This window comes from Hemicordylus capensis, chromosome 1 (genome assembly GCF_027244095.1).
Source record: "Hemicordylus capensis ecotype Gifberg chromosome 1, rHemCap1.1.pri, whole genome shotgun sequence".
NCBI classification, from domain to species: domain Eukaryota; kingdom Metazoa; phylum Chordata; class Lepidosauria; order Squamata; family Cordylidae; genus Hemicordylus; species Hemicordylus capensis.
The window spans coordinates 340,517,574-340,788,846 of NC_069657.1; the positions used below are offsets into that span (position 1 = coordinate 340,517,574).

The 271,273-nt window shown below is 43.0% G+C and overlaps 1 protein-coding gene and 1 long non-coding RNA gene across 7 annotated transcripts; one reads left to right on the top strand and one right to left on the bottom strand.

Moving 5' to 3' along the window:
* Positions 1–17,518: 17,518 nt before the first annotated feature.
* TBC1D32 (TBC1 domain family member 32) lies at positions 17,519–214,151 on the bottom strand. 6 transcript variants are annotated; one of them, XM_053283696.1, is made up of 34 exons: positions 213,764–214,140; positions 213,142–213,296; positions 211,417–211,578; positions 194,172–194,349; positions 178,554–178,625; positions 160,253–160,378; positions 156,422–156,500; positions 156,223–156,326; positions 156,059–156,120; positions 154,467–154,611; positions 152,737–152,796; positions 151,745–151,844; positions 148,497–148,634; positions 141,128–141,217; positions 140,740–140,882; positions 138,349–138,479; positions 135,054–135,255; positions 134,325–134,407; positions 128,410–128,548; positions 126,175–126,262; positions 120,055–120,173; positions 117,898–118,014; positions 115,437–115,525; positions 91,208–91,330; positions 90,398–90,506; positions 89,974–90,067; positions 80,951–81,076; positions 68,522–68,605; positions 52,497–52,563; positions 46,890–47,005; positions 46,229–46,383; positions 38,260–38,400; positions 29,330–29,518; positions 17,519–18,648 (listed from the first exon to the last, which is right to left on the bottom strand). In XM_053283696.1, exons 2-34 carry the CDS (start codon positions 213,294–213,296, stop codon positions 18,529–18,531), a joined length of 3,906 nt encoding a protein of 1,301 aa, XP_053139671.1. In that variant the 5' UTR covers positions 213,764–214,140; the 3' UTR covers positions 17,519–18,528. The 6 variants fall into 6 exon arrangements, 5 of the variants coding, with proteins under 5 accessions (XP_053139671.1, XP_053139687.1, XP_053139677.1 ...); XM_053283712.1 differs by lacking the exon at positions 148,497–148,634 and having other exon boundaries at positions 213,764–214,143; XM_053283702.1 differs by lacking the exon at positions 213,142–213,296 and having other exon boundaries at positions 213,764–214,141.
* On the top strand, positions 214,095–227,890 carry LOC128339601 (uncharacterized). Its single transcript, XR_008313114.1, has 2 exons — positions 214,095–214,197; positions 227,676–227,890. It is a non-coding gene; the product is annotated as an uncharacterized LOC128339601 (long non-coding RNA).
* The last annotated feature ends 43,383 nt before the right edge of the window (positions 227,891–271,273 follow it).

Here is a 271,273-nt window from a genome sequence, read left to right on the forward strand (position 1 = left end):
TTCTGCCCCACACACTTGCCTCTCTTCCCCTCCCTCCCACCCCACTCTCTCTTGTCCCCCCTCCCTCCCCCTCCCACCCCTCTCTCTTACCTTCCCCTCCCTCTCCTGCCCCAGTCTCTCCTGCCCTCCTACCCCTCACCTTGCTCCTCTTTCCTGCCCCCTTTCCCCCATGCTCTCTTGCTCTCATCCCTCCCCTAGTCCTCCCCCTCCCCCCTCACCCACTCCCTCTTGCCCTCCCCCCACTCCCTCTTGCCCTCCCCCGCTCTCTCCTCCCCCTGAATTTTTAAAAGCTCTACTTACCAGGCCACCGCCACCTCTCCTCCTCCCGGGCAGCAAACAGGAAAGTCCCACCGCCCGTTTCCCTCCCACCCTAGCCTCCCACGGGCTCTTGGCCTTGGCGGCCAGTCCCGGTGCCACCTGGCCGAGAGCTGCCTCTGCGGCTGGGCCCAGTGCCACTGTGTCCTGGCCTGTCACCAGGCCAAGTGCCACCTTTGCGGCCAGGCCCACCATGCCAAGTGCCGCCACCGAGGCCTGCCAGACATGCTACCGCCACTTGCCAGTCTTTGCAGCCACCCATGGAGGCCGGCCACCTCTCCCCCCCCACCCCAACCTTCTGCCCCAGTATCAGGGCCCGCCGCTGCCTCCTCACCACCTCGGCCATGGCCTGGCTGGGCCACCAGCTACCCTGGCCCAATTCTCCTCTCTCCTCCTGGGTGCGACAGCCAATCAAGTGCCTCCACAGCCCAACCAATCAGCTGGGCTGCCAGGACACATTCCGATGGCACATCCAGGAGAAATAAATATATAGATTGGTAAAAGTAGTGCTTTCTGATGGCTGTGATATAACAGACAATGGCCTAGTTAGAAATGTGTGATTACACACACACACACACACACACACACACACACACACACACTCCTGCTGGATCAGGTCCAAGCTCATCTAGTCCAGCAACTTGTTTCCCACAGTGCCCACTAGATGCCTTTGGGAAGCCCACAGGCAAGAGATGAAGGTATGGCCTCTCTCCTGCTGTTGACACACACACACTTATTTTAGTGTACTTACTGGTTACATTTGTTAAGATGGTTTTGGAATAAAACATCATCATACAGTGGCCCAATCTGGCAACGGTTGTACTAAGGAAGTAAGAAGGGAACTATAGGGAAGAGAGTTTATTAATTAAATAAAAGATTCAATATACCGCTGAGCCCACAGACTCAGGGCAGTGTACAAGGAAAGAAAAACATCTGAGATTCAAATAAAAAGAAGAAGGAGAGAGAGAGAGAGAGAGAGAGAGAGAGAGAGAGAGAGAGAGAGAGAGATGCCTGGTGGAAAAGGAACATCTTCAATAAGATCTTAAAGGCTTAAAGGGAGGAGGCAGACCAAATCTGGGGTGGGGGGTGGGAGAGAGAATTCCAAAGTGAAGGGGCAGCAACAGAACGAGCCCTTCCATGGGCACTAGTACTACAGATCTCTCTGAGACCAGGGACTGAAAGAAGGGCAACCTGAGAAGATCTCACAGGATGGGACAGAACTGGCCGGGAAAGGCTGTCCTGAAGACAAGCAGGTGCTAAGCCCTGAAGGGTTTTAAAGATGAGAACCAGCACTTTGAATTGGACCCGGAAGCAAATAGGCAACCAATGCAGCGAACACAAGAGAGGTGTCACACTATCATATCTCCTAGCACCCATAAGCAGGTGGGAGATGTCAGAGAACACCTAGCTATTAAATGACTAAATATCTAGGGTCAGATTAATTACATCCCAGAGTACTGAAGGAACTTGCAGATGTGATCACCAAGTCAATGGCTGACATCCAGAGCAGCCTAATATGGACAGTGCTAACCCGCTCTGTGCTGCTGTAGGCTTGCACCATCAACCTTGCAGTTTTACCCAAGAATGCAAATACTCTGAGTTTGCCCACGGTTGAAAACGCATCACAAATGGGCCAGGAATTAGGAAGAATTTCCTTACCACGAGATCTGTTTGACAGTGGAAGAATCTGTCTCATGTTGTGGTGGGCTCTCTTTCCCTGAAGGTTTTCAGATGGCCATCTTCCAGGGATGTTGTAGCAGATGCAAGCACAGAACAGGGGACTAGACTAGAAGACTTCCAAGGTCCCTTCCAATTCTATGATTTGCATAAGAACTGAATTCCAGTGCTAATCTCTCATCTCAATAAACAGCATTTCTTTTATTCTGATCCAACCTTCTTCCAGAATGATTTTGGCCAAGTTCTTATATGGCCTTCAGATCTTCCTTTCCTTCCACATCTTAGCTAGGAATAATAAGTGGATGGTGGTCTTGCAAATATAAACTATCCTAGCATCACCACACTCTTTTTCTATTTCCAAGCATCATTGGAATGATGGCATCAGGACAACTAACCCTCTGAATGGGTTTTGATAGGGGTCTGATATTGAGGAAGAACCACAGCCATTCCAAGGCAATGTGATTTATTGCAACTGGCCCAGGTCACCCTGTTAGTTTCATGGCTAAGTAGGATTTGAGCCTGAGTCTCCCTCCTCCTAGTCTGACACACTAACCAATATACTGCTGGCTTGAGACATGAATATCACTTCTCATGGACATTAAAACAAACGACTTTCAAAGTTAAACTAAATGCAAACACGTCACCTCAAATATTATACACACTTTTAAAGGATAGCTTGAAGCCCAACCTCCATGCCAAGAGAGCTGAGAGGAGTTCCTAAATATGTAAGTGGAAGGCACTGATGCAGCCGGCTACTCTGGTCCTTTATACAGTCTTATACACTTGTACATAGTGCTTGATCGTATAAAAAGGGATTCCATGGAAATTAAAACAAGCCTACAATTGCGAAGAGAAAAAATCCACAGTGCAGCCCAAACTCTGAAAAGAGTCAAAACAATATAGTCAGAGCTTAGGAGAGGTACAGTGTTGGCACTCTGAAACCCAAAGGGGCTGGTCACACCTACCAGTACTGCCTGTGGCCGGAAGCATCCAGTCATTAACGACACTGTCTGCTTGAAAAACTGATTCTTTAGCTCAAGCTTTTGCTGCAGCATGAAGTTTAGATAGTGTAGTCATTATTCCTAGTGGAATTGCTGCTAAGGAACTACAGAAGCACGCAACTGAAATATACAGAACACTGAAGGCAGATGCTTGATGTTATCTGGCTGCTCAGACCTTCCATCTCAGTAGTAATGGCTGCTGAAATGAGAAATGATGTCAAAGATTTTCTATTTGTGTGCATATATATAAATTATTGCTGCAATGATATAACACTCTTTGTTGAGAATATCTCTTTGGCATCATCTCAGCAATCATATATACGGACATAGATACTCTTCTTATGTTCTTCCACAGCAATTTATGATTTATCTCATCAAAGAAAAGAAAGGGTGCTTGCTTTAAAGAAAATTATGGTAGCTGCAATGTGTGCTCTCTAGCTTTCTTCAAGTTATTTTACTAACACTGCACTTGGAATGGCTATTCATATCAGCACAGAAGCTGTCAACATGAATATTTATACATTAGAAACATAGGCTAGAAAAAACCCTTTTTTCAAATACATAGCCAGATGGACTCCGAGCGGGCACAGCATCTTCTTCTACTTTCAGACACCACTATTATAAATTATGCCTTTAAAAAGAGAGAGGCTTTATGTTCTCCCCACCCCCCCTTTTGCAACATATTGCATTCCCCCCCACTTATTTTGGATTCTGACATCTGGCATATAGTAAACAATCAGCTTGAAGTATCTACCTAGTTTTAAGGTTCACAGACAACATTGCACAGGCACACACATTGCACAGCCACAAGGGTAAGTTTCCATTTCCTATTTTGTTCTTGAAACTTTTGAAGTGCATAATGAGCAACATGGTCTAATTTCAGCCCAGAACTATACAGGTTCAGCTGTGTGTACTAAATACATCTAAATTCTGTTCCCAGCTCATTTCCCAAGAACAGCTGGATTATGGGGCCTGCATAACTTACACAAATTAACACACATATGCATATATTTATTTACTTATTTTGCACAGTTCATTTTGTGCCTGTTAGTTATGGGAAAGGGAAGTGACTATACCAGGCACTAAGGTCTCATTTCCTGAACCCCTGGAAGTCCTACTCAGCTATACTCTGGCTTCTTGGATTTCTGATATTGGGTTGATTCAGATGACCAGGTTTTGAATGTGAGTGACCCCTTTCCCTTACATGCACACCTGGAGAATCCTGGCTTGTTATCTCACAGCTTTGTGATTAGTCTGAACCTGGACTGAGATTAAACTCTGCTTTCAAATGCTGATTTAATTATGGTTTTTAAACCAGTCAGAGCTCAGCTTCATGTTCAGATGTCCTGTGCTTTAACTAAGTTACAATACCAATATCATGCCTCAACAGTGAAGCTGAGGAGGTAAGGAGACAGGAAAGAGGGAGTGTGCGTTAGGGATGTGTGAAATGTTTTGGGTACAAAACGATTTGTACCTGAAACAGGCCGTTTCAGGCAATTTGTAGCCAAAACAAATCGCCTGCTTGCCAACTCGAAATGTTTTGGAGCCAAAACGAATTGCCCGTTTCGGCTCTGAAAGATTTGTAGTTTTGGCCCTCCATTTTGCGATTGCTGAAAGTGCTGCTTCTTCCTCCTCCATTTTGAGTTCTGACGTCTGTTTGAATTTCCTGCCCTTCAGCCTTCTATTGCCTTCAATTGCAAAGGTCCAAGCTGCAGAGGAATGCCCATATTTGGCTCTGCATATTTGGCTCTGCAAGAGCCAAATTAACCCCCCATTGGCCAGGGGGAGGTGGAGGAAGGGGCAAGGGTGGGGGAGAATTTTCAGAGGGGGTTGCAGGAGAATATTTAAGGGCCAGCAGTAGCCATTTTCTTCCTTTCTGCTGCCTCGTGTAGGAGAAGAGAGAGCTCTGTATTGCCTTCCTGCCTGCTTAGCCTTGCTGCCCTCAACCTCATCCACCATTGCCTCCATTTTGCTCAGCAAACATTGCCGGCCATTATTGTTCAGCATTTACACCATTGTTTAGCCTTGCCAGTTGCCTGCCTTTTCTCTTGCATTTTCAGCCTTTTTTTTTTTTTTTGAGAAAAAGAGAAGAGATTTTTTTAAAAAATGTTCTGCCTTGCTGCCTGCCTGCTGCCTGTGCCATTTTCTCCTGCAATTTTTTTTTTGGTGAAAGAAAATTGGTAGAAACAATTTATTTTACTTTTATCTTTTAGTTTAGTTTAAAAACAAACAAACAAACTTCTTCCTGCTGCTGAATCACCACTGCTGCCTGCCTGTGCAAGCAGCCAGCCAGCCACACCAGCCCCAGCGCAGTGGCCACCTGTGGCCAACCAGCAGCCACTACCCCCCCCCACCAGATTTTTCAGAGAGGCTTGCCTTTTGCCCCATCTGAAGAAGAGGAAGACTGAAGAAAGACTGACCAGACTCTCAGAATAGCAATAGCACTTAGCAATAGCACTTACATTTATATACCGCTCTATAGCCGGAGCTCTCTAAGCAGTTTACAATGATTGAGCATATTGCCCCCAACATTCTGGGTACTCATTTTACCGACCTCGGAAGGATGGAAGGCTGAGTCAACCTTGAGCCCCTGGTCAGGATCGAACTTGTAACCTTCTGGTTACAGGGCGGCAGTTTTACCACTGCGCCACCAGGGGCTCATTAGCTAGCATACAAAATTAGGCCTGTTTCATCAGTGTCACCAAGTGACCTCACTGTACTGCACATGCAGGGAGGCTGTGCTGGCCAGGTTGTGTGCATCCTGGCCAGCACCAGTGTGCATTTCACTGAGGATCTCTGGGCGAGCCGCAGAGGGCTGCACACTTTCTCCATGTCCCTGACATCCCATTGGTGGGGGCATGGGGGTGAGGGGACATCCAGCTCTGCTGGTGCTGTATCCAGCTCCTCCCATGCATGCATGCCCTCTTGGGCAGTGTTGCATGTGGAGGCGATGGACACAGACCACAGGTCAGATGATGGACTGGCAGGTGGGGAGTTGGCTGGCTGGGAAGCCAACCCTCTGCCGAGGCTTCATGGTCACCGACAATGCAGCCAGCGTCAGTCAGGCAGCTAGGCAGGTTTACTGTGTGCACATAGCTTGCATTGCACACACCTTGAACCTGGTGGTACAGGATGCACTTGGGCTCAAGGAGGTGTTGAAGTCCAAGCGCCAGCAGAATAGGACAGGTTTTTCGGCTCAGGCCCCAGATCCTGCTGCTTCTGTGGCCGCTCTTGTGGAGCCATGCCTCAAGATTGCTGACCACTTCCACCAAAGCAAAAGGGCAAGGCACCTGCTCAAGGCCAGGCAGATTGAGCAGGGCCTGCCTGAACACCTGATACCCCAGGTTGTTCCTACCCAGTGGAACTCCACCTTTCTCTTGCTCCAGCACATGCATGTGCAAGAGGGAGCTCTCCACAGCCCGGCAAGTCATGGTAGCTTGGATGTGTGCACATTGGTCCATGTGGACTGGCTGTTCATTTCCAAGCTGGTCTCAGTACTCCAGCTGTTCTGTTCTGCCATGAACAACTTGTGTACTGAGGCAGCCATGCTGAGCCAGGCTTTGCCCGTTGCTCTTCTCCTCAAGAAGGCGATGGGTGATCTCCAGTCCACTCTGCCCACTGGGGACGCAATTGCCCTGGCAGGTAGGTTGAGGACTGGGGTAGTGGAGTGGCTCAAGACACCCTTGGGTGCATTGCATGGCATGTCCTGGCATGCATCTGTGACCCAAGGATGAAGGGCAGCGCTGTGCCCTCTGGCCAGCTGCCCAGGAGGAGGGACCTCCTGGACAAACACATCAGGCGTAAAGAGAATAGGAGACTAGGTGTAGGTGATGATGACAATGACCAGGAAGAGGGGGCTGGGTTGCAGCCTGGCAGTACGCATTCCACCTCCAGCAGCACTGCCACCACCACTTCTTCCCAGTCCAGTAGCGCGGTTTCTCTGGCAGTGGTACCAGCAGAGTGGCCAGTGTGACCTCTGCATTCTGCCACCCTGTGGTTCACAAAGGGCTCTGCTGGTATCTTGCCAGGGAGATGGGAGGTGGCTGCCCCTCGCTGCAGCTGTGCTGAGCAGACTGTTCCGCAGTACCTGCAGAAGGCAGCAGTAGACAATGAGATGGAGCTGTTCCACTTTTGGACAACGCATCGCCAAGTCTGGTCGGACTTGGCAACCATTGCTGTCCAGTTCCTCTCATGCCCGCCAACCAGCGTCTCGAGCAAGAGTTTGTTCTCCATGGCCGGGGATGTGGTGACCCCTCTGCGCTCATGTCTGGATGCTGAGTTGGTCGAGCAGTTTGTCTTCTTGAAGGCCAACCTCCCCCTGCTGGGCTATCACGAGCTGGCCATGAAGTTTGAGTCACCCGTGTCACCCCCCCATACAGCACCTCCCACGCCATGGCAGCTCATTCCTTCCCAACGAAGATGCATTGCAGTCTCTGCCCCTTACCAGTGCTGACACATCCACACACAGACACAGACACAGACACACAGACACACAGACACAGACACAGACACACACACACACACACACACACACACAGAGGCACTGCTGTACTGTAGTGCCAGCCCAAGAATGGTGAGATGGTGGACTGCTGTTGTGCTGGCACTCAGGGCTAGGGCAAGTGAGTACTACCTGAATCAGGGAGGAGTTCTTCCAGATGTTGCTGAGAGAGACTACAACTCCCATTCCCCACTGTTGCAATGGCTGGTCACCATCGAGACTAGGCACAATGGGAGTTGTAGTCATTGTCTCAGCAGCACAAATCTGTGGTGATCCCTCCCTTTTGCAGGAGTACCCGCTTGTCCAGTCCTGAGGGCCAGAAGGCAGAATCGGCACACCATCCATCACAAAGGCAGGCTGCTGCTGCATGTGCAGGCACATTCAGGAACTTTTCTGGGGTGCTATGTCTCACATATGCCAAGTTACGTTGAATTATACACACACACACACACACACACACACACACACACACACACACACGGAGCACACTGTCACAGAGGGTTTGCTTGTTCCCTTCAGTGTTGAACACAGTGCTTATTTGATTTGTTTCAACCACCATGAGGCCCATGACAGTGGTGGGAGAGTGGTGCGTCCTGCCCTGGCTGGCACCACTATGGCCCAGCAGCAGCAGCACCCCCACACCCCAAACAGTCATCGCCAAGGATGAGCTTGCTGCTGGTGCTGCCCTCACAAATGTCTGTCTCACGTAGACTTATAGAGAGCACACAGCATTCTGAGGTGACGGCCAAAATCTTACCCTTAAACCCGCTCACCCTTTCACAGAGCACGCACACACACAGGTATAATATTGTTTGGGTTTCCCCACCTACATAATCTCAAGTAGTCTAGCATATCGCAATTCAGCCAGCATGGTGTAGTGGCTAGAGTGATGGACTAGGACTGGGGACACCTGAGGTCAAATCCCCATTCAGCCATTATACTTGCTGGGTGACTCCGGGCCAGTCACTTCTCTCTCAGCCTAACTCACTTCACAGGGTTGTTATGAGGAGAAACTCAAGTATGTAGTACACCGCTCTGGGCTCCTTGGAGGAAGAGTGGAATATTTTTTAAAATGTAAATTTTATTTATTTATTTATTTATTTATTTTTGCATTTTTATACCGCCTTTCGTTAAAATATAGCCCCAAGGCGGTTTACAAAAGTTAAAAACATACAATAAAAACACAATAAAAACAACATGCTAAGAGTATAAAAACATATAAAAACAGGCATAAAACAATACAAGAAATAAAAACACCCAGAAGCAGCAGTAAAAACGATTATGTAAAAGCCTGGGTAAAAAGCCAAGTCTTTACAAGCTTTCTAAAAGCCATGATGGAGTCCGAGGAGCGAATGACCACTGGGAGAGCATTCCAGAGTCTGGGGGCAGCAACAGAGAAGGCCCTGTCCCGAGTGCACGACAGCCGGGCCTCTCTCATTGTCGGCACCCGGAGCAGGGCCCCCTCAGATGTCCTCGTCAAGCGGGCAGCAACCCTTGGGAGCAGGCGGTCCCTCAAATACCCTGGGCCCAAACCGTTTAGGGCTTTAAAGGTCAAAACCAGCACCTTGAATTGGACCCGGAAACGAACCGGTAGCCAGTGCAGCTCTTTCAAAATGGGGGTGATATGTTCCCAACAGGCAGCTCTGGATAACACCCTCGCTGCCGCGTTTTGCACTAGCTGCAGTTTCCGGATATTCTTCAAGGGCAGCCCCACGTAGAGCGCGTTACAGTAATCCAGCCGCGACGTGACTAAGGCGTGGGTAACTGTGGCCAGATCTGCCTTCTTGAGAAAGGGACGCAGCTGGCGCACCAGCCGAAGCCGTGCAAAGGCACCCCTGGCCACCGCCTCCACCTGAGCTTCCAAGAGCAGAGCCGGGTCCAGTAGTACCCCCAAGCTGCGTACTTGTTCCTTCAAGGGGAGTGCAACCCCATCCAGAACTGGTAAAATCTCCACATCCCGATTGGCTCTCCTACTGACCAACAGCACCTCCGTCTTATCCGGATTCAATTTCAGTTTGTTAGCCCACATCCAACCCATCACGGCCTCCAGTCCCCGGTTCAGGACATCCACCGCCTCCCTAGGATCAGATGACAAGGAGAGATAGAGCTGAGTGTCATCCGCATATTGCTGACAACTCAGTCCAAATCCCCGGATGACCTCTCCCAGCGGCTTCATGTAGATGTTAAACAGCATGGGGGACAAGACCGAACCCTGCGGGACCCCACAGGCCAACGGCCACGGGGCCGAGCAGTAGTCCCCCAGCACCACCTTCTGGACCCTCCCCTCAAGAAAGGACCGGAACCACTGCAACGCAGCGCCTCCGATTCCCATACTCGAGAGGTGGCCCAGAAGGATACCATGGTCGATGGTATCGAACGCCGCCGAGAGGTCCAGCAGAACCAACAGGGACGCACTCCCCCTGTCTAGTTCCCGGCGTAGGTCATCCACTAGAGCGACCAAGGCAGTCTCAGTCCCATACCCGGGGCGGAAGCCAGATTGAAAAGGGTCCAGATAATCCGTATCATCCAAGACCCTCTGCAGCTGGGACGCCACCACATGCTCCATCACCTTGCCCAAAAAGGGCAGGTTAGACACAGGTCTATAGTTGTCCAGGCTGGAGGGATCAAGGGAGGGCTTTTTTAATAGAGGTCTTACCACCGCCTCCTTAAGGCACGATGGCATCCTGCCCTCCCTTAATGAAGCATTAACCATCACCTCCAGCCATCTGCCTGTCCCCTCCCTGGCAGCTTTTATTAGCCATGAAGGGCAAGGGTCAAGAGCGCACGAAGTCGCCCGCACACTGCCCAGGATCTTGTCCACATCCTCAGGCCGCACCAACCAAAAAGAATCCAACACAACGGGACCAGATGGTGCCAAATGTAATGTAAATGCCTTGGATGGTTTGTTTGTTGTGCCTATGTTTTGATGGACCTCAGGGGTGGGCAAAGGACACAGGTTGTGTGGGCTTGTTTGCAGTGAAGAATGAAGAATATTGTGAGTTTTAGCATCAGCAGTGTTTTTATTCAAAGATTTCTGCAACGGATCAGAGCCTGTGGCATGAGCAAAACCTATTGTAGATGCAAGCAATGTCAAAAAGATTTGCCAAAAAATGGTGTGCCATTGTCGTCGTCAATCATCACTCACTGCTGAATCTGTGTGAAACCTGGTGCTTTGCAAAGCTCTGCTGTTGTTGATGATGTGTGCAGTTGTATTCTTGGGGCAGATTTGAGGCAGAAATGGGGATCTGGGGGCAGAAAGGGGGGTTTGGGTGGTGGTGCCCCAGTGGGTGCCTGCCACCACCCAGATCACAAAGGAATTGGGCAAAGAGTTGATTTTTTAGGAATTGTTGAAGTTTGTGTGCCTTTGGGGCAGATTCAGGGCAGAAAGGGGGGTTTGGGGGCAGAAGAGTGGGTTGGGTGGTAGTGCCCCAGTGGGGTGCCTGCCACCACCCAGATTACAAAGGAACTGGGCAAAAGGCTGATTCTTAAATGGTTTTTGAACTCCCCCCCCCAATCTTTTCCCCATAATGGAGGTTTCAGCAGCCCCATAATTCCACTTGGGGGGTGCTGGGGTGGCCCAGAGCGAGTGGTGGTGGAGTGCACATAGGGTGCCAACCACCCCCATGCCCGCAATCCCATGGGGTGCTGGGTTTTGTTGTTTCTGAGGTGTTCTGAGTGTAGATTCTCTGGTAGCAGATGAGATTTTCAATGACAGACCATGAATCCACTCTGCCACTCAGCCTGGGGATCCAATGTTGAGAATCCCTGGTCTAAAGAAAGTCATTAACTTGCCCTTCACATAATTTTTATTTTTGTTTTTTGAAAGCTTGGAAAAGTCAAAATGCATAACGAGACAAGGGTGTCAGTGGTAGACACAAAAACATTAGCAGTGGCTATTAACTTTCTTTTAGCCCACAGAAGAGCACAAAGTCCTCACCAAGTCTCAGTGTAAGGTGGACAAACTCTCAGCTTAGATTCCCCCCCCCCCGATCAGTCATTTTATATTTCATTTATATATCCAAGTTATACATCTCATTTTTGTTAAAGAGAGTTGGTTCACAGATTAAATTGGTTTATAGATTAAACCAGAGTTATTCAACTGAGTTTGCAGTCAGTGGCTCTGATGCACATCTCCAGCTGAAGAGGACTCTCAACCAGTGTTCCCTCTGACAGGGATTCCCAGATGTTGTTGACTACAACTCCCAGAATCCCCAACTGCAATGGTTTTTGCTTGGGGATAATGGGAGCTGTAGTCTAGGAATCCCTGTTAGAGGGAACACTGGTTGAGAGTCCTCTTCAGCTGCTCTCAACATAGGGGAAAGGTAGGTGCATAAAGTCCTCCTAATATACATGCAAAGCATTGCTGACATCAGAGATGAATCAATTCTTAATTCCACAGTTTCATGTGCTCATTGGATCCCAGTGCAGTTCTTAACTTTAAAGTCAGTTTACACATTTACATTTTTATTTATGCAATATATCCCAACTAGCCCTAGAGAACATTAGTTACAGCTTCAGCTTCTAGGAGCAATTTTTCCAATTGTAGTGACTGGGGAAAAAAAAATTGTGCTGCTGCAGTCACAGAAATTGCTTCCAGAAGGCTGTGGTTGAATCTGCAGAGGATCTGAGTCACACAGACACTCAGTGTAAAAGCTCCTCCAAGGATACATTAGGGCTGTTCTCATGACCACAAAAGCTGGGTAGAACAAACCCAGCCTTTTCAGGTTAGCTGGGCCAGTGGGACTCCCACCTATACACCCCACTCAAACTGGTAACCCAGCTCTTGCAAAGACAGCTGCTGTCCTGTCTCCAGATTTAGTTGTCTGTATGCATGCACCCTTTTCACAGCACCTCCAGGAGTCAGGGGCCACCTTTATCAAGGAATTATGTGGCTAGAGGGGCCAGGCAGAGCAGAACTGCTGCAGTACTGAGGGGTGCCATTCTACTGCTTGTGTAGTACATTGTGGGATATCTGGAGGACCAAGTTTCAATTTTTTAATAATACCAGAGCATGCTGCAGCCTGATCAGCTGAGGGGTGGGTACGTAGACCCAAATGAGAGTTCTCATCTCAAGGCAAGGGGCATGACCGTGCCTTCCTTTCCTCCAGTCCTCCCCCATATGATTATGTGAGCCAGCCTATTGTATGAAACAAATTCTGAATGTCTGAACTGGCCCTAGGACTGAGTGTTCAGTTATTCCTCTTATAGAAGGTGGCTGACATCCTAATGAAGCACTTGCGCAATGGGATCCGCTTCTGAAAAGTTCAACTCAGTCAGCTCCACTGAGTGAGTTGAACAGTGGGGGCAAATTTTGATGACCTTCTCTTCCCCTGAAGTGCTTTGTGACACCCCAAAATATGTCTTTCAGGGTCATGCATGCCTTCCTCAGGGGATGTCTCCAAGTGACACAAAGGGCTTCTGGGGGAAAGGGAGGTAGCTGAAACCAACAAACCAACCAACCAACCAACCAAACTCTCTCTCTCGCATTTCCCCAACATTGCGACTGTCGAACTTGTACAATCTAAATTCCTGAGGGCAGCACTCCAAGTACCGAGAAGTGTCTCCAATGCCACTCTGTGCCTGGAGACAGGCTTGATCAAGTTGGAGGCTAGGGTGTGGGTGGCCATTCTCTGTTATTGGCTCAGACTATCCTATTGCCCAACTGGTCTTGCCCCCCTAACCTTACATGATGATTACCAATATAACTGGATCCAGACAATTGAGATCAAAATAGCTACTTTGGGCCTTTCCCGCTTGACCTTGCTTAACATGGGCCACAATCAGGCAAAAGCAACCACCAAGCAGTGCATTATAGATAGTGAATGCCAAACTGATCTCAGCAGTGTCCCAAAATTTCATATCGGTGACGGGCTTAGATATTCTGCCTCCCTAGCAGCATACCTCACGCAACTGGAGGTTTCAAACCACAGAAGGGCATTAACTTTGGCTTGCTGCCATGGCCTCCCCTCAGCTGTGCTAGAAGGCTGCTATAGAAGGACCCCACTTGCAGAGCGATTATGCCCCTGTGGCTTAGGGCAGATCAAAACTACTGAGCATGTTCTCCTATACTGCTGGTTCTAAAGAGACATACGTGCCTCTCTCACCCTTCCATTGCTAAGCAAGTATCCAGGTCATCCGAGCCATTTCTACAACTCCTTGCTACTCTCTGACTCTAAGCCTGCCATCACATATAGCGTAGCCAGGTACTGTGCGGCTGCAATCAGCATTTGTCGGCGGATGATGGGCAGTGTGTCCTATCAACCTTAATCTGACTCCCGGTGACTCTGGGCAGGCCTTGCAATTGTGACGCGCCTACCTTTTACTGCTCCTCATAACCCTCAGTCTGGCTGTTTTCTAGTTTTATTACTCAGGATTTTATATATTTTATATATTTCTGTTTTCTTATGCCTTTTAACCTTATTACAACTTTATGCCCCCCCTTTTTATGTCTTTTATGCATTTTTATGACTTTTACTATTTCTCAGGTGTGATTCTGTTTCTACTATTTTTAGTATTCTTAGTCCTTTTAGTATTATTATGTACCATTTTACATGTAATCACTTTTATCTGCTCTCACTTTTAACTTGTAATCACCCTTATACTTTATGCTGCTCTGTGACCGTAACAAAGATTGATTGATACTCTCTCTCACGCACACACACACACTGTAACTCTTCAGAAGCATGGGTGCCACAGCAGTGTTTCTTTCATTGCACTGGTGCTTCGTTATTCGAGATGTCAGCCAGTGTTTCCATTTCATCACTCTGTTTTCTAGATCAAGTTTCCCCAGCTTTTGTAGACCCTTTTGGTGACAGTTGCTCAAAATTGTATTTTTTACTTAAGCTGTGGAAATTTTGCTGATAACATTATATCTTTGAAATGGGTATCCCTTCTCAAGTAGTCCATAGTGTTATTACTGTTAAGGGGTGTTTTTAAAGAGTTTTATTTTTATCAACAGTTGTGATGGGTGGGTGAATGGGTAAGAACATCAACTGCAGGTAGTTTTTTCAGCATGCCTTTTTGATTATTTCAGTTGTTGCAGACATCTAATACCTATTTTCCGAAGAAAAATAGTTTCTTCAGGCCACAGATTGCAAAAGAAGAATGAATATATATCATTTTTATACATTACTAGTAAAATGGGCTTGCCGTTTGCAAGCATTCCTCCTGCACCAGAAAATGCCCATGCACTGTCTTTATTTGTTGGTAGCGGATGTGCAGAAGAGTTTGGCATGTTTGGAAAAATGTATTTATATCTCCAACACTTAAGCCTTTCTCTGTTTTTTCAATTTCTTAAGCAATTTTCACACAAATCTGACATGGATTTAAATGCAGGGGCCTGAGGGGGAAAAAGCTTGTTCATTGCTTCAAAATTCAGCGGAATTCTGGACTGTCTCAAAAAGTACCATAATTTTGGGCAGAAGCACCACATAGCTGTAAACGTCGCATTGAGGGGAAAATGCTGGATTTTTTCAAAAGCCCATCAGAAAAGTCACATCGCTATTAATGCCACAGCTAAACCAATTAAATATGGCCAAGAAAGGAGAGGGGAGAGGAACTCTGTTGCTTCAAGGCCTTCTATGCAACATGGAGTCCTCCACCACCTCCTCAGTGGGGAAGGCCAGCTCAGCTCATGGGCTGCTGCCACCACCCCTTCCTCTCCCCCCAGCTTGCTCCTCTTCCGCCCCATCTCCTCTATGGCCTGCATGCCACCTTAAAACGGACTGCTGAGTCCAGTCTGGCCAAAGCATCATCATTGCGCCTCATTGTCCGCCTCCACGGCCACCGCCTCCTCTTCCTCAGCAGCCTCTTTCACCTCCATTTGTGAGTAAATGCCACATCCGGCGTACACAACGCAGGTGCCTTTAAACAACTTTTAAAAATATATCCGCTGCAGCGTTTCTACCCAAAATTATGGTACCCAAGAAAACTGACAAGATTTGTTGGAAGATATCATTCCCCCGTGCCTTCCAAGTTGGAGAGTTTTTTCAAATTTTCAACCAAATCAATCAATTCCCCCAGAATTTTTTATTTTTTCACTAGTCTGGGCAAGATCTGGAACCTACCTGTAAAATGGCATGGTTCATGGCAGGGATGTGCATGGAACCGTGGAGCTGTTGTCTGGCACTGGGGTGGGGGTTCCTTTAAGGGTGGGGGGAGGGTGTATTTACCCCTCCTGCCGGCGCATGTATTTTAGTAAGCATTTGGGGCAGCAGGATACCTCCCTGCCACCCCTTCTCCCGGTCGCCAGCAAAAGGCTTCAGAAATCCTTTTGCGTGTGCACACATCACAGAAACGTGAGGCATGCGTGCGACATGTGCACGTGCAAAAGGCTTTCTGAAGCCTTTTGCTGACAGCCAGGGGAAAGGGCAGCAGGGAGGTACCCTGCCACCCTAAATGCTTACTAAAATACACACGCCGGCAGGGGAAAAGCGGCGGGGGAAATACATCCTCTCCCCGCCCGTAAAGGAACCCCTCCTGGCATTGAACTGCCCCATGTCCGGACCGGTCCAGAGGCCTTTTGAATGGCCTGTGGACTGGTCCGTGCACATCACTAGTTCATGGTTTGGTCTGGAAGTTTCATGTCAGTCAGTGAGTGAAACCCAAGCAAAACACACACACACACACACACACACACACACACACACACACACGGACTTTGTCACATGTGGTCCTGACAACTGCGGATTTTCATATCTATGGTTGGGCAATGGAGACCCAACCTCAGTATATGCAGGGTTTTTTTAAGGTTAAAAACTGCATATCTGCGATCCCCAAATGGCCGAAAGTGACCTCTAAGGTCATTTCTAGCCACCATTTTGCTGAACAGAGCCATTTTGTTGCTCTTCTTTGGATAAAAAATTCCCCATGATATTTTGATGGGAAATGGCAGAATTGGGCCTTTGCGGGGAGGGATTGCTGGACAGCTGGAGACTGGCACATCATGGCACAGCACATCATTCCAGCTTTTAAATTTTTTTAAAAGGCTTTTTTTCGCCTCCAGGAAACTAACCACCTGATTCCCAATGCGTCCATGTCTCATTCGCAGTTGTAGCAGAGAATAGAACCCCCACAGATAATGAGGTCCACCTGTATATCTATAGATAGATAATATATGAAGTTTTTTTTACATCCATTCAAACTTTTGATCTTAATGTTTAATAGTCGTTTCTACTGTTTCTCTAATTATGGTGCTATGTTTTTTTTGTTTGTTTTAAATACTAGGGGTGTGCAATTCAGATTTTTGGTGTTTCGATTCAGATCCGAACCGAATCACCCCTGTTCTGTTTTTAAGGTTTTCCCCCATTAGGTATAATGAAGGGTGTATCGCTTCACGTGGGGGGGAAAGGGGTGGCCTAGAGCGGTGTGGGGTTGGTGGTAGTGCTGGGTTGGGGCAAGGAAGCTACCTGAATTTTTTCAAAGGATTTGGGCAGAGGGCTGATTTTTGGTGAATTGTTGAAGTCTACGCGTCTTTAAAGTTTTTCCTCATAAGGTGGTACAATGGAGCTTTCAGCAGCCCCATAAGTACACTTGGGGGGTGCTGGGGTGGCCCAGAGTGAGTGGTGGTGTAGTGCACATAGGGTGCCAACCACCCCCATGGGTTTCTAATCCATGGGGTACAGGGTTCTGTTGTTTCTGAGGTATTCTGAGTGTGGATTCTATGATAGCAAATGAAAGTGGATTCATGGTGTCTCATTGAAAATCTCATTTGCTATCATAGAATCCACACTCAGAACACCTCAGAAACAACAGAACGTTGTACGCCATGGGTTAGCAACCCATGGGGGTGGTTGGCACCCTATGTGAACTGTCCTGCAACGTAACACTTGTAGTTCAGACTTGACCGCACCACTGCAGGGTTTTAAATCACCCAGGATGCTGCTGCACAAGAGGACAGTACCAGTGTGGCTGAATCTTGCACAATCACACATCATGTTGGTTGGTGGGAGTGCATTACTGTGTTGCACTGTGGAACATGTCAGCCAACGGGATTTAAAACATGATTAACTTTAGATAGATTATCTCCTTTAATTCCAAAATAGTTTTTATTCCCACATATGTTCAGTTAACAAAATATTAGTGTACTTTTATACAGCATCTAATTTGGTGCACATACAGAAACATATACAACATGTAATAAAGTCCAAACGTGTCACAATTAGGTTCACTATAAAAGTTACATACAGATCAGTAAGTTATAGCTGTATGGTTTTTCAGATTCTTTGACTTCACTTCAAAATGAGATGCCTAGATCAGGCGGTACAGAAATATGATAAATAAATAAAATCAAAATATTAGCACTAGCACAGTATATGTACCTCTAGATTCACCTTACTGCATTCAATTTTGGAATAACATGGTAATCTGGAGAAACCACAAACCCACAATGAAACCACATATTTAAATCTATTGCAGTTTTAATTTATTTCTTTAATATGCAGGATTTGAGGTAAAGGTTTTGATACAGAATTTTTTAAGATGACTATAACAGATACAATGAAAGATTTGGTACTGCTATTTCAAAACAGAAGAAGGAACTGATTATCTACAGCATTTCCCTGCCTAACCTCTCAAGGTCAGTCCTCTTGCATGCACGGAACTGGCTATGCCTTTACTCATTGCTATTAACAAAGGGTCTGTTTTCAAAGTGATTATTCAAATTACTGGGTTTTTTTAACTGCCAAACCTGTATGCAATTTAGAATTTTTAGGTAAGAGTTGAAGGTAAGCAAAGTTTAATAATATGGAAATAGCTCCTGGAAAATATAAGCAGGACCTTTAAGTAATTCAAGGGCAGGTTCTGAAGCCAAGTGTAAACAAGGCTATGGCGCATGGCTAGAAAAACACATTATTTTTCAGATGATCCAATTTAGAGGATGTCGTCTTGTGAAAGTTGTATGCTGAAAAGCTTTATTATTGATTTCGCAGTATGTACATTTAGAACAAATGCATTTTTATGAAGAAGGATATAAAGCAAACAATCAGTGCCCCTTAAGAATGTAACTAAAATTTGAAATGAGATGCTCATTTGCTTGATCTATGTGTTCTGCACTCTAATGTTCCTCATGTCTCTTAGCAGCACCGGTCTGTAGGTTAGAGCCAAGCTTTCCATGTATCTGAAATAATCACTCACTTGAAATCCATGAAGTGCTTCTTCCTGCACATTGCACAAAAGAAAATTATTATAAACTAGGGGGGGAAATCATGCATACCACCAAGATAATGCATTCCAACCTTTCCCAAAAGGTAGCTATTTTATTCCCCTCCCTGCCCAATAGTGACACATAATCTGCTGTGTTTCACAGGAAACAGACACTATACACTGTGACAAAAGTGAAAAATCTGCATGTCTGCTCCTAGACATCTCTAATTACATATTTGCTAATAGCATGACTCCAGAATGATACAGAATGACTCCAGAGTGAATACATAGTTGAGCTCCATCATACATCAGTGGAAAGCTTCAAAACAGTATAAAATGAGGCGCATTTTGTCAATGGAAGGTTGGAAATTGCTCTTTTTTATTGCAATGCTTCAAGTTGGGACTTGTACATTGTAATATATTATTTTTGACAAATTATCCCACCATCTTGCTAAAAGTGCTAGTTGTTGCAACGCCCAGAGACTTGCATTTTGGGGGGGGGGGTATACAAATGTGTTAAATAAATATATAAAATAAGATGCTCTTCTGCTTCTGCAAGAGCTTCTGCAACTTTTTCATGAACAGAATCATGAAAACTGCTACAGGACCTGGGAATTATAGTGTGGCATGAACTCTTGTGCAAACTCTTGCACAAGCAGCTATTTCCCTCCTGCTCACAGTTCTCTGGATTGGAAAAGTATGGCTGGATCTAGAGAACTATGCTGACAAAAACTGGAAGAATATGCTTGCAAGGTCTGCTCTCTTGTAAAGACGTATCAATACAATTGTAGTTCTAAGCAGAAATTGTTTGTATTAGAAAACAAAATCTTTATCTATGTTAATGCAAGTTTTATATTACTTCAGGCATTATACTAGATGCTAATGCAGTTATCTCCTAAGTTGCCTTGAGACCATCTTTTAACAAATGCAAATAATAGGATTTTATTTTTCCATTTTGCAGTGGGGCATTAATGGAGAAAACAGTGCTCTGCAATCCCAATCTTTCTGTATTAGGAATTTATTATATTCCAAGAACATGCTTGAATGCTTTGTACTATATAGCTATTATTAATTAATTAATTAATTAATTAATTAATTAATTATTAAAACTTTTATACCGCCCTTCCAAAAAGGCTCAGGGCGGTTAACTATTATGAAGAATAGTTGTACAGTATTACTCATGTCACTCTGCAAACAAAAAAGAGGTAGATTCTCAGGAGTACTATGAACCATCACATTGCAAAATATTTTACTTATAATCTAAGTATATATTATAGTCTAAATTTATATATAGTCCAATTTTACTTATAGTCTAAAATATCACACATATATAATTGGGAAGTCGTAACTAGGAGAAATACATTTTGTTCTTTTTGGAAAGAATATCTGAAATAGTTGAATGGACCTTTGAGATGTACATAACGGGAAGGCAACGGGGCTTGTCACAACCAACAGCTGGCTATTAGAGTCAATGGGTTATATCCAAAGTGTTCAGAATTGCACTGCACGGCCACAAGCTGTGTGTGTGTGTGTGTGTGTGTGTGTGTGTGTGTGTGTGTGTGTGTGTGTAAAAATGGAAGTAAATGGTGAGTGTGTAAATGCACTCACACACAAAGACCACTTCTGCTCATGGAAGGACCTCATGTATAAGTGCATTTCTCCATCTGTAGTGGCTTGTGACTAGAGACCATTTCCATGTGAACAATGATGAAACAACTCACTGACACGCAGGTAATCAGCAGTTATTCAAAATATTTCAGATTTGCTTTTAACAAACTGTTATTCCTTTTAATTCATATGCTCTACTTGGTCTTTTGCTCTGATCAGCAAAAGGTGGGTGAGGACTCCTGTCATCTCCCCATTGTCATGGACGAACCACCATTTTCAACCACAACCCACCTATGCAGGGGTGACCTTTTAGGTTGGTCCGCCTGAGAAGGTTATTGGCTCCAAAGGATTCTCAGAAGCCTAGGAAGGGTTTAGAGTTGGCTCTGCTAATGATTCTGTCAATGACAGAATTACTGTCATGTCTGACAACTTTTTAAAAACTAATCAAGACACATCTGTTCACCCAGGGTTTTAATTAGACTTATTGTTTTAAGATTTTTAACCTTGTTTTAAGTTTTAAATGGTTTTATATTAAAATTTTGTTTTAATTGTGTTTTAATTGTAAATCTGGTAAATAAGTAAGTAAATGCTCTGTTGCAAACATGGAATAATGAACTCAATAGGGCAGTAGACACAATTGCTCCTAAGTGTCCTCTCAGAACTGCTTCAAAATTAGCCCCGTGTTATTCAGAAAAACTACAGGAGCTGAAGTGGCAAGGTAGATGACTAGAGCGCAAGCGGGGGAAGACTTGGTGTGAATCCGACAGATCACAACACAGAGCACATTTGAAGACCTATGTTCTAGAAGTTGGATGGCAAAAAAGCGGGTTTTTTCTGCCTGCATTGCTTCCACAAATTCATGTCCAGCTGAGTTGTCTAGGGTTGTGAGGGGCTAGTATTTATTGACTTCAAAGGCTCTAGGCATTTAAAAAAAAGAAAAAGAAACAACAAATACAAAAGAAGCTGTTAAAATAATTTAAAACATTCAAAGTATGTGCCCCCTCCCCCTTGAATTTGAACTTGGAACCATCAGTCGTCAGTCACAGCCATCAGCTGTGACATCTTCAATGGCTCCTCCCCTCTGCCTGCCCCGGATAAAATATCTTGTATTTGGACCCAACTGGATTCCACAGTTACTGCAGAATCTCCTGTGGAGTTGTCCAGCAACTCCTCTTATAGGATAAGATTGGATCACTTTCAGTTTGTGATTCCTGAGGATGTGGACAAACTGCTTTAGACTATGCATCCTACAACCTATTCTCTTGACCCTTGTCCAACAGCTTATTTCCTCTGGTAATCGTATTATCAGAGAGGGTATGGTAAATATTATATCTGGTAAATATTATATTATACATGCTTCTCAGAGGGAGGGCAGGATGTTTTTTCTCTTAAGGAGGCTATTATTAGACCACTCAGCTTTCGAGTGGGCAATGGGGTTGAGACTGCCTTGGTCGGCCTAATGGATGATCTCCAACTATCAACAGAGGGAGTGTGACTGCTAATCTTTTTGAGATCTCTCGGCGGCTTTTGATACCATAGCCCATGGAATCCTTCTGGATCACCGGAGAGAGGTGAGATTGGGTGGCACTATTTCACAGTGGTTCCGTTCCTACCTGTCTGGTAGATTCAAAATGTGTCACTTCGAGATTGCTGCTCTGCAAAGCAATACAAACTCAACTATAGTATGGAGTTCTGCAAGGCTCCATACTGTCTCCAATGCTTTTTAACATCTACATGAAACCCCTTGGAGAGATCATCAGGAGGTGCAGGGTAGTATCATTATACTGATGACGCCCATATCTATTTCTCCATATCAACCTCATAAGGAAATAGCATAACTTCCCTAAATGCCTGCCTGGAGGCGGTAATGTGCTGTATGAAGGATAACAAACTGAAGTTGAATCCAAATAAGTCGGAGGTACTGTCGGGATCTGAGAGATAGTTTAGATCTGCCTATTCTGGATGGGGTTACACTTCCTCTAAAAGATCAGGTATGTAGCTTGGGAGTGCTCCAGGATTCAAAATTATCTCTGGTTTCTCAGGTTGGCACTGGCCAGGAACACTTTTTACCAGCTTTACCTGATACGTCAAGCTACACACATTTCTGGAGGTAAATGACCATAAAACAGCGGTACATATACTAGTAACCTCCAGGATTGACTACTGTAATGCACTCTATGTGGGGCTGCCTTTGTACATAGTCTGGAAACTACAATTGATACAAAATGTGGCAGCTGGACTGGTCTCCAGGATAACCCCAAGGGACCATATCACACCGATTTTGAAAGAAAAAATTGTATTGGCGGCCACTATGTTTCAGAGTGAAACACAAAGTGCTGGTTATTACCTATAAAGCCATCAATGGCTTCGGTCCAGGGTACTTAAATGAGCGCCTTCTCTATCATGAATATCAAGATCATCTGAAGAGGTCAAGTTATCGTTGCCACCGACTCATTTGGTGGCGACTCGGGACCGGGCCTTCTCTGTGGCTGCCCCGGGGCTTTGGAACATGCTTCCTGTCAACATAAGGGCATCTCCATCTTTTTTTGCTTTTAGGAAGACTCTCAAGACACACCTGTTCACTCAGGCTTTTAACTGAAATTAATTTTAAACTGTCTGTTTTCATTCCATGATATTGTTTTAACTTTTTTAGTCTGTGAAATTGCTTTGTTTTAATTTGCTTTAGATTTGTTGTTTTAAATTGTGTACACTGCCTAGAGATACACATATCAGGCGGTAAATAAATATGATAAATAATAAAATAAATATTTGAGGGATTTGCAGTCAATTGCCAAATCCAGCAAGAAAGACTGATGTGAAGAATCAGGTTTCCTTACAAGTCACCAAAATGGATGCAGATGTGCATTTGTATTACAATGCTCATCTGGGTTTCACTAAACCAGCTGCTGTGTTAAATACAAATGAGCATGTGCATTCCTTTCTAGAGCCTCTAATTGTTGTGCATGGCTAAACTTGGATTGGGACCACCATTTTTAAAAATGTCAGTTTTATTGATTTATTGCAGTGCTTCCATTTACCATTATGTTCCTTTCATACATCATTTTATATTCGTGGGGCACAACCCACAACCCATTAACTCCAAAAATAGTTTAGTTAAATTCAGTTGGAATTAGTGAGCTGCGGATTGCTTTCCTAGTCTCTGCTAACTCATGTCTGGTTATTCAGCTAGAGGATATTTTGACAGAGGATATATATTAAAACCTAGCCTCCCCCCACCATAAACGTTTATTTTCTCTCTTTTGTATAAGAGCATAAGCATAGGAAAACATACTATTCCTTTTAAGTCAGACATACTATTCTTTTTAAATGTGTCCAATGCAGTCTTAATGAGAAAGCTACCATTTTTGACCTATCATTTGGCCTGTGTGTCTTAAGAACTATTTTATCTTGATGGCCTGTCATCAGATATTCACACGAATTTTACTAGGAGGAAGCACAGCTCAGGTGTATTGTCATCTACTATATAATGAGCAAGGGTAGATGCCATGCTATTTTAAAATTAATGTCAAAATTTTAAAATTAATGGTATACTTCGGTACCCACATTATACAAAATGACTGTTATAGAAAGACAGCAGCTAATTGCATATTTAAACAATTAACTTGATATTTTATTTGAAAAGTATTATCCAGTCTAGAATTTTATATTAATAAAAATTCAGCTTTGATTTTGAAGTTATGGATGTCAAATAGGGCTCATCCAGTTTAATATTCAGAATGCCGGGAGCCATCTGTTTTTATATTCAGAAATCTAGTTTGGAGTTCTAGTTTGTACATTTCCCCAAAAGGTAAAGGAGAGATAAGAAAATTACAAAGAGCGGTTTTCAGAAAATAGGTGTAAAACACAAAAACATTCTAACCACCTAATGAATGACTAGAATATGCAAGCAACATATCTTACTTCCTACTTATCAAAATGTCAACTTTCAATTAAAAGTCTTCAAAAAGGCCCTGGCATCTCAATAGTCCTAGGCATGCAATTCTTCCTTTGGCTGTGTCTACCAACATACTTCTCTTGAATTGCTTCACAAGTGCAGACAGAAGAGTTAGTATTGGGAAACTGAGAGGGATGAGAAAGTAATAGGCTCTTTTGGAAACCTTGACCTTCAACATGGAACACAACCCCCAAAATGCAACATTCCCACAGGAACAGTTAGAAGAAAATAGCTCTCTAAATGCAGAGTGAAGGGCCACTGTGACATCAGCAGACAATCCTTGCATTCTGTTATCCCCCACATTTGCATGTTAAAATTCCAAACCCAGACTAAAAAACTGAGCTATGCTGAAGATCTAAAACATTCTCACTAAGTGGTGGTCATTTCACTAGTTGTTTTATAATCCTTATAGCTGGGTGGCTTTCTTACTCTGAAAGTATATGGCTGGAGGCTAGTTTTCACAGGAACAGGGAGAATTGGGCTTGCTTTATGTATTCTGAAATATACTATGGGGCTGCAGCCATGTGGAAGAAATAATGTAGGGGCCAGCGTGCCCGCATTGAAGAGGTTTTGCCTTCTGACATCTCAGCTATTTGCATGTGATTCGCTCAAATGATGTGGTTAAATACTGCGCTGTTCTGCTCATGCAAATCACTCCCACTAACCCATGCATGTCTGCATGGTTAAAAGGGGTCTCCTTGAAAAAGAGGATTTAAGAACGAAAAAGCTCATCATGCAAAATAACGTGGCATATAAGAATGGCCCTGCTGGATCAGACCAAAGGTCCAGCATCTTATTTCCCACAGTGGCCAGCTGGATGCCCACAGGAAACCTAGAAGTAGGGCATGCAGGCAAAGAGCCTTCTACTACCGCTGCTTCCCAGCAACTGGTCTCCAGAGGCATACTGCCTCTGCATAACTAGCAGCCACTGACAGACCTCCTTGCTAAAATATATAACTTATCCCTGCAATCAGGCTCTGTACTGGAGGACTGGAAAGTAGCAAATGTAACATCGATTTTCAAAAAGGGATCCGGGGCGATCCAGGAAATTACAAGCTGGTTAGCTTAACGACTGTTCCAGGCAAACTGATGGAAAGCATCCACAAGGATAAAATTGTAAAGTACATAGAAGAACAGGCCCTGCTGGGAAAGAACCAGCATGGTTTCTGCAAAGGTAAGTCTTGCCTCACAAACCTTTTGGAGTTCTTTGAGAGTGTCAACAAGTGTGTGGATAAAGGTGATCCAGTTGACAAAGTATACTTGGACTTCCAAAAGGTTTTCGACAAAGTTCCTCACCAAAGACTCCTGAGAAAACTTAACAGTCATGGAATAAGGGGACAAGTACATGTGTGGATTGCTAACTGGTTGAAGGACAGGAAACAGAGGGAAGGGATAAATGGAGAGTTTTCACGATGGAGGAAAGTAAGAAGGGTTCCCCAGGGATCTGTATTGGGACAGGTGCTTTTTAATTTATTCATAAATGATCTAGAAGTAGGAGTAAGCAGTGAAGTAGCCAAATTTGCAGAGGATACCAAACTCTTTTGGGTAGTGAAATCCAAAATGGACTGTGAGGCGCTCCAAAAGGATCTCTCCAGACTGGGTGAGTGGGTGACAAAATGGCAAATGCGGTTCAATATTGGTAAGTATAAAGTGATGCACATTGGGACGAATAACCCAAGTATAAGCTGATGGGATCTTAGCTGTTGGTGACTGACCAGGAGAGGGATCATGGGGTCATGGTGGACAGCTCATTGAAAGTGTTGACTCAATGTGTGGCAGCTGTGAAAAAGGCCAATTCCATGCTAGGGATCATTAGGAAGGGGACTGAAAATAAAACAGCTAATATTATAATGCCCTAACAAAAAACGATGGTGTGGTCACACCTGGAGTACTGCATACAATTCTGGTCACCACATCTAAAGGAGGACATTGAAGAACTGGGAAAGTTGCAGAAGAGGGCAACCAAGATGATCAGGGGTCTGGAGCACCTTTCTTACGAGGCAAGGCTACAACACCTGGGGCTTTTTAGTTTAGAAAAAAGATGACTGCGGAGAGACATGATAGAGGTCTATAAAATCATGCATGGTGTGGAGAAAGTGGATAGAGAGAAATTCTTCTCCCTCTCCCATAACACGAGAAGCAGGGGTCATCCCAAGAAATTGATTGCTAGGAAATTTAGGACCAGCAAACAGAAGTATTTTTTCACACAACACATAATCCACTTGTGGAATTCTCTGCCACAAGATGTGGTGACAGCCAACAACCTGGATGGCTTTAAGAAAGGTTTGGATAACTTCAGGAGGAGAGGTCTATCAATGGCTACTAGTCGGAGGGCTGTGGGCCACCTCCAGCCTCAAAGGCAGGATGCCTCTGAGTACCAGTTGCAGGGGAGTAACAGCAGGACAGAGGGAATGCCCTCAACTCCTGCCCGTGGCTTCTAGCGGCATCTGGTGGGCCACTGTGTGAAACAGAATGCTCGACTAGATGGGCCTTGGGCCTGATCCAGCAGGGCTGTTCTTATGTACCAGTATACGTACCACTGTTTTATGGTCATTTACCTCCAGCGGCATCTGTTGGGCCACTGTGCAAAACAGGATGCTGGACTAGATGGGCCTTGGTCCTGATCCAGCAGGTCGGTTCTTATGACCTGTTACGCTTGCTCACACATGTATAATACACGTGTGTAGTGGTGCCATTGGATCAACTTGGAAGAATTTTACTCAAAGTCAACTTACAAGGGTGGATGACAAATAGCTTGTAGTCTAGACAGAGGCAAGGCAACATTAAGGTAACTCAGAGGAGCAACAGACTCAGAAGCACAGCTTCTGAAAGCAAAGAGATAAAAAGTTTATTTTCTGAAATGCAGAGGCAAAATGTAAATGTGCTATTTCACAGCCTTGGTACAATCGTGGTTGAACAGGAGTGATTGCAAGTCCCAGGATGAGTTGGGGAAGAGAGCGATGGAGTGATGGCTCCAATAGCCTGGCAACTGGCAGAAGACAGAATTTGGGCAGAAAGAAGCGGGGGAGAGACAGGGGAGAAAAAGACAGAGAGAATAAAGAACAGCTTTAATACCTGACCTCAATCTGCTATTTTGTGGATGCCAAAAAGGGTGACTCCCACTAGTGAAGATTCTGGAGTCCTGCCGAAGTGGCAAGCAAGGAGACACAGCAAGGTGCCAGTTTGGCACCAAATTCCAACAGCAACTAACAAATAGCAAAGGCAACACTGGTCTTTCTGAGGCAGTCAAGCCACAGGGACTAGCCCCTGGCAACTCCACACAGTGTCCCATTGCAGAATTCTGCAAAGGGGGGCTCTCAAGCAGTCTGGTATGGACAGAAGGCCCATCAAGAGAGTGACTTGTAAGAATGTCCAAGGTGGTCTCCCCACAATAAGCCTGCACAAGGTTCACTCAAGGAAAGCAATTTCAGCTCAGCTCAACCGTTCTGGACCTCATGCTCTAGTGTTCCAAATTAGGGACTCAACAGTCTAGTGGTTCAGCTACTGGGCAAAGGGGTTAGGCGCACCATGGAAATTTAGATAGGCAGGCTTCTAGGCAGTAGAAGGGAGGTTATGCAACCAGACTCCCACAAAAGCCTTCACACTGGGGTTTGAGAACACAGGATTTTTAATAGAGTTTGCCCTCTCCAAGGTACCAAAGGCGGGAAAACAGGTATTCAAAGGAGACAAACAGGAGATGTGTGGATGAGTCATTATTCAGATGAATCCCAGAACCAAGGGACCCTTTTTGTGCTGAATCTAGTTAGCTGTCTGCACATTGGTCTTGACTGATGGTAGGATGGGGCTGTTCAAGTTATCAAGCAATATTTTTTTAAGATTCCTTATTAGCTTTTCTTGGGACTCTGGTCTCATCAAGTGTGCGGAAAATTTCAGCCGGGGTCTAAGAAAACTTTGCACCAGCTCACGTTTTGCATGACACAGTAATTTGACCAGTCCAAGCTCTTGATCCTCCCCTCCTGGTGTCAAGCACCTTTCTATGCACAGGATTCTGCTCAGTCTTGCTTGGCTCACAGGTCAAAGTTTCAAAGAGGGGAGGGAGGCCAACACTGTCCTTCCTGAATTTGTCCATTCCCCATTTAAAGCCATCTAGGATACTGGCATACAATTTTGTGACACACCTTCTGCTCTCTCTTGCACTTGCTTTGCTTATTGGCTCCATAGTGTACATCGGTGTGTGCGTGCATGCATGCTTATATGTACACCCAGTGAAATAAACAACCAAGATGCAATTTCATATGACATATACATCCACCCCACTAAAGAATTAAGATATATTCCTTTGCCATTAGGGAAATGTATAGCTATACACGCAGTTCAAATTAAAAAGCTAAAAATCAACTTGTTTGCTCTAAGTCTCACTCACTCCCATTCACTCACTCAGCCTCCCCCTTCCCCACTTGCTCACTCACTCAGCCTCCCTCTCCCCCACTCAGCCTCTCCCCTCCACCTGCTTGCTCTTAGCTCTCTCCTCCCCCACTTGCTTGCTCACTCAGCCTCCTCCCTCACTCATTCTCTCCTCCCTCCTGTACTCACTTGCTCATCCTCCCCTCACTCACTCCCCCTCCCTCTTCCTCCCCCTCGCTTGCTCACTCATCCTCCCCCTCCTTCCACTCATCCCCTCTTCTTGCTCATCCTCCCCCTCATTCATTCACTCTCACCTCACCCCCCCACTCAGTCTCCCCCTCCTCACTCACTCAGCGAGAGTCTCTTTGCGAAAACGACAACTGATCTGGGGTGGGAGAATGCCCTGAGGGCCTATCTCCATCGCCCTGCCAAGTCTCTTTGCGAGGAAGATGTCTGAGCCGGGGCTTGCCATACGGCCTGCATAGAGGGTCCTCAGTGTGCTCTTCTACCCCAGCCGTCCTCCTCACTAGGAGACTCAGCAGGGCGACGGAGGCCTTGCAACTAGCTGCTCAATGTCTTTTCTTCCTTTCTCCACCTTGGCCCTTCCAGCCTTCTCCTCATCAGCAGCAATTGCCCCTCTGACGACCATTTAGCCCTACTCTCTCTCTCTCATCTCACAAGATGTGCTACATACCATGGAATTTGCTACATACACCCTTAGCGTTTTATATAGAGAGATTATGAATTAAAAGTAAAGAATAACATTACTTTAAGAAAAACTTGGAGATCCTGGGTCTGTGTATGCTGAAGAATTTCTTGCTGTAGATGTTTGAACACAGATATACACAGATATATCTGATAATCTGGACCAAGGAAAATACAAATAGCAATGTAATGGCAGATCTCACTCCAGTCCATATAATTCCAGAAACACTGAGTTAGCCACTGTTGACAGATCTAGCAAAAAAGAGAGGGAAGGAAGGGAAATTAACAAATGAATTCAAAATTTAACTCAGTACTTTGAACATCAGTCTTCGACATAACACAACTGATCTTGCAAAACTCCATTCTGAGATGTCATGTGTATCTTAGTCATCATCCTTCTTTCTTACTTTGTCAAAAGGATAATAAAACAAATGCATCTGGTTTCTAGAAATATTTTTTTGTTGTTTTCCTACTGTATGGTATTTGCTGTCTACTGCAAAGGGTTAAATAATAGTACCCTGTGGTGACTGAAGGAAAGGGAACAGAAGGCACTTGACTAAGAAGCAGGAATCTGAAGAAGATGGGAGGCAGCAACCCAAATAACATACATTTTGCATGATCAGACAGTCAGAGTGACTGGAAATAGTGATGTACAGACATAATATTTCAAGAAAAACAGGTTCCTTAGCTGTAACTATTGATCTGGCAGAGATCCGTCGACATCCATAAGAATGGGTTCTGTACCTGTGCAGGACCCTCACGGTAGAATGCCGCAACTCATGGTGACTGAGCCCTACCTCCACGCCTACAGCATGCTATTTAAAGGTGGGACAGTGCCATGTTCCTCAGTTCTTGGATGACTGCTGTGGAGGATGATCATCCAGAGTTAGGTGAGTTCGTCATTGGAGAATAGCATTCACACTCTGAAAACGCACATAGCAGAACTACTACACACACTACTGCAGAGGGGTGGTTTGGGAGGGTCTTATAGATGTTGATGGATCTCTACCATATTAATAGTTACAGGTGAGCAACCTGTTTACCTGGATCGAGATCCATCGATATACATAAGAATGGGTGTTTAGCTAGCTCCCAATGGAGGATGCAGCAGTAGCTATTGTAACACTCGCTTTAAAACGCTTCTCCCAAAGCTCACCTCAGCAGCGGAGTACACATCTATGGTGCAATGCTTGATGACAGGTAACTCTGTGGACAAAGTTGCTGCTTTACAGATGTCCATAAAGGTTACCCCCTGACAAGTGTGCAGCCGATGAAGCATAGGCATAGGTAGAGTGGGACTTAACTTGCTTCAGGTGGTTTCATGTCCCGTGTCTTTTAGGACCTTTGAATGATACAAAAAGGTGCTTGGTGGACCTAAAGTCTTTAGTATGGTCCAGGTAATACAGAAGTGCCCAGTGAACTTCCAAAGAATGCATCACACGTTCCAAAGGTGTAGAAGGATCCCTGAAGAATGTGGGGAGAACAATATCTTGATTGAGGTGAAATTCAGATACCACCTTGGGTATAAAGTCAGGATCCAAATGCATGAGCAACTTTACAGGATAGATCCTGGTGTATGGGGAGTCAATCCTCAAAGTTGTCAGTTCACTAACATGCTTTGTCGTAGTTATGGGCAGTAGGAAGGCCATTCTTAAAGTTACCAGATTGATCGAAGTAATACCCATTGGTTCAACTGGGTTCTGGGTAAATGATGAGAGAACCAAGGATATGCTCCAAGGTTTCATGGCAGTATGAATAGGTGGGCATACATTCATTAGGCCTTTTAGGAAGGCTCTACTTTCTGGGTGAGAGAAAAGATTCTTACTGCCACAACCTGGATGTTTGGAAGGGAGTGCCGCTAAATGAACTTTAAGTGACACATTAGCCAAACTCTGTGATTTCAAAGTAGTCAGAGGAGTACATCCTTAATGGTAGCTTGCTTAGGGTGAAAACCATGCGCCCTGGCATAGGCCTTCAAATGCAACCATTTGCCAAAGTAACTACTTCTGGCGGAAGGTTTCCTACGGCTGAGTAGTATGTTACTCAGAAACCAATTCGCAATTCCATCAGACCGAGTGTGAGTACATCTGGGTGTAGGATATGACTGTTGTATTGTGTGAAAAGAGCTAGTTCTTGTGGCAATCTCTCATACTGGTTTCCCAATAGTTTGAGTACCTGTGGAAACCATGTTTTACTTGGCCACCATGGAGTCACTAGAATGCTGGATGCTGGAGTGGCCAGGAGACGTGCCACCATGCGGCTGATTAATGGGCATGGTGGGAACATGTATGACATCTCTTGAGACCATTCCATGAAGCAGTGTGAAACTGGGTTTTTTGCAGTGTCCACTTGCCTTGAATTTGATGGTTCTTGCAGTGGGCACCCCAACCCAGTAGAGACACGTTCGTCAACCCAAATTGAGGGAGTCAGAGACTGAAAAGGAAGACCCTCTAAGATGTTTGACCATCATGAAAGAGAGTGAACAGAACTGGAATTTCCAGACGCTTGTGCCGACTGTCTTAAGTTTGGATAGAAAACTGACAGAAACCAAAGTTGTAGCTTTCGCATCTTCAAACGTGATAATGTACTACTGTGTTGCAGGATGCCATGAGGCCCAAGAACCTCTGGATGAATTGAGCCAGCTGTGATGGACGTTGTCAGAATTCATGGATCATGTCCCTGATATACTTGTACCATTCTTTTGGTAAGTAAACCTTCTTGTCTCTGTGTTCAAGATTCCTCCAATGTAGTTGATGATACGTACCGGTTTTAGATGGGATTTTTTCCCAATTGACTTGGTTCCCCAAGTCTTGGAGGAGATTTAAAACACTGTGTCTGAGAAAGTAACTCTCCTTGATTTTTTGAGGTCAGGAGCCAATCATTCAAGTACAGGTAGATTGCTATACCCTGTGTCCTCAGATGGGCCACCACAACAGCCATACATTTGGTAAATACCCTTGGGGCAGTAGAAAGTCCAAAGGCTAAAACCTTGTATTGGTACACTTGTTTGCCAACGGTAAATCTTAAATACTTCCTGTGTTGTTCCCTTATTCCGATATGAAAATACACATCTTCCAGATCAAGCGTTGCAAGCCAATTCTTTTGATAGAGAAGAGGTAGAATCTCCTGCAATGCTATAATGCAAAATTTTCTTACATGGTCTTACACGTTCAGGTAGCGTAGATCCATGATGGGGCGGGTCCCACCATCCCTCTTTGGGATATGAAAATAACGAGAGTAAAAGCTTTCCCATCTGTGTGCCCAAAACACTGGGGTGATTGCACCCTTTCCCAACAACTCTTTCACTTCCTTCTATAGGGATGGTTGAGTGAACTTCATTCTTGAAAAATATGGGGTCATGAACTCTATGGCATACCCCAAGGATACGATCTTCAGGACCTAGTGGTCCAATGTTATGTGGTGCCATGCAAGGGCACAGTGTGCCAGTCTGATGGAATCGTGAACTGGCGGAATGGATGGGATTGTGAGCTGGTGTAGTTGCTCACATGCCTCTGGTGGCTGGAATAGGGAGGAGTGTAGAGGTGACAGTGGGCAGTCCTGTTCCTCAAAGATGTTGTAAGCGGTAAAGGGTAAGCCCTCAATTTCCTCTTTCATATTGCTCTGAAGAGAAGTGGAGCGAAACTTTGATTTGGCAAGATGTTTTCCTGTGCTCAGCTGTTGTCTAGTGAGCGCTGACAATTTATTTAAGGTTTGTTGGTATCTCTTTTTAAAAATTCTTCAGGTGACAGAGTGTCTAAGTAATTTTTGAAGGGCTTCCCATAGGCCATGATTATACTTGGCTGTGCAGGCTGAATAATTTGCTCCATTAATTGATAAACAAGATGTGGAGTAGATCTTCATCCCTAAGAGATCCAATTTTCTCCCTTCTTTATGTGCAGGAACCGTGTGGTGTGTCCCACCTTTTGCCGAGGTGGCGCAGTCGATGACCAGAGAGTTTGGAGCAGGATGCTTTAGTGGGTAGATATTGTCCTTTTCCTGGAGATGGATACATACTTTCCAAATATTTGGAGGTTGGGGTTGATGCATGAACAACCTCCCACGGACACTTTACCGCCCTGGAGATTACCGGGAGAACAGGGAAAGCCATAGGTTGGGTTGTTTGCCAGAGTCTCTGTCATTTCCCTAAAGTGTTTGTGGTAGGCTTTCATTTCTTCATTAGGGGAGACATAGGTAGAGGGTGGCACATTGGTCAATTGTCCAGATTGTCTGGATCTAACTCGAAGTCGGGGGAACCATGATGGTCTGAAGGTGATCTGGTTGGGCAAAGTGGAATGCATGTTTGATTCTCAGAAGTAGATTCCACAGGCGGTGGAGGCTGAGAACGTGTTTGAATCCCCACATCCAAGAATGAAGGTTTTGGAAGTAGTGGGGCTGTCTGCGTTGATGTAGGAACCAGGGTCGAGACAATGGTCTGCGTAGCCACAGAAGTTAGTATAACTGGTCTGCTCAGTAAAGCAGGTGCATCCTCACTTGCCAAGGTGTTTATCACCAAAGAAGAAGAGAGGAGATGGTAAGGTTTTGAAGGAGTCGACTTCCATGGTCTTCAATCTGATAGTCATAAGGAGTGTCAGGAGAAGAGGCTCCTAAAGCAGCCATAGCAAGAGCTGAACCTGCTGCCGAAGGGTGAGAAAAACTGCTGGAGTGCCAAACAGATGACCCCTTTAAGTGGACAGCTGACAGAGTACAAGAAGATGGCTAATCTACTAAGCGAACAGGAACAGATCCTGATGGTGTAAGTTGTTCCATTGGTGCTTGTCAGGAGAAAACCTTTGAATGTGGACATAGAAGGAGTGCTGGAGAATGAATCTAGGATTGACAGCAATGTGCATGCAGTGGAGGGATCCAATGCTGCACCTCTGTTTGAATCTTTTTCTTCATCAATATCAAATGTAGGCCTTGGCATCTGACATCAAGGCGAGACCTGTCTCAATGCTGACAGCACAAGTGTATGCAGAGGCGATATAAAAGCTGGAAACCAAGGAGCAGGAGTCACTGGTGTTGATGGTACATCTTGGCGTCAATCCGCAGGCGAAGGTGCTGAGGAATCAATCGGTGTTGGAGCTGGTGACAGAGATCGAGACCTCGACATTGATCGTGTCGGTGTCAAAGGGCAGTTGGCATTGAGAGGTTTTTTAAATCTTAGGTGGATCAGGAGACTTCGTTGATGCCAAAGGGTTGATATCGAGGATAACTTTCAATTTCGAGGGTCATACATCCGACGTAAACTGTAGTAGACACAATGGCGATGGTGTACGGTCTTTGGTTAGCCTATAATTTTAGATTTTTTCGGTCTTGGGGATGATGGGCTAGCCTCCAAGGCCAAAAGCTGTAGATGCCAGTGTTGATGGTTTCGAAGATTTCAGTGTTGAGATTGCCTTTGATGGCGATTTCGACAATGATGTTGATGGGTGGGACTCACCTGGAGTCGAGGGGCTTCACACCTCGTCATATATGGCGTTACAAAGCCTCAGAGTCCGATTCCTGCAAGACTGTTTTGAGAAAGTAGAAATGTTGTGTTCCTCTCCAAGGCAGATGAGACACAAATCATGGAGGTCTTTAGAGGGGAGTTTAGCTTTACATTCCTCGCACCTCTTAAAGCTCCATTTCTCCTCAGCCATAATGATAAACAGAAGCATAGTCGAAAGTCAAAAACACCAACATTGTCCAAAAGCCAATTAAACGTCGAATAACTGAAATAACTGTCAATTGCTTTTTTAAAATAGATGAACTCACAGAGCAAAAAGGCTTTCTGAAGAACTTTCTGATGAGGAGTGACAGACCAAGGTCCGAATGCAATGGCGGTTGAAAAAGTACGGAGGAACATAGCGCTGACCCGCTTTAAATAGCACTCTGTAAGGGTAGAGGTGGAACTGGGTCACAACGACGAGCTGCGGCATTCTACCACTAGGGTCCTACGCAGGCACAGAACCCATTCTTATGGAACTCAATGGATCTCAATCCAGTCTATCAAATTTGTAGACTCGCCCCAAACCGTGTCTGGGCAGTTTACAACATAAAACTAATAATAAAATGAAAAATGAAAAACCTTAAAACAATTTAAAACCACAGTTAAAAAAGCTTTTAAAAGCGTTTTCAAGTTAAAAAAAGGAGTCTTTAAGGACTTTTTAAAGAATTTTTAAAATGTTTTCTGAGATGGGGAGGCTTTTATTTCAGCAGGGAGCACATTCCAGAGTCTTGAGGCAGCAACAGAGAGGACCCATCCCTGTGTAGCCACCAGACGAGCTGGTGTTAACTGCAGATGAACCTCTCCAGATGATATCAATGGGTGATGGGGCTCATGGCGAAGGCTACGTTGTTTTAAATTTCTGGCCATTCCACAAATGTAATTAATATGGGAGCTACAGCTTCTATCATTTATGCCTACTCTGGCCTGGCCTGCTAAAAAAGCATGTTTTCACATCCCTGACTGGATGCAGGCCTACGTTTGAACTGGGAGCATTGGGGAATGTGTGTCACATCAGTGCTTTCCAATTCGTCTCTATAATGCATCCTCCCCTTCTGACCAGTGCGAACATGGTCCTGCCTGAGTACAGAACTCACCAAAGGGTAAAACTACCAAATTCAGTGTGGGAGAGCTTAGTACCTATACAGGTACAGAAGTTATTTATTAACAGTGTTTAAAATTAACATTTGTATGTGTTCAATTGGAAAATACAATTTTAATAACTCTACCTTTTGTTACTAAACCACAATCTGTTACTCAATCGCTAGCGCAACCACATTTCATTTAGCTGTGCTATGAATCCTATGTTAACCAGGTTATAAATATTAAAAAATCTGAACCAGCCAAAATTACTGTTCCTAATTTGATTGCAAGAGGTAAGCTTTACAACAGATTTGATCTAGCAGATTATTTTATTTGGGGGAAAGAGATAGATATAAAAAGAATACATGCCAACTAAAAATATGTTTGACTTAGTAACCTAAAAGTGATGCAGGTAGTTGTTTTGACAGAAGCAGTTTTTAGATTTTCACTTAAACTAGACAAATTATTTCAAAAGAGTATAATCTAATATGAAAATGATATGTCTTTTTACTTAGAACCAACTTCCACTGTGTTTCTAAGCATGCACACATTACTAAACTTACTGTAGTGTAATTAATGCATATGTGTTTATAAAAAAGTACATTCGCATCTTGAAAAGAACCCTTTGGAGAGAAACAAAAATCTCCAAGTGCATAAGTGCAGCAAAAATGCACGTTTCTTTGATATCTAATGTGACCATGAAGAACTACCAAGGCAAAACTCAGGCATCTATAAATCCACTTGCCAGCTCACCAATGGCAAGTGTCCCCAGCCCTCTGGTGAGCATGACACCCAGCACCACACAGATCTCCTTACCAGAGGTCTCATTTCAACTGCCATTTTTGAGAGAGTAAGAAAAAACAAGTTGCCTACTGATGATCTGGTAGAATTCTGCCTGAATGGTCCTGTGCACGTGCAGAACCCACTATTATGAATGCAATGGATCACGATACAGATCAGCAGGAAACTTTTCTGAGCAGTAGGAGAGGGATCCCATGGGTTCTTATCACCTCTATATCCTAGTGCAAATGACAGAAGACCCACTACTCTCCTAAGATAGGGAAGTGCACAAAACCAGATTTCCTGGTTGGGTTCGAGTACGAACTGGGCTCGAACCGAATCGGGAATGTTCAATTTTGGCACCCCGAATGAGGTGCCCAGCCCGGTTTGAATTCAAGCGGGTTCAGGCCAGGGACATTTTATTTTTGTTTAAAATGGTATACTACCTCTGAGGCCTCAGAGAGTGCTGCTGGTGGCAGCGGGGGAGGGGTGTCTCCAGTGGTTCCCCCTTCCCCTGCCACACCCAGTCTTCCCCAGGCTGTTTTGGCCCTTTTTTTTTTGTCATTTTGGCCCTTCCTGAGGTGGCGGTGGTCATTTTGAAGAATGCTGCACATGCACACGGGCCATTTGCATGACTGGGCAATGATCCAGTCACACAAATGGCCAGGGAACATGAGCAGCGACCTCCAAAATGACTGCTACCACCTCAGGAGGGACTGAAATGACCCCCAAACCACCCTTAGAATGGGAGAGGCTGGGGAACCACCGCAGACACTCCCCCTGAGGCTACTGAGCTAAGCAGTGAGTTCATTTAAAGAAAAAAAAAACCCTCTATAACCCCTGAACTAGCTCTGAGCCAGTCAGGGGGGCGGGGTCCCACTCGATCTTGAGCCAGACTGGGTCAGTATCGAACATCCCTATCCTAAGACCTTTGCCTGTGTGTCAGGAAATGATCTGAGGTGACTGGTTGCAACCACAAATTATGGCTGACTAGTAGTCTGTGGGAGGATAGCTGGTCTTGCTGTAGCAAGCATGAGTTGTACCCTTTGCTAAGCAGGGTCCACTCTGGTTTGCATCTGAACAGGAGGTGAGCACTTCCCCTTAGGGGATGGGGCCGCTCTGGGAAGAGCATCTGCATGTAGAATGGTTCCAAGTTCTCTCCCTAGCATCTGCAAGATACGGATGAGAGAGACTCCTGCCTGAAATCTTGGAGAGGCCATTGCTACTCGGTGTAGCTAGATGGACCAATAGTCTGACTTAATATAAGGCAGTTTCCTATGTTCCTATGTGACCTAAGCTTAAATTTGTGGGTCTGTGGCAAAAGCAATTCAGTTTTGAAAGGCTCACTCCTTTTCAGATTTATACCTTTAACTCTTTCAGGTTAATATAGTGTCTACATTTCCCATTGTTGTGTATTAAGCTCTGGTACAACTATTATTTTCTACATGAGACAGGTGGTGTTTTTGTTTGAGAACTGTGCCTTGATTTAAAGAGCTAGGTCCCCTACACGGCTGCAAGCTAAGGACATGAAGTCTCATATTTAAAGAGGAGGTTGCTTTAGCTAGTTATACAAAGCTCTTGTTTGCTGCTAGCCAGTAAAAGGCAGCCACTTCAAAAACCTCCTTGGAAAGATCTTTAATATTACCTGTGATGGAGTGAAACCAGACATATGGAAAGCAGAAGAGACAAGTGGCAACTCAGCCTTCAGCAACATCTCAACATAGTGCGCACTGCAAAAGTAGACTGGATGGATGCCAGACACCGCTGTGTCAACAGGAAGGTGGATCTAGCCAATGAGGCAAGAACACACAAAAAGAATCCTCATTACACAGCTTTTGAAAGAGTACATTACTTTCTTGCTGCCTGAACTCACATGCAGGAAGACAGTGATAAACGTTCTACAACCATTACAGGAACATTAGCGTATACTCTGGTGTGAACACAAAACTAGGAAAGCGTGGCAAAACACAGTGTAGAACAGCTATCTATCAAAAGCATTTACCAGCTTTTTATCTTTAGACAACATTAACTGGAACTTCCCTCCTTCACTAACAGAGGACAATTTGTTATGGGGCTGTAACAAATACAGTTTATTACTATTTATTATCTTAACAGAGTGAATATGCAAGCAGGGATTCTCCACCAGCTGGGTGGCATTTGGAGCAGAAAGGCTATGCGTTGGGAAAGCGGTTAACACCCCTGTGTTTCCACTTGTGCTACAAATTCCTCTCACTTGAAGCTGCCTTAAAAAGGGGGAGGGATTGGGGCTATCGTATATAGTTAGTTTTTGAAACTGTTTAAATTGTGTTGAAAAAAGGAACAGAAGCAAGAAATTCACAAAATTATTATTTATGTCTCAATGCAGCAGCTCCCCAAGCATGCAGAAATTCTGATGCACTCACAGAACTCCTGCTTACGCTAGGACTTAGACATTACCATCAATGAAGGGAACAGCCCTGTGCATTAGGAATGTGCACAAATTGATATTTCTGATTTGTTTTGTTTCTGAATCTATCCCTCCGAATCAGCCCAGATTCGCTATGGATTTGATCTGGATTGATTCAGACTACATATAAAGGTCCTAGAGGCACCAGATTTCAGTGGTGGGTAGGTCACCATGGGTGCCACCTATTACTCAAATTTCAAGGCAATTGGGCACTTGTTTTATTTTTAATGGGTTGGGGTTTTTTTTTAGTTTTTACTGATTTTGTATATTTCTGCCATATAAAATAATAGGTGTTTGAAGTTGCCCTGTCCTAACACTAACATGGATCCACAGCTTTCATTTTAAAAAGCTAAACTCTGGCCCTTGTAGAAGTGGAGTTATGGAGCAAAATGTGCATTCACTATTTTTTAAGTGTTTGAATTCTTTGGTGTATAATAACTTTTCCTCATAATGAATCCCGAGGAGGATTGATTGCACAGCTTTATTTCTTCTGTTCATTTCGATTGTCAATGCACATTGGACATGTGCAAACTACAGCCCCGCCCACACACTGGGGTACTCAGTTCATTTTTTAGGAATATTTGTGGTGTTTAGATTCTTTGGTGTCTTCATAACAAAACCTTCATTTCTTCTGCTCATTTTATTTATTTATTTATTTATAATATTTCTATACGGCCAAACACTTGCATCTCTGGCTGCTTTAGAATTAAAATCATTTAAAACATTAAATCAATTAACAATTAAAATCATTTAAAAGATTAAAAACATTTAAGACCCAGTATTAAAATTATTTAAAACTATAAATCTAATTAAAAGCCTGGGTGAATAAATGTCTCTTCAGGGCCTTTTAAAAAGTTGCCAGAGATGAGGAGACTCTTATTTCAACAGGGAGCACATTCCAAAGTCCAGGAGCTGCAATGGAGAAGGCCCGCTCCTGAGTAGTCACCAGATGAGTTGGCAGCAGCCACAGGCGAACCTCTCCATATGATCTTAGCAGGTGGTAGGGCTCATGGTGACGAAGACGTTCTCTTAAATACCCAGGGCCTATGCTGTTTAGGGCTTTATAGGTAATGATCAGCACCTTGTATTTTGCCTGGAAATATATTGATAGCCAGTGCAATTCCTTCAAGACAAAGAGAAATATGGACTCTCCTAGATGACCCAGAGACCAACCTGGCTGCCACATTCTGAACCAACTGAAGTTTCCAGACTACGTACAAAGGCAGTCCCACGTAGAGTGCATTGCAGTAATCCAGTCTAGAGGTTACCAGAAGATGTACCACTGCTTTGAGGTCATACATCTCAAGAAACAGATGTACCTGGCTTATCAGCTGAAGCTGATAAAAAGCACCTCTGGCCACTGTTTCAACCTGGGACACCAGGGAGAGGCTCGGATCCAGAAGCACCCCTAGACTGTGTACCTGTTCTTTCCGGGGGAGTTTGACCCCACATCTAGAACCGCCAGATCAAAATCATCTCCTGAGTTTCAGCCCTGCACAATAAGTACTTTAGTCTTAGATGGATTCAGCCTCAGTTTGTTATCCTTCATCCAGCCCATTACTGCCCCCAGGCAGGAGTTTAGAGAGGTTATGCCTTCTACTGATGATGTTGACATGGAGGAATAGATTTGGGTGTCATCAGCATATTGATAACACCCTGCACCATCCCCTGATAATCTCTCCCAGCAGTTTCATGTAGATGTTAAACAACATCGGAGACAATACAGAGCCCTGAGGGACACCATACAAAAGTTCAGATTTTGAAGAACAACAGTCTCCAAGAGACACCATCTGGAATCTTCCCCCTGAGGTAGGGAGCAGAACCATTGCAAAGCAGTGCCTCCCACCCCCAATCCGCTCAGACACTCCCGAAGGATACTACAGTCAATAGTATCGAAAGCCATTGAGAGATTCAGAAGGACCAACAGAGTCACGCTCCCTCTGTCAATTCCCAATTGGAGATCATCCATCAGGCCGACCAAGAAGGTCTCCATACCATAGCCCACCCAAAAGCCAGTCTGAAATGGGTCTAGATAATCAGTTTCCTCCGAGACTGCCTGGAGCTGGGAGGCCACCACCTTCTCCATCACTTTGCCCAACCATGGAAGGTTGGAGACAGGCCTGTAATTATTTAACTCTGAGGGATCCAAGGTAGGGTTCTTCAGAAGTGGTCTAATGATTGCCTCCTTAAGAGAAGGAAGCATCCTGCCCTCCCTCAGAGAAGCATTTATAATCTCTACCAGGCCCTCTATAATAGCCTCCCTGCCAGATAGCATAAGCCATGTCGGACAAGGATCAAGAGGGCAGGTGGTAGGCCGTACCATTCCAAGCAACTTGTCCATATCCTCAGGAGTCACAAACTGAAACTGATCCAGAGTCATCACATAAGAGGAGCTGCTGGACACCTCGGCATTAGACTCTGTAACAATTGTGGAATTTGAATCCAAGTTGGCTCAAATGAGAGATATTTTGTCCACAAAGAACTCATTAAAAATGTCACAGTGAGTAATTGTTAGTTCTGATCCAAGGGGGAAGGGGTGCATATTAGCCCCTTCACAATCCTGAACAACTCTGCCAGACGAGCTTGCAGAGGTGATAAGGGAAGAAAAGAATTGCTTCTTTGCCACACTTATCGCCTGAGCATAGATCTTCAAATGCTCTCTATGTAATAATGTCAGATTCGAGTCTAGTCTCCCTCCACTTGTGCTCTAGTCCTCTACCTCACCACTTCATCCCCCGTAGTTCCTCCATATACCAAGGGGCCAGTTTCGAAGTGGGTTGGAGAGGATGCTTAGGAGCAATCGTGTCCACTGCCCTGGTGAGTTGACTCTTCCAGTTCTCCACCAGAGTGTCAACAGGGTCACAAGCAGAGTCAACATTAAATCCCTCCAAGGCTTCTTGGAATCCTATTGGATCCAATAACCTTTTTGGGCAGACCATCCAAATGGGGCCCCCACCCCTGCGGAAGTGGGACATGGTCGTGAGTCCAACCTTAACCAGATGGTGGTCTGTTCATGACAAAGGGGAAATCACAGGAGTCCCCACCCATGGGGCACTACCCTGTTCAGAGTGAAATATCTGCATCAGTCCTGAGACCACCTGGGATAGATCCATAGTCATCATGGCTGCTGTGAGCTCCTGAGGCGCCCTGGACAAATTGGTCCCAAAGTGAACATTGAAGTCTCCCAGCACCACAAGCCTGGGGGACTCCAATGTGAACCCCGAGACCAAGTCCATCAGCTCAGTTAGGGACTCCATTGGGCAGCAGGGTGATTGGTACACCTATGGAAGTTCCAGTCTATCCCTGGTCTCCAAACTTAGGTACACACGTTCAATATGGTCAGACAGTTCGACAGGGATCCTGGCAAGGGTGATATTACTCTTGTAGACAACAGCCAGTTCACCTCCCCGCCCACTTCCCCTCACCATCAGAGTACTCCTCATCAGAGTACCTTGGAGGAAGAAGCCAGGACCAGACTAGGTCACCAGCCTCTCCCAGCCAAGTCTCCGTAATACATACCAGATTGGCCCCTTCATCCAGAATCAAATCATGGATGATTTCAGGTTTATTCTGGACCAACCTGGCATTACAACGGAGGAAGGTGAGGCTATGTGGGTGGTTAGCATCGCTTTCCAAGGTCAAAGAGCTGGCAAGGCAGCCAGAAGGGGAAACAGCAATTAAGTTTCTAATTTCCCTTCCCCTGCAACGGCCTGCTGACCAGTCAACATTACTTCTTCTATTCCCCACCACCACTGGAATAGCTGCCCCATAATCAGTGGATACACCCCATCTCCAGAGAGACACACTGAAACTCAACTCACCCAAGATTTCAAAGAGAAGCCCAATTATAATACCTGCCCTCCTTTACACACCCACAAGGGATCTTGAGCCAAACAGCTTGGCCCTCACTTTACTTATTCCCGAAGTGGTTCCCCCCAAAGGGGCGATAGGCAGTGTTCCTATAAAGCCCAAAGCTGAGCAGGTGACCCGAGGAACTGCTGAGTCACTCAGGAGCTGGTCTCAATCCTGCACACAATACCCACAGATGTTACACAGAGGCAGCAGCCCCACAGGGGAAGCAGGAGCAGGCAGTTAACAGTAGGAGCCCATAGTACCCACCTGTTCTCTCACCCCAGGCTGAGAGACTGGATGGGAAGTGGATGGACTCTCCCTCTCCTCTGCTGGGCTTCTAGCAACCTGACCCCACCAGTGGGAAATTAGTGGCATCCCATGTGCCAACTACCCCCCATCCTGCAAGCCATTGGGTACTCAGTTAAAATTTTAGGAATTTTTGAGGTGTCCAGAGTCCTTGGTGTGTAATGAATCCTCATTGGGCTTCTGCCTTCTTCAGCTGCTCTGATGTTACAGGCAAGGTAAAAGTTATAGAATGTCTATGATGAAGTGTGCAGAGTTTCTTAACCTTGGGCCCCCAGATGCTGTTGTACTACAACTCCCATCATCCTCAGCCACAAAGGCTGTTTCTGGGGTGATGGGAGTTGTAGTCCAACATCATCTGGGGGCCCAAAGTTAAGAAACCCCGTTGTAGTGTTCAGCTGCTGCTGAGATGTCAGGTAAAAATTAAAATGTGATATAAATTCAAAGACTGTAGCAGAAGGAATTCTCCATACTCAATGGAAGCAGCTGCCTGGCAACTGGCAACTGGCAGTAAGGGAAGGCCTACTTCCAATATGGGCAGAGTGGACTCTACCTGCTCAGCTCTGTTCCCTCACCTTGGAGGTCTTTAGTATTATTATTTATTATTATTTTATTATTTATTCGATTTATATACCGCCCCTCCAAAATGGCTTAGGGTGGTTTACAACTAAAACAAGCCACTAAAACAATAAAAAGCTAAAACAAATTAAAAACAATATAACAATTAACAATTTAAAAACATTTTAAAACAGCAATTAAACAGTTTATGGTAATTAAAAGCCCCCAAATCGGGTTAAAATTTTAGAACTCTGGAAAGCCAGGCCAAACAAACACGTTTTAAGGGCTCTCCTGAAGGCTAATAGAGAATTCAAATTACGGATTTCCACATGGAGCGCATTCCACAGCCCCGGAGCAGCCATAGAGAAGGCCCGCCTCCGAGTCGCCACCAGACGAGCTGGTGGTAACTGGAGATGGACCTCCTCAGATGACCTTAATGTGCGGTGGGGATCATGCAGAAGAAGGTGCTCTCTAAGGTAACTTGGGCCTAAGCCGTTCAGGGCTTTAAAAGGTAATTGCCAGCACTTTGTTTTTTGCCCGGAAACATATCGGCAGCCAGTGCAATTGTTTCAAAATAGGTGTACTGTAATATGGTCTCTCCGGGTTACCCCAGAGACCAATCTGGCTGCCGCATTCTGAACTAATTGAAGTTTCCAAACTACGTACAAAGGCAGCCCCACGTAGAGCGCATTGCAATAGTCAAGCCGGGAGGTTACCAGCTGGTGCACCACTGTTTTGAGGTCATCCTCCTCAAGGAATGGACGCAACTGTCGAATCAGCCGAAGCTGATAGACAGCACTCCTGGCCATGGCTTCCACCTGAGAAACCTGGGTGACCAGCTTGGGTCCAGGAGTACGCCCAAGCTGCGCACCTGCTCCTTCTGGGGGAGTGTGACCCCCTCCAGCACAGGGAGATCTAACTCACTCCTCAGATTCTGAGCCCCCACAATGAGCACCTCCGTCTTGCTTGGATTCAGCTTCAATTTGTTCTCCCTCATCCAGCCCATTACTGCCTGTAGGCAGGCATTTAAAGAGTGAGTGCCATTTCCTGAAGATGAAAAGGAGAAATAGATTTGGGTGTCATCAGCATACTGATAACACTCAGCACCAAATCAGGAAGTAGTAGGAACTACTGTCTAAAAGGTAGTACCAAAGAGAACACCAGTGGTGATCAAGGACAAGGCAGCATGAATATCAGGAGTGGATATTTAATATCTATTATCTATATAGATAGATACTTTATTTACAGCCAATGGCCAAAACATCTATTATCTATATATTTAATTCTCTTAGTTGGTATGCGTGCCCAGGATTTGGCGGCAGAACTCTCGCAACACACTGCGAAAGATCTGGCATTAATAATGGATGTGGCCTGGCCTGGCTGAGTGAGAAGGGAGGAGGAGAGGGGGAAGAAAGCGGTGGCAGGTGGATGGGGGGGAGAAAAGCGGCAGCAGCGGGCAGATGGGAGGGGAGAAAAAAACGGCAGCAGCAGGTGGGTGGATGGTAGGGAGAAAAAAGCCGCGGCAGGGGGTGGGTGGGAGAAAACGGCGGCCAGCGGGCGAAAGCAGCAACTGGCAGGTGGGCTTGCGGGGGAGAAAGCTGGGGGAGGGGGGGACTAGAGGCACAGATGGTCTGTGCCTGGTTCAGCTAGTTATTGTAAATTGCCTTGGTCTTTGGACAAAAGACAGCATATAAATATAAACACAAACAAGGACAAAGTGCAGCCACTACAGTACATGTTAGGGAACAAATTTTCTAAGTGCCAAAGAACTTTGATCAGGACCAAATTTCTAGACTGCTGAAATTTCACATATGGGGAACCATTATGGTCCTGTTATAATTTGCTCAACCATCTTCTTTTGAGCAATATTCTAAGATATGGCAAGTGTAGTTTGGACCAAGAAATATTATATTAAGGAGTTAAATATAAGAGAGATTTATTTAATTGTATGATAATGTATGTCAAAGGAATCTTGAATAACTAAGGTAACTATTTGAAATGGTAAAATATTCAGGTTTTGGCTAGCACTGACAATGCAAACGGACTTTAAATTGTTTTTTTCCTGTCCAACATTGCTATTTTGTGTCATTTAATGATTTTGTAATAAAAAACAAAGCTGATAATCTAAAAAACGAGCTTGCACAGAGCAATGATAATAAAAAGGCCATTCAATAGTTCTCTCTGCCTACACATAGAATTTAACACTACTAATAAAATGCATTTTACTGCTCACTTTAAAATTCAATAACACTACCATTGCTATAAGTCTACCTGTTTTTTCCCTTGCCACCAGATAACCATTTGAGCAGATGTCAAATCCATATTTTTCAGAGAGAAATTGTACAGGGCAAGCATTTAAGTGAGTGCATTTTTAAAGGAACTTCTGAATTAATAAACATTCATTTAAAATGTTCAAAGCAATCTTGTCAAGATGAAACATCTTTTGAAGCCTTACAGAACTATGCAGTCGTGGTATCCAAAGGAATGCTGAGACAAGAAGATGGGAGAACTGGTGAAGAAATGTTAACATTTTCTCCCTGTTTCCCATCATTATGAGAAATACTGAAGATGCAAACCAGTCATAGCTTGCATATCCTCCCTGCAGACCACCTGTAGAAACATGTTAAGGAAATCCAATTCTAGTACTTTATGGCTAAGTCCAGAAAACCTCGCCATCCAAAATGCTGAAACTTCTACAGCATTATCAAAAGAGCGAGCCCAGGTTTCTGCAGTAGAGATCAGTATTCCAATTCAGAGCTCCTCAAGTGGCCACATACGCCCCTGTTCATTCCAATGATGAAAGCAAATCTGTGTGTCTGCAATATGCACAAACATCCGCTTTTTACACTTAAATGAATGGAAAAGCCAGTGTATGTGTGAAAGCCCTGTGCAAGGAAAGAGGCTTCCTATCCATACTTGTTAACGACTTCATTGGATTGGGAAAAGCTTTGCCAATATGTCTTCACAGTAAGCAATGTTTTAAACAGTTCCTGCATGTATAACTTAAATATATCTCCATGTTTAATATGCTCAGGCATCTTAAATAATACAAGACAATTATTCTGACAGTTATACTGACAAGGGACATGATATGAAGTCTCAGGACAAAAGGATACGTAGGGATGTCTTTACAGATGCTTGCTGTGGTTTCAAAAGTTTCTCACAATACATTAATACTTGAAATAGATCATTTTCAGCATTCTCTTTCAGCAGGTTCAAATGTTTGCCATAGCTAAAAAAAAAAAATCAACTTATTCAACATAAAGCGACCATATCAGATATTTATATGAATCATTATTAAGCAATAGTCCACCTTATATTTATAGTCAATCCATATTTGGCAAGATATCTAAACCTATTTCCTTCTTTTGGATATTGTGAAAATTTTTGGACCAAAAAATACCACCACAGAGCCTTTTATACAAAACAACAGGCTAGATCCAACAAACTGCTTAGGCTCATAAATTGAGTTTGCTCTAGCCCAAAGGCTTTTTACTTTTAAAATAACCTTCTTTTGAAAAATATTAAAAATTGCTTGAAAAATTCCTCACAGATTCGACAGAAGCGTGACAAGGAGGGCAATCTCTCCATGTCTCTTTGAAAAACCTAAGTACGAAATCCTCTTACGATCATGGAACTATTTTCATGTTTCTTTGAATCCAGTCTGTACTTGTGATTTTCTCTCTCTCCAAAGAAAAGTACATTACACCTCTTAAAAGACCAACAGTGGTTGCCGACTAACTTCTGTGTGAAATGCAAGATTTAACGGATCAACGCACTGCTACCCTGACAAAATTATTCTCTGTCTGTTAGGAATGCTGTGGCAATCTGCCAAGTTTAATTACCAATTATATTGTTTTTCAGCTAGTGTGAACAATTATTCCCAAACTTCTTTATGTCAGGTTCCAGCCAATTTACTTGCTGCAGCAGAAAAAGGGAAAACAGCAGCTAGATGTGCTAACTATTGTGAGAACTAGATGAGAGTGTGGGGAGGCTATACAGTATATATACATCAGATTTTGCATTCCCACCCACAACTACGCTAAACAGGAACTAAAGTCCAACATAAAAGAGCAAAACAATGTTTTGAACCTGTGGGTGGCACTTTTCAGCTTTCAGATGCAACTTAGCTTTTTTGTGTGCTCAAACTGTGCATGCACTTTTGCACAATTAAGGCAGCAAAATGGAATACAAATTCTGGCACAACTAGCAATACTGTACATGCAATGCCACCACATATAAGATGTCACCAGGCAAGTTGCCCCACCACTGTAATGAAGGTAAGCTTGTACAGGTTTTTCTGCAGGAGAAAAAACCTGAATGTGCAGATGATGTTTGCGAAAGGAAGGCTATCAGAGACATTCCTTGGACTTTCAGGGTATAAATGTGGTGAATGTGATGGAGGCAAAATGGACAGAAATAAAAAGGGGCGGGCTTCACAAATCCCTATTCTCCAAGAGACACTGTTTATTTAATTTGTTTTATTTCCATTTTTTATATTTTGGGGTTGGGTTGCTTTTTGCCAAAACTCAAAGTGACATGAAAACACACACACACAGAGAGAGAGCAAAACAATAAGCACAGTAAAACCAGCCTTATAAAAAACTCTGGAGACCCAAACTCCCAGTGGAACAAATGTATTTTTATCAAACACCAGAAAGTTAGGAGGCATGAGACAGTCTGGGCTGTCACAACAGCTAAGCAGGGTCTGCCCTGGTTGCATATTAATGGGAGACTTGACGTGTGAGCACTGTAAGATATTCCCCTGAGGGGATGGAGCCGCTCTGGGAAGAGCAGAAGGTCCAAATTCCCTCCCTGGCATTTCCAAGATAGGGCTGAGAGAGATTCCTGCCTGCAACCTTGGAGAAGCCGCTGCTAATCTGTGTAGACAATACTGAGCTAGAGAGACCTATGGTCTGACTCAGTATATGGCAGCTTCCTATGTCCCTAAGAAGCTCAAGTTTGTACCAACACCCATTCAAAGCACAAGTACAAGCACAAGAGATATGACAGAATTCTCTACTGCCTCAGCCAAGTGGGAAGTGGGTTGTAAATAAGTCTGTATATAATGCTTATATAATATTTTTAATTAATGCTTATATGCTTCCCCTCTGCCCAACATAAATATCTATTTTAATTTTCATTTCTAAAGGCTCAGGACAATCAACCATGGCTTGGATCCAAAAGATGAATTTTTGCTAGCAGAAAAGTTCTTTTGCTCACGGAAGAGCTGTTTCCAAATAAGCACTCCCAAGACAAAAGTGACTTTAAATCCAAAGCAGTTCTTTTGTATATGGTCTTGCACAGGTCTATGTGAAGCTCTATTCAATACTTCTTTTAATGGCCCATTAGAATGTATGTGCCTATATTTTCCTTATTCTCCATGATTAGTCTACAACACAACTCCACTATACACTGCAGTCCTGACTTGTGGGAAGTCTTCCACTAGTGCTTGAGTGCAAGAGTTGACAAAACAGCAGTAATACATTTTCAGAATCCTTTGGTTCTTAGCCACTCTTTTTAGCAGCCTAAGTATAAAATTAAAATCTTGCTAATGTATTACTATACATACACACACACACACACACACACACACACACTTTACTATCACAACCATTTGAGGATAGAATCAACCATCCCTTCCCTTTACAAATCTACCCTTGTACATGCCCAGCTGTAAATGAACCACCACTCTTAATAAGACCTAAAAACCCTATTGTTTGCCAGAGTTTGTTGTCAGAACCTTTTAGTATAGAAATCTACATTTTTTTCTGTAAAGCACTTTATATGCTTTCAGTCTCTTTATGCCTAATTAAGATATTTCAAATGGCACATCGTCAATTGTTTGAAATAATGACTCTAAGGACTTCAAATACATTTTAGTCATATAAAAAGGATATCAGGTTTTTTTCTTTTTGGTATGGATATTTTCAATGAATGACACATTGGTGCTCAAGAATAAAGACGAAGATGACCATATCTCGACATAACCGTTGATTTGCACAGGTAACATGCTTTTTTTTAAAAAAGGGAGAGAAAACACAATTTCATTGGGTAGCATCCTCAGTGGCACTTGTGGAAAGGCTTTTTGTGGTTGTAGCAATCCATAAAGTTGCAGCACCACCACCAGACAAAGAACCACCCAAATGAGAATTCTCAATTGCACATATACAGGTTTCTGCCAGAGGATGTACAAAGAGTTCCCTACTTGCATATACCATATACAAGCTTGTGCAAGAGGTTATACAACAATTATTGCAACATCTCTCACTAGCATAACTACTACTCAGAGGTGAATTCTTTTATGCAATTGTGCACTTTGTTCTCATGCTAGGAAAACAACTTGTGTAAGACTAGTCTGGATGCTACCCACTGTTTTGTTACGCGCATTAGAGCAAAATATCACAAAGATAGCAGCAGAAATATGCTTTAAACACTGTTCAAAGGACCCAAGTACTTTGAAGAGAGTGGTGTAGGAATGACGTTCTTGAAGCAATAGCTCCCTGTTGCATTCCAAATTACTTCCGTGATGCTCATGAGTCAAAAAGGCCCTAAATACCTACACATTGACTACCTTCACATAAATCCAGTTACAATCTTGTAATGAAACCAAAAGCACCCTTTAAACTATTTGACTGATATGGCTAATATGAACCTGGAGGGCCTTAAGGGAGTCACTATGTGCTTGCCATGTATTTTATATCAATCCAAGTTTATTTGTCATGCAGAGTCACAGGCCTTTGCAACCAATATAAATAATAATACAATGCAATATGCCAAATCAAAGTAACACAAATCAATACAGATACACTTTAAGATCAGATACAATCAACTACTATAGACTGAGAACACTGGCCCATATCTCTAAGGCTGCCAAGGAAAATGATGTTACACACTAGTCCTATTCATGCATTATGTCCAATGTGCATACAAAGCACACGTCTAGTAGAACACTTCCTATCATTATTATAGGAACATTATGTGCAATGCATGTATACAGTAGCAGTACACTTCCTATCCACACCCTGCATTCAAGGGGATTTGTACATGGATTCACTTTTAAAATGAACACATGTACATGTTCACATAAACACATGCACAAAAACACATGCACTAGGGATGTGCATGATTTGTGCACAGGTTCAGCACTGTGGGGAGGGAGCAGTGAGCAGGATCTTAAAAAGAGAGAGAGAGAGCGAGAGCGAGAGAGAGAGAGAGAAAGCAGGTCCTTACCTGTTCTCTGCCGTCACACGCAGCTTCCTGCTGCACTGGCGCTTGTCCCAAGTACCTGTGCGCAGCATGAGCACGCGCATGGTGTCCACGCATGCGTGGGCATCATTTGCATGGTCAGCATGGTGTTATAACAAACCTTGGTTCACGCACATCCCTAATCGCCTGCTAACTTGGCAAAGAGGCACCTTTTAACGTGGTGATTCTCTTTATTTAGCAGGGGGAGAGTAACTGGCCCTATCCACCCCCAGCACAGTACCTCCAGTGACTGTTGCTAGTGTCTATCTTATGTTTCTTTTTAGATTGTGAGCCCTTTGGGGACAGGGATCCATCTTATTTATTTATTATTTTTCTGTGTAAACCGCCCTGAGCCATTTTTGGAAGGATGGTATAGAAATCGAATAAAGAAAGAAATAGAACAACAGACACTTGAACACACATACAAGAACATGTCTGAATAGGGCTATAAAGTAATAGAAAATCTCGTTATCTTCAGTTTTGTGTATCTGTGGGGTGTCTAATGGACACCCTTTCCCAGGATCCGTGAATACTAATGGGTTAAATCCCATGTATCTGCAGTCCCTAGAGGGCTGGAAGTGACTGCGGAGGTCACTTCTGGCTTCCATTTTGTCTGGTGGAGCCCAGGAGGAGCCATTTTGTGGCTCATTTCTTTAAAAAAAAAGGACTGTCCCCAAAAATATTTTGCAGTTGTGGGGGGCATTTTGTTCTTTGTGGGCACTCCTGGGCACATAGAGGACCTGCAGAGCACATCACAGTAAGTTCCAGGCCCTTTTGGGGCTTTTAAATCCCCCCCTCCAGCCTGGAACCTAACCCCCCTTCCCCCCACAGCCCTAATGCCTCATTACTTGCGGTTCCATTACTCATGGTAGTAGACAAGGAATGGAACCCACGCGAGTAACATGGTTCTCCTGTAATATGCATTGACAGAATTCTTTGTTTTGGGAGGTCTGAGAGTCAGAACCTTGTCTTATTCTGGAAGCAGTCTCTTAACTTGGGCTGGATGCTGGTGGTTCAATAATTTATTATTTTGTTCAGTTAGAGGACTAATTTTTGTTATGGTGGTTCTTCAAGTTTAGGACTCATTATTAAAAGTTTGGTATTTAAACTATCTTAATCTGCCCTAGGCCTTCAGGATGGAGCAAAGAATCAGCCTAAAACAAATCACATGCAGTATCTCTGAACAACACTATTAATCCCTTGTGTGTAGAAAAACAGAACAAAAGCAAATTAATAGTTTTGAAGAACATGACAAATAACCTTTACAAAATCCTTTTGCAAGTGAACAAAAAACCAAAAACCTATTGTAACTATATGGAAACAAACATTTAAACATACATATAGAGAGAGAATACTTCAAAACACACAGATTTAAATAGTATATCGTGTTCAGTTGATGAATTTGATATATAAATAATAAGGAAAATCAAACTAATTTTATAAATACCCATGTGAAATATTTTGAAGCAACTCACCCAATTGTCATTTTAATGCCAAGCTGCTGTACAGGTGAAAGATTTTTAATTGTTACGTTTGCATCCGCTAAGAACAACAGAAAAGGGGCACATTAAAACGTATAGAAATTTGGATTATAATAATAGTTTTAACTGAAAAGGCAAGTTGTACTTTTACACATCTTGAACTAAAGTTCTATGCATGGTTTTAAATTTGAATTATTATTCATCATCTCTGCAAGAGAAAAAAACTGAATACTGTGATATAGCAAAAGAAATAAATCTAGTTCTCATGATCACAACAAGCCTACTTTTATGTTCTGAATACTAAACTACCTGTTTAAAGTAGATTATACAGTGTTCCATTTTACAAGCTAGAAATAGAGCCATAACTTGTAGCGGAGGTATCCCTTTGTAATTTCATAAAACTGTTATGCAGCACTATTCTCGCATCCTTAAAAAACAAATACAGAGAAGCACACCAACACACTGACTGCAGAAATACATATTTTGGCATGACAGATGTCAATAAAATGTATTCCTCTTAAATTCTGCCCTTTTGTCCACTATGAGTGGTATATAATAGAAGCAGTGGCCTTAGTTATCAATCTACTAAAAATGTGTACCAAGATGGCTTTGAAACTGGCAAAATCAAAAGAACAATCTATTTCATTGTACTAAACTTTGATGAGTGTTTTGATTATTTTTCTTCTTTTCCTGTTTTATTTTGATTAATAGCTGTATGTAATTTTGTTATTTTTTTCTGCATTTATTCCAGTGTGTTACAATCTGAAGTGTATCATAATCTCTAATTAAAATCAGATTTTTAAAAGGTTTATAACAAGTATCCATTCATAACAGAAATTGTTATGCAAAGCAGTGTCTGGATTATCATTATAACCATGATGTACTATTGAGTAGATACTTGTATGAAACCTTCCCATATTATGATTTTAATCACCAGAGCGACTTGCAGGAGAACTCTCATAAGTTAAGAATTTCCAATATTAAACAATGAATAAATAATTGGTCTGGCACAGCTTGGCAGTTTTTAATAGGCTAACAAGTGCATCAAAAAGTAGACCGGCAAACTTTATTGTTTCTTTATGCTTTATTCAATATACTAAGAGGTAAACTATTTTATATGAGTGTAGCTATTGAGTGATTTAAACAGAAATTTCCCACAATTAATGCAGAGAATGCCCCTTGTTTGTTCAGGATGCATTACTTAATTTTCTACAAAACTGAGGTGAAAGAAGTTTTATTAAAATGTCTTCAAGTAAAGGGGCTTTCAGGACAAAAGCATCAAAGGATCAATTTTCTCAATAAGAAAACTCATTTTTCCCTAACAAAAGGCAGAACATCTCAAAACTGTCAATCAGACGAAGAGGTGAAACAGTAGTTAAACAGTATGATGAAAATATGCTATGACAGCAGCTCCCTTTCTCCCTTAATTTGAAGAAAAATTTAAGTACAGGTCAGAGAGTAACCTCATAGTTCAAAGAGAAATAAAAATTGCATATAACATGTGTAATTCGGTTTTTAAAGAAGAAACGGAACATTAGAATTGGATGTATACATTTCTATTTAATTTCTGATTTGAGAATTCAAAATTCCAAGTATATTCTTGTTAAGAACTTGTATTTAGAAGTATAACAATAATTAATCATTAAGGAATTCTCATCAATTCAGAATTAAGAAAGCAGCGACAATACACAATATCTGCTCTTTACATTGTTTGTCCACACCATGACTAGAGTAATTAATGCATACATCCAGTAACCGGTTTGGGGAGACTAGACAGCCACTACCAATCTGTTTAGGCACAATTGAGCTAGATGGATCAATGGTCATACTCAGGATAAGGCAGCTTCATATTTTCCATAACAGGAGGAATATGAGAAGATAGTGGAATATTAGGAGTATAATACTAACATCTAAGAAACAAACTGAGGCAACAGAAGATTCCTGTGAATCCTTGACTAAGACTAGCAGTAGACTAGACTTATGTCACCAAGAACAAGAATTTGTGATGAGAGAGAGAAAGTATAATCTTAGAACATTTTTATTTATTTATTTTAACATTTTGGGCTGCAGAAAGGCAGTGTGCTCCCTAGAGCAGGCTCCAAGAGGTGGATCAGGAATTCCTATGGAACTGACATCCTCTTCAACACCGTTTTACTAATGGCTGTTCACCCACCTAGCTGCCCTGTAAGGATCCTGCTGACCCTGCCGATCCAGACCAGGCTAAATGAAACCCCAAACCTAGGGACCTAGGGAATATTTGCCAGAAAAATTCATCAGAGAAGCAAATGCACAAAGGTGGACTCATCCCCACACAGTCCAAAGTAAAAGAAAGCACTCTTTCCATCTTTCAACATTTCCTATTCAGTGCATTAACAAAGTCTCAGATTCTGGTATCATGTGGTCCTCTCCCAAACTGGTGACCACAGCACCTGCGGCCCTGCCATCCATTGCTCCTGTCATATGGGGCTCACTGCTGGGAACAGTACATGTATGCGCTGCCCCCTCCCAACCCTGAGAGAAGGGAAGCAAGCAAGGAAAATAAGTACTGCAGCCTTAGTTTTGTACCCAGGTCTCATGTCAATGTATTATTTCATTTATTTATTTGATTTATATATCGCCCTTCCAAACATGGCTCAGGGCAGTTTACATCAAAATAAAAACAAAACAATTAAAATCAAAACTAAATCAATTAAACAAATAAATTAAAATCATTAACATTAAAATAATTTAAAACCAACATTAAAGTTTTAAAACCATAAATCTAATTAAAAGCCTGGGAGAATAAATGTGTCTTCAGGGCCTTTTTAAAAGTTGCCAGAGATAGGGAGGCTCTTATTTCAACAAGGAGTGCATTCCAAAGTCCAAGAGCAGCAATGGAGAAGGCCCGTTCCCAAGTAGCCACCAAACGAGTTGGCGGCAACCTCAGACAAACCACTCCAGTTAAGTAATACGTCTGAGCTCCTGCAATTCCCTCAACTCCACATGGGTGCTTACTGTAGCTGAAATAAGGCTGGCTTTTGACCCAAGAGAAGGCACTTCCCAGATGCCAAGAAAGCTTTCCAGTAGTATCAGGAAGGCAAAGTTAAATATAGTAATGATGGAGATTAACTGATTTGAGCAAGCATTTTATTTTAGCAGCCAAATATTCCCTCAATTGCAAGAATTTGTAGAAACTACAGAAACAAACTAATCTACTTAGATCCCATCCCCCACCCCCAATACTAATATGGTTATATAAAGATCTCATGATGGTTTGCGGAATAAGACAACAATAAACAGAAGCTAGGATTATAAAATTAAAATAAAAGATATACAATAGTAGGGTACAAAAACAACTGCTAGACCATGGCTCAGTTTATAAAATAAAAGCAATTTCTAAAAGTCATAAAATCTCAAAACAGGGGAAACTGAGTAAGTATTCAGTTTCCTATTACACAGAGTTCTAAACCATAACTAGTGTTTCTGTATGTACAGTGTTTGCATATTCAGATACCTTTTAGCAGACCAGCAAACCTGTTGCTATGCTGAGCTATCTATGAGCAAAGCTGAAGCAATTTCAAAACCTAAAAGGTCAAATTTAATTGCATACCATATTTCCCAATATTCAGTTTTACTGCTACCTCAAAAGGAAGTGCAAAATAATGTGCAGAATCTGTTCCACATCTAATTAGATGAGACATGTGCAAATGGAACACTGTTTAGCTCAACACATATACAACTATTTATATCTAACATGACATTAATTTTGCCAGGATTTTTAGTTAACTTCTTCAGCTTGAATTATTTATCTAACAACTCCTCAAATTTTAACCTGTTTTGAAGGGAGGAAAAACACCACAAATTAACACTAAAAAGTGAAAACCTTTAGTTTTATAGAGATTAGTTAATCCCATGAATGTAATCAAATGGCAAGCATGCAAATAAAACTCTGTGGAAGACTGAATAGCCAACTCCCAAATGAACATGTAATGCACTCTATAATGATATAATTACTGCTAGCTTTGTAATGAAATGGGGTCATAAACATGGGGTTTTGTTCATCCAGAGGCAATGGCAATTTCACTTTCACTTAGCAGCCATCTGACCCAAGTATGGCAACTTCCATATGCAAAATGTACCCACCCCAACACCAGAAGCAAGGCAAAGGCTGCCTTTTTTAAAAAAAGCATCCAGATGATAGTAAAGCTGTAAGAATCAGTATTCTCTAAAGATACTGGCCCATCTAGCCTAATGGAGTCAACAGTGACTGATGATAAGCTGAACATCTAGATTTCCAATGAATCAGACACAGATATTTCCAATCCTGTTATCGCAGATACCTTAACAACAGATGTTAGAGAGTACAGCCTAATCATAAAACAGCAGATAAAAGTGGCAAACCATGCTACTTTAGAATAACAGTGAGTGTTGACACAAAAACAGGTTGCTTACCTGTAACAGATGATCTGGAAGTGGTCCTGGACAGTCATAACATTGGGTTCTGCGCCTGCGCAGACGAGCTTCGGCAAGAATTCTATAGCTCCTCGAGATGCCAGCAACCACCTACTGCACGTGACCAGCACCATCTAGCGGCGGTTGGGCGTCCTCATATTCAGTTTCTTGATGGCCAACAGCTCAAAGTACCAATAAGCCTGACTTCAACTTATAGCTTGTGTTGCAGCGGGGATGGACGGGCGGGTCTTATGACTGTCCAGGGCCAGTTCCAGATCATCTGTTACAGGTAAAGCAACCTGTTTATCTGGATAGTGGTCCTGGACATTCATAACATTGGGTGAATCACAAGCTACCACGATGGAGGCGGGTGCCACAAGCTACTGCAGCACCCTTTTAAGGACTGCCCGTCCAAAGTCTGCCTGTGCTGCACTTTGAATGTCTACAGCATAGTGGCTCACAAAGGTCTGGTGAGATGACCAGGTAGCTGCCGTGCAAATATCCCGTAAACTTATGCCTGCCAGATGCGCAGCTGATGTAGCATAGGCCCTGGTCGAATGAGCATGAAGCATAGATGGCGGAGTCACCCCTTGTAGGTAGTACGCCAGTTTAATCATCTCCACTATCCAGAAAGAGAGTCTTTGTCTGCTTGGAGAGAAGCCCCTCTGTCTACCCGTCATGCAGACAAACAAACTGGTTGTTTTCCTTATCTGCCTTGTTGCCTGTAGGTAATATAGCAGGCTCCTGCGCACGTCTAGAGAATGCATGGATCGCTCCAGTGGTGTGGAAGGATCCCTGAAGAAGGTTGGGAGAACGATATTAGTATTTAGGTGGAAGCTGGAGACAACCTTCGTCCGGAACTCCAGATCTAAGTGCATCACGACCCGATCGGGGTAGAAAGCAGTGTAGGGCTCATCAATCCGAAGGGCCCTGAGTTCACTGACCCGCTTCGCAGTGGTGACAGCAATTAGAAAAAGCGTCTTCAACGTGGTCAGTTTCAAAGAGGCCGTTGCTAACGGTTCAAAAGGAGCCTCCGTCAGCGTAGCCAGTACTAGCGACAAGCTCCATTTCTCTGCTGGCGGCCGCACCGGAGGATAGAGATTGTTGATACCCTTCAGAAATGCCTTGCACTTTGGATGGGAAAACAATGTTGTTCCATCCCAACCCGCATGACGTGCTGACATATGCACCTTTATAGAGACGTTCGCAAGGCCCTCACTCTTTAACTTGGTAAGATAGAGAAGAACATCCTTGAGAGAAGCCTGCTTAGGTTTGAACCCCTTTAAGGCTGCATGGACACAGAACCTATGCCACTTAGCATTGTAACTACGCCGGGTAGATAGTTTCCTCGTATTAAGCTGAATCTTCTTCAGTAACCTACCCTCCACACAGTTAGATTCAGAATGGAAAGATCTGGGTGACAGACCTGCCTGTGGTCTTGTGTCATTAAATCTGGCCACTGTGGAAGCCTCCTGTAGGTTCCCCCGCACAGTCTGAGTAGACGTGTGTACCAAGGTTGCCTTGGCCACCATGGCGCAATCAGAATTGCTCGGGTGTTGTCTTGTAACATCTTGGTCACGACCTTGTTCAACAGGGGTATTGGCGGAAATGCGTAAATCTGCTCCCCCGTCCAACGGAACTGAAAAGTGTCACCTCGGAACAAGTGGCCGGCTCCCATGCGGGAACAATAACTCTCGCATTTCTTGTTCTCTTCCATTGCAAAGAGATTGACTTGGGCTGAACCCCAAGACTGGAAAAGTTGTTGCATGACCACTGCGTTTAATTCCCACTCGTGTTGAGGCAGGACGGTGGTCGTCCGCAGTTCCCTGCTGAGTGAGTCCGCCAGGCAATTGAGGGCCCCTTTGATGTGTATAGCAATGACATGGATCGACCGAGGAACACACCAGTTCCAGATCAGTAAGCTGAGGTTGCAGAGCGACCTCGACACCGTTCCGCCTTGCTTGTTTATGTAAGCAATGGCGGTCGTGTTGTCTATTTGTAGAAGGACCACTTGATCAGTCACGTGGGTCTGGAATGCCTGCAGTGCTTTGAAGGCCCCGAGAAGTTCCAGGTAACTGATGTGACTGAGGGCCTGTGGACGGGACCCTGGACAAGAGCAACACCAGCTTGCTTTGGGGCTCGGCCCGTGGGCGATAAACGCCCAAGAACCATTGCTGCAGGACCCTCATACGCAGGCGTGCATAGGGGACTGTTGTTGTGCAGGAAGCCATCAGTCCTAACAGCACTTGCACTTGATGTGCTCTTTGCAAGGGTGCTCTCTGAAAGGCGAGCAGCAGAGTCTGCAACCACTGAATACGGTCTTCCGGTAAAAAGGCCATTTGCGCCGACATATCCAACCGTGCCCCGATATATTGGAGACAGGTGGATGGGGTCAGGAAGGACTTCTTGTAGTTGACTTGGATGCCAAGGTCTTCCAGTAGGGACGTCACCAACGTCACATGAGTCTTGAGTTCCAAACTCGTCCTTGAAGTCAAGAGCCAATCGTCGAGGTAAGGATAAATCGACACGCCCAGAGTCCGCAGGTGGCTACTACCACGGCAACCACCTTCGTGAAGACCCTCGGGGCGGTCACCAATCCAAACAGCAGGACGTTGTATTGATACAGTTCCATTCCCAGCGTAAATCTTAGGTAATTGTGATGATGTTCCCTGATGCCCACATGAAAGTATGCCTCCTTTAGATCCAACGTTGCAATCCACTGCTCTTCGTGTAGAAGAGGGAGGATGGCCTGCAACGTCGTCATGCGGAATTTTCGAATTTCGACGTACAAATTCAGGTGTCTCAGGTCCATTATGGGACGAATGCCCCCATCCCTTTTCGGGATTTGGAAGTATCGAGAGTAAAACCCCGACTGTCCCTGTGCCCACTGCACTGGAGAGATTGCCTCCTTTTGTAGCAACTGCCACACTTCCTCCTGTAGCACCGGAGTTTTGGGGGTGAACTTTATACCCGAGAAGGGTGGGAGTTCCTTGAATTCGATCGCATACCCCTCGCTCACAATGCGGAGAACCCAGCGGTCTGATGTTATGTGGTGCCACGCTGGCGCGTAGCTGGCCAGTTTGATGGTAATTTGACGTGGCGTCAAGGAGAGGTTGGTCCTTGAGATCCTGTTGCTTGTTAAGTTGTTGAGTATTCTCTCCCTGGAGCAACTGTTGAATTTGTTGCTGCCAAGTGCTAGTGGGGTGGTGTTCCAATCAAAGTTGCTGTTTTGGCTGCTGTGCAGCCTTAGTGCGCCCTTGTTGGTTCGATTTGTTCCTATTATAGAACGGTCTTTTGTTGTATCTCTGATACTGGCGCTTGTAGTCCCTGCGGTCGGGTTGACGGTAGAACTGCTGTTTTCGCTGGTATTGATGGTACGGTTGATACCTTTGGGTTGTAGTCTTCTGGGACAAGAACGAACGAGCAGTCAACCTAGACTTCTTCCACTGCTCCGTGGTCTCATCAGTCTTGTCAGAAAATAGACCTTTCCCATCGAATGGGAGGGTTTCAATCCGGTCCTTCATGTCCTGTTGAAGACCTGTCGCTCTCAGCCAAGCATGTCTCCTTAAGACGATAGAAGGTGTTAAGGTGCGGGACTCTGACTCAGCGAGATGTTTCGTGTTTGCCAGTTGTTGTCCAGTGGTAGCCGTTGTCTTGGCAAAAGTAGATTCAAACAGCCTAATGAACTCTGCCGGAGGTAGCGTGTTGTGCTGTTCAAATAGGGCCTCACATAAGGAATGGGTATATTTGGCCTGACAGGCAATATAGTTCGCAATCTTAATGGAAAGACAGGCGGTGGAATAGGTACGGTGACCTAACCCATCAAGCTTCCTCCCTTCTTTGTCCACCGGGGTAGTGTGTCTCCTCCCACCTTTTGAAGTGGTTGCACAATCGACCACCAGCGGGTTCGGTGCCAGATGGCGAACAAGGTATTCGTTGCTCTCCTCTTGGACTCGATATAGAGCCTCCAGACGCTTCGAGGTCGGGGCAGATGTCTGCAGCACTTCCCACTCTGACTTTGCCGCCCGTGAGATGTGTGGCAGCATAGGAATGTAGACCGGTTGCAAACCTGATGCGGCTTTCATCATATTGTAGACGGGGTCGTCTAACTCTAGAGTACTCTGTTTCAAGTCAAGGCCCAGGACTCTTGCCATTTCAGCAACCTGCTGATGGTAGCCTTTCATCTCCTCATTGGGCGAGGCAGAGGGAACCACCGCCATATTCAGTCCTGGATCGGGCTGCTCCGGTTCCTCTGGACCTTCCGGGTCTGGATCCGTGTTGTCAGAACGATAAGAGTCCGTTCCATCATCATCGTCATCATCAGAGATGGGAATGGGAGAATGCTGCCTGGGCGAGTGTCGCGTAGGGGTAGGTGACTGACGCCTAGGCGACTGAAGTGCTGGTGAGTGGCGCGTGGGAGGGTCCCCTACTACCGCGGGCACCTGCAGTCTTGGCTGAGGCTGAGGCTGCCGCACAAGTGGCACCGTGAGAGTCGGAGTGGCCACCGGACGACTTGGTGGTGACCGATGTAATGGCGCCCTTGGGAGATCTGCTTGGAGCGACACCGTCCGTTGATCTAGGTTGTATAGAGAGGTTTGGATCGCAGAATCCGCATGTTGCACTTGACGTTCCCGACAAGGTGAAGTTTGCGCGGCTGAGTTAGAGCACACGAAACCCATTCCTCTCAGCTCACGTTCACTAAGCCACTGTGTGAACAAGGAATACTCTGCCCGAGTGATGGTGCAGACTTCACTCCAATCTGTACGAGCCATTATAGGCGTGGCGGTAGCAGAGATAAACGGAGTCTTGGGGACAGGGCCCTCAAAAACATTGAAGCCGGTAAATGTACCTGTCAAACGCGTACTCTCCTCAGACTCCAGTAAGCGGGTCAATCTGTGGGCCGAAGCACCACGTTGAAGAGGTGGTGTTTCCTGGTTCTGATACTCCACCACTGGCTCCTCTCCTACACAGTCCATAGGTTCTGGATTGACAGCCTCAGTGTCGAGCACGGTGTCCAAAATGACTGACACCACTGCCGGGCCCTCCACCAAGCCCGTCGATATCGACGTCGATGGTTTAGTCTGCGGAGGAGCTTGAGCAGAGTCACTAGGCAGTCTCGGTGTCGAATGGCTCTTCGTTGTCGAGGGGGCACTGATTCCTGACGTCGACCCGCCCTCTGTAGTTCCTTGAGGCGTAGCATGCCGTAAAGACAAAGGCGTCGAAGGCGACTGTCGAGGAGTCGATGCCAGAGACAAAGAGAGAGCTCGGTGTTGAGGTTCCAGAAGCGACTGCAACCCCGCAGGCGATGGGGTGCGTGTTGAACCCCATCCTCGTTCTTTGTGATGATCCTTGTGTTTCTTCTTCTTCGGGCTGCCCCCTGATGTCGAGGCAGCGGCGCTTTCAGAGGCACCGGATGGGTCTGTGGGTTTCTTAAAAGCGGCAGCCGACTTTGTAGCAACCGGCATCGAGGCCCTCGATGTCGAGGGACGTTTGGAGGCTGTGCTCGGTTTCGCTGGGATTTTCGAATGCGACTGAGCAGCAGATCCCGGCGTCGACGGTGAGTCCTTCCGGGCTATAAGAGCTTCCTCCATAAGGAACACTTTTAACCGTGCCTCACGATTTTTCAGCATTTGCTTATTGAATGTTAGGCAAACGGGGCACTTTGAGGTATCATGCACCTCGCCTAGACAGAAGAGGCAGAGGTCATGGCCGTCCGTCGACAGGAGTTTCCCCCGGCATTCTGAACAACGTTTAAAAGTCGTCTTCTCTTTACCCTGTTGGGCACTCATTAGAAAGGTGTCCTTGGGACTCCGCAAAGAATAGTCGGTCGTTCCGTGGTCAAAAAGGAGAGTTTGTCCGAGTACGCATTCAAGCCGTGAGGGAAAACGAAAGTAGAGTAGTCAAAACGGTCTGCGTCTTTCCGTGTTTCCTCAGGTTTTTGTTGTTGTTGTTGTTAAACAGAATCCAGTAAGAGTAGTCAGTCATTCCTAAGTCATGCCAAAAGAAGTTGGTTTGTTGAAAAGATAACTTTAAGCTGCTGAGGAGCAAACGTTTCTGAAGCCTGATCCCAACGGCGGTCAGATATGAGGACGCCCAACCGCTGCTAGATGGTGCTGGTCACGTGCAGTAGGCGGTTGTGGGCGTCTTGAGGAGCTATAGAATTCTTGCCAAAGCTGGTCTGCGCAGGCGCAGAACCCAATGCTATGAATGTCCAGGACCACTATCCAGATCTTTGCTCCTCCATACAAAACATTAAAGTAAATTTTCAACATAGAGAAAATTATAAAGTCAGAGAGGATGCAAACCTAGCTTTCTCTCTTACATACTACTGAAATTGTCATGTATGTGCCCACCTGCAGTTTGAACCAGTACAGTACACACATTTGCCATCTCATCTACTGCTTTGTGAGAACTAGGTCCAAGACTGGGGCGTCACATACATAACTGGAAAGTTATGGTGGATAACTGGAGTGCAAGTGGAGGAGAACTCAGCTCAAAATTGACAGGACACAGCATAGAACCCTTCTGAAGGTTTATGCGGAAGTGGTGTGCACGGCAAAAAGCCAAATCTCGTCTGCACGCATTACTTCTGCAGGTTTGTGTTCAGCAGAGCTGTCCCAGGTTGTGAGAAGTTTGATTCAGGCTCCTTCCATTTCAAACCAGTCCCCGGAGACCTTGTTTTGCTGCGATGCTTTTAATGGGTTCTTTGCAGACAAAATCGCTTGTATTTGGGCCGAGTTGGACTCAGTTGTTCTTGCAGAGCCTATTAAGGTGCTGTCCAGCAATCCCTCTTGCAATATTAGATTGAACTAGTTTCAATCTGTGATGCCTGAGGACGTGGACAAGCTGCTTGGTGTGGCCTACCACTTGTTCTCTGGATCCTAGCCCAACTTGACTGCTTCTATCTGGCAGGAAGATTGTTGGAGATGGCCTAGTTAATATCATTAACTCACTGTGGAGGGTAGGATGCTTCCTTGTTTGAAGGAGACAATGACTAGACCACTTCTTAAGAAGCCTTCCCTAGATCCTTGAAGGAATGGATAGTTATAGGCCAGACTCCAATCTCCCATGGTTGGGAAAGGTGATTGAGAAAGTGGTGGATAACCAGCTCCAGGCAGTTTTGGAGGAAACCGATTATTTAGACCTATTTCAAAGTGGCTTTAGAGCAGTCTATGGGGTCGAGTCTGCATTGGTTGGCCTGATGGATGACCTTTACCAAGGAATTGACAGAGGGAGTGTGACTCTGTTGGTTCTTTTTGGATCTCTCGGCAGCATTCAGTACCATCGACCATGGTATCCTTCTGGATCGTCTGGGGGAGTTGGAGATAGGAGGCACTACTTTGCAGTGGTTCTGCTCCTATCTCTCGGGCAGATTCCAGATGGTGGAGCTTGGTGGTGGTTGCTCTTCGCAACGGGAGCTATTACCTGGAGTCCCTCAGGGTTCTATTCTGTCACCAATGCTTTTCAATATCTACATGAAATTGCTGGGAGAGGTCATCAGGAGATTTTTTGCAGGGTGTTATCAATATGCTGATGACACCCAAATCTATTTCTCCTTAACATGATCATCATCAGGAAATGCCATTCACTTCATCATTAGAAAATGGCATTCACTCAGGCAGTAATGGGCTGGATTAGGGACAACAAACTGAAGCTGAATCCAAGCAAGATGGAGGTGCTGTTTGTGGGGATCAGAATTTGAGGGATGCGTTAGATCTTCCTGTGCTGGATGGGGTTACACTCCCCCAGTAGGAACAGGTACTCAGCTTGGAAGTGCTCCTGGATCCTGCTACCTCAGGTGGAGGCTATGGCCAGGAGTGCTTTCCATCAACTTTGGCTGATTTGACAGCTATGTGTCATGAGCTCACTCAAAGGAAGATGCTGGCCAGAAATATATGACACAACAGCCAGTAGCGCAAGTTTCAGTTTTACTGCTAAATAGTCAGGTTTAACAGTCTCACCAAGAATACAGAAGTGAAGAATGAGAAGCCCAAATTCCAACGTCACAATCTCTTCGACAAAAGCTCCAAGCGGATTTGATGTGTTGTTTCCATCAGTTTGTTCAAGGCACAGGCTGCCCGATTTATAGTCAGCAGTCACACGCACTTAATTAACACTCCACCCCCGCCAGCTGTTATAGATTCAATCCGGCTTCTGTCTTCTCGCCAACCGATTACTCCTTCATAATTTCCTCACCTGCTGCTGACATTTTTTCCATCTGCATTCTTGACGAGATAGTGGCCGTTCAAACTCCACCTCAGATCCTGAACCTTCTCTCCAAAGATCACCGGGCCCTGCTGGCCCCTCCTGTGCCAAACACTCACCCTGACCTGTCTCAATTACCTCCCCATTCACATTACTGGCCTGCTATTTCTCAGGAGCCTCCCCACTTTCTAGTAAGTCGCCTGCCTCCCACTACTCTCCAATGTCCTCGAGTGGGGGCACGACACTACATCCATTCCTTGAACAGAATAATCTCAAAATGGTGTATCAGCTGGTAACCTCCAGGCTTGACTGTTGCAATGCGCTCTATGTGGGGCTGCCTTTGTAAATAGTTCGGAAATTTCAGTTACTTCAAAATGTGGCAGCCAGACTGGTCTCTGGGGTAACCCGGAGGAACCATATTATGCCTGTTTTAAAACAGTTGCACTGGCTGCTGATATGTTTCTGGGCAAAATACAAAGTGCTGGTTATTACCTTTAAAGCCTTGAACGGCTTGGGTCCAGGCTACCTTTGAGAGCACCTTCTTCTGTATGATCCCCATCGCATGCTGAGGTCATCTGGAGAGATCCGTTTCCAAAAACGCCACCAGACGTTTCCCGGTACATCTGGTGGCGACTCGGAGCTGGGCCTTCTCTATAGCTGCTTCTGGCTTATGGAATACACTCCTGGCAGATATCCGCAGTTTTGTCTCACTGTTGATCTTTAAGAAAGCCCTAAAAACTTACTTGTTTGGCTTGGCCTTCCACGGTTTTTAAATTGTTTTTAAGTATTTTAATTGGCTTTAAATGGTTTTATAATAGTTTTTATATTGTTTAAGTAGTGTGTTTTAAATGGTGTTTTTTAATGTCTTTTAAAACTTGTTGTGTACCACCCAGAGCTTTTGAATGGGGCAGTCTATAAATGCAACAAACAAACAAACAGGCAGCTGTGATGGGAACATTGTTAGCAGCACTAATATATGCAATATTTCCAGGGGTGTAGATATAATTGGGCAATGAGTTCAAAGAGCTTAAGTGTCCTGGGGGCTGCCTGGCTCCCCCCTCAGCCCGAGCTCTGGTGGCCTCATTTCCCAGCTAGTTTCATTGTCACCTGGCTATTTTTTTAGTTCTCTCCCTTGCTCCAAGTGAAGGAGAGAACAAACAAAACACCCAGTCAGCAATGAAGTCAGCTGGGAAATGACTTCTAGAGGTCTGTGCCAGCCCCTCTGGGTGCTGTCCATGCCCCTGTGTGTCACATCACATGCAGGGCATTGCAAGCATGCAGGGGGTGTGGCCAGCATCTGGAAGGGCTGGCACAGCCCTCTGGAACTCATATCCCAGCTGGCCTTGAGGCTGGCTGGGTGTTTTCTTTGTCCTCTCCCTCGCTTGAAGTGATAGAGAGAGAACAAAAAAATACCCGGCTGACAATGAAGCCATCTGGGAAATGCACTCTGGAGGGCCAGCCCTTCATGCCCCCTGTGTCTCCTGTCATATGCTAGAGGCATAGCTGGTGCATGCGAGGGACGAACATGAGCTCACTCTCCTTTAGCTTTATGCCTGAATATATAGCTTTATGAAATGCTCTGAGCTATCCTGGGAGGACTCTCCAAGGATTCAGGCAGGAGTCTCTCCCAGCCCTACCTGGAGATACTAAAAAGTGCACCTGGGACCTTCTGTCTATAAATGCAACAAACAAACAAACAGGCAGCTGTGATGGGAACATTGTTAGCAGCACTAATATATGCAATATTTCCAGGGGTGTAGATATAATTGGGCAATGAGTTCAAAGAGCTTAAGTGTCCTGGGGGCTGCCTGGCTCCCCCCTCAGCCCGAGCTCTGGTGGCCATCTGTATGCAAGTGTGCAGACACTCTTCCTATGCAGATACTATTTGCAGCATCTATGCAGATGCCCTTCCACTGAGCTATGAGCCCATCCCGTACAGCACTCACATGTAGTCACCTATCGAAATGCAAACCAAGACAGACCCTGCTTATCAAAGGGGATACCCTTTGATTCATCCATGTTACCATAAGACCATCTTTCCTTCCTTATTGACAGCATGTCACTGTTTTAAACAAATGAACAAGACACATATACCAAGGCCACCTCTGGGTCTAGCTGGAGATTGGGGGAAAGGACAGATTTTCAATGCCTAGAATAACTGTCAATTCTGTCACCATAATTTAATGCAGGAGTGCCTCTCTAAATCATATATAGCTCACTATATTTTGTTGAATGGATTGTATTCACAATTTATCCATATATTTGCCATAAACAGAAACTGGATTTCCAGTAGTCTTCTCATAGATTTCTTAAGTGTATGCATCCAAGGCAACACGCAGACAGGCAGGCAACACAGTGTTAACTGTTGCTACTGTTTATTATAATTTTTAAAAGCTGCAACTGCACAAATGTTGATATATCAGCTTATTATTCTACCTCATCTTTAAAACGATAACTGAAACTAATTTGATTTTTCCAGATTTGCAAATTTTATAATGGATTGAAATCCTAAGGGATTTCACAACAGCTGGATGAATTGTGTTATTCTAATTTCAACTACCCAAGGGTTTACAAAGCTGCTGTAGTTTAAGATAATCAATTTCTCATTTCCAGAAACATGATAACACTGAATATCAATGCATTGTCCCAAAACTACTTTCATATAACACATTGATTCTATTCATTAAAAACCTAGACTAAACTATTGTTACATTCACTCCCTGATGATCAGAAAACTAGCCAAGGAGGTTGGGGGAGGAGGGCTGCACTGAATCTGCAAGCTTATTAAAAAAGAAACCCATCTGCTATCTTTACAAATAATTTGGGTAATGGGATATCCTAGTACCAGATTTCATGTTTCACAGTTCTGTGTGGGTTTACAGTACATGCTGTAATGGATCAATATTATTAAGGGTGAAGAACAGAGATGTTGGAAATACAAAACAGAAGTGCTAAATGAGTAATTCTTTGAAATTGTAAAGTTTTATTTTAACTTTTGCTTTTAATTTATTGTTCACACAGACTACACCACTGGGATGGAGAAAGTTATCTACAAAAACAAATCTAAACAAGTAATCTCCTTGAATAAATGTAAATAAATCAAATTATTATTATTATTATTATTATTATTATTATTATTATGTAACTTCATAAAGGAACTGCTTTCTTTTTTAAAACAAACAAAAGAACTGAAAGTGGTCAACGCAAAATACAAAAGGGTCAAAGGCGGCCAACAGAAGATGGCTTTGCTGTCTCTACCTCTCTTACCAAGTTGCAGACTGACTTGCCTCTGATGAGTTTGAGGGGCAAGAAAATGGGTGGCAGTTCTTTTTCTTTCAATTCAGTAATGTCAGAGAGAATAAAAATAGGAGGAAAAAAATTACCTTCATGTTCTCTGCCACTGAAGTAACATTCTGATGGTGTTTCAGAGAGATGCAATACAAACTTCTCAATTAATTCTGCCAAATCTGCAAAAATAAATAAATAAAAAATTTAAAATATCTATATCTATATCTATATCTATCTCTCCCCAAAATTAAAGCAGTGGCACCATAATTCAAAATGCAGAACCATAGTACCAAACAAAATTAATTCTAACAGGCAGCTAAAGCAATTTGAATTGCTACATATTTATTCAAACTTGCATAGAAAACAAGTTGTTCTGGGAAGATCTAATCTGCCTATTTTCCTTTTATTTTTATTTGATAATTACCATCCTCATGAGTTAGCCCACTTCAGCCTTAAATGTTTACATGCCCACCATTTTGAATTGGGGTAATTACCTCATAAACTACACCGCTGAGGTGTCCCTACATGTCACTCACGAAAATTGTACCAAATTTGGTTCAAATTGGTTAGGCAGTCCACAGGTTAGCCCACTTGTGCCTCAACCATTCACACATCTGCCATTTTGAATCAGGGTGGATGACATCACCACAAACTATGTCATTGAGGTATCCCTTTGTGTCCCTCCACCTGCAGCTAATTTGGTTCAAATCAGTTAGGCAGTTCACAAGTTAGCCTACTTGCACTTCAAACATTCATGCGTCCTCCATCTTGAACTGGGATGGATGCGATCATTACAAACTATGCCACTGAGGTATCCTGATGTGTCACTCACTACTACTGTAGCAAATTTGGTTCAAATCAGTTATGCAGTTCACAAGTTAGCCAACATGCTTCAAATGTTCACACGTCCACCATCTTGAATCAGGATATATGACATCATCACAAACTACACTGTTGATGAGTCCCTATGTATTCCTATAACTGTACCCAATTTGGTTCATACTGGTCCAGGCATTGCCAAGTTGATACACACACGCACACACACACGCACACAGCCAAGTGATCTCATAAGCTTAATTTACTTAAGCAAAGTAGGCTAAAAATTCTAAACATGCTTTCTGTTTTTGTATTCATAACAGCACTCTTGATTTAAATTAAAACTGTAATGGCTTCTCTGACAATCTATTCAGTGTGAACTGAAAACGGAATATTCTGTTATTCTAAGATCCTCCAAGGACAACTCCAGAATGTGCCAGACAGTTTCAACATAAAGACAAGTTGTTCTGGTAAGAACTAATCTGCCTACTTTCCTTTCACTATCCTTACAACTGGACTAAATTTGGTCCAAATCAGTTAGGCAGTTCACAAGTTAGCCTATTTGCACCTCAAACGTTTATGCATCCACTATCTTGAATTGGGGTGGATGACATCACCACAAACTATGCTGTTAAGGTGTCCCTATAGCTATAGCAAATTTGGTTCAAATTGGTTAGGTGGTTCACAAGTTAACCCTCTTGTGCCACAAACATTCAAGTGTTCACCATCTTGAATTGGGGTTAGTGACATCACCACAAACTAAGCCACTGAGGTGTCCCTTTGTGACATTAAGTACAACTGCATCAAATTTGGTCCAAATCTGTTAGATGATCCAAAATTAGCCCACTTGCACCTCAAATGATCATGTGCCCACCATCTTGAATTGGGGTGGATGATATCATACAAACTATGTCGTAGAGATGTCCCTAGATGTCCCTACAACTACACCCAAATTGGTTCATATTGGTCCAAGCATTGCAAAATTGATAGCGGGGGACACACAGATGGCCACACACACAATGTCGGGTGATCTCATAAGCTTACTTTCCTTGAGGAAAGTAGGCTAAAAATTAGCTGTAATTACACTGTGCAGTTTCCATTCGTCTATCCAGAAGAACTGAGGGGAAAGGTTTGGCCTTTGTCTTGAAGTAAAGGTCACTGCACGTTAGAATTGCTATCCTCCTTTTACAGTAGATAAAAGCGCCAGGACAGCTTTCTGCATCCTTTCACAGAAGCAGCAACAAAGCTTCTAAACCCTATAGAATAATCCTGATCCAGTTGTGTATGTTCTCCGTGATAGTCTTTCATGTGCAGGCAGGTTCATTTAAATCAACAGGTCACCCTAAATGGATGAGGAGTTCCATATGCACTCTGGAGATACAGTCTGAATCAGTGCATTGCAAGGCCAAAAGATGTTCAAAAGCATATTTAGGCAAGGTGGTGGTAGTATCCTCATAGTATTGCAGTCAGCAGTCTGCTTGGTGTGACAGAACACTTTTAATGTCAAAACGTATTGGACTACAGGAAAACATCAGCATTCACGGGTGTTCTCTTCCTGGTTCATGCTGCAGATACCGAAACTGTAAATACCAGGTCACTGGGACTATGGAACCACGGGGGTAGTTTCCTAATGGGGCGGGGGGATGAGGTATTTTTTAAAAAAGAAATTGGCCAAAAAAATGCCAAAAATCTAAAAATTGCTGCTGATAGCGGCGGAATTGTGGCGGAAGCAGCACATTTTACCTTTCAAAAATCTCAAAAGACACAGCGGCAACAGCAGGGACATCAGGCGCATTTTGGACATCAGGCGCATTTTGTCTTGTTACATCACCACGGAGGTGGCCAAGCAACAGGGATCCCGGCGGAGGCAGCAACAGGGACTACTTCTCTCTCCAAGCCACTCTTCAAACTGACTGTGGGTGCCAGTCTTGAGCCCATTTCAAGCCTCTGAGCACGCAGAAAAACATTCTCTGCTGTCGTGAACAAGTCCACTTGTGGAGGTCCCCACATGCAAAAAATGGGGTGTAGGTAGGACATGAGTATACTCCATTCATGAGCACTGAAGTGGTGAATCACGCAACTGAGGGAGTTGGCTTCCACATTGTCAACACCTTTGATGTGGATGGTGACTGGATGAATGCCATGCACTAGGCACCAAACCCAGAGTTGTAGCGATGTTGCGAGCAGGCTGCAATGCCCTCCCTGCAAGGGAGAGAGGGAGCACACAGCCCCTCTCAACTTAGCCAAAAGAGGCTACTCCTGGTTCAGCTCTGAGGTCATGGAGCAATCAGGAGTGAGGAGGGGAAGAGACGTCACACACAACTGCAGTTTCATAAATTTTACTAAGGCAAATGGTTACATCTAAGCAATTAAGCACAAAAGCAAAATCAATCAATTGGTTTTCTTGCCCAACGTAGTGTAGTGTTTTCAGTAGCAGTTAACATCATTTTCTCTCACTAGCAATGAACTCTGTGTGTGTGTTAACTCGCAGCTGTTCTTTTGTTAAGACATAACATTTACAGTTTCGGTTTTAAGCAGAGAGGAGGAGGAGGAAAAAAAGAGCAAAGATCCAGGCGTGAGAAAAAAGGAGGGGGGAAATGGGTGAAGAGGAAAGAGCAGAGAAGGGAGGAGGTGCCCATTCTGGCCTTGGGCCGACAGTCCAGAGTGAATGAGATGAGAACAGAGAAAGGGGAAGAGGGACGGGCGAGAGCAGGCTGAAGTGAGTAAGCTGATTCACCGAAAGCTGACAGGCACAGGCTAAGGAAGAGACAGAGAATTTTCTGGGAAGCAGGAGTGGGAGGACGGGGGCGGGGGAGTTGGGCAGAGATGTTAGTTTAGAAGATGCTGGGCTGGAGACAATGTCTGCAAATATATTTACTGGATCCTGCAGGACTCAGGAATGGAGATCTTGAGTGTGCAAAGAGACTTCCACCTGTCCAGGTGGCTTGGTAGAGTAATCGAATATGCAGAAATGGAAGTCTCGCTGATCTTAGAGACTGAAGCAACTTCAGCAATCTGTTAAGCATGAGTTGCCTTCACAGGATAGGGGCTACATGCTACTCCTCCCATGGCGTGAGAGCATGCCTTCCCCTGTTCTCCCTTACTGGATACTGGCAGGAGGATTGAGTGGAGAGAACCCCCCTACTTCATCTCTTCCTCCCTGTCTGACCAGTGTGTGTGTGTGTGTGGGGGGGGGGTATAAAATAAATGTTTTTTATACCTTTTCCCAGGCCTCTTATCGATATTTCATATCAAAACTACAGGTTGCTTACCTGTAACTTTAGTTCTTCTAGTGGTCATCTGTCCTTTTACACATATGGGCTATGCACCTGTGCAAAGACTTGAAACCTAACAAGCTCAATTCTCCTGATTTAGGTGGGGACCCCGTCCCCAGCTGCTATATGCGAATGCACCACTCCACATCCCGTCAGTCACAGAATCCACTTTCAATAGACCCTGTGGGGAGAATGGGAGGGCATTTAAAAGGAACAATAGAGGGCACACTGCTCATTGTCCCAAGATGCAAAGTCATCCAGATCCGGAGCACCCCACATTTCAAATAGGTCCCGGAGGACACCCTGGTCCAAGGTCCACTCATGAGAAACTGTCTTTAGTCTGTTCAGCGTCTAAAGGGGGTCACTGCATGCTCCACACACCAATGCCACAGGTTGACTTAAAGAAACAGGAGGCTCCTTGAGATCATGCCTCCCTGCCAATTGATGTAGGCTTTTGACATCGTATTGTCGGTTTGAATGGTCACTGAACAACCCACAGTTATGAGTAAGAAGCCCTTTAGGGCATAGAATATAGCCAACAGCTCCAAGTAGTTGATGTGTCGACCTCTTTCTGTCGACATCCAGTGGTCGCTCAGACAATAGTCACCCAAATGAGCACCCCAACCTAGCTCTGAAGCATTGGTTGTAATCACCCAGCATGGAGGAGAGACCTGGAAGGGAGAGCTGAGTTCCAAATGACAAGGTTCGACCCACCAAGCTGCGGCTTCGCGCACTGACCCGGGAGGCGTCTGCTCCAACTGAGTGGGGTCCCGAAGGGGGTTGAACACATCCATGAACCACCTCTGAATGATGTGCATCCAAAGGCGGCATGTGGTACCACGTAGGTGGTGGCAGCCATATGGCCCAACAGGCACTGCACCGAATGAATGGTCTGCAGCCCTCCGGCCAGGAAAGTGGAGGCCAGCCATACCAGTGTCTCTATGCGGGCCTCCTGGAGGAAGACTTTCTCCACACCAGTGTCGAAGATCAGCCCTATAAATTGTATCCTGCAGACAGGCTCCAGCTGGGACTTCTCGAAGTTGATCTGGAAGCCCAGGTTCTTCAGAGTATATCTATTACTGAGCCGAGAGAGCTCAAAGCAGCCTGCTTCAAACCCGCCAGGATGAGCCAATCATCCAGACATGGGAGAATTTGTATCCCACGCTCTTGTAGAAACGTCACCACAGGGGACAGACATTTTGTAAAGCCTCTCTAGGCCTCTGAGGTCCAATATAAGGTGTTAACCACTGTCTGGTTTTGGACAAACAAAATAATGGGAATAGAAACCAGGGCTCATCACAATGGCAACCCTCTCGATCGCATCTTTCAAGAGGAGAGCAGAGACCTCCTGATCCAAAGCTGGAGTCGATGGAGTGGTCACGACCCCGGACAACAATGGTATCTGGTGAAACTTAAGGGCATAACCCATGCGTATGACTGTGAGGACCCACTGATTCACAGTCACCTTGTCCCAATTCACCGCAAAGGGAGCCAGGTGGGACCGAAAGCCCCAATAGTCATTGTTTTTTTTGAAAGGCATTCGGATGCTGCTTCTGAAAGGCAGGCTTAGTAGGCTGGAACCTGGATTTGTACAGGGTTTGGAACTTGTTAATCCGAAAGGAATGCTCCAAAGAGGAGTGTTGCTGCGAAGGGGCTTTAAGCTGTTGATGGGAAGAGCACCTGGGTTGCCACTGTGGCTTAGGAGCAAAGAAAGCGTAGGACATTGATTTTGCCGTACTCCTCAGCTTCTGCACCTTCTGCAAGGTGTCATAGTCTGTTCAACCAAGAGGCTAGAGTCTTTGAAAGGGAGATCCTCAATCCTAGCACAGGCCTCGTAGGTCAACCCAGAGGAACACAGCCAGGCATGCATCTGAGAGCCATGAACCTGGCCATCACCTTCACTGTACACTTCACAGAGTGTCTGGCCAAGTAAAGCTCCTGCTTAGCCACCTGTACAGTTTCGCGCAGGAAGGCCTTTGCCGAATCACACTTACCCTGGGGAAAGAGGTTCAAAAAGGGGGCCACCTTTCCCCACAAAACATGGTTATACCTGGCGTTATATGCCTGGTAGTTGGCAACCCGCAAATGTAGAGCTGATGCCGAGTAAAGTCTCCTCCCAAAGGAGTCCAGTTTCCTGCCCTCCTTATCACCTGGCACAGAGTGACTGCGACCCTTAGACTTCTGCAGGGATGCCTCCACTACAATGGAATTAGAGGTAGGATGATTCTTCAAGAAGGTTGTATCCTCCTGCATCTGCATTCTATGGAAGTTTTCCAAACACCTGTTGGGTTGCAAAACAGTTGCTGGCTTTTCCCAGTGTCCACGCATGACTCCCAAAAGGGCAGTGTTAAGTTGCAGAGAGGCTGCTACCTTAGCCTCTGCGTCCATGAGACTGAAAAATGGGTCCAATTCCCCTTTCTGTTGCGTATCAAGGCTCACACAGAGGGTCGAGGCCATGCGGCCCACACAGGCCGAGTATTGCTTCAGATCCTCCGATGGAGTCTTAGAGCCCAACTGATTGTCCAAAGAGGACGACCCCAGGGAGACTCTGTCCAAGTACGGAGAGCCAGGTTCACTTTCACTTTCCATCTCAGGAGGCGCTCCTGAGTCCTGGGCCAAAGCCAGAGGGACAAGCTGGGGGCTCCGTCTGGCTTTTCAATGGTTCTGGTATCAACTCATCTGCCGCCGAAGATGGTACTGAGGCAGACTGCAGCACCGAAGATCGAACTGTAACTTCCGAAGATGATTCGTGTCCCTTAGCGTGGTCTCAAAGGTCTCTCCGAGGAGAGCGAAAGCGAGGCCTCCCTTCCAAATGTGAAGGGGCCCTATGCCAATCATGAATTCTCCATAAGCGGAGTCCTCTCAGTACCGAGATCTGTACCGGGGCTTCCTGTAGTCCAAACAGTCCGAACGGTAATCAGATGAATACTGTCTATAAATGACAGTGTCTCAGCACCAATCTCCATAAGAGGATTCATCCTCTACATACGCGGAACTTCGTGCAGAGACATGGTATAGATCCATGTATGAAGGCCCATGTAGATCCCAGTCTCTTCCGTATATGTATTCGGAAGAGCGCTCTTCCGAGTCGCAATGCGCTCTCTGATCCCCAAGGGGCGGGGTCTGCAGTACATGGGAGATGAATGGCATCGAGGCAGCCACAATGCATCCACAGCAGGCTTGTCCGGCGAATAGGGTTCGTAGTCTGACGTAGCATAGTCCCGTTTATCGGCCACTACTGATAGTTCCTGTCCAACGAAGATACAGTCAGGCATCTGACTGGGAGACATCGAGGCAACCGGAGAATTAGGAGGAAGGCGAGGGACAGTAGAGCTCGGAACTAGAGGAGCTGGTACCATGGCCAGGCGACCTTCTGATGCTTGGTCCATGATTGTCACGCCATGCCCCAAAGGTGCTGATTTCGGCTTCTTAACCAGCAGGGCCTCTGAAGAAGAGACTGGCAGGGGCTTCTTCTTCTTGGGGATAGGAGGAAGGTGTTGCCCCACTCGGAGATGAGGGACCAGCTTCAGATTCTTCTTTTTCTTCAGTAACAGTACCAAAGGGACGGAGGGGTGGGGGACGGTACTGTAGGCACAATTCGCTTAGGTGAGTCCTCCAGCAGCACAGAAGGGGCTGAAAACACCAATAAGTCTGAGACAGGCGTTGACCACACTGGTAACGAGGCTGGGAGTTCTGGCGCCAGAGGAGTGGAGTCCGGGCACTCTGATTGCATCGAAAAAGCCATTTTAAAGAATTGCTTCAACGACAAGGCCTCTGAAGAACGGAGGGCCAAGTCCCACACGGCGGCACGCAAACAAGAAGCCTTATTCTTTCAAGCCTGCTTCATAAATCTCTGTCAATGAATCAGGTCTTGACAATGTGGGATTCCCCCAGGCAGAGAAGACACTCAGTATGAGTATTGGGGGAAGGGATCTTAGATCCACAACAAACACATTTCTTGAAGTTCTTTGTCCCTGGCATAGAAAACTTTCAACCAGCTGGCCACAAAGCCCCGTCCCGGCAGGGATCAGAGCCACGGAGATGAGGGGTGGGGACCATAAAAACAAAAATGGCAAGAAAAAAATGCTACTGCGTGAAATAACGCAATAAATAGGCATGAAAACAGGGCAACAGGAGAAAAAACAAGATTCAAGAGTAGTCCTACTTGTTCCTGAGCTTAAGATTCCACAATGTCTACTGAAGTGCGGACAACGAAGACTGAGGGGATGTAGAGTGGCGCAGCTGCATATAGCGGCTGGGGGCAGGGTTCCCACCTAAATCAGGAGAATTGAGCTTGTTAGGTTCCGACAAGGTCTCTGCGCAGGCGCGTAGCCCATTGGTGTAAAAGACAGAGATCACGTCAAAGAACAGTCATATCATTTCTCTCTGTGTGTCCAGTCTGATATCAGCAACTCCAGTTTCCCCCCGGAATGCTCTTATCATATTGGTCAAGGAGTCTGGCTTACACCAGGTTTGTGGTCAGCCTGAAGCAGATGGCACCTTTTGGTCCCAAGAACAGTGTTAACAGATAACATGCAAAGAGTTTCAGCAATTAATTGTGTGTATACACAATGTACCCCCCAAATATGTAGGTACTGATATCTATGGGTTGCTTCCTAAGACATTCTAAATATGATTACTCTCAACATTTGCAAATTTCAAGCTGGGCCCCATGTTTACCCTTGGCATACCACAACGCATAAACAAGTTTCAGAGCAGGGAGGGGTGAGTCTTTCCCCCTCTTGTCAGGCCTTGAATATAGAACAAACAATCCCATTCAGTTACTTTTGCTCAGCAGAGCCAAAGTTTACACTCCAGTTTCTTGCAAAATGACAATCCCAGATACAGGCCTAAGCTTAGCCCTTTGGGCCCTCAGTGCTGGTCCCAATTCAACCAGGGTGTTCACCACAGCACAGGGGGTGGGAGACCATGCCCCCTTTATTGTTCACGTACACCAGTGTTTCTCAACCACCGCTCCGTGGACCAGTGCCGGTACGTGAAGTGTTGGGTACTGGTCCATGAGGCATCACTAATAAACATCACCCCCAAACCCCCCCCCCCAATTTTGGGCTGGCAGGGGCCACCAGGAGCTCATTTCCAGGCAACCCTCACTGCTTGATAATGTTCATTTCACTTCCTCAAAATGAACATTATCCAGCAGCGAGGGCTGCCTAGAAATGAGCTCCGGAGAGCTGCCCAAAATTGTTTTTTGGGGGGTGCCTGTGGGTGGGGTTGGTGGTGAGGGGGGCGATCCCTTACTAACTGCTGGTCCAGGAAACTGTGCATGAATAATGTACCGGTCCATGACTCCAAAAATGTTGAGAAGCACTGATGTACACGATGGCTGCCGTGTTGTCCATGACGAGTTGGACTATTTTGCCCTGCAGGAGCAGGTAAGCAACCTGTTTATCCTTGATGTGAACCTTCTGAGGCAGCCATACTGGTCGGCTGTCGGAAAAGAACTAAGGAGAGCTGCGCTCCAACTGCCTATGTGGACGGACACATGCACTGTGGGCAGAGTCGGGAGCACTATGAGAAGCTTGTAGAATCTTCCTGAATGGTCTCCTGCGCAGGCGTGTATCCCAGTTGTGTCAAGGATCAAGTAGAGATTGATCCAAACACAGCTGTCATCATCAACACAAACCTGATTTAAGGAGCTGTGTCCCCCACCCCCCAAAGTCACAATCCTTCAGGGAATAACAATGAAAACTACTAAAAGAATCTTGGACAGTTCCCCTAACCACTGTTTAATTTTATTTATGCTCAATGTATTACTCATAGTGTGTTCCCAAAAATTACAAACATTGTACTTGGACCTTTGGTCCATCTCAGAACAAGTCACTTTCATGTGTTCACTAGTAAATTGTAGAAACCAGAAAAGCACAGATCAAAGTGGAAAGATTCCTCTCCTCCAGTAAAAGACAAGGCCTAAATGTTTATTTTTTAAATATAATAGGCTGCTTTTAATTTTTTTAAAAAGCCACTGAAGTTGATAAGAGGTGCTCCTAGCCAATCCTGCTGCCACCGCTGCTGCCGCCGCCACCACCACCTATCTATCCAGGAATAAAGTGGGCCAGTAGGTGCCCAACCAGGACAAGGGAATTAGCATCCCATCTACCTCAGAATGGGCCACCCCTTCCAGAGCTTCTAGTCAAGAAGCTTGAACTAAGGGGACAAAGTGAATATGTTCCCGTTCCTTGAATAAGACGTTAGTAACTTCAGTGGTTGAACAGTCTACCTTGCAAATTTTAGAGCGAGCGTGTTACCCAGGACTGAGTGGTCTACCTTTACAAAAAAGGAGAACTGAAAATTTTATAATTTTCAATATTTATCAAGATCTGTGACACAGACAAAATTCATTAAAGTTGGTTACAAATGTAAGGCATGCAAATCTAGAATCCCAATGCTGTTCCCAAAATTGGGTGGTGGTTTACAGACATTTTACCTGCTGACTTGTGATACTTTCTAGTAAGAGCATTGGACCCCCTTCCCCCCTTGCAGAAGCACTCTAAGCTGGTAGTCAGTTGGAAAAAATTATGCACGGAGTAGAGAGAGTGGGCAGAGATGATTTCTTCTCCCTCTCTCACAGCACCAGAATCAGGGGTCATCCCATGAAAATGAAGGCAGGAGAATTTAGGACCAACAAAAGGAAGTACTTTTTCACACAGCACATAATTAACCTATGGAATTTCTGTCATGGGATGTGGTGATGGCCACTAGCTTGGATGGCTTTAAAAGGGGCTTAGACAAATTCATGGAGAACAGGTCTATGAATGGCTACTAGTCTGAGGCCACCTCCAGCCTCAGAGGCGCAATGCCTATCAATACCAGTTGCAGGGGAGCAAGAGGAAGAGAGAGGGCATGCCCTCACCTCTTGCCTGTAGGCTTTTCAGCAGCATCTGGTGGGCCACTGTGAGAAACAGGATACTGGACTAGTTGGCCTTGGGCCTGAACCAGCAGGGCTGTTCTTATGTTGTTAACTTTATTTCAGGATCACCTTTCTTACCAATTTAACAATCCCCAGACTCATAAGAACAAATGAACAGTCCTGCTGGATCAGAAAGTTGAATTTATCAACTTTCTGACTTCAGTGTTAACAAAATGTAGTATCACGTAATTGTTTTCATTTCTGTTTCAAATAATATGCACTTGCTTTTGGATAATTGCCTGGACCTATTTAATAGCACAGTACATTTAGTTTTTCCCTTTGCATGTTCATTGTTTTTGACATCCAGACTTGCAGCTTTAATATTTATATTTAAGCAAGTATTTTCTTTACAAGTGCTTGAGCACATGATTTACATTATCTATGCTGAAAAAGCAGTCTGGCAGCTATACTATACTCAAATAAATTGATGGTGTGAACACTAAGCTATAACATATTTTGAACACTATCCTAAATACACTGTGAAAATTGCAAGACATACAACAGGCATAAAAATACGATTGTACACAAAATGGAATAAAATCTAATTTAAAAGCAGAAGCAACATCTGAAGTCTGGGGGAAAAGCATTTTCCATCAATCCTCTCCAATCCCCAGCAGAACCTTCATATCCTAGCCCTGTCAACATTAAAATCCAGGAACTTCAAGGCTGTTCAGCTGCAGCCCAGGAGATGCCATATCCCCCAGGAACTAACTAGGGTGCTATTTGCTCCTCCAGGGGTAGGGGAGCTATTTTTTCTCCTATGGTCAACTCAGAACATCTGAAGAGAAGCACATGAACAGTAGCAACAGTAACAACATCTTGGGCCTGGGGAATGGATATGTTCCATCCATATCCCCCAGAGACCTTTATCAGTCACCAGTTCCTTTAAAAAACAAAACAAAAAACCCTTACAATTAGTATACTAGATCTATGGTCTTAGAATCTGTTGTCATGCAGAAAAGGAGGAAATAATACATTTCAAATTACTTTGATCCTTAGGCCATGAACAGTAAAGTGGGGTGAGAGGGGATTTGTAGGGGAGAATTGCATAACTTTTCCCCATCCATTAACTTCCTCTCATAAATGCCTTCCTAGTTTGTAAATAATCCCTCCTCTCCACACCAGACTCCAAAATGAAAGCAAGTCTGGCTGTAAGAGAAAGGTGATCTTGAAAGATGGGGCATTCAGAGGGAGGCGTATGTGTTAAACAACCCTCCCACTCACCTGTTCATCTCACATGTACCTCCCTGTCTTGATATTCATGCTAACTTGGCCAGCACAAATTTGGAAGCACACATCTGACAAGAAAATAGTATTGTTTCAGCTTAGACCTCCTCAAAATGAATTGTTTCAGGGAATTTTAGGACATATCAACATTGGTTTAGATGCAAAATGGCTTCCATACCAAAATCCTTCAGTCTTATATTTCCTGATGGCTACAGAGAATGATCACTATAATGTAATGGTAAAGCAAAATTTCCCTTGAAAAACAAATATATACTCACTTGTTCCACTCATAACATTAGGCTTGTTTTCCATGATTTCACAAAACTGTCTTTGAATATTTTCAATCCATCCCAATTGTTTATCTGGATTCTTTAAAGCAGATAAAAGCTTGCTAACATCACTATCTAAAAAGAAGATGAAAGATTATTGTGAAAGCCATAACTTTATTTTTTTCTTTTAAAAATGCTATTGGTAAAGTGCTTCCCACTATGTTTGTTGCAGTCTCATAATGCCCCGAGGAGTTTTGAACCAGTTAACTTTACATAGGAAGCTGCCTTATACAGAGTCAGACCATTGGTATTGGTATTGTCCACCCAGACTGGCAGCGGCTTCTCCAAGGTTGCAGGCAGGAGTCTCTCTCTGCCCTATCTTAGAGATGCCAGGCAGGGAACTTGGAACCTTCTGCATGCAAGCATGCAGGCACTCTCCCCAGAGGGGCTCTATCCCCCAAGGGAAATATCTTACAGTGTTCACACATGTAGTCTCCCATTCAAATGCAAACCAGGGTGGACCCTGCTTAGCAAAGGGGACAAGTCATGCTTGCTATCATAAGCCCAGCTCTTCTTCCTCTCTGCCATATAACCATCTCCAACTTGTGACTGGGAAATCACATGTACGAAGTGTGAACTACTGTAGGTGGTATTTACCCTACTTTGACGTTTGCATTCTTCCCTAAGTGATCAACACAACTACCTACAATTTTTGTGAGCTATAACCACAGTAATTCCTGGAACTACAGCAGCTAAAAAAAGGGCTGTCATAAATGCTCATTTCCAACTACATCTATGTACAGTCTTGTCCATTTTTCTCTTTCACCAATGTTATCCTGGCATTTGTGTTATCAAGGAGGACTCAGCACTTCTTGAGTGACAAGAAAAAGATAACAGGCTCTTAGAATAACTAATGTCCTACAAAAGGCAGCAAAGGCAATGTTCTCAACTGGGAAGAAAAAGAGCTCCAACCCACTATCCCCATCATGTCCATCAGGCAAGAACTAAATACAAAACTATCAGTGTGATTCAAGAGGGATGATTCTTCATAAATGGTTTCCTCCAAGTTTAATAGGGTTTAATAGTGTGTTTGCTTAGGATTTCAGTCTATGGATGCTATATCTGGGTTAGTGTCATTTCTGCACTAAACACAAAAGTGGCATTGGGTTTTTTTGTTTTGCTTTTAAATTTGTCTAGAAAGGCCTATAGATATTAGGCCTGTGCAAATTTGGATTCAGAAATTCGGATATAAAAATTCAATGCTTTTAGCTTGTGTTTCTTTAAATCTAAAGAGAGAGGTCTGATGTGAGTGGTTTTGGAGGTAGAGGACTCTTGAGTGACAAAGGGCAGTGGCTAACCAAGGAGCATTTCATCAAATGGCCTCCTGTTTCTCCTCCAATCATTGTGCTGTGGAGGAAGGACGCAGATCCCTTTGTTATCCTTGTGCAACAGATCTTTATGCCTTTTGATAGCTTCTGACTCCTTGTGAGCAGTTGTGTGTAAAGGATTGCAGTTGGTGGTAGTGCTAGTTTTTGGCTTATTGTCTTTTGCTTGTTTGTTGCTTGTTTGCTTTCCTTCTTGTCCTGTCTGGTTATTCTGTAGGGTCCTTGATTTCAGATTTTCTGTGCTGTGTGTGTCAGTGTGCTTTATTTTATTACTGTAGATTTACTGCAATTTTCCTTTCCCCTCTAGCTTGTTTGTTGCAGTCTCCTCTCAATCCCTCCCCACTTCTTATCCCCTCCAAATTCTTAAAGAAAAAAATATTTTTAAAAACCCTTCAGAACTTTTCCTTGTTTTGCTCGTGTCTGTGCTGAGTGTTCTGTGTTGTATGCTGCCACAATTTTTTATTTTTATTCTCCCTAATCACTGATGATGATGATGATGATGATGATGATGATGATGATAATGATGATTTTTACATTTCTTCCTCCAAGGAGCCCAGAGCAGTGTACATAGTTAAGTTTCTCCTCACAACAACCCAATGAAGTAGGTTAGTCTGAGAGAGAAGTGACTGGCCCAGAGTCACCCAGCTAGTATTATGGCTGAATGGGGATTTGAACTCGGGTCTCCCCGGTCCTAGTCCAGCACTCTAACCCTCTTCCCTTCACTTTTTTGTGAAGCAAAGCAGCACACACACCCTCCCTGATTATTATCCATATTTTTGCCTGTTCCTGCGTTACCATTGTTTCAATGCTACAATTTTATATTTGAGTTTTATATTTTATCATTTGAATGTTTATCAGTTACTTAGTGCAGTGCTCATTGTGCTTTGTGCAGCCCAGCCAGCAAAACAGTTTCTTGCTATCATGCGGAAGGCAGTGTCAGGCAGAGGCAGAGCTTGTGGCAGAGGATGGGGCAGCACTGCAGATGTGGCTTCTATGTCCCATCCCCCTCGCCGCACCTAAACTCAGGCGCACCCTGTTCCCTCCCTCTGGCAGGGGAGCAGAGGGATTGGGTGAAGTAGGAGATGTGGCAGGCCCCTCTGGATCTCAAGCCCAGGAAATGCTGCCACCAGTGCCAGTTGAAAAGGCATTTGTCAGCCTATCTCCCCCTAGCAGTTCTGCAGGGGCAGGTGTGGAAGTTGTTGGGGTGGAATTGGGTGACAATGCCTCTTCACCAGCCACCTTGAGTCAGAATAGCCCTTCTAGCCAGTACGGTGATTCTTTCTCCTCAGAGGTGGAGGAGGCACCACACCCGCTGCTCCTTCTGTCCCGCAGGAGTGGCAGGGTCTCCTTGTGGGCAGAAGAGAGACAGCATGGTGTGGGACACTTCTCAGTTATGCCTGAGAGCCCACATTTGCAGGCCAATGGTCAGTCGCAGCAGGCTGGTGGGTCACCTCAACACCATGTCGGGAGAGGGTTGAGTCAAGTCTGTGAGAGGCAGGCCTGCAGATTACAATGCACCTCACTTCCGAAATCTGGATGAGCCAAGGTGGAAAGCATGCGTACCTCTCCCTGATGGCCCACTGGTGGCAATGTGAGGGCACTGGTCCCCCTGCTGCTTCTGGTGCTGACACTGCTGCTGTTGACATATGTCAGGGGGATCGGTAAAGATGGGCCCTCCTTCATGCCAAGGTGTTTGACATCGTCCACACAGCAGCTCTGATTTAGGGAACTTTGAGCCACATGATTAGTAAGTGGTGAGCAGGGACACCATCTAGTCCACAGCTTCATTGTCACCAATCAAGGGGCCAACATGGTGAGGCCTGTGCATGACATCTGATGGTAATTCAGGCCACCGGGTTCAGATCCTCATCTGGCTATGTCATCACTACCCGCAATCTGATCTAGAGCTGCTGAAAGATCATGGGAAATTTCCTTCAGAGTATAAAAGAGGGCTGGCTTCTGTAAGAAAAGCAGCACGAGTTGGGGGTGGAGGAGTCCAATCTGGTCCAAGATGCTGGTACCAGGTAGAACTCCACCTACCTGATGCTCTTGCAGCTCTTTGAGAAGGAACAAGCTGTACATGGAGGCTAGGGTCTCAGAGATTGGGGTTGGCCGACCACTCAGCAGGTAGGAGTGGAATACCATCTTCCAGTTGATGGTGGTCCTCAAACCCTTCTATGAGGCCACCAAGATCCTTAGCCACCAAAAAGCCCTCCTCCGGTTGTTCCTCTCTTCTGTCGTGTCAGATGATAGTGTTTTTGGAAGAGGAAAGTTTTCTCTTAGAACATAAGAACAGCCCTGCTCACTCAGGCCCAAGGCCTATCTAGTCCAGCAACCTGTTTCACACAGTGGCCCACCAGATGCCTCTGAGAAACCCACAGGCAAGAGCATGTACTCTCTCTTGCTGTTGTTGCCCTGCAACTGGTATTTAGAGGCATCTTACCTCTGAGGCTGGAGGTGGCCAGTTAAAGTTTTCAAAGGGTCTTTAAGGGCAACCTCCGCTGCTGCCCCAAGGCTTTGGAATGCGCTCCTTTGTGAAATAAGAGCCCCCCCATCTCTGACAATTTTTTTTAAAAGTCTTTAAAGATGTGTCTGTTCACCCAGGATTTTAACTGATAGTGTTTTGATTGTTTTTAATGTTGTTTTAGAATACTGTTTTAAGAATTCGAAACTGTTGTGTTTTAAATTTCTTGTTTTTGTTTTTAACTAATGTTTTAATGTTGTTTTTATCTTGTTGTAAACCGCCCAGAGATGTATGTTTTGGGCGGTATAAAAATATGTTGAATAAATAAATAAATAAATAACCTCACAAAGCATGTTACAGTAATCCAGTTGATGTAACAACAAGTCATGGTCATATCTAACTGAGACAGAAATTGGTGTAACTGGTGCATCAGCTGAAAATGAGCAAAGGTTGCCCTTCACTGGGTCGTGACAAACTCCTGAGCATCCAGATGTACAGCCTGGTCCAGAAAAACTCCTAGGCTGTAAAGCTGCCCCTTCAAGGATGTGCAACCCTATTGAGAACTGGTTGACAGACCATCATCAAATCAGCACTGGTTCTGAGCAGGAGAGCCTTAATCTTGCCTGGATTTGATTTTAGTTTGACAACCAACACCACCGTTCACCCCCTCCAAACACCGCTTTAGAATGTCAGGCATTTAGACAATTGAGGAATTATACAATGTGAACCACTTCTCCAGTTGGGAATTGCACAGATATATAAAGCTGAGTGTATCTGCAGATTGGTGACACCCAACAAGATGCAAGCAGGTGACTAAATTGGGTAGGTTTGGGCTTAACTTGTAATCACAGTTAGTTTTATTGTCTGAACCTGTGTCACTTCACTAAACACAATTTATTTTCAGGCACTCTAATAAAGATCTATACCCAAGGTTTGTAGTTGGCTTGTCAACATACTTTAAGCATTACTTTATTTTAAGGATTTTTTGAAGTGTTTAGATTATTTGGTGACTTCATTACACACTTTCATTTCTTCTGTTCATTTGTCCCCAATTCTTTGCAGGTGGGGAATTAGTGGCACCCCATGTGCCAACTACCCCACAAGCCACTGGGTACTCAGTTTATATTTTAGGCATTTTTGAGGCGTTTAGACTCTTTGGTGTGTAATTAATCCTCATAGGGATTCATTATGAGGAAAGGTTATTAGACACCGAAAGTCTAAACACTTGAAAAAAGTCCTAGAACATAAAATGAGTAGTACCCCACTGCTTCGCGGGTGGGAGGGAGGTGTAGTTGGCACATGACAGTTGACACTGTCCAAAGACAGTCAAAATGAACAGAAGAAATTAAGGTGTATAATGAATCCTCATAGGGATTCATTGAAGGAAAGTTATTTTATATACCAAAGAATCCAAACATTTGAAAAATAGTGACCACACACTTTGCTCCATAACTCCACTTCTAGAAGGGCTAGAGCTTAGCCTCCCCACCACCACCGCTTTTAAATTGAAAGCTGGGAATTTGGGGAACTTAATAGGAGGAATCTGAATCTCAAATAAATTCAAATTGAATCTGGAATGATTCGATTTGGACCTGGATCTAACCAATGGACCACAGGGGAGATTTATTTTGTCTCCAAATCACCCGAATCGATTCACACATCCCTACTATAGACGGATGTGGTGATGGATAAAACACAAACTGCACCTTTTGCTTGTGAACTGTGCTGAGAGAACTACCATAGCAAGTAGAACTCGTGGTGAGCTTATGCACCCTTACAAAAGCAGGGCCAATAGTTAGGGAGTAGCTGTCTGATGAAGCCTTGCCAGCCATAGGGAAGAGCAAAGCAGCCTGGGACTGCATCCAGGGACTGGAGGCAAAGAAAAGGGGCAGGACACAAAGAACTATGATATAGTGAATCAAAATTAGATAAGGTGGTTGTCCCTGGCACCATTATAGATTTGTTTCATAAAACACAGTTACAATTATTTTTTGTTTTACAAAACGCCTTAATTGACCCTATATAAGCCTCCATGAGGCTTTCAACCAATTTTTTCCTTAATTATAAACACTGGAGTGATAAACTGATTCTTCTTCCCTCATATGGAATACTCTCTTCACTTTTTCTTGTTATACCTTATTAGTTTCCAGTTTTTCACCATATTTGATAAAAGTTGAAAAATTTAAAATGTTATTTAAAAGGTCTGTGTCTTTGCTTCTTAAATGTGGTCCCTTCAAGATACTTGTTATTCTTGTTTCATATCAGCATTTTAACACCCCATTTAATATTCAACTTTCTAAATGAAATCATCACTTGCAAATGCCGTAAGCCCTTTTTATTAAACAGAAAATATGTGGTTCTGTTTGTTTCAGTGCATAAAATGCATTTTAAAATAGTGTTAGGACCTTAATAATTTATACTTAAATTGTTTTCTTATCACTGGAATTCATTTGACCAATCCAGGGTATTTCAAAGCTATACTGCTAGTACAGTTCTTTTAATCTATTCAATACATAAATTCCAAAGCCAAGTAATTACACCAAAAGGCTTCATTCCCCAAAGGTCCTGCCGGCATAAACCCAATTCTGTTCTTTGTCTTATGTTTATTTCATCTATCCAAGCTCAGGGAAAAGCTTTTTATGCTAGTTAGATCATTTGTAGCGGCAGAGAGGATGCTCCAGCACTGGATTTCCTGCATCAAGCAAAGGACTGGACTATATGACCTACAAGCACCTTTCCAATTCTATCATTTTAATACTGATCCAGTCCCACAGTTGCTGTCCTCTCTGGGCACTTGCAGATTAAGTAATTATTCTGGGATGTAGGGAGGTTGGGCTGTTTGGTAAAAGTGGGTACCGTTTACCTCTGTGGCCCAAACTACCCCAAGTCTAGTGAAACAAATCTCACTATGAAGTAAAACAAGATAATTCCAGCCTCATATTCTATCCCATCAAGCTCTAGTAGAAGACCATGATCATTCCACCAATGACAGAGCTAGTCTAGGAGTAGAAGGAATTAACATTTATTAATTGATTACATTTTCACTTGCCATTTCTTCAAGGGGATCAGAGCAGCATCTCCTCTTCCCCCAATTTTATCCTTGCAATAACCATATGAAGTACAGGCCTGAAACAATGGCTGACTTAATGTCACTCAGAGAGTTTAGTGTGAGTGAGATTTGAATCCAGATCTCCCAGATATAAATTTAAATCACATCACCAGGCTGGTTATTAATGTATTCTATGAGGAAAAAATAACCTAGGCATTAAGACAAAGAATAACAATTGTTTCCTGCTATATCTCCTTTTAGCTTATAAATTAGCAGCTATAAGGTATTCTACACTCTGAGTATTCTACTTCCATTTTATGCCTCACTTTCTCAAAAATAAAAGGTGTTGCATTTTGGAAAAACAAAAATAGAAAAATAAATACTTGATTCTCAGAAATGGCAAAAAAGCAATATCAGTTTCACAGTGTACTCAAGAACTGATCAAACACACAGATTCAGCTACAAGCAGGAATTACATATGTGAGAAAGTTTTCTCTAAAATTAGTCTAAATTCAGTTTTATGTTTACCATTAAAAAAATTGTACAAGGCATACCTTGTTATTCACGAGGGTTCTGTTCCTCGCCTAAGACCACGAATAACGAAACCGTGAATAACGAGTAATTGCACCAATGGGAATTGGGGGGGTTAGGTTCAACAAATATATTTAAGCGTGGGGAAAATGGCCCAAAAATGTTTTAAAAGGGCAAAATAAATTATCCTACCGTGCTCTGTGGGCCTCCAGCTATCCAGCAATGCCCCCCAGAAGTTCAAATTCTTCCATTTTTCTGCGATTTTTGGCGGGGAAAAAAGTTTTTTTAAACTAAATGAGCCACGAAATGGCTCCCTTGTACAAAATGATGGTCAGAAATGACCTCCAAGGTAATTTCTGGCCGTCTCCAAACCGTGCATATGTGAAATTAATCCCTTTTTGTTGGGGTTTTTTTTCCACGTATGCCAAGGTCGGGTGTCAATTACCTGACCTCAGATATAGGAAACCATGGATAGCGAATCCACATATAGAGAGGTCTGCCTGTAATTTGCTTCCAGACTTTTCTGCAAGTTCATTTTTCATGTATAAGAGCATTTGGGAAATATTAGATTGCTCTTATTATAATTATTTTAAAATACCCTGGTATCTCTCTGTATATTTCTCTTCGGCATACCTGTCGCTAATCCCATGTGTGGCAGATTCCGTGAGAGTTCACGGGCAGCTGCCAGACAGCTACAGGGCGGGTGGGAGGGAAGAAAATGGCAGCAGCGAGATAGCTGGCTTGCCAGCCGGTGGGCAAAAAACCCGGCAGCTAACAGCGATGGCGGTGGCCAGCCGGCTGGTGAGCAGGGGAAGAAGGTGGGCAGGAAGCAAATGGTGGAGGCAGTGAGCGGGGGTGGTGGTGAACTGCGGTGGCAGGCTGGTGGGGAGGCAGTGGTGGAGAACTAGAGGTGCCGATGTTCTGCGCCTGGCCCAGCTAGTTGTATTAAATTCTTGGAATAATAGGAAGGTCATTCTATGATCAAATTAACTCTTGATAGTGTACATAGTTAGTAACCAAATATTAAGCCCAAATGAGTAATGTGTGCACCTTATACACAGAAAGAAAAACATAATAGGTGCCACTATTTATTGTCTGAAGTAGTAACTGAATCCCGATGAGTTTCAATCATATAAGACACTTCATTAGGGAATAAATATAACCTATGAAACTTAGGCTATATTCAGGAAACTTGATTTGTGCACTTAAGCTCCCCCTAAACGCTTGAAATTTGTGCAATGATTATATTGGTTATCTCAGCAATAAATATCTGCAACTGCTGTGCTCTCTTTAAACTTGGGAAACAAAAATTCAAGAGATGAAAAGAATAAAAGAAATCTTATAGTAAGCCAATACAGCCAACTGCAGCTACCAGAGAGATGATCTGTTTATCGCTCACATTTTCCATCACCAGAGTCTTTCAAAAACAATCTTCAGTATGCATGTATGCATGCATAAGAAACAGACTGTTATGCAGAGTCATAAGATCAAGAAAAACATAAAGCCATTCTATTAACAGACACATTAAATCTCAAATGACTGACAATTACCCATTTTGTATTTTTCTTCAATACATCCCCTCCAGTAAAATAATATTTTATACCTTGCCTTGCATCAGTTTTCCTAGGAAATTCAGCAAGGTAACATGTTGGTAAAGGGTGAGATGAAAACATAGGCCAAGGATATGGATCATCACCCTGGGTGAGGAGAAACACAGAGTGATACGTATAACCACTGATTAAAAAAAAGAGCACTAGAAAAAGAAAATGCTATGATATACAACACACATTTTAATGAAGCAATAACACAAATGTTAGATATAAACTAAGCTCAAGAGTAGCAGTATCACACTTTATAACACTAATGCAATTCAAAAAGGGAGAGATTGTAGCTATACAGGAAATGGCAGCTGATAAAGGATTGTGGACTCTAAATACATTCTAAAACATTTTGAATTACTTCTCAAATTGCAGCATCTATTCCCAGAGGCCAGACACAAAGAAAGAAGTCAAATGTATATTTACAACCTTATGAAGAATTCTTGGAGGCAAGATCCGTTCTGTTGGTCCTCCAACAAGATTTATCCTAACAAGAATATGGTTTCTCTCTACTGATAGGCCATCAATTATAAATTCTCTGCAAGAAAACAAAACTGAGTATTTCCTATGGGGTAGTTCAAAGCAACTGTTAGCATGCAACCTGAATTTCATTTTTGAGCAAGTTATCCAACTCCAGGAACTTCATTCATGGGGACAAGGAGTTGGGACAAGTAGCAGAATATACAATTCTTTGCTATACATAATCTGCCCATAATTTTGTTAAGAAGAAATCACATTAGTGAGCTTGCCAGTCATGTGGTTTCTGAGCTAGCAGAGAAACCTACAAAGTAGATATCAAAAGTGGGTACTAGTTGACTAACAACATCTCCAGAAATGTGCCAATGTTAAAAATGTGCTCCCATCACTTTGGACCCACAGGCTCTTTGTTGACCAGCATGGAAATGCAGCAGGGGTATCTCACTTTCCATCATATTATCAGTCCCTTCTTAAATGTTTAAAGTTGCGCATGGCAAAGAAATATAAAAAGGGGCTCTGTTGTTCATAAATGGCAACTGGGGTGTCTCCTCTTTTTTGTAATCTCAAGAAGAAGAAAGCTCTCATGTCAATTTACTTAATTCACTGACAATAATACATTGAACATTAAAGCTCCATGTGTGCAAAAGGGATGCATATGCAGAACGTTCCCTTCTACTGCACAGAATGGGACACATGCAAAAGCTTGGAGACACAGAAGTATAATTAGGGGTGATGGTAATTTTAAGAATCATCACTTCTTACCGAGAACTTCCAGAAGTATCAAGGGTATTCTCTTTTTGAGCATCCAAAAGTACTTTTGATATCTTGTACTGAGATTCTAAAAGTAGGAGTGTATCTAGATCACAGCACAGTACATTTAATAACCTGTAAGATATAGGAGATTGAAATAGCAGAGTATTAGTTCTTGGTGATGCAGAAACTGTTACACAGCAACGAATTTATTTTACAAATGCACTTTACAAAGAATGTGAGGGTAAGTCCCTATCTGAGAGGTTTACAATCAGAAACAGACACAGGGGATGGGGTTGCGGACGGAGGGGGGGGGGAGAAACAGAGGCAGGGATAAACTGAGAAAGAACATGTGATTATTTCAGGTACAATAGAGTATATGATTAGGTTATTGTCCCAACAGCTTCACAGAAAAGGCAGGCTTTGAGGAGATATTTAAGAAGGTGGCATCATAGAAACATTCTAGGAGGTAGTTACATGCACGAGGAGGAAAAAGGGCAGAGATATTTAAAAGGAACAGAAGACTTTCAGGTGGCTGGTGGTGATGGAGCTAGATAGAAAAGATTACAGGCAGGGATGTGTCCTGATATAAGAGTGGAGAGAAAAGCGGGGGCAAGATTATATAGGGTTTTGAAGATCAGGGTCTGAAGGATCTGAGAGTGGGAAATACATAGCTTAAATGTCTCCATGGTTTTTCCAAATATGGTGACAACCAGTCTATTTGCACAGAAAATAAATTAAATGATGATGATGGATGATAGGAATACATAACTGATACCAGGTTTTCCCTGGCAGTAGTTCCTCCCTCGTGCTGCACAAGGGATGTTATGAAGTCTCCCCAAGTTTTAGAGATGATGAGTGGCAGAAGGCAGCCGGCCATCCTGCAAGTATGGAGCTTACCATGCAGCCCAATTAGGTCAGGGTCTCTATCACAAACTAGCATCTTAAATTATTATTATTTTTACTTCATTATGATTTAATTAAAGGCACCTTTTTTGAGCGAACATCTCTAAAATGGCTGTTTTAAGTGATGTTTAACCAGAGGCAAAATATTAGTTACTCTAATTTGCTTTTGAATAAGTGTGTGAAAATCAATCAATAAATTTTTATTGGGACAGAAGCTGCATAAGCAATGCAGGGAAAAGAAAACCACAAAACATTCTCCTACTCCTTTACCTTGGCAGCTTAACTAACCCTACTTAATCCCCAGTTGGTAACTGTTGCAAAAGGGAGATCTATATTCAGAGGACACTACTAAATGGAGCCAATTTTTATTACCAAGTACATTTTGAAGGAAGTGGGTTAAAAAAGATCTGTTGCTAAAATTGTGTACTATAGCTACTAAATTACTGAGTCGTGGTTGTGTATCAGGTTGTATCCATTCTAATAGCCAAAATAACTTGGAAAGGTAAAAACAGATTGCTTACCTGTAACAGATGATATTTGTGGTGATCCATGTTCACTCACAAAATGGGTTCTGTACCGGCACAGTAATCCCTGCGGAAGAATTAGACACTCTTCAGTTCTGCTGAATTGTGTGCATGGCACAAGCGTTCTTTTAGGTGGAGAACACCTTTCTCCTCAGTTTCTGATCGGCTGCTGCAATGAGTGAAGACTGTGGATTGACAGAGTCAGGTAAGTCTCTATTGCTGTGGAAGTATCCTAGCAGCAGAGTAGGCTGAGGTGGGTATTTTGAATGAACATGGATCATCAGAAAGATCACCTGCTTTAGGTAAGCAGCCTGTTTCTCTTTGAGGTGATCCATATTCCCTCACAAAGGGAGCTTACCTGAATGATGGTCGGTGCCAAGATATAATTAGAGCACCTTTAAAGAACCACCCGACCAAAGTTGGCCTCCACTGCTGAGCAGATGTCTACAGCATAATGCTCGATGAAGGGCAGATCTGATGACCATGGAGCAGCTTTGCAGATGTAAAGCATCTGTATGCTGCCTGACATGTGGGCTGATGATATGGCCATAGCCCTAGTTGAGTGAGCTTTAACCTTTGAGGGGAGCTTAAGCCCTTGTTGGTTGTAGCACATGAAGATTAGCTCCACGAGCCAGTGTGACAGTCTTTTGGCTTGATACAAGGTTCTCCTTTTTTCTCTCATAGGAGTGAAAGAGTTTTTTTGGTCTTTCTGAATGGTTCCTCTAGTATAGGAGAGACTCCCGATGTCCAAGGAATGAATGGATTTCTCCAGAGGAGTTGAAGGGTTCAGGAAGAAAATTGGCAACACAATGTCTTGGTTCAGAAGGAAATCCAAGACTATTTTTGGTCAGAAGGATGGATCTGTCTTTAGAATGACTCTGTCTGGATGGAATTTGGTATACTGTAAGGGGAGTCAGCTCAAAGAGCTCTCAGTTCACTGACTCTCCTTGCCAATGTAATGGCAATCAAGATGGCAGTCTTTAGAGATAGAGATTACTTCTCATTCATTCATTCCCTATTCCTGCCCTGGAGAAATAAAGTTTGCACCTCCTGTTTTCCCAAGTTGCAAACAGATCCATTAGTGGGGTTCCCCAGTTCTGGAAAATGTTCCCAAGGACTTGTGGATTCACTTCCCAATCATGTTGCCAGGAAAATATTAAGTCCTGCTTCAAGGGCTATCCACAGCCTTGATGGGAAGGGCAACTGGGTGCATTTGATGGTTTATGCTCCACCTCCACAACTGTAGCGCCAGGTTGCAGAGAGACCAGGAGATTGTCTCCCCTTGGCGGTTGATGTATGCTATCGCAGTCATAGCCAAACCTGTTTGTCTAGCCAAACCTGTACTACTCAATCTTTTATTAGAGGCAGAAATGATTTTCAGGGCATGCAGTACCCGCTCTGAGCTCCTCGGAGGAACAGCGGGATATAAATGTAAGAAATAAATAAATAAACAAATACTGCCAAGAACTCCAGAAAGTTTATGTGGACTGTTTGTTGTGGTGGTGTCAATTTGCCTTGGGCATGAAAACCCATGCAAACCCGTGCCCCAGCCTTCCAGGGAGTCATCTGTTGTCACTGTCAATGATGGGGATGGCTCAAGAGAGGGATTCTATCCCGGTCCACCATTGTATAGCTCATAGCACAGGTTGTGGAAGAGTTAGCCACATGTACTGGCTGTCTAGATTCAGTCTGTAAGCCGACAGAAACCACTTTTGGAGCCGGCATCTTGAGGCTCGTGTGAGACACAGTGGATAAGCAACCAAGATGATCAGAGGCCTAGAGCACCTTTCTTAAGAGGCAAGACTACAACATCAAGGGCTTTTTAGCTTAGAAAAAAGACGACTGCGGGGAGACCTGATAGAGGTCTATAAAATTATGCATGGTTTGGAGAATTTGGAGAGAGAGAAATTCTTTTCCCTCTCACACAACACTTTCCCCCCTCACACAACAGGGGTCACTCCATGAAATTGATTGCCAGGAGGTCTAGGTCCAACAAACGGAAGTACTTTTTCACACAACGCATGATCCACTTGTGGAACTCTCTGCTACGGGATGTGGTGACAGCCAACAGCCTGGATGGCTTTAGGAGGGGTTTGGATAACTTCATGGAGGAGAGATCCATCAATGGCTACTAGTCGGAGGGCTGTGGGCCACCTCCAGTCTCAAAAGGCAGGATGGCTCTGAGAACCAGTTGCAGGGGAGTAATGGCAGGAGAGAGGGCACGCCCTCAACTCCTGCCTGTGGCTTCCAGCAGCATCTGGTGGGCCACTGTGAGAAACAGGATGCTGGACTAGATGGGCCTTGGGCCTGATCCAGCAGGGCTGTTCTTATATTCTATCAGACCTATCAGCCTTTGTTAACTGTTTTAGCCTTTGCACAGTATGAGCTGTTTGCTTTGTGTTTAGCGTAAGGGTGGAGATGAGTTGCACTACTGACACCCTCCTGTCCTCTGGGAAGTAAGTTATCTTCTTCTCTGAGTCCAACACTGCGCCTATGAATCTGATTCTGTGGTTCTAGGATAGGTTTCTTCTAGTTCACCCCAATTCCTAGTTGTGCTAGGAGGTCCAGAATGTATTGAACTGAGAGATTATCTCATATGTGTTCTATGATGTACTGTAACTAACCAGTCATCCAGGAAAGGAAAAATTGATATGCCCTGTGTTCTCAGATGTGCTATGATGGCACTTACAGACTTCCACAACATGGGGCGCTGTTGAGAGTCTGGATGGTACTGGAAGATTCTTAGACCCAGAGTGAATCTTAAATACTTTCTTTGTTCTGGCCATATTCCCATGTGGAAATAGACATCCTTCAAGTCTAAAGTCACATACCATTTTTACTTTTCCAGAAGGGGAAACATTTCTTGTAAGGAAGTCATTCTGAATTTTCTGACTTTTACATATTTGTTCAGGTTGCATAAGTCCATAATGGGACGGAGGCCTCCATCCTGTTTGGGTATCTTGAGTAAAAGCCATCTTTCCAGTTCTTTAAGGGAACAGGTTCTATTGCCCCGTCCTCTAGTAAATAATGCACTTCTTCCACTAAGGTAGGAGTTGAGTGGGTGTACAGAATCCCCGTGATTACAGGGAGGCTTGTAAACTTGATGGCATAGCCTGTCGTTATTATAGACAAACAGGCATCTGATATGATGAGATGCCAAGCGGTGGAAAAGGAGCGAGTTGGATGGGAGAAAGGAGTTGTGCTTGAGATATTTCCTGGCCCCAAGCCTCATTCTGCTTCAACTGGTCTTGGGACTTGGCCCTTTGTTATTGTCTTTGTCTTGGGATATACTGTATTTTGGGGTTATACCTGAAAGACCCTTTAGAGTCTTTCCTCTCTGACTACTTAAATTGGTACTTTTGCCTGCCATAGGACCTATACTTTTGTGAACAGGTTGGTTGCTGTGGGTTTGAAGTGAAAGTCCTCACTGTATAATGGGACTTCATCATCTTCTTCATTTTTTCATCCATTTGCATGCTGAACAGACCATCCCCTTAAAAAGGCATATTTTTGGTTTTATCTTTCATGTCATTTTGAAGGGACAGAGTGTGCAGCCAAGCATGTCTCCAGAGGGATACAGCATCTGAGATGGATCAAAACCAGTCTCTGCTAGGTGTTTCACCAATCTTAAACACTACCTGGTGATATTGGCAGATTTAGTCAGTGCAGTTTTGAACTTTTCATGGAACTCCTCTGGGCCATCTTTTAGGTCTTCTTTCAGATCATCCCATACGGAGTAATGATATTTTGCCATGCAGGCTATGTAGTTAGATATTTTAATGGCTAAGCATCCTGTTGAGTAGAATCTGCAACTAACTTCCCCCCTTCCTTATCCACTGGGGCTGAGTGTGTTTTGCCTGATTACTGCTAACAGCACAATACCACCAGCAAATTTGGTGGAGAGTGCTTCAAGAGGAAGCGGCAGGACTCCTCTTGTATTCTATACAAACTGTCCAGTCTTTTGTAGGTTGATGTAGAGACTCATGGTGGGTCCTAGCACACATCTGCAGAATTGGCAAGGACAGGTAGCATTGCCAGAGATACTTGTTGGGATGCTGAGGAACTGGCTATTTATTAAGTCATACATGGGGTCCTTGACTTCAGGCGTTGGTGCTTTTAATTCCAAGCCTAAAGTTTTTGCCATGTCTGCAATCTGAAGTCTGTACGACATAGTCTCTTTGGTATGCAAGTTAAATGGAGGATATGTTACAGTCTCATCGGGGAAAGGATCAGAAGGGTTCTTCATTTGAATGAAAGTCCCCATTGGAGGTGGAACTGGAGTCGCATTCCCCTTCAGAGTGCTCTTTCTCTCTTTCAGTGATTTTTCTGTGACTAGAGAATAGTGGATTACCTCCAGATCTGTTTAACTCCAGTGAGTGTGAGCTGGAAACATTACTTTCTCCTTTTCAGTGGCAGTGCTTGGAGCCCTTGGTCTCTTGAGAGGAGATTCAGCCAACTGAGTTTTTGGAACTAGTACAGATTCTGAATCCTTATCCCTAATCCAGTCTATGCAGGGAAAAACCTTTGAAGCCAGACGGGGCACTAGCAGTGGAGCTCATTAAAGACTCCAGGTTTCTTGAAAATGTCTTGTGGTATCAGTGAAGCCTCTCTCAATGAAAGGTACCCCTTTTTACTAGCCAGCGAAGAGTCCGGAGAAAAGTCGATTACAATAGGTGACATACCTTGCGGCACACTTGTAATAGAGGTGTCCAGCTTCCTTACCACCAGTGTTGTCAATAATGGTAGTGTAGTCACAATGAATCTTGGGCTGACAGCCATTGATGTCAGGCAGGCAGCTATCAACATAGATGTCAAAGTCAATCATTGTATCAGAAGATATGCAGACGTGATCAGTGTCAGCACTGGCGTAGAAACAATTATCGGTGTTGCCATCAGCGGCGCACCTGATGTTGAGGGTTTAGCACTTTGATGTTCCCCCTGTGCAATCGAAGGTGAGGGAGTATGTGAGGGAGCTTGGTTGTCAACATCGACATCTGTTTCAATGCAGTCAATGTCGATGTTAATGACACGGTTGATGGTTTAGATGTCAACATCGACAGGTAGTGATGTTTGGAATTTGATGAGCCTGGCTGCTTATGCTTGCAAATCTTTATGGTGTTGACATTGACCATCCTTATTCACTGTTTCCAGCTTTTAAAAAGTCAAGTCTCCTTGTTCTCTGTTAGAAAGAGCTCAAGATACCAGGGGCAATGGAATCTGCCAAAGTTGCCCTAGATCCCAATGGTTGTCAACATTGATGCCATCAACGTCGACAGGAGCAGCGATTTTGGCATTGGAATTGGAGAGCAGTTTTGTAGAATTCAAAGACTGCCCAGAGACTTAAGTTTTGGGCGGATAAAAATATGTAAATAAATAAATAAAATAAAAATAAAAGATGGATTTCCCTGCTTTGAGTTTGCTTTGAAAAAGCTAAACAAATCTTGCAGGACTTTATGTTGTGTTGCTCTCTGGGGCAGATCAAGCATACGTTGTGCCTGTCAGAGGAAGGTAAAGTACACCTACAAGAAGCACACTTTTAAAATATTTTCTTTAATGTCCATTAGAGCAACAGAAAGGGGCAAGATGAAGGAGCAACCAGAAAGCAGACCATTGTCGAAGCCAGGAAATCACAATAAGAACAAAGTGTAAACAAAATTCAGAAGATAAACCGTAAAACTGTCCTTAGCCAAAGCCAAAGCACCAAGAAAAATATTTTTCTATCACAGGAACTGGGATGAAACAGAACCAATCCTTCATGATGAAAGCAGCGTGGCATTCAAGAAGGAACTGAGGAGAAAGGTGCTCTCCCGCCAAAAATAATGGACACACCACGCGCGTGATTCAGCAGACCCAAAGAGCTCCTCATGGAACTTGGAATTCTTCCGCAGGGGTTACTGCACATACATGGAACACATTTTGTGAGGGAATGTGGATCACCTCAAAGATCAAATGATCACTAGTGTTCACAGCTGACATTGTGACCAATGGAGCACACATTTGCGGGACTGCAGGGACGTACCAAGAGCCCTCACACAACTCCCTCAGTCCCCCTGTGAACATTCTATTGCACCAGAGCCCTTAGGGTTGAACTCTAAGGGCTCTGGCACAACAATGCAAAAGCATCAGGGAGTTGCACAAGGGCTCCCAGCATGTCCCCACAGTCTCCAAATTTGCCTGCTTCATTAGTCAAGGATGTCAGTCAGTAACAGGAACATTAGTCAAAGATGTCAGTGAGGATGTCAGTCATGTCTCTCACACACACGTCAAAAGATGGTTGCTTACAAAAGATTCATAACATTTCTGTTGAATGCCAATATATATATGTTAGAGAGAGCACACACAAACACAAGGCTGATAACAAAATCTTTCTAGCTTTTGTATGCTAATTTAACACCTGGAATTGAAAACAAAACTTTGCTTTTCCCAACCACTGCCAACCTATTGTGGATTATCATGAATCTAATAAAGTGAGTGCTGGTCCACAAAAACCTTTATTCCAAAATAAATCTGTTAAGTTTTAGAAGTGCCAGAAGGTCCTATCACATAGTTAATAAATTCAACGTGATCTTATCCATACCATGTTTTAAGATTATTGTTTTTATCAGTAAGTGGAAGAAGAATTCAATATAATATGGAAACAGACCCTGCTTTTCTTCTCACCTAAAGTAAATAAGTGTGCCGTCGACTCCTGACGCCCACAGAGCCCTGTGGTTTTCTTTGGTAGAATACAGGATGGGTTTACCACTGCCTCCTCCCTCACAGTATGAGATGATGCCTTTCAGCATCTTCCTATATCGCTGCTACCCGATATAGGTTTTTCCCATAGTCTGGGAAACATACCAGCAGGGATTTGAATCGGCAATCTCTGGCTTGCTAGTCAAGTCATTTCCTGCAGCAACCCTGATAAATAAAACTAATACAGGAAATTCAGTAATCACTATTTTTTAGTCCCTACAGCCTATTCATGAGTATTAATGTTTTATTCAAAAAATAAAAGATTAAAACTCATGAATAGGCTGATCTCCATAATCTTCAGACAAGCTCTCATCTGTTAGTATATTTCAAGGAATGATAGATTAATAAAATCAACACAGACATTTAATGCTTTCATAACGATTTATGAAACAAAAAGTTCTATTTTTATTACTTATGACCATGCCATGCTAAAATATTTCTATCATGAAATGCTTACTATGAATTACTTATAAGTAATCAATCCGGTGGTGGTGGTGGTGGTGGAGATATCACTAAGATGCATTCAGAAATCAGTGGCCTATATCCAGACTTGTGCTGTGTCAAAGTAATGCTTTTGTGCCTGTGCAAGGACACAGTATGAGATTTGAATGAGATTGCACAAAGAATGCAATGTCCATTCTTAACTAGTTCTTCTAAGAGGCTGACATTACACAACATGTTGTGCAAGAGGTTTCACAACCTCATACGGGTCTCAGAGAAGGTCCTCCACCAGCGATTGTGTGACACGGAGGAACACCATGTTGGCAGGATTATTCCCAGCCAGAAAGTAAAAGGTTAATCTCCCCTCTAGAGGTGAGAGGATGGAAGCGGGGTGAGGGGTGGGGAATACGTAAATGGATTCTCTGCATACCTGCTTTTGTGCTAGCTAGGCACAGAGACACAGACTTCACTCTCAATCCAGACATGTAACTCAGCTAAGATTTTTCTTATTTGCAACAACAACAAATATTTATAAAGTTTCTTATAGTTATTAACTATGGTTCTGAGTAGTTTTTTCAGAACCCAACCCTGCAAATAGGTTATGGGCCCCGTCAGGTACTGCTATAATCTAATCCAGTGAATTCTGAAGAAACTGAAGAAAGTGGTTTGCCTGGAGACAGTTGGCAGCCAACATGGATTTTAAGGCAAGCATGGAATAACTGGAACTATCAGCTGTGCAAGTTCAAAATGGAAATTATATTTTCAAGTAACATTTCTTATAGTTATTAACTATGGTTCTGAGCAGTTTCTTCCAAACCCAACCCTGCTAACATACCACAACATGTGCAGCTCCGCAAAGTCTTAAAACGTCTTAAAAGTGTGCACTATTTCTCTAGGTGCATTAGTGCAACAATACTCCAAATGCCAACCAGTGTGATATCAAATTATTTTTCACAAATTTCCTTTTATGCATGGAAGCTGTCTTTGACAGAATATTTGCTGTCAAGGAAGCTGTCTGAAGAATATTTGCAGAAGGCAACCAATGGTACAAAATCTGAATATTTTTAACTCACATTCAATGACCAAATCTCTATCAGAATACTTTTTAAATAAATAAATAGATAAATATTTTGATGGTTATTTCTAACACCAGATCAATTTCCTGGTCTGATGTTAGAAATCCTAAATTTTCCTCACATACTTAGTTGCTAGGGCATTGTGCATTTGGTTAATTCACCAAGACTATTGAAAAAGACTGTTTGAAAACATAGTTATAATTTCATAAGGATGGAAAATATGTTCTACTTTGTTTTCTAAACAAAAATCAGACGTACTGCAACATTCAGCACAGATTGCAGTAAATATTCACAGAATTAAAGGTGATAGGCTGAATACATGTTAACTAACATTTGACTGTTAGAACAACCATGAGTAAGTCTCCCAGAAAAAGAATACTAGTGGTGAAGAGGACAAAGTACTTTAACATACCTATTTCTGGTGTTAATTAATATTATTCAGTACATAATTTATTTATTATTTTTATTATTATTATATTATACTATACCAGGCCTTCCCTAGTTTTCTGCAATTTTATGAAGCACCTCTTTTCTTCAACTGCTTTTGTTTACCTCCCCCATCCCGCAAAGCCGCTTCCTCCTTTTTCTTTATGTGCTTGCCTATTTAGATTGTAAGATTGTTCAGGGAGGAATCCTCTCATTGTTAATTTTTATGTATGTACAGTAACTTGCTTCTTAGCTGCTCATTGTCGGGCCATATTTATGAGGGAGTTGGGATTGGGCGGCACTGTTTTACAGTGGTTCTGTTCCTATCTCTCTGGAAGATTCCAGAAGGTGTCACTTGGAGACTGTTGCTCTGCAAAGCAGGAGTTAATGAATGGAGTTCCACTAGGCTACATACTGTGTCCAATGCTTTTCAACATCTACATGAAACTGCTTGGAGAGATCATCAGGAGATTTGGTGCAGGGTGTTAGCAATATGCTAATGACATCCAAATCTATTTCTCCAGATCATTATGCCATCAGGTAATGACATAACTTCCCTAAATGACTGCCTGAGGACAGTAATGGGCTGGATGAGGGATAATAAACTGAGATTGAATCCAAATAAGATGGAGGTACTGTGTGTGTGTGTGTGTGTGTGTGTGTGTGTGTGTGTGTGTGTGAGAGAGAGAGAGAGAGAGAGAGAGAGAGAGAGAGAGCGGGGGGTGGGTGGGTGGGTCAGAATTCGCGAGATGGTTTAGGTCTGCCTGTTCTGGATGGGTTACACTCCCCCTGAAAGAACAAGTACGTAGTTTTCCGGGATCTAAAACTCTCTCTGGTCTCTCAGGCTGAGGCAATGCCCAGGGACACTTTTTATCAGCTTCAGCTGATAAGTCAAATTTCTGGCAGAAAATGACCTTAAATACAGTGGTACATATTCTGGTACCCTCCAGGCTTGACTAGTGTAATGTTCTCTATGTGGAGCTGCCTTTGTATATAATCCAGAAACTACAGCTGGTGCAGAATGCAGCAGCCAAACTGGTGTCCGGGATAACCTGAAGAGACCGTATAACACCAATCTTAAAAGAACCGTACTGGCTGCCGATCTGTTTCCGAGTGAAATACAAAGTACTGGTTATTACCTATAAAGCCTTGAATGGCTTGGGTCCAGGGTATTTAAGAGAGAGCCTGCCCTGTCATGAACCCTCCCGTCTATTAAAAGTATCTGGGGAGATCCAGTTAGGGCTACCCATGGCTCATTTGGTGGCTACTCAGGACCAGGCCTTCTCTGGCTGTCCCGGAGCTCTCAAATGCACTCCCTGTTAATTAGAGTTTCTCCATCCTTAGCTGTTGTTGTTTTTTAAAGACCCTTAAGACACACCTTTCCCACCCGGGATTAATTAATTTTAAAGGGGTTTATATCATAATTGTTTTAATCACTTTCTCCTGTTTTTATATTATATTTTAACTTATGTACACTGCCTATGAATGCACATGTCAGGTGGTATAGAAATATGATAGACAGATATTTTTATCTCATGGGAGGAGGCAGCAAAGGAAAGTGCAGTATGTGTTCATATGTGTTCAGGCATTGTGGTGACCTTAGGTTGCTGTGCAGTGGAGCAAACTTGCCCCATCTCCCACTGGTCCAGGGCACATGGTTATTCAGAAGAAGCCAGTACCCCACTCACTAGAATGAAAATAGTCACAAACCTATCCTTGCCTTCTTGGACAACATGCTCAACTATGGCCAAGGGCGGGGTGGGGGGGGGGAGCAAGCAAGCAAAGAAAGCAAGGAGAGATGAACCAGGCTTGGTGCAAGCCTATTCTTGCTCAGATGCAGAACACGGGCTTTGCATGCATCAGACCCACATTTAAATCTCAGTTAAAAAGGGTTTCAGGCATAAGGGCTGGGAAAGGCATGTACCTGACAATGTGAAGAGGTGCTACCAATAACAGGCAGTACCGATATATCACCCAAATCAGCACAGAGGCAGCTTCATAGATTCAGTATTTATCAGAGATAATGCCAAACTTTAGGCACAGCTGAGAGGAAAAAGAGCAGGGCTAAGTAAGGTGACCCAGGCACAGAGTAAGATGTATGCTCATACTGCAAGCCTTGTGGTATGTTCTTCTGGGCTACATAGCTTAAACATATCCAGATGAGACCCTATGGTTCATAGAAACATATATGCAAGTGTTCAGAAAGTAGTTTGAGATACATTACCAACGATCTGGCTGTTGGTAACATATATCAAAAAGTGCCATTACTTTCCAAAATACTGCTGTAACTGAATATCAGATTGCAATTATGACTGGTGCAACATACAGTCAAACTCGAGTGTGCACAGAACACATGTGGTGGTTTGGCCAGAATTCAGACTGAACCGCTGCTCTGTGAACCGGTTCATCAGACCAACTGGCTGGGTGAACCGATGAACCAGCTCAAACCAGTTCATGATCAAACTGCTTGAACTGCCCAGTTTTCGGTGGACCGGTTCAACTGCGAACTGGTACATGCACGCCCCTTTGGGCTGCCACACAGTTCTCATCAGGGCTTAGCAAGCCTTCTATGCACAGTTAGATACTCTCCCAAGCAGCTGCAACTGTAATTTGTGTGTAGAAATTCCTTTCCTACCTCCACACAGACCAAACAAGAGTGGCCGTACTGGGAATATGACCTCTACCCATCTCTCTTTCTTGATCTGCAAAAGGAAGATGAGCCAGAGCTGCTCCCCAGAGCTTTCTCCCCAGTCAAAGACCATGAAGACCAACTACAAAATACCCAATAAAGCAAATGAACTAAACTAACTGAGGTTTTTTGTTTAAAAAGAGGAGTCTTGGCAGATGCCAAGATTACTGGAAGAGAATAACGGTTTTAATCCAGATAATGTATTTTCAAAGCAGATAATCTAATTTAAATCCCTTATGCACTAAAAGAAAGCCTTGTGGCACTCCAGGTACAAAACAAAAGCTAAAGTTAACTGGAGGCTTGTCATTATTGTTCAGGCAGAAGGACATGCACATAGTCTAATACAAATGACTTTAGCCTATTTTCTCAGGAACATGCTGGGTTGCTTTCTTGGAGGTGGGGAGCAGGGAAAAGCTACACACAATTCATTGTTGTCAGGGAGCTAGGAAGCAGAGTTCTCTAGTTCCTTATAGTTTGCAGCTCAGTTCCATGATCCAGGAGCCAAAGGGAACTCCAATGCTCAGGCTCTGCAGCATTCAGACTTTATAGATGAAACATCTGCCACTGCTGCAAACTCTTCCTACCAGTCCTTTCTACCATTGCAACCCTTGGGGAGAAAAATAGTTTGACAGCAGTTCAACCAGGTGTGATGATGTTATGGACTCTTGCAATAAAATTAATTTTACAAGAGCTGTTTTGATACTCTGGAAGGGAGCCTTCCCTTCACAAGAATCATGTATCAAGAGCCAGCGTGGTATAGTAGTTAGAGTGCTGGACTAGGACCGGGGAGACCTGAATTCGAATCCCCATTCAGCCATGAAACTAGCTGGGTGACTCTGGGCCAGTCACTTCTCTCTCAGCCTAACCTACATCACAGGGTTGTTGTGAAAGAGAAACTTAAGTATGTAGTACACAGCTCTGGGCTCCTTGGAGGAAGAGCAGGATATAAATGTAAAAATAAAATAACAACAACAAAAAAATGTGACAGATATTGGAATAACTTTGATATTCATTCTGATGTCTTAATTGTGGGCCACTGGGATCAAAACAGTAAAGAAACCATATGATATACAAATTCTTTAAATGGTATTGCCTAATACATAAAAAGAAGGCAATGGGAAATAATAGGTTGCTTATAGGAATGTGCAAACTGATTCGTATACAAATTGATTTGTATCTGAATCTAGCTGATTTGGGTGATTTGGAGACAAAAAAATCACACCTGTGGTTCATTGGCTAGATTCGGGTACAATTCGAATCACGCCTGATTTGATTCAAATCGATTCGAGATTCAGATTCCTCCTATTAATTTTTCCAGATTCCCAGCTTTCATTTTAAAAAGTAAGCTAAGCACTAGCCCTTGTAGAAGTGGAGTTATGGAGCAAAATGTGAGGTCACTATTTTTCAAGTGTTTGGGTTCTTTGGTGTATAATAACTTTCCCTCAGTGAATCCCTACGAAGATTAATTACACACCTTCATTTCTTCTATTCATTTTGACTGTCTTTTGGACAGTGGAACATATGAACATAGGAAGCTGCCATATACTGAGTCAGACCATTGGTCTATCTAGCTCAGTACTGTCTTCACAGACTGGCAGCAGCTTCTCCAAGGTTGCAGGCAGGAATCTCTATCTCCCCTATCTTGAAGATGTCAGGGAGGGAACTTGAAACCTACTGATGCTCTTCCCAGAGCGACTCCATCCCCTGAGGGGAATATCTTACAGTGCTCGCACTTCTACTCTCCCATTCATTTGTAACCAGGGTGGATCCTGCTTAGTTAAGGGGACAAGTTATGCTTGCTACCACAAGACCAGCTCTCCTCCCATGATAGTGCCAACTGTCAACTGCCATGTGCCAACTACACCCCTTCTCACCCGCAAGACAGTGGGGTAATACTACTCAGTTTATGTTCTAGGATCTTTTTCCAAGTGTTTCAGCTCTTTAGTGTCTAATAACCTTTCCTCATAATGAATCTCTATGAAGATTCATTACACACCAAAGAGTCTAAACACCTCAAAAATTCCTAAAATATAAACTGAGTACCCAGCAGCTTGTGATTTGGGGGTAGTTGGAACATGGGATGCCACTAATTCTCCATCCCCACCTGCAAAACAGTGGGGTCAAAATGAACAGAAGAAATGAAGGTGTGTAATGAAGACAGCAAAGAATCTAACACTTCAAAAATACCTGAAAAATAAATTGAGCACCCCAGTGTGTGCGTGTGGGGTGGTGGTGGCCGTGTAGTTGACACATGGCCGTTGACAGTTGGCACTGTCCAGTGACAGTCAAAATGAACCGAAGAAATGAAGATGTGCAATGAATCCTCATAGGGATTCATTATGAAGAAAAGTTATTATACACCAAAGAATCTGAACACTTGAAAAATAGTGATCACACTTTTTGCCCTATAACTCCATGACTACAAGGGCTAGAGCTTAGCTTTTTTTTTTTTTTTTGGCGCTTTTTTTAAAAAAGAAAGAAAGCTGGAGATCCATGTTAGGATTAGAATATGGCGACGTCGATACCCCATTATTTCCTATGGCGGAAATGTTCAAAATCAGTAGAAACTAAAATAATTCATTAAAATTCAACCAAGTGTCCCACTGCCTTGAAATCTAGGTGGTAGGTGGGAACCATGGGGACCTACATTACACCCAAATTTGGTGCCCCTAGAACCTTGTTAAGTGGTCCAAATGATCCAAATCCGAATTGAATTAAAGCAAATACAAATCGAATCTGGGATTATTTAGGGGGGTAGATTTGGACACAAAACAAATCAGGGGTGATTTGTTTTGGGCACAAATTGAATTAAAAAATCAATTTGTGCACATACCTAGTTGTTTACCTGTAATTATTGTTCTGTGAGTGATCTGCAGGTATTCATAATAATGGGTTCTGTACCTGTGCAAGACCTAGCAGAGTAGACTTCTTTAGCTCCTCGTGCACTCTAACCACATTGCATGGCAGTGTGACAGTGGAATAGGTGGTTAGAGCGCCTTTACTGTCAGTTCCTGGATGACTGCCGCATGAGACTATCATCCTACAACTTGACATTACAGTGTTTGAAATACAGGCAAGTACTACAGAATAATATATTGCAGTGGGGAGGATGGGAGGGTCGTAAGAATAACTGTGGATTACTCGCAGATCAATAGTTACAGGTAAGCAACCTATTTATCTGTGTAGTGATCTTCATGGTATTCATAATAATGGTGATTACTAAGCTTACCCTGGAAGGGGGGTGCAGTATGCTACTGCAAGATCCTTTTCAAGACATGTCTCCCAAACTGCTGCAGCAGCCATTCACACATCCAAGGCATAATGTTTTACAAATGGCAGATTAGACGGCCAGGTCGCAGCCTGACAAATGTTTTGCATCCTCATCCCTGACATATGCATAAGGATGCATATGCCCTCATTGAATGTGCCTCTACAGTATGTGGTGTTGTCATTCCTTGAACACTATAAGGATTTGCTCCATCAACCAATGCGACATATGTTGACGTAAAATAGCCTGTCCCATTCATTTTCCTTTATAGGCAATGAATAAAAGGTTTGTTTTACGTATCTTCCTTATATATATTTCTCCAAGGTGTACCCGTCGCTAATCCCATGTGTGGGAGCTCTCGCGAGAGTTCGCAAGCCTGGATAGCAATGGGGATGGGGGGGAAAATGGAAGCGGCGGCCAGCTGGCCAGCGGGTGGGAAAGTGCCTGCCAGCGAGTGAAAGCACCACCGTTAGGTGGGGAAGGAAAGCGCTGGCCAGGCTGGCAGGCAAGGGAAAGCAGACTGGGAGGGGGAGAACGGACTGGAACTAGAGTGGGGGGAGGAGAACGGACTCGGGCTGAAGGGAGGGGATGATGAAGATGGAGAGGAGAGATGGGGAGAACTAGGGATGCAAATGCTCTGCGCCGGGTCAGTTAGTATCTTTTATATTCTCTAGACAGTACAGTAATGTCCTGTGTACATCCAGAGAATGCAACACAGTGTCAAAAGCAGAAGTTGGCTTTTGAAAGAACACAGGTAAGACAATATCAGCATTAAAATGAAAATGTGAAACAATCTTTGGTTCAAAAAATTGTATGTCAGTTCTCAATACAAGTGTATTTGGGTAAAATTGTGTATAAGGTACAAAGCTGTCAGCTCATTCATTCTGCTTGCACTTGTTATTGTTATTAGAAAGGCAGTTTTCAGTGTCACTAGCTTCATGAATGCTGTTGCTATTGGCTCAAAGGGGCAGTATAAAAGGTAGACTCCAGTATTATCCAGTAAGGTTATTCAGGCCTACAATCTGGGTGAGAAAATGAGGTTTTACCATCCCAGCCTGGTAGCTTAGAGGACAAAGCAGCTAAATGTACCTTAACTGACACATTGGCCAAACGTGACTGTTTAAGTGTATCAGATATAGAAGTATATCTCTAATTGAAACTCTTTTAGTTGTAAAGTTCTTTGAAGCATAGATTGTGAAACACTTCCATTTGCTTTTATATAAGATTTATATGACAGCAGATCCGGATGTGGAGGTAGTTGCATAGTTTTGCAGGACAGGCAGAGTAAAGTTGTAAACCACTGCTGTTGAGGCCCCCATGGTCAAAGAATATGTACCATGTGCCTTCCTGCAGAACTTTCGCAAACACCATCCCCATCAATGGAAGTGGGGAATAAATGTAGAATAGGTGATTTGTTCAAGGTATTTAGAAAGTATCTCCCCGAGACTGAAGGCCAAGACCTGCCCTTGAGCAATACTCCTTTAATTTATTGTTCTCCCTTGTGGTGAACAGATCTCTCTCTGGATGTTTCTATTTAGGAAATATGCAGTCCACATAGTCCTGGCGTACTTTCCCATGGCGGCTGAGACTGTCCACCAACATATTTAATTCCCCCTTGATGTGTATTGTTATTAGTTGCTCATTGTTCTTTTTGTACCGATTTCATATTTGGATGTGCAGAGAATGAGAAAAAGTGCTTCCTTGCTTGTTCAAATAAGCAATGGCAGTCGTGTTGTCCAACACTATCTTCACCACTTTAAAGATTTTAAAGCTAAAAGCACTGGCGTGAGCTCTAAAATGTATATATGCAAGTACTTCTGATTGGAATTCCACAAACTCCGAGTCCTGTGGCCTGCACAATGTACACTCCATCCTATTAAGGATGCATTGGTTGACAAAGTGGTGGTGGGAAGCAGTTATTGACAGATTGTTCTGGGATGTCCACCATCTCAAAGAGTTTTGTATGTGCATTGGGATTGCTACAACCTTTTGCTGGCTGTCCACATTTGGACGGTATATATTGAGAAGCCACATTTAGAGCGTGGTGTAGTGGTTAGAGTACAGGACTAGGACTGGGGAGACCCGGGTTCAAATCCCCATTCAGCCATGATACTAGCTGGGTGACTCTGGGCCAGTCACTTCTTTCTCAGCCTAACCTACTTCAAAGGGTAGTTGTGAAAGAGAAACTTAAGTATGTAGTACACCGCTCTGGGCTCCTTGGAGGAAGAGCGGGATATAAATGTAATAATAATGATGATAATGATGATGATATTGTTATTATTTAATAATAATAATAATAATAATAATAATAATAATAATAATAAGGCTGATAACATTGCACACACTGAAGTTAAAAGAAAAATGGGAAGTGAATACATTAGGAGAGTTAGAAAAATCCTAAAGTCCAAACTCAATGGCGGGAACACCATACAAGCCATAAACACCTGGGCTATACCTGTTATCAGATACACTGCAGGAATAATAGACTGGACCCAGGCAGAGCTAGAGATGCTAGATCGTAAGACCAGGAAAATCATGACCATCAATCATGCTCTGCACCCCCACAGTGATGTTGATAGGCTATACCTCCCTCGCAGCTCAGGTGGAAGAGGAATGATGCAAGTCCATCAAACAGTAGAGGAGGAGAAAAGAGGCCTTGAAGAATATATCAAGGACAGTGAAGAAGATGCACTCAAAATGGTCAATAACTAGAAACTATTCAACACCAATGAAACAAAGCAGGCCTACAAGAAAGAACAAGTCAAGAACCGAGCAGAAAAATGGAGAAATAAGCCACTGCATGGTCAATATTTGCACAGTATAAGTGGAAAATCAGACATCACCAAGACCTGGCAATGGCTTAAGAATGGCAACTTGAAGAAAGAAACAGAGGGTTTAATACTGGCTGCACAAGAACAGGCACTAAGAACAAATGCAATAAGAGCAAAAATAGAAAAATCAACAACAAACAGCAAGTGCCGCCTTTGTAAAGAAGCAGATGAAACCGTGGACCACCTAATCAGCTGTTGTAAAAAGATTGCACAGACTGACTACAAACAAAGGCATGACAAGGTAGCAGGGATGATATACTGGAACATCTGCAAAAAATACAAGCTACCTGTAGCCAAAAATTGGTGGGACCATAAAATTGAAGAAGTTGAAGAAAAGGAAGATGTAAAAATATTATGGGACTTCCGACTACAAACAGACAAACATCTGCCACACAATGCACCAGATATAACTGTAGTCGAGAAGAAAGAAAAACAAGTCAAAATCATCGACATAGCAATACCAGGCGATAGCAGAATAGAAGAAGAAGAAATAGAAAAAAATCACCAAATACAAAGATCTACAAATTGAAATTGAAAGCCTGTGGCAGAAAAAGACCAAAATAATCCCAGTGGTAACTGGCGCCCTGGGTGCAGTTCCAAAAGACCTTGAAAAGCACCTCAACACCATAGGGGCCACAGAAATCACCATCAGCCAATTACAAAAAGCAGCTTTACTGGGAACAGCCTATATTCTGCGAAGATATCTATAACAGCAGCAACAACATTGACAACAAAATTCTGACATCCCAGGTCCTTGGGAAGGACTCAATGTCTGGATAAAACAAACCAGTCAATATCACCTGTCTGACTGTGTAAACAAGAAATAATAATTAATTATTCTTTTAATTAATTGTTATTGGTATCGTTGTCCACCGCCTAGATTCTTTGGAGGAAGTGGTATAAAAGAAAATCTAAATAAATAAATAAATGTGTGAAAGCAAGCATCTTTTAAATCCAGAGTTGCAAACCACTCCTCCTTGCATAGGAGGGCCAGGATGTTTTGCAATGATGTCATTCTGAACTTTGTATTATTTATTTTTATTATTATTATTATTATTATTATTTCTTGTTTACACAGTCAGACAGGTGTTATTGATTTGTTTGTTTTATCCAGACATCGAGTCCTTCCCAAGGACCTGGGATGGCTGAATGTTATCATCAATACTGTTGGTTATTATAGATATCGTCGCAAAATATAGGCTGTTCCCAGTAAAGCTGCTTTTTGTAATTGGCTGATGGTGATTTCTGTGGCCCCTATGCTGTTGAGGTGCTCTTCAAGGTCTTTTGGGACTGCACCTAGGGCGCCAATTACCACTGGGATTATTTTGGTCTTTTTCTGCCACAGCTTTTCAATTTCAATTTGTAGATCTTTGTATTTGGTGATTTTTTCTATTTCTTTTTCTTCTATTCTGCTATCGCCTGGTATTGCTATGTCGATGATTTTGACTTGTTTTTCTTTCTTCTCGACTACAGTTATATCTGGTGTATTGTGTGGCAGATGTTTGTCTGTTTGTAGTTATTATTATTATTAATATTAATATTATTATTATTATTTCTATATTGCCTTTCCAAAAATGGTTCAGGGTGGTTTACACAGAGAAATAACAAATAAATAAGATGGATCCCTGTCCCCAAAGGCCTCACAATCTAAAAGAAACATGACACCAGCAACAGTCACTGGAGGTACTGTGCTGGGGGTGGATAGGGTCAGTTACTCTCCCCCTGCTAAATAAAGAGAATCACCACGATAAATGGTGCCTCTTTGCCAAGTTAGCAGGGGTAACCTACTATATTTTTTCCACACCTATATATATATTTCACACCTACATACTTGTTGGGAACATGCAAGTCCTTGATGGGTCTTATGCCCCCATCTTTCTTCGGAATTTGGAAGTAATGTGAATAAAATCTATTTCTCTGACTCTTCAATCTCAGAGGAGATTGCCCCTTTCTCCAATAATTCCTTCACCTCCTCGGGCAGCACAGCAGTTGCAGGTGTGTATTTTATGCTTTGGAAACATGGTTTCCATCAAAACTCTATTGCATAGCCCGTGGAAACAAGGCAACACGCCTATGTACTGTATCCCTTGTTATTTTGTGCCATGCCAGTGCATACTGGGCTAATCTTATGGTGCTTGATGGAGGTAATGGAAGTGCAGTTTGTGGTCTGGGTGAAAGCTCAAAGATTCTGTTTGTTAGCATCCTGTGCCTTACCACCGGATGCATGTTGTTTCTCCTTGGGATGCTATGGTCTTTTGGAGGTGTGTTGACACTGTTTATGGAAATCTCTTCTCAGTTGATCTGTATCCCTGGTTATTCTTGCTATAGGTACTGAATCATTGTCCATAGTGGCTGGTGTAGATGTTTTTGCAGTATACTTCCATTTTTTCATCTGCTCCATATTCTCATCTGTTGTGTCAGAGAATAGGCCATTGCCATCAAAAGATAAATGTTCAGTCTTATCTTTAATCTCTATCTGCAGATTAGTGGACCATAACCAGGCATGTCTGCAAATCAAAACACCTGATACCAAAGCTCATGATTCATTTTCTGCAAGATGCTTTGCTGTGTCTAACTGTTGCTTTGTTAAAGTTGCTGAATCTCATCAGGTAAGGTAAGCCACATATATCCTTTATTACATTCTCAAATAGTGTATGGTAGACTTGGCCATACAGGTAAGGTAATGAGTCATCTTTATTAATAAACATGCTGAAGAATACACTCTAGTGTTGCCTCTAACAGGGATTTCCAGATGTTTTTGACTACAACTCCCAGAATCCCCAGCAGCAATAGCTTTTACTTGGGGATTCTGGGAGTTGTAGTCAAAAACATCTAGGAATCCCTGTTAGAGGCAACACTGGTACATTCGACATCAACTAGCATCCAATTTACGACCTTCTTTGTCTGCAGGTGCAGAATGGTGACAAAACAATTTGCTTGACGTTGCGCAGTCAGTGACAAGTGAGTTTGGCAGAGGGTGCTTTATGAGAAAGAAATGGTCACCTTCCTCTATACGATAGAACCCCTCATGAGCTTTAGAAATTGGCGCAGCTGATGTCATCTCCGATGGTGATGTCAATGATGAGATTACTCTCGATCCAAAATCAGCACATTTTTTTTTTAATCAATGTTGGTGTCAGGTGAAAGCACCCCGCCTACTCTATACAAAATGATATACCGAAGGACCTCGAATTTCATGCGGGTTCCATTCCACGCTACACCGCAAATATGGAAACCATGAATATCGAGTCATTGTGGAAATGGGGAATTGGGGGTTAGGCTCCCAGTTGTCGGAAAACATCAAGAAAACATCAAATTTCAAGGGGAGAAATGTGGGGGGATGCTGTCTACCGCACATAGCTGCTCCCCAAGTCATGCTGTGCCCCCATATGCTTCCAAATCGGCTGAAAATTGCCAGGTTTTTTTTCCTTTTTAAAAAAAATGGAGCCATTTTGGAGGCTCCAAAACACAAAATGGGGACCGGAAATGACTTCTGGGGCCATTTCCAGTCACCCCCGACCCACAGATACACAAGGTTGACATGATCCCCCCCCATTTCCCCCCCTCCATATGCCGAGGTTGGGTGTCTATTACTTGACTGCAAAAACACGAATAAAGAAACTGCAGATAACGAGGTCTGCCTGTACACTGATTAATTCATATAAATATTTGAGACAAAGCCTTATTGTGTCATATCATCATTTCAACCAACTATATGTTCTGTTGAATGCCATAATATTTTATTGTAGAGATACTGGAATTAAGACTGGATTCACAGTATCCTTTCGACAGCCATTCTGCATAAAATATTACAAATTAAAAATGTATTTTAGCCATGACACCAGCTTTGGTATGGTTAACCGAAGGCCAGATTCATCAAACAAATGAACCTCACTCTGAGGAATGGCATGTGCAAGACAGATGTCATTGGGATAAAAGACTACCATGTACTGTCAAAGAGTTCTTCTGAAGCAGATTTGACTGGGCAAAAGGGAGTCATCACTGACAGTTCAGAAGCATTCACCTAGTACTATCATCATTTAAATGAGACAGAAGGGTTTTAGGGATCTTAAGACAAAAATCTTAAGATCCCTAGGCAGAACAGGGGCAAGCAGCAATGACTAAACAGCACTGCCAGGACTATGGAATGACAACAACTGGGACTTTCAGGATTCAGCATAGGAGTGTAAAAAATTCACTACAGAAAGCAGAGAAAAATGGAGCAAGAAGAAACCTCCCTATCTCATGCTAGCCACAGCTATTAACTTTGAAGCACTCTTGTGTTAGGTGAAGTATTGCCAGATCAGATAGGAGAAGATATGAAAACCCCAGGCATAATGAGCCCCTGGTGGCGCAGTGGTAAAACTGCCGCCCTGTAACCAGAAGGTTACAAGTTCGATCCTGACCAGGGGCTCAAGGTTGACTCAGCCTTCCATCCTTCCGAGGTCGGTAAAATGAGTACCCAGAATGTTGGGGGCAATATGCTAAATCATTGTAAACCGCTTAGAGAGCTCTGGCTATAAAGCGGTATATAAATGTAAGTGCTATTGCTATTTGTAGGAACAAGGATTCCATATGGCCTAACAGCTGAGAAACATCTACAAAACTTCTGCAACTGCCCAGAGAAGCTACAAGATCTCCTAGCAAGGAGCTGAAAACTTTAGGGATCCTATTCCCTCTCCCCCACCTCCCTCTATAGACCACTAGCACCTAATGAACCAGGATGGATAACGAGACATTGTCTAAGACCACAGCATAGCAGGGGTGAGTGAGCGAGCATATGTGTACCCACATGGTATGCCAGTATAGCAGAATGTGCAGATTGTGCCCCAAATAAATAGGTTTACACTCTGGAAACAACTTGTAGCAGACAGCAGGAAGGGCCACCCAAGGTTCTATGTAGCGTTTTAAGTCTCAAATGTGCTTGACTATAATGAGAGAGAAAGCATAAAACTCATTTCTTGTCTGCATAGTTTGACTGGTTTTAGTGTCTGCTATCCTGACTAATGAAGAGTATGGCTTTGAAGAATGTGGGGACATGATGGGAGCCCTCATGCAATTCCCCCTTTCCCCCTGCAAGCATACTGTTGCACAAGGTTCACTAGATTTCCAATTTTGCAGAGCCCTTCCAGCGAGCAAGTAGCTCAGAAGTCTCATGGCTCTTGCATAACAGTGTATTTGCAGGGGGAGTTGTGCAAGGGTTCCCACCATGCCCCCGCAAAGTGTGCATGTTTAATTAGCACTGCTAACAGGAAAGAGGCATCTTTTAAAAGCGGCGAATCTCTTATATTTAACAGGGGAGAGCAAATTATATGTCAGGTGAATTTGAAAACTGAGCATCTTACCTGAGTCCAAAGATATGTGATTGTTCATAATTGAACAGCGAATGAATTTTAGCATCTGTATTTACAATTACAAGTCTGTCAATGATATCCTGAAAAACAAAAGCCAATGTTTATCATTTTTGACATCTTTTATTGTGATCACCACTTTGAACAGACAACACTGCTACTCATTAACACTGTGTTTTAAGAAGTATATGACATAACTGACCAGAAAGAGAAAGTATGTTTAAGAAAAAGTATAGTTATTAAATTTGTTTGCAGAAAGCTCTTAAGCTGACAAAATAATATTAGTACAGTATTTTTGTGTATAAACTTTTAAAATTTCACTTCAGTCAGCTACTCTAATCCAAAACAATATTAACTATGCAGACTCATAAAAATAGTCATTATCAAGTATTTTGTATTAATACCCACTGCATTTATTTTTAAATCTGAGCATACATCAGGGAAAATACCACAGTGAATAATTGTAGAATAAGCTTCCTATAAAGGAAATCTGTTCCTAATTGGAAGTTTGCTTATTTCCTGAAACAAGACTATGTATACAGCCCTGGTAATGTGGAAACACTAGGGATCTGCAAAGAATGGAGAACTGCCAACTTATTAAAACTGTGTTGAATAAATACCTTTATTATGATCATTGATCAGATGTAAAATTGTGTTTTGATTTGAGCTTAAATCAAAGTACTCTGACACTTTAAATGTTTCACGAAGATCTCTGTCTGCAATGGAGCAAGCCTCACTCTGCGCAGTTGTAATTTGGGGAACTGCCAAAATTTCTACTCTTCTAGGATTCTCCCAAAGACTTATAGAGGGGTTAAGAGGATTCATGTGAGTGGCTAGAACAAAATGGATCCAGAAATTCAGCGTCATCAGTACTCTGACACCCAACTATATCCGTCATTTTCATCTGGTCCAATCAGCAATCTATTCCTTGTGCCACTATCTGAATGCTGCTATGGCTAAATGAGGGGGCCTAAATGGAGACTGAATTAGACAAGACAGAAGAGTTCATGACAGGGGAGTCATGTGACTGGCGAAGTGGGTGTGTCTATTCTAGATCTGGTCACAGTCTCCCAAAAATATCAGATTCACTGTGGGTGCGATCCCAGATGCTACTTTGCTGCTTTTTTCACAAAATGTCACGAGTTTCCAAGTCTGCATGTAACAAAATATTGCGCCGGAAGGGTTAATATATCAAAAATAGTATGCTTAAAACACTTTGAATATGCTAAAGAAATGCTAAGAATTTTTCATTATTATTATTTATCTATCTGGCTGCCATTATGTTTTCAAGGAGTGGCCAGCCAGTAAATCTTTCATTATTTAAAACCATAAACCATAACAAAAATGGTTATTTGTATGGTGGAGCAAGACATCTGCAGGGAAGATATTTAGCCTATTTTATAAGTTAAGAAGGATGTGGGATAGGAAGAGGGATAATTAAATACAGTGATATAACTAGGTCAGAATTACATACGCAATGCATAAAGTAAGCAACCAAGCACAGTATAAATTAGAGAGATAATGAACTGATGTGGTGAGTTGCAGGCTTTGGCAAAATATTCTGGCCCAATTTTTCTTAAAAACTCATATCTGAAAGCAGAACACCTCCACGATTTTCACAAGGCACAAGGTGATCCAACAACTGAACAGGAAGAAAGCAAAAAAATCCACTCTCCCAATGTTTGTGAATGGGAGGATTTGCATTTTGCCCTCAAAAGTATTAATTATTTTTTTCTCTCTCAAATCTGACAGGCACTCAATCACCTCACTTAAGATATGCACAAACTCATGAAAATACAGTGGCCTACATCCTAAGGGTTGCGTGTGTGAAATGCTTCTGTGTTCACACGGGCAGAGCACAGGGGGTGGCTGGGGTCAGATACCCCTTCCTTATTCTGTAGCTGCCTGCATCTCTGAAAATGTGTCCCTGAGGATTGAGGGGGGGTGGGGCATGTCAGAGACATCATTTTGAGAAACACAGGTGGCTGCAGAGCAAAGGTGGGGGTTGTCGAAAATGGAATGGAAGCGTTTCCCGCATACAACACTCCATTCACAGAACAGAAGAGTTTCTTTCCTGCATACTATACGTAATTTGAATGTAGGCCACTGATTTCACATTATATAAAGAAGAACGTTATCAAATCTTTTGCTTACACATGCAATAAAAGATTTGTGATAAGACAAGAGAGAGCAGTATCTGCAAATTATTTCAGTATCACATTTTCCCCTATAACTGTAGCGGGTGTGTGTGTTTGTGTGGATCACATTGGGTACTGTGTGTATATGCTGCCCTCATGCTGCATGCGATAAAAAGGAACTGAAAAATCTATTCAGAATTTAGCAGAAATTTCTACTTTGTAGAAAATCAAACCTAATTAACTTGCGGACAAAATGGCTAAATATTTATTCTACTGAGATTTTTCTTTTTTTTAAAAAGATGATAAAATTTACTTACTATAGTATCTGTAGGGACCTCACGAAGAGAATATTCTGGTTTATTAGGTATCTCTTGATCACCTATCAATTCATAAACCGCAGGGTAGGATAACAAGTTTATCAGAGCCAGAAAAGACTAAAGCAGGAAACAGGGCAAGACATGTTAATTGATATATAGTTTAAAACCTTGTTGCAATCCTTATCATTACAATGGTCTTGAAAAAAATAAGACATAAAATACAAAGTGTCAGCCTTTAATTGGGCCAACTTCTGTCAGTGTGGATGTTTTCAAGCTTTTGAGTTACACAAAATGGAAAAAAAAGATGAAAGACATCTGCAGTACACCTACAGAGGAAGATCCAATGCACACAGTTGGGACAGACAAAGACCTCACCTTACTAAAGGTGAAAAATTATTTACAGACAGTCCCTGATGAACAATTCTTTTGAAACATGTTGGACAGCTGGCAGAGCACAGCCCTTAGTTACTCAATGAGACTGGTACGGAAGACAGTATGTCCACAGCAGTTATATCACCACTGTCCTTATCTGCCTCCTCAAGAACATCTACATCCCTGGCTTTGGGGTAGGAGGTGGCCATTTGGATAACAGCATATTTGCAGAGTGAATAGGTGAAGTTCTATGTATGTCTACCTTTCTCTCGCCCTGAAAAATGTACTTTGCAAAATAATCATACATTTCTATATACTGTTAAACATATAAACTGGCCCAATAAAAATCAGTGAAGAAAGTTATTGCTGTGTCACATAAAGATAGAAAAAATATAAAACATAGAGAGAACTTGATGCTTCACAGAACAACTTTCTATAAAACATCAGGAGCATCCATTTTACTGTTACTTTTCAAAATGCACATTTAAATTACAACAAAGAAAGCGTTAGTTGCTGAGATGGTGATATTTGTAAAAAAACTTGGATCATGACTTTTATTTGGGCACCATTTTATTCTGGATAATTGTTTTTATTTGTAGATGTCAGTAATTGCATTCTATGCAATGGCCTCTGGCTCATACAATAAAACTGATTGACCGAAACATTGTCACTGAAGTTGAAAACATCCTGCGGTGATTACACATAACTCTTCTAGATCCAACTGAAATACACTGTGAGGTCGTTCACGTGTCCAGGCAGGTGGGGTGGCAGGGGAGTGGGAAGGCTGGTTGTGCCCATCTTCTCCCCAGACAGGTGCTTGACTCCTGCTGGGAGTGTGGATCATGCTCCCAGACGATCTGCGCTGCATGCCATAGCGCAGAGCTCTGGAAGCCAAGACGATGCATCCCAGCCTCTGGAGATCCCACAATGCACTGCACTATATGCACGATGCATTCGGGGATTCACCCAGAAAACTGGCACTCTAGGCACCCATCTCTGTGTCCACTGGGGCTGGCACGCAGCTCTGTGTCTATTCCAGCCAACACACAATCCCAGAGCCTGGGTTGAGGGCATATTTGAGCCCTTAGCCCTAGCTAAGAACCAGGTTTCAAAGCGGGGCTAGGAGGCATTGCCCCACTGGGATTGGGCCTGATCCCAGCAGTTCTCACATTCATTCATTCATTCGATTTCTATACCGCCCTTCCAAAATGGCTCAGGGTGGTTTACACAGAGAAACAATGAATGAATGAATGAATGAATGATATGGATCCCTGTCCTCAAAGGGCTCACAATCTAAAAAGAAACATAAGATAGACACCAGCAACAGCCACTGGAACTGTTAAACATGCAGCTTAACCCAGGCTGGGCTTCTCTAACCTGGTTTAGGGTACGTGTGAGAATAGTCTCTCTTCTCTTCAGGCTATATACATATGTGAGAGAGAATACAGTGGGACCTCCTTTTGAGTAAGCATGCACAGAATTCCACTGTAAAAATATGAATGTTAAACCATCACAGTACCTCTTTTTTAATTTAATTTAGAAAGTCAGACTGTATCCTTACTATCATTTTTAACAGGAAAAGTCCTACAATAAGTAGAAATGAATCACAACATGGCAGACTACTCTCATGCTATTTGCTTTTCGAACCCTCAGCTTCACCATAAACACCCAAGTTAGAAATGGGAAAATACAGGCAACCGAATGAAATTCCAAAGAAAAATGTTGATTTAATAATAATCTTCATGCATAAATATACAAAAACAAAATTGCACAAAGTCAAATCACCTTTTGACAGCTTCGGTCAATGGGATCCACTGGTGTCGATCTAGGATGAGTTACTCTGATATCATCTCTTCCACACTCTAGAACACCCCACAGTTCAGTAATAAGTGCTTTTATAAATCCTAAAAAGAGAATCCTTAATTTTATTCACAAAGACTATATCACATTATCTCCAAAGCATCTTTTACCCAAGATATATTTCACAATATAGTAGGAACAGTTGTTGTGGTCACCTTCTCATCTCAGCTGGTGTTTTTGCTCAAGGCTCCATATGCACTTTATTCTGAGATAGTCAGTAACTCACCAAAGAAGTTTTAACTTTCCCCCCAAGTGATCCTCATGGTAACTGGATAGAGTGAAATACTGTGCCAGCCTGACATCTGCAACACTGAGCAACATTGTATGCATGATATAAATATAGAAGATATTTAAGCCCTAATATTTATCCACTTTCCTCTAGATAAAGAGATAGCAACTGGCAACCTGACTACAGAAGAACACATATAAAGAGCAACTATTTATTTATTGTTACATTTATACCCCACCTTTAATTAAAAAAATCCCAAGGTGGCTGGGGATTGTGCAATCCACAACTATGGGGGATGTGACTGGGCTTCATGCCATCCAGTCCCACTACATGTGTACTGTTGCACAAAATGGGCAAAACATTCCCATTTCTGCCTGTGTTCTGGAAGTGATCTGGAAGAGAGGAGACACATCACTGACCCTCAGCAACTTGTTTCCTCTGTTCCAAATTGCTTCTAGAACACGGGCAGAGTGGCGATGTTTCACCCGCTTGCATAACAGTGTACATGTAGAGGGTCATGGCCTAGAACAGAATAAATTACATTTTTTGTTTTGTTTTATGGCAAATAGATCAATATTAGGGACACTCCAAGTGTCAAAAACTATAGAGAGGATGGAGTCATTCAGTTCCCACTCATAGAGGGTTGAAAAAGAGATATCCCTACTGAGTGAGTCAGCTAGAACATTAGCCTCCGCTTTAACATGGATGACAATAGGATGGATCTCAGTAGGCACCATTCCCACAATTGTGGGGCCAGGTTATTCAGGGATCTCAAGACTGTCCCTCCTTGATGGTTCAGGTAGGCAATAACCGTGGTGTTATCAAGAGTAACCTGAACCACCTGCCCTTTTAGTACAGGAAGGAATGCCTTAAAAGTGAGGAAAACCGCCAATAGCTCTAGGAAGTTAATGTAGAGCTCCTGCTGATGGAGGTTCCACAAGCCCTATGTCCACAAGAGACCACAATGTGTGCCCCAGCGCTGTAGAGAGGCATCAGTGGTGACCGATGTTATGGGGGTCAGAACATAGAAAGGGACACCTTGTGACAAGTCAGGCAGAGCCCACCAAGTAAGGTCCCAAAGAACAGCATCAGGTATTACTAACCACTTCATTTGACTGTCCAGGTTTGGTCTAAAGCAGTGATTCTCAAACTTGGGTCCTCAGGTGTTATTGGACTTCAACTCCCATAATCCCCAACCAAAGGCCACTGAGGCTGGTGATTATGGGAGTTGAAGTCCAATAACACCTGAGGACCCAAGTTTGAGAATCCCTGGTCTAAAGACAGAGAGCAGCCACATTTGAAGTCTCCACATTCAAAGGCAGCTGTTGGCCACCATCGTGGTGCACAAGGCCATCGGGCCCAGAAGGCACTATATCAAGTGGGCCCTCTGCCTGGGTGAGGCCTGGAAAGCTGCAACTAGGGCCAAGATGGGTTGGATGCGTTCGACGGGTAAGTAGGCATGCCTTGTGACCACAACCAGGACAGCACCAAGATACTGGATTGTGCACTGAGGGGTCAGGATAGACTTCTTGAGGTTGACACTGAGGCCCAAATCTGCTAGGAGAGAGAGAGTAAGCTGGAGGGTGTACAACAGCGTCCATTTCTCTTTGCCGGTGATGAGCCAGTCATCAAATTATGGAAAAATGGAAATGCCATGCATATGCAGTTGTGCAATCACTGCACCCATACATTTGGTAAAAACTCGGGGGGCAGTACAGATATGAAAGGGGAGCACCTTGTGTTGGTACACCCACATACCTAGCCAGAAGTGCAGAAACTGACGGTGGTGGGGCCTTATGGAAATGTAGAAGTATGCGTCCTTTAAGCCAAGGAAGACAAACCACTCTTCTTCCAGGAGCAGGTTGATGGCCTGCAAGGGTATCATACGGAACTTACTAGTTCGAACCAACTTGCTCAATCCCCTTATGTCCAAAATAGGACGAAGTCCTCCATCATGTTTAGGAACCTGTAAGTATCTGGAGTAAAAACCTGTAAGACTTCATTTCCTCAGGCGGGGAGTTCGAATGAGGATTCGTCACATTGTCGTCTGGAGAAGTACCTAGTGGGACCTCCGAGATGTCCGAATCCAGCACAGAGGAATCTGTAGACTCACTGACTGCCTCTGGCTCCTCGGGGCAGGAACCCCTGGGCTCAGTTCCACCAACAAGGTAGGATCCCTAGGATGGACCGGTTCTGGCGGGGCCATGGGTGGTTCTGGAGTAGGTGGAGGGGCCCTGGGGGGGCAGTGTCACTGGCCTTGAGGGATATCCAGGTGTGGTAGGATGCTTGAACGGGTCGTTGGCATCACAGGTACAGGGAACAGATAGAGTACCCATAAGTTTCATCAATTTCTACAACTTGTACTCCTCAAAATTGTAGGGGAGTCCAGATGATCTATAAAGAGAATGAGACCTGAAAACACCTCCTCACATAGCGGTGGGCAGAGTCAAAAGCGCTAGGAGAACTGTAATAATTCAGGGGATGCGCTGGGAGATGTAGCACAGAATAATGGTATCGTTCTCGCCATGGCATGCAAGGGGAGTACAGAGACATCTCCCTTGCAGGATGCCTGAAAGTGTCCTAGGAACAGGTAGAGGAGATCTAGAATCATCATTGTCCAAGCCCTGATAAAGAATGAAGCCTTTAAATGTAGTATTAGATGGTGTGGAGTTAGCTGATCCCCACATCCTTTCCCAGCTCCTGCCAGAGCAATGGGGATCAAGCAGGTAATTCTTTGGCAGGAGTAATCCCACTCAGCATCTGACGAGGAGACAGTCGAACAACTGATTGAGCTGGCGAGATGACAATAGGTGAAGGAGGTCATGAACGAACTGGTGACAGCCCTATAGAGGAAACTTGGATAACACCTGCTTAAGCTGCAGTCGTCGAAAATGATGTCAGCGGGTCTATCGTCGGCACTGAGGATGTGGCAGGCATCTAAGTCAGCACAGACCTTGTCGTCAATGTTGAGGCCGGAATTCTCAACGCTGAAGAGCTTTTCTCAGAGGACTTCTTATGTCCCAATATTTGGCACTAGGCGTCGAGGTTTTCGACATCGTAGACTTTGAGGTTGATGCCTTGGAGTTCAGGTCCCTGGAGGAGTAAGAAGTCCCCGGCTCTGCAGTGGACAGCGAGGGTCTTGGCTAGCATCAAGACCGACACTGGTCTAAGAGTCAACGTTGATGCTGTCTTGTGGACAGAACTAGGCGTCGACTTTGGTGTCAAGCGCAAAGTTCACAAAGTTCTAGGTGTGCTCTTTGTACTTGAGATCTCCGAATTTGAGAGTTTTTTATGCACAATCCCCGGAGGAGGGAGAGCGGTCTCTGTCACACTTATGCTTGCAATAGGTCTCCCGTCCTCTACCCAAAGGCTTCTTAAAAGTCACTTCCGCATGTTCTCCAGCACTGAGTGAGATGACATCGACGGGATCAAGAAGTCAAAGTTCTCAGTGGCAAAGGCAGGCTCAGTCTCATAGTCCCGGGGTGCAAAATACTTTAATAGAGAGTCAATTCGAAAACACAGTTTAAAATATTTCTCTTACTGTCTTCACAGGAACGAGGGGAAAGGAGCTGATCCTTCACAAATGAGAAGGAACTTAAGAGGGAGGTGCTCTACTACAGTCTGCTTTATAGGCTCTGGTATCCCTACACCTTAAAGGGACAGAGCACGCCTAATTGGAGATACAGATTCCTCTGTGGGACTCCTGCACAGGTACAAAAGACCCCATTGTGACATGGATCCCTACAGAGATCAAATAAGTTAGTTTCAGTATTTGCAGGTCAGTAATGGTTTTTCACGTGACACTATATGGATGCAAAACTGGACTTTGAAGAAGCAAGATAGAAAAAGTATTGACACTTTTGAACTTTGGTGCTGGAGAAGACTTTTGAGGATACCATGAACAACCAGGAAAACAAACAAATGGATCATAGAACAAATCAATCCAGAAATGTTACTCGGGGCACAGATGACCAGGCTCAAGCTTCATACTTCGGACACATTATGCGAAAACCCAGCTCCCTTAAGAAGTCCATAATGCTGAGAAAAGTGGAAGGAAAAAGAAGAAGAGGATGACCAGCAGCAAGGTGGAGGGACTCGATTACGACAGCAGCGAAAGCACCACTGAGAGACCTTAAAGGCTAAGTTGAAGACAGATCATCTTGGATAAAATCTATGTGGTCGCTAAGAGTCAACATCGACTTGACGGCACTTAATCAAACTATATAAGTGATAGAATGGAAGGTAGAAGACTAAACAACACCTTATACATATTCTGTTAGTTTAATAAAATTATTTGCCATATTCACATAATAACACAGAACAGTATCACATAGTAACAGAGTACATTTAACAATCTATTTTCCATATATCACAAGAAAATCCAAAATCAGATCACGTACTGTTAATAAATATAATCTGCCTAAATACGGTGGAACTGTGATTCTACTCTCACAGCCTGCATTAATCTAATCTTATCAGTGATCATTTCTAAGAGTTCAATTGACCACACCTTATTATACCACTGCTCAATTTTTAATTGATCCAAAGATTTCCATTGTTGAACAATTATTGTTTTCACTGCCAAGATTTAAAAAGTTACAAGTTCCTTATTTTTTAATTTGGCATTATTTCCTACAAATATATGTACATATTCCTTTAGTTGAGTTCTTGAGGCAAATAGCACTGTTAAAGGATTATTGTCAAAAATTTACATCTCAAAACTAGATTTAGGAATGTTTAAAAAAGGATGAAGAAGAAAGGGTGAAGGTGTTTCTGGCATTTTGGATAAACCCTATTATACTATCATGAAGGAGAATTTCTATATGAACTTGTATTGCTGAACCTCAACACCTAAAAAGTCTAATAAAAAGATATCTAATTAATACAATTGGATACCATGTGTTGGAGGTATCAGAAGGTGAATGCAGACTGTATATATTTGATGTGGTTTTGTCCCTATGTGCATTGGGTAATGATATGAAGCATTTTTAAAAAATTTAAAATAAACTCAAGGCCTTAGCCTCTAATCTATTTGTTGCTATCAAAATGGTAATAGCTAAAATTGATATTGTGAGATCTTCGAGAAAGATGTGTTTGACAGATATTATTTTGTGATATTATATCAGGCCACGGATATTTGAGATGTGATTTTGTATTTTTCCTATCTTTGTACAAGAGTAATGTAAGATCTGAAAATAAAATAATAATTACAACGGAAAAAAGAAACAGTGGGCACAATCCTGGCTCCTCTTTATGTGGAACAACATGCATGCAGTTGTCCCATGCAAGTATATGACAATCCTCACCTGCCATGCTAACTCTGTGCATGCATGGTAGTGCCATGTAAATTTTGACATAACACTTCTTTCAAGGCCCTACTCATTATTAATGAAATGAGAACCTGGGAAGGAGCAGGCTACTGGATGCAACAAGGTGAGATGGGAGGAGGTCTCTGTTCCTTGAGAATCTTGAGAAACACCTGGCAAATCAGCCACAGACATCCACAGAGCTCGACAGGAAAGGGGAAAGTTCTAATGTACTCCTATGCTTGTCACATTGTTCTCCATGTATGCAGAAGTTGTATCCAATTAAGTACAACCCAATATACAAGTTTCAGTTTCTTTCATCCCCGATTGCAGCACTGTATGTACTGCAAAACATGCATGAATACAACAAGAACAACATAACAAAAAAAACCCATAAAGCAACCTGCAATAGTGGGGTTCTGGTGCAAACACAAGCCAAAGTTTCATTTGATTTCAGATGTGGATAAGTTAAAATAAGATGCATGACAGATCCAATAAAGAAATAAATACCTGAATGTTGCAGAGCTACAGCACCTGAAGCAGTTGCTGCCACCTGTGAAACAATTACTCCATAGCCAAACTTTTCGCAGCCACTGACCTGGCAAAAACAAATTTAGCTAACAAATTTCAAGAACTCAAATACATCAGTGCTATATTACAGTAGGAACATGTTTACAGGAGGCAATATTACTGATGGTCTTTATGTACATATACACATGCTTCCATTCTCTCCCCACCCCTTGTGGTGAGGACCCTAGGATTGGGACCAGCAGCAGAGTTTAACAAAAGGTAAAGCTCAGGCCTGTGTCTAAAATGGCTGGCTTGCAAGAAACTGAAGTGTGAACTTAGGCTCTGTGAGTTAAAGTAACAGAAATTGAATTGTTTATTCTGTAGTCAAGGCTTGAGGAGAACAGAAATTTACCCTGTCCTGCCTTGGAGTTTGTTTATGCATTGTGCTATGTTGATGCCAATCATGAGAATGAGCTTGAAACTTGCTATGTTAATCATATTTAGAAAGAAAACCACATTTATATATCAGTACATGTATGGAGTACATACTTTCACACAGTAACTGCCGAATTGCTTTTACATATAACATATAACTGATAACATTTCTTACATGCTATTTCCTAATAACAATTCTTTGCATGCTATCTCTAAATAACATTTCTGAAAAGGTGCCAATTAGGACCACAGACCGGTCAAAGCTGGGCACAAACAGGATTGTTTCCTTTTTGGATTAAATAAACAATAGGCCTGGACCCCACCATGGGAGACCAGAGATTTTTTTACATTAAGGATGGAGACTTAGAAAGAATTAATGTGGCTGTCTTTGATTTGAGATAGGACAAGGAGGCTCAGGAGAAGTTATAAAAGGGGGTACACCCCTCCCATGGGGCAGAATAAGCAGGGAAGAAAGAACAAGCAAGCCAGGAAGACATGTTCTCCCAGGGAGTGGATGTCTACCCTATCAAAGGGGGACGTCTGCTCTTGCCACTGGGAGTAATATGTGAACCTTAGGCTGTGAAAACAACCTGTGCTCTCTAGACAGCCTTGGCTTCATGGCCATTGCTGGATATTTTACTTGAGCTGCCTGGGCAGCCAAGGCCTTCTCGCAGATCCCAAGGCCTCCAGTGCTGCAGCGATGCAGTCAGCGCTGACCGGTAAATTTGTATCTACAACACGGCCTAAAAGAATGCCTTCCTCCCAGACTAACATACCTTTCTTGTCTCCTCTCCTTTCAATCTCTGTCTTCTCTGTTTCCCAGGAGGGCTACTCTCAGCCCCTGTTAGCTGGCCTAACAGCATTCTGCCTCAGCCTGCGTTCTGCGCCACCATCTTTTCTTCCCCCTCAATTCCTCCGCCTCTCATTCCCTTTGCCTTTGGTTTATATTTTTCTACGTCAGCAATGAGCTTTCTTCTCCCCCTCCTTTCTCTGCCTTGGCTCTCGGCTCAGAGACTATGCATGGCTTTCTGCTTTCTGTTTGAGCAACCATGGGTTATTTGGGAACAAAAATGGAGATAACTGACATTGCTAAGCTTCGTTTTAGCTGTATTAAAGAGAAGAAAAGGTGGTTTTAAAAACTGCTTAAACTGCTTGCAAAAGTAGGAGGGAATGCCTTTTGCTGCTAGAGCTGGGCTGTGAGACTGTTTTGGTTTGTTGCTATGCAGCAAAAGAGATAAGACTGAGTTTTGCCCACTAGCCCAGACTAGACAGGAATGTGTCTCCACTCTATTCAGAGCAGAAATTGTTTTTAGCTGTTAACTGTTTCCAGTGAGGATAAATGATTTTAAAATGTTGTAGAGAACTCTACATTACAATGAATAAGTATTTTGCTTTCAGGCCTGAGTGCTTAATTGCCTGAATGTAATCACAGTTTCAATAAAGCCTTTTAAATTATAGTCTGTGTGGGACACCTCTTATCCGCCTCTTTCCCGAATGTACGTGATCTCAGGATAACTAATCGAAAGTAGTCTGGCTGACTACAGTTGTGTTAGTGACAGCCAAGTTGCTCACAACACCCCTGGCAAAAAACAAGCAAACAATTCCAATCAAGTATATCATTAGGCCCCTAACATACTGATGCTTTTATATAGATCTTGCAGAGCTACATTGTGGCACAGATGATAAAGACTGTTCAGACAAAGCAAATAGTCAAAAGAATTCCATGAGTTTATAGTCTATCTATCTATGACTCAATGAATGAATGAATGAATGAATGAATGAATGAATGATTCTACCTACCTGGAGGTTTTTTGTGAATCTGTTGAACATGAAGGTCACACACTCATTGACCATTCCTGTATTCTGCAGCAGCAAGAGTCCTTTCGGTGTAGCAGCAAAATTTAGCAAGTCATCCAACAATGTTTCTTCCAACACAATACTGAAAAATGCCCCCCCAAATATGAAAAGGAAAATGAAGAGAGAGAGAGAGAAAAAAAAACCACACACAGGCTACCTTTCTCATCCACCATAAAAACAATAAAGTGCACTCGTGTTGTTTTTTTGCAAAAGATTCCTTCACTGCACAGAAGACATCTGCTGGAGTACTAGCATACAATTTCTGCTATAAAAAATGTTTTCTATTAAATATTGCCTACATTGTCCAGTCTACCATCTGGCTTTAATTAATTCATTTAGAAAAGCATCTGTATGTCTGTGTAGCTCTACCTACGCTGCAGCTGTCTTCCCAGAAGGTCTAAAGCGTCTCTCCTCAGTCTAATATATTTGGATATTAATTTTGCTAGAGACATTTTCCTGAAGCAGAGAGGCTGCAGAACACCCCATATAGTCACAATGAAATGGAGAAAAGGTAACAGACTCTAAAAAGAATACTCTCTCCTACATAGAGAGATTACTAGCAACAATAGAGGAGTTAATTACTTGCTTAATATTCTTCCATCTGACCAAAATAGAGAACAAATTGTTGCTAGGAAGACTGCAAAGCATATTGGTGATAGTTCCAGCCTGGTGAATTCTGCATGTTGTCAAAAAGCATTGCCAGATAAGGGCTTTCATGGGTAAAGAAAGTAAGGATCCACAAGCATCAGCTATTGCATCACTGGCAACAAGGAAAACCCTCACTACACTCACAGTACTGAATCCCTGGATCATATCCACTTATTTGCTCTCAAGTCTCAACACAAATACACCTACAGCCTGATCCTAGGTATCAGAAGTAACCTGCAGGGAATTCAGTGTGATTTACTTCCAAGACTACACGAAGTTTAAGACACATATTTTTAGCCAGGCTTTTAGTAATCTCTGAATGTTTTAAATTTTAATTGCTGTTTAATTGCTTTTATTGCTGTAATTTCTGAATGTTTTAAATTCATTAATTGCTATTTTAATAGTTGGTTTTGTTTGTTTTTGTTGTGTTTGTTTTTGTGAACCGCATGGAGCCTTTGGAATCAGGCAATATATAAATTAGTCAAATAAATAATGAATGAATGAATGAACGAATGAATGAAGAGGGGAGAAGGACACGTGGAAGATGCCATTTGTAGCTTTGCTCTGCTTGGGCAAGTTAAGACCCAACCCATTTCATTTTTTAAAATAAACAAACTGCCATCCTCTGTTTTGATTGCAAAATAATTATCATTCACCTATTTTATGGGGGGCGGGAACCAACCCTCAAGTCCTGCTATGCTGTCTCATTGTGGCAGGGGTGTGTGTGTTCCTGGGAGGGATGAGCGAAGCACTCCAGGAGATATACTATTGGTATACTCCCAGTAGGGTCACCCAAAGTGAGAAGGTCATCCCAGCTGCCCAGCTAAAGCAAACAGGCAGCTATATTGGGCAGCAGCAATATAGGAAGGTGCTGGAGACAGACAATCACTTCAGTGACAACGACAAAAGGCATCATTTCATAATGCGTGGGAGAAGGCAATGGTAAACCACTCCTGTATTTTACCAAGAAAACCATATGAATAGACAAAATGGAATGATTGTCCATGTAGTGCCAGATGATGGGCCCCTCAGGTTGGACGGTACTCAACATGCTACTGAGGAAGAGCTGAGGATCTCTCAGAGTACTGATGGTGTTTATGATGTGGTTAGACTAAAGCCTTTTGGACATCTAGCAGCTGATGTTGCCGTGCAGGAAAAGAAAATCCGAAGCTGCAAAGACAGAATTACAATGGGAATGTGGAACGTAAGAAGCATGAACATGGGAAAGCTCGACACAGTGAAAGATGAAATGAATCGACTACCGACTGACATCTTGGGCATCAGTGAATTAAAATGGACTGGAATGGGACACTTTCAGTCAGAAAATCATACCGTTTACTACTCAGGACACGAGAAACAAAGAAGGAACAGTGTTGCTTTCATAGTCAGGAAGGATATAGCAATGACAGTACTTGGGTACAATGCGGTCAGTGACCAACTAATATCAATTCAATTTTATGGGCAACCCTTTCACATGACAGTTCTTCAAATCTATGCCCCAACGACTGATGCAGAAGAAGAGGAAGTTGATGAGATTTATGCTCAAGTCCAGTCTGAAGCTGACTGAACATGCAAGCAAGAAGTGATGCTGGTGGTTGTAGACTGGAATGCCAAAGTTGGAAAAGGTAAGGAGGAAAACACAGTCAGCCTACATGGCCTAGGAAACAGAAATGAATCAGGAGAACGACTTATTAGTTTCTGCCAAGCCAATGATCTCTTCATTGCTAACAAATTTTTCAAACAACCAAAGTGGTGCCTCTACACATGGATATCACCAGATGGAGTACACAGAAATCAAACTGATTGATTGATTAAAACATTTTTATACTGCCCCAAACTTATGATTACATTATTGGTGCAAGGAGATGGAAGAGCCCAGTTATAACAGCAAAGACATGGCCAGGCGCCAACTGTGGAATAGATCACCAACTGCTCATGTGCAAGTTCCTAGTCAAGCTAAAGCGGAAAAACAAATCTACCCAGCTTCCACGATATGATCTTGAGAATGTACCCACCATTTTCAAGGAGAACATCAGGAAGCGCTTTCAAGTTCTGAACCTCACTGATAGGGAACCAGAGGAACTGTGGAATGAAATCAAAGAACTTGTTGAATGTGAAAAGAGACTGCCAAAGACCAAGAAACAGAAGAAAGCAAAATGGATGTCAGAACGGACAGTGGAAATTGCCAAGAAGAAGAGAGAAGCCAAAGCCAAGAAATATAAAGGCTCAGGAAGGAACTTAATAGGGAATTTCAGAAAGCTGTTAGATGAAACAAGGAGCAGTACTACAATGACATTTGTAAAGACCTTGAGGATGGAAATAGACATGGAAAAAGAAGGCAAGTTTTCCAAAAGACCTCTGAACTCAGAGGGAAGTTCCAGCCTTGAATTGGTATGTTAAGGGATGCCAAAAGACAGATAGTAACTGATTCTGAGAAGATTAAACAGAGATGGTTTCGATCTCCGTGGCATTTTCGACGATGAAGTCAATGTCGAGGGACGAGCCGTGCCTGGAACAGAAGGGCTCAAAACCTCATCATAAATAGCCGCCCGAAGGCGAAGTGCTCAATTCTTCCTTGTCTGCTTCATGAAAGACAGACAAATTTTGCAAGAGGAGACGTATGTTCCTCACCCAAGCACAACAAACAGAGGTCGTGAAGGTCTTTTGAGGGGAGTTTCACCCTGCAGCCTTCACACCACTTAAAGGATTTTTTCTCCTCAGCCATTTTCAAGTACGCAGGTCAAGTCCAGTTCAGAGTCAAAAACCAGGGAATCTCCGTCAGCCAGTCTGCGTCAAGAGCCAGGAATATCCGCAGCCGTTCCGAGTCAAGATAAACAGTCATATTCCGTCAGCCAGTCCGAAGTCAGATAACCAGGAAAACAAACAATTTAAGGATGAACTTGTAGAAGAGAGGAACTTTCTGATGACAAAAAGGCGGCAGACTGATGGTCCAAACGCGATGGTGGTCGGAAAAGAACTGAGGGACTTTGTGCCATGGCCCCGCCTTATATAGCACACTCTGGAGTGGGGTCGTGGCCTTGGCGCTTCGACAAGCTAAGGCATGGCTACCGCGTGGCTCCTGCGCAGGCGCAGAACCCATTCTTATGGACATCGACGGATCTCGCTCCAGATCAAATCAATCCAGAATTTTCACTTAAGGCACAAATGACCAGGCTCACACTATCATATTTTGGACACATTATGCGAAGATTGAGCTCCCTTGAGAAGTCCATAATGCTGGGGAAAGTGGAAGGAAAGAGAAGAAGAGGATGACCAGCAGCAAGGTGGACAGACACAAAAGCAATGAATGTATCACTGAGAGGCCTTAAAGGCCAAGTTGAAGACAGATCATCCTGGAGAGAATCTATCTATGTGGTCGCTAAGAGTAGACACCGACTTGACGGCACTTAATCAATCAATATTATGAACAGTCAGTAAATCCTGTTCTTATAAAAATGGCTTTTAAAATCGTTTTAACATAATGTTTATGGGCATGGGGAGTGAAATCAGCTATAATTAATTAATATATAACTAGAATTCGTAATGCTTTTCAGCACATCTTGTATGTAATATTAATAATAGCACATGTTAATAAACAGAATGTATTGCCTGTTTTGATTTTCATGCTACGATTATAAGACCATTATTCAATAATCTGAAAACTTTCTGTTTAAGATGAGTTAAATAGCTTTCAGTTTTGACTTGTCTTCCAAAAAACAAGGGACTTTGCTGTTAAGATATGCATCTTAACTTCCTTGCCATATAAGCTGTAAAGAATTTTTACATACTCATATATTACACTAGCTTTAATAATAAAGCTCCACACACCCACTCTTTGCTTTGCTCTTCAGCTCGACACTGGGCTACATCTATGTAGAATGCAACTTCCCAAATCACTTGCTAGAGATGCCCCTTATGAATTTCCAACCATGGAAGGAGGGGACTGGGATGTTTAGCTACAGAAGTGCTAGAGCACGACTAGACTCTTCCTATCAAGTTCAGAACCAGGAAGACACTCTGCAGACTTCCCAGGACCTGTCCCTCCCAACCATGGCTTCAGAACTCTCCATGAGCAAAATCACTACTCTGCACCCTAAGTTGATTTCATGCTGTTATTAAAACTCAGGAAATGCTGAATAGATTTTTTTTCCCAAAGAGCAGGATTGTGTTTCAGGACATACTTGCATTTTTAAAAACATTTAAAGAGACTTTTAAAAATATGAGTGCTACCAGATGGCAAAAACACATAGCTAACACTTGTTTTCTAGTGTTTAAGGGTCAGTTTTTAAGCTACTGCATTTCTGCTGTTTTATATAAGATATGATCCAGATTTGAAGGGGTGCCATCACTTTTCAGCTAGTGGATGTTTGCAAATGTTCAGGAAGATTGGACAGATGGTTTAAATTTCACAACCAATAGAATGTTCAGTGCTTATAAAGGGAGAATGTTGAAACAACTTATCATCTTAAGTATACTGACACTACTGGGCCAGTAAAATAACATATGCCTATTTTTAGGGATGCATGCTCAGGAACTAGGGATGTGTACGAACAAGTTCGGTGCTCCTTTACCTGAATGCCAAACCTGTCCATATGCTGACATTCGAGCTGGCTCAATGGGCGGTGAGAAGTGCCTTTAACAAACAGATAAGGAGCTCCTTATCTGCTCGCCCCTTCCCCATCGCTTTCCCCCTCTAACGCTTGTTTTAGAGACAGCTGCACGGGGCTGCAGCATCCCTTCCAGCAGCCCTGATTGGTGTCAGCAAACAAATGACTGGGGTGCATGCACGCTGGTCATTTGAATGCTGATGATCATCGGGGCTGCAGGAAAGAACGCTGCAGCCCCACATGGTTGTCTCTATAACAAGCGCTGGCGGGGCGGGGGGATGTGGCAGAGAGGGAACAAGCAGATAAGGAGCCTCTCACCTGTTCGTTAAAGGCACTCCTCCCCATCCCACAAGGGAGTGCACAAACAGCTCGTGCACATCCCTATCAGGAACCACATGCTAGAAAAATGAAGAGTGTTAATAACTGGATTGGCATATGAAATACTGAAACCATATATAAAGGAATAATCAAACACCTTCATCACTGAAAATTCTCAATTTCACAATGTTATATGTCATACATTTATAGATTTATATAACATAGCTTTTTTAAAAATGGCTTTTCTCTTACATATGTGGACAAGTAATACAAAGCAGTACTTACAAGCTCTGTGATTCTTGACTTACTGATGAAATGCAATCTGCTCCAGCTATAGGAGTAGGAATTCTCTCCGAAAGCAAACTAGTCTGTCAAGATGAAAAACAAATTGAAGACCTTTAGACAATTTGCAATAGTAGAACAATTCTGTTCACTAACAATGCAGCATAACGAAAATATTTCAACAGGTCTTCAGCAATATTTTATAGGCATGGCAAAGTCTATTATTTTGAGAATGTTTCTGAGCTGACTCTTGGGACCAACAGCACTCTGGAACAGTGTACAAGTAATTTAACTTTGGATTTTTAAAAAAATGTGTAATAGTATAAAATCCTGAAATGTTTCAAAATATATTCAGTGAGATCTCACACTTGTATACTCTATTGGAGGTACTTTCCACAGCAATGTCAGTGGATCAAGACTTGACAATAAGCCTTTTCCTTTTTTAACCATCTGTATACATGCTTCAAGGCTAGTCACACTATGTATATATGGAGAGTGCACATGCCAGAAAGAGTTACTGTGACTCTCAAAAGGAAGGCATACCTGGGAGCCAACCAATAATCAGCCTTGTGTTCTTATGGTGTTAAATATACACTAAAGTGTCTACTCTACTATAAAATATATACCACAATACCATTTCAGTACAAAAAAGACCATTCAGGACAAAATATAAACAGACACATATCTGTGTAACTTATATGCATGTGTTTTGTATAATAAGGATCAGGATACCTTTTTCCAAGCTTCAGCTATAGATAGATGCAAATGATAAGGTAGCAGCACCTCTAAGCCTTCACAGGTACTATACATTTGGTGGCACACAAAGATGAAAGCACCTTTGAGGACTGGCAGCATCTCAGACCCAGATAAAACAGTAATGTCTTCACCAAGAAGCTTCTTTGTAAACTGAACGATTATATGTGCACCCCTAAGGCTAAAAAACAATGCAACATTTCAAAAAACAATGTTCTATTGACCTGGCAAAACTGCTATAAAATGAAGATTTTCAGTTAGTTATTGGAACAGTTATTGAAATGTTAATGCATCTTTAACTTATACACTGTGTTTAAAAGATTTGGCCTGGAGAAAGATTTACTGCCCGTAGCATCTTTCCATCGCAGTAGAGAATGAAGTTGGCAATACAAATGTGGAAGAATCTTTTCCTGCTCCTCCTCCCACTATAAACTAATATAAGCTTGCTTTATTTACTCAGTAGGTGAAAACACTGTTATCTTACAAGGCAGACTGCCTTTAGGATGCTATTTTTGAACAAAAGTCACGCCAGGAATTTTAGCTGTTTAAAACTACACCAGTTGACATATACACACAATGGTTTGCATTTCCATTAAATATATTAGATTCAAGCTCCTACAAGGCATGTAGGATTTGAAGTAGCATGTGTTTTAATATCCTTTTGCTCTCTTTTTGAGAAAGAGAGCACATATCTATCATTTATATTAAGGCACAGTACGGATCATTATTACTCTCTGTCACTGGCTACTGAACACTTAGGTCACACAGGCTGTTTTTGTTCATTTCTGAAATGCCTGTGTTACAGCAACCTGCCCATTGTGCAGAGCTTAGGGAAGTGCATTAAGATGCTGACATTGCTCTGAAATCAGCACTGTAGGACACCTGACTTCTCTGAAATTTGATATGTAAGTTATCCTAAGGAGTATCAGCAGGTTTCTCAGTGGCATCATAATGTTCACATCTCCATAATTCCCCTGGTTAATAGGAACGAATTCTTTAAATTGTACAGCGAACGCTATTCCTTCTAATATTACACTTTTAAAGACCTTGCTTTTTAGCATTTATTATTTTTATTATTTATTTAGCATAGTTAAATAAATAATAAACATTAAAACAAAGTATACTACCAACATTAAAACAAAGAAATGTAAAACAATTAAAATAGCTACCCATAAAAACCACTAAAGAGCTAAAAAGCTTGGCTGAAGAGAGATGGTTTCAGTTGTTTCTTAAAGATCACCGTGGATGGAACAGCTCTAATCTCAGCAGGAAGTATGTTCCTCAGCTCTGGGGCAACTACAGAGAAGGCTTGCTGCCGAGTCATCACCAGATGAGCCGGCGACACCCTCAGATGAACTCTCCTGAAGATCTTAATAGGTGGAGGGATTCAAAACGAGGAAGGTGTTCTCTTAAACACCCTGGCCGAGAAGACACAGAGACAGGCACCTAGAGCACCCATCTCCTGGGGGAATCCAGGAGTCGTATGGGGCATTATGGGATATATACATATTTTTACGTGAAATTTGCTCATATTTTTGGTGCCCAGATATGAACTGGTTTAGCTACAGAATGCACAATATATACTCTTAATTAGCTGGATCTGGAAGGACTGAATGGGGCTATTTACATGACCAGGTCAGGGGTGGTGGGGGTGGGAGGCTGGGCCAACTCACCTCCCCCACTCCGACGAGCAGCTGAATGTTGCTGAGAGTATGAACTGTGCTCCCAGACAATCTGTGCTGCACCACACAGCGCAGAGCTCTGGAGACCGGGACATAAGAACAGCCCTGCTGGATCAGGCCCAGTGTCTATCTAGTCCAGCTCCCTGTCTCACTCAGTGGCCCACCAGATGTCTCTGGAAAGCCCACAGGCAAGAGGTAAGGGCATGGCCCCACTCCTGCTGTTGCTCCCCTGCAACTTGTATTCAGAGGCATCTTACCTCTTAGGCTGGAGGTGACCTGTAGCCACCAGACTAGTAGCCATTGATAGACCTGTCCTCCATGTATTTCTCTAAGCCCCATTTAAAGCAATCCAAGCTAATGGCCATCACCACATCCCATAGCAGATAATTCCATAGATCAATTATGCACTGTGTGAAAAATTACTTCCTTTTGTCGGTCCTAAATTTTCCAACCTTCAGTATCATAGGATGAAACTGTTGTGAGAGAGGGAGGAAAAAAAATTTCTATCCACTCTCTACTCCATGCATAATTTTATATACCTTGATCACGTCTCCCCATAGTTGCCTCTTTTCCAGACTAGAGCCCCAGATGCTGTAGCCTTGCCTCAGAAGGAAGGTGCTCTGGGCCCCTGATCATCTTGGTTGCCCTCTTCTGCACCTTTTTCAGTTCTTCAATATCCTTCTTAAGATATGGTGACCAGAGCTGCACACAATACTCCAAATGTGGCCAAACCATAGATTTGTACACTTTCAACAAGCTGTTGACCAAGATCTCTCTCTTGGTCAGTCACTGAGAGCTCAGATCCCATCAGTGTATATGTGAAGTTGGTTTTTTTTGCCCCAATATGCAACACTTACTTACACTGAACAGCATTTGCCATTTTGTCGCCATATATCCCAGCCTCTGGATATCCTACAATGCACCATACGACTCTTGGAATCCCCAAGGAGATGGGCGCTCTACATGCCTGTCTGTGTCCACATGGGCTGAACGCAGCCCAAGAGAACACACGATCCCAGAGCCAGGTTTAAGAGTGCGCTCATGCCTTTAACCCCGGCTTAAAGCTGGGCTAAAAAGCTGGGTTAGATAGCGCTGCCCCAGCAGGATTCGGCCATATCCTGGCCATTCTCAGACTAACCCAGACTGGCCTTCCCTAGTCTGGGTTAGGCTGCGCATGAGAATAGCCTCAATGAATGGCACTATGTCATAATTATCCCCCATTTTCCAAAGCAAAGAACTCATAAAAGTTATCCATTTTCTTCCCTAATCTATTGTCTGCAACAACAATCTTTAAACCAACTATTCAACCTTTACTAGCTCAAGACACATACATGTTACCAATGAGAAACAATTTGAAGACAGCAGTCTAAAACCTACTTCAACTGTTACATGGCAACAGGTTTTTGCAGGTGCAAGAACTGACACCATAACCGCATTCACATTAGCAATATAACATGCAAGCCATTCATTTCTAGATCCCAAACATGGCAGTTTTTGTGATCTCAGACACATACCAAGTTGATTTGTGTTTCTGCAGGTCAACAAATACTTTTCACAGAACTGTTTTAGTTATTTAAAATATAGTTTCTTACCTACTACCTTCTATGGCAGAAGACCTTTCTCCTCCATAAAGAAGCAGTGAAAGACCATCATCCACAGCAGCAATCCTTGCCAAAATATCAGCTATATATATTAGAGTTCTTTCAGGGCAGTTCAGACGTACCTGCACATATATTGTAAAATGTCTGAAATGGTTTTATACACACCCTCTTCACAAGCGTTCTGTAACTAAAGGCAAATCAGTGGCTGACATCATGACTGACAAAGCGCTTGTACAAAGCTGCTGCACTAGCTACTTGGGCTAAATCTGGAGCTTGCATTCCAGATTCATGTTGCACAACAGCTGTGCAAACTATATGCACATCCCATTGGTTTTAAAGGGGACTTTTGCTCAAGAGCACTATAGACCAATTCTGTAAATCCCCATTTTTAAAAATGCAGAAATTTATTTATTTAATATTTCTATACCACCCCATCCAACAGCCCTAGGCAGTTTACAAAACAAAATATAATCATTTAAAAATCAATTTAAAACCACATAAAATCTAAACACTTCAAACAAGGCTTAAAACCGTTACATTTAAACAATCTTAAAACCCGTGAAGGCCAGAACAAAAAAATAAGTTTTAAGGGCTCTCTTAAAGACTAGTAATGTTTCTAAACCACGAATTTCTGTGGGGAATGCATTCCACAACCCAGGAGCAGCTACAGAGAAAGCCCAGTCCTGAGTCACCACCAGACTCACCAGTGGCAGCTGGAGACGGACCTCTCCAGATGACCTCAACATGTAGTGGGGATCATACTCAGGCTTTTACTGCATCAGTGCCAGGTTGCTTAGCTTTCTTGCTTCTGTTTATCTTTTTAATTGCTTTTTTGGTGTGTTTATGGTTTTTAATGTTGATATTAAGGTTTTAAATGTAACTTTGGATGGGGTAGTATAGAAATGTAATAAACAAACGAACAAAATTTTATTGTAGTTTAACTTTTGTAAACTGCCACGAGATACATTATGAAAGGCGGTATAAAAACTGAACAATACATACATATATACATACATACAACTATTTGCACTAGCTCAGCTTCGCTTGTCTTGCAAGTGCTTTGTTAGTCAGAATGTCCATTGGTATAACAAGCCTAAATCAGGGAAACTTCCAATATACATATAATGTCAATAAAGATGTGAAGTTTATATCAAGGCCTTCCTGGACAGCTTCCTGGACAGGTGTATGATGGTTCGCTAGCTGAACTGAATGAAATAGAATGTGTTTATCAAAAATAGTTTTAACAATAACCCTCTTCAGATGTTATGAAATGTAAGTGTGAGTGCTACTTGAGAGGAGAAAAGCAGGGAGGAAGTCCAGCCCCCCTTTCTCAGTCACCCCTCACACCCGATGACCACACTTACAGCACTGTTTAAACGGGGTGGCACCTTAAGTCTGATGTCTGGAGATCCCATGATTGCAGCTCACGGGATCACTGATCATCACTCTTATGGAGCCAACAATTTCAGAAAAACAATGCTGTAAGCATGGTCATTGGATGCAGGGGGTGAGTGACAGCAGGGGATGGGACTTACTTCCTGCTTTCCCCCACAAGCAGTGTTCACGCTTACATTTCATAACATCTGAAGAGGGCTAATTACTACGCATGTTCAGTAAAGAAACAAATATTTAAAAACCTAAAAATCACTTAGAATACAGAAACCTTTATTTCTATATAAATTTCTATATAAAATAAAAAATGAGACTTCAAAGAAAATCTGTACAGACTGGGGAAAAAGTCTAACAAATCATGATCTCCTTGTCTTACTGAAATGCCTCCACTTAATGGAGCACAGCTTTGCTCAGAATCTTTTCTTGAATTCACTACTCCTCTAAAAAAACTGAAATTCTTTTTTAACGCTATCTCTTATAATTTCCTTACAGTGCAGCTCAGCCAATAATATGCCTTATTTTATTGTACAGTGTACAGTTTTCTTTCTTTTAAAAAGTGCTTTATTTATATTAGTGTGACTTATTTAAGACTAACTGCAATTTTTTTAAAGCATTCTTGGCTGTAAATTGTTTATTTATTACAATAGATTGTTAATTTCCAATGTATTGATATGTTTATGTTTCAGAAGACCATTGCATAATTATGAACAAGAAGCCTGAGCACTGAAATAGGCATCCACCTGCAGATTCCTGACTAGATAGGGAACCATATACGTTAATCAGGTAGGCACAAGACATCCAGTGCAATTCCCACTTCGACTGTGAATAGGAATTCATATTCTCATCTGTCTTGCAGGGCAGATAAGAACATGCATCCCCATTCAACTTACTATAGTCATATGCAAGAGCATGCTGCTCTCATTATCACTATAATTTTGTACACTAATTGTTTTTATTGATTTGAAAACATTTGACTGAAATATTACAAACCTCTGCTCCACTCAGTAAATAATGTATTGGTTGAAGAAGTGCCTCTATCACTGTATTGCTATATAGACATTCCATTGCACATTCTTTTCTATCACAAAGAATTCTTAGCACATCAGTAATCAGGCCAGCTGGAGAATAATTGCCTGACAAATAAAATGAGAGTTGTTTTAAAATACTAGTGAATAACAATTTGATCACTGCAACTAGAAAGGAAAACAAAATTTATTCCTGTTCCCTCATAAGTGCCACTTCAAATTCCAACCAGTTGTCAAGAGCCACTCAAGCTTCACATTACAAATTATGGCATCTTGTCTACAGGCACAGTACAGATTAACAAACATGAGACAAAATTGTACTAAGGAATAATAAATATGAAGGGCAACATTACCTGTGTGCACATTAAGAGTCTTTGGGCAATTAGGGGAGCAATAAATAAGGCGGGTAAACATTAGAACAAGGTCCGTTAGAGACATCAAGTCTATGAAAAACAGAATAGAAAAAAGATACTTAAAAATTGCGTGATACTTGTCATTAGTTAGCAACAACTAATGAATATTAACAAATTCAACTTACATTAATGTACCTTCCCTTATAATTCCTACAGCTCACATACCAAAACAATTAATTTAATCATAGTTAGACCATAAGAACATAAGAACAGTCCTGCTGGATCAGGCCCAAGGCCCATCTAGTCCAGCATCCTGTTTCACACAGTGGCCAACCAGATATTTTAGACCTATACCAAAGATGTCAAGAAGTTAATAGGATTCATGTTTTCACACCAGCAAATAATTCAATCAAAAGTTTTTGTATTCACCATCCTTTATTTGGAGGACAGATAAAGAACTTTCAGCTAATTGTGTAAGATCATATTTGTACATCTGCAATTCTGTAAACAAACATATCCCTCAGTTTTGTGCTGTCACAACAGCAAAACCACATAGTCTTGTGAATGACAATGCTGTCTTCCCATTAACAGTAAGTCAAAGAGACATTCTAGACAAAACACAGGACAAGATTCCATGCCCAGTCTCTTCTACACAGAATAGCATCGAAGACAATGCACAGACCCTCCAAGCAGCATTCCCAATTGCACCCCCTTTCTTCTCTTTTCCCTCAGATATCTGTAAACCAGTTAATCTTCACTATTATTCTCAGTCCCTCTCCCATATTGCAACCCACTGCTTTTTTTTTTTTAAAGGAAGATAGTGAGCAACAGAACCAAAATTTGAAAGCTTTGAACACAGCCCAAATACAACACACATTAGGCAGCAACCAGACTACGTTAGTCATTACCAAGCATCTTGAAATCAATTATACAAATTATACTAATGTAAGTCTCATTAATTTCAATGGGATTTAGTCATAAAAACAGGCTGCTAACCTGTAACTGATGATCTGGTAGAGATCCGTCGACATCCATAAGAATGGGCTCTGCGCCTGCGCAGAGACCATGAGGTAGCCATGCCATAGCTTGTCGAGGCATCCAAGCCACGCCCCATGCATGCAGTGTGCTATTTAAGGGAGGCTGGACATTTCATTCCTCAGTTCTTGGATGACCGCCGAAGTGGAAGACCATCCAGTCGAACAGGTGAGTTCGTCCAGGGCAAAAGCGAGCACACAGGCACAGGTATGCACATAGCAGAGCACTACTGCAGAGGGGTGGATCGGGAGGGTCTTATGAATGTCGACGGATCTCTACCAGATCATCAGTTACATCTGTTTATCTGTATCGAGATCTGTGGAGATCCATAAGAACAGGCAATTAGCAAGGTCACTAAGGAGGAGGGTGCAGAAGTGCTATTGCAACACCCTTTTGAGTACACTTCTCCCGAAGCTCACCTCTGCAACAGAACACACATCTATGGCATAGTGCCTAATGAAGGGCATCTCAGAGGACCATGTTGTTACTTTACAAATATCCAGGAAGTTGATCCCCGAGAGGTGTGCTGCCGAGGAAGCGTAGACTCAATTGGAGTGGGCCTTAATGGCTTCTGGTGGAGATTTCTTCTAAAGTTTGTATGTTAGTTTGATAAGTTCAACTAGCCACCTTGATAGACACTGTCTAGATAAACAGGAGACCTTGGAAGCACCCTTGTAGGCGACAAACAGACGAGGTGTTGATCGAAAGTCTTTAGTGCAACTCAAGTAAAACAAGAGTGACCTTCAGATGTCTAGGGAGTACATTGCACGTTCTAAGGCCGATGTTGGCCCTCTGAAAAAGGTTGGAAGGACAATGTCTTGGTTCAAGTGGAACTCTGAGACAACCTTTGATAGAAAGGATGGGTCCAAGCGCATAAGGACCTTATCTGGGTAAAACCTCGTATAAGGGGAGTCAATTCTCAGTGCTGTCAGTTCACTCACCCTCCTTGCTATGGTGATAGCCACCAGGAAGGCCGTTTTGAGGGAGAGTAGCTTCAGGTCAGATGTAGCCATCGGCTCGAAGGGAGTCTGCGTCAATATAGAGAGCACCAGGGACAGGCTCCAGGGTTCTACTGGAGCCTTGAGTGGTAGAAAAAGATTAGTCAGGCCTTTCAAAAAGACTTTGCATTGAGGGTGTGAGAACAGCATTTTGCCCTTGCACCCTGGGTGCTTAGAAGACAGGACTGCCAAATGTACCCTTAGGGAGACATTGGCTAAGCCTTGGGATTTCAATTTTGATAGATAGAGCAGTACGTCCAAGATAGTAACCCGCCTTGGCAGGAAACCTTGAGACCTAGCATTGTCTTTGAACCAGTGCCACTTCTCCAGGTTATTTTGTTTGGTAGAGGGCTTCCATTGGTTCAACAAAATATTGTCTAGGAGTTTATTTGCCAGGTGGTCAAATGAAGCGTGTCAACATCTGGGTGGAGAACCAGACCGCCGTCCTGGGATGGGAGATCGGGAACTCGAGGCAGTAGATGGTACTGGTTCTTCGCTGGTCTGTGTACCTATGGAAACCAAGATTGTCTTGGCCACCATGGCATCACCAGTATGCAGGAGATCGGTTCGGAGAGGAGGAGTGCCACCACTCTGGTGATCAATGGTTGAGGAGGGAACATGTAAGGAGTCTCCCTCAACTAATCCAACTGAAAAGCATCGCCCAAGGATCGACGATTGTGCCCTGCCTTGGAGCAGAAACACTTTGCATTTTTGGAGGTCGTGAACAGGTCTATCATTGCTCACATACAGCAGTGTAACAGGGGAGTCAGATATATTGAGTTGAGCTCCCATTTGTGCTGAAGCTCCTGAAGAAAAACACAACTCAGATTGTCTGCTAGGACATTTTCCAGACCTTTGATGTGAACTACTAGTGGTGACATCTGGTGTTGCAGGCACCAGTGACACAGCTGAATACTGAGGGTGCATAACGTGTGAGACACTGCCCCTCCCTGGTGGTTAATGTACGCCTAGGCTGTGGTATTGTCGAGATGGATCTGGACAGTCTTGTCCTGGACAAGCAGTAGAAACACGTGAAGAGCTTGGAAGACAGCAAACAGTTCCAGAAAGCCGATATGTAGGCTGCTTTGCAGCAGGGAATACTTCTCCTGTATTTGTTGGCATCCGCAAAGAGCTCCCCAGCCCAGAAGGGAGGCATCGGTCGTGACCCAGACAGATGGTAACAGACTCTGGAAAGGAACTCCCTCCAGCAGATTCCTCCAGTCTGACCACCATTATAGTGATCTTAGGACTTGTGGTGGAAGAAGTAGATGCTTCTGCTCGCTGTCCCTGATTGGGCTGAACAGCAAAAGAAACCACAGTTGGAGTTTTCGCATCTTTAGACGAGCATGTCGGATGATCATTTTGCACGATGCCATCAGCCCTAGAAGTCGCTGGATGGACTGCGTTGGCTGTAGCGGTTGGATCTGAAAGTGATGAAAGAGGGCTTGGATGCAAAGGTAACGGTCTTCCAACAAGAATTCCTTTTGGGTAGTGGTGTCCAGTATGGCCCTGATATAACTGATGACTGGAACTGGATCCAAGTGGGACTTCTTCCAGTTGACCTGGATACCGAAGTCCTGAAGCAGGTCCAATACATATTGGATCTGCAAAAGTAACTCATTTTTGTCGATCCAAAAGTACCTCATTTTTCTCAAGCCAATCGTCGAGACATGGGTAAATTGAGATGCCTTGTGTTCACTGATGTGTGATCACCACAGCCATACATTTGGTGAAAACCCTTGGGGCAGTGGACAGGCTGAAGGGTAATACATTGTACTGGTACACTTGGTGGCCTAAGGTAAAACGTAGGTACTTCCTGTGTTCTGGTCGGATGCTGACATGGAAGTAGGCATCTTTCAGATCCAGCGTTGCAAGCCACCTCTCCCTGTGTAGAAGCAATAATATTTGCTGCAACGCCATCATTCAAAATTTTCTGATTTGCACGAATTTGTTCAGGCGACAAAGGTCCATAATGGGCACAAACCCCCATCCCACTTTGGAATCTGAAAATAGCAGGAGCAGAATACATCCCGCCTGGCCGGCCATGGCACCAGAGTGATCGCGCTGTTCTCCAACAGTTCCTTCACCTCCGCCTGCAACGTGTCTGAGGACTGAATCTCATTCCCATCAACCATGGTGTCTCCCAAAACTCTATGGAATATCTAAAAGAAATAATCTTCAAGACCCAGCCGTCTGAAGTTATGCTGTGCCATGTGGGGGCATGGCTTGTCAATCTGATGTAAGGAAATGGCAGACACAGAGTGATGATTCTGTCCATCAGCAAAGGTGACAGCGCCCCCGCAGGCGGAGATAGGAAGAAGAATGGTGCCAGTGGATGGACATAATCCTCAAAGACGCTTCTGGGTGTCTAAGAACTTGGTTGTGCATGACTGTGCAGGCTTAGCCTTGTTGGGCCAATTGCACTTTTAGAAGGGGTTGTATCACCTTCTATAATCACAGCAATCTTGTTGGCGATAATTAGGCCTTTGTCTCGCAAAAGTGGGACGGTATCTTTGCGTATAGGATGACGTTGAAGGCTGAATAGTGAACGTCTTGGCCGTGAACTTTGACTTTTTAATCTGTTCCATTGTGCTCTCAGTGGACTCACTGAAAAGGCCGGAACCGTCAAAAGGGAGCCCCTCGATCTTGTCCTTCGTGTGGGCTTGGAGGTGTGTAGACCTAAGCCACGTGTGTCTTCGGAGAGTTATTGTTGAAGTCAGAGATCTTGACTCTGACTCCGCCAAATGCTTGGCTATGCGCAGCTGTTGTCTAGTTAGTTCTGCAGAGCAATCTAACGTTTTCTGGAATTTTGTCATGAATTCCTCTGGTGTTAGGGAGTCCAAGTCTGCCTGTAAGTTCTCCCACACACTGTGAGTGTATTTAGCCGTGCAAGCAGCATAGTTCGCTACCTTGATAGAAAGACAGGAAGTAGAGTACATCTTGAGGCCTAGCAAATCCAACTTCCTTCCCTCTTGTTCTGGTGGGACCACATGCTGTTTCCCAGACATGGAGGAGGAAGCGCAGCCTGTCACCAAAGAGTTTGACACCAGGTATTTCAAAAAATGTGTGTTGTCCTTCTCCTGGATTGGGTATAAACTTTCCAGGCACTTAGATGTGGGAGTCGAGGTGTGAAGAACATCCCATGTGCATTTTGCAGCTCTGGTGATGACCGCGAGCATTGGCAATGCCACCGGTGCAGTGCTCTGAGTCTTGATCATAAAATTATATACAGGATCATCGATGGCCTGTAGTGCAGAGCACAAATCCACACCCAGAGCTTCCACCATAGCACAGACATGCATGTGATAAGACTTCAGTTCTTCATTAGGTGATACATAAGTGGCAGGGAGCACATCAGTAGGAGGCTCCACAACAGTCTCCCCTTCCTTGGGGTCAGACTTGAAATCCATAGAGCCATAGTGTTCTGACACTAAGGAGCCGGGCGAGGCTGGTAAAACCATCTAGGTTTCTATCAACAGCAATTAAGTCGAAGTTGGAGCAGTTTGTGTGGCAATGGTTTGGGTGGATGGACTCACCATCTGCACGCAATGCTGTGATGTAGGCAGCAGTTCTGTCTGTGCCGCTGATGAGGCATAAGTCAGGCAAGGAGTATGTGGCTTCCAGGCTTGTGTACATTCTGAAAAATCATAGGGTGCACCAGGTGAGGTGACCCCCAAAGGCACGGCTGGGGTTGTCACTGGGGCAGGAACATTCGTGAACCCACAGGTGTGCCATGGTAGAGGCACCCGAAGATGTTCCTCCAACAAAAAGTGTGGCTATGTAGGTAGAGCAGCAGGAGTATCAGTTTCAGAGGGCAGAAAACCCTTAAAAGTCAATGTCGAGGGCATACTCGAAGTCGAGTCCAAGACTGATAGAATGGTGCATGTCGTGGAGGGATCTAGGCCAGCAGTCCCAGTGACAGAGGGATCATCATCCCCCTCGGTGTTGAAGACTGGTAATGGTGCCTGGAGGCTTGGTGTTACTTGTTTCGACGTCGACACTATCGAGGTGTGCAGTGCCGATGTAGAGGGAGCCTTCGGCCTCGTTGTCAAGGGAACCAAAGAAGAGAGTGATGTAGTCACTGGTGACAGGGAGCACGCCCTGATTATCAACGAACTCGTGGCCAACAGCTGATCCGGAGCATGTCAAGGAGTTGGCATCGACTGAGTGGCAATTCGATTCCGGGTTGAAGTTGTATCGGAGGGACGGCAGGAGACGGAGGCTCTTGGAGGTCCGCTGGGGATGGCACTAGTCAGGCGGCGATTCCAAACAGATGAGGTTGATGCATTTCAGAGAGTGCAGAGCACTCGGTGTTGAGTTGGCATCGCAGGCACATTGAGACCGTGTGGAGTCAAAGAACCACGTTGAAGAAGTTGAGGTTGACATCGAGGAGTCCCAACGAGCTGTCAATGTTGATGTACTGTGCTTTGACATCGACACTGAGGACGTTCGGTGGGTTGACAGTGTTGATGTCTAATCTGAAGACTTTTTGTGAACCGGTGTTGAGGTAAACAGTGATGTCGACACTGAAGTCTTTTTATGACAAGGCATTGACGCTGAAGTCGGGGGCATTTGATGGCCCGACGTCGGGCCCTGCATCCAAGATTTCTTTTGGGCTGGCGTGAAGAACCCTTTTGACGCTGAAGGCATCAACGATGAAGGCCTCAATGGTGTTGAGGCAGATTCCAGCGGTGCTTTATGAGGTATGCCCGGTGTCAGGGGGGCTCAGTACCTCGTCATAAATCGTGGCATACAACCGCAGAGCCCGATTTTTACGGATCTGTTTGGAAAAAGAGAGGCAAATCTTGCATGCCGCCACGTTATGCTCCTCTCCCAAGCACATTAGACAAAGATTGTGAAAGTCCTTCGAGGGGAGTTTGGCATTACAGCCCTCACACTTCTTTCTCTCATCCGCCATTTCACTAAGAGTATCCAAGTCCATTCCGGGATCTAAAACCGAGCAAAAGCCGTCAGCCAGTCCAGGTCATACACTGAAACAATCATGTCAGCCAGTCCAAGTCAAACACGAAGAAATCCAAAGAAGTAACAAGTCTCTCTCACAAATCGAACTCACAAGGAACCTTCTGACAACGAATGGCAGACCGAGGTCCAAAAGCTGAGGCGGTCGGAAAAGAACTGAGGAACGCGACGTCCAGCCACCCTTAAATAGCACGCTGCACGCATGGGGGCGAGGCTTGGACACCTCAACAAGCTACGACATGGCTACCGCATTGTCTCCGCACAAGCGCAGAGCCCATTCTTATGGATCTCGACGGATCTCGATCCAGATCTAGTACAGATGTTGCCTGTTTTTCTCTTTTTCTACATGACCTTACCTTTTTTGTTTTTCAGCTGAATAGGAAATAGTCTTCTGCCTTGTTTGTATATTAGCAATCTGCCTAATAGGCTCAGGGAATGAACAAAATATATATACTGCAACTCTCTTCCTGTGTAGAAATGCTTCTGTTTATTGCCTTAAAAGAAGACAGCTTATGTCAACAAAATTATGTTATCTCTTGCTTTGTCCTTTTGTATATCAGAACCAAACAATCACTACTATGACGATTGCAACATATTTGTAAAGCAAACTGTAGAGACAGTGTAAAATACAACCACGAATAAAACCTGGTTTTGCCATTTCAGGATGAGAAACCCGCACCCAAACATGAAAAGCATGTAAGAGATTTTTTGAGACAAACTTATTGTCTTGACCTCAAAGAACCTTATATGGAAGGAGAAAATGCATTAGTGCTATTTCATGAACTCTTAAGCAAGTTCCATTGGAAGGCTTCTTGCAGCACATTACTACAATGCTTGGGGTTGCATTATAACATGTGAAACATGATGCATAAGAAAGATACAGGCTGTTGCATATAAATTCTAGCAGTCTGTAAAAAGGTCTTGAAAAGTGCTAGTGCAAAGTCTAGTTCAGGAGTGTCAAACTGTGGCCCTTCAGTTGTTGTTGGCCTACAGCTCCCATTATCCCCAGTCACAGTGCCCAGTAGCCAAGGATGATAGGAGTTGTAGGACAACAGCTGGAGGGCTGCAGTTTGATACCCCTGGTCTAGTGCAACAGCTTGAATAAATGGAAGAGCTTCTCTGGATATAGGGCTATTTCTATTGCAATATTCTCCCACTAGGTCAGAAACAGCCTTTTGATAAGTGGGTTTTCTGTTAGCTGAAGGGCGCTTTGGATCCCAGCCATACTGATCTCTTGCCAAAAGCCACACAGACATTGCTCAGCTATACATTTTTTTTAAAAAAATTACGACCAAGGCTTCTTAATTAGATATATACTAATTGAAGTTTCGCATCAGAAATAACGAGCAAGAAGTAATTCTCAGACAGTCTTCTTGATGGGTATACTCTGCAGTAGGAGTCTTTGAGGGAAAGTGCCCCTACCATTCCTAGCCTGGTTTTGTCCCATTTCTCTTTTTTGTTGTGCATCAGAGCCTTGCCTCCATCTCACTGCCTGCTGCACATGGTGAAGGCATGAAGGGATCTGCTGCCTCAAAGTGGCTGCACATCTCTCAACTCCTTGGCTTGCTTGTACACTCCCGCAGCAGCTTAAGTTCATGGATGATGGTGTCTGCAGCTACTCAGGCAATTACTACTGCTCAGGCTGTGATGTGATCAACATGGATCAAAGTTGCTGTAGATGCTGTTGCCCAGGCCTGACACTCACTCTAACACCATGGACCCTTTGATTGGGTAGCCTTCAATGCTACCATCATTCAACTAGAACTCCAACATGTTGATGTGCAGCTGATTGGCAACCTACCTGACTTGCCTACTGATGTATTCCTGCAGCAACACTTGTTCCTCTGGCTTGCAGAAGATGGAGTGGCAACACCAATCATCGGAATATCAGTATGCGAAAGTCGGAGACGGGACCAGAGCAACAGGGTGAAGTCTGGAGGAGCCATTCCTCCACTTAGAACAATGTCACTTAAGGTAATCAAAACTAATTAAGCATAGGGGTGTGCACGGAACCGCCACACTGCGGTCCGGCACTGGGGTGGGGGGTCGCTTTAAGAGCGGCGGGAGGGTTTACTTACCGCTCCCGCCGCTTTCTGCTGTGGCGCCGTAATTAGTCGTGTAATTGGGGCGGCAGGATAGCTCCCTGCCGCCCCTTCCCCGCTGCGGCTCGGCAAAGCTCCCAATAATGCTTTGCGCACGCGCATGTTGTGCGCGCGCTTCATGTCACTGACGTGCGCGCGCGCAAAGCATTACTGGGAGCTTTGCCGAGCTGCAGCGGGGAAGGGGCGGCAGGGAGCTATCCTGCCGCCCCAATTACACTACTAATTACGGCGCCACAGCAGAAAGCGGCGGGAGGGGTAAGTAAACCCTCCCGCCACTCTTAAAGCAACCCCCCACCCCCAATCCAGACCACCCAGGTCCGGACCTATCCCTAATTAAGCATCTAAGGTGCTCATTTGATGTACAGGTTCATGGAAGGCACATACAGATCAAGTTACTCTTACTTCACGGAGAAGTTCTCTGGCTATCCGGATATTTTTCTATTCTAAAGGAGGTGAGATCATTTCGGCCGCCTTGAAATTATTTGCGGCCAAAGTTAGGAGCCAGCTATTATATGGGGCGCAACTTGGTCCTTTTCCTTCATACAAGTCTATGGATGTGGTTCAAAATGACTTTCTAAGGGCTCTACTTAGAGTACCTAGATGTGTCCCCAATGCATTAAGGTTCGAGTTGGGTGTTCTGAAGATCAAGGTCTGGGCCTGGTTGTCTATTTTGACCTATTGGCTCAAAGTCAGATTTTCCCCCCTGAGGATGGATTTCTCTTATCTTGGCTGATGTATTCCAGCCCACTTGGGACCAGGCTATCCAGGACAAAATTGTGTCCTTGGGTCTGTCTATGGACTCCCTGGTCCTGTTAAGTCACAACCAGGCCAGGCAGATCCTGAAACAAAGACTCTTGGACTTCGAAATCCAACAAGAACTTTCCCAAATCCCTGATTGTACTAAAAGGAGGCTGGGTTTGAGCAGTTCTAGCTGGGGTCCTGCTGCTTATTTGAATGCCCTGAGCTTGACATGCTATCAGAGGGCCTTTTTGGAGCAAGGCTTGATATGTTAATTTCAGCGGTGCTCTCAGGGAGGTTTCTGGGGATTCCTAGAGAGGATAGATTATGCCCATGTGGTATGGGGGAAGTCGAATCCATCCAACATGTTTTGTTGCACTGTCCATTATATAGAAATTTAAGATGTTCCTTACTTACTCCTCTTTTGACACCCTTCCCAGGTTGCTCTGGAGATTTTTATGTTTCCTATCTTCTTGCGGATAGAACTTTAGATGTCACCTTTAAGGTGGCTAAATTCTGTTCTATTGAAGTACTGTTGTGGCAGCGAGCTTTTCCTTGATTAATTTTAAAATTGTATTGATCATTTGTTTGTGGATATTCATCTATATATTTAAATATTTCACTTCCTTATTGTATTTTTCTATGCTATGAGATGTTTTGTTATGTTATGTTATGCTATGCTATGCTGACCTTGGGTCGCAAATAAAGAACTTTGACTTTGACAGCTAGATAATGATTATTTAGCATATGGGTACACTACTCACTATTATGAGATTTGGACAAAGAATTCGACCAACAAGTTCCAACAGCTGCTGATTCACAAGCTTCCAAGTAGGAGACACATTGCTCAACAGATGCAATAATCTATGGATTAAAGTGACAAGCTATATCAAAATTTACAGCAAATATCTCATATTGTAGAAGAACCAGGAATTAAGAATCACTTTGCTCAGATCATTAGCAAACTTGCACATAAGCAGGCTTTGCTTCATTCAAGCACGACTGATATAAGTGTAACATAAAACCCTCTGCAGAACATGATATTTAGAATGTAAATGTTAACCCCTGAATGGCACACTGATGCTCAAAAATCCAATGTGATACAGGTTGATCTCGCTATACGTGGCCCTGGTATCCGTGATTCCACACATCTGCAGTTGGGCAATTGACACACAACCTTGGTATATGTGGGAGGGGGAGTTAATTTCCACATATCTGTGCTTTGGGGGTAGCTGGATTTCTGGACACCATTTTGAGGAAAGGAGCCATTTTGTGGATCTTGTTTTTTAAAAAAATAAATAAAAATACCACGATTTTTCAAGGGAAAGTGCCACAGTCTGGACCTTAGGGCGGGCACTGCTGGACCACTGGAGACCTGCAAAGCATGGTAGGACACTCCCTTCTCCAATATTTAGGGCCATTTTTTGAGCCTCCAGGAACTTAACCCCAAGTCCCATTGCTTCAATGCCTCATTATCCACAGTTGTAGTGGAGAACGGAACCCCCACAGATAACGGGGTTCACCCGTATATAAATCCCTGAAATGTGTCTTACTTCATTTGTGATTGATATATACTTTGTTTCTGAAAATAGCAAAGAAGTTACCTTTAAGCTCTGAAACTTATGAGCCCCTGTGCTAATACATTCTCAAAGCATACATTTCTCCCAAGACAAATTTTTGACCGAATGAAATACAAACCCTAAAACACATTTTGGTATTTTGGAAATCACCTAACACTTGAAAGACACAGACTTACCAAAGGCTTGTATTTCTTTTCAAGAAGGCTTAAGACCACTGTTCTGCTGTAATAGGCATGCTAAAAGTACAAACAGAAATTTTGTAATTAGAGCACACCATTAAAACATTTGCTTTTATGTTTGAGCAACAATTAAAAAAACCAATTCTTTCTTTCAGTGATTACAACAGATATTCAAAGAGCACAATACAAACTGATGTCAGAACATAATGTACTAGTATATACCCTATTTTCTCTTAAAAGGCAAGAACAGCAATAGTCTACTTTTTACAATCCATAATATTTTTTAGAAGAAAGCCAGATGAAAAAGCAGACTGTCAAATTCCCATAGGCACCAGATAAGGAAACCATAGCTAACAGCTTGGGTTCCAGAAACACCGGGCGGGGGTGCGAGGGGATGCTATTTTCCCCAATGCAATATACAGGACTTAAACGTGCTTAATTCTGGCCGGAACCCAACCACAGTTCACTAGCTGAAAAACAAATAGGCCCTTCATATTCACTGAAAACATTGTTTCCCAGAGAAAGGTCTATTTTCTCATTTTTACCTACTTCTTGTTGCCACCAAGAACACCTACACTGTACAATTTTCTGAAAAACATTTATGTCAAGTATTTTAGTCTCAATTAAAAAAAACTTGAATAGCAGAGCTGTTACAGTAATACAGAAAATATGAAGTGAACATTTTCACTTGCCTAATGGATATGCCACTTGAGCATATTTAGCACAATAAATGCAGTTACCCAACTGTGAAATAAAAGGCAGTTACCCAGTTTTAGGTAGAGTTCATAAATCTCGTCTCCAGGTTGCATTTCTGCTGCAGAGATCATTTGCTTCTTATGTCTGTCATAGCTGTGTGCTCCATCACATACTGCTGCAGTATTACAGCACTCATGCAGTGCTGGTTTTACAATCATTCCAAAAAGCACAAAGCTACCCTTCCATCTGCCTTGCCATTTCAGAATCCTTTAAGTTATTTGGTTTTTTTAATGGTGTTACAGGCTAGATGGTGTTCTAATATGCAAAGCCAGCACTAACACATTAATCCAGCCTCATTCACAAAAGAAAAATAAGTTGCTAACAAAAGAGCTACCTGCTATCAATTCCACAAAAGTTTCCTTCTGGAGCAGAAAAATGTTCCAAGATGGCCTGGATAGAATGCTAAATCATACCTAAGTACAGCACTAAGCATAAAACCTTAGGTTTGTATTTAATTATCTCCACACCTCTACCTTAAAATGCACTACGAAAGCGTGGGATCCCAGCAAGTGAGGTTTCCTATAACATTCCTACCATACTCAGGATATAGAAGTTACCTGCAAACTTTCCTAGAAGTGTTCACAAATCACAGCTGTTATTACAATTCTAGATCACATTAACATATTCAGCATGAATATGTTGGAGAGAGAAACTTTTAAAAAGTTAATTCAAGGCGTTACCAGTAAGCTAATAGTCTTCCTAATGGCACAGCAGGGGAATGACTTGATTAGCAAGCCAGAGGTTGCTAGTTCATTTCTCCGCAGGTATGTTTCCCAGACTATGAGAAACACCTATATAGGGCAACAGTGATATAGGATGATGCTGAAAGGCATAATCTCATACTGCGCGGGAGATGACAATGGTAAACCCCTCCTGTATTCTACCAAAGACACTGACTCGATGGCACACTTTAATTTAATAGCCTTAAGGGCTCACAGAACCAGCTGCAATTAACATAGAAATTTCCTTACCATCCATTTCTTAAACCACACAGCTTTGAAATCAACCAGAGCCAAGAAGTACACTGGATCCAAACATTTAGGAGGGACAGTGTGGCTTGATTCACGTTTTACTGACAGCAGTGAGAGAGTACTCTCCATTATTTCCTCCATATACCTAAATGTTATACATAAACATTATCAAACAAAACCTCAGAATATGTACTGATGATGTCCATCTTTTATTTATTTAACATATTTTTATACCACCCAAAACTCACATCTCTGGGCAGTTTACAACAAAAACAAATAACAGAAAAGTTAAAACATTAGTTAAAACAATGACAACAGAAAAAAAATTAAAAATTAGTTAATATAAATGACAGCAAAAAAGTTAATACATTACAATTTAAAATTTTAAAACCATGTTTTAAAACAATGTTAAAATTATTAAAACAGTATTTAATTAAAAGCCTGAGTGAACCAGCACCTTTAAATTTTTTATTTTTTTTTTAATTGTCAGAGATGAGGAGGCTCTTATTTCAGTAAGGAGCACATTCCAAAGCTTTGGAGCAGTAGCAGAGAAGGCCTGTCCCTGAGTAGCCACCAGACGAGCAGGTGGCAACTGCAGACAGACCTCTCTTGATGATATCAATGGGCCGTGGGGTTCATGACAAAGAAGATGTTCTCTGAAATACCCAGGGCCGAAGCTGTTTAGGGCTTTATAGGTTATAACCAGAACCTTGTATTTTGCCCGGAAACTTATCGGCAGCCAGTGTAGCTCTTTCAATTGAGTAATATGGTCTTTCTGAGATGACCCAGAGACCAACCTGGCTGCCGCATTCTGAACCAGCTGTAGTTTCCGGACTACATACAAAGGCAGCCCCACATAGAGCGCATTGCAGTAATCCAGTCTGGAGGTTACCAGCATATGTATCACTGTTCTGAGGTAGTTTATCTCAAGAAACAGACGCAGCTGGCATATCAGCCGAAGCTTTAAAAACTTTGTCATTCCAAAAAAGATATTGTAAAAGGAAACTCTTATGAATTTAAAATTAATGCTTTGTACTTTACTATGAATGTGGCTTTTTAAAAGTCCAGAAATTGCATGTACTATGTTTTCCTCTACACCAATAAAATGAAGTCACCTTCAAAAAGGATTAAGAAATTAACAATGTGCAGAGAAGCAATATCATTATTTTCTTGAGAAAAGAGTGAATTATTTGTGCAGTTAAACTGCAAAAAGAATCTAGATTCGGCTTAAATATAACCAAAACCAAGTCAAACAGGAAAGTGATTGCGATCCCAAATCATCAATTATAAAGCAGCAGTAAGAAATGTTGCTTTTCAAGTTTAACCTTTAGACCCATGGGTGCTGGAATCAGTTTCACCACAAGAAGAGGACAGTTAGTTTGAAGAATTTTGAGGTAAGGGATCTTGTTGTTTTCATCAATTACCTAAGTTTTGTGCAGACTGGTTTATAAACAGCCTGCTCTAGAACTAGCAGAAAGAACTCACTAAGAGCAGCAGATGTAGGTTACTACTTAGTACATCACCAGTATTAGTAGTTTAGCACAAGCAAGCAGCAAGAGACAAATTAAAACAATTGCATTACTATGACATACTTTTCTGGATGACGAATCCAAAAAGATGGGACTTCCCTCTGGTACTCATTTAGCAAACGTATCTGTGAATTAAAACAGTAGTGGTTGTCTTGCTTTGTAAAACAGAATTACCGGTATTGAAAAACATTTGTCAGAAAAAGACATACAGGAATACTCAACTGTACCTTTTTAAGCAAACGAATTACATCTGGGTTACTTATGTCAACACCCATTGATAAGGTAGGAACATAATTGTCTTCAGAAAGGAAGTACAGCTCTAAGTACTTTGCTGTAAAGAAAAAACAACAGTTGCCATTTAAAGACAATTTTACATAATGGTTTCAGAAAGGAAAATGAAAATGTGTGTGATCTTAATGAACTTACCTAAACTCGTAAAAAGCTCCCTTGTCATATTTAGTGGAGACGAAGAAAATGTCTTGGCATAGAATTTCAGAACTTTGTCCTATCAAAGTAAAATTAAAGCAAAATTTGCTTGAGTTCATGTAACTAAGTGAATTATTCATTTCACGAAGTTATTCCAAAAGGAGGACGATTTAGTCTTCCATTTAACAGACATTTCGGCCCCATCATCAGACTGGCCTCCGGTGTCATGCAGTGAAATCAATGCTCTTATTACCCAGTTGAAATCAGGCAAAGCCCCAGGTATTGACCATATTACCGCAGAGATACTTAAGAGTAACATGGCTTGGTGGTCTCCTGTTTTAGCTTCCCTATTCACTTTTATAGACCGAACCACTCAGATTCCGAGTGATTGGGGCATAGCAATCATTATTCCTATCTACAAAAAGGGAGATAGGAGACTCCCAGAGAACTATCGCCCAATTAGTTTACTTAGTACTATTGCTAAACTCTATGCTAGGCATCTGTATGGCAAATTGGTGGATTGGTGCGATAGAGAAAACATTCTATCGGATGAGCAATTTGGATTTAGAGCGGATCGATCAGTTTTGGATCCGGCTTTAATCCTTCAACATCTTGTTGGGAAATATGTGCTTGCTCATAAGGCTGCTCTTTTTGCCGCCTTTATCGATTTTAGGGCTGCATTTGACCTGATCCCGCGTGATAAATTATGGTCTAAGCTGTCTGAATCCACAATTGATCGTCATCTTCTATGCCTCATTCGCAAGCTTCATAATAATTCTCGGATCAGAGTTCGTTGTTCTAGAGTTGGGCATCTTACTAAGGAAGTACTGGTATCTAGAGGAGTTAGACAGGGATGCATTTTGGCTCCCTTGCTGTTTAACCTATATATTAATTCATTGATCGCTCACTTGAATCAACTGCATCACCATCCACCTAAGTTAGGCACAAGACATTTGTCCATTTTGCTTTATGCTGATGATGCGGTAATTTTATCTAGAACTCAAGTGGGTTTAAGGAGAGCTATGCGTGCCCTTGATGATTATTGTAAGTTGAATCTGCTGGAAGTTAATTGTTCCAAAATTAAAATTGTGGTATTTGCAAGACGCCCTATTTTACATCGCTGGTTTTTTAATGGAGTCCAACTTGAACAAGTGAAACAATTCAAATATCTCGGGATTGTTTTTTCTGCTACTGGATCACGACTACTGCACAGAGATTATGTTATCCAGAGTGGAAGAAGAAGTGCTAATTTGATCCAGTCCTTTTTCCGCTCTAGAGGTGCTCAGTATGTCCCAGCAGCCATCAAACTATTTAATGCAAAGGTAAGGGCTCAACTACTGTATGGTGTTCAGTTGGGGCTATACTCCAATTTCGAGAAAGTTGAGGCAATACAATCAACCTTTCTGAAAAACATCTTTCAAGTACCTGGCTGTGTGCCCAGAGTAGTGCTGCGCCTTGAGGCAGGATTGATTAAAGTTGAAGCCTGGGCATGGCTTTTCATTTTGAGCTATTGGCTCAAATTGATGTTTAGGCCTATTGGTATTGTCTCATAGATTTTTCAAGATTCTTATCGCTCAGCCTGGTTGGAAGCTATTGAAGCGAGATTGCAGTACTATGGATTTTCACCTGCAGCCATTCTTAGTTTGCCTTATGAGGAGGCTAGGGGCAGACTTAAGGAAAGGATTCTCGATATGGAATCTCAGATTGACAGGAGTTTAATTCCTAGGGGTGTTTTCCTGAATGTCGAAACTGTAAGCTATTCCCCAGCCAGATATGTATCTCTTCTTACAGTACCTAAATTTCGTAGGGCTTTAACTTTGGCCCGTTGTAACGCCTTGAATACAGCTGTGCTGCAGGGGAGATTCCAAAATATTCCTTATCATTGCCGTGTTTGTCCGTGTGGATCGGGAGAAGTTGAGACGACGGCTCATGTTCTTTTGTATTGCCAATTTTACAGTGATATTAGGAAGAAATACATTTCACCTCAACTTATCCTGTTTCCAGGATTAACTGAAACTGATTATTTAAATTTAATTTTAAAGGATTGTAAAGAGGAGAACTTACTCAATGTTGCTAAATTCTGTTATATTTGCGGTGTTATTCGGAATGAAGTTGTTAATTCTAAATGATTTTATTTTTGTAATTCTGGCCATTGGCTGTATTAATAAAGACTGACTGTAACTAAGTGAATTATGCTAACCAAAATCTGTACAAAAGGAAATATTCTATCTGAGCCAGTATTCTACATATGTTAGTGTTTATGTTACACTAGATAAAATGTTCATTATACAAAACCTCTACATTTCTAGTTCTAAACAGAACATTGCCCAATTCCTGAAAACAATTATACCAGCATAAACACCATGGATTCACAAGTAGCAGGCTGCAAAAGGACAAAAGCAAAATGTGATTCAGTGACTTATTTTAAGTCTGATTGCCTTGAAGGAAGAGAAAGATCCCCCAATGCCAGTGAAGAGGTTCTTTCTTTTAAATAACTTTCTAAAGCTCCCTGCTAGATCAGGCCCAAGGCCCATCTAGTCCAGCATCCTGTTTCACACAGTGGCCCACCAGGAGCACACAGGCAAGAGATGAAGGAATTCCCCCTCTTTTGCTGTCGCTCCCCTGCAACTGGTATTTAGAGACGTCCTGCCTCTGAACCTAGAGGTAGCCTATAGCCTTCAAACTAGCAATCACTGACAGACCTGTCCGCCATGAATTTGTCTAAGCCCCTTTTAAAGGCTTCCAAATTGGTGGCCATCACCACATCCCGTGGTAGAGAATTCCATAGGTTAATTAAGTATTTTGTGAAAAAGTACTTTCTTTTGCCAGTCCTAAGTTTCTTGGCAATCAGTGTCTGTCTATTCACTTTCTCCATACCATGCATAATTTATAGGCCTCTACCATGTCTCCCCTTAGTCATCTTTTTTTTCTAAACTAAAAAGCCCCAGATGTAGACTTGCCTCATAAAGAAGATGCTGTAGACCCCTGATCATGTTGGTTGCCCTCTTCTACACTTTTTCCAATTCTATAATGTCCCTTTTGAGATATGGAGACCTGAATTGTACACAGTACTCCACATGTGGCCACACCATAGATTTTTATAATGGCATTATAATACCAGCAATTTTATTTTCAATCCCCTTCCTAATGATCCCTAGCATGGAATTTGCCTTTTTCACAGCTGCCGCACAATAAATTGACACTTTCAATGAGCTATCCACCACAATCCCATGATCCCTCTCATGGTCAGTCACTGACAGCTCAGATCCCATCAGTGAATATGAGAAGTTGCATCTTTTTGCCCCAATATGCATCACTTTACCCCTGCTTATACTGAACTGCATTTGCCCTTTTGTTGCCTGCCCACTTGGAGTTTGGAGATATCCTTTTGGAGCTCCTCACAATGTGTTTTGGATTTCACTACCCTAAATTGTTTAGTGTCATCTGCAAATATGGCCACCTCGCTGCTAACCTCAACTTCTAGATAATTTATGAATAAATTAAACATCACTGGTCCCAATACAGATCCCTTTTATCCACATGCCTGCTGACACCCTCAAAGATTTATTAAAAGTTCTGTATATTTAATGTTATGAATGCTGTTTTTAAAATACAAAATTTCAATAATACACAGGCGTGCTTCTTTTAAAATCACCCAGAGGACACCTTTAAACTAATTATAAATATGATGAATGTGAGATAAATATGAGAAATCTTTGCAAAACGGACACTTTCAAGTGTTTATAATTTATACAGCGTGCAAATTCAAATCAAATGAAACATTAGGTATGGTTAGAAAACACACACACACACACACACACATATCCTTACACTGAAACTGGAGTCAGGATCTGAGAGTGCTGCTGCAAGATGCTTATGTAGATTAGTCCAACTCTCACAATTTAGTATATCCGATGGTGGTGCAGAACATAATGTCTGCATTGCTTCCTGGCGTACCTACAACCCCCAGGGAAAGATGGGGATAAAGGAACAAATTTCACAATAAAATAGAGTAGAAAGCTGTTGCCGAAATTCTGGCTGATAAATACCCGGGCACACACTACCACCATTCCAACATTCCAATCAAGAGACTATTGGAGAATCTCCTTTCATGTACCATTTTGCCTTCATCCCGCTCTCCTCTCTCTCCCCACTGCCCATTCCTAAACGTCACCCCCGTTCCTCTTCCCACCCAGCCAAAATACCACATTCACCTTTCCAAGATACCAGTCTACTTACCACCATTCCTACAACTTTGCATGAGTTTACAGTATTCTCACTTACTGCTACAGAAAGACAGAAATGGGTTGAGCAACTGTAGCACAGAGCTGGCCACGTCCATTCCCTAGGCAGTGGTGCTTTCAGTCTCTTCCCTCGCCTTTGATAGATGTACTACATTTCTTTTCTTCCTTCCCTCCCTGACGCAAGTCCTGTTCATGGCAAGGCTGTACCACCACAGTCACAATACAAGATTGCATCCCAGCCAAAGAGAATACCACACACTTTTCATGCCCTCCCTACATTTTGCTACGACTATCTCTTGCGCTCTCTGAAAAAGCTGCTGCTGGAGATTAGCAGACACTCTGCAATTAGGTCTGGCATGAAGGGTTATGGTTCGAATGGAAAATTAGTAACTTTCACACAGATACAGGGCTCTTTGGATACCAGTCAATTACATAAACAAAATAATAAAGATAATGAATTGAAAAACCAAAAGATAGTCTGCCAAGTGTAAAGGTTAAAGGAGATGTGCACTTCAGTGGGTGAAGACTATCAACATATTTAGACCAGCCAGGTCACTCTAGAAAAAACTTTACCACTTCCAATTCAAATGTAACCATTCCTGTTCAAGATAGAGCTCTGGGAAATATATTTTTGCAAGTTTCAACTAACTTGCAAGGTGCTAATTGGTTCCTTGGGATGTTATAAGAAAGCAGCCCAGAAAAGTCTCCTTTTAAATTTTTTTTAAGTAAGGCTATGAATGAATGGACAGACATATGAATGTTCATGCAGGAATTTTAGAAGATTTTTTAAAAGCAGAACACACCTGTAGTTTGGGGAAAACAGTAAAATGATGGCAATATATTTCTATTCACATGTGAATGTTTGCTTTTCCAATATTAAAAACACATTCCATGCAACAGATTGCAACCACCACTCTACTGAAAAAAAATCCTGAATTAAAAAAACAGGTTGCTTACCTGTAACAGATGATCTGGTAGTGATTCCACGACATTCATAACGAGTGGGGTTCTGCACCTGCACAGAACAGCTTCAGATAGGATTCTTTAGCTCCTCATGATGCTTGCAACTGCCATCTGCACGTGCCTGCAGTATCCTATAGCTGCAGTTAGGCGTCCCTCAGTTCAGTTTCTTGATGGCCAACCATCGCAAATCTAGCCGGACTGGCACTTGGTACGGTTGAAGTGGTTATCCTTGCATCCACTGATGTAGCTTGCCCCTCATGCAGTGGGGACGGACGGGCAGGTTTTATGAATGTCATGGAATCACTATCAGAACATTTGTTACAGGTAAGCAACCTGTTTATCTGAATAGTTCCCAACATTCATAATGATTGGGTGAATTACAGTGAATTACAGGGGGGTGCCGCAAGCTACAGTAACACTCTCTTTAGGACCACTCACCCAAATTCAGCAGCAGCTGCTGTATGAAGGTCCAAGGCACAGTGTTTGATGAAATACTAATGCGATGCCCACGTGGCAGCTGTACAGATGTCTTGGAATTTGATGCCCGCAAGGTGTGCGGCTGAAGTGGCATATGCCCTAGTGGTATGGGCACATATCGAAGTTGGTGGGGTGACCTTTTGTAGGTCACCCATACACCATTTTAATGAGCTCGACTAAACAAAAGGACAGTTTTTGGCGTGTCGGTGTCAGTCCCTTGTGTTTGCCCTTCTCACATACAAAAAGACATTTCGTTCTTCGTATGTGCAGGGTCGCTTTAAGATAGTGCAGTAAAGCTCTCCGGACGTCCAGAGAATGCATTGCTTGGTCCAGCGGTGGCAGCAGATTCCCAAAAAAAGGTAGATAGTACAATGTCGGCATTCAAATGGAAATCCGATATAATCTTTGGCCTGAAGTCTGGGTCCAAGCGCATGACAACCCGATCAGGATAGAATTTAGTGTAGGGCTCATCAATGTGCAATGCTTGCAACTCACTAACCTGCTTAGCCATGGTCATCGCTACCAGGAACAGTGTTTTTAGAGTCACCAGCTTTAATGATGATGTCGCCATAGGTTCAAATGGCTTTTCCGTAGAAGCTGTGAGCACCACAGACAGGCTCCATTTCTCTACTTGTGGTCCAATTGGAAAATATAAATTAATGCCCTTCAGGAAGTCCTTACACCTTGGGTGGGTGAAGACTGATTTGCCATCTGACCTACTATGGCATGATGATATAGCAGTCCTATGTACCTCTATGGACACATTAGCCAGGCCGTTCTTTTACAAGGTCGTGAGGTACAGGAGCACATCCTTCAGGCTCGCCTCCTTGGGCTTGAACCAATGTGTAGTTACATACACACAGAACCTTTGCCATTTGGCTCTGTAGTTTTGTCTGGTCGATGCCTTCTGAGTGTTGAGTAGGATCTTTTCCAACATCCTATCCTCCACACAGCTGGATTCAGCACCGACAAGTTTGGGTGCAGTACTCAGCCCTGATCCTGAGATATCTTGTCCACCCAGCAGGGGAGTCTCCCGAATTGTTCCCCGGACAGTCTGAGTAGCTGCGTGTACCATGGTTGTCTTGGTCACCATGGAGCAATTACAAAAGCTCGTGTCTGAACTTGTAGCAGCTTGGCCACTACTATGGCAAGTAGAGGTATCGGTGGATATATGTAGAATATACTTCTAGTCATTGAAAGTGAAAGGCATCGCCCTTGGATAGCGTTCCCAGTCCCATCCTGGAGGAACATTGGGCACATTTCTTATTTTGTGCTGTTGCGATCTATCTTTCTGGTGATCCATGTTCACTTACAACTTGGGTTCTACGCCTGTGCAATAACTCCCATAAAAGAATTCCAAGCTCCATGAGGTGCTCTTCAGCTCTGCCGAATCGCACACATGGAGCGACCGTTATTTTTGGTGGAAGAGCACCTTTCTCCTCAGTTCCTGATTGGCCACTGTTATGAGCAAAGACTGTGGATTGATGGAGTCAGGTAAATTTTTATTACTATGGAAGTATCCTAGCAGCAGGGTAGGCCAGGCAGGTGAGGGATGTGCATGGAACCAGCCAGCCCAGTTCAACTTGAATCCAGATCGGGTTTGAGCCGCCCCCAGGTGGCTTGGTTCTGGCTCAGACGAGGCCAGGCCTAGTCCAGTCCGACTGTTGAGGTGGTTCAAGGACTTGATGGCCATACTTGTAAAGAAGAATTTGGCAAGGATTCCCCTTTACAAGTAAAGGACTGCTGGAGGAGGCTGCAAAGAGAAAGATCCCATTTTTACTTTTAAGATAGCGCTGCTGAGTAGCAGGATGCGGCCAGTGGCTGCCGCAGTGGCTGCCGCAGTAGCTGCAGGGAGGGCGGTGGGGGCTCCTACCTCCCCCACCTGCCTCACAAATGATAGTGCGGGCCAATCTACATCCCATTTCAGGCCTTTCTGTAGATCAGCCCATGCTATCATTTAGGAGGCAGGCAGGGAGGTAGAAGGAGCCCGCTGCCCTCCCCACGGCCACCACCACCCTCATCCCACCACAAGTGGCGTGATTTTAAAAAGGTAAAAATGGGAACTCCCTCCGCCCCACCCCAGCACACACTGCCCTTTCATTCATTCATACGATTTTTATATACCGCCCTTCCAAAAATGTCTCAGAGAAAAAACAAACAAATAAGATGGATCACTGTCCCCAAAGGGCTCACAATCTAAAAAGAAACATAAGATAAGACACCAGCAACAGTCAGTGGAGATACTGTGCTTGGGGTAGATAGGGCCAGTTGCTCTCACCCTGCTCAATAAAGAGAATCACCACATTAAAATGTGCCTCTTTGCCCAGTTAGCAGGGGTTAGTTACTTGTAAAGTAAAGGGGAATCCTTACCAGATTCCCCTTTTCAAGTATGCCCGCAAGCAGGGAGCTTGGCTTGGTTCACCACTGCACCAAGCCCTCCTACCCCAGTTCAACTCGAGGGTGAACCACTGAGCCAAGCTGACTCAAGTGCAAACTAGCTCGAGAGTCAGCCAGTTGCACGTACCTAGTTGTCACCAGAAAGATGACCTGTTACAGGTTTGTAACCTGTTTACCTTTGAGGTGATCCATGTTCCCTCACAACCTGGGTGATTAGTGAGTTAACCTAGAAGGTGTGTGGGGTGCTAGGATGCATTTAGAGCACCTTTAAAAAGAACTGCCCGACCAGAGTTGGACTCTGCCATAGAGCGAATGTCCACAGAATAGTGTCCGACAAAGGGCAGGTCTGTAGACCACAGGGTCACTTTACAGATGTCTTTCAAGCTGGTGTCAGACATGTGGGCCACTGATGTGGCCATGGCTCTAGTAGAATGTGCCTTGATCCTTGAGGGAGGCTTTATGCCTTGCTGGTTTATAGCACATGAAGATGAGCTCTACGAGCCAATGGGACAGTCTTTGTCTTTAAATAGGTTGCCCTTTGCAGGAGACAGTTTGTTATTTGTCTAAACAATTTTGTCCGATCCATGTAGTATAAGAGAGACCTCCCAGCATCCAACAAATGCATGGATTTCTCCATTCAGGAGTGGATGGGTTCAAGAAGAAGATAGACAGTACAATGTCCTGATTTTGGAAGCCATTTTTTGTCTAAAGGACGGCTCTGTCCTCAGAATGACTTTGTCCTGATAGAATTTGATGTAATGGGAGTCAGCACAAAGAGCTGTTAGCTTGCTGACTCTCCTTGCCAATGTTATGGCAACCAGGAAGGTAACTTTTAAAGATTAAAAAATTGAGGGGAGCAGAGACAAGAGGTTTGAACAGAGCTTCAGTAAGTGAAGATAAGACCAATGAGAGGCTCCATGGTTCAATGGGCTCTCTGACAGTTGGGAAAATATTTATTCCTTTGAGGAATCTCTTAGAGTTAAGATGAGAGAACACTGTGCATCTGCCCCAGCCTGGGTGTCTTGCGAAGAGTGATGCTAAGTGAATGTTGAGAGAAGGCTTTGAAAATCCAGATTCTTTTAGACTAGTTAGGTATAGAAGGATCTGATACATCATAAGGGTCAAAGCCCTTGGATGCAGCATGTAACGTAAACATTTCCATTCGCACATGTAATTCCTCCGTGTTGACTCCTTTTATTCAGGAGAATAGTATCTAGCAATGGAGCTTCCAGGCCATCAGGTTCATTACCTGGAGACTGGGATGGAAGACATGGCCTGCTCCCTGTGAAAGGTGTTTTTTGGTGAAGCAGGAAACATTGATGATGAACCTGAGACAGATGCAGAAAGATGGGGAACTAGGGCTGTAGGGGCCATCACGGGGTGAGTAGGAGGCACTGAGTCCTTTCCTGCAGGATTTTGCTCATGGTCTTGGAGAGCGGGGAAAGGGTGTAAAGATAGTAAAAGTTTTTTGTCCAAGGCATCTGGAAGGCATCTCCCACGGAGGTCTTTTTTATGCCCACCCTGGAGCAGTATAGTTTTCATTCTTTTGGTTGTATTACATCACAAAGAGATCCATCAGTGGGGTTTCCCAGATCTGAAAGATATTCTGGAGAAGTTATAGGTTTATCTCCTACTCGTGTTGTTGGAAGGGGTTGAAATCTTTACTTAGTGCTGTTGCCAGACGGCCTGATTTCAGGGAAGCCCAGAGAGCACCCCTTTATCTATATTACTTTGAATGGCTATGCAGCCTGAGACTGAGAGATCATGATCCTTCATTAACTTTTTACCCTGCCCAGTCAAGAGGACTTGGCTTAAAACAGGCTGTTAGCACAGGCTATGCTGGTATTGTGCCCCCAGGATCAGCTCTGAGACAGACCAAAACAGGATGTGCCTGTACCTCACTAAAAAGGTATGGCTAAAGCTATGCAGACCCATTGAAAGAAGTAATCCAATGAAGGGAGGAATCTCCCTTCTTAAGAAATAACGTGAACAGCTCTCAAACAAGAGCAAGATATGTGGCACACTTCCCAAACGTTCTATGTTAATAAATTGCCTAACGAAGACAAGGAAAGGTCCTAGGAAACTATAGGGGCATATCTTTGCACCTGGAAGGTAAACAAATACTAGTCTACCTCACATCTACATTTACATATCTACTCTTGCCTTTGTATGGCAAAATACTCTTAGAGTGATTGCATCTCACTGGCAATACACTTTTGTTATGCACAGGAACGCCTTGCCCTCCACATTGGGAGTCAATACTCGCCTCAGGACACTTCTTTTAGTACAAGTACTCCAGCCAAATAGCCACCTAATGGCGCAGCGGGGAAATGCTCGAATAACAAGCAGAAGGTTGCAAGTTCGAATCCCTGCTGGTACTATATCGGGCAGCAGCGATATAGGAAGATGTTGAAAGGCATCATCTCATACTGCGTGGGAGGAGACAATGGTAAACCCCTCCTGTATTCTACCAAAAGAAAACAACAGGGCTCTGTGGGCTCCAGGAGTCAAAATCAACTTGATGGCACACTTTACCTTTATTGCAGTCAAGCCACAACAGGAGACTTGGCTAGGAGACTTGGGATTTTAAGAGAGAGGAAAGAAGAGAAAGGACTGCTGGATGCTGGAAGATGATACTGTAACTTTACCTGGACTCTACTGAGTCCCACAAGTGAAATGTGGTTGCTGCTGCCCACCTCACTTCCCCCCCGCCGTTTCTACCCCACGCTTCACCCCAGAAAGAGGCATGTTTACCCGGCCATTGTACATTGAAATGTGCTTAGGAAGGATTGGTAATAACTAACTCCTTGCCTCCCTCTACGCTCTCCCTTCGGTTCTTTCCCACCACTCTTAAGACACGTTTGCATTGCAATGTTCTAAGCAGGCTCTGATTTGGAACTCAAGTCAAATCGCTACAAGCCTGTACTAAGACTCTCATTTAGAACTTTAGCCAAACTGTTCATATTGCCTTACCTAACCAAACTCTCTTTTTTCCTTCTGTATTTCCAATTTACCTTTAATAAAACTTTGAAAGTGTAACTATGTCTCCTCATTCTTGCTTAAATGCCAAACTTGCATAAATTGATACTGAAGCCAAACTGTTCCCCAAACCAAGCTAATTTCCCCCACTTTCAGCAGAAAGTATAATCGAGGTGTCTAGCCAGCACCTCAGAGCAGTTCTAGTAACAGTGCACCAGGGCATTGTCTATATCCTTGATGTATAGGGTGAGTGGATGGACGTGATGGCTTGTGCTCCTTTCTCACAACTGCAGCACTAGGTTGCAGAGGCATTGGGAAACTGTCCCCCTCCCCCACCTTGGCGACTGATGCAGGCAATAGCTGCTATGTTGTCTAACAGAACCTGGACTACTCAATTCTTTAGAAGGGGTAGGATGGATTTTAGGGCATGGCATACAAAATTCCAGGAAATTTATGTGAAGGGACTCTTGTCGTAGTGTCAAATTGCCTTGGGCGCAGACCACCACATAGTGGGTTCCCCAACCTTTCAGGGAGTCATCTGACGTCACTGTGAGAGATCGAGTTGGAAGCTTGAAAGGCACACCCACTGAGAGGGAATCCGTCCTGGTCCTCTATTGCAGTGATTTTAGTACAGGAGATGGAAGTGTCAACCACATGTTCTGACTGTCAGAATTCAGTTTGAACACTGAAAGAAACAAATTTTGGAGGCTGCACAATCGAAGTCTTGCATGAGGCATGGCAAATGCGCATGAAATGAAATGATCTCATGAGGCCATAAACAGCCTTTGCACTCCCTGAGTTATTTGCTGTGGATTGAGGTAGAATGTGGAGAACACGTCTATGATTAACTGTCTTCTGAAAAGAATGTTATCTTCGTTTGACAGTCCAGAACCACTCCAATAAACTGGATTCGTTTTTGTGGTGTTAGGACTGATTTTTTTCAGATTCACTGTTATTCCTCATTCTGCTAACAGGTCTAGTGTGTACTGGACCCAATTTTGCCCAGCTTCTTGGTTGTGAGAAGCTTTTTTTCTTATCTTTAGGCAGAACAACTACAGACTGTGGTTTATAAAAAGACAAAGCTAACGGAAAAAGTTATTATTGTCCCAGCTGGGACAATTTTTTTTTCTTTGTAAACATTTAAGTTTGAATCAAATGAGTTATTTCTTTTTGTCTGGGATTGTTCTTATTGGTAACTACTAGATTTTAATGGTTGTGTCTGGACTTTTATTTTTCCCGTAATGGACAATTTGATGTTATCTTTACTTTTGGGTATATCATTCATATTAATCCGAAGAACATTTTAAGGGGTAGTTCCCTGAAGGCCATACATGAGCCTAACTTTTTATTCCCTGTGATAAAAAATTTAGTCAAACAAAGTAGGGAATAAGGACTGGCCATTTTAACTTTTGCCTCTCTTGCAGACAGTTATTCAAAGACGAACCTTTTATAAAAGACTATTTTTGGTTAGGGATTATTAAGCTTGTAAAACAATGTCTTAGAATCATTTTTTTCAAACAGATGTGGAGGAGCTTAACAAGATTTCTTTGCAAATAGATAAGTTGAGTGCAAAGATATCTTTAGATATCTTTAGATCAGGAGGTGTCTCAGACTGATTAAAGGACCTATACCCAGATGGTTCTGTCTAAGGAAATACAATCTGAACAATGAAACACCTTTCCGCAGGTTAACTGTATTGACAATCAAGTTTATGTACCAGATTTTGGAAATGAGCACATGGTTGGTTTATAAGTGGCAAAGAATATGTGTTCAATACTGTTTACAGCTGAATTTCTTTCTAACAGAATCAAACAGAGATGGGCACCGACCTTTTGGCACCCACCCTTTTGTGTATTTAGAAGAAGGTGGTTATTTTTGTTTTTAGATTCAAAATAAGTTCTGGCCGTATGGTTTTTCTTTTCTCAAATTTATAGAAGGCACTCACTATTGGACTGGCTGATTGACTAAGATTCTTTTTTATTTTTTTGGTCTACAATGTAATTGATTTCTGAGTGTTTCTGGCAGTCTCTTGGTTATGCACCTTTTAATGATACATAATTTTATCTTTTTATGTTAATCTTTTCTAGGATAATAATTTTTAATATTCTCTCTTTTTCTTTTTTTCTTTCTCCCTGCCTCCTTTTTAGAATGTACTAACTAAAGAAAAGCTGCATTGAAGTAATTATTTAATGCCTGTTGGTTGAAAATCGGTTTGATATCTGAAAGAACACATAAACCAGTCCTAAATCTGATTGCTATCACATGATTAATTTTTATAGTATAGACAGTAAATCTGTATTTTATCAATTGTACTATACCACAGTTTATAGAAGTGTAGAGATGTCTTATCTTTTTGATTCTATTTTTTTCCTTGCCTTTTGTATTCTATGTATTAGCAATTAATAAAAATCTTAATTTAAAAAAATAGTGTCTACTGGACCCAAGAGACTAGGGGGTCCTTGCATTCTGACATCAGCAACCAGTTATACAGAAAGTGTAACTTAAGATGCCTCATGTCCTAGGTGTGCTACGATGGCGCTGACATACTTCATAAAGACATGGGGTACTATTGAGAGTCCAATCGGCAGAACCACATACTGGTAAATTCATGGACCCAGTGTGAATCTTAAGTACTTCCTGTGTTCTGCCCATATTCCCACATGGAAATAGGCATCCTTCAGCTCTAGCGTCACTTTATCCCCGTAAGTAAGGGGCAGTTTGTAAACTTGATAGCTTAGCCTGTTATTATGGACAACACCCAGGCATCTGATGTGATGAGACATTGGGGACCTTCTTGGTCCAAAGCACCAAATACTCTGCTTGGACTGATCTTGGGGCTTGGTCCTTTGCTGTTGTCTTTATCTTGGGTTGCATTGTTGTTTACAAATGTATATAAAAGACAACTTATAGTCTTTCCACTCCGACTGCTTCAACTGGTATTTTTATCTGTGAAATGACCTATACTTTTGGGAATAGGCTGGTTTCTGTGGATTTTGAGTGGAAATCCTCACCACATAATGGGACTTCATCTTCTCCATAGTTTCATCTGTTTGTGTACTGAACAGACCATTCCCTTCAAATGGCAGATTCTCAGTTTTACCCTTCATGTCATATTGAAGGGACACAGAGCGCAGCCAAACGTTTCTCTGCAGAAACATAGCACCTGCGATGGATCGTGACTCAGGTTTCTGCAAGATGCTTTGCCATGCTTAAATGTTGCCTAGTGATATCAGCAGATTTAGCTAGTGCTGATCTGAATTTCTCGTGGACCTCTTCTGGGATGTCCTTTAAGTCCTCCTCCAGAGTGTCCCAGACTAATGGTAATTTCCTCCCTTCCTTATACACTGGGGCTGAGTGTGTTCTGCCTGATTTACTGCTAACAGCACACTCAACCACCAGCAAATTTGGTGGAGGATCCTTCAAGAGGAAGGAAGGCACAGAACTCCTCTTGTTTCCTATACAAACTTTATAGCCTCTCTGATGTTGTTTTAGAGGCTGGTGGAGCATTCCAGTCTGATGGAGTGTTACAGCACACTTTGGTGGAATTGGCGAGGACAGGCAGCACTAGCAGAGATGCTGCATGTGCAGCTGAGGAACTGGCCATGAAGTCATACATGGGGTCCTTAACCTCATGAGTTGGTGCCTTCAATTCCAAGCCTAATGCTTTTGTCATGTCCACCACTTGAATTTGGTCCCCTGCAGGCAAGTTAGATGGAGGATGTGCCACAGTTTCATTGTGGGAATGATCCAAATTGAATTGAGTCCCCCTCAGAAGAGAAGCTAGAGTCATATTGCCCTTCAGAGTGCTCTTTTTCTCTTTCAGGCGATTTGTGTGGAGCCGGTGAGTGGTGGATGATCTCAAGATCTGGTTTAGTTGGACTAGTATAAGCTGCAGAAGATACTTTCTCCTTTTCAGTGGGGATGCTAGGCCTCTTTTGACCTCTTGAAAGGAAATGCTGCCATAGGTCTCAGGGTAAGTTCATGCTCTTGTACAGGGGCTTTTGCAAGATCACCTTTGAGTTTCATAGATGTCCATAGCCTGTATTCCTCTAAGTCACAAGGTAACACAGGCGAAGGCAAGTAGTATGGCTCTCTATAACACCCGAGACCAGTTTCATAGAGCACTGCACTAAAAACAGGTTGCTCACCTGTAACTGACGATCTGGAAGGGATCTGTTGTATTCATAAGATTGGGTTCTGCGCCTGCGCAGTGACCTCATGGACCGATTAGCTAGCTCCTCGCTCCACCCCTAACTGCCATGCATGAGGCCGTGCCACTCTTATCAGTAGCAGTTGGGGCGTGTCTTTCAGTTTCTGGAGGACCGATCGTTGACCATTTGAAGTCCTTACATGATCTTGTCCTGCTCATTCACCGTGGGGAGGTCCAGGCGGGTCTTATGAATACAACAGATCCCTTCCAGATCATCAGTTACAGGTGAGCAACCTGTTCATCTGGATAGTGATCTGTTGCATTCATAACATTGGGTGATTAGCCAGCTGTAACCCTGGTGGTGGGTATCAGTCACGGCAGGACCCTTTTCAACACACTTCGCCCAAACTCTCCTTCCTTCAATTGGCGAATGTCCAGGGCATAATGCCGTATGAATGGTTGGCTGGATGCCCAAGTTGCTGTTCTACAGATGTCATGCATCGGCACCCCTGCCAAATCTGCTGCCGAGGATACGTAGGCCCTAGTTGAATGCGCAGTAATGGAGCCTGGCGGAAGCTTCCCCTGAACAGTATAAGCCAACCTTACTGCTTGTACAATCCACTGGGCCAATCTTTGCCTTGAGACTAGTTTTCCCCTAGAGCGTCCTTTATAGAGGACAAACAGCTTCTTAGTTCGTCGCATATAGCTTGTTGCTTCCATGTAGTACAAAAGTGCTCTACGCACATCCAGAGTATGTATATCTCGTTCTATACTGGACTCTGGGTTCTGGGGAAAAAGTTGGAAGTATCACGTCTGCATTGATGTGGAAATCCATCGTCACCTTGGGGCGGAATCTCGGATCCAAGTGTAACGTGACCTTATGTGGATAAAATTGCATGAACGGCCGATCCATCCGGAGGGCAGCCAGTTCACTCACTCTCCGAGCCGTGGTAACCGCAATCAAGAAAGCAGTCTTTAGAGTCCGCAAAAGTAAAGAAGCCGCAGACATGGGCTCAAACGGCTCCCGAGTCATTGCCTGTAAGACCAGTGTTAAATCCCATTGCTGCTGCGGGCGCCGTATTGGCGGGAATAAGTTATTCAAGCCTTTGAGGAACTTCTTGCATTCGGGATGGGAAAACACTGTAGTTTCGTCCCAACCCCTATGCTCTGCCGATATTGCCGCCAAATGAACCCTCAGCGACGTGTTCGCTAAGCCCGTCAACTTGAGCGTTGTCATGTACAACAACACCTGAGTCACACTTGCCCTCCTTGGGAAGAAACCTTGTTCCTTGGCATATTGTTTAAAACACCTCCATTTACTATCGTAATTCTGGCGCGTTGACTTTTTCCTATTATTCAGTAGTATTCTACTTAGTAGCCTATACGCCACGCTGTCAGTCTTAGAACTTCCACCTGAGGATGTCGCAACGCCCCCTCGCTCTGAGTCAACAAGTCCGGCACGTTGGGAAACTTGTGGTAGACCCCTTTCGACATACGTAGTACCGCGGAAAACCACTGTTGTCTGGGCCACCACGACGTTATCAAGATACCCTTTGTCACGTCCCTGAGCATCTGCACAACAGCCTTCGATATCAACGGCTGCGGGGGGGGAAAGGTAGAATAGACTCCTGGTCCACTTGTATTGGAAAGCGTCCCCTTGTGATCCCGTGCCTACACTCGCACGTGAGCAATACATCGGACACTTTGCGTTTGCAGCTGTCGCAAACAGATCCACAGTTGGCCATCCCCACTTGTTGAAGAGGGGCCTTAGGTAGTCCATACTTATCTCCCACTCGTGGTTGTGACTGCACAGCAGTGACCTGCTGAGACCATCTGCCTGTACATTGTCGACTCCCTTGATGTGTATTGCCATCAACACTACGTCTCGAGCTATGCACCAGTCCCAAATGTCCTGACTCAGCACGCAAAGCGACCGTGAGACTGTACCCCCTTGTTTGTTCAGGTACGCCATCGCTGTGGTGTTGTCCAGATGGACCTGCACAACCTTTCCTTGCAACAGGGGCTCTAAATGCCTTTAGAGCCAAAAATACCGCTAGGAGTTCCAGGTAGTTTATATGTCTGCTCGCTTGCTGACTCGACCAGTGTCCTTGTATCTGATGTTGCAGACAATGCGCTCCCCAACCCTGTAGGGAGGCATCCGTTGTCATACTGCACGCCGGGGTAAGCGGCTGATAAGGTGTCCCTGACAGCAAGTTGGTCTGGATCGTCCACCAACTCAGAGAATCCAACACCACGCCCGGGAGTGTCAGTCGCATGTGCTGACTGTCATGGTTTGGTCGGAAATGCTTCAGATACCAGTTCTGCAGCGTGCGCATACATAGCCGAGTGTTTCGGACCGTCTTATTGCACGATGCCATCAGTCCCAGGAGCCTCTGTATTGACACCGCCCTTTGTTCTGGGTGTTGTTGAAACAGGTGAATAAGCTCCTTGATCTGTAGGAACCTGGATTCCGGTAGGTACGCCTTCTTCTCCTGCATGTCCAATACTGCGCCTATGTAATCGACCCTCCGTCTGGGTTCCAACCTGGATTTTTTCAGATTCACCGTTATCCCCAGGTCCCTTAGAAGATTTAACACACACTGGACTTGCGAAAGTAACTTTTCTCTGTCGTCGCTGACCATCAACCAATCGTCCAAATACGGATATATTACTATACCCATAGTTCTCAGATGCGCCACCACCGCCGCCATCACTTTGGTGAATACCCGTGGCGCCGTGGATAACCCGAACGGCAAAACCACATATTGGTATGCTGTACTTCCGACGGTGAAACGCAGGTATCTCCGATGGTCTTCCCAAATGCCTATGTGAAAGTAGGCGTCCTTCAGGTCTAGAGTGACTGCCCATTCCTCCTGTACTAGAAGGTGTAAGATACTCTGTAAGGTTATCATTCTGAATTTTCTTGTATCTACATACATATTCAGTTCTCTCAAGTCCATAATGGCCCTTATGCCCCCATCCTTCTTGGGGATTTGAAAATAGCGGGAGTAGAAGCCCCGCATCCTGTCCACCCACCTCACTGGCACAATTGCCTGTTTTTTTATCAACTCCTGTACCTCTTCCAACAACACTTGGGTAGGTCTGGTATACACTATCCCCTGAAAGGGTGGCAAAGTCTTGAACTCTATTGCGTAGCCAGACTCTACGATCTTCAAAACCCACTGATCTGATGTTATATGGTGCCACGCTTGAGCGTGGCTGGCCAGCTTGATGGTGTTGCTGATCCACACAAGACCGATGTTGCGGGTCTTGGGCTCTATTTGCTCTGGTGTTGTTGGTCTCATAGGTGATGGAGGAGTCAGAGGTGGATGGACCGTCCCATCAAAGAGACTGTTTTTATTGATCCTTGCCCTGTTTTTGACCTCTTTGGCGTTGGGCAAAAGGCTTATTACGTTGGTAATTCTTGTATTCTCTCTTATCTTGCCTATAGGCCATCCGGCCTTGCTGCCGTCCGAACGTGCGGTTCCTAGACGCCTGGCCTCCCATGGCCGCCATGAATGTCTTTGCAGTAAACTTTGACTGTTTCCACGATTGCATCGTTGAATCAGTAACCTCTGCAAAAAGTCCCTTGCCGTCGAATGGCAGATATTCCACCTTTTCACGCATGTCTTGTTGTAGAGTTGTTGAACGCAGCCATGCATGACGCCGTAATGTTATGGCCGTAGTCATTGCCCGAGACTCCGTCTCTGCTGCATGCTTGAATGTGCTCAGTAGGTGTCTTGTCACTACTGTAGATTTTTCATAAGTCTTTCTAAAATTGTCCTGAAATTCTTCCAGCGCCATCGTTGCAGAATCTTGGAATAATGTATCCCAAATATCGTGTCCATAGCGTGCTAGACACGCTGAGTAATTTGCGATTTTTATCGCCAGACTTGATGTCGCATAAACTTTGCGGCCCAGTACATCAAGCTTTCTGCCCTCCTTGTCACTGGGCATCGAATGACGCTGTCCACCTCTGGAAGAGGCACTCTACCACTAGTGAGTTGGGAACTGGGTGTTTCATGAGGTAGTCATTGTCCTCATCCTGCACTCAATAGAGCCCCTCTAGTTTATGGGAAGTAGCTGTCGACGTCTGTAATACATCCCAAGCCGTTTTTACGGCCTTTGTTATTGCTGGCAGCATGGGTAAAGACACCGGGTGTGTCACCTTGGCACGCGCCATCATATTGGCTGGGTTGTGCTGCTCCCCCAGGCACAGCAAGCAGGAATCATGCGTGTCCGTGGAGGGCAACTTTGCCTTACATTCCAAGCAGTGTTTAAAAGTTGTTTTGGGCCTCTCCCTGGAAGCCATGGCCTCAGCCATAACAAGCTCGGAAACGATCGTTTTTATGCTTATTTTCCTTAGGTTAATCCGTATCCAGTCCAATAAACAGTCCAATAATCATAATCCTTTCCATGTTCCAATTCCAAACCTAGTTTTTTTCCAAATTCACTATCTGAGGAGCTAACAGTCCGAGGTACTCGCGCAATGGCGGTCAAACAGAAACTGAAAGAGACACGCCCCAACTGCTACTGATAAGAGCGGCACGGCCTCGTGCATGGCAGTTAGAGGCGGAGCGAGGAGCTAGCTAATCGGTCCGTGAAGTCACTGCGCAGGCGCAGAACCCAATGTTACGAATGCAACGGATCACTATCCAGATTATGAAGTTTTCTGCTTTTTGTTGTTGTTGGCCTTGAAAAGGCTGTACAAGTTTTGCAAGCTTTCACGTTATGTCTCTCCTAGGCAAATTAAGCACTTGTTATGCCTGTCAGAGGATGGCAGAGTACACCTACAAGAAGCACACTTTTAAAAGGTTTTTCTAATGTCCATTAGACCAATAGAGAGGGGTGAAACAAAGGTAGAAACCCCAAAACAGACTGTTTTCTATGCCAGAAAATCACCAAGAGGAATAAAGCCAAAATGAAATCCAGAGAAGAAGCAGTAAAACTGTCCGTAGTCAAGCCAAAAAATCAAGAGGAAAAGTTTTAATCACAGAGCGTCTCATGGAGTTTGGAATTCTCCTGCAGAGGTTATTGAGCAGGAGCAAACCAAAGTTGTGAGAAACATGGATCACCTCAAAGATCTGTTTTTTAACAGATTAACTTCCGTCCCTGATTTTCCCAACAATCTCCCATTACAAAGTTAATTCCTGCCTAATTCATTTCCATCCAGAATAATTCCTTCAAGTTCATTTCCTCTGCCCCCAGGTAATTTTCCCATCTTCTTCTCCTGCCCCCACTCCACCCCCAGCACAAAGAAAGAAACAAGCCCCTTTTCTTAATCATTTATTACAGCATTTGCTGCCCTTCAGTCTAAACTATAAATGCAACACATAGCACATTGTTAAATGCTTCTGTTCTCGCAGCTCCATATCCAGCTTAAAGAGGTTGGAGAACAAAGGAATGAAATAATAAGTGTCTAATCAACAGCCAGTCATAAGTCATCATGAAGAACCATTTTGTTTCAACTACCTACCTGTACTACAAAACTGAACACCAAGCAGGCATAGGTGAGGTGCTCAGGTTAGGGGCACACTGGGAGCAAACCAAGTAAACATCTTTTGCATACCTTTGCTGTTACCATGGGAGAGGTCTAGGAGTAGTCCCCCCGCAAAAGGTAGCATCTGTGTTTATTTAAAACCCACATGCATGATAATGAAAAAGCATGATTTATTTTAGTTGCATGCATGCTTGTTCATTTTTAACATTGTTTTGCATATAACATTATGTGCATATACAACTGCATACCATGCAGTAATGTCACTCATCAAGGAGAAAAATCTGGCATAACCATCTCCTTGATGTGCTATACGATGAAGCTTTCCCCCGCAAGTATATCAGTCTACTGTATCATTCTGTGTAATGTGTAGAACATTCTTAACCTTTATGTCCAGAAATCACCTTGTATTAGAAGATACTTGGATACAAAGGGCCCATAACATTTAGAGAATATCTAAATGGGAAAAATTGCCAAAGTAAAAAGCACTCTAAACAATAAAGAACAAAAAGGACAATTCCATTTTTTAAAGCAACACCATCTGGCTCATGACACTGTTTTGTTTGGTTACATGGTGGCCCATGAACCTGCTATGAAATGAGCTTTTAAAAAAAATTCAAATTGTAATACTAAATATTGGCCCATATGATGCACATGGCAATGCTAGCCCTGAAGCCAGCAGTGGAGGTGCTGCACAAGAGTGCAGTTGCGCAACTACTTAAGGCAGAACACCTGCACTTGTACTGCAGAACTTAAATGGTTTCCAATGAAAACAGTGCTGCACAAGCACAGATATGCTGATTTAAGTAACTGTGCAACTGGGTTCTTGCGCAACACCAATATTACTTGAACATAATGCAAGCGATTATTTCTAAAAATATTTTTCCATTCCAGAGCTAATCCACATAGCTCTATAACACTGTTTTACTACTTTCAACATATACAGATTAGCATTTCAGCATGAGAATAGCTTTGTATACTGGAGCAAAGGGTAGCTACTTCAAAACACACTAGGTCACAAAGTTTGCCAAAAGAAAAAGAAAAAAGAGAAGATTGCATCTTAAGTAGCAGTAATATAATACAGTAATGCATACAAGCAATCTTCTCTGCCTTATCCTTCCTAGGACAGTTCCTTGAGCCCTCCAATAAGCAACTCCTGGAAGTTGGGGGACCCTGAGTAATGGCATGATTTGCAGCACAGGGGGCTGCTGCAAATTGAGCAATTTCAGGTAATCCCACCCCCACATTGCAATCCAAAGACATGGAATCCCCTAAAAACTCCTGATTCCTTAGGAGTGGTGGGGAAGGAGGGAAGATCACAGATGAGTGCCACTGAGGTCATGCTGATACAATCTATTTTTTGTGGTGTGTGGGCACGCACATGCACCTCAATTATTCTCCCAAATTCGCTCCTGTTAGACTCACCTCCTTAGGCTGTGCTGGATCAAGCCGTTCTACAAGTTGCTGTAATTGTTCTTGATTCATGAATGTATAACTCTGCAACACATTGTAAAATGCTCATTAAGTAAATCCTGTTAAAACAAAAATTTAATAGCTATGATAACTAGCTATTAGTGATATAAGATTTACTTTAAGAGATTTGCATTATCTTACTGGATTATTAAAAGCAATATTTTTAATTAGCAAATTGAGAGACAACCCCCCCCAACCTCTCATTTAATTAGATAAAGTGGACTGCCACAACATTTATTTATTTTTGTGGGGGAAGTGCATAGCATTTTGGTAACGACAATATTGTATAGTGCTGCTCCCTATAAATATGTGCAAAGGTTTAAATACATATTAAGCCTTTTTAATTATGTATGCAACTAATTTATCAGCATGAGATGTACTAATTAAATAATGTGGTTCCTCTCCAAAGCTCTGCGTACAGCACAAGTAGACCTTCTAATTGGCTTCAATATGAGGGTAGCCTGTATAATGGAGATATGTGAACAGAATTGTTCCCACTGCTGCAGTCAATGGGAAAGCCCTCGGTTGTGTGCTTTGGAATTTCTATATACTTAGGAGTCCTAAGATACAGATATATGTGTATTCTAACTTTCACTAGGGACAATCCAGATCTATAAAAACCAGCAGCCTCTAGGCCTTGATCTAAATTGAATTGATTTTATTCATTGATTTCGCAATAACAATTTCAAGAAAATACAGCCGCCAGTCTGGCAGTATAAGTCAAAGAGAACTATTTCTCACTGGTTTCATCAGCAATGAACAACAGCACGACCCCAAGATGAGCCAGTATAACTTAATGCAGGCAAGACTTAATCCTGGGAGGGGATAGGATAATCCCCTACTACTACTCCTTTGTCTACCTTACGGCACATAATGGCAACAGCATAGTATTTATGCCATTTAAAATTCCATTAGGGTAACTGGGAATGTGCTGTCATAAGACATTGGATAGCAATCCTGTCCTCGTTGAGCCAAGATTTATCATATTTTTACATCGCCCCAAATTTTCATCTCTGGGCGGTTTACAGCAACATAAACAAATTAAAACTGAAACGAAAACCTTATACAATTTAAACCCACCTTAAATGACATTGTAAGACACATGTGTGTTTTGGAAGCAGCATAGAAGGACTCCCTCTTCCAGCCTTAGAAAAACAGGTTGTTCACCTGTAACTTGGGATCTGGTAGTGCTCCATTGACATTCATAAGAATGGGTACTGTGCCTGCACAGGATACTCACGGTGGAATGCTGCAGCTCATCGAGGTGTCCGCACCCAGCCTCCTCCACGTCTCCAGCGTGGTGGTATTGAAGGCAGGTTCTCGGACAACTACAAAGGAGGACAATCATCTTTAGTTGGTGAGTTCACTTTTGAAATCCTATTGCAGGCACACTCATTACGCTCATAGCGGAAACACTACTGCAGTGGGGTGGTTCGGGAGAGTCTTGTTGATGTCAAAGGATCACTACCAGTTCATAAGTTACAGGTGAGCCACCTGTTTATCTGGATTGTAATCGTTGAAAACCAGAATAATGGGTGTTTCGCTAGCTGCCTTTGGAGGAGGGTACAGTCATAACACCCGCTTTAAAACACTTCTCCCGAAGTTAGCCTTGGCCGCAGAGCATAAGTCTATAGCACAGTGTTTGATTAATGGTAACTCTGTGAACCATGCTGCAGCTTTGCAAATGGCCTTAAAAGTTACGCCAGATAAGTGTGCTGTGGACGAAGCATAGGCACAAGTAGAGTAAGCCTTGATAGTTTCTGGAGGATCAACATTCTGTGATCTATAAGTCACAGAATTGCCTGATGGTCTGGGAGCAAGAGAAAGCAGCAAACTGGAATTTCTCTGCTAAGGAAGATATCAAACAAGGAAACACAGCGAAGGAAGGAAGGAAGGAAGGGTTTGTGTCTTTGACAGAAGAGCCTCTGAGATTACAAAAACTGTAGCTAAATTTTTTATATAGCCATTAGGTTAAGGTCTCAATTAAGCGCTTAATTGTGGGAGCTGCTTATTGTTTTTATCATGAATGTTTGTATTTTGTTTTATTGTGTCTTAGCATTTATTATTGATCGTTGTATTGGACTTATTTGCTACCTCTATTCTTGCTGGCCAGTGGCTGTAATAAAATTGATGATGACAGAAGAGCCTGAGAAAGGGATTGATTCCAGGTGAGTGCCTCAGCTTATGGGAGGGGTCATATTCCTGATAAATTCCTCACATTCCTAATAAACTATCTCAAAATACTATAAACAGCCAACAAAACCAGTTATGAAAATAGAAAGCCATCAGGAGAAGGGGCACTTCCTAGTGTATTATACAGAGTGTCACATGTATGACTATTTGTATGTATGACAACCCCTGCTAACTTGGCAAAGTGGCACCTTTTAAGGTGGTGATTCTCTTTATTTAACAGGGGAAGAGTAACTGGCCCTATCCACCCCCAGCACAGTACCTCCAGTGACTGTTGCTGGTGTCTATCTTATGTTTCTTTTTCGATTGTGAGCCCTTTGGGGACATCTTATTTATTTATTTATTTCTCTCTGTAAACTGCTCTGAGCCATTTTTGGAAGGGCGGTATAGAAATCATACAAACAATTAATTAATTAATTAATTAATTAACTAACTAACATATTTGTTCCATGGGCAGAAGTCATGGGTGTGTGCTCAATGCAAGGAGCTCCTGGCTCTCAGGGAACAAGTTCATTCCCTTGAGACCAAGGTGGTGAATATGGAGAAGCTCAGACAGACATTCAGGGATGTGGCTGAAGCATCCTACTCTAGGGCTGATAGCTTCTCTGCTGTCAGGAAGAATAAAGGTCTTGGGCGAAGGACAACATCACTCTGAGGAAGAGGTAAATGCTTCTTTAGAAAGGAATCCTTCCATATCTTCTCGCACAGGGGATACTCCTCCGATGGTTGGGGGCCTCCTTGTAGTGGGCAATTCTATCATTAGAAGTATAGAGACATGTTTGTGACTCACGTGTTGACTGCCTGGTGACTTGCCTGCCTGGTGCGAAGGTTGTGGACATCAAGTGGCGTCTAGACAGGCTATTAGGCAGCGTTGGGGAGGAGACAGATATTGTGATGCATGTCAGCACCAACGATGGGGGGGAAATGTAGTCGGGAGCTCTTGGAAGCCAAATTTAGGCTGATAAGTAGCATATTGAAGTCCAGGACCCACAAGGTAGCATTCTCAGAAATGCTACCTGTTCCACATGCAGGTTCAGCAAGACAGGCAAAGCTGAGGGGTCTCAATGCATGGATGAAAGGTTGGTGCTAGGAGGAATGGTTTAGATTTGTTAGGCACTGGAATACATTTTGGGGCAAGCAAAGCCTGTACAAAATGGGAGGACTACACTTGAACCAAGATGGAACCAGACCGCTAGCATTTAAACTAAAAAAGGCCGCAGAGCAGCTTTTAAAATGGCGCCTGGGGATAGCCGACAGGAGCTGGGGAGTATTTGGTTCGGCAAATACTATCCCTTAAGGTGTGAGGATGTAAAGGACTCAGATAAAACAGAAAGGGACAAAGTAGAACCACATAAAGAGCAGACAGGAGGATGTGCCAGCTGGTCAAAGAGTCAAAAGAAAGATAGACACCAGATAAGAGATTTAGTGTGTAGGTGATAATGTGCCAATGCCAGAAGCCTCCAAGCCAAGATGGACGAGCTGGAGTGCTTGGTTGCTAATTCAGAAATAGATATAGTGGGCATAACAGAAACATGGTGGAACAGTGAGAACCAGTGGGATGACGTTATCCCTGGATATAAGCTCTATAGAAAGGACAGGGAGGGGTGCCTTGGAGGTGGAGTAGCACTGTATTTTAAAGAAGGAATAGAATCTAACAAGCTAGAAAACCTAGGAGGACCAGAGTCCTCCACAGAAACCCTGTGGGTGACAATAAAAGGCCTGAAAAGTAATGTGCTACTGGGGACGTGCTATCGCCTTCTGGATCAAAACGTTGACAGTGACTGGGGGTTGCAGAAGGAAATCAGGGAGGCATCAAGGAGAGGAAGGGCAGTAAAAACGGGTGGCTTCAATTACGCACACTGGGTAAATTCAGTCAGGTAAAGACGAAGAGGTCATATTTCTAGATACGCTGAATGACTGTGCCCTACAACAGTTGGTCTTGGAACCAACCAGAGAGAAGGCGACCTTGGACTTAATCTTGAGTGCCAACAGGACCTGGTGCGTGATGTCATTTTCATCAACCCTTTAGGGAACAGTGACCATAGTGTGATGGTTGCTATGAGTCAGCATACATGCGGGGAGAGAATCACCAAGGAAGTCTATCACAGACATTTTGAATTTCAGAAGAGGAAACTTCTTCAAAATGAGCCCAGTTAGATTGTATACCCAAAAGAAGGAAAGGTACCACTAAGTCCAGGAGGAGACCAGCATGGCTAACAGGTACCATCAAGGAAGCCGTAAGAGGGAAGAAGAATTCCTTCCAAAATTGGAAGGCCTGTCCAAATGAAGAGAACACAAAGGAACACAAACGCTGGCAAAAGAAATGCAAGGTGGCAATAAGGGAGGTGAAAAGAGTTTGAGGAACATTTAGCTAAAAGCATCAAGGGGAATAACAAAAACATTTAAATACATCAGATGCAGGATATCTGCCAGGCAGGCGACTGGACGGTTAGGTAATGAGGGAGTGAAAGGGATTATTAAGGAGGATATGGAGGTTGCAGAGAAGCTCAATGAGTTCTTTCCGTCTGTCTTCACGGCAGAGAATACTGAGCATATACCTGTTCCTGAACCAGGCTTTTCGGGGATGTAGGCTAAAGAACTGAGTCAGATAGAAGTGACAAGAGATGATGTTCTAAACAGTCTGGTAAAACTGAAAACTAACAAATCGCCAAGGCTGGATGGCATCCACCCAAGAGTCCTGAAAGAACTCAAATGTGAAATTGCCGACCTCCTTGCTAAAATACATAACTTCTCCCAAAAATCAGGCTCTGTACCGGACAACTGGAAAGTAGCAAATATAACACTGATTTTCAAAAAGGGATCGAGGGGCGATCCAGGAAATTACAGGCCAGTTAGCTTAATGTCTGTTCTAGGCATATTATATTATATTATATTATATTATATTATATTATATTATATTATATTATATTATATTATATTATATTATATTATATTATATTATATTATATTTCTAATTGATGGAAAGTATCCTCAAAGATAAAATTGTAAAGCGAACAGGCCCTGCTGGGAGAGAACCAATATGCCTTCTGCAAAGATAAATCTTGCCTCACAAAACTTTGGAGTCCTTTGAGAGTGTCAACAAGTGTGTGGAGCAAGGTGATCCAGTTGACACAGTATACCTAGACTTCCAAAAAACTTTCAACAAACTTCCTCATCAAAGATTCTTGAGAAAACTTAGCAGTCATGGGATAAGGGGACAAGTCCATGTGTGGATTGCTAACTGGTTGAAAGACAGGAAACAGAGGGTAGGATAAATGGAGAGTTTTCACAGTGGAGGGAAGCAAGAAGTGGGATCCCCAGGGATCTGTACTGGCACAAGTGCTTTTTAATTTATTCATAAATGATCTGGAAGTAGGAGTAAGCAGCGAGATGGCCAAATTTGCAGATGATACCAAACTCTTTTGGGTAGTGAAATCCAAAATGGATTGTGAGGAGCTCCAAAAGGATCTCTCCAAACCGGGTGAGCAAGTGTCAAAATGGCAAATGTGCTTCAATGTTGGTAAGTTTAAAGTGATGCACATTGGGAGAAAGAACCACAACCTCAAGTATACATTGATGAGATCTGAGCTGTCGGTGACTGACCAGGAGAGGGATCTTGGGGTTGTGGACAGCTTGCTGGAAGTGTTGACTCAATGTGCGGCAGCTGTGAAAAAGGCCAATTCCATGCTAAGGATCATTAGGAAGGGGACTGAAAATAAAACAGCTAATATTATAATGCCCTTATACAAAACTATGGTGCGGCCACATCTGGAGTACTGCATACAGTTCTGGTCACCACATCTAAAAAAAGGACATTGTAAACTGGAAATGGTACAGAAGAGTGCAACCAAGTTGATCAGGGGCCTAGAGCACCTTTCTTATGAGGCAAGGCTACAACATCTCGGGCTTTTTAGTTTAGAAAAAAGACGACTGCGCAGAGACATGATAGAGGTCTATAAAATCATGCATGGTGTGGAGAAAGTGGAGAGAGGAAAATTCTTCTCCCTCTCACATAACACTAGAAATACAGGTTGCTTACCTGTAACTTAAGATCTGGAAGTGATCCATTGTGGTCATAAGGCATGGGTTCTGCGCCTGCGCAAGGACCTCACGGGCTGATTGAATAGCTCCTCGTGGCGCCCCTGTCATGCCCTCGAGCTCCAACAGCGAGGAGGAAGGGGAAGCTGTCAACTTTCCAGCCGATTCAGGAGTGTCTGAGGGGCAGAGCCCGGCTGTCAGCATTCATGAAACGGCTGTGGTAGATCCAACTAATGATTTAGAGCAGGCACGGCAACCTGAGTCAGCAGAAGGCGTGGGGGACCAATGCGGAGAGGAGCTACCTAATGGAACACCAATGACTCCACAACAGCGCAGAATCACGAGACGTAGGATGCAATTAGAGGCTGTTAGGAGGAGCAAATGCCTCTTGCTGAGGGCTGACAAGCCGTGAATTCCTACCAGCTGGGAGCTCTCGGCTTGCCCTATAAATCACAACTCTAACCTCCTATTCATTGCTGAGAATCAACATTCGTCAAACATTCCTTGCCGACAGCGTTCAGCTAAGCCATATCCAATATCAGCAGCTCCGCTTGCTTCGTGGACTTCCCTAGCAGCTGGCCAGACCTTGACAGCCCCTTCCGCCTGCACATGCTGTGCCGAGTCTTTAAAGAGGCAGCTGGGGCGTCCATTTTCCAGTTTCTCGCAGACCACCTAAGTGACGATCCACAGGAAGAAGTTCAAATGCAGCTGTGCTTCATACTGCAGCAGGGACGGTAGGGAGGGGCTTATGACCACAACGGATCACTTCCAGATCTTAAGTTACAGGTAAGCAACCTGTATATCTGGAACGTGATCCATTGTGGTCATAAGGCATGGGTGATTAGCCAGCTTTTCCTCCTGGAGATGGGTGCAGTAGTTCCAGCTATGCTAATACCCCTTTTAGAACACTCCTCCCAAAATCCGCTTCCTTTGCCATTCTTAAGTCCAAAGCATAGTGTTTGATGAAAGGCAATTGTGAGGACCATGTAGCTGCCGTGCAAATATCTGACATACTAATGCCAGACAAGTGGGCAGCTGAAGCTGCGTACGCTCTAGTCGAGTGAGCTCGCACAGTTCTTGGCGGGGCAACACCTTGGCTCTTGTATGATAGGAAAATCGCTTCAACCAACCAATGCGCCAGACGTTGTCTAGAAATAGGAAAACCTTTGCATTTCCCCTTGTATCCCACAAAAAGTTTCCTAGTCTTTCTGAAATTCTGTGATCTTTGGAGATAGAATAGGAGGGCTCTCCGCACATCTAAGGAGTGGAGCGCTATTTCCAACGGAGTTTCCGCATTCTGAAAGAAGGTGGGAAGCACCACTTCCTGATTGATATGGAAGTCCGTGACAATCTTCATGCGAAAACAAGGGTCCAGTCTCATGACTACCTTGTGAGGATAGAATTGAGTATAAGGTTTATTGACACGGAGAGCTGTCAGTTCTCCTACGCGTTTTGCCGTTGTGATTGCTACCAAGAAGGCAGTCTTCAAAGACAGCATTTTGAGGGGCACAGTCACCAGAGGCTCAAAGGGGCTTTCTGTTAGTGCAGATAGTACCAAGGACAGGCTCCATTGTTCCATCAGCCGTCATATGGGCAGATGTAAGTTATTTAGGCCCTTCATGAAACATTTACAATCTGGGTGGGAGAATACAGTCAACCCATCCCATCCCACATGTCTTGCCGAAATAGCTGCCAGATGAATCTTGATAGATGCGTTAGCTAAGCCCTTCAACTTTAGGGAGGTCAGGTAAAGGAGCACTTCCCGAGAAGTGGCCTGCAAAGGTGCCACTCCTTTGCTTGACATATAGATCTTAAAACGTTTCCACTTGCTCGTGTAATTCCTATGCATAGACCGTCTCCTACTGTTGAGGAGGATTGCCCTCAAGGAGCGATCTTCCAAGCTGTCATCTTTAAGGTGTGAACCTCTGGATGCCAAATCTGGCCCTGCTGTTTTTGCAACAGATCTAGTACTTGTGGAAGCCTGACATAGGTCCCTTGGGACAATTGCAGCAGCGGGGCGAACCACGGCTGATGTGGCCACCACCGTGTTAGAAGTATGCAATCTGCTCTGTCCCGAATTATCTGCCCCAAGACTCTTCCTATTATTGGCAGTGGAGGAAAAAGATAGAGAAGGCCCACACTCCATGTGCGGTGAAACGCATCCCATAAATAAATATGTTTTTAGCTTGGTGTTTTTATTGCTTGGTATTTTTATTGCTTTTATTGTATGTTTTAATTTTTGTAAACCGCCTTGGGGTTTTCTTTTAATGAAAGGCGGTATAGAAATGTAAAAATAAATATAAATAAATAAATAAATCCCCCAGGGACCCTTCTCCAATGCCTGCACGCGAGCAATAATTTGCACACTTTGTTGGCAAGCGTTGCAAATAAATCCGTCTTGGTAACCTCCCAAATACTGAAAATCTGTTGGAGGTAAGCAGGCTTTATCTCCCACTCGTGCCTCTGATTGAAATCCATCACCCTGCTGAGGTTGTCGGCTAGGTGATTGTCCACGCCCCGTATGTGGATGCCTATCGGATAGATGACTTGGTGAATGCACCAATTCCAAAGGAAATGGATACGGAGACTGTGCCTCCCTGGCGATTGATGTAGGCAATTGCCGTCGTGTTGTCCAATGCTATTTGGACCACAGAGCCCCGCAGCTGTGGCTGAAACACCTTCAGAGCGAGGAACACCGCCATCAGTTCTAGGTAGTTGATGTGCTGCTTGGCCTGGAAAGGGGTCCATCATCCTTGAATGCAAAGGCCATCGCAATGGGTACTCCATCTGGTTAGCTACGCGTCCGTGGTTACCCACCGGGTTGGGGTAAGTGGCGTAAATGGAATCCCCTGTGTCAGGTTCCCAGGGTCCAACCACCAAAGCAGCTCTTTCAGAACCATCTGTGGTATTTCTAAGTGCATGTTCCGGCTGTCCACATTGGGACGGAAGCTGCGAAGATACCAAAGCTGCATCATACCCATCCGCAAGCGTGTGTATAGCACTGTCGTGGCACAGGAGGCCATAAGGCCGAGAAGCCTTTGAAACTGTATCGCCGGTTGGCATGGGTTTTGTACAAGTCTCTGGATGAGTGCATGTATCTGCAGGATGAGCTCTTGGGGCAGAAAAGCTCTCTTGCATTCGAAATCTAACACCACTCCTATGAAATTTATCCACTGTACGGGAGTCAGGTTCGATTTCTTCCAGTTGATTTTGATTCCAAGAGTTTCGAGCAGACGGACCATGTCTCGAATTTGCATGGACAGCAGGTGTTTGTTGTGGCTCACCAGGAGCCAATCGTCCAGGTAGGGGTAAATCATCATGCCCCGTGTCCTGAGATAGGCCACCACAACTGCCATCACCTTTGTGAACACCTGTGGTGCTGTTGAGAGACCAAAGGGTAGGACTTGGTATTGGTAAAGTTGATCTCCCACTGAGAAACGAAGGTATTTGCGGTGACTGGCCTGGATACCTACATGAAAGTAAGCATCCTCCAGGTCCAAGGTCACTGCCCAAGTCCCCTGGTCTAAGAAGCGAAGAATAGTTTGTAGAGTTGTCATTCTGAATTTCGAGGTCGAGATGTACTCGTTGAGACCTCATAGGTCCATTATAGCTCTGATGCCGCCATCCCTCTTTGGGATTTGAAAGTAACGGGAATAGTATCCCGACAGCCTGTCCGGCCACTGCACTTGAACAATCGCTTCTTTCTCCAATAACAGCTTTACCTCTTCCTGTAGCACCCTCGTGGCTGCTGTGAAGATCACCCCGGAGAACGGCGGTCGGATCCTGAATTCCAACGCATAACCGGTCTGGACTATACAGAGCACCCAACGATCTGATGTTATATTGTGCCATGCGTGGGCATGGCTCGCCAGTTTGATGGTATTGCTGGCGGCTGCGGGACCAATGGAAAGGGTCCTGGCATGGCTGGGCTCCCCGGGTGGAAGGGGACCCCGGTTGGGGCTGGGAGATGTTGTTAGAGTGTGCAGTGGTCGGACAGTCCCATCAAAATCCTTGCTTGGTATTGTCTTTAGTAGGGCAGGGGGTGAGGCCCTTTGACTTCTGGTGGAAGCCTTTAGCTTGTTGGGTAGGGCGGTATTGACGCTTGTAATCTCTCCTGTCCTGGTATTTGTAGGGCCTCTGGTGTTGGAAAGTACAGCCCTTAGAAAAATTGTTCGATGCGCTGGAAGACACCATAAAGGTGCGTGCCGTGAACTTCGACTTCTTCAGGGACTCCATGGTAGAATCCGTCTCATCATCGAAAAGACCCTTTCCATCAAAAGCGAGGCCTTCCACTTTCTTCTTCATGTCCTGTTGTAAAGACGTAGAGCGTAGCCAGGCATGGCGGTGCATGCTAACAGCGGTCACCATCGTACGGGACTCTGTCTCTGCCAGGTGTTTAAAGGTGCTCAACTGTTGTCTCGTAACTGCTGTTGTTTTCTCATAGGTCTCGTTAAACTTCCACTGAAATTCCTCCGGAGACATAGACGTGGAGTCCAGTAACAGGGAGTCCCATAGAAGGTGATTATAACATGCCATACAAGCGGCATAGTTGGCTATGCAGATAGCGAGACTAGCAGTAGAGTAAATTTTTCTGCCCATATCATCAATCTTGAGTCCCTCTTTGTCAGCAGGGGTTGTATGACGGCGGGCGCCTTGAGATGTTGTCGCACAATCAATTACCAGTGAATTCGGAGTCGGGTGACGCAAAAGGTAAGAATTGTCCTCCTCAGTAATTCTGTATAAATTTTCTAAGCACTTAGAGGTGGGAGCTGATACATGCAACGTCTCCCACGCTGCCTTGGCCGCCTTACTAATAGCTGGTATCATTGTAAGGGCCACTGGATGAGACGTCTTGGATTTGTGCATCATGTTGTACACTGGGTCCACAGTGTCCACGTCAGGAGATTTCAGTTCCATCCCCAATGCTTCAGCAATGTCTCTGATAAGGGCATGGTATGCTTTAAGTTCCTCTGTGGGGGAAGTAGAGAGCCTTGGTGGAACATCAGAGGGCAGGTCCGATCTTCTGCTAATATTGTCAGAGTCGGATTCTGGGGAAGTGTCCCCATCTTCGTTACCCGGTGAGGATGGGGGTGAGGGTGGAGGGGTGGACTTCCTCTTTTGCTTGCCTCCTGGATTTTCAGAGGGCTGAGAAGGAACCTGCGGCTGCTGGATTGCCGGGATCTGATGCGTTTGTGGTTGCGCCTGCGGGAGTTGCAGCGGCGGCTGCTGTAGCAGGTGAGGCAATTGCAGGGAAGCTACCAGTGATAGTCGGGACGGAAGTCCTAACGAATCCTGAAGAGGCTGCTCCATTGTTTGGCGAGGTTGAGGCACACAGGTGGGTGTCTGCCCAGGCGGTTGCCTGGGTTTCCAATGTAAGAAGTCAGCATAGTAAGTCAGCATAGTCTTGTAATAAGGTATGTCGAAAGCCACAGACGTGTTCTGGTTGTCTGGGAGATATGTAACTTGGCTGTTGGTGAGTAGCTGATAAGGCTTTCAGAAGTTGAGCTGTTGTAGAGACTTCCAGTTGATTAGAGGTTGAAGGCTGAATCATCGTCGACGGGTGGAGTGAAGCAGAAGACTGGACCAATGTCGTAGTCGACGTCGACGTCGAGCGCTGCAATGGCATCGGAGTCGGTATCGATGTTGTAGGTAGCAGCGGGATCGACGTCATAGGAAGCCTCGATACCGAGGGAGCTGTCAATGTCGACAATTGAAGTAACGGCGAACACGATGGCGATTTCGGCAGCCCAGGCTCTAGTACCTCTCCCTCAATATCGAAACCTGCCGTCAAGAAGCCTCGGAAAGTAGAGCCCGAAGGCGTTCCAGAGGTCGATCCCATCAGGTCTCTTAGGTCAGGATACCGCTCATCCTCCAGCAACTGCATACGAGGTGTACAAGGAGTTGCAGAAGACTGAATCGGTGTTTTAGCCGGGGAGAGCAAATGTACGAACCTCCCAGTCGACATTGGTGTTCTCGACATTGAGGCGGCAGGTTCGGCTGGTGGTGTCGACATCGATACCGGAGTCTGCAACAACGGCGAGAGAGTCATCGACACCGAAGTTGTGGCAGGCAGCGCAGGCGACCTAGAGGCATAGACGGAGTCGTCTGAGTCACCATCAAAGGTCTGGGCCGCTGCAGGTGAGGGGGTGCGGTGCTTTTTTACAGGAGGAACATTAGGAACTTCAGTGCCAGAGTGCCCTTTTTCCTGGTGTTCGTGGTGTTTGCGCTTGTGTTCCCTCTTGGAAACATCTTTGGGCTTCTTAAAACCTTTCTCGCCAATCTTCGACGCGGTTTTAGACTGCTGTGTTGCAGTTCCGCGGTCATCATGAGCTGTGTCACGCGCCGGAGAGGTCGGCGCCGATGGTACTTTCGATGTTGACGCAGACCTAGGTGAGGCACCAGGGCACGGTGTCAGAGAGCGAAGCGTTTCATCGTACAGCGCAGCCCGAAGGCGCAAAGCTCTATTTTGCCTGGTTTGTTTAGAAAAGGAGCAGCAAATCTTACAAGTTGCAGTGTTGTGCTCCTCCCCCAGGCACATTAGACAGGCATCCTGGTGGTCCGTCGAAGGCAGTTTTGCACAGCATTTCACACAGTGTTTAAAAGATTTGGTAACCTCCATTTGAATTGTAAAATAGAAGGTTAGCCGCGCACAAGAAATAGTCCAAAATCCTAGGCAGTCCAAATACGGTCCGGGTCAAGCCAAATAAGACAAAACGATCTGTCGTCAAAGCCAGTCCACGGAGCGAAAGAAACAGGTAGTTTGGCAATCCGAGTCAAAGTTCCAAATATCAGCAAAAATCCAATCTGTAAGGCAAAAGCGAAGTCCGTTAAGCAAGTCCGAGGTCAAGAACAAAATAATTATAGCAAATAGCAGTAGCAAGGAGCTTCAGCTCTGAGGTGTGAATGCTAAGGCGGTCAAAGAGAAACCGGAAAATGGACGCCCCAGCTGCCTCTTTAAAGACTCGGCACAGCACGTGCAGGAGGAAGGGGCGCCATGAGGAGCTACTCAATCAGCCCGTGAGGTCCTTGCGCAGGCGCAGAACCCATGCCTTATGATCACAATGGATCACGTTCCAGATCCAGAGGTCATCCCATGAAATTGATTGCCTGGAAGTTTAGGACCAGCAAACAGAAGTATTTTTTCACGTAACGCATAATCAACTTGTGGAATTCTCTGCCACGAGATGTGGTGACAGCCAACAACCTGGATGGCTTTAAGAGGGGTTTGGATAACTTCATGGTCTATCAACAGCAACTAGTTGGAGGGCTATAAGACACCTCCAGCCTCAAAGGCAGGAGGCCTCTGAATACCAGTTGCGAGGGAGTAACAGCAGGAGAGAGGGCATACCCTCACCTCCAGCCTGTGGGCTTCAAGCAGCATCGGGTGGGCCACTGTGTGAAACAGGATGCTGGACTGAATGGGCCTTGGGCCTGATCCAGCAGGGTTGTTCTTAAGTTGAACAGGTCTATGCTGAGAAATCAAGACATTGCCGCTGGCTAGTGTGTGAACTGGCTGAACCTGTGCCAGAGACGAGGTTAGAAGGTAATACAATTTTTATTGGGTTGTTTTCTATGTTCCATTGTCCTGTAAATCATAGGGGAACCCTGGGGAAGAGAGCCCCATGCCAGCAGAAGCCAAGGTTGCACCAGCAGCAGAACAGTGAGAGAAACCACACGAATGCCAAGATGTACTTGCCAAGTGGGCTGCAGCTAGCACATAGCATACTGATGCCTGAGGTGCAGTAGGTTGTTCCGCAGCAGGAGTAGGTACCCTAGTGACCTCTGGGTCTTCCAGTGGACTATCAGCACTCTGTGGCAGAAAACCTTTGAAAGTCGCAGTAAATAATCTGCTTGCACTCAAATCCAAAATGGAGAGCAGAGTTCGGACCATAGTTGGGTCCAAACTGGTGTCACTGTCATCATCACTATATTCGATATTTAAGGTCAGCACTGGTGGTCATTATAGAGGCATGATCTGCTTCGACGTTGAAAGTACAGGGCTGTTCAACGTTGAAGTGGGAGCTTGGTTTGCACCAGGCAATGTCAAAACAGGATTCTTCAGTGTCAAAGGAACATCTCAACATCGATCTGTCAGCATCGAGGGTGCAGAAGACTGGACTGGAATAGGTGCCAGTGAAATCGACCTTGCTCTCAATGTCGAAGGTTTTGGTGCCAATGGCTATTCAATGTCGATAGGCACTCATCTTCAGGCACTGTAGACCCAATGCAGAAAGGGTCTGATCTCTTTTCAAGTCAATGGCCTTTGTTTTCCTTGGTCTGAATGCTGAAGTAGAGTCTTCTTTAGACAACTTCTCTTTCCACTTTGACTGCCCAGAAGAAGTGCTCCCTTGTGAAGTACTGGGAGGTTTAGGGCTCTTGAAAGTCTTTGAGGTCGAAGAAGACACTGAAGGTTTCAACTGTTTTGGTGTAACAGTCCTCGGCATCGATGCTGATCTCAGTGTCAACAGGATGAGTTCTCCAAGAGTCAATGGGCTCAAGATTTCATTGTAAATTGTGACATGAAGCCCAAAAGTGCAATTTTTTTTTCTCATTTGCTTCGAGAAAGATAGACCAATCTTGCACACAGAGACATTACGCCCTTCATCCAGACAAATAAGGCACAATTTATGAAGATCCTTAGAGGGGAGTTGTGTGTTGAAGCCCTCACACCTCTTAAATGTTTAATCTCTTCAGCCATAATCCGTTACCTTAGTCAATCCGTTATGTTGTCAATAGCACCGTCGTCGTAGTCAAGCCGTCCCTTCATCAATAAACCCAATAAAACAACCCCCCCCACACACACACCTTTCATTTTAGAAGATCGTGAACTCTCAGGAGATAAACTTAACCGAACGAGGAGCAAAAGCACAAGGTCTGTTCACAACAGCGGTCAAAAAATGCTGAGGAATATGGCTCGCCTTAAGTAGAACCACACTGGATGCAGAGCATGGACACCTCGAGGAGCTGCAGCATTCCACCACAAGGATCCTATGCAGGCGCAGTATCCATTCTTATGGATCTCAACAGATCACGCTCCATATCTATAGGTTCTTCAGAAGAGCAAATTGTCAGGCTCCAAACTCTCATATGATAGTACTGCTTTCACGAGCCTGCACTTTCCCTCTTCCAGTCTTGTAGCCAAAATTCACACTGCACCATCAAAAACAGTAGAGAGCTCATTGAGGGGTTGCTCCTTCCTCTATCATTTGGAGCACAAGCAGCAGGGAAATGAAGCAGCATGACAGCAAGTGAATCAGGAGGTAGTTAGAATCTTCTGAAATATCTTCAAAGCTGATAAATATGAACACTTACACATATACTCCTTAAAGTACAGTTTCATACCTGATTAAATGAAGAATCACTATCAGAACAGTTATCTGTATAGTAACTGCTGTGCTGCTCCGTTTTCACTTTCCTTTGAAGTTCTTTATAATGCATCTGATCTTCTTCAAACTTATTAATCAGAGATTCGACCACAATCATCATGACATTCTTCAAGGAATGCATCATTTCTTTGTACCTTTAGAACAAGGATATGTTAAAAATGAAACAAAAATCCATACATTCTGTTATTCATAGGCTGACATCTACTAGTCTGAAAGCAAATCCCAGTGAAATTAATGGGCACTTACTTCTGGTATAGCAAAATGCTGAAAGGCATCATCTCATACTGCATGTGAGATGGCAATGGTAAACCCCTCCTGTATTCTACCAAAGAAAAACCACAGGGCTCTGTGGTCTCCTGGAATTGACACTGACTCGAAGGCACACTTTACCTTTACTTCTGGTTAGGATTGCCCTGCCTCTAAAAGAAAGTCCCCCTAAACTTAAACTTACACTGCTGAGAAAAAAGCATGTGAACCCCAAGTAGAATGAGAACCACACTGCAAGGTATAACATGATACCCTTGCGTAACTGAAGCCAGTTTTTCCTAAAGCAATAAAAGGGCATGAATTCAAGAATGCTGTGTTTCTTAAAACTCAATGATATACAAAATAGGGAATAAGACTAATTCAGGATCACTGTGTGAGATAGTAAGTGAACCCCTAGTGTCCTTAGCACAACTAATGGGCTAATTACAATGAGGTGCCTAACTAACTGGGTAACAAGTAAACCACTCTGAAGAGGAAAGCTGCATGACAGAGTTTGAACATCCTGTCATATATAAAGGTCCTGAGTTAAGACTGCATTGTGACAGTCAGTAGGACCACATCATGCCACAGTGATAAAAGAAATTCTAGAGGACCTACAAAAAAGAGCGGTTGATGCTCATCTGTCTGGACAGGGTTACAAGGCCATTTCTAAGCACTGTGGCTCCATCCATACACTGTCAACAGCTAGTTTACAAATGGGAAAAGCTGAAGACTACGGTAACTCTATCCAGGAGTGGTCATCCTGCCAAGATTACCCCAAGAGCAACCTGGAAAGTCATCCACAAACTCACAAAGAACCCCAGAATAAATCTACCATATTTACCCAAATAGAAGATTACTCTGAATTTAACACGGCCCTCTTAAAAAAATAGAGGCTAAATGCAGGATATAGCTGCATTTATATGCCTAAAGGATATAAAGGAAAAGGACCTTGAGTTTAAGATGGCCTCCTGATTTCTAACATCAAATAACTTAGAAAAAACCTAGTTTTGGATTCAGGTAAATACAGTAAAGATCTGCAGGCCTCTCTTGCTGTACCTGATGTGAAGTTTCATGAGTCAATCATCAAGGGGAAAACTGAATTGGAATAGTGTTCATGGGTGGATAGCTAGAAAGAAACCATTGCTCTCGATAAATAACATTGCTGCTCGACTCAAGTTCGCCAAGAAGTTATCTGGACGACCCGCAAAGCTTCTGGAATAATGTTCTTTGGACAGATGAATCAAAAATTAAACTTTTCAGACACAATCACAAACATTTTATTCAGCGAAAACCAAAAGTAAGAACTTCATCCTGACTGTCAAGGATGGTGGTAAAGGCTTTGCTGCATCAGCACCTGAACGGCTTACCATTATTGATGGAACCATGAATTCAGCTGCAGATCAGAAAATTCTAGAGGACAATGGCAGGCCATCTGTCTGTGAGCAGAAGCTGAACCAAAAGTGGGTTATGCAGCAAGACAACGACCCTAAACATTCTGTGGTAGATTTAACCACAGAATGGCTGAAGAAGATATTTCATGTTTTGGAGTGGTCAAGTCAAAGTCCTGACCTACACCCCCTATTGAAGTGTTGTGGCAAGACATAGTGAGCTGTTCATGCAAGGGAGCCCTCAAATGTCACAGAACTGTATGGAAGAATAGGCCAAGATTCCTCCAAGCAAATGTGAGAGACTGATCACCAGTTACAGGATACGATTAATTGAAGTTATTGCTGCTCAAGGAGGTGCCACCAGTTACTGAATCAAGGTAAGTTCTAATCACGTTTTGAATAAGAATTGTGCTAACATAAAGATCGTCCTAGGGGAGTCACAAACCTTTTCTCAGCAGTGTACGTCTCATAAAATAAGTTTAAGATCAGACTGAAAAGGTAATAAATTTAACAGTATTTGCTAAAGGACCCTCAAAGATTTTAGAATAATAAATATATATCCAAATACAACACATTATTTTAAAAAAAATGTTTTGAAATGGGAAATGTAAGGGTTTTTCAAAATTTTGAACTACTCATAAGGATGTTCTTATTTGCCACTTCCCATATACCTGGGCATTTTATTTGTGTTTATTGTTTGTCCCTTCAGATCCTAGTGCCCCACAGAAACAGACATCCACCGCTTGGGATTGTGAGCTGTGTCTGGAATTGTCCTTTTGTTATTACATTAATGCTGTGTGCGCAGTTGTGTTGGGGATATCGAAAATAGGGAAAGAGGGAAGAAAAGGACAATTTCAGATTAGGGTTGTACATGAATCAATGTTTGTGCACGATTTGAAGGGGCAGTCCGGGCACCTTTGAGAGCGAGGAGAGTAAGTCCATATGTGTGTGGCATGGTGGCAGCACATACATGGCCTCTGTACATGCGGCCCCAGCACCCCTCATGCTAACACGGCGCAAGGGGTTCCGGGAACGTGACACTGCAGCAGGAAGCTGAGGTAATTGACCCCCAACTACATCAACAAATGTTTTCAAGCAAATTGCTTCTTCACATCTAGGCAGGTGGCCAAACTTCATGGCATCAAACAATCAAGCACCTTTAGATGGCATTTTTCTGTCCATAGAAAGATATTTGTAAAATGCATTGTTAGGGTTGCCTAAGGTATGTTTGTAACCAACTCTCAGAGAAATACAAAAGCAGATTAAACTAATTAGCAATGAAAATTTATTTTTGACATGTTGGGTCCCATAGAACTTGACATCTTATGTCCTATGCATTTTTTTGTAGAACTAAAAGATGCCCTTGCAAGTCATGTTTTAAAGGATAGTTGCATTGCTGGCTATGTGTGACTGATTATCTCCTATTGCTCCTGAATAGCAAACACAGTCTAGAAAGTTAAGTTATGTTCTTGCGGCTTCTCACCAGGAAGAAAAAGAAGAGAAAAACGGCCAAGTGATATTCCACGGAAAAAAGTGTTATATTCTTATGAACAGTCATCTAAATTTCTCATGTTCTTATCTTATCTTATTTTAATTAATTAAGTAAGTAATTACATTTAAAAACCGCCCCATCCGAAAGCTCGGGGAGGTGTACAACAAGTTTTAAAAGATTGATTGATTGAAATAATAAACCCCAGTACCATTTTGTCGCCATATATCCTGGCCTCCGGATATCCCACAATGCACCATGCAACTCTTGGAATCCCCAAGGAGATGTGCACTCTACATGCCTGTCTGTGTCCATGTGGGCTGAACGCAGCCCAAGAGAACACATGATCCTGGAGCTGGGTTTAAGCATGCCAGCTCATGCCTTTAACCTCTGCTTAAAGCCGGGTTAAGAAGCTGGGTTAGATGGCACTGCCCCAGCAGGATTGGGCCATATCCTGGCCATTCTCATGTGCAGCCTAACCCAGACTGGGCTTCCCTAGTCTGGGTTAGGCTGTGCATGATAACAGCCTCAATGAATGGCACTATGTTATGATTATCCCCCATTTTCCAAAGTAAAGAACTCATAAAAGTTATCCTTTTCCTTCCCTAATCTATTGATAATTTAAAGTCTGCAACAACAATCCTTAAACCAACTATTCAGCCTTCATTAGCTCAAGTCACAAACATTTGTTTATTTATTACATTAATAAACCGCCCCATCCAGAGGATTTTTTTGATTTAAATCGGATTTTTTTTATTTTTATCCACCCTGCTAGTGATTTAAATCGTGATTTAAATCGTGATTTAAATCAGTTTGATTTAAATCAAATCCACCCTGCTAGAACAGTAGACATAATTGCACCTAAGCATTCTCTCCAACCTGCTTTAAAGTCTTCCCCATGGTTTTCAGATGAACTGCAGGAGCTGAAGCGGCGAGGCAGACAACTAGAGCGCAAGTGGAGGCAGTTCTGGCATGAATCTGATAGATTGCAACACAGAGCTCATTTGAGGATCTATGCTCTGGCAGTGCAGACGGCAAAGAAGCGGTTCTTCTCTGCCCACATTGCTTCTGCAAATTCAAGTCCAGCTGAGTTGTCTAGGGTTGTGAGGGAGCTAGTTCATGCCCCCTCTGCCTTGAATTTGAATCTGGAACCATCTGTCACTCACTGTGATATGTTTAAAAACTTTTTTGCAGATAAAATATCTTGTATTCGTGCTGAACTAAACTCCACAGTTACTGCAGAGCCTATCGTAGAGGTGCCCAGCAACTCCTCATGTAGGATTGAACTGGATCATTTTCAGTTTGTTACTTCTGATGATGTGGACAAACTACTTCGAACTGTACGCCCCACCAACTGTTCTCTTGAACCTCGCCCAACTTGGCTTATTTCATCTGATAGTCATATTATCAGAGAGGGTCTGGTAAATATCATAAATGCTTCTATGAAGGAGGGCAGGATGCCTCCCTGTCTCAAGAAGGCTATTATTAGACCATATAACACCAATTCTAAAAGAACTGCACTGGCTGCCAATAGGTTTCCAAACGAAATACAAAGTGCTAGTTATTATCTAAAAGGCCCTTAACGGCTTAGGTCCAGGGTATTTAAGAGAACACCTTCTCTGTCGTGAACCCTGTCGCCTATTAAGATCATCTGGAGAGGTCCGACTACGGGTGCTGCAATCTCATTTGGTGGCAACTCGGAACCGGGCCTTTTCTGTGGCTTCCCCAGGGCTTTGGAACGCGCTCCCTGCTGAAATAAGAGCATCTCCTTCTCTGTTTCCTTTTAGGAGGACCCTGAAGATGCACCTGTTTTCCCAGGCCTTCAACTGAGATTGTATTTTTTTTTAAAAAAAATAACATGTTTTTAACGTGTTTTTATCTATAATTTTTATCTTTTTATGAATTTTAAATGTGTTATATTGTATGTTTAAATTTTGTAAACAACCTAGAGATTTTTATACTAGGCGGTAAATAAATAAATAAATACAAACAATTCAAAAACAAAACCATTTAAAACCAATTAAAATACTTTTTTTAAAAAAACCACTTTACAAGCCTTGGAAGGCCAGGCCAAACAAATAAGTTTTTAAGGCTCTCTTAAAGGCTGACAGAAAGCCTACACTGCGGATATCTGCCAGGAATGCATTCCATAGGCCAGGAGCAGCTAGAGAAGAGGCCCAGTTCCGAGTCACCACCAGAAGTACTAGTGGTAACTGGAGATGGACCTCTCCAGATGACATCAATGTGCGATGGGGAACATACAGAAAAGGCGCTCTCTAAGATAGCCCAGACCCAAGTCATTCAGGGCTTTAAAGATAATAACCAGCACTTTGTATCTCACCCAGAACATATCAGTAGTCAGTGCAACTGTTTTAAAACAGGCATAATATGGTCTCTCCGGGTTACCCTCAGAGACCAGTCTGGCTGCCACATTTTGAACTAACTTAAGTTTCCAAACTACATACAAAGGCAGCCCCATGTAGAGCACACTGCAATAGTCGAGCCTGGAGGTTACCAGCTGATGCACCAATGTTTTAAGATCATTGCCTTCAAGGTATGGGCACAGCTGTCAAATCAGTTGAAGCTGATGGAAAATGCTCCTGGCTATAGCCTCCACCTGAGATGCCAAGGTGAAGCCTGGATCTAAAAGCACTCCCAAGCTGTGTACCTGTTCCTTCTGGGGGAGTGTAAAACCATCCAGAACAGGAAGATCTAACACATCTCTCCAATTCTAGATCCACCACAATGAGCACCTCCATCTTGCTTGAATTTAGCTTAGGGATGAGGGATTTGTTGTCCCTCATCCAGCCAATTATTGCCTGTAGGTAGGCATTTAGGGAGTGAATGCCATTTCCTGATGATGGTGTTAAGGAGAAAAAGATTTGGGTGTCATCAGCATACTGATAACACCCTGCACCAAATCTCCTGATGACCTCACCCAGCAGTTTCATGTAGATGTTAAACATGACAGAATGGAACTCTGAGAAACTCCCAGAATAGCTCCCATTTTGAAGAGCAAACTTCATCAAGTTCCACCATCTGGAATATGCCTGAGAGATAGGAGAGGAACCACTGCAAAGCAGTGCCTCCTATCCCCAATTCCCTCAGGCAATCCAGAAGGATACCATGGTCGATGGTATCAAACGCTGCCAAGAGATCCAAAAGAGCCAACGGAGTCACGTTCCCTCTGTTGATTCCTTGGTAAAGATCACCCATCAGGCCAACTAAGGCAGATTCAACACCACAGCCCGCTCTGAAGCCAGTTTGAAATGGATCTAGATAATCAGTTTCTTCCAAAAGTGCCTAGAGCTGGTTAGCCACCACTCTCTCAATCATCTTGCCCAACCATGCGAAATTGGAGACTAGCTTATAACTATCCATCACTGAAAGCTTCTTAAGAAATGGTCTAATCATTGCCTCCTTCAGACAAGGAGGCATCCTACCCTCCCTCAGCGATGAGTTAATTATATTGACTGGGCCATCTCCAACAATTTCCCTGCTAGATAGAAGCAGCCAAGTTGGTCAAGGATCCAGAGAACAAGTGGTAGGCCACACTGCCCCAAGCAGCTTGTCCACATCATCAGGCATCACAGATTGAAACTGATCCAACCTAATACTGCAAGAGCGATTGCTGTACACCACCTTAATAGACTCTGCAGAAATAGTGGAGTCCCAGTCAGTCCGAATATAGATTTTGTCCACAAGGAACCCATTAAAAGCATCACAGCAGAACAAGGTCTCCGGGGACTGGTTTGAAATGGAAGGAGCCTGAATCAAGTTCTCACAACTCCTCATAGACACCAATGAAGAATTTGAAGACATCAGTGATGAGGACTATTCTTGGAGACCAGAACTAGTGCATAAGTTGTTTAAGTAGCATGTGTTATGATTGCAAGTTCTCTAAAATTTGTTGATTTTCTTACAGATAACTCACGACTCATGATTACAGCACTCTTACACATTAGGGATGTGCAAACAGGTTCAAACTCGAACCAAGCAGGACACTGAACTGGCAATGCCGGCCCAAGTTCAAAACTAAACAGAGCCTGGTTCTATTCAAACTGGTTCAAAGGTTCGAATCTCCAAAACTGTGTTGGGGTGATAGGCACCCATGGATGCCAACAATCATCCAAACCCCAAAGCAATTGGATACTTCTGCGATTTTTAATATTTTTTGAAGCTTTTTCAATTTTTTGCACTTTCCCCATAGGGTATACTGGGGGACTTGAACCAGCCCATTATTCCCTATGCAGAGTATCTAGGGGCACAAAACTGGGGTGGGTGGTAGGTGCAATCATACACTCATGCAATTTTTAATGATTTTTTAAAGATTCTTACATTTGCATGTGTATGATTGCTTTGGTGTTCGGTGGATAGTAGGCACACACCCCGGTTTTGTGCCCCAGGTGCTCTGCACAGGGAATAATGGGCCAGTTCAAGTCCCCATTATTTCCTATTGGAAAAATTCAAGAAGTGTTAAAAAATCTTCAAAAAAATCATTAAAAATCAAAAGGAGTGTCTGGTTGCTTTGGGGTTCAGTGGGTAGTAGGCAGGTGCCTCAGTGCCTATCACCTCAGTGTCTACCATCCACCCCAGATTTGTGCCCCTAGGTGCTCTGCATATGGAATAACAGGCCGATTCGAGTCCCCGTTATACCCTATGTGGGACCTCTTAGAACCAGTTCAAGTTGGGTTCAAATTCGAACTGAACCCAGGCAGGGGGTTCGAGCAAAACCAAAACCGAACCTACCCACCCTGGTTAAAATTCGAACCAAACAGGCCAAGCTGGTTTGGTGCACACCCCTATTACACATATGGAACTCTTATAGATAGGTTATATATGTTAATGGCACAATTAACATCCATAGTTTGAGTTTACTGCTGGCTTTCAAGAGAGCCTTTAAAACCTATCTGTTTGTCCTGGAGTTCAAGGGTTTTAAAATTGTATTAAATTTTCAATTGTTAATGGTTTTATGCTATTTTAAAATTGTTCTGTAATGATTGTTTTTAAAAGGATTTATTTGTGGGTTTTATTTTTATTGTTGTGCACTGCCCAGAGCCGTTGGGGGGGGGGTATATAAACATAATAAGTAAAATAAATAATATATGCTTTATATTTTAAGAACTATGGGTTCAAGTAGACCCACATTATTCTTGTGAGTGTGATGCACTTTACACTGCAAGGTATTATTGACCCTAGTGATCTTGTAGCAACTGTACTGTCTTAATGAAATGTAGGGTTGTAAAAAAGGTTTAACTTTTTTTTACTCGCAAGTGATGTCGTGCTTAATAGCATCAATGTAGATATAGATATTGTTTTATTGGCTTTCTTGGAGTACATTGGTCCCAAACTGATACAATAAATCTTGCTACTGACCAGGGGCAAAAACAGGATCAATCTTTTTGGGGAAGACCAGCATAGGAAGGCTTTGCTTTCTAGGCCTTTGACAGTTCCGATACTATGTATCTTAGAACTTTCATCCATGACCACAAGGCTATACATGCTTTTAAAAAAAGAAATAAAAGCTCACAATCCTCAGAGAGTAAATTTTACACCGATTTCCAGAATCCTGCTTTGAGGGCAAGAACATATAGAATATTTATACATACAGTTAAAACCTACCCTTCCAATTGCTCAAGGTGCAGACTGAGCTCTCTCTAATAATAATAATTTTTAAAAAAATAAAGCACCTTTTATGAAGTTTGAATTCTCAGCAAGATTATATTACTTTAGATGTGTTTTATAAACAAAGACCACCCTTGGGCCTGAATGATACATAACTGGAAGATAAGATTTATCTATGAGTTCTAACAAACAAGTACTTTCATGGGAATAAAGGAATGGCTGGCTCAAAACTGACACGCAGTACCTAAATATAAATAAATGGCTTATTAAAAATACAGCAGCCCACACATTAATTTATAAAAGCAATTAAGCACTGATTTAGTAACAAAGTTTTTCACAATGACACTTCTAATTTCCTCCTGCAGAACAAGGCTATCCACATATCACTGGAATTACTACCGAAATGTTTCGAAGATTGATCTCATTATTAGAGGTTCACTGAAAATTCCTACAAGGGGGGTCTCTTCTGCCCTTGGTATGTCTGCATTCATCTGGTATGCCCCCACTGCTGAAGGTTATCTGATTGATACTTTCCAATAATATTTGGCTTTGTTATAAATTCATAGTACTCTGATCTGGCAGAAACCTTTCCATTAAGTGCTATTTATTGAAAATTGGTTTCTCTGGGTTAGTAAGAGTTTATATTGGAGATCTAGTTTTGCTATTATTGTGTTGATAATCATCAAGCATAAGCCCTGCTCCAAAGACGACCCATGTGCACAGAAGCGTATGTACAGAGCTGCTGTATTCACAATGGTCTCTCATTTAATGCAACATCAAGATAGATTCCCACAACCTCACACCAGATAAAAAGCTGCCACTGCTGTTGCATTCAGTAAGGAAAATCCCACTCAGTAAAAGTCCTGTTTTATATTGGACTCCAGTAGAGCTCCAGATGAGGCCTGCAATCTATTCTTGACTCACAATAAACAGATGTATATAAATACTAAACTTTCAAAGATCAAACCCAAACTCGATACAATAAAGTGCTCTGAAGAACTTCATTTGATGCTTGGACAACTGAAGTAAGACACCAGCTGTGCTATTCCCTGCTATGGGCACTCCGGCCTGTACTTCACCACATCTGTTGAATTAAGTCTTAGAAAGCCCCACTTAGCGATGCACTAGATCTAAGGATGGGGATGCAGGACAAAGTATTGCCTTTCCTTTCTATTAAGACTGACAAGGCACAGGAATTTGAGCTCAGTGTTCAACTCTATTAGTGACCTTCCAAGTTTTTGTCAAGTTTCCAGTATGGAAGAAGATGAAAAGGAGGCACCTTTTAGAAGTTGCTCATATTAGGGGCCAGTAACTTGCAACTTCTGGGCCAAATCTGCCATATTAGTTGTCAATTAGAATCAAAGGGATGCAAGCTGGCAAAGGACTTAGTCTTAGCCAACAACTCCCAGTCTTTTTCAAAACTAATTGCCAATGAGAAAAGGAGATGGTTTTATATTTGTTTTTAAGAACAATATATGTTTAAAGGATCCTTGAGTCATCTACAAATAAATTATCATCTGCAGTTCATTCTATAAAAGAGAAATTCTCATACAGAATTGCAACAGGGTAATTCAAACCTTAACTCAACTCAGCTGGTAAAGTCTGGCATAGTAGCAGCTGTGACAAAATGTGTTGTTTCAAAAAATCAGTTTCAGAAGTTTCAAAGAGAATTAATTTGATCACTTCAATTAAAAACTTTTAGTACTCCAGACAAAGATACCATTCCTTTCTCAGTGTGTCTGCTTCACTTCAATAATGCTCCAGACAAAGATACCATTCCTTTTTCAATGTGTTTTCTTCACTTCAGAATAAAAGCATCTAGTATTAAAGTACTTAAACCATACTGTTGCAAGCACTGCCATTCTGAAGGCTCCCAGAAGCCTCTCTGCTTATGTTTGAGACTACAGGCTTGTAGTTCCCACTCTTAACATGTCCAGGAGCCTCATGGGATCCTCACATGTCACTTAGCAGGCAGTGGGATGATCACTTCCAGATTAAACAGCTAACAAACAAACTGAAAGAAGATTAGCCTTGCACCTTTCCCTATATTAGTGAATGTCAAAGCAGACCAGTTAGCTTGCAAGTTAACCTCACTTTCAAGGTCCTTCTGTCCAAAGACTAACCCTTTACTTCCCCTCCTCTGCAGTTGTCTCAAACAAGCTAACACTACTCACCTAAGCAGGTAAAGACACATAAAGCACTGTGAACGCAACTCCCTTCCCCATCAAAAAAGAGCTAATCATAATCATCTCTTCCCCCATCATAAGATGGCAACAGGAACTCAGGGGGTGTGCTCATTAAAATTACTGATTGATTTACTGGGTCCTTCTGACCTGACAGATACCAGCCTTGCACGTCCATCTACATACAGGTTGTTCTTGACCACTCATGCCATTGTGTTTTACTTAAGCACAGCAAACAAAGACAATGGATCCTTCTGAGATCCACCAGAATTCCCCTCATCAGGAAGGAGTGGCCGGTATTTTCCCTCAGGGCCCATTTGGGCCTATAACGGGTCCTGGTTTCTTGAACCAGTGTGCTTCATTTGGTCTCTATACCATGGAGTCACCCACTGTATCGACAACAGACTTGACATCTGCCATAACACCAGGCCGTGTCTTGCTCTTCCTGCCATTCATGCTCTCAGACTCCAGATCAGTTTTCCTCGCTGGCCTGATCTACCCAGCTCGCCTCACTGCTATGAGAAGCTGGCTGCACGAAAACAGACATCTTTTGGATTTACCCTTGCCACCTAATCCCTGAGCTGCTTTAGGCTCTCTGCTGCTGCCTGGTTCCATTTCTGAGGAAAGAGGACCTTCGGTTGTGCCTGAGCCACAAGGGTCCAGTCACCACTAAAGGAAGGACAAGGTTGTATCATCATCACTGTGCCCCTCTGGGCTCTCCCTATCTCTGCTCCTTCTTAAATCCCAAAACCTGTTTCTCTACAGCCTCCTTTCTCTAGCCAGCCTGGAAGTAATTTAAGTCAGACACTAAGCTAAATTGTCTCTCTGGCTAATCTTTGAAACATATTTTTAGTAGTAATATTACTTTAATTGACCTTCTTTCTTATTCCGCTGCACCCCTGAATCCCAAATAAAACCTTACTTTATTTTGAACTTCAACCTCTCTTTCAGTTCATTTCCTCAAGAGCAGAACTTTACACAAAAATTATTCTGACGTGAGACTGCTCCACCTCAGCTTGCTAATTACCCACACAAAGCCCAAACTCATTTAGAGGTGTTCTCCAGTCACCCTGGAGCAGTTCCATTAACAATACTAAACTACAGTATACTAGAGCTTTTTGGAATCTATTTCCACTTTTCATTAAAAATAGTTCTGGTCAGTATTTTAGGGGGTAAAAATAAAATGATGCTGAGCTGCAAAAATAGGAAAACCCTAACATACCAACATTTGCATTTTAAAATAAATTTGACTGTATCCAGATTAAGAAAAAATAATTTGATTAGATTTGTAACAAACAGTAGAGCTTTTTCCCCCAAGTACCGATTTTAATTTGATAACAAATTGGAAAGGGATAAAATACTGTTCCAAAAACTGTGGCTGTCATGATGAGCAGTCACATGGGTGGTTCGGAACTGCCTGTGCTGTTGCGACACCTGTGCTGTTGTGCAAGAATGCACAAGCACTAATACTTAAAACTGTGCCATGTACACTTGCACAACAATATTTCCATGGAAATCTCATCGCACAAGTGTGCTTCCACAACACTGTGCACATTGCTTTAGATTATTATTATTATCTTGTTTACACAGTCAGACAGGTGTTATTGACTGGTTTATTTTATTCGGACATCGAGTCCTTCCCAAGGACCTGGGATGGCTGAATTTTATTGTCAGTTGTTATAGATATCGTCGCAGAAAATAGGCTGTTCCCAGTAAAGCTGCTTTTTGTAATTGGCTGATGGTGATTTCTGTGGCCCCTATGGTGTTGAGGTGCTCTTCAAGGTCTTTTGGAACTGCACCCAGGGCGCCAATTACCACTGGGATTATTTGGGTCTTTTTCTGCCACAGCCTTTCAATTTCAATTTGTAGATCTTTGTATTTGGTGATTTTTTCTATTTCTTTTTCTTCTATTCTGCTATCCCCTGGTATTGCTATGTCAATTATTTTGACTTGTTTTTCTTTCTTCTCGACTACAGTTATATCTGGTGTATTGTGTGGCAGATGTTTGTCTGTTTGTAGTGGGAAGTCCCATAATATTTTTACATCTTCATTTTCTACCACTTTTTCAATTTTATGGTCCCACCAATGTTTGCCTACAGGTAGCTTGTATTTTTTGCAGATGTTCCAGTGTATCATCCCTGCTAATTTGTCATGCCTTTGTTTGTAGTCAGTCTGTGCGATCTTTTTACAACAGCTGATTAGGTGGTCCACGGTTTCATCTGCTTCTTTACAAAGGCGGCACTTGCTGTTTGTGGTGGATTTTTCGACTTTTGCTCTTATTGTATTTGTTCTTAGTGCCTGTTCTTGTGCAGCCAGTATTAAACCTTCTGTTTCTTTCTTCAAGTTGCCATTCTTAAGCCATTGCCAGGTCTTGGTGATGTCTGATTTTCCACTTATATTGTGCAAATATTGACCATGCAGGGGCTTATTTCTCCATTTTTCTGCTCGGTTCTTGACTTGTTCTTTCTTGTAGGCCTGCTTTCTTTCATTGGTGTTGAATAGTTTCTCGTTCTTGACCATTTTGAGTGCATCTTCTTCACTGTCCTTTATATATTCTTCAAGGCCTCTTTTCTCCTACTCTACTGTTTGATGGACTTGCAGCATTCCTCTTCCACCTGAGCTGCGAGGGAGATAGAGCCTATCTACATCACTGCGGGGGTGCAGAGCATGATTGATCGTCATGATTTTCCTGGTCTTACGATCTAGCGTCTCTAGCTCTGCCTGGGTCCAGTCTATTATTCCTGCACTGTATCTGATAACAGGTATAGCCCAGGTGTTTATGGCTTGTATGGTGTTCCCGCCATTGAGTTTGATCTTGAGGATTTTTCTAACTCTCCTGATGTATTCACTTCCAATTTTTCTTTTAACTTCAGTGTGTGAATCACACTGAAGAATGCCCAAGTATTTGTAAGGTTCTTTCTCTTCCAGGTTCTTGATCTTGCTTCCATTGGGCAGTTCTATTCCTTCTGTTTTTGTTATTTTTCCTCTGTTCATTATTAATACAGCACACTTGTCTAGTCCAAACTCCATTGCTATATCGCTACTGAATATACGGACAGTGTTTAGCAGTGATTCGATTTCTGACTGGGACTTTCCATACAACTTCAGATCGTCCATGTACAGCAGATGGTTGATTTTACTTGATGTTTTAGATGTTTGGTATCCGAGGCCTGTTTTGTTTAGTATTTGTGAAAGTGGGGTCATGGCGATTACAAACAACAGAGGGGATAGTGAGTCCCCTTGGAAAATGCCTCTTCTAATGCTAACCTGTCCAAGTGCCTCGCCATTGATTGTTAACTGTGTACTCCACATGCTCATTGCTTTTTAAATAAATATCTGAATGTTTTTGCTGACACCAGTTGTTTCTAAACATTTTAGTATCCATGTGTGAGACAATGATGATGATTATTATTATTTTTACATTTATATCCCGCTCTTCCTCCAAGGAGCCCAGAGCGGTGTACTACATACAGGTGAAACTCGGAAAATTAGAATATCGTGCAAAAGTCCATTAATTTCAGTAATGCAAATTAAAAGGTGAAACTGATATATGAGACAGACGCATTACATGCAAAGTGAGATAAGTCAAGCCTTAATTTGTTATAATTGTGATGATCATGGCATACAGCTCATGAAAACCCCAAATCCACAATCCCAGAAAATTAGAATATTACATGGAACCAATAAGACAAGGATTGTAGAATAGAACAATATCGGACCTCCGAAAAGTATACAGTGTACTGTGCTTGATTGGCCAGCAAACTCACTTGACCTGACCACATAGAGAATCTATGGGGCATTGCCAAGAGAAGGATGAGAGACATGAGACCAAACAATGCAGAAGAGCTGAAGACCGCTAATGAAGCATCCTGGTCTTCCATAATACCTCATCAGTGCCACAGGCTGATAGCATCCATGCCACGTCGCATTGAGGCAGTAATTGCTGCAAAAGGGGCCCAAACCAAGTACTGAATACATATGCATGCTTATACTTTTCAGAGGTCCGATACTGTTCTATTCTACAATCCTTGTCTTCTTGGTTCCATGTAATATTCTAATTTTCTGGGATTGTGGATTTGGGGTTTTCATGAGCTGTACACCATGATCATCACAATTATAACAAATTAAGGCTTGACTTATCTCGCTTTGCATGTAATGCGTCTGTCTCATATATCAGTTTCGCCTTTTAATTTGCATTACTGAAATTAATGGACTTTTGCACGATATTCTAATTTTCTGAGTTTCACCTGTACTTGAGTTTCTCTTTCACAACAACCCTGTGAAGTAGGTTAGGCTGAGAGAGAAGTGACTGGCCCAGAGTCACCCAGCTAGTTTTATGGCTGAATGAGGATTTGAACTCGGGTCTCCCCGGTCCTAGTCCAGGAACACTGATGGTTCAGAACTGCCCGCATAACTCTGCTCATCATGTCAGTCAGTGTCAGAATTTCAACAGAAACATCTAATCATAATATCCTTCAGCTTAGAATGTTGAACATATAATTTATTGCAGAAGTATTCACAATAGCTTGAATCCTCAGCACTGCAAGTAGAGTTCCACTTGCAAAACAAGCCTTGTCCACCCCCTCCACTCCACTGCATACACCTGAATGCCCTGAAAATTCAGTGTCAGGAGAGCCTTTGGAACAACATAAGGGGGGGTGGGGCGGGAAAGGGAAACAATCAAGGAAGTCAGAAGAGGTACCCTGCACAAACAGAAGTATCTTTCTGCTCATGCTAGGCAACAATGAATCCATTCCAATGGCAGCAGTCTGGGACAAACAACATGTTCCACCTAGGAGTTTCTAGAGGCATCCAGGTAACTGTTGTTGAAATAGAATCCTGGAACATATTTCTTAGTCTGATCCAGGAAGAATCAGGACTCGGGCTCCAGAATGTCTTGTCCAAGGAGGTAAGGAAATCATCTTTGCTGTTGGGATTTCTCAAAACATGCAAAACAGCCTTATTTAAACTGGCTTTTAGCAACTTTAGTAGCTAGCTTAACTTATTTTTTTCTTTGCTCTACTTTTTATGTCTTCTGACAGTTTGCTGTTAACCTCAATCCAGAAAATGCTTTAAATAAAATTAAGTGGGTAGCAACAAGGCTAAGAGCATCTTGATTTTTCTCACCCCAAAAAACATTCCCAAGGTTGAAGGGACTCTTGGAAACAGACTGGGATGGGATGTAGCACTGGAGGCCACAGGGAAGTGGGGTAATTATCAGAAAATGAATGGAGACACCTTCCATAAGCGGGCAGTTTTTGGGAACTCCCCTTCTCCGCCTCCTCCTGCAGCCACTTATCCACATCCCACACAGTTGCCAAGGGTCCCTTGACCCTCAGGAACAGCTTTTCAGGAAACTATGGGATTTGCAAGGAGGCAGCAAGTATAGGGGAAATTTCTTCCAAAAACATGTGATGCAGTGGATGCTAGCTCATGTTTCATGTTCTTAGTATATATAAATACAACTAACAGAAATTTAACATCTCAGCAGTATAATATCCTGTATAAACTTAGTAACAACCTCTTGTAATTCAGACAGATCTCTTTTGTACTATTTAAAAAATCTGAGAAGCAAACCATACCACATGGCCATTTTACAGAGCCTTGAAGGCAACACATTGCTTGTATTTGTTGCACAGCTGCTTTTTAGAGACATTTTAGAAAAAGGTTCCCTGAAGTATAATGAAAACATAGAGCTTTTTTGTGCATAAACATGACATGGTAAAGCATGCAGACAATCCAGATAATACTAAATTAGTTTTTTAGCAGGATGCTTTCAATTCCCTTCATTTCTACCCAATCCAGAATTGTACAATCTAGTCGGCACAATTTAGACTGTAAATTTAATGAGCTGGGACCATTTTTTTTTCTACAGCACCAAACACACTTGTTCATACCAAGTATCCAAAGAGCAGTTATTCTGAGATAATAAAACACCAGCTGTACGATAATATACATATGAAATATGAGATGTATGCTTATTTAAGTCTCTGCCAGCAATAGTTATGCATTTTGCTCTTTAAGCAGTTTTCTTCAGATGTTTAAAGATTAAAATGAAAGGCTGAGCAATGAATTATATTATGAACAAGGTCAAATCAGTAGTAAATCTTTCAGCAGAGTTAGGATGACTATAAAATAGCAAGATTTTATGAGGACAGTACCAAGAACTAATACACCCAAAAATAAAGAGTAAAATAACTACTGAGCAAGAAAACGTAGAAAGTAATTCTCTTTGAAGCTTTATATGCATTTTGTTCATGTACTCACTCTTTTGATTCTCGAGTCTTTTTAGTAACATGTTGTACGAGTGTATCATAGCCAGATCCTTCACCCTGATTTTGTGCAGAAGTGCATTTCTCAGTTTCTTCTTCTATCACAGAACCCAGGGTGCTACTTATGTATTGTCTAAGGTATTTCACAAATTCATAGCTGCAGAAAATGTTCAGAAATTAAAATTAACTTATTTTATGCTGTTAACATTTCAATTTTTTAAAAAAGTTTTATAAACTGTATCTCATCAGGCTACATTTAGAATATTCAATGAATCCTGCAGAGGCATCATGAAAGATTAATGAAATATGATTTAATAGGATTTAGGAGTAGATAACATGTTCAGAAGTGAAGAGAAAATGGGTATTTAATGCCCACTGAGCTTTCACAGAAATTGTGGTGAATCCTGCAACTGAAAATTTGCAAGTTCTTTTCACAAATGCTATATGTTTGAATGCATAAAATGTTATGGTTGTATAGCATAAAATTATGAAATACAAAATAAAGCATAAATTGAAGATATATCTGATGATTAAAAATATTTATGACTTGCAATTTTCTGAAGGCCACAAAGAAAACTGCAGGATGCATACATGTTATTACTGGTTTCCTGTATCACAGCAAAATAGCTTGCAGCTAGCCACCTGCCCATGGACCTGGAACAAGCAATAGTGTCTCTCAGATGACCACCTTACCAAAACCATGCTTATGCTACCCTCCAACACACAGGAAAGCGAGGGTAAGTGAATGGGAAGACATTTTTGAGGGCTGAAATCGTATTTTAAAAACCCATCTGCAAGATTGCAACAGTTCAGTTTTTAAACAACTAATTCAAAGAATACCAACAATGTAAAGAATACCAACAATGAGCTGCCAAGGAACAATAATTATTTATTTATGTATATACTGCCTTTCAGGTAAAGGCTTCTCAAAGCAATTTAAATATGGTGTTTTTTTAAAAGTTATATCTCTAGTTGCAGCTACTCATAGTTCTTACAGCTGCAGCAGGCCTGAAATTTAATAAGCTGTAGCCATTTCCCAAAGAAAATGGCCACCAGGAAGCATCTGGCAGCAGAGGACAGTAGCAGGGGCTGGAGCTTTTTTCCTTTGAGCCAAAGATGTATGAAGGTCGGCTCTGAAACAGCTCAAAGTACCAGTAAGGACCTGAGAGACAAGATAGTAGCAACAGTCTTCACCCCAACCCAGATATTTTGGTTGCTGAATACTGAGGGAAGCCCAGAGTAAACAGCTCCAGGAAGACCCTGGCAACAGATGACAGTTGTAGGGGGAGAAGCTTCCTCCTTTGGACTATAGATGTTGACATCTCTTCTCCCTAGAAGTAAGGACCATCCCAGCTGCAGGAAGCCCAAAGCAGATAGGCTGCAGGAAAACAGTCCAGACAAAGAATGCGGTAGCAGATGGCTGCCAGTCTTCAACGTGGATTATTTTTCAATATATATTTTCCAGTAATTATATATCTTTAAAGGCATAAAGCATTATTAGTAGCAAAACCATTAAAATTTAAAAATATGGTGGAGTTTGAATATGAAACTGGAATAAATGAATATTCCTAAAGTAACAGTTTTCTAAAGTTCATCAGAAAAAAGGAAACTACTTCAATATACAAATATTAGTCATATCTGGCAACATTCTACCCCTGCAAGTCAACAGAATGCACTTAAGTGAGAGCTTCAATTCCGACATGAAAGTTAAAAAAATTACTTGTGAAAATTTTCATCTGTTTCCTCCAAATGCAGCAAAATCTCTTCTGCACATTCTACCGATGGAGCTCCTGTGATTTTCTCTTTGACACTTTGCAGCAACTGTCTGAGCATAGACTGTAAGAGAGCTTCATCTTCACTAGAAAAGTGAGACATCTATAAAGAAAGTAATATGATCGACACGTGGGAAAGGGTGGGCCAGGAGTGGTCTTGGGTCGGAGCACCAACCAGCACATTAGCAGGAGAGAAAAGTCGTGAAAGCAGAGCCAGGATCGCAGATTTCCTCCCACCGACCCACCATTCACGCAGCCAGATCATATGCCTGTTTGCCCATTAGCAAGCCTCAATCGGGCTTACTTCCAAGTTAGTGTGCATACACAGGGCCGAGCCTAAAACATTGCACACTTCCCTGGGAAGAGAAAGTCCTCGAGGCGGGCTAAGGCTGTGGTCCTGCGCGCACACCTACTTGGGAATTAGCTCCTATACACCTCCTGAGGTTTAGTAAACCTTATCAGGCTTGCGCTGAGAAGTTGGACTTGCACCCGAGCCAACATGCTTAGGATCGGGCTGTGATCCTAGCGCGAGAGCAACTTGATATCCAGGATGCCTTCCAAAGAGCTTACCTTGGGGCAAAGGAGGGTGCTGGGCTCTTTGTCATGGAAGGGGCCTTTAACGCGGGCGGCAGAGAAAGGGGGTTTGGGCGGACGCACTCGGGCAGAAGCTTTCGAAGCGGCGCCCTCAACTCAGACGAGGAGAGAGGGGAAAGCGAGAGGAAGACTCCCCTCCGTGCAACGAACGGGAGGCGCCACCTTCTGTGAACCTCCCTCGAAATTGACACCTCCGCGCGGCCCTTAGCAACCACCCTGGCCCTGCACAGCTGCGGGAGACGTCCTAGCAACCGCACCGGCGGAGATGCGCCGTGCAAAGCTTGCCGGGAGGAGGGCGGGGCGAAGGGGTGGGGCTGGAACTTGGAAGGAAAGCCCCGAGACCGGGGGAAGCAAGCGCGAAAGTCGAGGGAGACGAGCGAAAGAACGGGAGCTCGGCGGGTCACGTGGAGGTGTGGCCGGCGTGGGGAGGGGGGTGTTAAAGTAGGGGGTGTGTGCCGCGCTATTCTAGATGCGTGTTTACTCGGAAGCAAGTCGTACTGATTTCAAAGGGAATTACAACCAGCCCCTCAGCTGGATTAAGGGGTGGGCTAAGGGGGCCCCGCTTTCTCTCTGGGATTGTCACTCACGATCTCTGCATTGCTCCCCCGACCCCAGTAGAGGATCACGCCAGCACTCGGTTATCAACCAATGTGCAACGCTCCGTCGTGCCTGTTCTTTCCTTCCTTCTCTCTTCTTTCCCTCTGCGTTTCCCTCAAGCCTTGGCTCTGTAGGCTGTTTCATTCATACATACAACAGCCCCGTTGCTGGTTGACAGTGCCTGGCCCTCAGGGTGTGTTTGAAGGTACTGCTGTTGGACAGGGGTTGGGGGAAGACCATTGTGGACAGCATCTGCTTGGGGCTGGGAACTGGGAAGGCCATAGTGGGGAGCAAGGAAGAGAGAGAAGACCATTGTGGGCTGGCTGCAACGTTATAAAAATAATAAGCTGCCAAACATACCTATTCTCATGTGTGAACATGGCTCTAAAATACTAGTTGTGATATATGTCCTTGTAGCCACAGAATGGTGCAGCAGGAAAGTGACTTGACTAGCAAGCCAGAGGTTGCCTGTTTGAATCCCCGCTGCTGGTATGTTTCCCAGACTATGGGAAACACCAATATTGGGCAGCAGCGATACAGGAAGATGCCGAAAGGCATCATCTCATACTGCTTGGGAGGAGGCAGTGGTAAACCTCTCCTGTATTCTACCAAAGTCAACCACAAGGCTTTGTGGTCGTCAGGAGTTGACACCAACTCAACGGCACACTTTACTAATATATGCCCTTGCCTTGCAAATAAGTACAAAATTTTTCCTAGACAACAATGAATGTAAGAGACCTTCCGTACCAGCATGAAGAGGTATTGGAGAATTCACTGAGGAAGGAGCTATGACTGTATCCTCCTTTGGTTTTTTGTCTTTGGGGTTTGTTTTTTTCCTTTTTGGAGGGAAGCAGAAATATCTCTTTAATATATTTTTAAGGTGGGGTTGAGCACTCCAATCTTGATGCTGCAGGATTTCCCTTTCTCTCGGGATCAGGAGCAGCCTTTTTCTGGTGTACTTGGAATTAAGCCCCAGTTGTGATCATTGAGGTTTAATCCAAGGTGAGTGTAGGACTGTAACATCAGCTAACAGGAAAACACTGAAATGAATGAGATTAAACTCACATTGGCAGAGATCATGGTCCTCCAGCTTAAATGGGGATTGTTTCCTTTTTTTCCTGCAATTGGTACCCCATGCAATTGAACACTTGAGAGGCAGTGTGTGTAGTGGTTAGAGTGTTGCAATAAGATTGGGAACACTTGGATTTAATTCTTTCCCTGCTCACTGAAGCTCGCTGAGTGGTCTTTAACATGAAGCTCACTGGGTGGCCTTAAACCAAATACTAAGGCTATGCGCACAAGCAGCCCTACCCAGGTTACCCGAGATCGAGACCAGGATTAGCACAGATCATGTGCACGCATGGCTGTGCACCCAAAGGAGCATCAACTGTCATCTGGGAGGAAAGTAGGTCCATCCCTGCCTTGTCCTCTGCTAACTGAGCAAGGCAGCACCTTTTTTAAGTGATTCTCTTATTTAGCAGGAGGAGAACCACTGGCCCTATCCATCCCCAGCACAGCATCCCTCTAGTGCTGTTGCTGGTATCTATCTTATGTTTCTTTTTAGATTGTGAGCTCTTTGGGGACAGGAACCCATTTTATTTCTTTATGTCTATGTATACCGCTTTGGGAACTTTTGTTGAAAAGCAATATATAAATATTCTTCATGTTCATTTTCCCGCCCGTCCTTTTGCTCATGTGCATAGCCTTACTCTCTCTCAATCTAACCTGTTTTACAGGATTGTTGTCAGAATAAACGTGGGGGTGGGGGGAGAGATAATAATATAACCTGCCCTAAGCTCCTTAGAGGAAGGGCGGAATATGTCATAAACAGTAAAGTACACATGTATTTAAGACTGTTTGTATTCTCTGAGCACTATTCCCTCTAAGGCGTGCGCGTGCTCACAAGTTTTTGGATGTCTGCTCAGTTCATTTTAGATCCCACTCAAATCGAATCAGGAAGGCCCCATTCTGAATGCAGGTGCATGCACACTGCCTTGATACCGCTGCCCAGAAGAAAACTCATTTCGCTCAGAGATGAAAAAAATTAGAGGGACCACTGTCTCTGAGGACTTTTATGTTGACATTTATGTTGTTTTATTTACATTAGAACCTTTATATTCTGTCCTTCCTCCAAGGAGCTCATGATAGGTTATATGATTCTTCCCCACAGCCGACTTTAGTATCACCCCTGGTGCAGACGGGTCACTTTTTTTCAATTCTTGGCATCCATGTGCTGCATATTGTCACCTTAACATAAGAGTATTAATGTAGCATAAGTTTGTTATGATTATTATTTGCATGATTATTTAATATAATATACCATTGTTATCTACTATTTAATAATTTTGAAATGGTTAATAAATATACTTTTTTAAAAAACAACAACCCCTAATTATTCTTGGGAGTCATGGTTTCATTATCAGAATAGGGAGTGGTGGGCCTGAGCCCTAGATCCTTTGAGTACCTAGCAATAGCCAGCCTATTAGCTATGCACAGCTCCTTGGGAGCAGGACCAGATTAAGGCTTTGTGTGGCCCAGAGCATTTAAGGCAGGATTTCTGTCAGTCAACAATTTTCAGTTGTCTCTCCCCTTTGCAATCACTTCTTGGGTGACTTTGCCACAATGTGAAATGTTTAGTTTTACTGCTTATTAATATCTCACTCTTATTCCTCTTCTTTTTTTAGACAGACTATTGGGCAAGTTAACAGTGATTGACAGATTGATTAAGTGACATCAAGTCAGTGTCGACTCTTAGCGACCACAAAGATAGATTCTCTCCAGGATGTATCTTTTCAACTTGGCTGTTTAGGTCTCTCAGTGGTGCATTCATTGCTGTCGTAAACGAGTCCATCCACCTAGCTGCTGGTTGTCCCCTTCTTTTCTTTCCTTCAACTTTTCCCAGCATTATGGACTTCTCAAAGAAGCTGGGTCTTAGCATAATGTGACCAAAGTATGATTGTAGTTAGCAGTACTTTCGTCTTTTAGATACGTAGGAGTTACCAATCTCCTTCTCCTGGGCCACTTCAGTTGTCCCATCTCAGCTGTCTTCCTTCAGAATATAAAAGCCACTCGCTACCCGTTCCATTGAGCCCAGCAGTTGTCTTGTATCAGACCCAAGGTCCACCCACCAGAGCCTCCACTAAGCTTGGCAGCTGTCTTCATACTTACTGGACAAGAGGGATACTTGCCACCACATCCATTTCATTGAATGAAGCAGCTGTGTTGCTGCTGGGGACAAGTGCCGTGTGTGGCCCTTCCACTGAACTCAGCAACTGCCTTGCTGTTGGACACAGGGGCTGCACACCACCCCTTACACTGAGCCCAGCATCCGTCTTGCTGTGGCCATGATGAGGGCCAACCACCACCCCGTGCATTGAGCCCCATTGCTGCTGGGCACAAGGGCTACCCACCACCCTTCCACTGAGCCCAGCCCTTGCTACTGGACAGGTGACCCACTTGCCACATGGTGTATTGAGTCTGGCAGATCAGAACATAAGAACAGCCCTGCTGGATCAGGCCCAAGGTCCATCTAGTCCAGCGTCCTGTTTCACACAGGGGCCCACCAGATGCCTCTGGGGAGCCCACAGGAAAGAGGTATGTGCATGTCCTCTCTCCTGCTGTTAGTCCCCTGCAACTGGTACTCTGAGGCATCCTACTTTTGAGGCTGGAGGTGGCCTATAGCCCTCCGACAAATAGCCGTAGATAGACCTTTACTCCATGAAGTTATCCAAACCCCTCTTAAAGCTATCCAGGTTGTTGGCTGTCACCACATCTTGTGGCAGAGAATTCCACAAGCTGATTATGCGTTGTGTGAAAAAGTACTTCTGTTTGTTGGTCCTAGACCTCCTGGCAATCAATTTCATGGAGTGACTCCTGGTTCTAGTGTTACGTGAGTGGGAGAAGAATTTCACTCTATCCACTTTCTCCACACCATGCATGATTTTATAGATCTCTGTCATGTATTCCTGAAGTCATCTTTTTTCTAAACTAAAAAGCCCCAGGTGTTGTAGCCTTGCCTCGTAAGAAAAGTGCTCTAGGCCCCTGATCATCTTGGTTGCCCTCTTCTGCACCTTTTCCAGTTCTACAATGTCCTTTTTAAGATGTGGTGACCAGAATTGTACACAGTACTCCAAGTGTAGCTGCACCATCTATATATTTAATTCTCCTGGGTGTGCTAGGGAAAAATGCGTCCCGGCAGCCCAGCTGATTGGCTGGGCTGTGGGGCGCCTGATTGGCTGGCGCACCCAGGAGAACAGCGGCGGCCATGGCCGGGGAGCCAGGCGGGCCCGGCCGCGGAGGCGAGGCGGCGGGCCCGGCGGCGGCGGGCCAGCTAGAGGCACAGATGCTCTGTGCCCGGGCCCACTAGTAGTTTTTTATAAGGGCATAATAATATTAGCAGTTTTATTTTTAATCCCTTTCCTAACTATCCCTAGCATGGAATTGGCCTTTTTCACAACTGCCGCTCATTGAGTCAACACTTTCAACGAGCTGTCCACCACAACCCCAAGATCCCTCTCCCAGTCAGTCACCGACAGCTCGGATCCCATCAGCATATACAGGTGAAACTCGGAAAATTAGAATATCGTGCAAAAGTCCATTAATTTCAGTAATGCAAATTAAAAGGTGAAACTGATATATGAGATAGACGCATTACATGCTTGACTTATCTCGCTTTGCCTTAATTTGTTATAATTGTGATTATCATGGTGTACAGCTCATGAAAACCCCAAATCCACAATCCCAGAAAATTAGAATATTACATGGAACCAAGAAGACAAGGATTGTAGAATAGAACAGTATCGGACCTCCAAAAAGTATACAGTGTACTGTGCTTGATTGGCCAGCAAACTCGCCTGACCTGACCACATAGAGAATCTATGGGGCATTGCCAAGAGAAGGATGAGAGACATGAGACCAAACAATGCAGAAGAGCTGAAGACCGCTAATGAAGCATCCTGGTCTTCCATAACACCTCATCAGTGCCACAGGCTGATAGCATCCATGCCATGCCGCATTGAGGCAGTAATTGCTACAAAAGGGGCCCAAACCAAGTACTGAATACATATGCATGCTTATACTTTTCAGAGGTCCGATATTGTTCTATTCTACAATCCTTGTCTTCTTGGTTCCATGTAATATTCTAATTTTCTGGGATTGTGGATTTGGGGTTTTCATGAGCTGTACGCCATGATCATCACAATTATAACAAATTAAGGCTTGACTTATCTCGCTTTGCATGTAATGCGTCTGTCTCATATATCAGTTTCGCCTTTTAATTTGCATTACTGAAATTAATGGACTTTTGCACGATATTCTAATTTTCCGAGTTTCACCTGTACTTGAAGCTGGGAGTTTTCATCCTAAAGTGCATCACTTTACACTTGCCAACACTGAACCGCATTTTCCTTTTTGTCACCCACTCACCCAGTTTGGAGAGATCCTTTTGGAGCTTCTCACAATCCATTTTGGATTTCACTAGCTGAAAGAGTTTGGTATCATCTGCAAATTTGGCCACCTTGCTGCTTACCCCTACTTCTAGATCATTTATGAATAAATTAAAAGGCGCCGGTCCTAGTATAGATCCCTGGAGGACCCCACTTCTTACTTCCCTCCATTGTGAAAACTCTCTATTTATCCCTACCCTCTACATAGAAAAATAGGAAGCAGCCATATACTAAGTCAGACCATTGTTCTATGTAGCTCAGTAGTGTCTTCACAGCAGTTTCTTCAAGGTTGCAGGCAGGAATCTCTCTCAGCCCTATCTTGGAGAAGCCAGGGAGGGAACTTGAAATCTTCTCCTCTTCCCAGAGCGGCTCCATCCCCTGAGGGGAATATCTTACAGTACTCATACATCAAGTCTCCCATTCATATGCAACCAGGGCAGATCCTGCTTAGCTAAGGGAACAAGTCATGATTGCTACCACAAGACCAGCTCTCCTCTCTGTTTCCTGTCTTTCAACCAGTTAGAAATCCACACATGTCTTTATCCCCTTATCCCATGACTGCTAAGTTTCCTCAGGAGTCTTTGATGAGGAACTTTGTCAAAAGCTTTTAGGAAGTCCAGGTAAACTATGTCAACTGGATCACTTTTATCCACACACTTGTTGACACATTCAAAGAACTCGAAAATGTTTGTGAAGCAAGATTTCCCTTTGCAGAAGCCATGCTAGTTCTCTCCCAGCAGGTCCTATTCTTCTATGTGCTTTACAATTTGATCCTTGAGGATGTTTTCTATCAATTTGCCTAGAACGGATGTTAAGCTAACTGGCCTGTAATTTCCCGGATCACACCTGGATCACTTTTTGAAAATCAGTGTTACATTTGCTACTCTCCAGTCCTCTGGTACAGAGCCTGATTGCAGGGATAAGTTATATATTTTAGTAAGGAGGTCGGCAATTTCACATTTGAGTTATTTGAGGACTCTTGGATGGATGTCATCGTGCCCTGGAGATTTGCTAGTTTTCCGTTTTTCAAGACACTTGAGAACACCATCTCTTGTCACTTCTGTCTGACTCAGTTCTTTAGCCTCCATCCCCCAAAAGCCTGGTTCAGGAACAGGTATATGCTCAGTATCCTCTGCCGTGATTACAGACGCAAAGAACTCATTGAGCTTCTCTGCAACCTCCATATCCTCCTTAATCATTTCTTTCACTCCCTCATTACCTAACGGTCCAACCGCCTCCCTGGCAGGTATCCTGCATCTGATGTATTGAAATAGGATTTTGTTACTCCCCTCGATGCTGTTAGCTAAATGTTCCTCAGACTCTCTTTTCGCCTCCCTTATTGTCACCTTGCATTTCTTTTGCCAGAGTTTGTGTTCCTTTCTGTTCTCATTTGGGTAGGCCTTCCAATTTCAGAAGGAAGTCTTCTTCCCTTTTACAGCTTCCTTGATGGTACCTGTTAGCTGTCCTAGCATCCTTCTGGACTTAGTGGTACCTTTCCTCCTTTTGGGTATACAATCTAACTGGGCTTCTAGTATTGTGGTTTTGAGTATACTCCATGCATTCTGGAGCGAAGTGACTCTCCTGATTTTCCCTTTAAGATTTCTTTTCACCATATTCCTCATTTTGAAGACATTTCCTCTTCTGATGTTCAGAGTGTTTGTGTTAGACTACCTTGGTGATTCTCTCCCCGCATGTATGCTGAATTTGATCACACTATGGTCACTGTTCTTTAAAGGGTCGATGACACTGACATCATGCACCAACTCCTGGGTGCCACTCAGGATTAGGTCCAAGGTCACCTTCTCTCTGGTTGGTTCCACGACCAACTGTTGTAGGGCACATTCAGCATATCTAGAAATTTGACCTTGTTGTCTTTACCTGACTGATTTTACCCAGTGTGGGTAATTGAAGCTACCCATTATTACAGCCCTGCCTCTCCTTGACGTCTCCCTGATTTCCTTCTGCAACTCCCATTCACTGTCAGCATTTTGATCCGGAGGGCAATAGCATGTCCCCAGTAGCACATTACTTTTCAGGCCTTGTAATGTTACCCACAGGGTTTCTGTGGAGGACTCCAGTATAACTCCTTTCTATAGAGTTTCTATCCAGGGAGAATAGTGTCCCACTGGTTCTCACTGTTCCACCAGGTTTCTGTTATGCTCACTATATCTATTTCTGTGTTAACAGCCTTGTACTGCAGCTCACCCATCTTGGCTCGAAGGCTTCTGGCATTGGCATATAAGTACTTATACGCTGAATCTCTCACCTGATGTCTGCTGTCTTTCATTTGACTCTTTGACCAGCTAGCACAGCCTTCTGTCTGCTCTTTATGTGGTTCTGCTCTGTCTCCCTCTGTTTTATCTGAATCGTTTGCACCTTCGCACTTTAAAGGATGACATTTGCCGAACTGGATACTTCCCAGTTCCTGTCAGCTATTCCCCAGGTGTCATTTTAAAATCTGCTCTGCAACCTTTTTGATTTTAAGCGCCAGCAGTCTGGTTCAATCTTGGTTCAAGTGCAGCCCTCCCCTTTTGTACAGGCCTTGCTTGCCCCAAAAATGTATCCCAGTGCCTAACAAATCTAACCCCTTCTCCTGGCACCAATATCTCATCCACGCATTGAAACCCCTCAGCTCTGCCTGTCTCACTGTACCTGCGCATAGAACAGGTAGCATTTCTGAGAATGCTACCCTGGGGGTCCTGGACTTATATATACTACCTATCAGCCTAAATTTTACATCCAGGACCTCCTGACTACATTTCCCCACATCGTTGGTACCAATGTGCACCATGACAGCTGTTTCCTCCCCAGCACTGCCTAAGAGCCTATCTAGATGCTGTGTGATATCTGCAACCTTTGCACCAGGCAGGCAAGTCACTGTGCAGTCAACACGCTGGTCACCAACCCATCTCTCTATACCTCTAATGATTGAATCACCCACTACAAGCAGGCCCCCACCCCCCAGAGGAGTATCCCCTGTGCGAGAGGATATGGGCTCATCTTCCACAGGGGATCCCTTCTAAAGGAGCATTTCCCTCTTCCTCAGACGTGTCCTCCTTGCCCGAGACCTTCATTCTCCCTGACAGCAGCGGAGCTATCAGCCCTGGAGTGGGATGCCTCTAGCACTTACCTGAAAGTTTCGTCCACATGCCTCTCTGTCTCTCTGAGCTTCTCCAGTTCCACCACCTTGGTCTCAAGGGAACGAATTTATTCCCTGAAAGTCAGGAGCTCCTTGCACCGAGCAGACACACACCCATGACTTCTGCCCATGGGGCAAATAGTCATACATGTGGCACTCTGCGCAATACACTGAGAAGTGCCCCCTCCTCTCCTGGATTTCTATCTTCATAACTTGTTTTGTTGGCTGTTTACAGTATTTAGAGAGAGTTTATTAGAAAGATAGGTCTCAGCTGTGTTGGTCAGCTATTTAACTGTCCGAACATCCTTTCTCAGGAATATGAGGGAGGGATTTGTACTTACCTTCTCTTCTCCATCAGGCTCCTTGTGATAACAGGGTTCTGTTCCAGACTCCCACACACACTTAGCGAAACTCCTGAAAAACTCCAGTGTCCTGTTTGCTATCCCTGTTCACTATGCTCTGTTCGTTATGCTCTCGAGCCTTCACCTCTTATGTAGAGAGTAGGCTTTACACTGATTCAGAGAATGTGGGTCAAAGGAATGTCAAAGGAATATGGTGCCTCCCACAGCCCTAGTTGACTTCACCTCCTCCAGGCAAGGACAAACAAAAACATGGTGGTTTGCTAGCCCTGGCAAATTCTAGGCCTGGCAAATAACACATACACACAGAGACTAGGACTTATCCCTTAAAGAGAAACCAGCCCCTCAAAATCTCCCTGCTGTTAGTTAGTTTGAAGTGGGGAAAGGCTAGATGTTGTTCTGTTTAGAAAAGCTTCCTCACCTCCTCAACCTGCTTCTGCTCTTCCCAGAATAGGCTTCAAACTGATACACAGGATGTGGGTCAAAGGGTGTCTTGCTGCTGGACTGAAACAATATCATTTGCTCCATTGGAAAGGGGTGCATGTCATGATCTGAAGAATCCTAGCTGCTTTTCTCCCTTGTTCTTCAGAGGTAAATGATCAGTTCTTTCTGTTTATTATTGGTACTTCATCTCGTTCACAGCTCCACTCATTATGAAGGCAGGTGCAGCAAAAGCCTCACATGCTCCTCTCATTTACCCCTTTTCTCTAGGTTTTGGTACATTCCATCACTTCAGCCTGCAGGAGAAGATATACAATTTTCCATCATATCATTATTCTTGTTGAGCAATCCCTTGTTGAGCAATCCCTGATAGGCTGACCAAGGTCTTTCAAGGACATTTTCTGTCATTACTGATCACTACAATATAAGTCTGAACTTCTACTGCTCTTTGGCCTTTTTGGCTCATGTTATTTGTGGTGGTTTTTGAAGAAGCTCTAACCAGGTTTCAAACTGGCTTTCACACACTTAAAATGTCTTTGCTGTGAAAAGTTCTGAATACTTGTAAATACAAAACATGATCTTATTTTTTTTTAAGCCCTCATTGTTAGAAATATGTTAAATTAATCCTAAATGAGTTTCTTTTCTCCTTATAAATGATTACCAGGAATGTGACAAAGTGGTGTTGTATTATAAATATTAATATACAAAACACTTCTCAGCAGATGGCTTCCCTAAATAATACACATATGCATTACAATTAATATATATCATAGAGAATTATGATATTGATCATTAATTATACACAGCTCAGTATTCTGTAAATCCCATATAACTTCTAAGAACTTATTTATGTATATCCGTTTCTTAGTTACCCATATACCCAATATGGGATGGAAGGGATATTCATATTATCTTTGCTTAGTCCTGGGTATGTAACAAGTGGTAGTATACATGTACAGTTTTACTCTAGCTTATCCTAGCAAACTTTCTGACTTTCTACCAAATCATCTTGGGCACCAGTGTGCCCTGAGAGGAAGGCAAGAAAGGAGGCTCAAACCATCAAGCTCTTGTCTTCAGCTCCTGAAAAGACAAACAGCCTGAGACATTTTATTAATCTTATGTAATTGCCTTGTTTTAATATTGTAAACCACTTTGTGTGCTTTTGTCAAGGCAGTAAGGCAGTATAAAAATGCAACAAACAAATAAACAAACTTCTGCACAGAGCCTACTTGGGTGACTCCACAGTAGGAAGCCTATCAACATATTTTACAAATCAGCTGACTCCCATGTTAATTGAATAGCACAGAATATGAAAGAACAAGCTAGATAACTTTAATCATGTCATTGGCCTGGCATACTTGCTTTTACTGTAAAAAGCATGCAACGGGTCAATCCAGCTCAGGATGTCAGAGATGGAGGGCTTTGATCCTAGTTGCTTCCACAGACCTGATCTGTTCACTCAGCATTCTGTTTCCAGTAAAAATTATAAGTATGCCAAGGCTTGATCAAAGTCACATCTCTTTTAGCTCCAACTTGTAAACATTAGAACTCAGCTCTGACTTGACTCTTCCAAACTGTCAATACAAAACAATAAAGAATTCTGCTTTCTGTGGTATTTCATGTTTCTGGGGTGGGGTTAAAGAGAGTGGGGATAATACATACAGGTGTGCTCCTCTGGATGCTGTTTTAAATGTACAACATTCCATAGAAGACCACCTGGACATGGCTTCTGTCTATACTGATCAAGAACCCTGCACAAACAGGGTTCCTGACTGGTTGGAAAACTTATGCTTATATATCTGTATGCATGTAGACTTCCCTTTCCAACATTCTGCTGCATGTTGGTAGGAGGGTTGGTGGACACACAGATATTGTAGATGGTGGGTGCAGTCCTCATCCACCACCATTGTTGTTGTCTGTCCCTCTAATCTCTTTATTTTAATTCCCCAATTCCTCTCTATGCTGGTATGAGAGATCTCTTACATTCATTGTTGTCTAGTTAAAATTTTTGTAGCAAGGGCATATATTACAAGTATTTTAGAGCCGTGTTCACACATGGGAATAGGTATTTTGGCAGCAGCTTATTTTTATCACATTAAACACTGAAATATGTTATTAAAGCAGAGTGCTGTGCCCAGTTCTATGGTTTGATATGCCAGTAGCCAGTGTCTCTGTTCTTTTCTTTCAACCATAAAGAAAACTGAGGGATTTAGATTTTAACCAAAGGATCTCTAAAATGTTTAATTGTGTTACAGTCTGTCCACTTGAGATACTCATATCATTAGATTACTATCCTTGGAGGCAAGTATGGCCATTCTTTTAGTTACGGTTCCATTGAGAAAGGAAATTGCACCCTTTCTGATGATTTAAAATGATAGGCTCTATCAGCTACTCATTTAGTTAAATGTTTCCATATTGTGAAAGAAAAAGATCCTTAGTTATTGAACTTTGTTCTTCAGGTAATGAGCTCAGCAGGACCGTATGCTCCCTTAGAAGCTATAGTGTGAAAAGCAATAATAGATAGAAATCTTATTCTGTATTTGCTTTTGCAGGCGTTTTGCCATTTCTTGTCAGTGTGTGAGTCTATGCTTTCGTTATTTGATGTAAATAAACTGACAGGGGCCGTGTGTCCTCTTTTGTCCTACACAGTCCTCTATTTGAGTTGCTGTCTAGGTTCTGGTCCAGTATTGGCTCCAGAGGCAGCATGAGTTTTTTCATCCTTCCCCCCACCATGTCCATGGCACAGCCACTACCTCAATGTGTGTCTCTCCAGAAGAGGAAGCGTGTGTGTGTGGGCGGGGGGGGGGCGGATACTGAAGACTCTCTAGCTAGAGCATCTGGAGTGCTCATCTTTCACTTGATCTTCCAGAGAATGGAGAGGCATCACCAAGGAAAGTAAGCCGGCCGCTGGGGTAGCAGCCTTTTTTTTTTACCACAAAGGGGTAAGGAAGTGCCAAAATGGAGTGTTTGCATCTGGAGGTAGGAGAGAAAAGAAACACCCCAGAGAGAGTGAAGAAAAAACAAAATTAAAAGGTTAAACATGAAAAGGGCAAATTAACCTGGTTTAATACAAATATTGTGCTGTATATCAATTTAAGTTATACTATTCATTTCTAAATTTGCATCTATGCATGTATATTAGTATATTCATGTGTTGTACAAATTTGTATTTTCTTTTGCCCCATTTTAGTTATATGTTTCCTCTTTGGTGATTGTGATGGCCACCATATTCAGAGGTTAAAGGCTACCTAACTGGACGGGCCATATATAAATGTATTGGGCCTATATACTGGATATGTAACGGGAGTCCTCTTTTGGAATGGTTAATTAGTGTCATTAGTGTTAGAAGTGAGAATTCTAAAGCATTGCTCTTAACATGGCAGTAACTTGGCCACTAGCGGCATGAGTGAGTTATGTCAGTTAAGAGTCAAAACTGTTCAGTTTTTGAAGGCTAGTGCCTGTTTGTGTATGTTGTTCAGTGGCCCTGTCTTAGTATGCAATCTTTAGTTTCTTGTTTATTTGTTTTTGCAACTCAACCTAAAGTCTCCAGATAATCTCTTGGGCTGAACCTCTTTATCACCAGAACATGTTCTGCTGTGTGAGGGTTTTCATATTTCTCCTCACACCTGTCAACATCAGTGTCATTGCTAAGCAGCTTCTTTGGTTACTAGGGGTATTAATAGCTAGAGGCTGTAAGTCTCAGTAAGGTAGAGTGGCCAGAGGAATGGGAAAATCCCTGTAAATGATTAACTATCTATCTAAAATTCTGGACATGTCTAGTGGGTCAGCAGAGGTACAAACCAATAGTAAGTGGAGAAGCAGAATCTTCTCAGGGATTGGATGAAGGTCCTCAACTTTCCACTGGAGGGTTATATAAGAAGTTTACTGGGGTGTTTATCTTACTTCAGGAAGAGAATTATTGTTTGTTGGTGGCCTGGAGGAAGGCTAGTCAGTGAAGAAAGAACTGGAGTGCAGACTGCAGGACTTCAAGCAATCCATCAGAGAACACCAGCTGAACCTGAATGGAACCTTGGAAGCTGAAGATTCCACAACAGTAATACTATACAGCCTTTGAAATGATGCTTTAATTGATAACAGTGATATAAATATTTTCTAAACCCAATGAGTCTCTTGTTTTGTTCTTCCATACCCAATGTTAGAGGCATTAAAATTATTGGACTGATAAACCTCTAGACAGGGGAAGTGAGATGAGGATCTGTTACTAGACTTGATTGCTTTGCTATTTTAGGTGCTTCAATGTACCCCTCAAAATTAGCCACTTGGCCATTTTCTTTCCCTTAGCCTGCTTGGAAGAGAAACTGTGGCTAGCTGCATTCCAGATAAAAGGTCATTCTGATAAGGTGTTTTCCCATGGTGCCTTCAGACCATTGTGAAGGCTGCAGTAGACTAAAGTAATGCCCCTGATTGCATCTGAGCATATACAGAGATTCAGGGCAGACCACATTAGAAGGATAAAAAAAGACAAAAGGAATGCAAGCTCTTTTACTCCCATATACGCCAATAAGAAGTCTCAAGGCTAAGTTGAACTTCTCACCTCATTTTCTCCTGCTGTTATTGAAATCAAGTAATGCCAGAAGGTCCGATGTGCCCTCTCCCATCTCTGTTTAGGTGAGTGCTCTCAGCAATCTCTTTTGTGAAACATTTCTTTAAGGAGCATATAGGGGAGAACACCCTGAACATAATCTAATCAATATTTTATATTCATGTCTTATTTGGAATAAGAATTCCAAAACACTAAAAGTTTCCTTAAAAAACACCTTATCAGTCTCCTCCAATGAAACTCTTCGGTCATGCCTCATGATATCGGTAAATCCGGTATTACCTGGTGTGTGAAATGCCCAATTAATCCACACCAAGAGGAGAATGGTTCAAAAGCTTTATTCCCCTCTGCAGAGTAAAAGAAAGCATGGCTCTGGGAAGTAAGTTTCCAGCAAAAACAATGCAGCCCAAAATGGAGTCTGCTCAAAATATATATACAGAATTGGGTACAAACTTCACACCTCTGGTGAATCAAAGGCCAGGAAAAGGTCTGGTGATGCATCACAATACCAAGGAAGTTCAGCAAGTTAATAGTTAAGTATAGGCAATTGGGGCAGTCCTTACAACCAATAAACAAATCATCCACAAATTGAAACAATTCATAGTGGCAAGTCAGTCCCTCCTCTTCTGGTCTCCACCTCCTCAAGTCCTGCCCAAGGGTGGAGCTAAACAAAATGGGGCTGTTACAAAAACCCTGAGGAAGGCGTTCCCAGCAACATTCGAAATGCCCACCAGTGTCTGGATCTTCCCTTTCAAATGCAAACAGCTCTTGACTCTTTCTAGCGACAGGTATACAGAAAAATGTATCTTTCAAGTCCAATACAGAGAAATAAGCAGAGTCCCCTGAAATGGTGGCCATGAGCGTATAAGCGTTTGGGATGGCAGGATGTATGATTTTGACTACTTGGTTTACTGCCCTGAGATCTTGTACAAGCCGGTATTCCCATTTTGCCTTCGTTACTAGCAGGATAGGCATGTTAAACAGGGACTGGCACTGTCACAGAATGCCATATTTCAGGAATCTCTGAATGATGGGCTGGAGCCGTCTCCAAGCCTCTAAACAAATTGGGTATTGGGGAATACAAGGAGGAACAATATTTTATTTCAGTTCAATGTGTACAGGCGCAATAAAATGAGCCCTTCCCAGCACTTCTCCAGCCCACACCAGCAGAAAAACAGCATTCCAAATCTTTTCAGGAATGGGGGAAAGGGTCTTTTCTATTTCTAGCAAGTAAGTTTGAAACCTTCATCCTTGCTCCTTCAGAAGGGACAGGGTGATTTCCCCTGGAGAAAACCTTAACTCTGCCCTCATTTTATAAAGCATGTCTCTGCCACAAAGTGGAAGCAGGCATTCAGGCATGGTGGGAGAGCAGATGGTCCCCCACCTTGCAGTCCATTGGTTGCAGGAAAGGTTTATGTAGCCTCTGACCAGTCACTCCCACAATAGGCACCTTTCTTTTCCCTAACTTCCCTTCATACTTTTCAGTCATTACCGAATGCATGGCACCGGTATCAATTAAAAAGTCCACAAGTCTCCCACCTACTCTCATTTTATCCAGGGGTCCATCAGGGGAGACATGAATAAGTTTAGCACCCGGTCCTCTTCAATCCTTTCCATCTTCTAAGGACATTTCTAGGGCAGGGGGGTTTCTACGTAGCAAACCTTCCCGGGGGACCCTTCCACAGCCTCGTGATCTGCCACAGTCCGGACACTCTCATTGCCAATGACCAGTGCGATGGCAGTTCGCACACTGATCAGGAGCCAGAGGTGGTCATCCTTCTCGGGACCCCCGATAACCTTCCTTGGAATCCTCTTCCCAACCCCTGTCCCTGTGTGTCTCCATCCTTTCTCATCTTATAGCCACAGCCAATAGGCCAGCTTCCTTCCTCATCTTCTGACCTTCCTTTTTCACCTGCACCACATCCCTATTCACATACGTTTTATAAGCAACTTCCATCAAAGTCGATATTGGCAGACCAGCACCACCATCCAATTTCTGCAATATTTTTCTGATGTCTGGAGCCTATTGACCAATAAACAAAACATTCAATAATTTCTGATTTTCCTCCGCTTCTGGGTCAAGGGTAGAGAATTTACAAAGTGCTACCAAGAGACCCCTGGGGACTCATTAGAATCTTGGTGTACTTCATAGATTTTAGACAAATTAATTTGGTGGGGGACCCCCTCTTCTAGCCCTGCCAAAATGCATTTTCTAAAGCATTTGAGACTCGCCATGTGAGCTGCGTTATTCAGATCCTTTCCTGCTACTCACAATGCATGAGGAAAACCACTATCAATCCAGTTTTCTCAGGATTCCATCTCAGCTCTTCCACATTTTTAGTCCAGGAATGTTATGGCATCTCATTCAAAAGCTGGTGGTCCATGTAGTTCCAACTGAGAATATATCAGCTAACCATGTTTGACTGGCCTGACTGCTGACCTTTAGGTGTGAGTCTGAAAAGACTTTTGTCCATACCACTAATATTAGAGACAGACTTCATCTGGAGTTATTAATGGAGCTCTGTCATTCCATGCTTTCATTTGGGAAACTAAAGCTGATAAGGTCTCTTTCTTGTTAGCAAGAAGAATGTACCACTTGTAAAAGCACTTTTAATTTGTGACGTTTTTGTACCTTAGCTATGTATGTCATGGTGGAAGAGGCTAAGAACAAATTTAGCATGCTGAGAAATGATATTTCTTCTTTAAGCATCGTCCTACCTCGCATGCCCTTCCAAAATTTTAATATTTTTATTTTTATTATATTCTGATTAACAGATAGGCAATCATATGCAAAATATTTGCAAAGGATTTCTGTTTACAACTTTATATTTTCTGACATCACATGTCTACCATGACATTCATCATAAGGTTAAGACTGTAAATCGTAACTGTAAAAGTTAAAAGCAGTACTTTCAACTGAGCCCAGAAACAAATCGGTACCTTGCAATGAGTCATCCTGTTTCCTTTTCCTTCCTCAAGAAAAGTAACCATAGCTTTTTGGAGAACGTGTTCAGGTGCCCCCATAATTTTCTCAATGAGTTTGTGTCCTTCTAGTTGTGCCTAGGGATGTGCATGAGCCATTCATAGACCCACCAGCAGGGCAGGGAGCGGTTTCCTTTAAAAGCAGGTAAGGAGCTCCTTACCTGTTTGTCCCTGCTCCTCCGCTTTTCTGCCTGCAGTGTCCGCTCTCCATATGACCACACAGGGCTGCAGTGCTGTTCTCTGCAGTTTCTTCATGGCCTGTGCATGGTGGCAGCAGCGGCAGCATGCAGCCTCCATGCAGCATCAATGCACATACGCCAGACATTTGTGTGGTCCAGCATGGGGTCAGCACCTCAGCTGAATCATGTCCTGCTCTCTATAGTAAAATTTTATTTCTGTGAGGTACTGATTTTAGTATTAAATAATCTGGATGTGAAGTGTCACTCAGGAGATGACCTGGGATTTAATATAGATTCACACATTATGTTCAACACATGCACGATCTGTGTGCAGTGTATGCATGTACAGATCTGTAGGCACATATGCCCCCATTTGCATGTTATGTTAAACAGATGTACAGCAGTACGCATTTTATCTGCAGCAGCATCTGAAGAGGCCAGTACCCAGATTCACTTTTAAAATAAAGGCATGTACAGTCATTCACACACACAAAAATTGTATATAGACACTGGATTTGCACGTAAAACATAATGTCTTATGAAACAAACTGCTGAACTGAACTAGATCGAAATGTCAGGTATTGAAAGAAAATATATTTGATAACAGTAATAACTAGTAACTTTGAGTAGAATGAAAGTTGACTCCTTGAATTAATGTGTTTAGATTTTGAAACTATTTAATGTCTTTATAGTTAAAGTATGACAGGCATCCACCAGGTGCAGGGCCTTTATGGTGGAGGTGCTGGTTCTTTGGAGCACCCTGCTAGCTGAAGCAAGATAGCCTCAGACTGTATGTGCATTTGCACATAAAATTAAGACATTTTTAAAAGGATTTACTGTTTATCTGTTACCTGCTGATTTACCAGGATGTGAGCTCAATGATAATCCTTAATTGACTGATGTGTTTTGTTCAATGAATTTTTTGTAGTGATTCTGGGTTTTGTAAGCTACTTTGGGTCTATTCTACTAGGTTAGAAGTGGTTTTTTAAAAAAGAAAATAATGTTTTAAAAAAAAAAAAAAAACAGGCCCCAAGAGCATGGATGCACTATTCTGTGCTGGTCAGATCTCATTTGGAATACCAATTCCAGGCACTACATTTCAGGGACTGCAATGATAAACTGCAATAAGTTCAGAGGAGGACAACAAAGATGGTATATGTGGTGGTGGTGGTGGTGGGCAGTCTGGAAACCAAATCCTATAAGGAATGGTTAAAGGAACTAGATATGAGCCCCTGGTGGCGCAGTGGTAAAACTGCCGCCCTGTAACCAGAAGGTTGCAAGTTCGATCCTGACCAGGGGCTCAAGGTTGACTCAGCCTTCCATCCTTCCGAGGTTGGTAAAATGAGTACCCAGAATGTTGGGGGGGCAATATGCTAAGTCATTGTAAACCACTGAGAGAGCTTCCAGCTATAGAGCGGTATATAAATGTAAGTGCTATTGCTATTGCTATTGCTATATGCTTAGCCAGGAGAAGAAAAGACTAAGGGTGATATGATCGCCACCTTCAGACATCTGAAAAGCTGCCACATAGAACGAGGAAAGGACTTGTTCTCTTTTGTACCTGATTAGAACCAATTAGAAATTACAAGGAAACAGATTCAGGCTAGACATCAGGAGGGATTTCCTGATTTGTAAGAGGTATTTGTGCAACTGCCTGCCTGAAGGGTTCTCCCTTACTACTGTTTTTCAGTCAGATTTTGCCCTGAGCAGATGCTTGAACTAGATGACCTCCAAGCACCCCTAACACTCTAAAATTCTATGATACATAAGTCCCCTTTTCCATTATTGGAGGAAAATCCTAATCTTAAAAGGAGAGCAAAAAAAGAACGTATATACTTTTTGTGAGAGATTCACCTTTTGTGACAGATTAACCTTTTAGACTGAATACTATTTTAGAAATCTGAATATCCAAGTCAATGGATGTCTTTCTAATGGTTCCATCTGAAAATGCACCACAGCCACTAAAATCCACATAGAGTTTTAGTTCAGGTGTAAAATAGTGTATAGTGAGATAAATCCCATTGAATCATATGCAGTTTTTTTGAGGCTTTTAAAACAGAAAAATAAATGTCATCACTCTCAAAATGTAACTGCTGTGTCTTTTGGCCTTTTTACTTAATGGAATAAACAGAGAAAGAGGCTATTAAATCATTTCAGAGGAAGACATAAAAATGATTATAAGCAAAGGGAAATCAAAAGAAGTATATAAGTTTAAATGTGATGATCTAGTTAGTGGCACAAATGTACACAGCATAGAGACAAATTCTTTTAATCAAATGCACGTTTTTGCAACATGTGATGGTAATCACAAAACAAAGGAACTTGCAACTCTACCATACTATATACCATACTCTTGTCATACAAGGTGGCTAAGTAAAATCACTAAAATTTAATTATTTTGAGTACATAGTCTAGGAATTAATGCCAAGCAACTGTTTTAAATGTTTTGTTAATGGTTTTATGTTGTTTTTATAGTTTCTGATTTTAACTGTTAATTTATTTTAGTTGCTTTTATTTTAATATAAACCACCCTGAGCCACTTTTGGAAGGGCGGGATAGAAATGAAATCAATCAATCAAATAAATAAACAGAAAGTTTTACGCATATTTTTAATTGATTGATTGTGACTTTATCCTAAGTCCCAAGACTGTTGTTTCATTCCAACCACCAAGATCTGTGTGTACAGAGTCTAGGAATATATTTGTGGTAACTGCTTAAATTCCCTGAGTGCACAATTTGAAAATTTGGAATGGTTCCATTTGTGCTAGAGAGCAGGGGCGTATCTATAGGGAGGCAGGGGGGCATGTGCCCCGGGCGCCACTTGAAAGGGGGGCACAATTTCTTAAAATTAAATAATTTTTTAAAAATGGCCACCAAAACAAAATGGCCACTGGGCATGCTCAAATGGCCTCTGTGAGGCCCTAGGGCATGCCACGCCTCGCAGAGGCCATTTGAGCATGCACAGTGGCCATTTTGTTTTCAGCGGCCATTTTTTAAAAAAAATATTTTTAAAAATGACCACCGCACATGCTCAAATGGTGCCTGTGAGGCCCTAGAGGCCAGTGGGAGGAGGGGGAAACTTTGAAGACCCCCCACAGCCTTTAAGATGTCCCCCGAAGGGGCTACAGGTAATTTTTTAAAAAAATTAATATAATATGTCACTGTACACATATTCAGATTGGCACTATGTACAGAGAATAAGGGCTTGTGAATACTGAGCTGAAGTTTATGAGCTAAGATTGTATCCATTTGCTCTTACTTTGCTTCTTGTGATAAGTGAGCTAAATGTGATGTCTTAATAATATGGCTATTAATGGTCAGTTTGTCTTTGAATCAATGTGAAATCCTTAGTATTAAGGCCCACTGGGAGTTTCTTGCTCTTTCTCTCATTTTTAACTGTCTTTCTGAAATACTAGAATATATTCCAAGCAGTGACACAGTTTACTCTGCATATCATTTAATTATTTTCAGAGTATCTGGGAAAAGTCAAATTCTCCATTTATTTTTAAAACTTATGTAATGGTGATGCTACAATGCATAGCAGAGAATTAGACAGGCACTTCTTTTAGTTTTTCCAAGTACAACTCCGCATAATATTTGGGGATTTCATGAGCCCCAACATACTGAAATTTGTCGTTTTCCAGCATTTTAACCTGAGCTATCCAAACAAATTAATGATAGCCCCACAATTTGGATAGTTTTAAAAAATAAATCTGAAGTGGTAGATAGGAGCTTGACCACATGTATGATATTGGTAATTTTTGTAATTTTTTAAATTTTTAAAATAAAAGTTTTCTGAAACATGTGTGTCAGTCAGATGTATGTTGGGGGGGGCGGGGGGCGCAATTTCAGTGCTTGCCCTGGGCGCCATTTTCCCTAGTTACGCCACTGCTAGAGAGAGTCTCAGCCTAAGTATACAGTTTCACAGCAGACCCAATCTATTCAACTCAGTCCCTTTACATTACTGAGCTATGCTTATTTCAAAGGAATAAAGAAAACTGAATTTGGTAGATGTTTATTTCCTATTACATTGGGAAGAATGTGTGCTTGTGATACTCTGAAATAATCTCATTTTAAGTGGAAAATCAGACTGTTTACTAATCAAATACTGCAAGTGCTTTTATATATATGCAGCAGCAATATATAGCTGTTATAAATATGCAGGCAGCAAGAATGAAGAGTCACTGAAATCTGTTTTGAAATTACTGAGAGCCCAGAGTCCCACACTCTGCATTAGATGCACAGTTACCATTGACTGGGAGGAGAGTTTAACCATCACTGAATGCATTTCCCTTTAAACAAACAACAACAACAACAAAACACAAACAACCTTTTCAAACACCAAACTGGACTACATGAAAGGGACACACACACACACAGCAATGTGTGCATAAAAACAATGGACTTCATTTGGGATTGCATCAGCAAAGTAAATTTTAAAAAATGTTTTATATTCCCTCCACATTTTTCATGCAAACTAAGACTTGAGTTACAAAGAGGATGAGCTCCTTCCCTTACTGTTACCTTTTGTTTTAGGATGGAAATACTGTATTGTTGCTCAACCACTAGACTAAAATCCTGGATTTCCTCAAGTTGTTGTTCTTAATGAGCAGTATGGCCCAGGACAAGAAGGAGACACCCCGGACAAGTGGCTCTAGATGTTAGAACAGTGATGGGAGTGGGTAAAGCACTCTGACAGTAGCCAGCCCCCAGGGGCTTCAGAGCGAGGAGTTAAAACTGGGTCTAATCCCAGACAGGTAAGGCATCTGCCATGGAACACTCCACCATCAGAAGAGATGGAGGACCACTTAAAAGAGGAAGAAGTGAGGAGGAGGAGGAGGAGGAGGAGGAGGAGGAGGAGGAGGAGGAGGAGGAGGAAATTCACTTCATCCTAGAAGCTACCATAAGCCTGAGTCTCTGCTCTAACTGGTGTTTGGGTCCCAGAGGGAGCTCCCACAGATGACAAGTGCCATGGAAGGATCTAGGGTCTTCATAAGCAGAGGAGACCCAGAGTTCCAAAGATCCAGCCTTGAGGGAAAGAAGGCACCCCCACTGGAGTTACGCAGGAGTGTCATCTTGGACCCTATAACAAAGGGCTCCCAGGTACCAAGGAGGTGAGCCAAACCTGAAATAGAGTACTGAATGAAATAAGAAATGAGCTTGACCTGCTTGCCACTTTGTTGCCATTATTTCTGTTCCTTTCTTCCCTGGTATTGGCAGTCCCTTAAGTCCATTTCACGATGTCCCCTTGAGGGGGTGTGTGATGTCACAATAGTGGATAATGCAGGCACAGCCTGACCACCCAACATGTGGGGATAGCTGGAGCAACAACAAATCAAAATGATCTGGAAAGTCCATTCTAAAGACAATACATATGTCACACTCAAGGCCACCCCTAGCTTTTACAGTGTTCAGGATAAGCATTGTTTGCAGGGGTCCCTATGATGAACCACTATTGTAGTCTTCTTTTTTAAGCTTATGCCAGTCGCAGTCAGTCTTGACAATGTTTAGCCATCCTATCAGGGCTGTCTCTAGCTTGGGTGAGGCCCTCCATAATGAATCAGTATTGTTCCAAAGAATTTCTGTTGTTTTGTTTCATTGTGGGAACCCTATAAGAGCAGAACCCTGTGTGACCACCCCTCTAGTCCCACCCCCTTCAGACAGTCCTGATCACATTAACCAACCCATCAGTCTCTTTCTTTCTTTCTGTGGATTTCACTGTTGCCCTAAATGTCTGTCATAGTCGTAACTTCCTTCACTGGTTTACAATGGAAAATGGGAGCAGGTTAATTTCTCATCAAACAATTGGGCAGAATACTGCTTGAACATTTTACCTCATATCTCTGCTTCTAAAAGGACTAAAGATTTGTTGTTTTTTAAGTGAAAGTGGATAAACCAGGCTAGTGAGTGGTCCAAGTCAATAGCAGGTGGCATGGCCAGAACCAAACCAAAGCTGGCTATTCTAGGCCATATGGCAATTCTACATTCTCTTTTCTTACTCCTTTTCTTGTTTGACATATATCAGTCTAGTTTCACCTGCACCTGTTCAGTTTTTAAAATATATTCATATTAGGAACAAGATTACTAAAAAAAATGTAGGTCACTCTACATACATGATCCACCCTCAGTCTAGACTTACACAGTTGCTATAGATAGAGTTACCTTTTAAATTTAAAATAAATATCATGGACTACATCAAAGAGCACTTCTCTCTGTTTTCCCTTAGGGCAGTTCATGTGCAATAAAATGTCACATGCTGATTTATTGCCACTTCCATCATAATCTCATTGTGAATTTCGATCATCAGTCAGCCAACCATTTGTGTATCTGCACTTTCAAATTAGTTGGATTAATTGCTTGGTTAAAGTTGCAAAGTGAAATTATGTAAGATCTGGCTTCCAAATTCAATTAGATTAGATTGCCTATAAAAGAAGTATACCGTTGCCGTTCAGTATCTGTCTCTATATGAGCAGCAGGGTGAATTCATGGACTGGGCCGCAATGCAGCAGAAGCAATCTTTGTAGTGTTGTGCATCAGTTAGTATGCATTGCTTTAGTGCAGGTGTTCCCAACCTGTGGTACTCCAGATCTTGCTGAACAACTCCCATCCATCAGTATGCAGGAACGAACAATGAACCGAGTCACAACCAACTGGGCTGGTTCAATGGTTTGATCATGAACCAAACAGACCTCCGGGAGAGGTGGTTTGGTCTACAGTTGAACTGGACCACGCCCAGTCCATTGCAGACCAGTTCAACCCAGTTCAGGGGACTGTGCTTGTAAAGGGGAATCCAGTGAGGATTCCCCTTTACAAGCAAAGGGGAATCCTGCCTTTAAAAGACTTCTAAGGGTGGCCAAGGTGGCAGAAATAGGGAAACTTTAAAAGTTGGTGCTTATTGATCCTCTGGCGGCAGGGGCATGATTCTGGCCTCCGTGGATGGTGGCGAATTTTTGAATAAAAAAATTTTAAATGACTAAAAATGGTGAAATTAATTCTTCTCTTCCCCATTTCAGGAACAAGCAGATCTTTTAAAAGAGATAAAAAGGACTTCCCACCTTTTAAACCCTTAACCACAAAACAGAAACATTCCAAGTGTATTCATTTTTACTGACTGTGTGCTAATGCAATGAGGAAGAAAAAAATTAATATAAAATCAAAGGAATGTCTTTTTTCTTCAACATTGGAGTGGAATGATGGTCCTAAGGGGACTTCATATCCAGAACATTTTGTAAAGTTCTGGCTTGAAGCAAGCCAGATTCCCCCCTTTTTAGCCATTTTATTGTTGTTGCTGCTGTTTTTTGTTAATAATAATAATTCGATTTCTATACCTCCCTTCCAAATATGGCTCAGGGTGGTTTACACAGAGAAATAATACATAAATAAGATGGATCCCTGTCCCCAAAGGCCTCACAATCTAAAAAGAAACACAAGATAGACACCAGCAACAGTCACTGGAGATACTGTGCTGGGGGTGAATAGGGACAGTTACTCTCCCCCTGCTAAATAAAGAGAATCACCAGGTTAAAAGGTGCCTCTTCGCCAAGTTAGCAGGGGTCTAAAGAAACATTTTAAAGAAACATTTTCCCCAAATCACTAAAAATCAGAGGATCGACCCATACCTTGGGGGTGGGGGTGGACAGAGTCCTTCCAATCTGGATTTCACGTGTGCCAGATTTCATAACTGAATGCCCATCCATTCTGGAAATATAAAGGCAGGGGACAAAGGGGGCATGTTGTTACCCTTTTTCATCAAGGCAAATGGCAGATTCCTCCACATGCTGGTAGAATGATAGTCCCAGGAGGTTCTTCCGTTTCAGAAGTTTTTGTAAAGTTCTGGTGATGTATCGGGGTACACTTGACCCTAATAGGGGAGGTTCGTTCCTGGGTGGATGGAGCCCAATAATCAGCCCAGACGAGAGGACTTAAGATCAAAGCTTTATTTGCCATTAAGTAGCAAAGGTGCTGCTTGGCTCGCGCTCAAAGCAGGACAAAGACTTGATACAGAAGCACCACATTTTATACACCAAAGCGTTCTTAAGAAAACGGTTACAGAAAGTTACAGAAACGGTTACAGAACGTTACAGAAAAAGAAACAGTTATATGTCATAGGTTCATAACACTTGACTCGCCTGACTTTGGAGCTTAGTTGGAGCTGGGTTAGAGCCTTGCCTTTGGCTCTATATTGTGCACGTCTGACCCCACGGGGAAAGACCAAATTTGCCCCTTTTGAAGTGTTGTATGGGCGGGCAGTTCCTATTTCAAATATCATGAATGACATTGACTTGAATGTGAGGGGGGATGATGCACAGCAGGCGTATGTACAAGAACTGGCGCAGGTTTTTTTTCTTCTCTATCCCCCTACTTGCAGGAAATCGAATGGCTGCAACCTAAGGCGCAGGCGCATTCCTTCCAGCCTGGAGACCAAGTCCTGGTCCTGAAGTGGAAGAAGGAGCCCCTCCAAGCCAACTGGGAAGGCACATATACAGTCCTTCTAACCACCAGAACAGCTGTCCGCCTCGACGGAGTAAAGACGTGGGTCCACCACACCAGGGTGAAGCACGCACCGATCGACCCCCCGGAAGACTTGCTGCCAGATTCGCCACCAGATCCTGTTGGGACAGTGTCCCCAACACCTGCTGCTGACCAGCCCCTACGCGTGAAGTTCCAGAGACAATTTGCAACCAACCAGGGCGGGGTGCCTTGATGTCCATAGCTGTGGGGTTGGGAATAGCTCTTTCAGCACTCTTGTTCATCAACTATATATTTGCCATACACCACCGGTTTGAAACAAGCCAGATTTTACCACTTTTAGCCAATTTTATAAAATTACAAAAAATCACCAAAAATCAGGAAATTGACCAGTGCTCTATAGACCCACAACCTCAATCCCCACATGTGTGACAAGGTTCAAGGCTCTAGGACTACCAGTGAGTTTTGGTTATCCCGCCCCCCCCCCAATTTCCCATTACCCTCTATGCGGGGAAATGGCACTGTCAGGAACCCACCCTGATGCTCCTCTCAAGTCCAGGGTGGTGATTTGTTTTTATATTGTTTTATAACAATGTAGTCTCCAGGTTCTGGGAATTTATTCAGTTTTTATTTTCTTTTGCTGCCACCATATGATTACTTATTACTCTGCTCTCAGTACTCAACACCTTGGTTACGTAGCCTTGCGAGCGCTGGATAGGCATATATGTTCAGTGTACAAATGAAACAAAACTGGAAATGTAGAACAAAAACAAGAATAAGTTTATTGTTTGGAATAAAGATCTCTGCAAGGCAGGGCACATAAACTTCTCTACAAAATTAAGTACATCAGCTGTTTAACTTTCTCAGAGTGATTTTTTCTTCTTGATAACATGTAACATTTGGGAAGGTGAGATAACTGGGACAGAAGTAAATAAAATTTGTTTTGAAGACTTAGTGAATTTTCCCAGACCTTCTTGTCTGTTCCTAGGAGGTTTCACCTCTGGGCACTTTTTACATTCAAGGTTTCCTTCCCAGCCTTAACACTTCCCCACTTTCAGAGCACTGCCCAGTATACTGCTGGTTCCATGGTCTCCACACATTCACCATTCAAGTCCCACACAACCCCCTGAACAATCTCTCCTGTTCAGGTCAATCTCTGTGCTATTTTCTGTCCAACCTCTCACTCCGAACAATCAGCTCCAACACACCTACTCCAATACCAACTGTCTTCTCCTAACCAACTGTCCATATTTATTTATTTATTTATTTATTTAAACTTTTATACCGCCCTTCCAAAAGGCTCAGGGCAGTTTACATTAAAACACCATTAAAATCAGTTAATAATTAAAACAAAAATTATAAAGCATAAAACAACGATTAACAACTAAAAACATCATAAAACAACAATTAAATAATCAGAACAATTTAAAAACAAGTTTAAATTTTAAACAAGTTTATTTAAATCCCTCCCCTTGAACATTCTGTGCCTGGTTACTACATACACTCACACACTCACTCTCCAGCTCCAACATGTACAATCCATCACATGCACCATTTTGCAAATTCCCAAATTCTCAAGTATTTCCAAAATTAATTTTAATGTTTAGGAATTAATTCTGTCTTTACCAATCCATTTTTTAAAAATCAGATTTGGATTTTACTGATTTTTACTGATTTGGAACAATTTTGGATAAAATCCAAATTTTGAATCTGAATTTGCACAGACCTAGTATATTGTTGTATTGTTTTGTTATATTTATTCCTAAAAGCATATACAGCCTTTCATAAGATATATCCTTGATTTAATTTAATTTAATTTAATTTTAAACAAGGCTTTACATGTTTTACTGTAATATACATTGATTGTAAAATGTATTTTGGAAGTAAATTTAAACTTATAAAATGGAGAATGTACCGCTTTCAGAATAGCTTCCTTTCTCTTTTTATCAGATTTTAAAGCAGGGGGCGGATTCTTTTCTCTTTTCTCCTCCCAAGGTAAAATATATTCATCTTTGTGTTGATGTGTACAATTTGCTCACTACTATAACAATAATTTCAATTTAAATCATGATACCAAATATCTGCAACCTTTAAAGATTCCATTCAAAAGCATTCCCCACTACTTATCATTTAGATACATTTTTAAAGAATAAATTAATGGTATGCTTTGATTTGAAAACAAGCATCCAGAGAAATGAAGACAAAGGCTTTCTTAATCACCTTATCTATCACTTTCCCCCAATATGCAGTACTGAATATGTTTATTTTTCAATATGTTTATTTATAGGGTATGGTTTCAACATAATTTTTTTTAAAATGAAGAAGTGCCTCATGTGAACCTATCTTTATTAGAGACATGCAGAACATTCAATGTTGAAACGTTTCAACTCAAAATGGACCATTTTGAGTGTTTCAAGCCGAAAAAGAACACCCTTTAAATAAAGTGCCTGTTTCTAACTCAGAATAGAACAACCCCATTTTGATCAAAATGTTTCAGCGTTACAGGTGCCATTTTGGAGGCCTGTTTTTCTCTTGCTGGTTGGTTTTCTGGCACTGGCTTCCAATTGGTTTGCAATTTCCTTGTCTCTTGGTTGGCTTCTTATACAAATCAAGTGTTGTCATGGCCAACTGTGCCCCTATTGGCTGGGGGGAGGGGGGAGGGCCACAAAAGAGAAGGAGGGGGGGAAACGAGGGAATTTCAAAATGTATTCAAAGTGATTGGGAGACAGAGAGAAATCCTGGCTGGCTGTTCACAATTCTATTACTTGCCAGATGGGTAATCTGGATGTTTTTCTTGAGTAACTGTTGTGTTTATTTTGAACTCCTCAGCATCACCATAGCTCATTTTATCATTTAGCACATTTATATACTGCCAAACACAAGCATCTCATGGCAGTTTATAATTGGCTGGGGAAAAAGATGATTAAAATGAAAATCAAATTTAAAATTCAATGAAAAGCCTGACTGAACAGGTGTGCATTCAGTAATCTTCTGAAGGCCATCAGAGATCATCTGAGGGCCATCAGTTGTTACTTCTAAAGACCATCAGCTGTTGCTTCCACAGGGAGCGCATCCCACAGCCCCAGGGCATTTACAGAAAAGGCTCATTGCAGAGTCATCACCGGATGAGTATTCACAGATGAACATCCTCTGACAATATTAATTGGTGAAAGGGTTCATGACAAAGAAAATATTAAAAATGTTTTAGAGCTTTAATGTTCTTTTCTTCAATGCTTCTAATATTTTATTTCTGCTTTTGTGATTAAATGGAACCATTTTCAATCACTCATTTTGTACTAGCATAGAAACCCTATTTGCTTTTCAGCTGCTACTTTGCAATCTTTCTCAAGGATCTAATGACCCATATGTATGACTGGAGCCATTTTTGCTGTTGCTGCTATACCTGTTTCTATGGAAGCCATGTAAAGGTGAACTATCTAAGAATCAGAAAAATTAAAACTCACAATATTGTACAGTGATATCGAGCAAAATCTCTTTATGTTGCATCTCCCCCTAGTGGGGTATAATTTGTAATGTGAATATGTATTTTAAAACTTTAAACAAAACCCTGAGTTTCCCTTTTAATAGAAGCCCTGACATACATTGATCACTACGGCCTTACATATACTTGGTAATTGCTGCTACAGACAACCTTCTGATTGATATATTGTTGAAAGCAGGTTATGTAAATTTTGTAGTTATGACTTGTTCCTGTCTGTTAAGGATAATTAAAATAAATTTAAAATAGTTTTTGAAGATGGACAATGAATTATAATTTGTTTTTTTAAATACCAGAGCATGCAGGATATAAAACTACCCTGCATGTTTTGCATTAAATACAACATCTAGGCTACTTTCATAAGAGATATAAATGAATTTAGTTTATTTCATGCCTCTATCTTCACTATTTCTCAAACAGGAGCCACTGGCAAAAAATCTTCAATGTGAGAGCCATTTCCAACTATGTTGACCCCCACAGTGCTGCACGTTCCCCAACATTGGGTGTATGTGCTCCTTTAAAGGAAATTGAGTCCTCTTGAGCCTCAGTACCATTTTTGCAGGCACACATGGAACCCTGGGAAGTATAATCCTTCCCAGCACCTCCCCTGTAGGGTTCTATAGCAGTGTTCCTTCACACCTTGCAAGATGGCATTGGGGCTAGATAGGACTCCGTTTCTTTTAAAGCCCTGGGCAAAGCACATCATGGTGGGAACGGAGGCCTCCATGTGGTGCCATTAGGGCTGTGCAGCATATTTAGCATCAGCCAAAGCTTTACACAGGCTTAATAAACTATTACTCAGAGAGCTGCACAGCAAGTCAATGTGAGCTGCAGATGGTTCCCGGGCCTTGCAGTGAAGAACACCACTCTATGTGATGACACCCTGCTGTGTTCTATCTAGCAATCTTCTATATTCTGTTAATTAGAAGTGTGTCCCAGTGGGGATCCTGTAGAGAGTGTGGGAAATAGAGTCAGAGAGGAAAGGGAGGAAAAGAAGGAGAAAAAATGGAGTTGTTTCTGAGTAAAGTTTAGTTAAACAAACAGAAGATTGCTTTGTATCTACAAGTGATGCAGAAATAAAATATGTAGGCTCCATTCAGACGTACGAGTTAACTGGAGTCAAGCATGGCCGAGGTTTCAGTTTGTAACTCCAAATTTTGCCACAGACGTTCACCAAACTGTGGCCTGCAAAACTCCTGTTCCAGGACATCCCAGCAAACTCCACAGCCCGACTGTGTGCAAAGTGTCACCGCATCAGCCAAGTGGCCACAATTGGCCACACTCTCAAAGGGGGCATGTCCTTCATGCTCCACTAGCTTCCTCGGGCAGATGACAGTTTAACCCTTTTCTCACTCTGCTCCTAGCTATGTTATCCTAATTAATTTTCTGCAAAGCAGTGGATTGCGGGACTAATACTTGGTAGCAGAGGGGCACATCCTCCAGCTGTACTGTCCCTAGGGGAGTGTGGTGCTTGGGACAAATCGCACATGAGTCCAGAGCTGCTGCTGTGCTCTGCTCCATGAAGTGCAGAAAGGAGGAGGGGGGGGTGAACTCAGCATGCAAGGCCCCCTCCTGATTCTCTGCAAAGACCCCTGCTAATTGACCCCTGTGTGTGGGGAGTAGTGGGCTTAAACACTGCACGAAGGCAGGAAGCACACATGGTGCCTTCTCTCATCCTCCAGGTGGTAGCAGTAGCAGCAGCAAGAGCAAGCAAGCAGGCAGTAGAGCAGTCCAGGGCAGGTAGAGAGAGCCCAGCTGGTCGCACTCCCTGTTTCCCCCCCTTCCACTGCCCAGGTGAGAGAGGGGGAGCTCTTCAATTCTAATTAAAAGAAACACAACAGATACAGAAAGACTGGTTTCACTTTACTGGGAAACAATACAGCACCTTGCAGCAGGAATTACTAGGAGGTTTATGACTCTTTAAATTTCACAGCACACATCATTGTTGCTAGATCAAGGAAGAGAGGGAAGGATGTGGGGGGCAGGGCTGAATCTCTGAGAGGCGGCCAGTGAAAACTGCAGTGATGCCATCTCTATGACTGCTGTTTGGAATAGGCACAAAATCGTTATGGGAAGTCAGCAGTCGGGCATAACACTTCAGTGGCAAAACCTCAGTTGTCAGCGGTGAACCTTTGGTGTATCGGAAGGTTACAATTGGAGTTTGGAGAGGCAAACTGGAGGTAGCTTTTTATGCTTAACTGTAGTTTCATGTGTTTGTAAGTAATGGAGTTCCAAACTCTTCCCCAATTAACTGCAGTTATCCTGTATGTCTGAATGGCCCAGCTATGTGAGCCTGCAAAGCTTGTGAAGTTTCTAGGGATGTGCATGGAACCACGGAAGCGTGGGCCGGCACTGGGGGGAGTGTGGCTTTAAGGGCAGGGGGCGGTACTTACCCCTCCCACCGCTTTTCCCCCTCCGGCGCTCAACTTCTTAGCAAAGTTTTTGGGGCGGCAGAGTTCCTCCCTGCTGCCCCTGCCCCCATTGTTGTCCAGAATAAGGAGAAGTTGCCGGCGGTTCCATGCAACTTGCCACCACACATGCGCCCGTTGTGGTGCACGCATGCCCATCGCCGCCTGCGCACGCCGCACATGTCACACGTTGCGTGTTAAATGTACGTTGTGCACACGGCGGCAACGGGTGCATGCGTGGCGGCAAGTTGCACGGAAACGCCAGCAACTTCTCCTTATTCCAGACAACGATGGGGGCAGGGGCGGCAGGGGCAGCAAAGAGGAACTCTGCCGCCCCCAAAACTTTGCTAAGAAGTCAAGTGCCGGAGGGAGAAAAGCAGCAAGAGGGGTAAGTACTGCCCCCCTGCCCTTAAAGCCACACTGCCCCCCACCAGACCACCCGAATTCCGAACCGGTCCAGAGGCCTCTTACATGGCCCTGGACCAGTTCCATGCACACTACTAGAAGTTTCCTGCATCTTCATTTCGTTGCATTAATGGACCTATATTCTTGAACTGCTGCATTCTACTATCACTGCTACTTATTGTTTCCTGAAGCTTCCTGACCTGCACAACCCCTGACAGTCCTTTTCCCTTCTCATTCTGGGACTCTATTGTTCACTGGATGTCCATTGCAGCATGGCTCGTATCCCACAGCCACCCAGGAGAACCTGCTCTCCCCTGGAAACAATGGAGGTCTTAATTCTGCAATTACCTCCTCACTATACAGACCCTTGATTTTATTCCAGCAAAGCCCAGGCTATATTGCTTCACTGCCTGGGCCCTGAACACCAAATAATATATACACATTTCCTTTCCTGCCACCTTGGAAGGGGATGCCAACACAGCTTCTCTTCAAGACTTAGATGAAGGCTGCTCAACTTCAGGCCTCCTGCAGATGTTGGGCTACAGTTCCCATAATTCCTGGCTATTGGCCACTGTGGCTGAGGATTATGGGAGCTGTAATTCAAAAACAGCTGGGGGCCTAAATTGAGCAGGCCTGACTTAGATTATCGCTTCAACCCTACTTTGGATGTGTTTGCTGAATGTTACAAGTTCTATTCTAGACTCAACTGCCTGATGAATCTATCAATCAGTATGTCACAGCAGTGTGTGCCTTAAGTGTAACCAATTTTGCCAATTTTACTGATGAAATGATCAGCAATCAGATTGTCATGAAAACAAACAGTTCCGAACTGTGTGAAAAACTGCTATTGGAGCAGAAAATTATTTTGGATAAAATTATAGAGATGGCTAGGATGGTGGGAAAACGCTCTTCTCAGTGCCAAATCACGCTCTTTGGTACCCCAAAACCAACCTCCTGAAACCCAGGTTGTTCACTCTAAATCCTTCCAAACCAAACGTTCCCATATGGCACTGCCCCAGAAAGTGGCAGAACAATAAAGGAAAGAGCTACCAATGCTACCAATGTGGATCCTCTGCCCCAAAGCTAATCTTCCTCACTGTCCTGCATGGAAGGTCACTTGCAACAGGTGCAAGAAAAGGGGACATTTTGCTAAGGTTTGCAAGTCTTCTGCCCACTACATTACTGATTCACTATATGATAATGATGAGGCAGATGAACCACTTCCTGACAGTGGTTTAAGTGTGACAGACTCAGAGCCCTGCTTCTCCACATTGTCAAGTAAAACTTAATGGCCATGAAGTGTGTATGATGGCTGATTTTGGTTCTCCATACACTCATTTCCCATTCACTGTGCATCAGATCTGTACCTGCAGCCTTGACACATTCACCCATGGAGGTATGGAGGTTACCCTATTGCAGGACTGTTCAGCTTCAGCCCTCCTGCAAATGTTGGCCTACAACTCCCATATTCTGTGGCTATTGGCCACTGTGGCTGGGGATTATGGGAGTTGTAGTCCAAAAACAGCTGAGAGGCCACAGTTGAGCAGGCCTGCCCTATTGCCATAAATGGATACACCCCTGCTGTCCTAGAATACAACGGAAATACTCTTTCCTTGTACCATCCTCGAGGGAATGGCTTAGTGGAATGCATGAACAGATGAGTGAAAGAAAGTTTACAACTGGCTACTATGCAACAACACCACTGGAGGGAGGCAATCTGTGAAACTCTATTTGCTTATCACACTACTACTCATTCTACTACAGGAAAATCACCTTTTGAACTGCTGAGAGGATGCAAAGCTACCACCAAAATTACCCAATGGCAACAACTGATAGGGCTTTCCATGCCATCTCACCCAGAGGATACAGAGATTTGTGATCGGGTAAGGGAGAAACAACAAAAATACAAATTGTATGTGGATCAGAAATGGGGGTGTGAAACAGCCAACATTCCAGGTGGGGAACTGAATACAGCTACCTTAGAAACTGAGAACAGGATGTTCCTGATATTCTGGACCAAAACAAATAATCGAAACCCAAGGAGATTCTGTGATATTGGGTGATGGAAAGAAATGAAACAGCTTAAGACTTCCAAGCATGCATGCCCTGAGAAAAGATGGAAGAGAGTGGAACTGGAGAGGAATTTGATCTTGCCTCCAATTTTGGCCTCACAGATGAGGCTGATGAACATGATAGACAATTATCTGTACCAGAAAACAAATCACTAACACCTCCTAAGCCAGAGACCCCAAGAATTAGGAGAAGTGCGCATGACTGGAGACCACCTAAAAGACTTCAAGACACGTTCATCAAATTTTAAATGTATTAAATTCTGTTTGTTATAAAGGGAGAGGGATGTGTTGTGTTCTATCTAGCAATCTTTTATGTCTTGTTAATTAGACGTTTGTCCCAGTGGTATCCTGTAAGGGGGGCGGGGTCAGAAAGGAAAGGGAGGAAAAGGAGAAGGAGAAAAAATGGAGTTGTTTCTGAATAAAGTTTAGTTAAACAAAAATAAGATTGCTTTATGTCTATAAGGGGAGCAGCAATGAAACACATCCATATTATGCAAGTTAAAAGAGTAATATTTCTACTAGGTTTCAAATACTATCCTCAGCATTTTCTATTACAAAGAGGATGCACTTGCAGAATAACAGCACTTTGAATTGATATAACACCTCAACCTTTCCAAAGTACTCAAAGCATGTGTCAGCAACTCTCACAACAACCTTATAAGGTAGACTGATAGTATTATCCTCAAATCTGATGTGTGGTGGGAGCTGAAGTTAAGAGACAGAGGACAACCAAGGAGTTCATGACCCAGGTGAGATTTGAACCATTCCAGCTTTTAGCGATTTCAGCCAGTCTAGCTCATAGTGTATGCGTTTAGCCATGCTGCTGGCACTACCTTATTAGAAGAGATCAGATTCTATTCATCTATGACAAATACAGTCAATAAGAACAATAATAACTGTTTACAGGAGCAAACAAATGCATGGATCATTCTGATTAAACAACCAAGTGTGTAGGTATGCACATTTTATTGAATGAATGAACATTTTAACTGATTAAAAATCTGCTTCTGATTAAACAAGTAGATTTAAAAAAAAAAAACACATAGAAAAACTTCAGAGGGTACACATCATCTTAAAAGAGGCAAACATCCAGAAAAGGAACACTTTTTCTATTATGGTGCCTTCTGCGTCTTGTGTACATGTACCTAAGTACAAAATATGTTTATTCTGTACAACTATTATTGTACTATTATTGGTCATTTTTGTAACTATTATTTTTGTAACTATTATTATATGTTATTATATAACTATTATAATATTATATTATTATATAACTATTATTATATATTATATGTAACTATTGTAACTATTATTTTTGTAACTATTATTGTACATTTATATGCAAATGTATGCAGATTTAATAAACCAGAATGCATATATTAATCAATGATGTGCTATTTAATTGGGCAACAAACATCCCTACTAAGGGCTATCTTTCAAATTAAAATGTCTGTTTATTAATTAATGCTTTGTTTCAACAACATTTACAAAAAGCCATTTTAGAAACACAGATATTTATAATCATTGTGAAAAAATCTCTACATAAGAACGTAGGAACAGCCTTGTTGGATCAGGCCCAAAGCCTATCTCGCTCAGCCAGAGGCTCTCTTATCCCTGGACTTAGGCCCTGAAGTCCAAGGCCTTCACAACTCCTGAGGCCCCCCAAATCCTCTTTAGTCTGTCATGAGTGGTGTGGTCGCCTGGTTGAGCATGATAATGCTTAATTTGCAGGGGAGGGGGCCCTCCAAAGGACTTTTGGTTCAGGTTCCAAAATTACCTAGGTGCACCTTTGAGTCCAGCATCCTGTTTCAGATAGTGCCCTACCAGATGCCTCTGAGAAGCCCCCAGGTAAGAGGTGAGGGCATGCACTCTAAAAGTCAAATTGTAATTAATTCAGTGTCAAAATTTCTCCTTGTATTCATTGGTTTAAGATCTAAATACAGCAACTGTAGAACTCTGTACAGTTTATACCATGGTTGTATCCTAAGGTGCAGGGGCGTCTCTAGGGTGAGGCCAGCAAGGCACATGCTCCGGGCACCTCTTGAAGGGGGACACCATTTTTAAAAATGAAAAATAAAATAAAATGGCTGCCAAAAACAAAATGGCCACCACACATGCTCAAATGGCCTCTGTGAGGCCCTAGGCCATGCCAGGCCTCACAGAGGCCATTTGAGCATGCGTGCTGGCCATTTTTTTCAGCAGCCATTTAAAAAAAAAACAATTTTTTTAAATGGCCACCGCACATGCTCAAATGGTCCCTGTGAGGCCCTCAGCCTGGGATGGACTGCAGCAGTGAATTAAGAGGCCAGCGGGGGGAGGGGGGATCTTTGCAGACACCCCCCCACGGCCTTTAGGAAGCCCCCCGAAGGGGCTACAGATTAAAAAATAATAATATAAGTCACTGTACACATATTCAATTTGGCGCTATGTACAGAGAATCAGGGCTTGTGAATACTGAGCTGAAGCTTATGAGCTAGGATTGTATTCATTTGCTCTTACTTTGCTTCTTGTGATAAGTGAGTTAAATGTGATGTCTTAATAATATGGCTATTAATGGTGAGTTTGTCTTTGAATCAGTGTGAAATCCTTAGTATTAAGGCCAACTGGGAGTTTCTTTCTTTCTTTCTCTCATTTTTAACTGTCTTTCTGAAATACTAGAATATATTCCAAGCAGTGACACAGTTTACTCTGCATATCCTTTAATTATTTTCAGAGTATCTGGAAAAAGTCAAATTCTCTATTTATTTTTATAACGTATGTCATAGTGATGCTACAATGCATAGTAGAGAATCAGACAGGCACTTCCGTTTAGTTTTCCAAGTACACCTCCACATAGTATTTGGGTATTTCATGAGCCCTAGCATACTGAAACTTGCAGTTTTCCATCATTTTTTGGTCTGGCTACGTTCACTGCTAAATAGTTTTTGAAATATTAAAAATTTAATGAGATTGACTTGTATTTTTCAGCTGATATTGTGGTAAAGTTATCTGAAAGATGGGTGTCAGATGTTTGGACAGGGGGCGCAATTTCAGTGCTTCTCCTAGGTGCTATTTTCCCTAGATATGCCTCTGCTAAGGTGTTTTTACTTCTGCTGTCCCCTTTAGCCCTTCCAAATCTGTTCCTGACGATTAGTTAGGAGACTCTCTGGAACAAGATGGCATGGGGCCCAGGAGAGATTGCATTAGAAATTCCTCCCCCCACTTGCATGAATATTAGCGCCTTCCTATTTGTGATAGAACAATTTAGGATACAATCCATTTTTTATATCACAGAAACACAATCCTAGAAGAGATATTTGACAAGTAAACAGTTTGAAGACTGAGACCCAAGTCTTAGGTCTCACAAATGTAACTTTTTAAAAGAGCACTCATTACACATTATATCAATACATATTTATACATTATATGTGCACACTTGCAATCATACATATTATCATAGGTACTCTAATCAAGGAGGTGGGATTAGCTGTGGATCCCTGATGTGTGTACTCCTATTAGCAAGCAATGGCTGTCTGTTCCATAATATATGAAACAAACATTAAGGAGATTTTTCTAAGGACATATATCTTTTAGGTATAACACTAGGGGGCAGAATAAGTATAGAAATGTGCATTTAATGACTGCAACCACTGACAAATTGAATATGATAAGAGTTCTTTTAATCACAGTACTCAAGTACAAGTTCTTCCTTGTTTGCCAATTTTGGCAAACAGTATTCCTGTATATAAAAGATATAACTCGAAGAATGTTGTTGCTAAAACTGGAACCAGTTCTATTAAAAGAAAAGTGAAATTAATTTTTCATTTTTAGGAAAAGAACTAAGTAATAATGTTATTGTTCACATCAGCAAAACCAAATATTGCAACTCACTTTGGGGGGAAAGCAACTGCCAAAGAAAGCAACTGCCAACTTCAAAACCCCTGCTAACTTCGCAAAGAGGCACCTTTTAACGTGGTGATTCTCTTTATTTTGCAGGGGAGAGTAACTGGCCCTACCCACCCCCCGCACAGTACCTCCAGTGACTGTTGCTGGTGTCTATCTGATGTTTCTTTTTAGATTGTTAGCCCTTTGGGGACAGGGTTCCATCTTATTTGTTTGTTATTTTTCTGTGTAAACCACCCTGAGCCATTTTTGGAAGGGCAGTATAGAAATCGAATTAATAATAATAATAATAATAATAATAATAATAATAATATCCAATAGATTATAATAAAAAAGCAGGCTGGGTGGAAGAGGTCGAAAAATGTAACCAACAAATGCAAGATCTAATAATAACACCAGAATTAATAAGTGAAAGAGCAAAGAAAATTAAAAATTGGACTGCTCCAGGCAACGATGAACTGCATGGCTTTTGGCTTAAACACCTAACAAGCCTTCATAAACAACTATCAAAACAGTTCAATCACATTTTGCAAGGAGGTGATATTGAACAATGGCTAACAACTGGGAAAACTCATCTCATCATGAAAGACCCAGCAAAAGGTGCAGTTCCAAGTAATTATAGACCAATAACCTGCCTGCCAACCATGTTCAAATTATTAACTGGAATAATAGCAGATGAAGTGATGCAACACTTATTAACTAACAAACAGCTTCCAGTTGAACAGAAAGGAAACTGCCCAAACACCAGAGGCACAAAAGACCAGCTGCTGATTGATAAAATGATTTTAGAAAATTGCAAGAGAAGAAAAACCAATCTAAGTGTTGCATGGATTGACTACAAGAAAGCCTTTGACTCATTGCCTCATACATGGATACTAAAATGTTTAGAAACAACTGTTGTCAGCAAAAACATTCAGATATTTATTTAAAAAGCAATGAGCATGTGGAGTACACAGTTAACAATCAATGGCGAGACAATTGGACAGGTTAGCATTAGAAGAGGTATTTTCCAAGAGGATTCACTATCCCCTTTGTTGTTTGTAATCGCCATGACTCCACTTTCACCAATACTAAACAAAACAGGCCTCGGATACCAAACATCTAAAACATCAAGTAAAATCAACCATCTGCTGTACATGGACGATCTGAAGTTGTATGGAAAGTCCCAGTCAGATATCGAATCACTGCTAAACACTGTCCGTATATTCAGTAGCGATATAGCAATGGAGTTTGGACTAGACAAGTGTGCTGCATTAATAATGAACAGAGGAAAAATAACCAAAAAAAGAAGGAATAGAACTGTCCAATGGAAGCAACATCAAGAACCTGGAAGAGAAAGAACCTTACAAATACTTGGGCATTCTCCAGGCTGATAACATCACACACACTGAAGTTAAAAGAAAAATTGGAAGTGAATGCATCAGGAGAGTTAGAAAAATCCTAAAGTCCAAACTCAATGGCGGGAACACCATACAAGCCATAAACACCTGGGCTATACCTGTTATCAGATACACTGCAGGAATAATAGACTGGACCCAGGCAGAGCTAGAGACGCTAGATCATAAGACCAGGAAAATAATGACCATCAATTATGCTCTGTACCCCTGCAGTAATGTAGATAGGCTATACCTCCCTCGAAGCTCAGGTGGAAGAGGAATGCTGCAAGTCCATCAAACAGTAGAGAAGAAGAAAAGAGGCCTTGCAGAATATATCAAGGATAGTAAAGAAGATGCACTTAAAATAGTCAATAATGAGAAACTATTCAACACCAATGAAAGAAAGCAGGCCTACAAGAAAGAACAAGTCAAGAACCGAGCAGAAAAATGGAAAAAGAAGCCACTTCATGGTCAATATTTGCACAATATAAGTGGAAAATCAGACATCACATCACCCCTATTCTGAAAGAGTTGCACTGGCTGCCAGTTTGTTTCCAGGTCCAATTCAAGGTGCTGGTTTTGACCTTTAAAGCCCTTAATGGTTTGGGCCCGGGGTATTTGAGGGACCGCCTGCTCCCAAGGGTTGCTGCCCGCTTGACGAGGACATCTGAGGGGGCCCTGCTCCAGGTGCCGACAATGAGAGAGGCCCGGCTGTCGTCCACTCGGGACAGGGCCTACTCTGTTGCTGCTCCCACACTTTGGAATGCTCTCTCAGTGGCCATTCGCTCCTCGGACTCCATCACGGATTTTAGAAAGCTTGTTAAAACTTGGCCTTTTACCCAGGCTTTTACATAATCGTTTTTACTGCTGCTTCTGTGTGTTTTTACCTGTTGTATTGTTTTTATGCCTGTTTTTAATATGTTTTTATATTTTTTTACCTTGATGTTTTTATTGCCTTTTTTATTGTATGTTTTAACTTTTGTAAACCGCCTTGGGGTTGTCTTTTAACGAAAGGCGGTATATAAATGAAACAATAAAAATAAATAAATAAATAAATCACCAAGACCTGGCAATGGCTTAAGAATAGCAACTTGAAGAAAGAAACAGAGGGTTTAATACTGGCTGCACAAGAACAGGCACTAAGAACAAGTGCAATAAGAGCCAAAGGTGAAAAATCAACAACAAACAGCAAGTGCTGCCTTTGTAAAGAAGCAGATGAAACAGTGGACCACCTAATCAGCTGTTATAAAAAGATCGCACAGACTGACTACAAACAAAGGCATGACAAGGTAGCAGGGATGATACACTGGAACATCTGCCAAAAAAAAAAAAAAAAATCAAGCTACCTGTAGCCAAAAATGGGTGGGACCATAAAATTGAAAAAGTTGTCAAAAATGAAGATGCAAAAATGTTATGGGACTTCAGACTACAAACAGACAAACATCTGCCACACAATACAATGTAGTCGAGAAGAAAGAAAAACAAGTTAAAATAATCAACATAGCAATACCAGGGGTAGCAGAATAGAAGAAAAAGAAACAGAAAAAATCACCAAATACAAAGATCTACAAATTGAAATTGAAAGGCTGTGGCAGAAAAAGACCAAAATAATCCCATTGATAATTGGCACCCTAGGTGCAATTCCAAAACAACTTGAAGAGCACCTCAACACCATAGGGGCCACAGAAATCACCATCAGCCAATTACAAAAAGCAACTTTACTGGGAACAGCCTATATTTTGCGACGATATCTATAATAACTACCGGTATTGATGATAAAATTCAGCCATCCCAGGTCCTTGGGAAGGACTCGATGTCTGAATAAAACAAACCAGTCAATAACACCTGTCTGATTGTGTAAACAAGAAATAATAATAATAATAATAATAATAATAATAATAATAATAATAATAATAATAATCAGGCCTCGGATACCAAACATCTAAAACATCAAATAAACCATCTGCTGTACATGGACGATCTGAAGTTGTATGGCAAGTCCCAGTCAGAAATCGAATCACTGCTAAACACTGTCCATATATTCAGTAGCGATATAGCAATGGAGTTCGGACTAGACAAGTGTGCTGTATTAATAACGAACAAAGGAAAAAAAACAAAAACAGAAGGAACAGAACTGCCCATTTTGTGGCCGATTAAGTCCTTCTTCCTCCTCCATTTTGAGTTCTGACGTCTATCTGAATTTCCCACCCTTTTGCCTCCCATTGACTTCAATTCAAAAAGGTCTAATCTGACGTCTACTTGATTTACGGGTCCCAGGGCCAAAAGAGTGGGGTAGGGTGGTAGTGCCTAATGGGTGGAGGCTACCACCCAAATTGCAGAGGGATTGGGCAAAGGGCTGATTTTTGGTGAATTGTTAAGTTTACGCATCTTTAAGGTTTTTCCCCATAAGGTATAATGGAGGTTTCAGCAGCTCCCTAATTGCACTTGGGAGTGCTGGGGTGGCCCAGATTGAGTGGTGGTGTAGTGCACATAGGGTGCCAACCACTCCCATGGTTTTCTAACCCATGGAGTACAGGGTTCTGTTCAGGGGCGTAGCAAGGTTGGAGTGGGCCCAGAGACAAGATTTTAAAATGGGCCCCCCCCCAAAGTCCAGGGCCTCCGCACACCCCAGGCCCCCAAGGATTTAAGTCTGATATTCCAAAATAAGTATGCTGCCTGCAAATACATTTCACTGAATACACACACACACGTCACAATATATAGTGATATACATTGAGTACTATACATTTGTATTACTTTTAATGCCTAGAACACACTAGAAAGATGAATTATTAAAATGGGCCCCTCGCTGCAGATTAGCAAAGGAGACTTTCAACCATGCAGGGTGAACCTATGTTTGTTTTCTCAGAATTCTGAACAAATTCAGTCAAGTTTGATTGCAGGAGGTTTTTCACAGGAGGCTTTTAAAGCCCTTTAAGACACATCTCCTCTGGAATGGAGGTGCTGCATTCACATGTTGGCCAGATTGACCCTGAAGTCCCTGCAAGTTATTGGGGAGCAGTTCACACACAAGAAAAATAAAATAAAAGCACCACACATGCTTCACAGTTCTCACTCAGACCTTCTGGGTTGCAAAACAACTTGAACATAAGTGCATTTATAAATGAATGAATAAATAAATAAAATTAATAAAATACTGTTCCAGAAGTTTTTGCAATTTTCTGCCATGAAACAAGCCACTTATAGGACTTTTTAGATAGTTTTTTTAAGTCAGCAAATTTTCCAAGCTGTTTCAAAATAAATATTCAGAGACTTCTCGGTCCCTCCTCCCCCACCCCCATATCCAAGCCCTATGGCAAGCAGATCCCTATATATGGGGGGGGGGGGGGGCGGGAAAGGTAACCACAAAAGGGAGTTCACACTCTACCTGGCAAATGCTGGTCTGGGTTAAGCAGGGCAGCAAGGGGTCTTCTGCTGCAGAGAACACTCTGGCTGCCTCCTCCTTCCTGGCTTCCTTGGGCCCTACTCGAGTTCAGGCTTCACTGCGGCCTACACAGAGGCCTCCGTGGAAGCCCCGCCCACCCGCCGATCAGCTGAGAGGCGGGAGAAAAGGAGCTCTTTGCAGCTTGCCTGCTGCTTCCATTGCGGCCAGCAGAACAAGCAGGAGAGACGGCGAAGAGGGCAAGTGGCTGAGGGGCCTTGGGGCTGGGCAGGGGGCAATGGGGAGTCACATGAGGTGCCTCTGGGGTGCTCCTCCAGGCAGTGGGGCCCCCAGACAACTGTCTCCCCTTGCCCTATCATTGTTACGCGCCTGGTTCTGTTGTTTCTGTTGTTCTGAATGTGGATTCTTTGGAAGCAAATGAGAGTGGATTTATGGTTTGTATTGAAAATCTCATTTGCTACCAAAGAATCTACTCCAACTTAGTGTAGTGCTCACTCCAACTCAGTTAAATAAATATATGAACAAACTGGTTGATCAAAACTCCACACTATTTATTGTTTTGTTTATTTAACATAATGTGTATACCACCCAAAACGCAAGTCTCTGGGCAGTCTAAAACAAAGTTTACATTTCTACAACACTAGAAATGGCCTCCACACTAGAAATGCTGCATCAACGTTCCTAATCTTGAAGAGATAGAAATAAACTGGGCAATCCAATTAGAACATGTTCTTTAGCCAAGGAAAAAATAATAAACCTCAAAGCAGTAAATGGCTGTCTCTGCAGTTGTTCCTTCTAATTTACAACTTGGACTGGAAGAAGAAATTTATTTGCAACATCAGGAATTCGGTAGCAGGCAAATATACATGTTTATTTAGCTTTCATATTCTTGGTGCTAGATAAGCGGAAGCCCACAAACACTTAAAGCACAAGTTACTGGAAGGGTCACACAGCACAGGGAGGGACCAGGCCATAGTGCCTCTAAAACAGGCAAAAATCCTGGGCCGTTTCAGTGCAGGTTTGTTCTTGTAGGAAATTCATTCATCGGGTTGTGTAGGAACTTGCTTAATGGGGTCTGATAATAGTAGCCTGCAGAACACAGTGCTGTAGAATTGTCTCTCAACTTCCTTTACAGAGTCCAACTTCTTAATGCTGACACACCCCAGGATCCTTGACCAGGGATCTTCTACATGCATGCAAAGTACACATGCTAGGCACCCTGGGGTGCCCCATTGTTTCAGGCACTGACATAGTCACAGTAAGATATACATCTTCATGGCTTCCCTTTCTCTGGACTTATGCTACTGATGTTTTCAGCTACTTGTGGGGCACCACTGACTTCCTGAGAAAACTACAATCCATTGACAACCTCTCAGAGAATACCATCCTGGCAATCATGACATTGCCTCTTTTCCTGGGTTCCCAGGGGCAATGGGATTCCAAGGATAGAATAGGGGTACAGATGCAGGAGATCCCCAATGTTTCTGGATTCCTCTGATGGGATTATGCAGGAGGGCCAATCTCTAGCTGCTGCTCAGGTGCGGTGGTCTCTGTGGGACTCCCAGCTGATGCTTGCTCCACTTGTTCTACTGAGGAGACTTCATTACACTCTGAGTCTGGGTGAATCCTGGCAGAAAGACACTGAGAGTTAAACCCTGCAATTAACCCTTCTGAATTCCAGCCAACTGAAATTCCAGCCAACTTCAGTACCCCGGCCATAATAGCCTTCTGGATCAGCACATGAAGATGGGATCTGGTGACATTGTGCAGAGATGCACCTAGGTAATTTTGGAATCTGGACCTAAAGGCCTTTGAAGGCCCCCCTCCCCTGCAAATGAAACATCATCATGCTTGACTGTGCAACCACACCACCTGGGACAGACTAAAGAGGCTGTGGAGGCCCTAGACTTCAGTCTGGAAATCCAGGGGTAAGAGCACCTCTGGCATTGCAGTCTAGTGGTTCCACTATTATTTGGTGCACTAGTTCCAGAAAGTGGTATTTAGGGAATCATTGCTCTGCACAGTGGCAGTTATGCTATGGGTGCTACACAGCTCTTCTCTGTCCCTATTCTTTTTAACATCTACATAAAGTAATGAGTGGAGTCATCTGGAAATACAGAGTGTGGTGTCATTTGTCCTTTCATTGCCAAGGGAAAGATGTTTACACATTTTAATTCAGTATTCTAACATTGTGGGTTTTAAAAAAATAAATAATAATTGCTGATGCTTTGAATTGTTTGCTTATATTAGGTTCAATCTGGACTTTTTATTGACTGCTGTGATGTTTTATATGTAATGCAGCCAAGCATGAGCTTGGCTGCCCATGAGTAGGGACATGCACAAACCTGTCCGGGGACCATTATAGAGGCCTCTGAACCGGTTCAAACATGGCCTGGTCTGGCGGTCCCGTGCCGGGGGTGGTGGTTCTTTAAGGGGGGGGTTGCACTTACCCCTCCCACGGCTTTCCCCCCGCTGGTGCTCCATTTTTTTGCAATGTTTTTGGGGCGGCAGCATTCCTCCCTGCCGCCCCTGCCCCCATTGTTGGCCGGAAATACCAGGAGTAGCGATCGTGCGTGCGTGCGCCTGCCACCGCGCGCGCACCCACTGTGCATGTTGTAGGCACACGTTGCATTGCGTGCATGATGTGCACACACAATGTGCAATGTGCAATGTGCGTGGCATACATGCGCATGGTGGTGGCGGGTGCACATGCAATCGCTACTTCCAGTAACATAAGAACAGCCCTGCTGGATCAGGCCCAAGGCCCATCTAGTCCAGCATCCTGTTTCTCACAGTGGCCCACCAGATGCCGCTGGAAGCCACAGACAGGAGTTGAGGGCGTGCCCTCTCTCTTGCCATTACTCCCCTGCAACTGTATTTCTGGCCAACAAACATTTGTTGTTTCTGGCCAACAAACATTTAAAAAAACCAGAGTGCCGGTGGGGGGAAAGTGGCAAGAGGGGTAAGTGCAACCCCCCGCCCTTAAAGGGAGACCCCTGCCAGCGTGGGACCATGCCTCTATGGTTCCATGCACATCCTTAACCATAAGAACTGCTGGGATCTACATGGTTCCTGGAGGTGCCTTGGTGCGAAACAGGCCCTCAACCCAGCTGCCAGGATTGTGTGTCATCTGATAGAGCGATGGGCACCTCGAGCACCTGTCGCCAGGGGGGAATCCCTTAGTGTACTGAACTCAGTGCAAAGTGCACTGTGGGATAACCAGAGGCTGAGACAATGAGTTCCGGCCTCAGAATAATCCATGCTGCTCCAGAGCAGTGGAGATTGTGTGGGAATGATAGCACTCTGTACTCTCACCAGGCAGGCAATGATCATCTGGGGGAAGGCAAGGTTTGGGAAGCCTTTCCCCTGCCTGCTCAGTAGGTCATGTGAATGTCCCCAACATCTTATCTACAGAGCATTAGAGAAAATTTTAATACACAAAGGAACAGCTAAATATGCCATCTTGGGCAATTTTTGAAGGGGCAGGATAAAAATATATTTATAAAAATGTTGCTTTTATGTATATTAAAAATGTAAGTTTCAAAAAAGCGTCCAAAGAATCCCAAAACCCTGCTTCTATATGAGCACATCGCAAATAATTTTTCAAAGTAGTAACTATATTAAAAAAACATTCAGAGCATGTATTCATTCCCCCGGTTTGTTTCCATTGTGTACAGAAGAGGGAGCCAAATGCAAAAAAATCTTAGCAATGTTATTTGTTTATTGGCAGTGTTGTACATGTATCCTATTTTCATATTTACAGAAGTACTTTAAAAACATTACTTTCTAGGAAGTATACTAAGCTTGAACAAATCAATTGTAGTGGTACGTCAAGGGATTTTCTGATAAAGTAACGTTATGGGATAGAGGCGACCGAAGGGAGTATCTACAGTATCACTTTCCTCCTTATTACTAATCAGCAGTCAGGCAACTAAAACAGGGTGAATCAGTTTCTTTTGAAACGTACAGTACAGTAGTAAGCAAAACAAATGGACAACACAGAGCATGTCATCACAGTCAAGTCACTGCGGTGAAGAGTTGTGACATGTCCATCATAATCTTTGGCATTTGCAACAAACTGTTGAAAGTCAGAATTTGTTAACATCTCATATCTAATCACTCTGCAACTGATAAAATAGAGTTAATAATTAAAGCTGAAGCTGAATCCAGATAAGACAGAAGTGTTGAAAGCTGGAGATGTAGGTGATTTGGAGATAATGGCTGACATCCTGACTAAATTACTCAATTGAAGTCTTGTTGAAGTTAATTAGTCCTTTAGGGCAACTCCTGAGTAGTACTGAGTAGTTACTACTAAGTAACTTAATCTGAATGTCAGGCAGTGAAGTTACCATTAATGGATCATGTGATCTCCCTGAAAGAGCAGATAAGGAGCTGGGCAGTTCTCCTGGATGCTGCTCTGTTCTTAGACCCCCAAGTGGCAGTGGGGGCCAGGAATGCCTTTCACTAGCTTTGCCTTTTGAGCCTTCTCTGTATTTCCAACAAGAACCTGCAACTAGCATCCATTAGCTGGTAACCTCCCAGTTAGACTACTGCAGTGTGTGTAATGGATGCCCCCTTGAAGACAGTTAGAAAGCTTCAATAAGTGTAGTTGGGGAATGCTTCACGAACAGGTGTATAACTCAAGAAGTATGCTAGGTTCCATTCTTATATTCTTTTTGTTAGCAGAATAATACTTTCTGAAAATTGTTGGATGACAAATTGAGTTTGGTTTTAAATGGTCATTTTGTTGTTGTTGGTGTTAAACTACCAATAGATTTGTGTTTGATAGACATGCTGTCTTTGTTGTTTTATGGGGCATCATTTTTTTTTAACAGTTACAGGTAGTTTTTATGGGGCATCATTTCAGGTACATTTCAGAAAAGCAACTGCAAGTTTTATAAAAACGATGAAGACTTTTGGCATGTTTCCTTGCCCTTAAGGAATGACACTTTGCATTTTCCTCACATTGAAGATCCATGTGAATATGAGTGACTTCATTGTGTGGTTCTCCACCCAACAAATAAGTAGAGCAGGGTAAAAATAATAATATCTGATGAACTCAGCATTGTTTTTTAAAGTATACCAATAAAACATTTAAGGCATATAAAACTCATGATTGGCAGTTAGTTACAATTAAATTCTTGCCATTATTTCATAAAATAGGCATTCCACTTTCCACTGAAATCAATGGCAAAAAAAATCATGGACTGAGTCAAAGATACACCCCAAAACAAACTATCTTGCTTTGACTCAAATAATCACTGGAAGTTTCATAAGGCTTAGTTCCCCTCTCACCAGACCATGGCTACACAGATCTTTTAATCACACCAAAGCTGGGAAGGTATCTTAAAGACACAACAAAGTGCAATGCAACAGCGCTAAAGACTTAACATTAGCCAGCATATAATAGGCTATCCAAGGTCACTGAGAGATGCAGTCCTCCTGTGTTAGATGCCTAATCCTCCTAAGTGTAGTTAAGAAAGCCTGAGCTTTGTGCTCCATTCAGTTGGCATTCTTGTTAACTACACCACTTCCTCAGCTGATTTATAATAGGCTGCATTGTTGGTTTGGCTGCCAGACATTCAGCCTGGAAATGGAAGGGTGCCCGAGTGTCTTCAGAGCTTTGATTTCAGGCCACACTGGGCCAAAGTAGACATGCCAGCAGCAGATTTTTTTTTTCCTTTTTAACCATGTGTTTGCCTCAATCACATATGGAGTGTGGTGGGAAGTGATGAGGACCTGAGCTAAATAGCAAATGGTAAATATGTAATGTAATAGGCTCTGAGCTGTAAGCAGAAAAAGATTGTCTTCTCCTGAGTGCCCCAAAAAGTTCCAAAGAAATTTACAACAGTGAGAGTCAAAGGCTCTTAAGAACACAACAGAAGTCCTGCTAGATCAGACCAAATGGTCCATCCAGTTCAGCATCCGGCTTCCAACATCAGGCAGTCAGAAGCCTCTGGGAAGTTTGCAGAAAGGACGAAAATGCAGCAGCCCTGCTCTTTTGTTCATCTCCGTCTACATACTGCCTCGGTATACAAAGGCCCCATTTAACTATCATGTTACACTAGAGTAGCAACAACAGCCCTTATCTAGATTTTTTGGCAGCCTGCCATTTTCATTGCTCACCTGCCACAGCCCCACTCCCCCAATGGCCTCCATGGTAGTCCCCTCTTCACCACCACCAGCTTCCACAGCAGCCCCCCACTCACCACCACCATTGCCTGACCCCACCACTCACCTCTATAGTGGCCCTTCACTCACTGCCACTTCTAGTTGCCTCCTATTATATTGCTGCAATGCAGTATAATGATGTAACTGCCCTGTTGCCTATTATCCCTCGAATGGGCTCACACTGGGTGGTGATATTTTACCATGTCATAGTGATATAATGGCAGCTGCCGTGAGTGGGGCGTCCACTGTGGAGGCGAAAGGTGGTTGAGCCCTACGGCTCTCCCCCGGAGACCTATGCACAGAGCACATGATTGCTCAACTGTAGATACACCCTGGATGCCTAATAGCCTTAACAGACCTTGTCGATTAAAGAACACAACTTTTATTCACGTTGATGGTCCAGGCTGAGCCAGCTTGGCATAAGTGGAATCCATCTTAAAAGTATCTGAGAGGGTACTACTATGGCTACTAGTCGGAGGGTTATAGGCCACCTCCAGCCTCAAGGCAGGATGCCTCTGAGTACCAGTTGCAGGGGAGCAACAGCAGGAGAGAGGGCATGCCCTCAACTCCTGCCTGTAGGCTTCCAGCGGCATCTGGTGGGCCACTGTGTGAAACAGGATGCTGGACTAGATGGGTCTTGGGCCTGATCCAGCAGGGCTGTTCTTGTTTGTTTGTTTGTTTGTTTGTTTGTTTAATTTATTACTTTCTATACCACCCAAAACTGGGCGGTTTACAGTTAAAATAATTTAAAACATCAAAGCACTTAACAATTAAAAACATTCTGTTCTTATGGCTGAGCCTTGGGTAGCAGTGCAAGGCTAGAAGCTGGGACCAGGAAAGCCAGTCAACCAGTCTGCGCTCAGGGATCAAAACTGGTAGCTAAAAGTCAGAAACATGCCAGAGGTCAAACTGAGCAGACAATCAGGAACTGGGGAAAAACCTTTCTTTACCAAAGGTCAAGCTGACCAGACTAAACAAGGAGATCTTAACTCTGCTTCGTACAGAAAGCCCCTTATACTCTTCTTATCTGTACAGAAGCAAATACTTGAGCCAGCCTAGGGCCTGGAGACTCAAATGCTGCTGCATTTTGTCATTCACCTAAGTCTTTTGCATCTTTTAGAGCTGCCGCGCACTGTCAGATCCAACATGCCCTGTGTTGGAACTTGGAAATGGACAGAACTTTGTCAAAACTGACTGCAGGGAGCTTCCCAGAGGGAAGGGCTGGGAGGCTGTCTGCTGTTGTGACAACCTCCAGCAGAGATCCTACAGCTGCAGCAGAGATCCTACACCACTGCCTCCTTTACCTGTGACTAGGTAGAGGCAGAGGAAAGGCTGTGTTGCTCCAACTTTGCTTCAGAGGGATTACTGCCCAGAGCCTTTGGATGGGGCGGTATAAAAATGTAATAAATAAATGAATACATAAATAATTAGATGCATACTGGGATCTGCCTGCCATGGCTTAGGATTTAAAAGGGATTCCCCCCTTTCTTTAATATTGTTTCTTGGTCCTATGAGTGGCACAAGTGCTTCTGGGAAATAGAGTTTTTTTCTGAGGTTGAAGCCATGCCTTCAGCATAAGGGGGGGGGGGACCCCCACCAGTCTCAGAAGCACCTGTGCCACTTACAAGATTAAAAAGGGGAAATGCCCCTTTTAAATCACAAGCGGCAAAAGGCAATTCTTCATATGTGTACACTTCTTCTGGAGGAAAGATGAAGCAACACAGCCTTTCCTCTGCCCCCAAATATAAAGGAGAAGGAGGATGAGGTGTTGAGGAGGGATGGTCTGACAGTGCTGACAAATTTCCAACCCAACATGACCCAGCAAGTGTGTGGCTCTGGAAAACAGAGAGAATCTGTGTTTAGTTTTAAAATAATGAAGCCATTCTTTCAGCTCAGATTTGAATTTTTCACCTACTTAACATATTTTACTTGGGCAAATATGTGTTTTCCTGCTGATTGCAAAAGAGAGGGTGCAAGAACCTATGAGAATTATTCATCCAACCTCAAAATGAAGTTTTATTTCATTACTCAAAAGTAATTTGGTACAGAATTTAGAAACAATATAGACTGCAGCTTGCAGGTGCCGGAGGTATCACTGGTAAGGACTTTTAAAGGTACCTCTCATCGCTGCCCCTCTACCACCCTTACTGGCTGCCACTGCCATCACTCTGTGAAATAGCTGGATTTTTACTAGTACTGATGATACTTTTGCTGATTTAAGACGCAAAAGGGCTTTTTTGCAATTAGTTGTGTGAAACATGTACAAATCAGAAAACATAGGAGAAAATATAGCATAGGTAAAACTTTGGCACAAGGTGCTGTCTTGAGTAAGAAAAGTACATTAAAAATAACAGTACATTGAGTAAGCAACAGTACATGTCTTACATTGAGTAGGAAATGTACATTAACACACTAGCAATAGCAATAGCACTTACATTTATATACCGCTCTATAGCTGGAAGCTCTCTAAGCGGTTTACAATGATTTAGCATATTGCCCCCAACATTCTGGGTACTCATTTTACTGACCTCGGAAGGATGGAAGGCTGAGTCAACCTTGAGCCCCTGGTCAGGATTGAACTTGCAACCTTCTGGTTACAGGGCAGCAGTTTTACCACTGTGCCACCAGGGGCTCAAACTAGACAAAGGAAGTCATGATTGAGGAGACTATGATATGATACCTATGGCTCAAAATATAGGAAAAAGTTCTAAATGCAGCCATAATGATACCATTACCCTACACATCATTCAAAACAACCATACTACCTAACTAGGTGAATGCAACTCTTAATGAGTGCAACTCTTAATTATACAATACTAAATGAGTCCCAGATCCATATCAGAATAATGGAGCAATTCCAGACTCCAATTTTAATTTACACAGTGCTTTTCTACATTGATCAAGCATGATAAAAGAACCTTCAGGATGCTGGTGGTTAACTGTAATTTATGCCAAGTTTTAATCATTTTTGCAGTGCCAGACTGTAATATTAGTATAATATTACATTTAAGGAGCTGGCTGGGGCTAGTGTTCCTAGTCATAGCTAATTAAGACAGGCCAGCTAGGTCACATTTAGCATAGACACCCGACTTAGCCCAATTGTATCGGGCCCTTTCAAAAGAGGAAACAGCATAATAGGTGGGATACAGAATTGGAAGAAGGTTCTCAGTACCTACTTTCTGCCACTGACCTACTATGTGAACAAAGATATATTTCTTCATCTTAGTTTTCCCATCCATGTAATGATATTGCCTTCAATGTTAAACAAACATTGAGACTCATAATTTTTTAGAAAATGAGTCTTGATAAGAAAACTATTTTGACATTGGATAACATACTGTGCCTGGACAACAATAATATGGGGGTAAACTCTTGAGAGATAACTGGACGTATGTCTGCCTGTTACTGTACATAAACTTCTGCAAATAATAAAGAATGTGCTATGTTTTCAAGAGACTTTTAGCCTAGAATGAACACTATCAGGGTTATGGCCTTTAAAGAACCTTCTAAGACCCAGCAGTGGAGCAAGAATTCTCAGCTGTCAAAATATAGAAACATCATGGAACAATAGTCATGGGGAGCTGTCCAAACACTATGAGCGGCTGGAATATCTGTTACGCCTTACAGTGACTTGAGGGGACTTGAGGGTATGAGCAAGCTCAAAATAGCAGAAATGAGTACAAAGGCCACATTATAAGGACCAAATGACATGTGCTGGTCATCAACAACCCAACATTTTTAATGTTACTTTAAAACAGCTGCAGAAGAGCCCAATTAGGATTGAAGCAGCGACCTTAGAAGAAGGCATATCTAATGCTTCCCATTTCATCATTTTCCTGAGCTAAATCATGCCCCCACTGCAAAGTATTAGTTCTGCAACAGACAAAACAGCAGTTTGGGGAAGCTATTTAGTGTCAGGGCCTGGGAGAAAGGGCCACACTACATGTTACACTTCAGCTGCATGTAACATTGGCCCCTTCATCATAACAAAGGAAGCTCAGGAGGGGGTACTTTGCAAACAAGAATGGTAATATAATTCTCCTCCTGCCATCCATTTCCCCCTGAATTATTGTCCCCAACTGCTTCTCTTTCTCCCATATTCTGAACCCATGTTTACCTCACAAACATGAGTTCAGAACTGCATGCAAAAGGGGAGCACAGCATGAGCATCCGCAGGACTTTTTTCCGGCGAGCAAACCCCCCTCCCTCGAAGTCTGCTCCATTGAATTAAATGGGAACTGGCTCAAGCCATGGGGGCCAACTGCCTCCTCTTGCTCCTCCTTCTGGATGCCTATGGAGCACAGCTTTGTGGGATTTCAGGGAAAACATGGCTGGCAGAAGTAGGGTTGAGCACTAGCCTCTACTACTAAATTCCTATCCAAGTGTACATTACAGTGGAGAATGGTCCATCTAGCTTTGTTATACAAATTTCTAGTGTAATGTATTATTTGGCCCTAAGATGTTCCATGATCGTAAGTTTGTTTTGAATTGTTTTCTAAGTAGGGAATTTAACCATTTTATACAAGATTGGTTAAAGTCTAAAGGTCCATTCTGTATCAAAACCAAACAGAATGCTTGGTTTTTCTACCCTATCTAAAGAAACACAGATGCCTTGGTTTGTGTTTTGTCCTGCTGATTCTTTGTGGAATGCTACATTACTCTTCCCTCAGACCTTTTCTCCCTCCCTCCCCTTCCTCTAAAAACAAACAACCAAAAAAAACACAACCCCAAACTGCTGAAATTAGAGCAGAAAGGAATTTGCTTCCAAAAATCTCCTCTGAGTTCTTATCTACAAACTTTGGTTGGATATTCACTGAATATTCAAATATTTGGCAAATACATTTGTATTTGATATCTGATTAAATTTGATTTCAGTATTTTATATTTGACAGTATGATAGTTGATGTGTAACAATATTTCATATTTGATAGTTGGCATTCAGAGGTGTTCTGTGTTTGTGTTTGATAGTTAGCCTGTAATGTTACTGTATTTAGCATCTTAGGGTACATGATAAAAATGTAAAGTTGTGCCGTCGAGTTGGTATTGACTCCTGGCGACCACAGAGCCATGTGATTGTCTTTGGTAGAATACAGGAGAGGTTACCATTGCCATCTCCCACACAGTATGGATGATGCCTTTCAGCATCTTCCTATATTGCTGCTGCCCGATATAGGAATTTCTCATAGTCTGGGAAACACACCAGGGGGGATTCAAACTGGCAACCTCTGGCTTGCTAGTCAAGTTACTTCCCTGCTGCACCATTAGGTGGCTTGAGAGCATGTGATACATTAGAAGGAGTAGCACTCAATATGTGACACCATGTGACGTGTCAGTTTGATGTTTGTCAAAATTTAAATGATTAAGGAAGCACTCACATTTCAAATGTTGGGATAAACTATTAAATGCTGAAATGCAAATTCCAAAAACTCGTAATGTTGAATAAACTGTAAATTTTGCCAAATTTTGAACAGTTGTAGGCATTTGTTTCAGCTGCTATAAGAACTCCTCTTACACATATTGTGTGAATGGGCATCTCCTCATTCATGCTAACAATGGCAGCACACAACTGCTTTTCTGATTAGTACCTTGACAGATTATTATCAAGGAGTGAACAATGAAGAGAGATTAAAGGGGATTAGGTCAATTGGGCCATCTGGGAATAAAAGAATCTGACTCACTTTAAACCTGGCTAAACAGACATTTTTCTAAACATAGAATTTAGTTATAATCTGCTCTTAAAATTTAATACTGAACTTGGACTGAAGGCTAAATCTACATTATAGTTTTTTTTAACTAACTATCCCTTTGTACTGTGGTCCTTCTCAAATTAGAACTGTGTATTTAATGCTTTCAATATTAATTTTGGATTAGGATTCTAAGTGATGCTTAACTGCAACCAATTATAGCTTCTGTGGAAAAGAAAGATTCAATGCTAGAGATTAATAGGAAAGAGATTGAAAATGGAAATGTCAGTGGTGTGATAGAAAATGGAAATGTCAGGGGTGTAATGCCCTCATACAAATCTATGACAAGGCCACCTATGTATACAGTTCTGCTTGTCCCATATAAAAAAGGATATCACAGAGCTGGAAAGGGAACAGAAAGAAACAACCAAAATGATCAGGGGCCTGAGCACCATACAAGGAAGGGCTAAAGTGTTTTAATTTGTTTTTAAAAGGTGATTAAGAAGGGGATGCGATATAGATTTATACAGTTATGCACAGTGTACAGAAAGTGGACAGAAATAAGTTTATCTCCCTTTCTCTTAATATTAGGGTTATCTAATGAAATTGATTGGTAATAGATTCAGGCAAGACCAAAAAGAAAAAAGGAAAGTTGTTCTTCACAGAAGGCATTCTTAATTCATACAACTGGCTTTCACCCCTGCTAACTTGGCAAAGAGGCACCTTTTAATGTGGTGATTCTCTTTATTTAGCAGGGGGAGAGTAACTGGCCCTATTCATCACAGTATTATTTTATTAGTAGTAGTAGTAGTAGTACATTTTATATATATATATGTATCTTCCTCCAAGGAGCCCAGAGCGGTGTACTACATACTTATGCTTCCCCTCACAACAACCCTGTGAAGTAGGTTAGGCTGAGAGAGAAGTGACTGGCCCAGAGTCACCCAGCAAGTATCATGGCTGAATGGGGATTCAAATTCAGGTCTCCCCGGTCCTAGTCCAGCACTCTAACCACTCCACCACCCTGGCTCTCCAATATACCTCCAATGACTGTTGCTGGTGTCTATCTTATGTTTCTTTTAGATTGTGAGCCCTTTGGGGACAGGGATCCATCTTATTTATTTGTCATTTCTCTGCGTAAACCGCCCTGAGCCATTTTTGGAAGGGTGGTATAGAAATCGAATAGATGATGATGACGACGACGACCAGTAGCTTAGATGGCTTCAAAATGGGATTAGACAAATGCATGGAGGAGTTAATTATAATGGATATATGAAGCCTCCAGAGGCTATATGGCACTAAATACAAGTTGCTACTTGGAAGCAACCAGAGGAGAAGGCTCTTGCATTTAACCTTGCTTGTGGAATCCTGGACTTGATGGACCCTTTGTCTGATCTGGCAGGGCTTTTGTTATTAAGCATTTTATTTTGCACAGTATGCTTTATAGCATTCACAGCAATCTTCAAGGTAAACAAGAAGATACAGAAGCCATATATAAAAGGAACTAAACTGCTACTCAACACTCAAAGTCAAGCAAATACATTGCATGTATACACTGGTGAATTTCTTCTTTGAGCTTGCCCACCTTTTCTCTGCTTCTTCAAATAGTAAACTTACCCATTTGTAGTTCATAGGGTTTTGCAGCACTTCTGAGCCCACCTACATTTAAAATTGCTGTTGAATTATATGAGCAATCTGTATGTTTACACAGAAGTAGCTGTTCCAAGACTTTGCTGGTGTTCCTTTCCTCGCTGTACAATATTGGTAACAGGTTTGTTTGTTTGCCACCCTCATGGATTTTGTTTTTAATTGCATGGAGAATTGTGCAATTGTATAAAGTTCACTGGGAAATTCAGAAGAAGAAGGCACGAAAACCATGAGCCCAGCCAACACATGGTAGCCGCATGAGGGAATAACTCAGATGTCCACAGATGTTTGTACCTTGTTAAATTTTACAGAGAGCATTTGTGCCTCTGTGTTATGCACCTTAAACCACACCAAGATTGCTTCTGGTGGCACTACTGGTGCTAAGGTGGCTCTTGGGTAAAGCTCCTGTTACATAGGAGCATAGGAAGATGCCATATACTGCATCAGACCATAGGTCCATCTAACTCACTATTGTCTACAGAGACTGACAGTCGCTCCTCCAAAGTTTCAGGCAGGAATCTCTCTCAGCACTATCTTGGAGATGCCAAGGAGGGAACTTGAAACCTTCTCCTCTTCCCAGAGCGGCTTCATCCCCTGAGGGGAATATCTTACAGTACTCATACATCAAGTCTCCCATTCATATGCAACCAGGGTGGATCCTGCTTAGCTAAGGGGACAAGTCGTGCTTGCTACTACAAGACCAGCTCTCCTCTCCTGTTGGCCAGCTGCTGATTAAATCCACTTCATCGCATCACCAACCCACAGTAA

Coding starts and splice junctions, on each gene's coding strand:
- TBC1D32 (XM_053283696.1), bottom strand. CDS start 213,296: ATGTCTCACTTTTCTAGTGAAGATGAAGCTCTCTTACAGTCTATGCTC. Junction 148,635..151,744: donor TTTGTCCAAATCTCATAATA/GTGAGTAGTGTA, acceptor TCTTCTTTTAAG/GCAATAAACAGAAGCATTTC. Junction 140,883..141,127: donor GACTCTTAATGTGCACACAG/GTAATGTTGCCC, acceptor TTTATTTGTCAG/GCAATTATTCTCCAGCTGGC.